At 37.4% G+C, this 288,358-nt stretch overlaps 16 protein-coding genes, 2 long non-coding RNA genes and 2 other non-coding genes across 26 annotated transcripts; 6 read left to right on the plus strand and 14 right to left on the minus strand.

The window, feature by feature from the left end:
• Positions 1-7,647: 7,647 nt before the first annotated feature.
• On the minus strand, positions 7,648-8,964 carry LOC143376766 (uncharacterized). Its single transcript, XM_076827409.1, has 2 exons — positions 8,103-8,964; positions 7,648-7,750 (listed from the first exon to the last, which is right to left on the minus strand). The coding sequence occupies exon 1, from the start codon at positions 8,831-8,833 to the stop codon at positions 8,105-8,107; it is 729 nt and encodes a 242-aa protein (XP_076683524.1). The 5' UTR covers positions 8,834-8,964; the 3' UTR covers positions 7,648-7,750; positions 8,103-8,104.
• A 183-nt stretch (positions 8,965-9,147) lies between these two features.
• Positions 9,148-17,943, plus strand: LOC143376767 (uncharacterized). Of its 2 annotated transcripts, XM_076827410.1 has the most exons (3): positions 9,148-9,560; positions 17,404-17,747; positions 17,837-17,943. In XM_076827410.1, exons 2-3 carry the CDS (start codon positions 17,484-17,486, stop codon positions 17,927-17,929), a joined length of 357 nt encoding a protein of 118 aa, XP_076683525.1. In that variant the 5' UTR covers positions 9,148-9,560; positions 17,404-17,483; the 3' UTR covers positions 17,930-17,943. The 2 variants fall into 2 exon arrangements, with proteins under 2 accessions (XP_076683525.1, XP_076683527.1); XM_076827412.1 differs by lacking the exon at positions 9,148-9,560 and having other exon boundaries at positions 17,069-17,747.
• Positions 12,575-14,113, minus strand: LOC143376909 (E3 SUMO-protein ligase ZBED1-like). The gene is made up of 2 exons (XM_076827691.1): positions 13,720-14,113; positions 12,575-13,616 (listed from the first exon to the last, which is right to left on the minus strand). Exons 1-2 carry the CDS (start codon positions 14,094-14,096, stop codon positions 13,604-13,606), a joined length of 390 nt encoding a protein of 129 aa, XP_076683806.1. The 5' UTR covers positions 14,097-14,113; the 3' UTR covers positions 12,575-13,603.
• LOC143376908 (zinc finger BED domain-containing protein 4-like) lies at positions 14,394-15,766 on the minus strand. The gene is made up of 3 exons (XM_076827690.1): positions 15,326-15,766; positions 14,898-15,206; positions 14,394-14,820 (listed from the first exon to the last, which is right to left on the minus strand). Exons 1-3 carry the CDS (start codon positions 15,575-15,577, stop codon positions 14,533-14,535), a joined length of 849 nt encoding a protein of 282 aa, XP_076683805.1. The 5' UTR covers positions 15,578-15,766; the 3' UTR covers positions 14,394-14,532.
• Positions 17,944-37,162: 19,219 nt separating the features above from the next.
• On the minus strand, positions 37,163-43,893 carry Eaf6 (chromatin modification-related protein EAF6/MEAF6). The gene is made up of 4 exons (XM_076828292.1): positions 43,692-43,893; positions 41,846-42,049; positions 41,083-41,119; positions 37,163-38,209 (listed from the first exon to the last, which is right to left on the minus strand). The coding sequence occupies exons 1-4, from the start codon at positions 43,761-43,763 to the stop codon at positions 37,875-37,877; spliced, it is 648 nt and encodes a 215-aa protein (XP_076684407.1). The 5' UTR covers positions 43,764-43,893; the 3' UTR covers positions 37,163-37,874.
• A 6,630-nt stretch (positions 43,894-50,523) lies between these two features.
• LOC143377185 (bifunctional 3'-phosphoadenosine 5'-phosphosulfate synthase) lies at positions 50,524-69,845 on the plus strand. 2 transcript variants are annotated; one of them, XM_076828220.1, is made up of 10 exons: positions 50,524-51,012; positions 56,386-56,556; positions 60,207-60,732; positions 61,020-61,120; positions 62,118-62,305; positions 62,671-62,917; positions 63,771-63,977; positions 66,491-66,596; positions 67,556-67,732; positions 69,704-69,845. In XM_076828220.1, the coding sequence occupies exons 1-10, from the start codon at positions 50,965-50,967 to the stop codon at positions 69,805-69,807; spliced, it is 1,875 nt and encodes a 624-aa protein (XP_076684335.1). In that variant the 5' UTR covers positions 50,524-50,964; the 3' UTR covers positions 69,808-69,845. The 2 variants fall into 2 exon arrangements, with proteins under 2 accessions (XP_076684335.1, XP_076684334.1); XM_076828219.1 differs by lacking the exon at positions 50,524-51,012 and adding an exon at positions 55,545-56,140.
• Positions 69,846-70,855: 1,010 nt separating this feature from the next.
• Positions 70,856-141,229, minus strand: LOC143377164 (protein qui-1). Of its 2 annotated transcripts, none has more exons than XM_076828173.1 (20): positions 141,135-141,229; positions 103,605-104,497; positions 101,983-102,160; positions 97,954-98,033; positions 96,990-97,112; positions 93,631-93,773; positions 92,325-92,482; positions 88,702-89,094; positions 87,787-88,197; positions 87,155-87,501; positions 86,468-86,998; positions 84,691-84,931; positions 83,194-83,377; positions 81,492-81,966; positions 79,041-79,347; positions 77,433-77,658; positions 77,006-77,201; positions 73,939-74,467; positions 72,070-72,333; positions 70,856-71,113 (listed from the first exon to the last, which is right to left on the minus strand). In XM_076828173.1, the coding sequence occupies exons 3-20, from the start codon at positions 102,089-102,091 to the stop codon at positions 71,100-71,102; spliced, it is 4,731 nt and encodes a 1,576-aa protein (XP_076684288.1). In that variant the 5' UTR covers positions 102,092-102,160; positions 103,605-104,497; positions 141,135-141,229; the 3' UTR covers positions 70,856-71,099. The 2 variants fall into 2 exon arrangements, with proteins under 2 accessions (XP_076684288.1, XP_076684289.1); XM_076828174.1 differs by lacking the exon at positions 141,135-141,229 and adding an exon at positions 132,263-132,361.
• LOC143377422 (5S ribosomal RNA) lies at positions 94,095-94,215 on the plus strand. Its single transcript, XR_013087329.1, has one exon. It is a non-coding gene; the product is annotated as a 5S ribosomal RNA (ribosomal RNA).
• Positions 141,230-145,753: 4,524 nt separating the features above from the next.
• Positions 145,754-145,874, minus strand: LOC143377426 (5S ribosomal RNA). The gene has a single exon (XR_013087333.1). It is a non-coding gene; the product is annotated as a 5S ribosomal RNA (ribosomal RNA).
• Positions 145,875-150,755: 4,881 nt separating this feature from the next.
• Positions 150,756-156,956, minus strand: LOC143376803 (uncharacterized). The gene is made up of 2 exons (XR_013087159.1): positions 151,713-156,956; positions 150,756-151,466 (listed from the first exon to the last, which is right to left on the minus strand). It is a non-coding gene; the product is annotated as an uncharacterized LOC143376803 (long non-coding RNA).
• A 748-nt stretch (positions 156,957-157,704) lies between these two features.
• On the minus strand, positions 157,705-182,024 carry Sec24ab (Protein transport protein Sec24AB). Of its 2 annotated transcripts, XM_076828185.1 has the most exons (17): positions 181,856-182,024; positions 174,671-174,830; positions 172,709-173,313; positions 170,010-170,513; positions 169,635-169,750; positions 169,407-169,509; positions 168,152-168,278; positions 166,595-166,704; positions 166,040-166,271; positions 165,789-165,946; positions 164,309-164,534; positions 163,664-163,993; positions 162,125-162,235; positions 161,689-161,861; positions 160,578-160,913; positions 160,012-160,115; positions 157,705-158,203 (listed from the first exon to the last, which is right to left on the minus strand). In XM_076828185.1, exons 2-17 carry the CDS (start codon positions 174,807-174,809, stop codon positions 158,092-158,094), a joined length of 3,486 nt encoding a protein of 1,161 aa, XP_076684300.1. In that variant the 5' UTR covers positions 174,810-174,830; positions 181,856-182,024; the 3' UTR covers positions 157,705-158,091. The 2 variants fall into 2 exon arrangements, with proteins under 2 accessions (XP_076684300.1, XP_076684301.1); XM_076828186.1 differs by lacking the exons at positions 172,709-173,313; positions 174,671-174,830.
• Positions 182,025-183,480: 1,456 nt separating this feature from the next.
• On the minus strand, positions 183,481-194,994 carry Vimar (visceral mesodermal armadillo-repeats). Of its 2 annotated transcripts, none has more exons than XM_076828222.1 (10): positions 194,849-194,994; positions 194,114-194,242; positions 192,523-192,753; positions 191,451-191,617; positions 191,066-191,297; positions 189,738-189,884; positions 188,356-188,751; positions 188,150-188,282; positions 187,050-187,315; positions 183,481-184,400 (listed from the first exon to the last, which is right to left on the minus strand). In XM_076828222.1, exons 1-10 carry the CDS (start codon positions 194,856-194,858, stop codon positions 184,255-184,257), a joined length of 1,857 nt encoding a protein of 618 aa, XP_076684337.1. In that variant the 5' UTR covers positions 194,859-194,994; the 3' UTR covers positions 183,481-184,254. The 2 variants fall into 2 exon arrangements, with proteins under 2 accessions (XP_076684337.1, XP_076684336.1); XM_076828221.1 differs by having other exon boundaries at positions 192,523-192,756.
• Positions 194,995-195,937: 943 nt separating this feature from the next.
• Positions 195,938-198,811, plus strand: LOC143377239 (transmembrane protein 242). Its single transcript, XM_076828308.1, has 2 exons — positions 195,938-196,153; positions 197,129-198,811. Exons 1-2 carry the CDS (start codon positions 196,111-196,113, stop codon positions 197,500-197,502), a joined length of 417 nt encoding a protein of 138 aa, XP_076684423.1. The 5' UTR covers positions 195,938-196,110; the 3' UTR covers positions 197,503-198,811.
• Positions 198,812-199,732: 921 nt separating this feature from the next.
• Positions 199,733-252,320, minus strand: LOC143377218 (very long chain fatty acid elongase 6). Its single transcript, XM_076828280.1, has 3 exons — positions 252,178-252,320; positions 205,879-206,306; positions 199,733-204,348 (listed from the first exon to the last, which is right to left on the minus strand). The coding sequence occupies exons 2-3, from the start codon at positions 206,202-206,204 to the stop codon at positions 203,799-203,801; spliced, it is 876 nt and encodes a 291-aa protein (XP_076684395.1). The 5' UTR covers positions 206,205-206,306; positions 252,178-252,320; the 3' UTR covers positions 199,733-203,798.
• An 89-nt stretch (positions 252,321-252,409) lies between these two features.
• On the plus strand, positions 252,410-255,562 carry LOC143377232 (60S ribosome subunit biogenesis protein NIP7 homolog). 2 transcript variants are annotated; one of them, XM_076828299.1, is made up of 4 exons: positions 252,410-252,535; positions 253,956-254,181; positions 255,154-255,294; positions 255,373-255,562. In XM_076828299.1, exons 1-4 carry the CDS (start codon positions 252,414-252,416, stop codon positions 255,490-255,492), a joined length of 609 nt encoding a protein of 202 aa, XP_076684414.1. In that variant the 5' UTR covers positions 252,410-252,413; the 3' UTR covers positions 255,493-255,562. The 2 variants fall into 2 exon arrangements, with proteins under 2 accessions (XP_076684414.1, XP_076684415.1); XM_076828300.1 differs by lacking the exon at positions 252,410-252,535 and adding an exon at positions 253,351-253,704.
• A 1,320-nt stretch (positions 255,563-256,882) lies between these two features.
• On the minus strand, positions 256,883-259,414 carry Tyrrs-m (Tyrosine--tRNA ligase, mitochondrial). The gene is made up of 3 exons (XM_076828254.1): positions 259,111-259,414; positions 258,062-258,957; positions 256,883-257,347 (listed from the first exon to the last, which is right to left on the minus strand). Exons 1-3 carry the CDS (start codon positions 259,236-259,238, stop codon positions 256,998-257,000), a joined length of 1,374 nt encoding a protein of 457 aa, XP_076684369.1. The 5' UTR covers positions 259,239-259,414; the 3' UTR covers positions 256,883-256,997.
• A 2,869-nt stretch (positions 259,415-262,283) lies between these two features.
• On the minus strand, positions 262,284-275,419 carry LOC143376793 (uncharacterized). The gene is made up of 8 exons (XM_076827465.1): positions 275,206-275,419; positions 266,101-266,443; positions 265,558-265,739; positions 263,267-263,377; positions 263,096-263,192; positions 262,889-262,936; positions 262,634-262,820; positions 262,284-262,560 (listed from the first exon to the last, which is right to left on the minus strand). Exons 1-8 carry the CDS (start codon positions 275,399-275,401, stop codon positions 262,429-262,431), a joined length of 1,296 nt encoding a protein of 431 aa, XP_076683580.1. The 5' UTR covers positions 275,402-275,419; the 3' UTR covers positions 262,284-262,428.
• Positions 267,992-270,329, plus strand: LOC143376794 (uncharacterized). Its single transcript, XR_013087156.1, has 2 exons — positions 267,992-269,301; positions 269,422-270,329. It is a non-coding gene; the product is annotated as an uncharacterized LOC143376794 (long non-coding RNA).
• Positions 275,420-276,402: 983 nt separating the features above from the next.
• On the minus strand, positions 276,403-280,213 carry LOC143377176 (uncharacterized). The gene is made up of 2 exons (XM_076828207.1): positions 277,673-280,213; positions 276,403-277,603 (listed from the first exon to the last, which is right to left on the minus strand). Exon 1 carries the CDS (start codon positions 279,893-279,895, stop codon positions 277,706-277,708), a length of 2,190 nt encoding a protein of 729 aa, XP_076684322.1. The 5' UTR covers positions 279,896-280,213; the 3' UTR covers positions 276,403-277,603; positions 277,673-277,705.
• A 1,705-nt stretch (positions 280,214-281,918) lies between these two features.
• Positions 281,919-285,466, minus strand: LOC143377187 (general transcription factor II-I repeat domain-containing protein 2-like). The gene is made up of 2 exons (XM_076828223.1): positions 284,841-285,466; positions 281,919-284,493 (listed from the first exon to the last, which is right to left on the minus strand). Exons 1-2 carry the CDS (start codon positions 285,123-285,125, stop codon positions 282,937-282,939), a joined length of 1,842 nt encoding a protein of 613 aa, XP_076684338.1. The 5' UTR covers positions 285,126-285,466; the 3' UTR covers positions 281,919-282,936.
• Positions 285,467-288,358: the final 2,892 nt, after the last annotated feature.

Consider the following 288,358-nt stretch of genomic DNA (forward strand, 5'->3'; position numbering starts at 1 on the left):
TATGCGCTCCGTGTGTTTGCACATTTTGCACCCTACATTATACTCTTTTTCTAATCCATTCTGTTCACATCTAACTATATCAAAATGTTGCATGCCACAGCTACTATTGGGAGATGAGAAGAAGCAAGAGTACCACCAAGCTGAAATGTCACAGTATCCCCTCCAACACAGTTCGTCCCGTGACGAAGAACGCGAACGAAACCAATCGCAACAATCCGCGGATATGGACAGCCGCTAAGAACCGAAAAGTAGGACTTCTTGGAGGGGATAAGTTGGAGCGAGCGGGGGATTCTCCTTGCCCCTGTGACATTTCAGCTTGTGGGTAGTCTTGCTTCTTCTCATCTCGCAATAGTAGTAGTCGAATGTTTTCGAAGATTTTTTGTTTGCTCGAAAACATGCGCAAAATCAACGAAGTCTACTCCTTCTGAAATTGTTTTTTCCGACTGTTGTGGTTCTGCATTCTCCACCACCCAGTAAACAGTATCACTTCCAACATCTTTATTCGTTTCTTCGTTGATGTCTGTTACGGAATGTATCTCATCGCTGTCTGTGTTGAAATCTATTTCTTGTACAATTTCTTCTTCGTTCGACTCGAAATGCACTTCTTCTATAATTTCCTCTTCGTCCGGATTGAAATGTATTTCTTCTACAATATCTTCTGCGTCCGTATCGAAATGTACGAATGGGAAAAGAATGAGTGGGGCAAGAGGGGTAATGACATCTGTTGCTGTGCGCATAGCATAGAATATGTGTACATAAAGTGTCAAAGATAACTGTTCATGTATGTATTTGAAGAATATGAATAATACTGTATTATATACAACAAAATACCGTGCTGCTGCTACTACATCACAACCTGTAACTTCATACAAATCTGTACTATGACACGCAACTTACTTTTCTCGATGCTTTCTATTTTCGGACAAACGCTTTGCAAATAACTTAGGTTGCTTCCTTTTTGTACCACCCTTCAAATAACGTTTGCTTCTTGCATCTGCGGCTCCCTTCTTTGATTCCTTGGCAATGGAATGATCACACACACTTATCAACACTACAGTAACGAACCACGCAGGAATGGAACAATTCACAAATTAGGAATATTCCATATATCAATATCCGCGCATCAAATAAAAACCCGATTGCTTTCTGCGTCTTCACCGTAGTGCACACAACAAAAAACTCATCAGCTAGCAGTTGTCACTGCACTGGTTACAGATGCTGAGAGGCAAAACAAAAGATTGTGGAAAACGGGCGGATATATGCGACCTGTTCCTCTCTTTTTCGTTAGGATTGGTGGTATGCTGATACATTTACGTAGAGTATGTACTTCTGGTAATACTTTTTGGTGCACAGAACTGTGCACAGAAAAGAATTTGTGATTATCCTGTGCATATACTTTTGACGTATCACCGACTGTATTAGTGAAGAATTCATATTTCGTTGTACAATTATCCTTTCCCATTTGCCTGACGGTGAAGGAACACCCCGCAAGTATGCGCGGGTACGCCCCGCGTTTTCAAACCTTTGCTCATTCGAACCTTTATGTGGGCCGATGACGCGCCGCTCGGTCCTTGGTGCAAGTGAAATACAAAATATTGAGGGAGTGAGAAAGGCAGTTTGGGCCCTGTCCACCCTTGAGGGTAGCAAAGGCTCGATTGTCACAAAAAAAAGCGATTGTCGAGCAGTACATATCGTAAGTACCTTCAAATCCAATTTAATTACGTTCAGTAGTTTCACTGTTTCTTCGACTCGTTTTTAGATGTCTGACAAAGAACAACAAAGCAATCTGAAAAGGAGAGAAGGATGCGACTCCGTCTGGGGAACGGAGTCGAACCAGCAGCCGTGCTCCGTCGCGAAGACGGAGTCGAAGCGGCACGCAGACTCCGTCCTCGGGACGACAGATACGTAGATACGTAGGCGATCTCACGCAAACATTTCATACATTCTCGTGGAAATGTGAAATCGTCTAGACATTATTGCAGTAATGAATATAAGATTTATGTTTATTTTTCATATCATAGGCCAGCAAGCTAAACAAAGAGCTCTGAAAAGTTAAGTATGAATGAGAACGTGGCGGCAGAGGAGGAAGAGGAGTCACATTTTTTTTATATTTTAAATAAGCATGTACATATTCTTTTATAAAAAAAATATAATAAATATATAATTATTTACATAATGTCCATTTCTGGTATTTTGCCATATAATTGAGGCAGTGAGAGTAACAACAGACTAACCCACATTTTTTTCGAAATTGACTTAGTAGCAATAACGTATTCCAATAGGCTCTACTAATCATATAAAATAGAAGAAAAAAAATTAATGTGGGTTAGTCCATTGGTGTTCCATTGGGGGCCCATTCGCACCCACCTTCAGTGCCGACGTCCCACAACAGTTCCGGCCCCTCCACTGTGGGATCTATGTCCCTGATATTCAGGGACGTTCTGTCCTGGAGGGGAGGACGCAGTCCACAGCCCCCCCCCCAGTAATTTTATTAGCGCGGCCGCTAGGGCGCTGGCGCGGAATTCTCTCTAGTTGAGTTTTAAAATAATAATCAGCGCTTGGACCTCGAGCGTGTAAGCATGTTTGCACGGGAAACTATATTTGAATACATTCATCGCGTAAGCCACCTGTGCCGATAAGCGACAGGAAGGGCAAAATAATTATTGAGAGAAAGGAACGAACAAGCAGCCAGAGAAATTGAACACGTGGCTCGTTCCTCACTTATTCTAGGGCTGCTCCCTGGAATTTCAGCTAAGGTAGCTTTACTAAATCCTAGTACATTAGACGATGCGTTCGATGTAGCCTTACAAGCCCAAAAACGAGAACGAATGACTTCCGGATTATCATATAACGAGACATACGCATACGCGCCCTTGGCCCGACCTCCATCCGCGTATGACCATTACAAAACGTTTGAATGGAAAGAACCACGCCAAGAAAGGGATCTCGAAAAACCCCAGCCCTTGTATTCTGCGTATACATCATTGCGTTACCGTGACCAATATTCTCGCGATCCAACACCTCCAGAAATCCCGTGACTCTTGTAAGTAGGGAACGCGATCATTGCAGACACGACGCTCGTAGACCGTTCGTTCCGCAACGAAAACGGGAGAGACCTCGTTATCATAGCGAGCATTTAAACTATCAAGGTGTCCGTCCGTTCGTCCGGAACGTGGCGGGTGTATCCTTCTCGCCGGTAGAAAACGAGTAACTTTTGGGTGCGAAGTATCCTCGTACCTCGGATAGGCATCCTCCCCTCGCATCTGGATCAAGGCCAGGGAATTGGAGGACGGCAAGGGAGAAGTTATACTGGACACAGGCTCCGTGTTAAATTTGTTGGAATTACGAGCCGTCCACCCCGATGCTTTCAACGAAGAGAAGGTTCCTGCATCACGTGCAGAACTCATCGAAGAAGATCCGATTCGTCTCCCACCTTCTTCTGAAGATCAACTCGGCGCTTTTAGAAGAACATGATCTAGGAGACTACTAAATTCATCAACGAGCTCCCATCGAATCTGAATAATTATCCATGAATCCTTAAGGCTTCAACATCTAGACTCAGAGATGCGCACGGTAGTAGAAAAGTTGGTTACGGAGAATACAGATAAATTCTTCGTTCCTGCAGGCTCCATAGCGGAAATCAACACAATGGTGCATACGATTCCAATGACCGATTCAGTACCCGTGTTCACTGTTCATAGGGGTTCGTAATCTGGAGAATACTGGAATCATTGTCCCGTCTAGTTCTCCGCACAATTCGCCACTCTGGGTAATACTAAAGGAAGCCGACTCCAAAGGAAACAATCGTTGGCGAATGGTGGCAGATTTTTGAAAGGTAAACGAGAAAACAGTAGACGATTGTTTTCCGGTCCCTAGAATTTCAGATGTTCTGGATCACTTAGGCGGGTCCAAATATATTCCGGCTTTTGATTTATGGTTTTCATCAAATTCCGATGGCTGCCGAAGACCGCCCGATGGAGAATTTTACTCTCCGCCCACGATTACGAAATTATTTATAAACGTGGTCAATTTATAAGGAACCACCGTCTTTTATCCTGCTGGACGAGTCCACCCTCGCGGGAATCGAGCTTGGGCAAGAAGAGCCGCTCGTTGAGGAAGATAACGCCGACAATATAGAGCGTAGGGCTTATATCACCGTTTTGGATACAGACGAAGTGTACACTAGAATGCTCGAATTCATCGGGACTGAATGCTATGGTCCACATGGAGATAGTCAGGATTCGCTAGTGGAGAAAGATGATTCTCAGCTATGTATGGAGTTTACAAAGGAAGAAATTACCTTCCTGCAGAGGGGATGCGGCGGACGCATCCAACCAAAACGAAGGTGCTAACATCCACGCAGAGATTGAGGAACGACCATCCGGTCCAAAAAACCATGTGTCATGAGAAATATCTCTGCACACGGAAGTATTGGATATTCTACAATCGGCCATGATCCTCCTCGAGACCGAGACGCCGTCAGAACAAGGTCCAACTCCGGCCGAGGAAATAAATAAAGGTATAGTGTCCGAAGTAACCGAAGTACCTGATTCAACGAGAATTTGGAAAATTGGCCGCTGGTCATTCATAGACTCCTCGAGATTTCTAACTTCTATACAAGGGCCACCATCATTCGGCTCAAACCCAGTAGGTCCATCGAAATTCAAGGCTCGCGCAACGCAATGTGAGGTATGGATTGCGAAAAATACGCTCCGCGTCTTTTCAGGATAATTACGCCCACTTCATATCATTGGATATGGTACTGACAAGTCCCATTTGTAAGACCTTGAAAGCCATTGGACTATAGAGTCCTCATATGAGGAAGCTGCAATGTTCTCGAACCAATCATAAATCGTGTAATCATCACACGCAACGAGGAAAGAAACGTCTTCAGCATCGTCGGAGCAACGAAAACGTCGCATAATGTCGCTATCAGCACTCAGAAAAGCCATAGAAAATGAACGCGTGAACACTTTTCGAATAGCGACACAGGGTGACCTTCTACACAGGTTCGAGACTGAATCCTGAAAACCTGCCTTGAGGAAATCTTTCGAACGACACCCATCAAGATTATAATTTGCACCGACGAAATTCAGCAACCACCGGAAGACGAACGGGAGAAGATCCACCCGTCTCTATCACGAGACTCTGATAGGAGTGACGAAAACATTCCGGCGAATACGAAGTCTGTTTGACTGGCCACGGATGCGACGGGACGGGGAGGATTTCATACGCAACTGTCAAAGTTGCAAAGAGCAACAACTCGTGCGCATAAAGACTCGCGAATCTATGCCAATAACTGACACACCGGCGAAACCCTTCGACAAAGTCGCTTTGAATACAGTAGGGCCATTACCACTAACACCCAGCGGAAATCATCACGTCCTAACACTCTAATGTCAACTCGCAAAATTCTGTATGGCCATTCCATTACAAGATATATGTACGCACCGTTACTTTTGCCGACGCTATGTCATGTTATTTCATCGCAAACTTCGGCGCACCACGAGCGATAATTACAGACTGCGGAATAAGTTTCATTAAACCTTTAGCGCTCAGGCACTCAAAAAAAAGTTTCTGGGAAAGATTCGCAAAATTATTTACTACGTATTGGGTCTTTTTATAAGTTCAAAAGTGATGTGATGTCACACTGGGCGCTAAAGGGTTAACAATACAGAGATACAATACACTTAGCTCAGACCGCGCGCGCGGGAACAGATGAATTGACCAAGTAGTCAGTCTCTGTCCTAAAGAAGAAATTGGATTTTGGATGTATCAACGCATATTTCAGGGGTTTTGCGTCGTTTTCCCCTGAGCTTGAGGATAAATGATGAGGTCATTGTCTGAAAAAAGTCACGCAAGGCATCTGTTCTCGCGCGCGTGGTCTGAGTTAAGTGGATAACCCTGTATAATGCAGGGAATAGCTAGAGTATTTAGAATTAAGCATGTATGTCAGGGCATTGTCCACAGACAAACGATGCCCTCGAAAGGAGTCACATCGTTCTTACCGGAAACTTGAAACATTATTTAGAGAGATACGAACACTGGGATTTACTCCTACCTTTTGCTACGTACTCGTATAATACCTCAGTACATGAGGCGACGAATTTAAATGCCGTCGTCCATTACGCCGAAGCGAAGCGCGGCGACCAAAGCGAAATGTTCTTCGCCGCTGTTCTGTCATATGAGCGATGCGTGATCATTGCGCTTCGACCTAGTGGGCGACCTCCTTAACCCTTTTGCTGCGGTGTTCGACTATAGTACACGCATTAAAAAAGTGTATTCTCTTGCACTGTGATACTCAGCAATGTTCTCCGAAAAAAATGAAAAATTGAAAATTAAAAACTTTTTTATTGATGTAAAATTGACACTTTTCTAGAATCGTCCGAAAATTTAAATACGCAGCGAAAGGGTTAAAGATGCAAATCCACGTAGAGACCAAAATATAGTGTCTCACATGAAACTTTAATCTCATGAAACAATTATTTTATTATTTTTTAATTATTTTGTCATTAGTTTCATGAGATAAGTCGCATGATATATTTCCAAAAATCTCATCTAGCGACTATTTCTATTATTTACGTGTCGTTGTTGCTGAGATTTTTGTCTCATGATAGAAAAGTCTCACCTAAAATCTCATCGTGGATTCACACCTTTACGCCGTGCGAAGTAGTTTTCGGACAAATTAAAAGCTCGGTTTGGCCTACACGTTAAGAGCTCGGCGCTATCTTCACCACTTTTGGCTCACTCGTGTCCTGCGAAGGCGAGAGCGAAATGGAATGAAAGCGAGTTAGAGGGATTGAAAGCGAGAGAGGAACGGTACGTGACAAACGACGCGTTCATACTTTGTGTCGCTCCGTCTTTCGGGTGTCTGATACTCCGTTCTTTGCGTGCGCGACGGGAGTGAGCGTTTAGACTCGCCCTCGTTCCATCTCGCTCTCGCCGTCGGCAAAAAAGAAGCGAGAAACGATCGCTCAGAATCGCGCCCCCTCTACATTAAATGCTCATCGCCGGTCCGAGCCGCGAGCTGTTAGCGAATAAATATGTACTGTAACCCGGAATCCGTGTATGCCTATGTCTCGGGAAGAACTGCCTATCAGTTTTTCATTATATGAAAACTCAAAAAGCGAGTAAATTACACTCAAAACGGATTTATGACCGCAAATGCAACGAGGTAAGATTTGCACCAAACGACCTCGTCTATGTACGAAAGGAAATTCGACCGCCATTACTCGGGACCTTATAAAATTTGGGAAATCACCGCACCAGGGTCGTGACACCTCAATGTATTCTGCTGTTAGCACGGACAGTCCCCTCTAGCGAATTGGGGTGGAAACAAATTACTATAACCAGGAAATTTGAAACTTGGGGTAGGCATCCTTCAGTTAAATTCATCGAACTTTAGAAACGACGAATACGATTTCTGTATGACTACTGGACTACACATAATCATATTGTATGCATCCTATATACAATTTTAGAAGTATGCATAGTCATGCAGACATTGTATCTCACAAGGAGAGTATTTTAGGTGTCCGCCTCCGATCATTTTGATTTTTGGATATGTTATAGAGGACTGAAAAATAAGAAATACTTTAATTCTTACTACATATTTATTAACATTTGAACAGTTTTTCAGAATTTTTTGAAGTTAAAATATGGAGTGGAATTGACTTTACACAGGTCAGTTCGAAACAGGTGCGAAAAAAAGTTGGTCGACGGCTGACATGATTCCGGCTGTCCTGCTCGTCTGAAGTCAAAAAATCAAACGGCACATTAATTTGTAGACTTGTGGCTATAGCCGGTACCAGAATGAAGTAAAAATATTGGAAATTTAATATTTGGCACAGTTTTGAAAATAAAGTTACGATTTTTGTCATTTTTTTGCAACCTTTTTAGCTTGAAAAAAAAATTATGGCAGATATGACAATGATTCTGGTACGAGTTGGAACTATGAATGTACTCAACATACCATCAAAATTTGAACGAAATCGGTTCAGTAGTTTTTGAGATAGCGTGTCTGCCAATTTGAAAAATGCAGTTTTGAGAAAAATGCGATTGAAAGTTCAAGTATGCATTGTACAAAGAAAATGTTAACTCACTATTAGTCTGCTATGCCTGGTGCATATAATTGACCTTCCTCTGCCTCGTGGAAGTCCCGCAAAGTCGCTTGCTCCTCCCTGCTATCAATCCTGGCTTGTTTTGCGAAACTACTCAAGCGTCGCTCCGACTGGTGAATGCGGGCATTGTCGCGATGTTGAACATAAGCTTGAGCATTGGAGTCAATTTGCAAGCCCAATGTGTCCATCGTCTTCAAAACTGATTGGAACCCTTCGTTGAAAATGATTACAGCCAAAAAGCAGGCAATTTCAATAATCTTTGGGCCAGAATGAAGGTGTTTCGGTGCAAGAGTCCAAATGAGCGAATTGAGCGACTCATTGTTGTTTTGAGCTTCCGCTCCCAAGCATCTGGTCAATAGATCTTCTCTTGATAAATCTTCGTAGATTGGTTTAATTACATTTTGCACTTGTTCTGACAATGGCGCCTGGTCATGATGATAATCAATTCCCTGAGCTTCTGTTTTGCGCCACTTACACCAACTGTTTTCACCTGCTGGACAATATTCGTGCTGTGGATTAGTATCTGTAGAGCACTTGTGGTAGAATGTTGCCCATATCTCTTTTCTCATCTCTTCAGTGGAATCTGCATGCCTACGAATTGCTAACCCATAATATTTCGTTAACTCGCCTATGACTTTATCAGTTAATTTGCCAGATCCCTTGCCGCCAATCCCTTTATTGGTTTTTTTGGCAGTTCGGAGACGCGACCCCATCCTTTTTTTCTACGTGCCCAACACATTCTTTTTTACTAACTGGACATTCTGCTCCGTATGGCTCAGCTTTCAAAATCCCATTAAAAGTTTTGCAATCACCGTCACCTATGTACACAGTCTGTCCCATTTCCGATGAGACTGCTCAAAAATAAAAAAGAAGACGCTCTACAGTGCATTTCTTCCATCGTATTTATTCGAAATAATCCCCCTCCGAGTCAATACAGCGTTGAAAACGATCATAAAACTTCGATATCACACCAGACGACCCCCTTAATAACGATTTATTAAAACTGGAGCTAAATGCCATAAGTTTGTTGGCTGATATCATTAGACTTTGTAACGTTACAGGTATTGAGGGATTGAACATTCTGTCTAAGCATGGTATATGTAGTCCTCGTCCTTGGGTATCGCGATATTCGTGAGCAGCCGTCCAAAGGTGACCTGAAGCTGGCAGGACGTGGGCTGAGATTTGTAACGGCCACTCAGGGCCTCCGTCTTCGACTGGAAACCACTGGGTGTCCGTGATCGTCGTCGTGGGGAATCGAGGCCCAGCCAGGACGCTGCCCCACGCCCCGACATTCGTCGCCTCCAGCAGTTCTACTGGACCTGCAGCATCAGCAGCCCCAAGGAGCAGTGTGGACTGTATAAGCGACAGCCAAGGGAACATCAGTGTTCCTGGGAACATCATTTCAGAGAATCTTGGGCCACGTGGCGTGGGCCGGTCAAGGTAAAGCCGATCGGCCATCTTGTCGTGCGGCGTGAGTGCGGCGGCGTGGCCAACTGCTTGCGTGGTAACGAGTCGCGTGTTCACGAGGGTGTAACCGGCGTGTCTCCTTGTATAGATAGTAAATAGTATTAGTAAGCTCACGTTAGTGTCTTGCGGCGCGTGTGCATAGGATGACGAGTGACGCGTGGCCGTGTTAGCTGAGTGTGCGTAGTTCGAGGTTAGGATTATAGCGCTCACGATGAGCGAGCAGGCATTAGCCGAATTACAGGCGACTGTAACTCAGCTGCGAGCTGATTTGGGCGCACGTGGCGCGGAGACTACCATTCTGACGGGGCCGCGTACTGATCCTTACCGTCTGCCACAAATTCCTCCGTTTTTTAAGGATGATCCGACGCTATGGTTTTTGCAAGTTGATGCGTCGTGCCGGAACGCGAACATAGTTAAACAGGCTAGCGAGGCCGATCTAGTGGTTGCCTCGCTAAACTTCGAGATAGTGGCGTGTATTAAGGATTTAATTTCTAATCCTGTCGCGGATGAACAGTACGACCGTATTAAGGAACGCATCATTGCCGCGTATTCTAGCTCGGCGGAGAGCGGACTTAGGCAATTGTTAAAAGGTGAGGTGCTAGCCGACGGGAAGCCCTCACAGATACATCATAGCGGTTGCGATGATGCCGTAATTAAAACCGTGTTTCTGGAACACCTGCCTGCGCAGCGCAGGGGGATTCTTGCCGCGGCAAACGTTACTGACCTGCAGAAGTTAGCAGAGCTGGCTGACCAAGTGGTTGAGGCGATCGGATCGAGAACGGAGAGATCGGTATTCGCGGTCGGTGAATTGTGTACTCCGTCAGTGTACAGTCCAGCCTGTGCAGGCTGGCCGGACGCATCACAGTGGTCGTAATAGAGATAGTTAGTAACATAAATTGAAAAAATTATTCCTTTCTAATGATTTATAATTGAATATATTGTACGACCATTTAATGTTTTTCTTTTAATTTTTTCGACTTAATTGTTATAAAAAAATTGAAAAATGTTTATTTAGTAGTTTATTTAATGCTCTTTAAGCGTTTAAATCGGTTGTTGGGGAAATTTTTAGTTTCCGACTATAAGGAGAAACCAATATGGTACTATTAGAAATTGTGACGAAATCTATAGTTTAGTTAAACATTATTATTCATTTGTTATTAATTTATTCAACGGATTTATTTATTTTAGCGTATTAAGAAATTCTTTATTCTTTATTGTATCGATATGGAAGTGATACCGATGGATTCCTTATGTTTTTCCGATGAAAATCAAACAAAATTTTATGTAAATCGGACAAGAAGATCGGTTCGACGTATTTGGAAAAAACGTCGCCATGAAATTGCGGGACTTGCCAAAACACCAAATGCTGCTGGCGGAACGTATAATTACTGATGCGTTATTTGTGTCAGAAATGGGGAAATTAGATATTTCCCACACATTAATTTCCCAGCAAGATTTACACCACCCCATATCCACACTCATACTCACACAGCACTGCCTCACCACTATCAGCAATCAACATATCCTTATGACCAAACTATTCCCAATCCCATGTATTATCCATATCACGAACCACCTTCTCCATATCATTCACCAACTCCCAGCGCCACGACACCTCATATTCCGATTCCGGAAAACTCGCCACTTCCATCAAATTTTAATAATAATAATAATAGTAATAATAATAATTATTATAGGTAATATTTTTATTAGTGTAATTATATAAATTAGGATAAATGTTTGTAAGACGATCCCTCGAGATAAAATGACTCCTGGCTGTTCTACGGCTATTTAGTGGTACTATTTAGTAATATCGATGTTTCAAAGTTCAGTCCGTACGTCGTCAAGTGTCGCACGAATTGCCATGTAAATATCAGCACCGTATGTTTTATAAACAAGAAAAAATAGAAGTACTCTTAAGTAAGGTCTTTTTCAATGTTGCGTAACTTTTATCATGAATGGCTTAAGTGTGACATCTGTTTTTTTTCGCGGATTGAATGACAATTGAAAAATAAATTAATGTATGTTTCGTTATCGAATGTGATAATTTGACGTTATATTCAACCACTGAATGAGAGTTGAATGTTTGGGGTCATATGATCCCTCTGTAGTAGGGTAAAATGATTCCAGAAATTCCATGGAGTGTCCGAAAAAATTTGAGTCTGTGAAGATGATCTCACTTTCTTAATTTATTAGTTCATTTTAAGTATTTCTATTAGAGATCCCGGCGTAGAACGTGTATTGAAGATACACGTGTCGTAAAAATATCCGTGTTCTAATCCGTGTGCTTCTTAATACACGGATACACGGGTATTGAAATACACGTGCACATGTGTATCGAAATTCACGGATCGTAGTATCCGTGCACCCGTGTACTGAAATTCACGGGTACACGTGTATCGAAATATACGGTTTCACGTGTATTAAGATATCCATATTTAATTTTTTAACTAAATATCCGAATGTTCAGATTTTACGAAAATAGTTTGTGATAGGTAGGTACAAACATAATTTAGGGTAATTCCGGGAGACGCATTCGGGCTGGAGAGTTGGTCGAAACAGTTGATTTCTAGAGAATTAATTGTTCTGAACCTTAACACATTTTTACATATACACAGATGTAGAGACTGAATATAGTAACTCGACCAACTCTCCAGCCCGACTGTGGCTCCCGGAATTACCCTACTAGGTTGCAGATGAAAATAAAAAATATCATGATTTTGTTTAATAAAGTTTAATCTATTAATCTTTTGTTTTGGTGTAAGAATACTAACGTGTTAACATTCTCTGGGAGTAAACGGTTTCTTTTTTTTTGTTACAATGCTTCCAGCACTAGAGCTGGAAAGTACCCGGAAAAAGCAAGCCGAGCCTAACTCGGCTTGAACGACCGAGCCGAGCCGAGTACCCGAAAGAACCGAGCGGCTCGGATAGAACCAAGTATTTAGTGTAAATGCATGTTTTTTTAGTAATGGATTAAACAAGTGGGACTTTAACCGATCTATATTTCATCATTGAGAGGATTTAAAAAATATCTTTGTAATTTTGCATATTTTGGGTATTTTTCATGGTTCTTGCATATACGGAATTGGTTTACAAATTAGCTCGAGTAATTGTTAGAAGTTGCTGAACCTCGACTTTAAAATTTAATAGCTTCATACCTATGTTAAAAAGTTTATGCAAGTGTAATAGTTACATTATATTGAAAAGTTTAGTAATTTAATAGCAGGTACAGTGATACTTGTAATAGTTTGTATAATGCACATATCATGCGAATGTACTGATAGATTGTATATCGATGAAACTAGATTATATGAATTTTCTAATCCCCACGGAAGTGCGTCGGTATATTTGCTGTATTAATTCTGCATATATATGTCCAGAAACCCAGAGAAAGAAACGAAGTAAAGTTTTATTCACTGAACTGTTTGGTTTGTATTGAAGGGATTGTTGTGCACTGGAACGCGGCATAGCAGACTTGCATTAACTTCCGCAGTCTAGGTATAAATAAATAAACGTACAATTTTTTTTATTTAATTAATGCAAGAACGCAGTACCAATCCGTTTGAATGAGGATGGGGAATACTTCTGCAAGAGCGTATGAAATGAAATAATTTTATTTAAATAACATTTGCGCAATTTAATGATACGTTGTAGCATATTTCGTACATTGGATTACATACATACTTCATACATGATGCACGCATACTATGTACATACTACATACACACTATATTCATGCTAAACATATACATTACTTATTATATACATGGAACATACAGTATAGGCATACAATGTACTGTTGGCCCTACGCACATACTAGATGCTACTATGTACTATTACATTATTTTACATGAAGGGGACATATAGCATTGGTATTTGTTTGACTTTGAAAAGTCCTGCGAAGGTCGCGTGCCGCCGGCATTAGCGTTACCCGATGTACACCGCGGGGAGGTTGCTCGGTCGGACTTTGTACATCATGGTGGCTCTAAAAAGAGCCGATTTTGCGCCAGTGTAAATCACGTAGACTTGCTGTAACAAAATGAACACAAATGCAGGGACTGTTAGATAGTTAAAACTCGATGGAGATCGAAGATCGCACATTAGTAAATTAATAAGGTTTCTTTGCTCTTACCATTGTTGTTTGGGCCTATTCGCGGACAAAAAGTACAGCTGCTCCACCCTGTGGCACAGGAGGCAGGTCCGCTTCTCCGTGACTATGTTGCCGGCACGCGAAAATAGCCTTTCGCTATAAGCCTGCGATGCCGGCACGCCCAAAATGTTTTGTGCCGCACGGGCCAATTTCGGAAATCGTGTTCTATTATCTCTCCACCACTTCAGTATACACGATTCCGCCTCTATAATTTTGTCGTCCATATAGGTTTTGATTTCCGTTTGGAGCGTATCATCTGGAGTCCCCAGCTCGTGCCTCCCATCTACATGTAATCTTGTAACGTCCCTAACGGTGATTCTGTCATAGAAACAAAATATATAACATACAACATGGAACATAGTATCGCATAATCTTAGCATTGTTTCACACTTGCCTGACGACGTTTCGCTCGACGATGGCGTGTTCCTCACTCACGACATTCGCGTTGCTTCCCCCCAGGAACTTATCCGCAAACGAATACAGGGTCGTGTGAGCGGAATCTTTGGCGTCTGCCGACAATAGCCGGTCTTTGACGCGAGGGTCCAGAATCATAGCAACTATCATGGTTTCGGACGTGTAGATGAAATAAAATCTGTCATTCAACTCCTCTAATAAATATTGTTGGAATTCAGAACAGTGGTTTGATATGCTCTCATCCGTACGGCAGGATAACCACTTCCGTATGTATTTAATTGATGAAATATAACGGCATAGCGTTGGCGAATCTTCCACGGTCATCATCAACGTTGCTTCTTTAAATAACTTTAATAAACCACAATATTTTTCGATTCTGGATCACTCGCTACTTGTTATTATGTCCGGCATTCCTCGCTGACACAACACTGCATTAAGTGCGTGTTGTACCTGGAGTAAGCGACACAGCATGTCGTACTGTGAGTTCCATCGCGTCTCCACGTCGCCGATCAGCGTTAAAGGCTGGAGAGTTGGATTGTGCTGCTTTTGGACCGCATTCAATTTATCATATGCCACCGTAGAGCGATGGAAAAATGTAACAATGGCCTTGCAGTTTTTCAATATTTCAAGGATGTCCGCTGACTTTTTAATCGCTTCTTTTACCACTAACTGAAAAAAAACTCGTTGCATTAAATATGTAATGTTAATGATTTATTATTCATTTTAGCATTCAACTGTTTATTTACCTGCAGAGTATGGGCGTAACATGGGATACGCTCCCACTCATTGCATAGTTTAACTGCTTTTGCAATGTTGGCCGCGTTGTCCGTAATGAAAAAAATTGTGAACTCCTTTCTGAATAGGTCCCAATCGGTCAAGCATTTACGCAAGCGAGCATTCAGATTTTCACTCGTGTGCGCCTCTGTGACGCACTCTATTTGTAATGTGCAATTATTCAATACAAAATCTGCATTTAAGTAATGTACAGTTAGAGAAATGAAACGCTCCTTCGAGCGTGACATGCAGCCGTCCGTAGTAAATGCGAATGTCCGTGTCTAATCAAAAACAGTTAAAAGATGTGTAAGTGTATATATTTAATATAGTTACAAATGTTCTTCAATATGACATAAAAGATGGTGATAAATGGCATGAACGTTAGAGAAGTTATACTTACAGTTTTCGCAACCTCCTTGATCATGTCCTGCAGTTTCTGTCTTTCAGTTTCATACAATTGCAGCACGATATCGTCGGCGAACGTGGCCCGGCCGGGGATCTCGTATCGGGGCTCCAGAACGTTCATTAATTGTTTAAACCCCTCATCAGACACCATAGAGAAGAGTTGGCAATCCAAAATCACCATGCGGGCAATCGCATCGGTGATCTGTTTTGCTCGCGGCGACGATGCTTCCAGCGCACAGTGGTACATAATTGCACTTTTTGTTCAAATCACCGTACAGTTCGTAATTTTTGAGTAATCGTGACGATTTTTTTTTAAATTCTTCGCAATTAAATTCTCTATCGATCCCTCCGGCTGGAATGTTGAATTTCGTTGTTGTTTTTTTTTTTATATTTAGCGAAATATACAGCACTTTTAGAAAATCGATGTCTGTGTCGAATTCAAATCTTACCCCTTTTTCCCAACTACCGACCACCTTGACGATGTACCTTAGCGGTCCCCATCTCAAGATGATCTACTACGAAATTCCCTTCCCTCTACGCCCTACGAGGCACGATCTCCTCCCTCACCTTCAAAGTCTAAACAAGTCCCTCGTCCCAAAAACCCCCTTACATCGAGACTACGACTCACGACCTCCTTACGACCCACCGAGTCAAAGCCACTCTTACCTCGTTCCAACCAAAACACCCAAACCACATTTAACTAGTTTGAGTCCCCCTTCTCGAGCGCCCCTCATAAAAACCCCGGAAATAATATTGCGAAATCCTTTTCGAATGCCCTTTATAAAAACCCCGGAAGTCTTATTGCGACGCATATTTCGTGCATGAGTCACGGTGCATACCGCGCACACCCCTCATACCTATACACCGTATAAATACAAGGGCCCCAGAGGCCGCAGCCCTCTTCTACGGAAATCTCTTCCATGGAAACAGTCCTAAGAACGTAACAATTTACCAAAACGTGCATTAAAATTAGTGCAACCCCGGTCGACGAGAGATTCACTATCGACAACCACTGTAAGCGACTACAATTACTTATTTTACTATCGCATATCACCACCATTTATATTGTAACCAGCTCTCCCCTTTCATATTTTTTCCTTATTGCTTTTCATATTCTTGTCCATTGCTAATACTCGCATATTTCATGTTCATCTATATATTGCTATTGATTACCATTTATATAAATGTTTTGTGCTAATGCTTAACGTCCCACGCATTATTATAATATTACCACATATGCTTTAAACTGAATAAACGTTCTTATTCTATATAACGCTTCGAATTATTGTAGTGATCCTTCGGTTACGGAATTACCGAATCATAACAAGCTACTGCAACAGCTGATCTCGGTTCGCGAACTCCGGGATTTCTTACAGTGTTTACAAGGCTTACTTTCGTATAGGCCTTGTACGACCATACCGTTACCTCTATTACAAAGAAATATAACGCGAGGTTTCTTATATTAATGCAACGGTAAATCCAATTATCAGGACTTTAAATACCCATGCTTGTGTCTAACGGGTGTCACTCTGGTGCTTGATTACTGCTTTACCTTCCCTGGTTGCTTGTGCCGCGAAGCTGGTTTTCGTGCCAAGACTCCCAGTTTGCTAGTGCCGCGAAACTGGTTTTCGTGCCAAGGCTTCCTCCCGATCTATCCCAACTATGTCATTCCCCTAAAAAGACCTTCACCCGGGACGTGACACTGATATGAGTATTTAATTGTACGGCAGTACTGGGTAGAACATGGGTATTTATTTCGCCAAAACTCTATCGGTGTATCAGTTGGACGATTCACTATTAAATTAATCGGAACCATACAAAACATGAAAATACTATTGTTGCCTAAATCATTAGGATTAGTAAAGGATTGTTTGAATTGATTAAATCCCGAGCTGCCGTCACAACCGTATTTTGTAATCAATTTGAAACAGGTCTCTTGTTTTTCAAGAACAGACTTCTTTACTTCATCTACTTCTAAAATTCTTTGAGCAGTATGATCGAGAAGATCTTGTAATTTAATAGAGGCACCAAGTTCTGATACTTCAACCTCAGGATAACATCTTGCTTTTGCAGCAAACGAGAGAAACTACTTGGGGGTACAGGAAGTTGCTTGGAAAAAATCCTGTCAGTCAGCTAGCAATCTCGTCCCAGAAATGTTCTCCGCTCAAGAATGTTACGCGATGTTCTGGGTATACGCCCGGAACAACGGGGAAACGAATACTACTGTGCGTGTGTTGGCACGGGAATACCCGCGCATCGAAACCCCAAGCGAGGGTACGATTAGGCGTTTGGCGTCAAGATTACACTCGACGGGGTCGATGATGCCGCGAGGCAGTGACATGGGTAGAAGAGAACATGTTGGACGCCATAAACGAAGACCCAACCGTCAGCGTGCGCGACTTGAGCCGCCGCCTAGAGTAAGTCACAGTACAAAATAACTGCATCAATTATTAAGTAAGGAAAACGAATGTTATCTAATAATGGATGTTTCTGCATTTTCTTCCAGTACCAGCAGAATGACGGTACACCGAACTATGAGGGAAAACATGTTGCATCCGTACAGCTATCACCTCAAGGGAACTCATTTTGGGACACTTGAAAACATCAAAACAGCTGTGACCAACCAGCTGAAGGCTATTCCACTATCCGAGTTCCAGCAATGCTATGATGATTGGAAGGACCGTCTCCAGCTCTGTGTGGCTTCCCAAATGGACCTATTTTGAAGGAGACAATATTGCATTGTAATTATATTTGAATAAAAACTTGAAAAAAAAAATCAGTCTCATTACTTTATTTACTCACCTCGTATTGGGTGGTGCATGGCTCTTTTATAGTCCATGAGTAGAGGGGTGACCTAGTTTAGGACAGGTGCGTAGTGCGTGGTTCTTATGAATACGTGCGTGGTTCTTCCTAGTCGCTATATAGTAGCAGGCCTGTCCGGGGATTTGCTCGCACGAGCAGCCGCGAGTTGCTCTTCGCTCTCGGAGGCACCGAGCCAGGCCCAAGCAGTGATGCCAGAACGGTGGATTTTGTCCCACGGCCGCTACCACCACTCCACGACCAAGCGTACCCCCTCCTAGCGCCTGTACCGCACCACACAAGCATACCCATCCCTCCATCCGTGTGCCGTACGCGCTCCCTGGCCACCGCTCTCCGGCGAGAATGCGTTTTCCCGACATCGAAGCGCTTGGCGCGCAAGCGAAAAATCAAGACTTCAAATCCCGGTGCGGATATTACTTTTTTTTTTTAATTATTCACTAATTTCTCTTTCTATATTCTCAGCAGACTAACGGCTTAAAAACTATTAATTTACTAAGCATTTTCGAAGCTTGATTTGCTGCTAAAGTGCGATCCTGCAAGCCTCTCCCCTACAAAAACGGATGGGTTCGCGACTCCGAAACATAAGAGAGGAAAAGAAACTCGGCGGTAAGAACCGACTAACGGAAGCTATCATAAAAAACTAACAGTTTATTATGGCTTGGCGATAAGAGGAGCATGGAAGATCGCACAGGGCCCCACCAGCTCGTGACAGAGCTAAAGTAAGTATCGCATGTATCGCGTTTATTAATACGTTACGTTTCCATCCGTTCTGTTTGCAGAAGAATGAATACTCTGTTGGAGAGTGTTCTCGAATGCGTTCAGCCCACCCATAACGGTCCACCACGAAAACCAGCCGTCATTGCTCTATTGTCACCGGACGAGGTGGACTGTTTCAAGAACATCGATGACGAAAGATATTCGAAGGTTTTAAGTGAAAATGAAATTATGCTTTTATTTCCTTTTATATAACACATACTTACATCAATCTTTACTTACTTTGTTTGGGTTCAATATATAAAATACGTGGGTGGGTTCAACCTGATGGATGCGGTCGACTTTTGTATGAAGGAAGCGCTCATCGACGACGTGACAATGTCCTTCATGTGGTTCGGCCGAACAGGACAAAGACCATTATACAACACCCGCATCGCGATGGCGATTTTTGGTACGAAGCAACAAGCACTTCTCATCTTTTTACGCAGAATTATTGTTATTATTAACAATAATTACTGTATGTTCCATTGATGCTAACGTACTTTGCATACATTTCTTTTCCAGACGGTGTGTCTCGGAATCCTAAGTTCGACAAGCCAACTCGATTGGACTTCCAATTTCGGATGTATGTTGCGGAATTATAGTGAATCCCTTGCTTTTTCACGCGGTTTCTACATTACCGACGGTGGATACTTGCCACGCTCCGTTTTGTTGAGTTTTTGTCAGTGATTCCTTTGCACTGAACTGTCGAAAGAGCTGTAGGAAGCGTGGTCCACGCACGAAGCCAGCATCGTCATCCCAGGAACCTTGAATGCCTCACAGTTTCTGGAGTGAAGAGCAACACGGAGAAGAAACTGATGACCTCTGAAGGTCCGTTTTCACGTGACAGTAAAAGTCATGATATTTAGAGCCATGACCGTAAAAGTCACGATTTACTGTCACGTGAAAACGACCCTTTATAGGTACTCCACAACCCCTTCGAGAGTCGAAATCCATAAAATTAGGAGAGGCACCGCGGGGGGTTGACCTCGCCACGGGGTACCAGGCCGCATCACCTTAGCTTATTGAATTTGTCTTGGAACGCACTATCAACTCAGGTCTTCCAAAAAAGTAGTTCCATTTGAAAAAACCGAACTTGACCATCGTATCTTTTAAAATAATAATCGAAAAAAATTCGTCTCGGCTAATAAAGTAACCCCATCGAACCATTTAATTACATATTTTTTTTAATTTTTTATCTCCAATACTTTAAGAGAAATCCAGCTGTTTAGTCTACGAGCGGGCACTCTGTAGAATACCCATTTGTTGAAACTAATATTTCGAAGGTCCAATAATCGAAACTGTTCGTGTCTCGAATCAATTCCCCTTCTTATCCTCTTTGATCGTGACCGCGTGGGCGATTTTGGCCATTTACTTATTGGGCGTTTCATTTATAAAAATGTCGGCAAACGTTACCGTTGGCATTAAAGTAAAATCTGTAATCGATAAGGAGCAGCACAGGCCTGTGCATTGGACGATTAAGGGAAATTGCATCGTTTGCGTGAACCTCGAGCCGATTAAGCGTGTAGATGGTGAATACTGTTTCGGTATGCATTCATGACTATCGCGGTGAGGTCCTGGCCGAGCCATCTCGGGGCTGACGCCTAGACTAATTAGCTATTGTTTCTCCCTCTTAATTAGCATTGTTTCGCGACACAGACGTGGACCGCGTGGATTGGCACTCCACGATCACTCTCTCGACTGTGAACCTCGTACCGATAAGCATCTGTATCTGCGACGCGTTTTCGGAAAAGAGCTACCAGTGCTCTGGTGATTCAAAATTGTCCATTATAATCGTTATTTCCTCGTCACGTACTTGCGTGGTTGTGCTTTAGTAAAATTAGTGTGTGACTTTAGTAATTAGGCAAATTCTACTGGTAACTATTTTCAATGCTTCGCAACATGCAAGTTAAATTTCGTGCGCGTTAAGGCAAGTGCGTAGGTGCTCTACGGGCGTGCGAGAATATAAAATTGGTCCTACTATGTCCCGATAATTTTCTTTTTCCTCTAAATTATACATTTTTCCATTGCAATCTTTTATGCTGCCGAAAGTGATCCTTTTCTGTTTGAGACTGCTTTTAATGTTGTATTTATTCACGTGCGGATTAAGATTATCCACCGGGGAGAGGGCGCTGCATTGAACGTGGGGATACGGGTGAGCCTTAGCGGAGTGACCGGTTCCCCCGCAGGGAATCAACCCTAGGGGGGAATTATCTTCAGGTGGGGAAGGGGGGGTCCGTGCTGTGGAAGCTCTCGCGGTAGAGGGGCTACGAGCGCTGCTTCCCGTTGTGCATGACCAGCGTGCGTGCGGGCCCTGGTTCGTTTAAGGGATGGTGGGGGCTCTCCCACCCAAGCCCAGGGATTTTAGCGTAGGGATGTGGCCCAAAGGAGCGGCCCATAGCGGAGGAGTGCCGCTCGTCCGGGGATCGCGGTGACTTCGGAGCAGCCTATACTCCCCCATTAGCCGCGGGTCACCGCGGAGGTTATATGGGGAGACCCCGCCTTCCCCCGAGGTTAGGGTAAGTCGAACCATAACTCGCGGCTCTCCCCGGGCCCGAAGGGGTCTTGGCAAGGAACTTCCTCCACGTTAAAATAAATCGCACACATTGGTGAGGTCCACCAATGACGAAATATTGCCCCTTTCTTGTAACGTGAAATCAATGATCGTTTGGGGACTAACTGAGCTGACCTCACCCAAAGAAAAAAAATGACATCTCTAATAGAAAGCAGCTACTAAGGGCAGGAAAGTGAGGCAGCTACCCCAACCGTGGTTCGGTGGTGACCGAACCTTGGCACGTTCGGTCTGGGACCGCAGTAGGGTAGCGGAGACAAGAGAAAGACAGAATGGATTCAGTGCTCCAAGCGCTTTAGCGGTACCAGCTTTTACACATCTCTTCAGGAATGCGGAGTACTGCTAGGGGCAGGTGGTGAACGCTCTATTTTGGACTGTGCCTCGCTATCAGATCTCGCAATATATCAGATTTAATCTAACCTGGACGGGGGGGGGGGGTGCGTCCCCGAGGCCCTCTTGCCACGGGGACCCTTTCCTTTCTATGCTTTAACCTCGTGATTAAAAAGTTAAGTCGGGGGGGGCAGGGGGGAGTGCCAGGGAATCGAATCAAAGGGGAGAGAGGGAGGGAGTAAGAGGGAGGGACAGCTAGCCTTAAGGGTCCTCCAGACGCTGATGCATATTGCATGAAACGTTGATACATGCACCATGATACAGGTTTCATTATACATGTTGCTACGTCTTTAGATCGGATTCCGTATTTCAGCATCAGAAGCGGAACTGGCATCTTGCTTATCAGCTAGACGCGTGAGCAAGATGCAAGAGTCATGATGCATGCATCAGTGTTTCACTACAACATGTATCAGCGTCTGGATGTCCCTTTAGAGCAGCAATGCCGAGTGGTATCGTTTAGACAGATTCCAACGTACCATCATCTTTGGCAGCAAATTTTAAAAAAAGCTTGACAATATCTAGGCAACCGTTTTTCGCAGCCATGTGAAGCGGTGCCCCAAAATTTCGACCAAAAATGTTGAGCAGTATAAGCTTAAACCGTTGTCTATGATCCAATGACGTGAAGGTGGTTTCTCTTTAGTATAAGCATGTTTCAATTTATCGAACTGTTTTATGAGTTTCTGACCCTCATCCATAATTACTATTGCATTGTTCTGTTCGGTAATTGGGTGAATCTTATAGGGACCCATACAATGCGGATCATGAAGACGAGGTTCCTTTTCTACATAAACAAGGTCGCTCACCGAGAATGTAACTTGATTACTTTTTCGGTGATACATTTCTTTCGCAAGTGATTTGCTTGTATCTAAATTTTGTCATGTGGTTTCCTGAATTTCATCTAAGCGCTCCACCAAGTTTTGCACGTAAGACGGGTATGTAAACAGTTCCTCGCGAGACATAGGCGTAAAGGGATCTCGAGCTAGTTGTCTGAGAACTACTTCGTACGAAGTGAAATTCGCCGCCTCGTGCATAGAGGTATTGTACGGATACGTACCAAACGGTAAGAGTAAATCCCAGTCCTCGTATCTCTCCAAGCCCTTGGTAAGGACGATGTGTTTTATCCTAAACACTTGGGCCATTATCTGCATTATGTTATTAATGAAACTTGCCCCGCGGAAAATAGCAATAAAATAACGTGAGAGAGCATCGGCCACGATAACGGCCCGTATATCTGGTAACGGAATGGCCATACAGAATTTTGATAATTGACAAAGAAACGTCAATACGTGACGATTTCTGCTTGGGGTAAGCGGTAGTGGCTCTACTCTGTCTAGTGCCACTTTATCAAAGGACCTTGCTGGTGTATTGGTTATTAACATTCCTCCATGAGTTCTGCGTACGCGTTTTTGCTCTTGACAAGTACGATGAGTGCGCACGAAATCTTCTATATCTCGCCGCATGCGTGGCCTGGCCAACAGGCTTCGTAAGCTTCTGTATGTCTATGTCCCCTATCAAACTTCCGTGATCGTGCCGGATGATATCTTCCTAATCGTCTTCTGGTGGTTGTTGAATTTCGCCGGTAATATATCCGAAATATTTCTTGATTGCTTCGGCGTCGAATCGGTGTAGAGTTTCGCCAAGTGCCGCTACTCGGATCTTGCAGACGATTCGGGCTGGCCTTCCCCCATTTCATGATAAAAATACGGCTGTTCCAACCATACTGAAAATTCTTCCTTCCTCATTACGCGTGATAATTACTCGCTTTATGCTTAATTCCTTTGATAGTAATTTCGTTTCTTCAAAAAGTCCAATAGCTTTCAAAGTTTTACAAACTGGACTTATCAGCACCATATCGGATGATATGAAAAGGGCGTAATTGTCTTCGTGATCTTTACTTCACAATGCATTGCATGGGTTCTACTTTTTGATGGATCCAGTGGGTTTGTTCCAAATGCTGGTGTGTCTCGTATGGTTGTTAAAAATGTTGGTGTATGAATGAACCGTGGTTCAGTCCCCGAAATTCCGTTAAATCAGGCATTTCAGTTACGTTCGACTTTGTGCTTGTATTTATTTCTTCGCACGGAGTTGGGTCTTCTTGCTCCGACAGATTTGCGGGCTCGGGGAGGATCAGGTTGACTGCTGAACATCCAGCGCTTCCGTGTGCAGGGGATTCCCCACAATACCCGGTTCTTTGGATCTGATGGTCGTTCATCAATCTTCTTCTGGATGTTAGCGTCCTCCTTTTCATCCGATGCGGTTCCTCTTTCGCCTGGAGAATTTCTCTTCGTGAGGATTTTAAGGAAGGTAATTTCTTCAGATGAAATTTCAGGAGTTTGTGTCTCCCTAAGATTCCATGATTTGCATTCACTCGTTACCAGAGTTAGGGGCAGTGCGAGGCCGACGGATCGCGGCATTACGATTCGCGCTGACGTGTTGTTATATACGCTGAATACGAGGATTGTGGGACTAGTTCGAGATCCCTTTATTGGCGCTGTTCTCGCCATTCTGACCATCTTTGATACGCGCATGCGCGTATGTCTCGTTAAGTGGCAACCCGGAAATCAATTGAGGCATTGAAAGAAAACACGGACTAACCCACATTTTTGCGAAATTGAGTTAGTAGCAAGAATGTATTCCAAATAGCTGTACTAATCATATAATAAAGGAAAAATTATTTTTTGTTTTGGCTCCCAGTGTCTCAATTGGTCCCGTCTTACGGCTTGTAAGGCTAGATCGAACGCGTCGTATAACGTGGCAGGATTTCATAAAACTGTCTTAGTTGAAATTCTCGGGAGTAGTTCTAAGATAAGCGAGGAACGAGCCAATTGTTCAATTTCGTTTATGGCCAGTACGATGCTTATGCTGAATATCTCTGTCGCTCTTAAGTCACCTGTCTTAAGCTCCTTGATTCCCAGGGAAACATGCTTGTACGTTAGAGCTCCATATCCGCGACATAGGGCGTACCGAACTTTTAGAAGAGTGAGTTGATTGTTCAAGCTCCGATATTACTTTTTTCCACATAGTATCGCATGGGGTTTACTAATTTATGAATAAATCCGGTCAAGAATCTGCCATAGTGATCTGTAGGTACGTCATACATAGCATTTTGTAGAGTTTCATTACACTTCAAATATGGAAAACATCGCACTTTCCTCAGTGCAAAAATTAATAAAGAAAAGGTAAGCAAGGGAAATATTAACGTTAAAGGCCTTAAAAAATGTGTACCTCCAATTTTGATGGGAAACATTTCTCTCGTAGGTGGTCCACTCTAGCCAGCAGATCTTAATGACAAACATTTAAAAGGAAAATAAATCTCTGTTTCCTCAAATGAGATATAAGGAACTAATGAATTTAGTCGCGAAAATTTTATCACAGAAGCTATCGAATTTACAGATGGGAGACATAGGGAAACATGTACACGCAATTTGGGAGCGGAAAGAGCTACCGACATTTAGGAAAGTGTTAACAGCGATTAGAGGAGAATTTCCTACACTTTTGGGTAATTTATGGCTTAGCTGGTTCCGCCTCGTAGCAGACGTGAACTCAGGGTATCGGAAAACGGAAACAGGAATAGTATACCTTTTCTTCTTTATAACAACTCGAAGACTTTCTGTTTCTTCTCTCTTCGGACCCTTTCGAACCGAAACACGTGGTGTCTGCTGTCTATCTCGAAGCAATGGGTACATTGGCAGTAAAAGGACGGAGCGCGGGCTTATGTTAAAGTGTAGGATGGTTCGTTCGGTGCACTTCTGCAAAGCACGTGTTTCGAAAATGTGCTGGCTTCTTTTTACCTAAAGCCTCTTGTCCTGGTGAGAGTTAACCCATAATGTAACGAGAGGGGTAGAGGAAGTTGTTTGGAAAAAATCCTGTCAGTCAGCTAGCAATCTCGTTCCAGAAATGTTCTCCGCTCAAGAATGTTACGCGATGTTCTGGGTGTACGCCCGGAACAACGGGGAAACGAATACTACTGTGCGTGTGTTGGCACGGGAATACCCGCGCATCGAAACCCCAAGCGAGGGTACGATTAGGCGTTTGGCGTCAAGATTACACTCGACGGGGTCGATGATGCCGCGAGGCAGTGACATGGGTAGAAGAGAACATGTTGGACGCCATAAACGAAGACCCAACCGTCAGCGTGCGCGACTTGAGCCGCCGCCTAGAGTAAGTCACAGTACAAAATAACTGCATCAATTATTAAGTAAGGAAAACGAATGTTATCTAATAATGGATGTTTCTGCATTTTCTTCCAGTACCAGCAGAATGACGGTACACCGAACTATGAGGGAAAACATGTTGCATCCGTACAGCTATGTACGGGTGCAACATTTGCACCCTGGGGATGGCGACCAGTGGGTTGAGGATTCAGTGTGGTTGTTGGGAGAAATGCAACGGAATCCGTCGTTCTGCAAATACATATTGCGGACGCACTCTTCAATAGGGAAGGGTGCTTCAATTCCCACAATCGGCATTTTTGGAGCGACGAGAATCCACTAGCGCTTCGAACACGCACAGCACAAGTCCGTTGGTCGATTAATGTATCGGCCGGCATTTGTGGTGATTACATCGTTGGGCCGTACATGCTGCCAGACATAATGGGCCCAGCGTATAAAGTGTTTTTAGAGCATGTTCTGCCGGATCTCATGAACCATATTCCAAATGAGATCCTACGGAACATGTTCTATCAGCAAGACGGGGCTGGACCTAACTACGCCACAAATGAAACCTTCCAGGACCGGTGGATCGGCCACGGAGGTCCTGTTGCGTGGCCCCCACGGTCACCGGATATGACCACGCTGGATTTTTTCTTCTGGGGCTACCTGAAGGTAATTTCATTATTGCTGTTACTTTTTCTTATAGGTATTCTTTTTTTACTTACGTTTTGTATTTGTTATACAACAATCATTTCAGGATGAGGTGTACCGTCAGCCAGTGGATACACTGGAAGACATAGTTGTACGAATTCACGCTGCAGTAGCAAACATTACGCCACAAACATTACACCACAAACATTGCAGGCCGTCCAAAGACAGGTGATTGTACGCGCTGAGGCGTGCATAGACGCTGAGGGTGGCCACATAGAGCAAGTGCTCAATTAACAGTAACCGGCCCTTTTCGGGGCCACCAATTTTTATAACATAGGAACAACACGTTCCATGAAAAATAAATTAAGTGATCAGTGTTAGTAGCCGTGCAGTAAAGTGAATATTCGCTACATTAACCCGGACGCACTTGACGTTGCGACCCTTACCTTTGGGTGGTGTCGTATACCTGCGATCAGCTGAGCACTGGGCGCTACCCTACGCCGATTAGAGAACCTCCGTACGTAAAAACAGTAGGAGCAGGTACGAGTACACAACAAAGTACATAAAACGATGTACTTTAGCGAGTGCATTTAGCGCATATGAAGAGCTGTCGAATAACCAAATGCAATCCAAGGTCAACTGGGAAGAACTAAAGGCTTATTTAATTTCTGCTGAGCTAGTCCAATCAACGTTTGATACAAAATTCAAAGCAAGACTCTTAAAGAAAATGTTAACAGATTACAAGAGTCACCTGTTGTTTGTTTTTGCAACACCTGTTGTACAGGAATTTGAAAGACTGAAAAGTCTTTTCCAACAAACCAAAGCTGATCCTCATGAATTGTACCAACAAATATTCTTACACCAGAAGAGTCTTCAGAAGAGACTGTATAATGTTAATGGGCAGAGGAAAAATATTCATCGAGTTGACTTTGGAATTAAATTTATAACGGAATGTAATAAGTACCTACACCATAACGTGATACGTAACGATAAAGAAAGATGTATGTCTGTGCTAGAAGAAGCTCTTAGTCAAATTACTAGTCGACTTCCATCAGCGAGAGATACATTCTAAATCAAGTTTCAAGAGCTCTGGTTTCCGAGTTACCATTTATACATCTTGTAGAAAATAACATTAGTCATATAGAAGAACAGTACAGAAAAATGATTTTTGTTGATTGGAAAGAAGGAGCTATATTTAAAAAAGATGGAGTCCCTACAGATACTGAGCAGTTTTGGATTTAGATATTTCGGCATCAGAGGTGTTTCCGCCAAGAATGACGGGATCAAATACTCTTTCAAGTGGACGACACTAGTTTATTCTCGTCATTCAGCGAATCCACTGATGGTCGTGCAACACAGATTACAATAACATCGTACAACACAATTGACACCGATGGAGACAAAGAGACGGTACACAGAGTCGTAGGCACGTGGGCACGATGCGATAACGGTTCGCTGGTAGACAACTCCACTTACACAACACGTAGCGCAAAATGGGCGGGAGCAAGACTTTTCGATAAACAAAACGACGGTGCTGTTCTCCGAACTAACGGTCACCGAGCCAGCGCCCTGCACAGATGATTAGTGGTTAAGAACGTTACAAATAGTGAATTCAGCACCCCGCACTGGTACGCTCTGACAAGGGGACCTTCAGGACTTGCAAACTCAGAAATTATTTATACTTAGTGTACGTGAAGGTCTTCACTCGGACTTTAATTTCCCAAAGCAGTAAAGTGCGCTCCCCCCCCCCCCAAATTCGAGAAAATCGACTTGGAAAAATGTAGAGTTCCCTTATATACATTTGATAGAAAGCAATAACCAAGGAGCAGCGTGGGCCGCCAATGCGTAGCGCTCCCGACTAGTAAACGTGAGTTCGCCTGTTCGCGTCTCACTGTTGGTATTATGTTTTTTTTACTCATTTGAATACCTACACCTTTCACATACAAAGTTTATCAAATTCATGCTAATTAACAGATATGTAAACATCTGTTACATGTATGGGTGTACGGTGTATAGAGGTGCTCCACCTCCTAGGAGATGGACATCACTTTCCATTAAAAATACACATCTTATTTTAAATTATTTCTTGCTTGAAAAATTGCATGTCAGAATTGGGCGTTCAAACGGTGTGCTAGATGCTGTGACGCGTAAAGCGCCAGAGATTTTTATATTATATTTTTTTTGCGTTTTCGTTCTCATAGTTTGTAACATGTATATATTAGATGTAGCGGGTACATTAGATGCAAGTATTGTATATATGTGTGGATATGTATTTTGGATACTTTAGGTAGCCTGTAAGAAAGAGCTTCGCGAAACATAAAAGGAGGCAAAAGGGGCAAAACGTCGAATAGTAACGAGTCGAAAGTCGTGTAGAGTAATAAACTCACGACCTGTATGTGCCTTCCGTGCCGCGATGTACGGGACCCTTGTGTGTATGCTAGCCGCCGTTAGCCACTATCTCGTTTGCAAGTTCCATTTTCAACTCTACGTGTTTTATCTTTAAATGAAAAATCTAATCTATTGTAAATATTCCTATTTAAAGAGTACTATGTGCAATAAAAAGTTCGATTTTTCAAGCAAGAGATAATTTAAAGTAAGATGTGTGTGGAATGGAAAGTGATGTACATCTCCTAGGAGGTGGAGCACCTCTATACACCGTACACCCATACGTGTAACAGATATTTACACATCTATTAATTAGCATGCATTTGATAAACTTTGCATGTGAAAGGTGTAGGTATTCAAATGAATACAAAAAAAAATAGTTGGGAGCACTGCTGCTCCTTGGTCATTGCTTTCTATCCAATGTATATACGGGAACTCGACATTTTTTAAAGTCGATTTTTTCGAACTTGGGGGGAAGCGCACCTTACTGCTTTGGGAAATTAAAGTCCGAGTGAAGACCTTCACGTACACTAAGTATAAACAATTTCTGAGTTTGCAAGTCCTGAAGGTCCCCTTGCGAGTGCGAACTTTTTCGGTGTCAAGATTACTAGCGTATTCGGCAGGCACGCACTGACTGATTCTGTGCTGTTCTGGTGCTGCCTTTTTATTTGAATGCCATTTTTTTTTAACTTTTCACTTTATTAAGCCATTTTTTCTGGTTAAAAATGTTAATTTTTCATATTTTTTTAATTGAAATAAAAGTATATATTTTTGTCCCAAATACGGTGCCCTTTTTTAATAGCGTCCCTAAACTCCAGAACGTTCCGTTTCTTTCTGAGAAAGGAAAATAAGGTTAGCTTTAGCAGGTACAGAGGGCGCAATGAGGGGGCACACAAGCGTTACAACCCTGTCCCTTTTAGAGGCTTCTCATTAAAAAAATACGAAAATGTTTCAAAATTGCTCACTTTACTATTTTTTCATAAAATTAGAAGCTTTTATGATATAATTAACGATAATTATAAATTTATTCACTTCTGTAAAGTACATACATATTAATTAATTAAAATATCCTTTGGATAACTTAAAAGTAAATTTTTTGTGTTGTCAGTGCTACTACTAGTTTCCAATGATTCCATAATGAATAAATTTCGGTGCATTTTGAAAGTAATTTGGAGGTTATTCGGTGCCATCAAACTGCACTCTCTGCACTGCCAAAAACCTCAGTGCCATAAAGTTTGCACTCGTGCAGTTCATTCCGTTAATCCGAATGCGAAGTTTGCACTGGTTTACACTACACCAGGGCAGTTCCTGGTCGCCGAATACGATACTGGATTGGGTCGTATGTAATCCAATGTAACCGATGCTAGGGAATCTGCACTGGCATCGTTCTGGCGCTGCACTGGCATGGTGCTGAAGCTGCACTAGTGCAGTGCCAGTGCGTGTCTGCCGAATTCGCCAAAAGACACCGCAGCTGGCATCAGGTGTTGTGATGAGTCAAGCGGGCACCAGTTCGAATCGCGCGGCGCGTTGCTTACGGCCGCAACAAGAGGTTCAATGAGCTTACTACATTTGTTCTTACTTGCTAAAAGAAACTTGTGTACTGCCCATCTCCAGAACATGTAGAAAAAAATTTACCCATTGCATTTTGTGCGTACTACAGTAACGTCTGTGCAATTATAGATGCTTTCCAAATAGAAATCGAAAAGCCTTCTAATTCAGTGCAACAAGCTCTGACTTGGTCAGAATATAAAAAGTGCAATACTTTAAAGTATTTGATCGCTTGCACTCCTGATAGATTTATTCTGTTTGTATCTTCTAGGTATGGAGGCAGAATAAGTGATACAGTATTATTCGAAGAAAGTAATATAATGAATATTTTACCAAGAAAATGCGGTGTTATGGTAGACAAAAGTAAATACTAAAAGGATAGCAAGTCCAGGAATTCACATTGAAAGGGTGATAAGAAGAGTTCGAGAATATAAAATTTTGGAGCCTCATTCTTGTCTCGATTTGAATATTATGCCTTATATAGACGATATTATAACAATAGTGGCAGGTTTAATAAATTTACAAAGACCAATTATAAAAATATGAAGTTTAGGTTTAGGTATATTTCTGTAAAATTTGAAAAAGAACATACAAAAATATTGCGACACTTTATTTTCTAAACGATTGTAATAATATAGGAAAGATGATATTTTACTTCCAAAAATTAAGAACTCTTTCAATCATAGTATTTGTAAAATCTACATCATAATCAAGCCATAAATATTTGAATTGCTTGTTAGTTTCAAATTCTCATCACATAATTTGTCACGTTTTAAAAGAAACACCCGGGGTGAAATCTATAAAATTGGAGCTCTGGCTTTTTATGCTCTGTATTTGCACAACCAACCACGCAACATATTCGACGTGCACGGTTAGTCTTCTTTACAAATAACGCATTGCGTTCTGCAGAATTCATGTTTCAATGTTGCGTTTGTTGCGTGGCCGTCCAGTGAATTTCGTACGGAGTTTGTCCTTTAACTAATTTCAAACATTTAAAACTTCCGCTAATTTCACCCTTATTCCTTTCCCTGAATACTATATTCAACCATGTCATACATTCGATTAATCATCCCACTTTTCAAAAAAGTGACCGCGAGGCGGCGCCCTCCGCGGTACTTACTAGTGATCCTCTAGGCAGTGATCCGAACAACGTGTATCGTCGCTGATTGGTTGCCGCGATTTGGAGCAAAAGCGGAAGTAGACGGAGAAAGAATCTGTAAAAAAAAGAAGGAGACAGAAATACTGATAGAAAGAGATAGATATGGTTTAGGTTATGTTATTTCCGGTTTTGCTCCAAAATGGCAGCGGTTATACCGATCACTCCCTAGCTAGGGGTCATTGGTACTTACCTCATAGACAGAGCGTGTGCTGAAGGAGGTTGCAAGGTTCGTGGTAAGGGGATGGTGATACAGGCAAATCGGGTAACTCCGTTCCTCCTCGGTGTTAGTCAGAAATACAATGACGTTATATATCTATGAGGGATACTTAGTCGAAAAGGTTAGGTATACTTATACACACATTCAAAATTTCGTATATCATGTAGGTTATATATATTTAACAAAATTAGTAAATAGAGTGAAGCTTTTTTTAAATAAAATCGTATTTATAGATATTTGCAATAATAGTTATATGTATAAAGATTTTGTAGCTTAAAAAGAATATAATGAAAATTGCTAATATAAATTCGTGCATACATAAACATAATTAATATGCATAAATAATTATATAATAAAATAGGTAATTATTTAGAAGTTTTCCATCCCCACCGATTTCAATGATTTTTGGATATGTTGTCCGGGGCACGATTCTGAACAACTTTTTCCTATACATGTTACCGCCGCTCGACCTTCGTTTCCGAGATATTCGCGATAAACTGCTGTTAGTACACAATGTATTCTGCTGTATACCTACCTACAGTACGCGTCCGTGGCAGCGTATGCGCCATGGGACAAAACAAATGACGAAGCTGACCTTCGTTTCCGAGATATTTGAGAAAAACTTCTCAAAAGAAGTCAAAACTTATTCCGACGCAACGCATTCCACTTTCCAACTTGTCTCGGGTATTAGTATTGGTTGGGGCTAGATTAGTGCGGGGGGGGGGGGGCGCCCGCCTGCGGGCGCGTAAAACACGATAGCGAACTGATATGAGTCGGGGTGTTGACGGGCATCCGCAAGTTTCTGGTTCAAATCTCCAAACTCACATCAGTTCGCCATCATGCTTTACGCGCCCGCGGGCGGGCGCGCGCTTCCCGCGCTGATCTAGCCCCAACCAATACTAATACCCGGGACAAGTTGGAAACTGGAATGCGTTGCGTCGGAATAAATCAACAGAAGTTTTTCGCAAATATCTCGAAAACGAAGGTCGTGCGGCGGTAACATGTATAGGAAAAAGTTGTTCAGAATCTTGATCTTGATAACATATCCGAAAATCATTGAAATCGGTGAGGATGGAAAACTTCTAAATAATTACATTATTTTATAACTCGCAAACTGTAAGAGATAGAAAAAATGTTTCAAATGAAAAGTTATTTGTTTTGACTAGATCTATTAAATGGTAACAGTTTGATCAATTGTTGAAACAATTAGAGAAAAGTTATAAAGACAAATATTAATAATGTTCTCTAATATTTGTGTTTTCACGTGACATCTGAATTGGTAGTTTAAATACTTATGAAACAGCATAATCCATTTTTTTTTCGTACAAATTCATCCTTCGTTGTATTAATGACCTGAGAGTATACAGTAATTTGTATATACAAGTGTGCCTCGCGACCTTCATTTCAGGGCTGTTTTGGCCTGCGACAATTTTGTACACATCTTAGATGTTGGAGAATGTGCTCATGTGGCAAGGAAGACAAGGTTTATAAATCTTTCTCCTTCCAATAAGTGGTCTCACTGCTTTTTTATTGAACATTTCACATTATTAGCGATAACTTCAGATTATCAATTCTAATCAGAGTTGGGTAAAATGTAATCTAATTACAAATTACAAAGTACGATTAAACTGTAATTGTGTAATTGATTACACATTATTTTCTGTAATTGTTAATTTAGGTAGTTGACCATTCGGTTTTGTTAATTATCTAAACGAACGATTACAGAAAATAATGTGTAATTAGATTACATTTTGCCCAACTCTGATTCTAATGTACTATCTTGTCGATTATTTTTAACTGAACTAAATTAACAACAATCGTTACAATACACGTTTGACCAGAACAACTTGATTTCATTGTGTTTTGTACGTTTATCATCAAAGCTAGTAATATACAAATAAGGAAATAGCCCAGTGCTTAAACAAAGCCCAATAATTAAAAATTGAGAAATTTTGTTAATAATAACAGTTTTACTAATTTGCAACGTTTAAATTGATTGAAATATTAGCATTATATAGATACAATTATAAGCTTACATAACTGAATAGTTATATCATGCAAAAATATTATTGTACAGTAAAGCTTCAACAGTTTCAATCTCGCTTCTTGCCTAATGGGCTCAAGCAAGCGAGAGCATATTTTTATTAAGATTGTAATTACTTATTAGTTTATAATTTTTGAAATAGTACAGTTGTTTTGGATTTATTAAACATTGAAAAATTGAAAATTAATTGGATCTCTTATTAATTTTTTGTTTTTAATATTGAAATTGATGTGTTTATCCACTAATACACGAAAACGTGACACGGACCAGTTATTAATCGCGTGTTTAATGGTGTTTATATAAACACTGGTAGAGATGCCAGTACTCAGTGAAGTTTTGAGATTATTATCATTTATTGTATTGAAGTATTTTTTGTATCCTATATATTTACGTTAATAATAACTATACAAAAATATAATACTGTTTAAGAATTATCAGGATAATTAATCTTAAACTCGTCGTAATATTGACATAACTTACAATTTTATACACGATTAAAGAAACCCAAATTAATTAATTCTGGTAAATAATAAAAAATTATAACACAAATTTACTATAAACAAAATGTTTTTATTATCCCGAAATATTACCATATTGATTTCTTTTCATTAACTGATAGAAATAGTTAAATTAAATATATATTCAATAATTGAGACACTGATAATTAATGATTAGGACACACTATGAATTTCATTTAATTACTGGGGCATATGAACAGTCTCATGTTTTAAACAATTTAAAACTTTTCCTTTAACAAATGTAGATTCTTGTTACTTTATCTGAAAGTAGACATTGCACACTTTCGAATAATTATATTTAGTGTTAATTGTATACTGTTTAAATATAAAAAGAAATTGCAATTGTCTCAACTGCTTCCTTAACTGTTCCACTGGGCCGTTTACCTTACTTTCCCCCAAAGAAATATTACCATTCCGTGAATTTTAAAGTAATATCAATTGTAAAGTACTATAATTACCTTTTGTTGCTGTATACTTATTACTACGAAATAGATATTTTCTTCAATGCACGCACATTTCGCAAATATTTCTACTAACGTGTCGATTCGAAGTACATAATCTGAATCGGATGAACGTGTTCTAAAATATCTTACAACATCAAGAGACTTATCCACCAGAAGAATAAATGTAACTATACATTACCAATTTAAAGTTACTTGAAATCATACATAATCAAAAATATCGTATACGTTAAATAAATCCTATCACTAATTAAATTTTGTTCAAACGTATTAGAATTGCTTGAACAAATACAACATTATACGTATTTAAATATAAATAATAGTACTGTACGATTTAAGTTTACCCCTCACTGCATGCACGGAAAGTAGAAATTGCGTTGTGTGCTCGGTGCACTAAGATATCGTATAAATAATGAAAGAATTGTACATACTTGTTCTCCGAAATTGTAGACATTGTTACATATTAATGCACATTTACCGATAAGACATTATTTTGTTGCAATTACACACTAATTGTACAGGAACCACATCCACAGCAATCGAAGGAATGATCGACTCGGCACGACGGTCGACGACGGTTAAGATCCCCACCACTTTCTGTGACTCCCTTTGTCCGGCGTGGTTCGGCGAAGTTTGAGGATGGCAGGATTTGCGCGCATTTCAGTGGTGCTCATTGGATTCCCTAATATAGAGGTGGTCATTCGATCTATTTATGTGATCAACCTTTGAACGGCGAATAGTTTAGCGCATATCGGACACTGAATCTATATAGATCCATAATTCTATAGATATTCACCGCAAAATAAGACTTGTTATGATCTAAAATTCTTATCGTTTTTAAGAAGCAAGTATTTACACTGCCAAAACCAGCGGCCATGGCCGTGATGGAAACACCGGTTCCCGTAAGATCACCGAAGTTAAACATCACGGGGCGGCGTACTAGGGAAAGATGGGTGACCATCACCTGTCTCCCGGTGCGTCGCTGCTGCTGGGACCCGAAGGAGAGAGGAGGGAAAAAGGAAAAATGACTATCGTTCGTTGGGCAATATAAGCGAAATGCTTGACACGCCATCCTGTGTGTTAGAAACACACAGGAAAACAAAAAAAATACAAATACAAATACACTGCCAAATGTTACAAAACATGTCAACCCCACTCCTGCCTCCCGCGACTACGGTAAACGGCACTTCCATCTATGACACGGTGTTCAGAATCTTCATTCAGAGTGTCTCTTGCCACACAATATAGATATTACTAAAGCATGTAACATCTTCCTCTGCCAACTGTGTCTGTGCTGAAAACCCAGCTCAGCTTCCAAACTCACCCCGCAGATCTAAACACATCATATAACTTAACATGAAAACAGAGAATGAAATAAGGATATCTAATACTTCAATTATCTCCGAATTCTTTATTAACATTTCACTTAAATATAGTTGTTACAAAAAATATTTTTTTTATTTTTTATATTTCTTTTTTAATTTCAATTTCACAGTGCGAATGCTTACAGATCGGGAAAATATAAACGTATATATCATTGAAATTCAAAAGAGTATTATTTAAAAAAATGTTTTTAAGAAAGAGAAACAGACATGCTTTTATCTATTTTATAGAATTCGCGTGATTAATTATTCAGATCTTAAAATTAATATACGACGATTACAAAGAAATACTCAGCTTTCGTTTAATTTGCTTTTCTTGTGTAATCAAATCTTAGTTTTATCATTTCTATGCCTACAATTTCGATGCTATACATACATACATGTTAGGAGAAAGTGTAAACTGTAAATAGACCAGCTGTACATATGTACAAATAATACAAATCTTTTAAAAAAAAACATGAACTGTAGAAACGGTTAAAACTGGAACTTAGAATATCATTAATATCTCCTGTAGTAATACTTATAGAGAATTATCACAAAATGTACCTAATACTAATTCTTGGACGCAGCTTTTGTAACATAAAAAATTACAAAGAACAGACACTAAAAGTTAGAATTTCAATTCTATTCTAAACTTAAACCTAAAAGATATTGCTTAACTGACTGAAGGATACTAAAAATCTTGAACCTCATTGTACTTGATTTACTTTCATCCCTAATTAAAATTTAGTCTCACACAGTACTACACTCATAACCTTACACTTTGCTTTTCCCATCTCTCACAAGGGAAGATCCCGAAGCCGGAAATTCAAAAAATTCTGAAACTTTGTGAATATGTAGGGGATTTCCTCCTGATTACAACTCAATTTTTGTTTGCTGCCCAAATTCACTCGAAGGGGGTGAAATTAACCCCCGAAAATTCGGCTATTTTCCGATTTTGTGTTATAACTCGCAAAATGAAAGAGATAGAAAAAAAGTTTCACGACAAAAGTTACTTCTTTTAATTAGATCTATCATTTGGTAAAAAAATTATTTTACAGTTCACGAGTTATAACAGAAAATCGGGAAACAACCGAATTTTCAGGGGTCAATTCACCCCCTTAGAGTGAATTTGGGCAGCAAACAAAAACTGCGTTGTAATCAGGAGGAAATCCCCTACATATTCACGAAGTTTCAGAACTTTTTGAATTTCCGGGTTTGGGATGTTCCTTTGTCAGATATTAGAATAAAAAAAATTAGAGAAAGTTCTTCAGAACCAGCGCTACCCGATTAACCGAGTTTTGTTTATGTCCTAACTAATACTAGGGTCCTTATCATTAATAAATAGCTTTCAACATTCGCTCTTCTATAAAAATTCAATGTCCGTACATTTCTTATAAACAGAGTGAGATTTCGTACAGTGATAAGGTGGAGTGAGCAGAAAGAAATAATGATCCGAGGAGAGAAATGTTTGTTTGATCGTGTTTAAAACATGAAGGGCTAGTAGGGGTATTCTACCTGTTCCTAGACCTTTTATTGCTATTCTTTTTCACGTTGTTCCCAGGCTTATTTTTCGAAGGCTCTTTCCCAGTGTTCTCCTTCAAGGAGGCATGTTCGAGGCTGCCGTTGCTCGCGTGCCCGTTCGCAAACTGTCCAGACATTTCTGTGGAGGTGGTCAGAGATCCATTCTGGTTATACTGGCCAGTGACGGAGTGGCTTTTCCCCGTTGCCTCCTTATTACCGTTGCTGGTGGTGCTAATGCCTGTCGTCCCGTGTGAATTAACTAGGCTGCAATTGTCTTCGCTACCGCTGTTGCCGATTTGTGATTCCGATTCGCTGTACCGGTCAACTGGAATCAGGTTTATTATGGGAAAACCGCGATCCTCGGTCGGCTCGAGGCTCGATCGACCGACTCAAGTACTACATACATAATCGAATTTACTCGGTACATAGTTTGGTCTACTGGCCGACTAGTCATTAGATAATTAATTAGTGGTAAAATCAGTCTGTCAATTAACTAGGTAATATTACTACTTGATTGATTCAATCAACACTTTGAGTGGCGTAGGGTTTTGAAAAGCGCCCCCAAGTCGGTCAAGCACTTCTGAGCGATCGCTTCTACCGGGAAAGTTCTGCTTAACTCACCGCGAGCAAACATTCGGAGACGCTTGGACGATACTTTCGATGCATTCCAGAACATATCGACGTGAAAACACGCCAAAGTAAATCTCTCGGCGTGAAGACATGCCGATGCCACTCAAAGTATCAACTAACACATATATATCACGATGGTGAAATTTTCAGAAACATAAATTACAGTCTTTAATAAGCGGGGAAAATTTAAGTTTAGAAGTGCTGACTTTATGAGTTACAAATTACACTGTCCAATAAAATCAGACTTTTTTTCTGTTCTCTAACATTTAATAGCTGTTTCTTATAGATTTTTGTGCGCTGAAAACGAATCCGCAAACCGTTTGTCGCCATCACCCTCAGTTTTTGAGAAATTCGATTTTGAAAAAAAAATGCGAATTTTCAACTTTGAACATCTTTTGTGTTCAAACAGTAACAGTTATTCGGTTGCATGGTCTGTCAAATTATTCTATGAACCCTCGCGAACGCAACGATATAAGTTATTATTGATTTATAAGCTTTTAAATATGTTTAAACAACGACCAAAGGGAAAAGGACACCCGAAATGCACCAATTTTGCAGATATCTTGCTATATATTTCCAAAACTAAGGGTCTAGGAGAAAATCTGACCATTCCACGCGATGCAGCAGACATTTTTCCTTCGGAAAGCGTCAACAGAAGTGGTAAGTCACGTTTTGTTTTCAATACAGAAGCGAAATAGTTTGGCAAAAAGTGCGGCGCGGACAGTGGTAGTCATGCGCGTTAAGCGATTGTGTGACGCTGGGCGGCAGTGTATCGCGCGCCGCCGTTGACCACCACTGTCGACGCCGCACGTTTTGCCAAACTATTTCGCTTCTGTATTGAAAACAAAATGTGTTTTACCACTTCTGTTGATGCTTTCCGAAGGAAAAATGTCTGCCGCATCGCGTGGAGTAGTCAGATTTTCTCCTAGACCCTTAGTTTTGGAAATAAATTTAAAAATATCTGCAAAATGGGGTGCATTTCAGGTGTTCTTTTCCCTTTGATCGTTGTTTAAACATATTTAAATGTTCATACCGCACTAATAACTTATATCGCTGTATTCGAGAGGGTTTATAAAATAATTTGACGCAACAAGCAACCGAATAACTATTACTGTTTCGACACAAAGGATGTTCAAAGTTGAAAATTTGTAGTTTTGTTTCAAATTCGAATTTCTCAAAAACTGATGGTGATGGCGACAAACGGTTTGTGGATTCGTTTTCAGCGCACAAAAATCTATTGGAAACGGCTATTGAATCTTACAGACCAAAATGGCTGTTGGACAGTGTTATTGAATAAGAATTCTAAGTGACCAAAACGATTTTAATAACATGGTTCTCTTTACAAAAATTTACTCTAACTGAAATTTCAATTCATATTTTGATTTATTCCAGGTTACTTGCAAAATTCTGCAAAATTACCGAGTTGTATTCAGAAGAATGGGAATTTACACTTTACCAGTGCTTATCTTTTTAAATGCAATGTACTTGTCTGAAATAAATTAAGATTCGAACATTTGGAATTATTCAAAAGCAAATTAATTAAATGTCCAAGTTAATCTATCAGGTACAATAAAAACTGAAAGTATTCAACTAAAATTTGAAATTGTTTAATCAAGCAAACCCCATATTTTTATATTCCATACTTTCCTGTAACTTTAAAAGACTACCTAAAAGCAAATCAGTGCAAGACAATACGTAATACCAAAATAATATTCATACATCTACAACACACATAATTAAAGAAATCTTTTAAATGTAAGTAACTATTACTTTAATAGATTTTACTGTATATAATTAATTTTTCCATGTAATTAAGTTGTATATTACGATTGTAATTTGAAAATGATCTGTAAAGAGTATAACAGAAATTATTCTGCTCAATGAAAATAAAAAAGACAAATTTACTTGAAACTCAGATACAGAAAATAAAGTAATAATAATCAGCTACTTTCTACACTTTCAACACGTATAGAAAAAGTAGATTACACATTATGTTTACTACTAACATACACACACAACAAACGAATATAACGATAGAACCATGAAATTCAGGAATAAGTTTTCATAAAACTTTTAAACAGATGAGAGAAACAGATGTTAAATTTATTCATAATTTAGATACAGAAAAAAGATAAACATAGGCGGATACAGAAAAAAACAATTCATAAAATTCTACGTTGAGTTACCTTTAAAGGTTTAAAACCAATTACCATAAAAATAAAGTGAAGAAATAAATAAAAATTTATTTGTAACTTAAACACAGAAAAAGAGACAAAAGTTATTTAGTTCAATTCGAAGTTATATTGCACATACTTCGAACATCCCGCGTTAATTCAGCTAAATGTGCGTCGTTACAATGCACATGTATTACCGTTTTCTGGAAGACAGTGTGATCGATATGTTGGAAGGAAAAGGAATATTTCCAATAGTAACTTAAAAACTAGAAATATTTTTTCAAGGGCAGGGCAAAAAGAAGGGTTGGAAGGGCTAAGAGGATGAGAAATAAGTCGTACTCTTTCTGTGAATAAAAAAATCAACTATTTCAGGAATATCCATTGAGGTCCTTACTTTTTTCCTGGGTATTTTCGACGAGTCCGCTAACAGCCTGTGAAATTTCAATTTTTGTAATTTGTAGTATTTTTATCTCCTTGAACGTAAAAGTATGCTATATATTTTGTAATATTAATTTTACAATCATTATAATTACAATTATGTTATTCAGAAGGGAAACGTAAAATAAATGAACACACAGGGAACAGTACTTCCGTTTTGGTTATGTTGGTTTCGTAAAAATCTGTAATTTCAGACCAAAAACCTTTTGTCAAATTATTTTTTATCTGCATTTTATATTAGCATGTACACACTTCCCCCTCATTCTTTGTTATATTCCTCTTTTTCATATCTGAATTGAATTTTAAAATAGTTTCTGATTTGTTACAAAAATGTCTTCTGCATTAAAAACTGTTTCCAACTGTTGCGAAGTAATAAATTGAACGTCTACGGATTGTTTACTGTACCAAAACATTGTTCTTGTTACTAAGCCACAAAATATTATTTACACATTTATGGCTGTTTCTGTATATTTTATGTAGGTACTTTTTAGGTAATTAATATTTCGTTTATTCTTTACTGTTTCATGTAATTAACAGCTGTAGTTAAATACTATGAATTTATCAATCCAATACAAAAATATTATGTTTTGTAGATATTATTTCATGCATGTATAACAAATTTCAATTCAGCTTGGTTTATTATTATTTAAAACTATTCTCTTCAGTTAAGGAACACTGACGGGAAATCAGTCTCTGATGTTTTAATGCTGACTACTCACTGCCATGGAGGTGATGGAAGATTTTGAGAAAAGCCTTTCAGCTTCCTTGAACTTTCTATTACGTTTGTCCGCTTTACTATTAGTATTTTTGTTACTGGCTAAATATCTGTCCCAACCACGTATTATATTCCCATATAATTGTGTGTCTTCCAAGTAGCTGCCTTCGAATGCGTAAATTTGTCGTTCTAAATTAGCAAGAGTGTCCTGTAAGATTTCACAATTTCATTAAAATATTATCTATTTCTGTATTTATGAATCAAACTTTCATAGAAAATTACAAACTTTAATCTTTCAACTGAAGGAAGCTTAATATTTTAACTTGTCTCTTAAAACACGGAAAAACTATTAGATCGACAGTGTTGTCCCGTTATAGGGACGCGTCCTCCGTTCCGTTAATAGAACATATCTATCCCCGCTACTTCTTTTGTAGTCAACGCGGATAGTGCGACAGTGACAAACTATAAATTTCGTTCGATAGCGTTGACATCGTATTTGAAAAAAAAAAAAAAAAAAACTAGCATACCGTTTCGTTAAGGGGACGATTTGCTCCCGAGCGACGTCCTTATAACGGGACAAGTATGGAAGTTCCAATGTAATTTTTTTAAATTATAGACACAAAAAGCGTGTGACTAATGATGACCTCCTTTCTCATGCTGTTATTAAATATATATAATATGATACAACAGTTTTAAGTACCCAAATGTAGGTGTACTGATTGAGTCCAAACATTTACATACAGAAGAAAAGGTGAAATATTTAACGCCTCATTTTTAAGTATATGCACTGCAAATCACGTATATAGTATGCAAATCCATTACACATTATGTATAATTAAAAACAGTCTCTCAGTGCTTGGATTCAGTTTTACCATAAAAAGTTCATTAATTGAATAGTAAAACTCTCATGAAGATTTAACGAAAAATTTATACATTTAAATCTTCAATAGTATTTGAATTCAATTCAATTAGTTTTTCATGAGCGTAGGACAGCTCTGTCAGAGTAAACAAAGACTATATAATATGAAGCTGAGAAATACTCAGACACGCATATTTATTTCATAATTCTGATACGTGCATGATTAAAAAGTGAACTCATTTGTTTCTTAAAATATATCGTTATTTCAAACGTATTTTCTCAAAGCAGAGCTTTTAAATGGCTTCAATAATCTCGTACAATTATTAAATACATGCATTTGATTTAGTAAAAAAATACTAACAAAATTCGTTATATTTATTTTGAACAAGAAAGTTATAAATACTGTACACATGAACCAAATATCAAGCTACACATTTTTGTATACCACCAAGAAATATTATTAAATTAAAGCAGAATAGAAAATAAAAATATATACAAATATTTAATTCTCAAATACTTAAATTACGAAAAATAACGAAAGATAGTAAAATTGAAAATACTGTAAGTTTGTAAACAATTACCGTGATCAAAACAAAGTATTAAGGTTATGTCGAGACAATTTATAATATCCGTTCGATCCTTTTTAATATTTATAATCAATTTGTACAAACAATTTACCATTCCCGTTATAATAACGTAATAACGTTATAATAATTCTCCGAATTAAAAGAATTATGGAATAAACTGACCACTACAAAAAGAACAATATTAAGAGGTCATAGTACGAGGTTAGGTTAACATAACCTCAAAAAAGATGAAATAGTACATAGCTTGTTGTTACTCCAATAATTTCTAAAAACTTGTTGACTAAAAATAACTTCTACTTTTCACAACAATAGTGATCATCTTCATTGTTTCAAATACATGAATTGCGAGAGTATGTGAATACCTAATAGAGGAGACGCAAGTTGACAGTTGCCACAATACTTACAGCTATTTCAGCCTTCCGTTTCACTAGTTCAGCGAGTTCCGCTCGTAAATCGACGGAGGACTTCGTCGACATTATATATTTAAATATATAAACGCACTAGTAATAAGAACGTTAATTCTTCCGCTTGAAAAATATTCCTCTTTTCTTCAACAAGTGCTAGCCTTACTTTCCAACGAAAACTCGTCTGACCCATCTGAAGTTGTTGCACTCTGACGTTATAACTAAACCACGGCGAAATAAAGGCGGCAAAATTTGAATTACGTAGGTACCTACACCCGTCACGAAAAATTAACTATTATAAAAACATTTTATGTGATAGTAGTGATTGATTTAAATGAATTAAATTTAATGTAGAATACTTAAATTAAATGTCTGCACTTGTAAATGATAATCGCATTACGTATTAATCGATATGTATTCTAAACAGGGTTACCACCTCTCCGGTTTTAGCCCGGAGAATCCAGGTTGTGAAGCAAATCTCCGGACTCCGGTTTTACTGGAAATATCTGCGGGTTGTAGAAAAAAATTCGATATTAAGAAATTGTGGTATTATACAATGGTATCAATTTTATATACAGTAAAAGTTATTAATTAAAAAAACAGATACCTTTAAATTCTGAATTGTTTCAGCTTAAAAGAGTTGCACTTGTGTTTTCCGAATATTCGAGAACAAAACTGTTTGTTTGCTTTTTCCATTTCCGGGTTTATGTTTGAATCTCCCGGTTGTAATGTGTGGCACTTCGGGATTTATATGGTGATAAGGTGGCAACCCTGATTCTAAAGTGGAACTGTAATAAATTAACTATACTTTATCCACATACTTATTTGTAGGAGAGCGAAAATTCATTACAATGTTAATTAGTTATATAGAAATATTAGCTGAGCTATATTTAATTGACTGATCTATAGAATAATATCTTTGGAAAAGTCGGACATGTCATTTATTGTTATTTTAATACACATATACAGTATGGCCAGGTTATCCTTCAAGGACACAAATAAAGTGGCTCGTATTAGAATAAGATTAGGGTGGTGAGAGTAATGGAAAGATTTGAGTAATGGAAAATGCCTGGGTAACACTCGGCCACTCGACACTCGCGTAAAACTCTAAACGCGTTTGTCTTGAAACAGTGCTCTTAAAATCGGTGGGACCTATATCTCGAAAATTTCGATTCGACTGAAACTTTTTTTTTTATTTTGAAGAATATACTTCTGGATAGTGGAGAAACCAGTCAAATTTAAAAAATTGAAGGCTTGTAATTTTTAAAGGCGTTGGAAGGACCACTGGTTTAGGTGTTACAAGTACCATCGTTTTGGATGAATTTTTTGACGCCTCGACTCCCCAGTGCCGTCTGCAATGATTAATTATAAAACAAAAAATGTATATCTATAGTTTAAGACATTCTTAATACAATGCAAAAAGTCCCATTAAATTATATGTAGTAATTTTCCTTTAATTAATTCCTAAAGGTCACCTATTTCTATGGGCTCTAGACCGGAACAGCTCCTTAAGGAAAAAGGCCCAATTGACAAACGTTGTGGGACACCCTGTATGCATAACAGAATTGCAAATAAATTTTCGCGCTTGTGGTATGATAATTATGGGAAACAAAAAAAAATATAGGGTTTGGAAGAAATTATAATTTTTTTTGGTAGATGGGGCCCTGGGGTGGCCTTCTGGGCAGAGGCCCAGGTGGCACTGCTCATCGGCCGCCCGTTGAATCCGCCACTGGCAAAAGGTGATCTCTAAATGTACACAAACATGATTATCAACAAACTACAGGCAGTGTGTACAGTCTGTTGTTGCCATAGAATTATTGCGATAGCGTATCAGTTCGTCGATATACGTTTGACGATGCGTTCAATAATTAGGTCTTGTGCATCCATTTGATCGGAAACGATTGGAAGGGCACTCCAAAGTCTCACAGAACGTTTGTATTACTGCTGAAGGTCTCCATTTTTGAACATTTCAGTTAATTTAAATAAAATTATTGAGGACCTTGCAGCAAGAGGGGTGTAGCTTCATTTGTACTAACTTCGAGTAAATTGAAAAAAAAACTGTTTATAAAATTATTGCTGTGACTTAATATTGAAAAGGGAATACTAACTGAAAAATATATATTTTCACACAATAGCAGTTATTGAGTTAATAAGTTTTTATTTCTATTTTTGGCAAATTTTTCAAATCCAGGGTTGTCCAAAACAAAAAATTGCACAAAACAGAAATGTGTGCAGGTTCCACTTTTTTGTTTATCAGATTTGCATCAAACGTGCACCAAACGATGTAGAATTTTGTTTTACGTATATTACACGTCATAATTAACTAAAAAACTGTCAAATAGGGAGTTCCACCCCTCTTGCTGCAAGGTTCTCAACTTTAGTCCGTGAGAATAGACATATATTTGGAGGCCGTCCTTAAATTACGTAAGGGTAATTTTTGCGATTTCTTACCCCCTCCCTCCCCCAGTATAAGAATTCGTAAGATTTGATATTGCAACCCCCTTCTTACGTAATATTTTTTACATTAAATTTTTTCAGTTATTCAATTTTTTTTAAGGTTTACATATATAATTCATTCAGCTCGGTTTCGGGGAATTTAAACTAAAACTACTATTCTGAAACATTAATGATAGAATTTGTATTTATTGAAAATTAGATTAAAAAAGAATACAAAGACGCTACCTGCCCCCCCCCCACCCCCTTGTAAGAAAACGTAAGAACTCCCCCCCCCCCAAAAGCCTTACGCAATTTAAGGACAACCTCTTGCTACAAATAATAAATAGTTTAAAATTTAAAAGTATATATCTTTTACTTTTTTTTTTAAACCAACCTTTTAAAAATGAATATCAATGACGTATAAATTCCTCATATATTTCCACTTCTTGTGTGTATTTGATATTCCTTGTATTCCTGTTTTTCCCGTTTTTATTATATTTCGTAATACAACTTTATATCTATTATTACTCTTCTATTACCTTGTTACGTTCAGAGACTGTCTGTTGACATTTTGACATTTTCGAGAGCCTGGAATGCACATGACCCGGCGCGGTCTTCGTTTCCAGGAGTGCTGTGGGGCAGCCGAGGTTTTCCAAGAAAACTGTTATTTAATTGAAGACACGCATGTCTTCACCATATTCTCAGCCCAATTTTGAAGTATAAAAAGGAACCCGAACACATACGTACACGGGGGGCTCGCTTCTAGTTTAATACCTTTAGAAGACAGAGGCTTAGCGAGATCGGGTTCCATTCCCTTTCGAGTTATTATACAAGTCAACCGTACCTACAGTCCTACAGTACGTAAAGTTGCTGTTGGACATTATATATTTATTACCCTCTTTGAGAGCCCCACAGTTCTCAGTGCGTTGAAACCGAGAGGTGGACTTAGGTAGCAAATACAGTTTATCCATTGTAAAGACTGAAATAATAGAATATACTTTGCTATTTCTTACTCAGAGTTCTTTATTAGAATCCAATCATTATTTGAAATCCCAGTATGAGCAGTGGCGGGTTTAAGAGGGTGGCCGATGAGCAAATGCCGCCTGGGCCGCTGCTCAGAAGGCCCCCCCCCAGCCCCATTCTTAAAAAAAGAAAATTATAATTTTAACCACACACTATAGTTTTCTCTGTACGACTACACTGGGCCCGTTGTTTGGTAAGTACCTCTTCATTTTCCCCGAAAAATGGGTCCTGCCCAGAGGGTCCGCCTAAGGCCCTATTTTCGAAAAAAGGAATTTATAATTTTAACCAAACACTATAGTTTTCTCTGTACGACTACACTGGGCCCGTTGTTAGGTAAGTCCCTCTTCATTTTCCCAGAAAAATGGGCCCTGCCCAGAGGGTCCGCCTAAGGCCCTATTTTCAAAAGAAGGAAATTATAATTTTAACCAAACACTATAGTTTTCTCTGTACTACCACACTGAACCCGTTTTTATTAAACCACCTCTTCATTTTCCCGAAAAATGGGCCCCTCAGAACGTTTGCCACCTGGCCCTTTTTATTAAATCCGCCACTGAATATGCGGTAAACCCACACAGAGGGTATCATATTATAAAGTTACGAGGTTAAACTAACATTCTTAGTGGCTCCCGGTGATAACCAGGCACGGGTTCGTCCGCTACTAATAAACTCTAAATACAATCAGAAGTCCTCAGCTCCGCAGCCGTCAATCTCATTGCCCTCAGCCTCGGCTCGTAACAACCTTGCAAAAATTTATTTCGAATATTTATAGTGCTGATCACGGGCGTTCAGAGGGGGTTGCAAAAGGGGTAGCTACCCCCCCGGCTTTTTCAGAAAATCGTTTGTTTTTCAAAATTGATCTTTATCAAGTTTATACTAAAAAAGGGAATATTTTTGAATTTCGGCTTTAAAATTTTAATTAAATTGGCATTACAAAATGGGTTAAAAAAGCAAGAGGGGTATATTTTTCTTTGCCATCATCCCAAAGTTGCCCCCTCCCCCCTGGAAAAAAAGTCTCCGGAGGCTCTTGGTGCTGATTAACTACCGAGTCGATTTAACTTTTAAGATAACATATTTTTGATTTACAAACACAAGTAAATATGATTAAAATACAAATGTTTAATGAAGTTTATAACTTGTGTATGACTCAAGTTAGGATATATTTTTGCAAGATTTTATTAAATATTATATATTAAATATTATTAATATTAAATTTCATATTAATTGAAATCGTTGAAAAAAGGAACAAAGTAAATAAATTCGGGTATCTACAATTATATAGTAATTGTATTTCTCCATAGATTATAGTCTCCAGTACTCGTCAAAATTAATAACGTAACACATTTCTTTAGAAGGAACATTAATTCGAGAAAATATTTCAGGTAATTTTCCGTTTTCAAGTACTCAATTTTTTGTATTAGTTTTCCTTGGTTTACTGCGACCTTCATTACCCATAGACTGACTTACGGGTTACAATAACGCTGCACACTTTAATTGGCAGGTATTCTGTTTCGTAACATCAGCGTCGATAATGTCTTTTTTCACTGCAGCAAAGACGTTTCACTTCAAACAATGCATTTGCTGATTTTTCTCAGAGAAGCACATTAGAATAGTAATTCGCACTATTTTTTAATATAATAGAACACTTGTTCTACTGGAATAGCAGAAATAAAATGCAGATAGTATAGCAAAGACACAGTGGGTGCCATATCTTGGTAGGTGTTAAATTATGCAATATTTTAACACACCTACTTAACGACATGGTATCACCTGAATTTTAGTGCACAATTATTATTTTAACGCGAACAGTGTTTTGAAGCTTCTTGATAAAAATGTTTCTAGTCACCCTTAATACTTTCCAAAAGTTTTTCATTATTTTTCTGATGCATTTTTATAGTTCACACTACAGGTATACCAATCAATATTAACGTTTGCAGGAGGAATTACGAGAAGGGGGTTGGAAACAGCGGAGCCTGTGGTAATCATTGTTATCCTTACAGAATTAATGTTTAGAAACACTGTTCTACTTGGGCATGCGCGTTGGAAACCTCATTACTGTTTGGTATCCCTAATTAAGCTTTTTTGTTGTCAAATCAGTATGAATTATAAGTCGTTTTGACGATTATGGATAAAGGTTCACTAGAACGAGGGTCTTCTTTAAATACGTTGCTCTGTACAAATGATCGTTTAAGGGGTTACCGCAGTCAGTAAGGTCAGAAAAAGAACGATTCTTTGGGAATTTATTTCTGAAAGTATATGCATAGTTTCAGGCAAAGGTTTTTTTATTCAGATGAGGGACACTTTAACAGATTATTATATTACGTTTTGGTGTAAAAATATTTATTTATTGAAAAATTACAACTGATTTCCCGGAAGCTGTTTTTAGAAATACGTTTCGCGGTGACCAACATTATTCGGAACTGGCCTATCTGAAATAGAAAAACGAAGAAGATTTAGGTAGTACAATAGTTTATTTAGTCTTTAATCGTTTTATAGAATATTAATCTGGGACAAAATGGTGGATGTTAAAGTGGAATGATCGAGTTTCGTTGAAAAAAAAAACACTCATTTTTAATCCATAAAATAAAAACTATGCATTGGAATAACAATTCGATTAAAGACTAAATTTGAATGTCTAGAAGATACCTACAAAGTTTCAGAAATGATTGGTGAAACGGTTCTTAAGAAATCGTGGTCACCGGAATCCAAAAACCATTTCAGGAAATCAGTTGTAATTTTCCAATAAATAAATACTTTTACACCAAAGCATAATATAATAACCTGTTAAAGTGTTCCCCATCTGAATACAAAAACCTTTGCATACAAATATGCATGTACTTTCTGAAATAAATTCACAAAGAATCGTTCTTTTTCTGACCTTACTGACTGCGGTAACCCCTTAAAGGGACAACATTCGCAGAACGAAGATTTAAATGATGGACATTCTACTCTACTTGCAGTGCTTATAAAAATTAGAACGTGACATGAAATCGTAATGTAAAGCCAATTTATTAAAATATTTGAAAAAAAACAGCTTGCATTCACAGTTCACGCAGGCATATTTAATCAAAATTAATCAAGACATAAAATAAATACAGTAGAGTTGTCAAAAGGAGAGCCTGGTGTCATATAAAAAATGGCACTTTCAAAATTTCTCCACCATTTCGTAACATTTTAAATAGAATACGCATATATTATAACGAAAGCTGTGTTTAAGATGCAAATATTTTCGCTTCTGAATTGCCATTTTTTAAAACTACAGTCTCTCATGGAATAAAACTAAACGCAAGTGTTTTTCAATTGAATGTTACAATTCCAACGAAACTATCAGCTTCGCGGTGTTGAGAGGAAAAATCGCGAGAGAAAATCGATCGTTGCAGTTGCTCTGTTTCCCCTTATAAATGATTTGAAAGGTCGCCGACATTGCTAAACTAAATCACGAAACGAAAAATTTCACTATCCTTCGTCCTCGAGTTTTTAGCCAGTATCCGTTTTTCCTGCATCCAGGGTCGCGTTCGAGCTCTAGAGGGGGAGCGAGAGAGAGAGAAGAGGCAAAGAGAGAAAGTGTGTAATTTTTCCCCCCCTGGGAGCAGTAGGCGCCTTCTTAACCCTTCTCGGTGATATATGAAAGAACACGGGTCACTGGCTACTCAGTACCGCTAGACGGGTCACTATTGTTTATTCGTCGTTGTTTGCAAAAATTCCGGAGCACCTTGCGAATCTTTAGCTTCCACCCTGTGGCTAATTTTAATGCCACAACAAGTAGTTTGCGAGACAGCAACAGGGTAGCAAAGAAGACAGCATTTTGTTGCGGACGATGATCAGTAATGATGGGACGAAATGTACCAATGGAGAAATTGATTATGTGAGTTTCAACCGATTCTAGAAGCTTCCTTATAATCTGCTGGGTACAGATGGGCGTGAGAATGGATGCGTGTAACTTTCTACTGGTGTAAATTCGTAGAAGAAATTCTTGGCAATTAATCGTGGGTGTTCGATTTTCTAATTCTTGTGTCGACTTCGCTGTGGATGCCATTGCTAAGGCAAACTCAAAATTGTGTCAATTCCAAAATTTTAAGGAATTATTTAAGCTCACCTTGTGAGGTGAAATTTTGGAATTGACACAATTTTGAGTTTGCTTACAAGGTAAGCTTAAACAATTCCTGAAAATTTTGGAATTGACACAATTTTGAGTTTGCTTACAAGGTAAGCTTAAACAATTCCATAAAATTTTGGAATTGAAAGAATTTTGAGTTTGCTTACAAGGTAAGCTTAAATAATTCCTTAAAATTTTGGAATTTACACAATTTTGAGTTTGCTTACAAGGTAAGCTTAAATAATTCCTTAAAATTTTGGAATTGAAAGAATTTTGAGTTTGCTCACAAGGTAAGCTTAAACAATTCCTTAAAATTTTGGAATTGAAAGAATTTTGAGTTTGCTCACAAGGTAAGCTTAAACAATTCCTTTAAATTTTGGAATTGACACAATTTTGAGTTTGCTCACAAGGTAAGCTTAAACAATTCCTTAAAATTTTGGAATTGAAAGAATTTTGAGTTTGCTTTAGCAATGCCATCCGCAGTGAAGTCGACATAAGAATTAGAAAATCGAACACCCACAATTATTTCTCAAGAATTTCTTCTGCAGAGTTTGGAGTTTTGAAATTTGATTATCTGAGCATTTCTAAAATACTGTTTTTAACTATTTTTCAAATTTTTAAAATTTATTTTTCAAATTTTTAAAATTTATTTTTCAAATTTTTAAAATTTATTTTTAAAATTTTTAAAATTTATTTTTAAAATTTATTTTTAAAATTTTTAAAATTTATTTTTAAAATTTTTAAAATTTATTTTTCAAATTTTTAAAATTTATTTTTCAAATTTTTAAAATTTATTTTTCAAATTTTTAAAATTTATTTTTCAAATTTTTAAAATTTATTTTCCAAATTCAAAATTTGAATTTGGTTCGATGAAAAAGTTCGGAGGTTCTGTGAAATTAATTCGAAAACTGTTTACAAAATAATGTTAGTTTACAATCTCCTTGTATTGGTTGTTTTCGATAGATGTAGATATGTTAATTGTTACATTGATGAATAAATATGCCTAAATGGTAACTGTTTTATTAACGAAAACAGAAGCACTTACGGGCGATTGCTTGAATAGCTCTATGCAGTTATCGCAGTATTATCTGTTTGCGCAAAAAACGTATGAATTTTTATATTCTTAAGTCCTTGTAATTGTTACCTGATATCGTGGTGATCCACAATCCATGAAATTTTTACATTTTTAACCGTTTATGAACATAGAAGTTGCAAACGTACGTGTATGTATACAAATGCGGATTAAAGTAAAATAATACGTGCCACATTCTTGGAAGGAACAATAATCTCCATTGGAAGACTTTATTTCCACAAAAATGTAATGAAATCAAGATAGAATGACTGGAACGATTTATTTTTTTTTTTGTGCCGATGCTTGGTGTTATTATTCATTTCTGTGTATTTAACATTTCATCGGGTATATTATAAATAACTATCAATTGATTATGGACATATGATTAGGTATGTATTTGCAAGACATCATTTTAACAAGTTTGGTATATGTAAGCATACTCTTCAAAATATTGACTTTGTATCAATAGAATAATAAAGAGTTAAATATTCCTTTATCACTGTTTGTTAATTAGATATTAATATTTATCAATACTGACTTATTAATATACAGATATTTACTGTAGAATATTATAAGTATTCATTGCCTATAAAAATTTTATTTAAAAACGTGTAATAATTTCACGTAGAGTTCATGTGGCTTTTTATAACAATACAATATTAACAACTGAACTTTCCAATTCTTCAAATAAAAAAAAATTTTTTTTATGCATATACATAATATATAATCATTACATTTATATAACAATAATAATCACTTTCATTCTTGAATCTAACAAGGGAACACCGCGAACCCGGACTCATCGATTGAAACGCAACTTTGTGGGTTTTCAGAGTGATTCAAAACAAGAAGAACGGTGCCTTTCATTTGGGCCCTATCGCCCTTTAAGGGGGTGAAAACTAACCTCAAATTCAAATTGGCACTTCCACTTTTTCGCGTGTAACTCTCAAAGTACAACAGACAGAAAAAAATGTTTCAAACAAAAGTTTAATGGTGCAATAAGCGCTACAAACTTTCGTAAACAAAATTTTGAAAAGAGTTTTTTTCGTCAATTATATATATAATAAATATTTATTTTTAACTCTTTTCAAAATTTTGTTAACGGAAGTTTGTAGCGCATATTGCACCATTAAACTTTTGTTTGAAACATTTTTCTCTGTCTGTTCTACTTTGAGAGTTACACGCGAAAAAGTGGAAGCGCCAATTTGACTTTGAGGTTAGTTTTCACCCCCTTAAAGAGCGATAGGGCCCAAATGAAACACACAAAGTTGCGTTCCAATCCGGGTTCGCGGTGTTCCCTTGTAAGTAGTATTATAATATAAACATTTCTATGCCATTCGACAAAACAGTTTTGTATGCATATTCCAGGTACATAATAATTGTATCTCTAAAATCTCGAAATTTGTAGAATTTTATTTCTAAAACATTGCTTTTCTGCGAAAGCTCTAAGTTACTTTAAATTCAGTATCATATTTAAAAAAAATTGCCCGAAATTTGTCAAAATTTCCACTACGAAAAACTGTGGAAAAATCAAGAAACATAAATATTAAAAATCTTCCTGATTGATAGAGAAAATCATAATAATCGAAAATTCAATGAAAATGTTTACTTGAATCGGTCGATTCGTGGTCACACTTTCCAAACACTTTTTTCTCTGAACTTGGCAAAAATACGCTCGCTGCGCTCTTGTGAAACTAGATCACGGATTACCATCCGCCATGCATTCCCCTTTTTTTATCCGCCAAGAAAAATGCGCGCACAACGCGTGTGAATCGGTTATTCGTGCGCCGACTAATTTCAGACATTTACTTTCAGTAATTCTGACTATATTGTTGCTACAACACCACGCGAAGTTAGTGAAACATTAAATATTAACACAACAAATATTGAATGGCGTAAACAGTGAAAATAATAGCCTTGATTATATTTTAGTGCAAAAGAACGTGGAGCTTAGCAAAGTTAATGATAAGTGTTACCTTAATACTTTTAATTATCTAAGCTCCATATTTTTTTTTATTCATAAATGTATCGCAAAATTTTATATAAATAGTTGTCTCTACTGTATTTTCAGTTGTAAGCACACAGTTTTCAATGCTAGGAAAATGTTCCCCATATTGGCGCCTTTAATAAAGTACCTCCATAAATTGGAAACGTGTTGATAGTTTTGAGCAGAAAAATTTCAGAACAATTTCAAGATTGTAATTGATACATAAATCTAATAAAACAGACTAAAATGCTATGTGGTTGGTTACGAAATATATATATAAATATATATATATATATATATATATATATATATATATAAATATATATTTTATATTAAAATATATATATTAAAATATATATATATATATATTTTATATTATATATATATAATTTTAAATGAATTATTATTATATAATTTCAACATATATATACATCGAAAGTCGACAAGAAGAATAAAAAAAATTCAGGTAAAAATTCATATATATATTCATATATATATGAATTTTTACCTGAATTTGTATTCATATATATATGAATTTTTACCTGAATTTGTATTCATATATATATGAATTTTTACCTGAATTTGTATTCATATATATATGAATTTTTACCTGAATTTGTATTCATATATATATGAATTTTTACCTGAATTTGTATTCATATATATATATATGAATTTTTACCTGAATTTGTATTCATATATATATGAATTTTTACCTGAATTTGTATTCATATATATATGAATTTTTACCTGAATTTGTATTCATATATATATGAATTTTTACCTGAATTTGTATTCATATATATATGAATTTTTACCTGAATTTGTATTCATATATATATGAATTTTTACCTGAATTTGTATTCATATATATATGAATTTTTACCTGAATTTGTATTCATATATATATGAATTTTTACCTGAATTTGTATTCATATATATATGAATTTTTACCTGAATTTGTATTCATATATATATGAATTTTTACCTGAATTTTTTTTATTCTTCCTGTCGACTTTCGATGTATATATATGTTGAAATTAAATATACGACTAAGCATCCTTATTTACACTAAGAGAATACATATTTGCATATATTGCACTATTTTGTGTCGGCCAATTATTTTTGCCGTTTTCTTCAGCACCACGGACAAAAATAAATTTCGAAAGTCGACAAGAAGAATAAAAAAATTTCGGGTTCACATATTAAACTTTAGAAATAACGATAAATTACAATTACAATTGCAGCTAAATAATTCGGGTTTAAAGAAATGAAATAAATTAAAATTACGCATAATAACGAATTCGAACCAGATCATCGAACTTCCTAAAAGAAACGCGAGAAAACTTTCCGGTCAAGCCAACACATTTGTGACCATAACTCTTTCCACGTTACGTACTGCAATGTTTCAGTGATCGTTTTACGATTCCCTGTTTTCGGTATCCCGAGAAATTCCTCGATCCCACTACCGTGTTCGGCCACTTTCATTTCACTTTCTCGCTCGATGGAATTCAAATCTTCGGCAGTCGAGTCGGAACTATGCGTCCGAACGCTTTCTTCCGTGGCACCCTTTGCAAGTGACGAAGTAGCTTAGACAGTATTAAATTGCTATAAATTAATTCCAACTGCTGGTTAAACTAAAGCGATTAACATATCAAATATAACATTCCGGCGTTGCACGATCTGCTTACATAAATTATCCAATAAAATATTAACTGTAAATGAGCAATTAAAACACGTAAAATTGCAGAAGTGTGTGTCTTTAAATATCCTTCACAATGGGGATGTACGTAAATCCTTTATTGGAGAATCGAAGAGCGGAGAGAAAAGTGAATCAGGTAAACTGTAACAGATTAAGCTTTCTCCCAATTCATTTGCGTACTTTCGCCAATATGGTAGACTGCTTAATAATTAATTAATAATTATTACACACTGATTGCACATACATATTCGTGTATTAATTTTTTAATGTAAAAAAGATTGCTACTGCCACTACTGTTATTAGTGGTAACAGTAATAATAATAATTTATTATTTTGTTTTAAGTTCCCCATTTTATTTTATTTGTTCAAATATATCCGTAGATTGTGGCGTCAAATGTGACACAGCAGATTCATCATGTGACGAGAGAAAAACGAGGAGAGGCTTACGGGAGATTCAAAGGATTTCGCGGATGTACAATTTGGCTGACGGGACTGTCAGGAGCTGGGAAGACCTCGATTTCGTTCGAGCTTGAAAATCACCTTATATCGCGGGTAAAGTTATTACAACATTCGTGGAATAATAACAGTATATAGAGTTTAAACAGATCGCTTGTTTACAAGTTATGTAAATATTTTATGGCGTCTAAATTATTTTGTAATTAACATATTTACGCATCCTTTTATTGATTAAACTGCTGTGGGATCTTTACTACCAAAACTTCAATCACAAACAGCTGTTACATCCGGGTACTCTGTAATTCAAACTTTCTACGGTTCTAAGTGGTACTTCCACTTAATCTTACATAACTGCATAAAATTAGAAAGTGCTGCGTAGATCGTGAAATTAGCAAGAATAGATGTGATTAACAAAGTAATTATTGGCAATAAAGAAATCTTTATGGAGAATTTTTTAAGGTACTTTTTATGTTAAGGGTGCATTGTACTTTTTTCCCTCGAAAATTAAGCAGTCTTCATGAATTTTTTTCTACCTGGAACTGAAGAGATAGAAAGATGGGATTTGTTGCAAATGAAAGATCACTGTTTGAAAGTATTGAAAGAATTTTTGTTAAAAAAATGCACCCTCCCTCCCTTTGTTATATTCACTTAAATTTGGTCCCTCGCGGAGTGAGTAGAATTGCATTGCCATAAGTTCTGTCTTCTGTGCTTATCTGAAACATAAAAACAAATTAAGGGGTTGTACCTAGTCAGGGGGCCGAAAAGAGACGAATGTTTGTGAATTATTTTTGAAAAAACGGAAGCTAATATTTTTACAGCACTTTTTGCATTTAAAAGAGCAACATTTAAAGAACATTTGGTAATTTTTTTGTAGAAAAATATTCACGTTTATAATAAAAATACGACATCCAAAAACCAGTAGTTTTTAAAAAACTACTGCGCCAATATTTTTCAAATTTTGTGGGCTTATTTTTTATATAAAAATCTACTGAATGACGGAAGGATTTTTTTTTAAAGAAAAATGGCTTTATGGTTATTACTAATGAAAACTATTCAATGGAAAAAAATTCCACCATCATTCAATAGATTTTTATATAAAAAATAAGCCCACAAAATTTCAGAAAGATGGGTGCAGTAGTTCTCGAGATATCTTGCTCACCGTTTTTAAAAAGGCTTCTTGGATGTCCTTGTATTTTTATTATAAACGTAAATATTTTTCTATAAACAAACTACCAAATGTTCTTTAAATGTTGCTCTTTTAAATGCGAAAAGTTCTGTAAAAATATATGCTTCCACTTTTTCAAAAAAAAATTCACAAATATTCGTCTCTTTCGGCCTAACCCAGACCTAACCCCTTAAGACATAAAAATTTATTACATTTTGTTGTCGTTGACAGAACCGATTCTTAAATATAACATTTAAAATAAAAATTGCGGACTGTCTCATTACTTAGTCGCTAACACTTCTCAGCTGTTTATAAAACATGGATTTAGATATCAAAATATCGAAGTGTTCCGAATGACTTCTTTCCATCTGCAGATTGGAGATTCCGATGAATGGTATAAAAGAAATCCCAGTGTTCTGGGGCCACTAATTTTTATAAAAAATTGAGATTCTAGTTGCAATACTGAACTGCACTAAAATTGGAGCGAGTTCACAAGACTTGTGGTAGCTTCAAGCGTCTTCGATTACAAACCACGAGATCCGGGTTCGAGTCTCATAGCTGCCATTTACCTCTCACAATTTTTTTTTCCTTCTTTGATTCGCATCATTTTACGTATCTCGTCGAATTAGATTCTACAATTCCCAATTCAGTATTCCAGTAAAAATATGAATCGTATGTATTTGATAACACTGTCCAACAAAATTGAACCTTTTTCTGTTCTGTAACATTCAATAGCCGTTTCTTATAGGTTTTCGTGCGCTGAAAACGAATTCGCAAACCGTTTGTCGCCATCACCCTCAGTTTTTGAGAAATTTGATTTTCAAAAAAAACTGCAAATTTTCAACTTTGAACATTTTTTCTGTCGAAACGGTAATAGTTATTCGGTTGGTTGTTGCATCAAATTATTCTATGAATCCTCGCGAACAAAACGATGTAAGTTATTATTGAATTATAAGCATTTAAATATGTTTAAACAACGATCAAAGGGAAAAGGACACCCGAAATGCACCAATTTTTGCAGATATGTTGCTATATATTTTACAAACTAAGGGTCTAGGAGAAAATTTGACTACTTCACGCGATGCAGCAGAAAATTTTCTTTCGGAAACCGCTAACAGAAGTGGTAAGTCACGTTTTGTTTTCAATACAGAAGCGAAATAGTTTGGGAAAACGTGCGGCGCGGACAGTGGTAGTCATGCGCGTTAAGCGATTGAGTGACGCTGAGCGGCAGTGTGTCGACGCCGCACGTTTTGCCAAACTATTTCGCTTCTGTATTGAAAACAAAACGTGTCTTACCACTTCTGTTGATGCTTTCCGAAGGGAAAATGTCCGCTGCATCGCATGGAATGGTCAGATTTTTTCCCAGACCCTTAGTTCTGGAAATAAATTGAAAGATATCTTCAAAAATGAGTGCATTTCGGGTGTACTTTTCCTTTTGATGGTTGTTTAAACATATTTAAATTTCATAATGCAATAATAACTTACATCGTTGTATTCGAGAGGATTCATAGAATAATTTGACGCAACGAGCAACCGAATAACTATTACCGTTTCGACACAAAAAATGCTCAAAGTTGAAAATTTGCAGTTTTTTTTCAAAATCAAATTTCTCAAAAACTAAGGGTGATGGCAACAAACGGTTTAGGGATTCGTATTCGGGGCGAAAAACTCTACAAGAATCACCCAGTGGATATTGCGGAACAAAATCGTGTTGGACAGTGTAATTGGCGTGATGTACCTATTATTATTTCTTTATATTTACATGTAATTACTACTTAACAGTGATAAATCTTCCTCTCACCAATTAGCGTTAAAATTGTTCTCTTTGAGTGATGCAGTAAACAGTAAGCCCCAGTTATTTGCGTCCTAATGGGGTCCTACTGATTGCGAAGACAGAGAGAAAGTAAAGTGCTTAACATCTAATTATTTTTCCAGCTTTTATTATCCTTCGATGAAGTAAAATATATTCATGAAGTTTAGCTGTTCCACGAGCATCCAGCAGAGTTGCTTTATTTAAATCGAAACATAAACACACATCAAAACAAAATAAAAACTTGCTACATACCTGGGTACACTTAAAATTAAGTCCTGTTAGTAATCGTATAAGATAGGACATAGGGTATGATTAAAATGCAGAATAAGGATATTAAGGATCAGGAGATGAAAGTATTGGCGATATTGGTAATATTAGGAATATTAGTGGATAAAGAATCTAGCGAAATGTTTGAAGGAAGAAGGGGTTGTTTTATATTCTATGACCGACTAGGTCCTTGATGAAACCATTCGAGAAGGATAAACAAATAAATAGGATTCTCAGAGAAAGAACAAACTAGAGAAAAAAATTTGTTGGTCTGTATACGTACAGCCAGAGATGGACAACATTTTTATTTAAATAAAATTTTCGAATAACGAATAAAAGTTAAAGGAATTATTCGGATAATAAGGATTCTGATATAGATTAACAATATTCGATGGTACTTTCTTCATTTAGGAAGAAAGTGTAGCGTGGAGACTAATTTTGGACTCCTGATTGTCAAGGGGGCATTTCTCCTTTTCCCATATCGATTAACTTCCTTTTCAGGGAATACCAGCGTACAGTATCGACGGTGACAATGTTCGTAGGAGCTTAAATCGGAATCTCGGCTTCACCAAAGAGGATAGGGAGGAGAATGTGAGAAGAGCAGCAGAAGTAGCCAAGCTGTTCGCGGACTGCGGTATAATCACCATTTGCAGTTTCGTCTCTCCATTCGAGGCAGATAGACAATTGGCCAGAAAGATTCACGAAGAATTCAACATAAAATTCTTCGAAATCTTCGTCAACGCTTCCGTCGAAATTTGCGAAGCGAGAGACGTCAAAGGGTTGTACAAGAAAGCTAGGGAGGGTATTATTAAAAGCTTCACGGGGGTGGGTCAGAAATACGAAGTGCCTGAAAAACCTGATCTGGTCGTGAACACTGAAGTTCACAGCCTGGAGAAATCGACGAAGAAGGTGGTCAAGTTCTTGAAAAGGGAGGGGATTATCCCAGATGATCGCGAAGATGTGCAAGAGTTGTTCGTTGAGAGTGATAGGATTGAAGATGCCAAGAGGGAGGCTGAGAATCTTACGAGTATGTTCCTACATCACGTAAATTTTCCGTTACATAAATAGTATTAACTGTCGTAACAATTAATTTCTTGGAGCATTAATTGTCACTGTATATTTAAAAATATTTAGTAAATTAATTGCCTTAACATTAGGTCGTATTAACGTAATTTTGTATACTGAAAGGCAGCTTAATATTAATAATAATTAATAGATAATGATGTGCAATTTATTGAAATTTTTTGTAAATACACAACCTATATTATTACGGATGAAATTCTGAATTATTAAAAATATTTTCTAATCCTGAAGGTATCGAGATTACCGATGTCGATTTGCAATGGGTCCAAGTACTCGCTGAAGGTTGGGCAAGTCCTCTCAGAGGTTTTATGAGGGAAGATGAGTACTTACAGGTGAGAACACTTTACTTTAGTTTTATGGAAGATGTAAACAATGCAACACATTGTAAGCAGACACTAGTGCAGTGGAATAATAAACAGTGGTTAAAACAAATTCGATATTACTCTATCTAATATAATTGAGTTGCAAGTTGCAACTACAGCACTTTTTGTATTGTATCAATTGTGCGGCTTACTTCACACATGAAAGTATTTGAAAACATTAAGTAGATTATATTTGATTTGTAATTTATACTTATATTTCACTGACACACTCCACGTGAATCTGTTAAAATGACTAATGCTACTTAAATATTTCCAAAAGTATTCAGAACAACTTTTTTATATCGAAGTACATGATTTAGAAAACCTATATTTTAACAGTATTAACGTGATTATGTAAATATCTTTGAGTATATGATGACTACCCTCAATTTTAATGAAATGTACAAACTGCATAAGTCGTGTGATTCAAGTAATTTCAACGAATACGCAGGGTGTCCCAAAATTGCGGGATAATCCGCAACATTCAATATCCTCAAGTAAAACGACGTCGAAAAGTCTTTTACCGTTTTGGAATACGAGGCTTCGTTCTCGAGATATTAACAGTTGAATATTAGTGCGTGTGTGTCTTTATCTACGCGTCCCTGCTGCGCGTGCGCGCGAGCGGTCACTGCTCTGCGCTCAGCTGTCTCGGCTTTAAACTGCGCGGCCCGGAACTTGGACCGCTAATATTCAACAGTTAATATCTCGAGAACGAAGACTCGGATCCCAAAACGGTAAAGGACTTTTCGATGTCTCTTTGCATTACGATACTGCATGTTCCGAGAAGTCCCTAAATTTTGAGAAACCCAATATATAGTTCTCTCATACTTACTGCTGTAGTGTGCTATTTATGTAACCACAGTATATTCTGTGTACCAAAGTGTTTTACCCGTTGATTTATTAATAATAATAATAATAAAGAGAGTAATTATGAAAATGAAAGTGATAGTAAATATTTTCCCGCCAGTGCCAGCATTTCAAGACCCTTCAGCAGAATGAAAGTGTTAATAATCAATCCATACCAATTGTTCTTCCGGTTAACACCGTTCAAAAAGAAAAATGCAACGACGTACCAGCATTAACCCTCACGTACCAAGGTCGACCCATTGCAATTTTACGCAGGCCAGAATTCTTTGCGCATCGAAAGGAAGAAAGGTTTCAAAATACTATAACTATTCTATTTTTTTAATGTAAAACTTTTAAATAAATTTTCGAATTGCATGAAGTTTATTATTATACTCATGACTCGTTATATGGCTACTAACATAATTACAAACTTTTATGAAAAATTTAAAAGATGTTCTTTCAACATTTCTGTTCGGAATATGATAAATAATCAAGTATTTATAAAAATATTTGTAGTGAGTATTTATGTTTTCAATATTTAGACGATATATTACGTATTTTTTTTATTTTTGCTATTATGCAGGTGGATTTATTTAAATATTTTCTGTAGCAAAAGTACAAATGGAATTCAGTGTCTGCAAATGTTCATTTCTAATGAAAATGAATTATAACAGATGTTGTAGGGAATTCGGAACGAATGACCCAGGCCATCCTTACATTAGGATGATTCAAAAGTCAGGTGATTGGTTGGTCGGAGGAGAGTTGGAGGTTCTCGAAAGAATTCGATGGAACGACGGTCTCGACAAATACAGGCTTACCCCCAACGAAATACGAGAGAAGTGTAAAGAGATGGGTGCTGATGCTGTTTTCGCTTTTCAATTAAGGAATCCTGTGCATAATGGTCATGCGCTTCTGATGCAGGTTTGCTTGTTTTTGTAATGATTTAAATGTAGTAAACTATGAGTGAAAGAGGGACAATCGGAACAGAATTTTTGTTTATTGTCATTATTGATCATTAACGAAATTGATTTTGTATAATAACAATAGAACTCGATTAATATAGGTATGATACAATTGGTCAGTAGTTGCTTGTTAACAACTACGTACTTCCGTGCAGTAATACGTACATATGTACGTATAGGGTGAACCACCTAAAAATATGAACTTGAATATTTCCGTTTTGTTCGAACTTAAGAAAACTGGCGGGAATAAAAATTGTTCAGTGGAAAAGCATTATTCTTTGGGGTTATTATTTCTAAGTTTTCAAGGTGATCAGTGTTTGGGTTAAATAGAATCTTAATAATCCTAATAAATAATAGAAGGGTATATATTACCTTCATGTTTAAATCGAGAAGAAACTAAATCTAAATACACTTCCAGCAATGTGTAAATAGTGAGATTTGTTATGGGGGTTGAGAGGGGGGAGGGAATGCGACACAATGAAATCTGTGGGAGGTCTATTGTCGAATAGTTCCAAAAGTTGAAAATTTTGAATATGCTAGCCTTGAGAAAAAATAAACTTCCTATTGTCACATTTTTTAGCGTGCACCTTTTATTCTTGTCAGTTTTTTGTAACTGAAGTCACCACTACAATGTCTAATTGTAAATAGATATTTCAATCAAGACGAAATTTTTATTAATAGAATTTGGATACAGTTCGAATTTCATTAAAATTTGGATGAAAACAAATAAATAAAATTTTTAATCTTACTGAAAGTGTTAATCGTGTTGAATAAATTTCAGCAAAATTTTTATTCAATATAATTAATAACAGGACACGAGGAAATACCTTCTGGAAGAACGTGGCTTTAAAAAGCCGGTTCTTTTATTACACCCTCTAGGAGGATGGACGAAAGAAGATGACGTCCCATTATCAGTACGGATAAATCAGCACCAAAGTGTTCTCGAGGAAGGTGTGTTACACCCAGACACCATTCTGGCCATTTTCCCAAGTCCAATGATGTACGCTGGCCCCACTGAGGTATCTTTATCAATTACTCTTCATAATCATAAATACAGGACATAAAGTATGGTCTACTAGAATCAAGCCATTTTGATATTTTCTATTACCTTGATGTTGGAATAAGAAGCTTCAATAAGAGGTAAACGAGATTAACATTATTCATCTTTTGTTGGTGTGTCTTTATTGTAGCTTCTATCCAACATAATTATTGAGGTGTAATTAGGTTTCTAGTAGACTCCCTGATAACTATCTGTCTCTAATCCGACATCAGATTGGGAGCAGGGTCTGGCACGAGAGCGCAGAATCTGACGTCAGAACTGCAGCAGTCTGTGTCCGCATTTGGCTGCGTTCTGATGTGCAGAGCCTGAGGTGCAGTGCCTGATGTCAGATGGACAGCGGATCGACAGCAGATTTCGCCGTCTGCTAGGCACAGTAACAGCGCCATCTGTAGGCAATTGCTTGGTAATTCTGGATCTCAGATGGCGCTGTTGCTGTGCCTAGCAGACGGCGAAATCTGCTGTCCATCTGATATCAGGCACTGCACCTCAGGCTCTGCACATCAGAACGCAGCCAAATGCGGGCACAGACTGCTGCAGTTCTGACGTCAGATTCTGCTGGCAGATCTGGCTATCAGGGCTATAGGTATACCAAACATTAGTAAGGGCTTCACTGCGCATGCCCAAATAGAAAAGAGCTCCACAGAGCCAGTATTATGAGGATATCGATGGCTAAGTAGATTTGCGGTTTAGCGATCTACTATCGAGACACTACTATTGTCTAGATCGCAATGGGAGACCTTCCACAGACTCCTTGACTTCCCATTCTTTTCTATGTATATAGTAGCTCCCCCTACAATAGATCTACTACGGATCCCTTTGTTTCCGAATCTCCACATCTCAGCTCTTCCTACAAAAAACCTACTACGGACCAGTCTACATTTCCCACCTTCTCCTCTCAGCACCTCCTGCAAAAGATTTCCTGCCCACCCCCTCGTCTTAATACCTCCTAAAAAATTCACTACAGTACTTTCTCGTTGTATGATCGCCAGATTTTGTTCGTTGTATGATCATCACTATCCCCCCTCACTGGCGGTATCCTCCTTGCAACCAGGCACGCGTAAAGGTGTGATTAGGGCGCGTGGCTCGGCGAGTTTCACGCGGACCGTACTCGCCGAGCTACGCGCCGTAGGAACGCACCTTAACACGTTCAGAACTGCGCAGCCAAATTCACGAAATGCTCGCTACTGCCGGCATTTATTATGACCGGGTGGCTCGATTTCACCGAAGCGTTTATTATCATTCATACCTAAGTTTTTAGTTTCTAATCTTTTCACCAGTTAAGCCGGGTCCACATTTGTTACCGCACCGCGTTCCGTTACCGCGACCTATTACCTAGCTGACTGGTCACGGTAACAAATGTAGACGATGTTCTATTAAGCCGGGTCCACATTTGTTACCGCACCGCGTTCCGTTACCGCGACCTATTACCTAGCTGACCGGTCACGCTAACAAATGTAGACGATGTTCTATTAAGCCGGGTCTACATTTGTTACCGCACCGCGTTCCGTTACCGCGACCTATTACCTAGCTGACCAGTCACGGTAACAAATGTAGACGATGTTCTATTAAGCCGGGTTCACATTTGTTACCGCACCGCGTTCCGTTATCGCGACCTATTACCTAGCTGACCGGTCACGGTAACAAATGTAGACGATGTTCTATTAAGCCGGGTCCACATTTGTTACCGCACCGCGTTCCGTTACCGCGACCTATTACCTAGCTGACCGGTTACGGTAACAAATGTAGACGATGTTCTGTTACTGCATACTGTGACTGTTACTTGGTCCGGCGGTTCCGACGAATGTCGGTAAAATGACCAGCTCCAACCGAGCAACGCGTTACCTTTTGAATTTAATGCTTCAACAGCCTTCCTGAAATTTGTATCCTCTTTTGCCGCTTTTGGCCCCATTAAATTCACAAAAACTCTTAAAAACTCAAATCCATGTTTCCACTTTTACAGTCTACAAAAACAACTGGAACGCGACGAAGTAACATTGGAGTGTTATAGGTGCGGGTAACAGTAAACAGATTCAAACAGATTTAGGAACGAGTCCTGCACCGAACCTCTTTACCACTAAATAAAGTAACGTGGTAATGGAGCGCGGCGCGGTAGCAAATGTAGACCCGGCTTAACAAATGTAGACGATGTTCTGTTATTGCATAAGTGCATGCTGTGACTCGTTACTTGGTCACGGTAATAGATCAAGGTGCGGTATAAATGTGGACCCGGCTTTAAACACACGTGTTTCTTTCATAGAAAATAATAAAATAGTGTGGTAGCCCATCGGTGGGTCACGTCACACCGTAGTGAATGTGTTAAGACATTCTTACAACGAGAATTTACTGTATTTCTCGGTATATACATATTACGCCTAATTTCGATCCTAAACATTTATGTACATAGAAAAACATCGTATGCTTCAAATAAGAAAGGTACGATTTTATATCGTGATATTTTATATTTCTTCGTAGGTTCAATGGCACGCTAAAGCAAGAATGATGGCAGGGGCAGGTTTCTACATTGTTGGCCGTGATCCTGCAGGTTTACCGCATCCCAGCAAATCCGTAACTCCCGATGGTAATATTAATGACAAGAATTTGTACTGTTTTTTACCGTTTAATCTTGAGCAGAAAAAATAACCGAAGTACTTTTATACCCAGATTTCGAATGTGTTTTATTAAATCGATATGTCTCCTTATTTTCGATAAAAATAAGTCTGCTACTACTATTTATAAGTAAAGGCTACTAATTGGAAGAGAAAAAATATCGAATTATAAGGTAACTTAATAATTGCAAAATCTACAAAGTGACATTTATAATATTTCTGGGGTATAAATGAATACAGATTTTTAATTCTGTATTTGATGGCTCAATTTTAGCGTTGTTTTTTATATAGAAATATTATACTTGCTAATTTTAAAATATTTAGCAAAAAAGTATCATGTCACATGAATATTTGGCAGCAAATAAATATTTGGCCAACTTTCTGCAAACTGCTCATTCCTGCATCATCATTCTTCAGCTCTCTTCAAACAGGAATATATTACATAAACATGTTTTCAACGACAGAAAGTTAAGGAGAATATTAATCTCTACTACCTGTTTAACTTTCACTTTCTTCTTGATCTTTTTGTATTTGTCTGCTGGTCACGATGTTGAGCATTTATATCAAATTGCCTCTTAACATACACGTATTCTTTGAGATATTATATATTTTAATTATATGAGGTAATCAAGTCATGTCTTTTTTCGAAAATTGTTTTACTGTAAGTTTCATTTTAAGATTAAGCTCCTCTTTTATATTTAACGCAAACCACGGAAGAAAATTTCATACTATTTTTAATTCTAATTAAAATAATAAAAACACATACTACACATATTCAGAAAATAAGTTATTTTTAATTGAAGCAGTATTTATAACACTTCCATTTCCCAATTGCAGATAATATATTTTCTTGTACAATCTACATTTATGCTATCCTTCTGCAAATAATTTTTATTCGTAGTAAAATAAATATTTTTGTTTATAACATCAGGGAATCTGTATGATGTTACACATGGTGCTAGGGTCCTGTCGATGGCACCAGGTCTTCAGAATCTTGAAATCATCCCATTTAGAGTAGCAGCCTATGACAACAGAGCGAGTAAGATGGCGTTCTTTGAACCAGAACGATCTCAGGACTTCATTTTCATATCAGGAACTAAAATGAGAGGTCTGTAATTCTTGATAAAGTATATTTTGTATATTAGCACCTTGAGTATCGGAAACATAGTATTTTTACATACTATATCTTTCTAGAACAGTATATAGTAGACTAGACAAAAATATAGTACAATACTATATATTCCAGTACGGTTGGAAACCCAAATATTAATTGCCACCCTGGTGCGCGATTATTGCTTAAACCAGCGAAGTCCAGGTGGGCGGTCCGAGGACGCTAGCACCCATAGCGTCTTCTACGTGCTGCGTGGAAGGGGGTGCTCGTAGCCAATGATACGGCGGGCATGCCACGGGTAGGGAAAACTCAAGTAGTGTGCCCTTAGGCCGTAAAAGTGAAGTTCCACGGCGCGTGCTCGGCTGGCCCAGGTTCGGCGAGACGACTTGGTGAGCGCCAGTCGGCGAGCCACGCACCGTGGAATTTCACCATAAGGGTACGAGCCTACACGCACATTACTATACTCGTTTCATCCTAAGAAAAATCCCGTTCGCGCAGGGATGATTCTGAGTTTTTCTCCGTCTTACCACCTGTTACCTCTCTGTCAGCCGTTCCGCAACCTGCAGTGTTGACATTGACATCGGTCATGTCACGCCCTCGGAGGGGCAGGGAAGTCGGCAGGTAAAGTGCTGCGAGCAATAGCCTGCGTCGGGCCCGTAGGCGGTAGTGGGGGCTGCGCAGAACGGCCACAAAACGGTCGGGGCATAGGATTTTTCTTAGGATGAAACGAGTATAGTGTAGTAGGCAACTGGCATTTAGGCAACGGCCTGTGGTGTGCAATGAGGCCCATAGGTGGCGTCCATTTATGAGGAGTTCGGAAGACAGGGACCGTGGAGAGTCGGCGTAGCCGTGGTGGCAAACGCGACTGATCAGCACGCGGACGGCTCGGGTTCGATTCCCGGCGGCGTGGCTCTCTTTTTCCGACTCCTACACTAGAGTTTTCCCTATCCGTTGCATGCCCGCCGCTTCGTTGGCTACGAGCACCCCCTTCCACGCAGCACGTAGCAGACTCTCTAGCGTCCTCGGACCGCCCACCTGGACTTGGCTGGTTTAAGCCCTCTCCCTGGTTGCTGAGTGCCACGAAGCTCGCCTTCGCGCCTAAATCTCCCAGCTTTCCCTGTGCCACAAAGCTCGCCTTTGCGCCTAACCTCCCCGCGTTCCTAAAGATCTCTGATAAACCCTATACCTTGTCACCGACCTCGACACCGCCACCCAGGACGTGACACAACTACATTTATTTTCGGTAATACAGAAGAAAATGATTCCTGAGGCCATTCGTAATTAATATTTCAGCTTTTGGTTAGTTATGAATCTGATTTCATAAGAATAACTTTTCGATAGGTCATTCGAAGGTCGACATGTTATACCTATTTAGATGAAACTTAGTTTCTTGTCATCCATGATAATATTATAATAATTAACGAAGGCCATTTATAAAAATTCTATTGCGTCTGCAAACTTGAATAGTCTGACCTTGAGAAGAAAATACACCGCATTGTACCTTTTGCTACCTTAAAAAAAATATCTGTAGCAGCGCTGTCCAAGGTCGCTCCCGCGGGAGCTTGGGGTTCTCCCACTCTCGTCCGCGTTGTCAGGGATACCGCGCAACGCTAACCGCGAAGACGCTAGCCGGATTTGCCCGACATGGCAACCTGCTTAGCGTCACGCGGTCTCCTTGACAACAGAAGGCACGCTGTGCGAGAGAAAGATTGGAAGGGGAAGCAGGCGCGTGAGGGGCCCCTACGCTGGACAGCGCTGATCTGTAGGCACTGCTTCGTATCGTAAAAGTCAACGCAAACTTTACATGTAGGTTCTAACGACAAATGACTCACCTTGTATAACAACGTATTGAATCGATGGAAAATATTTATAAAATTAATGAAAACTCTCATAAAATAATGACATAACATTAATTATTTTTAGATAGAATGTTTATAAAGTTGATAATAACTTATCTGATTGTTTCAGAATTGGCAAAATCTGGTGAAAATCCGCCGGAAGGTTTCATGGCGCCAAAAGCTTGGCAAATCGTTGCAAATTATTACAAACAGAAGTTAAATAATGGAGTATAAATTATCATACCTATAAGTTTCATATAAACGACTAGTTTTTTAGCCTGTCTTCGCCAGGCATTACTATCCTATATAATAAGGCGCCTAAGATAACCACAATTTTTGTTGGAAACACCCCTAGAAACAATTTTCGCTGCGAAATACGAAATTTTACAACTTTTGCGTCCCAGAAGGGTACCTGTCTAATTGGTGTCCTGAGGGGAATTTGGAGGGGTCGAAGTCACATACATGCGCAGACTCACTGCCCGGCGACATTTGAGACCCCCCTCCCCCCTAGAAATGAAATAATTCTCAATATTATTACAACAACTAATGTGTGACAAAGCCCCCGAATCCAAGAAATTTGTAGAGCATATTTATTTTTACAACACCGCTTTTTCGTTTGCCTACATGAGATCCCACATAAAGGGCACGTGTCGACTCTGCGTTGAGCGCGCGTTTATATCTCCTCACTTCTTGGAATTCTTCGGTCGAGAGTGAGAGAACTCGTGAGCGAGCGAAAGAGGACGAAAGATTCGACACGAAGTAACCGTCGGCTACGAAAGAGAGAAAGCACGATACTTTGTCTCACTTCGTCTTTCAGCTCGTGCTCGAGCTCGACCCGCGTGCGGGCCTACATACAATGCAGTAGCGGCTACTACATTGTACATAACACCTGTTTCAGGCCACAGGGACTACCCATTATCGAATTTTCCAGGTTTTTGATTTTTTGCGGCATCTTTGGGTGCCGAGGAAACTTCGTGCCGAATCTGAACCTTGTAGGTCATCGGGAAGTACGAAAAAAAGCCTCTGGAAAGATTTTGCTAACAAACGAATAGCCACCTTAAGCGTCTTATTATACAGGATAATGTTTATAAATGTAAAATAGCTCCTATTGGATTGTAATTTAAACAACATTAACATTTTCAACGAATACACTTATCTTTTTATAAACATATTTTTATATAAGACAAAAATCTCATTAAAGAAAACCATGTAAATACGTTGAAGTAATTTATTAATGCTCCTTAAAAAAGATCTTTGAAAAGGTGAGGATGAAAGATGAAAATAAATAAGTCGATTTATTTTTCTCTAATATCGATATACATATGTATATGTGTACTCATATAATATAGATTTACGTTTATTGCATCAGACACGAGAAATTCGTAATTTAGGGCTTCTTGTAAGGACGTAATTTTTTTAAACATTTTTTTCTCATTTTTGTTTCCTCGAAAGACGATTGGAAGAGTGAAAGGTACGACTAGGATTTTGCAGGTTTTAGTCCGTTTAACTTCTAATTACTCGTTACTTTAATCCGGTACACCTGAAAAAGAAAATTCATTTATTCAACTAAAAAAATCCTTTCCTTGTTGTTATCATAAACGATATTATTATCATACTACTAAGTTAAAAATCTGCTAACATTTGGGAACTTATTTGTAACATATTTTTCAAAATGGGTAAAAATCGAGTTAGTGAGTTGAATCAAGCATTGACAGCAGAAACTTCAGAGTAATCTTATATATTTATACAGGGAGTCCAGAAACTAGGGATATCCCGGAACATGCAATATCCTGCTCCAAAAAGACATCGAAAAATCCTTTACCGTTTTGGGATCCGAAGCTTCGTTCTCGAGATATTAACAGTTGAATATTAGCGGTCTGAGTTCCGGGCCGCGCAGTTTAGCGCCGAGTCAGCTGAGCGCGGAGCAGATACCGCTCGCACGCACACGCAAGAGGCACGCGTAGATACAGATGCACACGCATAGTAGAGCCGATCGCACTGGTTCAAGCCGTGGAAATGAACGCGCGCCCCGGAACTTGAACCGATAATATTCAACTGTTAATATCTCGAGAACAAAGCCTCGGATCTCAAAACGGTAAAGGACTTTTCGATATCTTTTTACATCAGGATGCTGCGTGTTCCGGGATGGACACCCTCTATAGGTATACTAATCAATAGTAAGGTTTGTAAACAGACTTGAGAGGACACTTATACTTGCTTGGAGTACCAGATTCTCTTGGGGCATGCGCGTCATTATTGCTTGGTATATTACGCATATGAAGTAGGAAAATCTAAAAATTTATTATCTACCTTCGCTTATAAATCTGTAATCATTAATGAATTCACTGGAAACTAGTGGTCTAGAAGCTAGAGTTCATTTATTGAAAAAATAAGTTTCAACCTTCAATTATTTCTTTCTTAACAAATTTTTGTTCTTAATACATGCTGTTCGTTTTCGATCATCGTACACTTCGTTTATGTTTGTCAGAAACTCACCTTCTTCCTCAGAATCGGATATTCGTGTAGCCTGCAAAGAACTTTGTTTCGATAATGTTCTCCCATGAGCTCGTGGTCTAGCGGGTGGTGACTGTTTATTCCAAATGGCTTCAAGTTGATCGAAATGTTGTGACTGGGCAAGAGCAGCCTGTTCTGGACCAAGTCCCGATGGACCGCTTGTTAATCCAACTTTGCTGATCTCGTCCATTGAAGCACTAACACTAAATCGTCGTTGTAGATTTTCTATTGATGAAGTCGAAATTCCTAAACAAAAATTTGCGCTCATTTATCGAAAAAATTAGTTCAATTCGTTTTAACTGAACTGTAGTTGCCTAAAATAAAAGGCGTCCAACTTTTGAAGTTATACAGTAACCTATACATTCGCTAAGAGCTCGCGGCTCGGGACAGGCGGTGAGCATTTAACATAGAGGGGGCACGATACTGAAGGAGCGATTCTTGCTTCTTTCTTGGAGAAGGCGAGAGCGAGATGGAATGAAAGCGAGTCCAACGCGCATGCTTGTCGCGCACGCAAAAGACGGAGTATCAGGCGTACGAAAAACGGAGCGCGACAAAGTCAACGCGTCATCTGTCTCGTACTGTTCCTCGCTTACTTTCTGTCCCTCTGGCTCGTCCTCGTTCCATCTTGTTTTCGCCTTCGCAGGACAGGAGTGAGCCAGAAGTGGTGGAGATAGCGAAAATCATTCAACGTGTAGGTCAAATTGATCTCTCAGCGAAGAAGTACTGTATTCTCATATTAAATGTGAAACTGTATTTAATTTAAAGTTCAAACATAATTATTGCGTAAACGTGTGTTTACAGTACAGTATTATATTTATTTTCGCTATTTTGTAAGTAATGCAAAACTTGTAATATAATGTCTCATAGGTGTACTGAGCAATAGTGAGGTTTGCAGAAGAAGTTTAAAGTAGGAGGTAGAGCTGTAGATTCCCGGGAGATCGGGTGTCCGGGTACTCGGTTAAAATAGAAACAAAAGAGGTAAGCATCCCTTGAGGCGCTTCACGCCTCCATCGAATAGTAATACCTCGATACTAGATCTCGACACTACACTTAATTCATCCTAAGAGTAACCTCGTTCTGCGCAGAGATGACTCTGAGGAGGCGTTGTAACATGCGGCTCCTCCCGCCATGACCAATCGCGTGCATCAGATCCGCAGGCAGTAGTGGGAGCGCGTAGATCGGTCGCATGTCGGCAGGGGCGTAAGGTTACTCTTAGGATGAACGGAGTGTAGTCACCCTAGTCCCCACAGAATTCACGTTTTGCACCTCTCTTCTGCGTGACAATGCACAATTGAAAACGTCACTAATACTCGCAATCCGTGTAGAATACCTAGAAGAGATATATGTAGCATGGCCTTAAAAGCTGCGAGGGTCCCAAAGTTGACAGCTTTGAGGTTTCGGAACAAGGGATTTGGCATTTTTTTGGGGTGGTAAGATTTATAGACTTTTAGTATTGAAATCTCAAAACTTTGGGACCTCCGCAGCTTTTTACAACTACGCTATATCCATTTTAGGTATTGTACATATACCTTCATGCATAGAAAGTTATATCGAGCATTAGTGAGGTCCCCAATGCGCATGCTAAAACAGATGATGGAGAAGAGTGTAGCACCCGCGGTACCCTCTACTCTAAAACACGAATTCTGTGGAGAAAATGATGGCTGAATTACAGATTTGATAGAGGTCTAGTATCGAGGTATTATTATTGGATAGCTGACAATTAAGATCTCTCACGTACTTCCTTTTTGCTTAGCCCCTCCTTTTAACACCTCCTACAGACATCATCACTTCTAGGTATGCCTACATAAATTATTACAAACATACAATACAGAAGAATTTCACACAACCTACCTGCCGTTAAGTGGCCATATTTCCTGCGCCATGTGTCGCTATCCAACGATATCTCCTTCTTCAGCAACCTCTTGTTCGGTCTTTTCGGACCAGGTGGCCTCATGTCTCTTACATCGCACCAAGGGGCAACATAATCTGGAAGCTTGACATACTGCGCTGGTGTATTGTGCAAACAGAGGATGGGCATGCATTTGTGTTCGAGCAGATGTAACGCGAGCCTTGAAAGGTCCGTGGCCACTTCAAGGCCCAACACTGGCACGTGCAACATGATGCTGTTGAGAGGGCAGCCTTTCTTCGTATCCCAGACAATTAAACTTTTATCTTCACTCCCAGAAGCTGCAAGACTCCCATCCCCTGATAGTTTGACACACGTAATGTAACCCAAGTGGCCTTTTAAAGTGTGAAGATCATCCCCAGTGTTAATATCCCAGACGATTAGATTCGCATCCCTGGAGCCGGACACTACAATGGACTTATCAAGGACGGAAACTGCGACGCAGGTTACGTGATCCGTGTGACTCACTAGGACCTGCATCACATTGTTGTAGAGATTCATTTAATATTCAGGCATTAGTCCCTTGAACTGTATTATTGTATAGGGCGCTCTGCAACAGGCAGTAGAAAATGAAATGGCTGATTCTGCTCGACAAAATAAGACAAAAATCAAGAGTAACGAAATCGCAGTGGAGTCTTCGTTTTTCAGGTATTAATGCATAAAAATTAGGGTCAGGAGCACCTGAAGAACGGCAATTTGGTGCTCAACAGGTTGGTTTGCGCAGATCACTGTCGCGAACTTTATGTTATCTATGTTATTTTATTTGTAACCAGTGTCAAATGGTTAATTCCTTTTGTAGATACATAATTTCATTATATGTAGTTTTAATTTTGGGGCCGGTTTTGAATGCGTGGAAACGATGAATGTTTAATTAATTTTGATTTTGTTGTTTGTTTAATTATATAGTTTATTGTTAAAAAAAAGTATCAGTATAAAATTTTATTTCCAATATAGATCTTTAAAAGAAGTTTAAAAGAATTATTTATTGCATGGAACTACTAACGCCTTAGCCTTACCTCGTAGACCAGTGCTGCCCAGCGTAGGGGCCCCTCACGCGGCTGCTTCCCCTTCCAGTCTTTCTCTCGCGCAGCGTTCCTTCCGTTGTCAAGGAGACCGCGCGACGCTGCGAAGGCTACAATTACGGGCTAGCCGGGCTAGCGTCGCGCGGTATCCCTGACAATGCGGACGAAAGTGGGAGAAACCCGAGAGCACGCGTGCTCGACCTTGGACAACGTTATCGTAGACCAGGGGTGACGAACTTCGCCACTCCGAAAGCCGCACGAGTCGGGCCCCCGGTCAGCCGATTCCCCCACTTATTTTTCTCCAGGAGCTGCACGAGACCTGGCAGGGAGAGAGTGCGGCATATGGAGGAGAAAATCATCAGAATGAAGTAGGTGTGGAGGGGTCGTTCTCCTACGGCTCTACGGAGCAGGCGAAGAGGAGAAGGAGCCACTGCGGCTCGCGAGCCGCTTGTTCGACACCCCTGTCGTAGACCATCTACGGTAGACGTAATAATAAATGCGTCATCATTTTCTGACGCCGACTGTAGGAGGCCGTACTGCGATCCTTCAGGTATGCTGACCCAAATTAAAGAGTCCTTATAGAAAACACTGTAAGTGCCAGAAATCAAATTCTAGACTAGTATTACTTAAAGGAGACCACACAGGTTATGCAATCGGTTCTGGAATGAGACTGGGTGGACATTGTAGTGCACACCTAGTGTTACAAAACCGTAAAGGGTTTTTGTACAATGGGCCTTCGTTTTCGAGAAATTTGAGTTCAAAGTTTTGCGCGACAGTAGTATTTCAGTTGTGCAAACATTCTTAGGAAGCAACGGTCGTAGCTGCGATATTAAGATGTTTGGCTACGGTGCTGGAGGTCTTCGGTTCGGTACCTGGTGCGCGCTTGTTTTTTTTTCTTTTTCTTTTTCTTACCGTAGTAATGTAATGGCTGCACCTAAAATTATTTTGCGCTGTAACGATGTTAATAATATATATTATTACAATAATACTGCACACAAAGTACAAACATAATACAAGTGCAGATGTAATATAAATATAATAAAACCGCAAATTACAAATAATATCAGTGCAACAATATTACTGTATACGACTATCCCTACGGTCAGATATGACCGGAGCTCTAACTGCCGTTAAAGTCTATTCGATAGTCTGCAGCCCGCGACGTCTTCAGCATATTTTTTAAATATATAAAAGCACTCACACTTATAGACGTAGTAAATTTAATACATCATCGATAATGAAAATAATATTAATATTGTTGCACTGATATTATTTGTAATTTGCGGTTTTATTATATTTATATTATATCTGCACTTGTATTATGTTTGTACTTTGTGTGCAGTATTATTGTAATAATATATATTATTAACATCGTTACAGCGCAAAATAATTTTAGGTGCTGCCATTACATTACTACGGTAAGAAAAAGAAAAAAAAAACAAGCGTGCACCAGGAATCGAACCGAAGACCTCCAGCACTGTAGCCAAACATCTTAATATCGCAGCTACGACCGTTGCTTGCTAAGAATGTTTGCACAACTGAAATACTACTGTCGCGCAAAACTTTGAACTCAAATTTCTCGAAAACGAAGGCCCATTGTACAAAAACCCTTTACGGTTTTGTAACACTAGGTGTGCACTACAATGTCCACCCAGTCTCATTCCAGAACCGATTGCATAACCTGTGCGGTCTCCTTTTAGCACGTATACCATTTTCCGATACAATATTTTTTTTTTAATTTCGGCATGTACAGTGTTTTCTACAAGGACTTTTCAATTCACAACGCCTCCACGGAAATTTCTTTTTAGTCACGATTTTCGTCTTATTTTATCACATAGAATCACCCAGTTCAGTTTCTGTACTATCTGTTACCGAACACCCTGTGTAGGTAAGCACTTTGTAATTAAATTTAATTTTCCTTTAAATATCTTTTTAATCAACATTCGCTGATGTAACCAATTACGTTGAAGGCTTAATTTAAGAAACAGACCTGCGATAATTTGCCTCCAGCAAGCTGCCAAACTTTTAAACTCATGTCTATTGAGCCGGTGATTAAAGATTGAGAGTCTGGGGTGACCACTAAGCAAGTGATGTCTTGAGAATGCGACACTTGATACTTTTCTTCAGGTCCCGCTCCTAAACTTACTATTCGCACTTGATTGTCTCCTGTTCCACATACTGCGTACCTGTGAATTTATTAACGCAAACTGAAAAACGAGCACTCAATCGTTGTAATAAAATAGTTCTCATGTAAAACTGTTTACTGTTGCTTTCCCTTTTAAAATTGCAATTTTAAAAAAATCCACCAATTTTCTACTCTTAGGCACCTCTAGTCCCAAGCAAATATTATTTATAATACGAGATAGAAAATTTAGGATAAGTATGGGCATAGGATTCGATTAATCTGGTGTACGTGCCTCATATCAGAAGAAACTGTGAAACAACGACCAGGTCCAGACACTGATTGGATCAGGGTACCTGTGCCAGCGGCCCATACTCGAATTACACCCGCTCTATCAGAACTGACGATCCTTCGACCATCAAACATTGCTGTTACCGTTGTAACAGGCGCTTGATGTTTAAATGTCGCTACTACCAAACCCAACGTTAAGCCCCACACGCGAACTGTTTTGTCTTCTGAGCCTGCATTCAGGAATTTCACGTATAGAAGTTGTACATACATACATACAAATGTGGGGAAATTGAATTCTTTTTTGATATTTTAGCACCTCATTGACACGTGGGTTATACACTACGCGGTGTACATACATTTGCGTAGACACTAGTATCTCCGGGTCATATTTCATAATAATAATTCTCGATTTTCTAACAGCCACCTGCATGTTGCAATGATGCAAAAATAATTGCAGTTTTTGTTACTTTAACCTTTGATGCTTATTTTAGAATAAACTTTACTTTAACTGTATTTATTTAATATGCCATTTTAAAGTGTCAAATTTGCTCTATCGATTTGTGGTAATGGTTTTATTTTCTTTTGTTTCCTTTCGACCGTCAATTTTAAGCTGGATAAAAACAAGTTCGAGTGATTTTATTGTGAGTTCAAAATGGATCTTAAAATTGGTTCCAGAAATTTCGTAACGGAGATTTATAGATGAGAAAGCTCGTGGGCACCCTTCTGCGTTCCAGGAGAACTAATTGACGGTCATTATTGAATCGGATCTACGCAAAACTACTCGAGAGGTTGCAAAAGAACTAAACATTGACCATTCAACAATTGTTCGACATTTGCACCAAATTCGAAATTCAAAACAGTTAAAAACAGCAATCATTTTTGCATTAACTTAATAAACTAATAATGAAAATCAAAAATGCAGACAAACTAAATCAACATACTGAAAATTAAATATGAAAGGATGTCTTAGAAAATATAATAGAAGATATTTAATAAAACATCGTACATTACTTAATTTGTTTAAAAAATATACCTAATTATATGAAGAAATATACAGGGTGTTTCCAAAATCATGATACAACCGGAAAGGAGATCGTTGGCTTGTTGGTAAAACTGTTCAAGTCTATATTTCTTAATTTTCGGTAACCTTTCAGTTTTTTTTATATCGATTTAATCTAGTGCATGTACACGTAACGAATTTTGAAAAAAACGATTGTTTCGAGAGCAAAGTCCCGATGAAAAAAAGTTATTCCATAATTTTGAACTATTTTTAGACTTGGAATTATTTCATGCTCAGTTATATGTGGCATATTTAATTATTTACTGCTCAATTTTGCTCAAAATCGAATTTCTTAAAAACAAATAGCAATTGTAAAAAAATAAAATTGTATACAAGAGTGCAATTACCAAAAAATAAAATGAATATTGACATGGAATTGCAAAAGAAAAATACAAACAGGAAGAAAAGTATGTACAAAAGTACAATGTTATTTGAAACTGTGTCAACGACTTTAATTAATTAATTATTGTGGAAAATATTATACAAAGATACTACTGGTTTTTTATACAATTAAATAGTGTATTTTATTATGTAAACGATGAGCATACATACCAGAAGCAACGAATAAACCGGAAGCCGAGAATGCGATACATGTAACGCTAGCAATATGTCCTGCGAAAGTTGACAGCAACTCGTGCGTGTTCAGTTGCCAAAGGTTTACTAAAGCATCGACTCCACCAGTGACCGCCATTGCTCCATCCCTGGATATATCTAAACACGAGATAGCAGACGTATGAGGTTGTAAAGATTCTTGCTTGCCAGATTTCGGAGGTTTCAAATGGCCCTCTTCACCCCGGAAGCTCCAATATGTAACTCGATCACCGGCAGCTGTTATTAAATAGTCATCCTTTTCCGTCACCTATTCAAAGATATCACAAGTATTTTAACGATACTGCCGATAAAACTTACACCCTAAAAACATTTACTCTGAAATGAGTGGAGGTAACGATTAATTAAATTAAAAACAGAAGGAGGGTTGTTAACATACTCTCTATGAACGAATGTAAATAGAGGAGGCAACTGATTAATTAGAATTTTAAGGCAATAACGAATTTAACGTTGAGAATAATTATGACGTGGAAAAGAAATACTGAATAATAGTGCATATTAGTGAGGTCCCCAATGTGCATGCCCAAAGTGAGGAGGAAAAAGTGAGTGGAGCCGTTACCCCTTCCACGCAACAGCGCGATTTATTCCTATTGGGTGTTTGGCAACTAAAAACCTTCCAGGCTCCTTTGTTCCCAATCACCTACTTATAATTCTTCCTACGAACCTTGTTATAGACATGCCTGGCTCGTCCCTATAGACAAAATTAGGCAGCTGCCTAGGGCGTAAAGTTGATAAGGGGCGCAAAATGGGCTCTTCATTGTTGACATTTTTTAAAATAACGTTTTAAATGAAATATCACAAGTTATACTATAAATGCTTTAAGCTACGAATAAAAATTCAGAGTAATGTCATTAGAAAGTTTAAGTAAATGTATTATCAATAAAGGGCGCAATTTAGCAAGTTCGCCTAAGGCGCAAAAGTGGCTTGAGCCGAGCCTGGTTATAGGTATATTGAGCAATAATCATGGATGGGAAAAAGGAGTCTATGAGAGGTCTTCGACTGGTAATTATATGATAACAACGTCTCGATACTAGATCTCTTGCCAAAGCTGGACTCTATAGGTCCACTGAGCAATAGTGACGTCTCCAAAGCGAATGTCCACAGAGAGCAAAAATATCTTTCCCGGTACCACAGATGCACGGTGTAGAGTGGAAAAGAATCGCGCAGTTGGCATCTGATTCGCAAACACTTCTGCAGGGTGTCCCAAAATTCAGGGACTTCCAGGAACATTCAATATCCTGATGTAAAAAGACATCGAAAAGTCCTTTACGGTTTTCGGATCCGACGTTTCGTTCTCGAGATATTAACAGTTGAATATTAGCGGTCGAACTTCTGGGTTGCGCAGTTTAAAGCTGAGTCAGCTGAGCGCGCGGTAGCGTACGCTCGCACGGACATGTTAGAGGCAACTGTAGAAACAAACCTACACACGCAGTAGATGCGACCGCTCTAACTCATCTTAGCGGTTTGAACCAACCAGGGCTGCCAGAAAAATCCTACTGGTATTGGAGGGGGAACCAACTTGTGCGTCGATTGGTTTGCCGTCACGGCATCATCACGCATGCGTGGCGTGTTCCCCCTCCACTACGAGTAGGAATTTCCTGGCAGCCCTGGAACCAGCGCGGTTAGCTCTACTGTGTGTGTGGGTCTGTATCTACGCGTGGCTCCAGCGGGCGCGTGCTAGGGGTCACTGCCCCGCGCTCAGCTGTTTCGACTTTAAACTGCGCGGCCCAGAACGTGCACCGCTAGTATTCAACTGTTAATATCTCGAGAACGAAGCCTCGGATCCCAAAACGGTAAAGGACTTTTCGATGTCTTTTTGCATTAGGATACTGCATGTTCCGAGAAGTCCCCCAATTTGGGACACTGTATAATATTTCATGAATATGATGTAGCTGAGACGGTCTACGGCGTGGCTGTGCATAACACTACATTTATGAAACATTGTAGAAGTGTTGGCGGAACAGATGCCAATCGTGTGAAGTTTGCCCATCGTTCGCAGCTGAAACAATATTTTTGAGACGTGTATTAAAGCAGAAGATGGAAAAGTAGGTTTTGTGAGAATAGCGATGAGTAAATAGATTTGAAGTGTGAGGACGCTACTATTTTGTCGCTGGGTACCAAGGATTTCCCACTAATCCCTTCGCTCGCCATCCCTTCCCCTTAACTCCTTTTGCCCCACTTTCACCACAGCGTACGCGCTGCGAAGTGGAGGGTGTCGATAGCTCCACCCACTAATCCTCCACCAATTGCTGCCTGGGCATGCGCATTGGAGGTCTCATTGTTAGTTGGTACACCTACAATACTCAATTAGTATTTACTCTATTATTTTCGAAATCCTTGAAGTGGAAAACAAAAGCGAAATGATATTTCAAAAGCGCCCAGGCTTGTTCCTACCTTGACTGCAGTAACGTCCGTCGAGGGATTTGCTGGTAACGTTCTCGTCAACCTTCCACTGTGCATGTCGAAAATAGAAATTCTTCCCTTGTTCCCGCCTGCGATCGCTCTTCTACAATCCCTCGCCAGACAAATACTTTTAATTTCACCCTGATGACCTCGCAACGGGTGAATCTCTGTTCCTGTCGCCAACGATCTCAAGTACAGTTTCTGGTCCTCGCAAGCCGCCAACAGGAAAACAGAATCCGCTGATACGTCGAGCATCGTCACTGCCGATGGCAAGACAATGCTCTTCAACAATGTGAACCTTTCCAGGCACCATAAGCAGACAGTACAGTCTGAGGACCCAGAAACAAGAATCTCGCCAGCAGAATCCACGCGAATAGAATTGACTGGCCCTCTATGGTGGTCGACTTTGATCAAGACGTCGCCGGTTAACAAACTTGTGACGATTATTCTGGAATCTTCACCTCCACTAAAGAAAAGCAGAAAGAAAAAATTATATAATTATTCCATTTTACAGTTAAATTTGTATGTGAGAAAGTTCTGTACAAGTATGCAATGTGCTATTAAACTAAATTAAAGTGCAAATATCACGGATATATTTTTAGAATTAATTATATGGATTCAAATAACGGATGAAGTTAATATACGTACGTGGTGTTTCAGACTTTATGAAAGAAAAAAAATGTTTAAAAATGCAGAATTGTAAACTAATAATTCCTAAAATATTCCACTGCTTTTATCGTTAAACAAGTCATCATAAACAGATATCTTTGGAAATATATCAGTTATTTATCAGTCTCAAAAAAATAATTGTTTCAAGGAAAGAAATCCAATTAAAGATGAATCATCGCTATGGCTATGGCAATGCCGATGGCTCCACCTACTTTTCCATCTTCTGTTAGAACATGCGCGTCAGAGATCTAATACAGCTCGATATCATTGTACTCTTCTATGTGGTTTTTAAAACCATATAAGATCTGCTCGAATAACTCTATTTTGAAGAAAGTACAGTAAGCACTCGTTATAAGCCCGTGTCTACCATGCGTTGTTCGCCCGGCGAATATCCCCACCATTTCTTGGAATCCTTCGGACGAGAGTGAGAGAACTCGAGAACGAGCGAGAGGCTCTTTCGTTTCCTCTCGCTCGCTCTTATGTTCTCTCACTCGCGCCATTGGCCGAGCGGAATAGGGTCTATTTATAACGCGCCGTACGCCCGGCGCTAGTCCCGTTCGTCGTGCTTATAACGAGTGCGTACTGTACACGCAATATATTTAGCTTTGTAATATTAGACAAGATATTTTGTAGTTACGCAAAATTTGTTAATCTACAGTGAATCAATTTTGAATATTTTTTCTGATTTATAATATTGAGAGATTACAATAATTAAAGTGTATGAAGATATTCGTACTGAGAAGCAAAAGGAAACTACGTTTGAAACATAATAAAAATAAATTTTATAATGCTTTGCCAAATAAACAAATAGTTACGCAGTTTAGTCAACAAACGAAAGAATATTGCGTGCAATGCATATGTCGCTTTAAAATGTTTAAATTAAAGATACTATTTGTCATTTTCTACCTTATAATGTTGCGCGATTTGAAATAACAAATTATTTTTTCATACGTGTTTACTGACTTATGGTATATTGTGATAACTATGTAATTACAGATAGTTGATATAAGGTAAAATTATAAACCTGACAATCACAGAATTCTTGAGGGCGGTCGTCAGACTCAAAACAGGAGCGATATGTTCTTGAATTCTCAATTTCAAGGTCAATTCTTTCATGTCCCATACTATAATTGAAGTGTCTTCAGACCCTGTCAGCAAATACTGCGAGTGTTGCGTTACAGCTAAACACGAGATTGGGTTCGAATGACCTAAAATAATTTTATAATCAGCATTAGAATGTGTACAAAAAGAACAGATCCGGCATTCCTCATCAATTGTTTTAAAATATACAAGGTCATTAAAGTATAGTCAGTCACGCAGTTGAATAAAAAATAAAACTTTCGTGATAAAACTTTTAATATCCTTCGTTCTCTTCATATGACAAAATATCCCTAAGAAAGCCATAAGCAATTATTTTATCGTCCTTCATAGCCCCATAAAATTATAACAGAGTATTCAAGGGTATTCAGGGTATTAATTCTGTGTAAAGTATTAAATTAAGGGGTACAGTGTACAAAATAGAGTATAAGATAATTCAAAAGCAGTTGTCGAAAAGTATGGAGGGATATTCACATTTTAATACCAAAGAAAGAAAATTAATAAAGAATTCGAATACAGTATCCCCTCTTTATAGGCACGGTGATCAAGTCCACCAGTACGCTTCTACAGAGGATAGGGAGCCTATTTAGTACCTAATTACTAAATAAAAGAATTGAATTAAAAATCGAAAGAATTTTTCGAATTATAGTTTACACGTAAATACAAAAACAGTTGATGAGGAATATTTTCTTCAATAGTTAATAAATACAATTCGGGGCCTGGATTACAATATTTTTTTATTTTGTTTACGAAAATCGTAATACTTAAACATATTTGAGTAAAATTATAAGGCTACAAACAACTAAGCGGTGAGAAAAAGGTCGGTTATAGTATTTGTTTCGTAATAAAATACAGGGATGCCAGGAATTTCCCCGTCACCCACGATCGTAGTGGAAAATTCCTGGGGTATGTATAATATAAATATACCAATCAATGACGCTAGGAGGTAGAAGAGAAGAAACAAAAGAGGTAATAATTTATTGAGGGGTCTCGCGCTGTTAATCATCGAACAGTAATGCCTCGATACTAGTTCGCCTGCCAGACCTTGAATCTAATCATCGCTACCCCAGAATTCGCGCTGTGGAATGGAGGGGGCTAAATACTGCACCTACTTTTTTACTATTGCTCGGTACAGTAAATCCCCGTTATGAGCCCGTTTTTACCTCCCGTTGACAGCCCGGCGACTATCCCCACCATTTCTTGGAAGCCTGCGGACGAGAGTGAGAGAACCGGGCAACGAGCGAGAGGAAACGAAAGAGTCAGACACGAAGTTGCCGTCGGGTACGGAAGAGAGAATTTTGTCCGTAACCCACCGTGAGCCCATCGCCAGCCCCGTTCGTCGGGCTCACAACGGGGATTTACTGTACACCTATACCCCTTAAAGGCAATTGACATTAATTTGCACAATGCTATAGAAAGCTACCTTTGAACGTGTGAACCAATTGCCCAGACATCACGTGCCACAGTTGAGCATCTCCTTGGAAAGGAACAATGATAACGTGCTGTCCAGAGGGAGCAGCCTCAACAAGCTTCACTGTTTGTGGACAGGATAAAGTGCGAATTTGAAGAGGTAAGGGTGGTTGAAGCCATCCATTCAGGGGTACCAACAATGGAGCTGTGTAACCGTCACACCACGCCATCGCTGCCGTTACCATTTTGCTAACCTTGAACCAGAAATTCTTCATTTGTAAACATTTAAACTTACCTTGATGATACTTTTAGTTATATATTAACTAGATATATGGAAAACTATATCTATTTATTATTAAATGGCAATTTTATTGAATAATGATAAGATTGCAATGGACAGTACTATCTTTACTACAATGCTGTTGAAATCAATAACAAAATCCTTTATTTGAAATCATGTTAATGTAATTACACGTCTTTCGAAATATACAGGGTGTCCCAAAATTGGGGGACTTCCCGGAACATACAATATCCTCATGCAAAAAGACATCGAAAAGTCCTTTACCGTTTTAAGATCCAAGGCTTCGTTCTCGAGATATTAACAGTTGAATATTAGCAGCTCAAGTTCCGGACGCGCAGTTTAAAGCCGAAACAGCTGAGCGCGGAGCAGTTACCGCTCGCACGCACACGCAGGAGGCACGCGCAGATACAGGCGCTGGTGCAGACCATGTAAATGGGTTAACGCAGTCGGGTCTACTATGTGTTTGGGTCGGGAGTAGTCACTGCCTTGTGCTCAGCTGACTCGGTTTAAACTGCGCGGTTCGGAACTTGGACCGCTATTATTCAACTGTCAATATCTCGAGAACGAAGCGTCGGATCCCAAAACAGTAAAAGACTTTTCGATGTCTTTTTGGATCAGGATATTGTATGTTCCATGATGTCCCTCAATTTGGGGACACTCTGTATAAGTATAAAGTAGAATAGGAAAAATAAGTAAATACACTATTTTTCTTTCCCGTATTCAATGAATTAACAGAAGAATTGACTGGTACACAAAAATATTTAACATCATTTCCTAACAGCAATTAATATCAGGAATAGAACGAAGTATATATTTGTTTAAGTCGTACTATAACTTGCCCAAACTTGTCTAATATAAAATGCAGGAACGCGAACAAGTTGTAACAGGAATGAAAATTATCATATTTGTAGGAGTTAAAAAGACGGGGCGAGAAACAAAGTAGTCCATAGGCAGGCGCGGATTTGGGTATAGGCTAAGTAGGCTGCAGCCTAGGGCGTACAATTTTAGGGAGTGGCAAATTTTGGAGAGCGACAAATTTTGGGGAGCGGCAAATTTTGGAGAGCGATATATTTTGGGGCGCGACAAATTTTGAATGAAAAAAAAGAAGAAAATGTTTAAACACGGAGGCTTGAGACAGCTTTAAAAACAATTCACTTTCTTTCATGTAGCGAATTAGCAGCTACTCATATGTGAGGGGCCACATTGAATTAATTTCAAAATTGTCTCGACTCCTAAATTAATATATTTTAAGATATTTCGCGGAAAGGGCGGCAGACGTTTGTTAACCTAGGGGCGCCAAATCTTCAAATTTGTCCCTGTTGATGGGATTATTCAGTCACCAACCACTAGTAATGCCCCCATATTAGATCGCCTACATCAAACCTGGAATCTAGTGCGCAGCATCCCCAGAGAGTGGCGCTGTGGAGCGTTCTTTTGTTTGCGCATGCGCATTTGAAGTACCATCACTGTTAGAGGTACCGATACTCACCACGTCACCACCATCCTCAGCTATAGGTCGCAGCCAGCATATAAGTTGTGCTCCGAGCTGAAGGGGATCCCTGGTTAAAATGTCGCTGGACTTTCTCACGGTGTAGTAAACTAACTCCAAATCCCTCTCGAGTAAATACCTCCTCGAGTGTTCCAGGACACATCTCAAATAACTGACAGAGATCATTTGCACAGCCGCTAGAAGGAAATCGAACGCACAGACGGCCAGTTTCTTCAACTTCTCTACATCGCCAGCTTGTAGAAGATGGAGCCATGCTTCCTCAACGTGCCTCAAATTGTACGCTGTATCTTGCGATCGTGGCCTGCTCTGAAAAGGCGTCTCCATTTTGGGAGCCTCTTCCTCTGGCGATGATTTGTCATCTTTCTCCTCGAAGTCTTCCGAAAAGAAAAGATTCGCGAGCTCGCCGTGATAACTTTTTAGAGTTTCTTGGTTGGGAAAATACCTTTTGCGAGCCAGATCACGGATTGGGTATCGCCAAGAGAAAAGTAATTTTCCACTTAACACGCGAACCTTAAATTTAAGACACTGATTACTAATATCACTAGTATTAAATTAGAATAAATTTTTCAATTAAATAAACAAGCCGGTTTAAATTGTGGCGGTAACACTCTGTGTTCCAATACTTCGTACAATACTGTGCAAGAAGATTTGCCTGTAAAAACTTGCCTTCAAAAATTCGTCGAATGTTCTTTTAACTAAGCACCACGTAGAAAAATTGAACAACCCTTCTTCGATGAATAAGGGCCCATCACCTCCAGTTGGCATAATCACTTCAAGAACCTCCGTCTCTGATAAACCGTACTCCGTGGAAGCCAAAATCGGGCCAATTCTGTTGGCAGCACATTCGCCTATGAGGTTCTCTAATATATCGAAAACATTCTCTGTCTCGTGTAAACTTGAATTTGAGTCCTGGAGCTCGATTAATATGTCATTGCTGCGCAATCTTTCTCTTTGTACAGGCGTGAGACGCAACATTTCAGGTGGAAGAGCAGTTGTTACCACCAAATGCACCCCTAAAATGAACATAATGATTATTTTACACCCCCACTTGTTTTCAATTTTTCAAATAATTTTAATACAATGTCGAATAGAAGAAATGGTAAACAATTTTATGGTATAATACAGACAGTCATAATTAAAAAATTTTCAATGCCTCACAATCGAATAAAAATGTAGGTGTACCAAGCAATAGTGACACTTCTAGGCGGAGTTAAGTGGAAGGGGTTGGAAACGGAGTAGATGGGAGGTCCATGGTAGCCAACCGCCCAACAGTAATGCCTCGATAATAGATCTATTACCTGGTGGCAAATTTAATGGCAGCCACGACAGAGCAGCGATGATATCACATTCCAATGGATGTAGCCGATGAAGATCATCAAGGAGGATCACTAACTGTTCCTTTAATGGTTCTTCCTCGATCCGCCTCATAAGCTGACCGAACCAGTTGTTTAAATAGAGGGGGTCAAAGGAAGCATCTTTGGGAAGATTTCCGTCCAACGCACCCGAAAGGAAGCCAATGTGCTGACAGAGTACTCGAAGCAACTCCAAACTGTACGCAGATCGGGGGGTCGATGCGCAGAGGCGAACGATTTTGAAGGTTGTGCAATCCAACCAGGAAGAAGCGTCCACATAAATCCTCGAGAGCAACGACGATTTTCCAGAGTATTTGCCCCCTTTTATCAATATTGGCCCATGCTTCTGCGACTTACCTGCACAATATTTTAAATAACTCTCTTACCAATATTAAGTAGTACTACTTTACTTGTTCTAGTATTACTATATATCGTTTTACTTGTTTAGTATTCTTACAGCTTTAGTGTTGTTAAGACATAAGGTGGATTTATTAAATCACGAATGCTGGAGATGAATTTTTAATGGATACTTTAAGGGGTGATGCATCCCAAAATAAGACGAAAATCAAGAATGATGGGATTGCGTTTGAGGCTCCGTTTCTGAGTTATTAATTTTTGAAAATGCGCGTGAAATGAGTCAGGCGCGAGGGACTTGCAAGAAACACTACTTGAAATATGTTCTTCAGCACAAATATCTAAGAAACACGTGTTTGTGCCCATTCTCAATTTTTATGGGGTGAGATAGACCCCCAAAGTTCAATAAATAAAATAAATATTATTAGCACTGTTTCGTTTAAGAGGGACCTACTACCATCTATGAGAGTCTTGAGGTGGCTATTTTGGGCAGACTAAGTCATTTACCAGAAACTAGGAGCTCCTTGATTTGTTGAACATTTTCGTTCTCATGGCAGGGTTTGATATCTTTGAGGAGCGCAAGGTGCATCAAGCTTTCAGCATAAATTTCCTGCACCATTTTCTTCTTGCTCTTTATCTCAGGATCTGCCTCGATGGAATTATTCACAAGACTCTGGACTCGATTCACAACCAGGCGGCAAAGGTGCGCCAAATATCCCTTGTGCGATCTGTTTTCAGGATTAATTCCACCTTTCTTCTGTTCTACTTCTACGTTAATTATATTGTCAGTAGGTAGATTGTTCGTTACGAGAGCCTTCATTGACGCGAATGCCTTCGAACTCTTCTTGCCCTTCCATGTGCGTGTCACAGCTATAATGCCTTCCCCCTCTTCGTCTAACTCTGTAAACATTTTTTTAGAGGAAACATAAAAATCCACAAAAATAGAAGGAGGCAGAATCATGTAGTTTAAAGTTACTTCAATCGCCGAGGAAATACAATTCGAGGTGATCAAATATTCAATAATCATTTTAACTAAAAGCTAGAATTTTAAATCATTTTTGAAAGTTATGGACGAAAATTCCGAAAAAGATACATATTGCATATACAGGTCTTTCCATTAGTAGTGTTCTTTTTTTGAGATTCGAAAAATATAGCAATAAAACTGAACACTATATACACCTACTTAACATAAATAACTGCAAACAGACATTCTTTGTTCACATTATACAGGTGTTTAATAAATGCCAGTTAGGCATTGTTTATTTGGAGGACTTCAAATGAATGTGACAGAAGACCATGCCAAGTATGTTAAGGCCCGGTGCACAAGAGCGGTTTGCGGCAGTTTGACGCTGCGTTCATTCGCGGTGAAGCAATACGCGCATTCGTCAAAACGAACGCAAACATACCGCCTAGTAGCCGCAAAACTTTGCGTCCCGTGTGAACTGCTTCATATAAATTTATGTTCTGCTGAAACGCGCGCGGCAAACTACCGCAAACCGCTCGTCTGCACCGGGCCTAAATTATACGAGTTTATAATAAAGGAAACAGTGTGACTGTAGAGACGAAGAAAATATGTTCACTGTATGGTTCAAGGGCGGATCCAGAGGGGGGCGATCGCCTCCCCCCCCCCCTCCCAAGAGTAATAAAAGAAAAATATTACGACACTTTGTACTATTCTGTATAAATAATTAATGTGAATGTAATTATTTAGGTTATAGTATCAGATAGAGAAATTAAAATATAAATTACAAGGAAATTTTAAATCTTATAAAGGAAGATTAAAAACTGTACTTTTACATATTTCACCCCCTCCAAGAAAGGCTCCTGAATCCGCCACTGGTATGGTTAGAGTTATCATTAGTATAAGGCAGGATGAGAGATAATTTTGAAAATTCTAGCTTGGGCACTAGGGCCCCGAAAATGAGTTGTATTCGAGGAAAGTACAGAATAGTTTTAAGGACTGGTCTAGACAAGTGAAATGTGGGTACAGCTCTCTAGAGCAGTAGTGACAGTTTACAGAAAAATTCCATAAGAGGGTTGTAGGTAGGACGAAATATAGTAAGATTTGTGGGTGGAGTTTAGACCAGTGCTCTGCAACGGGCGGGTTTGATCTGCCCGTCACCCGACTGTATCTCGATGCGCCGCAACCGCCCGGGCTCGAACTTTCACTAACCCGGGATTCCCGCGGCTAACCCGCTCATACCCGCCCTACGTTACCGACCGCTTATCCGATGAGCCCGTACCCGCGGCGGATGAGTCAGGTCGTCGTTGATTCCTATCTATGATGCCAGATCGGGGACGGGTTCTCTCGAGAATTTCCCCCACCTCGCGCACACTACGCCGGAGCTGCGTGTCCGTGAGTTGGACTCCGAAGCGCCGAGCTCACGGACACGCTGCTCCGGCGTAGTATGCGCGAGGTGGGGGAAATTCTCGAGGGAACCCGTCCCCGATCTGGCATCACAGATTCCTATCCGCCCGAGGCGCCCGAACCGTCACCAGTCATGGGTAAGAGCGAGTAACAGTGTGCGCAAGAGCGAGTCCGATACGTGTGGTGAAGTAATTACTGGTGACTGCTTCGGGCGTTTCGGCCGTCTCCGGCGTTCGGGCGTCTCGGGCGTCTCGGGCACCTCGGGCAGATAGAAATCAACGCTGACCCCGACTAGGGATTGCAAATTTACCGATTTTTTCAATTACCGGTAATTCGGTACAATTTTCAATCAAAACCGGTTTACCGGTAATGTACCGGTAATTTTTTAAGGTATTGAAAATATAAGAGTAAAAATTACCAAAAAAAATTTAATGAAAAACAATTTTCTCAAAATCCTGACGCGCTACGGCATTTTCACGGCCAAATTCGTTTTCAACAAGCGAAAATTCATCGGTGACGATATATTTCATTAAGGTTAAAAAACCTTGTCGGACAGTGTAATTGAAGTCTTTTTCACTGATAACGTAGTAGACAATACTATACATAATTTATCGAATTACCGGTAAAAATTTATTTCTCGCGATTTACCGGTATTGCAATCCCTAGACCCGACTTATCCGCCGCGGGTACGGGCGGATTGGGTGAATCGAAAGACAATTTAACAGGCGGGTTGACCCGCGATATACCCGCCCGTTGCAGACCTCTGGTTCAGACATAGAAGAGGACAAGGACATTCGTGAAAAGTCCTTGTTTATCAGTCATCCAATAGCAATGCTTCCATACTTGTTCATCCGCCAAACCTCGAATCTAGTCGCTATCCCCACTGAATTCACGTCATAGAGTGGAGGGGGCCACGGCTCCACCCACTTTTTCATCGCCCATACAGGCATGCGCATTAAAGACTCCACTATTGATCGTTATAGCTACAGGGAAGAATGATATCTGTGAAACTCCTCAGAGTAAGTGAACCTTGCGTGAATATAGGGGAACAGAAGTTCGCGAATGAAGATGGCGAGATTGGCAGCCAATAGAGATTGCTATGACTCCGCCCACTTCCCCACTTTTCTGTTTGGACATGCGCATTAAAACCGTGACCACTGCTCTGGAGACATACAGCTGAATAATTACTTGTTGTTGTTTACTCAAACCTTGAATACACCCCCTCAAAAATCACATTAAGGAATAGGGTAATATGTTGAAGCAAAAATGCAGATTTAAGAATTGAATACAATAGAGGAGGAAGTACCAATTTGTAAAATTTAAATACATGCTTATCAGCCTATTCAATAACAATTGTTATTTAAGTGGAATGTTACGAGGAAGTAGGACTATAAAGATATATGATACATTGAATTTTAAGGAAGACAAATTATTAAAAACGTAAATTCTTAAAAAATTACATACATCAATATATTATCGTTAAACTCCGTATGTACTTATGTTTATAATAAATAATGAAGATAGATAGTTAATAATCCAAACACAATAACAACCCCTTGCATGCTGCAATTGCTAAAGCTAACATTTTTTATTTATTAATAGAATGCTCTACACAAAGTCACAACTACGGATGTTTGAAATTGTATGTAAGAAAAATATGAAATTTCAAAACAATTTAAAAATATTAATGTACCCTTCCGTTATTTTACTGAAGGCTAATACTCTAACACTTTACTAAAAATCATTGAGTACAATAACTTACTTAAACCATACTCAATTTGTCTTTCTGCAGTGCTCTTCAATATATTCCTAATTTCTTCGTTATCACATTTTTCTGGAACAATAGATTCCGCAGCCTTTTTTAAGGTTTTCCTCATTGTCGGCTCGTCGTTTTGCCAATCGTGGCTCGCAGTCCCCAATCTGTTAACCGTTTGGAACATAACACTCCATTTTTATTTAAACAAAATTAAATTACTAAACATTGATCAGACTCCTATTTACTGGGTACAATAAGTATTTTCAATTGAATTATTTACAAATAATCCACTTAACGATTGTTTATAAAATTGACTAAAACTAAACTAAATTTTATTGTCTTTATAAAATAGCTACCAAGTTAATGTACGTCATTTAATACAAACACTTAATACGATACAGCAAAATGTAATCAGCGTGATAAAATTAGATAAAAGTTTAAAACCCGTAGAAAATATGGACTTTTCAAGAACTGAAATATATCAAAATTACTTTGAACATTAATGAAACAAACTCGTGAGTAAACACCAGATAAGATTACACTAGAAATTAAGGGTAGCTTTATTTATTATGAACAAATCAATAATCGAAAAAATTAATGTTCGAAATTATAAAATTTCAAGCACTTTGAAATTGCAAAATATACATCCTATGACCTCAATAATCTTTTCTTGCAGGGCGGTAGAATACTTTAGCATTTACATAAAAATAGACAGGATGGTGCAGAAAGATTGGACGAAAATAAGACAAGACAGTATTATTAATAAATAGAGCGAGATACCTTGCTGGTACTAAAAGGCAGCTACAAACAAATAAGAAAAGAGAATATAAATAAGCGGGAAAAGTTGGGGGATGATAATTGCGGAAGTCTTATAAATATGATGGAGAGAAAAGTTCAAGGAGAAATGGAAACCTCAGGTCTAAATTAAGAACAGTGAATAATAAAAAACCGAGAGGAGTATAAGATCCACACTAAAAACGGAAAAACACAGTAAAAGCAAAAGTTAAGTTACTTTTTACAGTGGTGCAAAATCATAAAAAATGGAACCAAGAAAGAATGGAGAAAGCATCAAAGTGAAAGAAAGGACAGGGGTGCGTTACAAAGAATAATAAAAATACGCAAAGTAGAAGAGTAAGGAGACAAATGAACGAAAGGAGAAAAATAGGTACGTCACAGTGGTGAGAGAGGCGGTAAAAAGTTAGAAGTTCTGAGTTTGCAGTAATAAATAATATGAGCATCCCACTCCCTTTTATTGCTCTCCACGCACTCGTTACTTCTGCCCCACTTCTATACAATAACTATAATAAATTACCTGCCAGCTTTCAGGACATAGCAATCACTGTCGAGCTCATAATAGTCCTCCATCATGGAACACTGGCTAGACAAGATTTCGTAACTCTCCACGCTAAATTTCGTTGGTAGCCATCCTGGGGTGTACTCATCTCCAATCAGCAGCTTAAACAATAAAATATCGGTGATTAGTTGTTCAAATAAGTCTGTATAAACGCGTGTGTTTCGATAGAGGGATATAAGGGTCACTGACGAATTATCCATTTTGTTAGCCTTAATAAATATTGAAGATTATTGAATTCGCAGTGGCAGCAACTTTTTCTTAATGTGCTTACAAATTATAATTTTCTGTTTTGTACAGTAAGAGACTCTACCGACGAAAAAAGGCACTGTTCATTTTAAAACTAAGATAAAAATCCTGATAAATAATTGTAGTATGCACATGTACTTTGTACCGTTTTACTCAATATAAGAGATCTTATTCTTTCCAACGACCATACTACGTCTGCAGAACACCAGTTCTCGTCCGATCACTGAAGTTAAGCGACGTTGGGCGCGGTTGGTACTTGGATGGGTGACCGCTTGGGAATACCGCGTGTTGTTGGCATATTTTTTTTCTCTGCTTCGTTTTTATTTGTCCCTTCTGTTTTTATTTATGAACGGACCGTACTTCGTGCATATACCTACAATTACTATATAGTTGATAAAAAAAGTCCGAGTCAATATGTATGGCAGACAACCACTTTTAGTTTCTAGTGACCTGCATCAAATCCTTTGTTTGTCCGAATCGAATATTTCTTTCCTTGTTGGGTCGTGTACGTTAAGGATTGTATTTAGTACTTAATAGCTTCAAACCTTAGACCAAACATGCTCAGTCAGGACCTGAAAGACCTCCTTAGGTTCTGGGACCCGGGTCGGAACCGAGCGCTGTGGTTAGCAACGTAATAGTTCCATGCTCGGTTGTTACCCGAGTCCCAGAGCCTAAGGAGGTGTTCAGCTCTCGACTGGGCATACCTGTAGGTATATTGAGCAATAGTGGAACTTGTGAGCGAAGTTAAGAGAAGGGTAAGAAACAAAGAGACACTGGAAGGTTACTAGTTGCCAGCCACTCAATATAGTAGTGCACAGGTAGTAGTTAACCTGCCTTTTCAGTCTAACTCAACTCTATCCTCATAGAATTTGCGCTGTGGTGTGAAAGTGCCATTTTGTAGCTGCACGAGTACTTTGCTCCACCTTAATCGTGAATTCATGATCAAACATATTCCATACAAGTTACATAAGTAGCAAAGTAGAGGAAGATATCCCCAGAGAACATAATTTAGATTTCAAAATTCGATTACGCCTAATAAGTTAATGGAATTAGATCACTTAAAATTCCATAACTTCATCAACTGAATTATGTACATTTCAACATAATATTTTGGAGATATGTTTTCAAGGTCTCGTGACTTCAGGCAAATGTAAATATAACCAGAAATTTATTCTTTCAAATTGTCCATTTGGAGGTAGAAGTATACCAAGCAATGTAGCCAGGTGTGTGGGAGGAGTTAAGAGAAAGAGATTCTAAAACAATGGAATATATCCGTGGGAGATCTTTAGCGCAATCAACCATCTAATAATAGTGGGCTCGATTGCTACAGTTGCGCGGGTTCCTGGACGAGAAGGAGGATGATTTTTTCCGCGTCGCCCTCCTCCGGCGTAACCGTAAACCCCCTAAAAGACCGGGTTACGCACAATGGGGAGTTGTAGTAATACTCTATACAGGGCTGGGGGTGTGTGGATTAGGGCGTTTTAGCCTCTCAACGACCGACCCCTGAAACGAAAACCTGACCGTGCGGCCCGGGGCTTTCGGAACGAGGCCCCACTGTTTTCCTGGACGGTATAGGAAAATACCGGGGTTTAGGGGGTCCGTACGTGATACGGAGGTGGGCGACGAGTGGAAAACTGGGGGGGGGGTCCGCACGAAATACTGAGGTGGTCGTTGAAAGGTTAAGAGGATCGAGAAGAATTCCCTCCCCCGGGTTTTCCAAGCAGAGGTCCGGTTTTTTCGTCTTGTGACCCGTTTCATAGTCAGAACCAACCCCCACCAAGTCTACTTTTTCATCCCTCATCCCATCCAGTAGGACTGGGCCAGGCGCGACGGACCCTGTGCTGCCCCTAGAGAGACGCGACGCATGGGGATCGAGAGGAACACACACAGGTTGGTGGCTGGGAAATGGGTTGTGGAGGGTTTTACTGGCAAACAATTCGTAGTGGAAGGGAAAAACATGCCACGCATACGAATAGTTTCCACTACGAATAGTTTGCCAGTACCCCATTTCCCGACAACGCTGAGGGGATTAAACTTGGAACTTCTATATATACAAACGAGACTGGGACCTGCCACTTGCGAGAAAGAGTTTGGAAGATTACGCCTCTGGTGGCGCTGGCAAGTACTAACATTCGCGATCCCATGGTCGGGCTAGGACGTGACAACTGCTTGCCAGACCTCGAATCTAGTCATCGCTATTCCACTATTCGCACCCATTCTTCCATCTTTCGTTTGAGCATACGCATTCGAGACCTCACTAGTGCTCCGTACACATATACTTCAACGATAGGTGAAGTTTAACATATTGCAAGCGGGTCTCTGTGATCACAGTTACAACTGTTCCGCGCCCGCATGCAAAGTGTTAATAGCCCCTTACGACTACACTTTCCCCCTTATGTATTATTCGTAATATTATTCTTTTTCATGTAAAATAACTGCAGAATAAAGACGCCAATAATAATATCCTGGCGGACCAGCTGCCAAATATATCTTCGCTATTGTATTTCAACAAATAATCAGAAACATATTTGGCGTCGTAAAGTACTCATAAAGATACAAAAGTACCTTACTGCTAGCTGAAATAAAAATTATTTTATATGTGGCCCACCTTGTCTGTTATTTCAATGCACAGTTTCGGTTTAAATTGAACCTACTAATCGTAATGAATAAACAAAATCAGTTTGGACTTTATTACACCTGTGTGACTTTGAAATGCAAAATAGATTTTGTTGCATCTTCATTAATAATTAATAAGTGCTTCCTTGATATCTCGTTGCATCTAGATTGGAACGAATTGCAAATCAGTAGCTGCATCGATTTGAGTCAGGAAGCCTGGTGGGACATTAAAATGGATGGCGGTGGACTTGAATTAATTGTTGCAAGAGGAACTGTATGTGTATACCTTACACCAATCGTTTCTAATGTAAATGACCACGAGATTAAAGAGCATACTTATGTTATGATTGAATAAATTCATCAGTTTTCTCCTTCTACACAGTTTCGAGAAGTTTTTCAGTGCTAATTAAAATTGAAATTCTTTCTTAACTCTACGTTAATTATTTTGTACTTACCAGTAAAAAACAGCCCCTCGAATGTTGATAAGCGGCACGTATTTCGTCAAGGAAATGTTCAGCTAAAAATGGATTTCTATCAGGATTCACATTCGTTGCATATTGCATATCCACCAACAGGACCTGCATTATGTTTTATTCATTAATCATCTGTACGTGTATGGAACATGAGAAGGGACACAATTACGCGATTCTGAATTATCCAAAGCAATGCAAAGAATAAGTGAAAACTTCTATAATTTAGACAAATCACTTGGGAGTTATTATAATTTTGTACGGGAATGTTAGTGTTTGAGTAGAAGGAACAAAATGATCACTGGATATATTATAAAATCCGCACAAATATATTTTTTTTCATATACTTTCTAACTGAAAACTGGAGACATTCTTTTGTACGATATAGCGGAGCCTTATGACTTCACCCATTCGAAATATTCTGGAGAAATCAAAGCCAGCAAAATGGTGACTTAAAACACCCTTAATTTCATTGTGAACTGTATTATTTTATCAAAAGCCCTGCCATCAGAAGCAATATGTGATCAATTTTAAGCGAGATGACCCGTTTCGATAATTCGAAAAATGTGAAACGAATATTTTTCTTCGAAACCCGTATAATACCAGAAGAAACATAAGTGGCTAAAATAGTTTCCCAATTTTTATATACATAACTATAACACTTGTCCAAAGGGGAGTAACGAAAAGAAAAAACCAAGTTGTATATTTCTCCATTATGTTGAATATAATGCACAAGATCAACTCATGTCTAACGTGTTAAAGAAACTTTTAAAGAAATTTTGTTAAAGAAAAATTAAATGATTCAAAGAATTCTAATAATAACAATAATAACAACAACAATAATAATAATAATAATAATAATAATAATAATAAGGTATAACTTTATAGTCATTATTTTGATTTACATCATGCTATTAATGTTATTGCTGTTAATTGTTCCTATTTTTACCTCGATTCCCATGTCATCGTAAATCGATTGTAATTCTGGCCCCACGAGTTCCAATAACTGTTTCCTTTCTTCTATAAATTCTGCAAGTATGGAACGAAATTATGACAAGGAATATATGGGATGGATACAGAAAAAAGCGATAGATGTATAAATCAATAAACAAGATATCACACAAGGTTATTCAACATGGACGAGGCGCTACAGTAGGAACAAAATTAACTGGCCGCTCAAGACCACTTGGGACGAGCTACCCCCACCATACCATTCGATTACCCCCACCATTTGTTTTCTTGCTTCTACAGAGATCAGCAGTAACATGCTTCCTCAGTAGGTGGTTGATTTTTAATCAAATTAGTTCCTACTATAATTTGAAACCGAGTGGAAACTTCAATTTTAAGCAAAGAAATACTCTAATGGATTTGAAACATGTTTACTAAAGAATACTTAAAAAATTGTTACTTCAAGCGTGAAACGAACTGCTACTATGCTGTATTGTATGAGGTAGATTGCAGTAAAAAGAATCACGAGGAATTTCCAGTTACTATAGGAATGATTTATTATTGTAAATCTTTCTCAGTGTGTTTTTTATTAATACTTTGTTGTCAAAGCATTTACGACTATCAGAGTTTCTTTATCGCCATCTTGGAGATCAATTTCTCTTCGGTGCACTTCCCTCTTCAATATCCCGCGAACATATAGATTTAACGACGTCGTTAAATCGCAAGTGTCTTTGCAATAATTCTTCTTAAATAACTTTTGTTTACGACACTGGTATTTAAACATTTTTAAGCGAAACTCAACTTTCTGCACCCGCTTTTAAATTATGTTAGAAAAGGATTCAGGACTTAGCGTGTATTTAACATTTATAAAACTGAGCTCAAATTTTTAAGTTTACTAAAAGGAACCTTAGCTGATTTAAGTTGGAAAGTGAATCTTATAAAAGATAGAAACAATTTTCGGTTTTGGTAACGCCTGTGACTCGCCTGCTTCTTTAACGCGAGTATAGAAAAATAAATAAACGTAATTAATAATTGTATTTGGTTCATTGCAGAATTAATCATTCCTGTGATATAATCGTATGTAGGTGTACCGAGCAATAGTGAGCTTTGTAGGAGGAAGAAAAGGAAGGTGGTGGGAAACAAAGGAGTCTGTGCGATTGGTAGCCAACCATCCAATAATAACGCCTCAAAACTAATCATCGCTATTCCCACAGAATTCACGATGTGAACCGATCTTCTGTTTGGGTATATGCATGGGGAACCTCACTAGTGCTTATTCTTAGTATTGCTCAGCTTTGTGGAACGCAAAATGCTTATCAATTAAAGATCAAGATTTTCTTGGGAACTTCGAGTCACAAAGGTGTGAGACACGTGTGATAATGAAAAAGAGATAGAGGTATATCGACCAGTTGTGAGATCTTTACTGTGCATGCTCAAACAGAAAACGGTTCCACAACCAAACCTTACTAGTACCCAGAACATCTATATTTTGAACATTTTTTATGTCACCAAACTAGGCATTTGGTCCGATAGCAAAAGGCAAAGGGTTGATTTTTCGACAGAAATAAGTATTTATTCACCGCACCTTAAATTTCGACCAAGAATGATTTTTTTTACAGGCATTGTTAAACCTTATGTACATCAGAATATACCTACTCAAACCACAAAGTGTAACTTTCAGGAAATATATGGTGTGTCCCGAAATTGGGACAACACGGAACATCCAATATCCTGATGCAAAATGACATCGAAAAGGCCTTTACCGTTTTGGGATCCGAGGTTTCGTTCTCGAGATATTGATAGTTGAATACTAGCGGTGCACGTTCCGGGCCGCGCAGTTTAAAGTCGAAACAGCTGAGCGCGGAGTAGTGACCGCTCGCGCACAGTAGATTCGACCGCGCTGGTTCAAACCGTGAAAATGGGTTAGCGTGGTCGAATCTACTGTGTGCATGGGTCTGTATCTACGCGCGCCTCCTGCGTGTGCGCGCGAGCGGTCACTGCTCCGCGCGCAGCTGTTTCGGGTTTAAACTGCGCGGCCCGGAACTTGGTCCGCTAAAATTCAACTGTTAATATCTCGAGAGCGAAGCGTCGGATCCCAAAACGGTAAAGGACTTTTCGAAGTCTTTTGGCATCACGATATTGTACGTTTCGAGAAACCCGCAATTTTGGGACGGAATTCTTTATTTATTTGTATGTATTTTCGATACCGAAAGGCATTCAGAGATCAATTTTGAGCGGAATTAAAACATCAAGAATATAATAACCCTGATTTTACTATTTAATTTATTAACTTTTCACATTGTAATATATTTAAAAAATATCTTAAATATCGTAAATATTTCGCCCTACTAGTTTCTGCTATTTCACTCTGATATGTATTTTATATTTTGGACCGCGTATAGTCTGACGTACATAATTATTTGTTTAATGTTATTTTCCACACAAATAAATACAGTCATTGTTACATGGATACTATTTTCGTTCACTTTGTGTTGATTAAACATTCTGTACTCATTTCAATCAATACTATGCATCCTCTAAATTCTGAGCCTTTTTTTTAATACATTGTTTTCAAGCAGATAGTGAGAATATAATAAACAAATATTTAAACAGATATGCATAAGTGCAACCATACACGAATAAATGAACGAAAAATAGTGAATGAATCTATGGAAATATTGCAGGTTTAATCAACGAACGAACACAGACACATGGAAAAGTAAACGAAGGTGTGGACAAGTAAAATAATATACAGGTGGAAGAACGAGCAAATGTATTAACAGGAGAAATAGACAATTGTGCACGTCGAGAAAGTAATGAATGCATTGGCAAACAATCGATAAATAAATTTATTGAACATTGAACAGATTATTTCATTAATCTCACTGATACACTTATCGTTTCGCCTTATTGTCGCATGCGTATAAGATACAAATACACTTAGTACGTTATTGCACACGCATACACAGTCAGCTGAACAAAAATTCGTGAAAACATACACAAAATGAGAAACATAGTCGCCACTTAATACACAAGCAGTGAGACATATAGATGATTGAAGAAACCAATAAAATAATCGACGTACACGTGGCTAGACAAGCGTACAAAAAGACGGACACACAAACAAACGCTAGATTTCATCCACTTATGTACAGCAAATACATACACAGTGGCTCGCAGGCTTGTTCGCACAAATTAAGAAGAGTGTAACTAATTGTGAAAATCTCTATCCTGATTTTGCTTCTTGATTAGCATCGCATGATCCATAATTTTAATACAAAAAATAAGACTGCATAAACAATGTGTTCGTGAACAAGTGTGTGAGCAACTGTACACAGGTATACCGAGCAATAGTGAGCTTTGTAGGAGGAGTTAGAAGGAGGCGGTGGCACAGAAAGTCTCGTGGGAGGTGCTTAGATGCCGGCCACCCAATAGCAGTGCATCTACTTATCGCTAGCCTCACAGAGGGCGCGCTGAGGAGTGGAGGGGGTCAACGGATCCGCCCATTTGTCATGCGCATTGGAGACTTCAATATAGCTCGGTACACCTACAATGTGCATGAACATATACGTGTACACAAAGTAATACATAAAGCGTTCGGATTTCATTAAAAAATAATAGTACATACATTACAAGTAAAGTATGTTTCTCAAACAACGCATTCGGACATCTAAAGTACACTGTTCTTCATGAAGTAACGTTTTTCCATTAAGCTACTATAATTTATCTTTCTTTCTCAATTTAGGGAAGTGCCATGTAAAGGCTAGAAAAAACGTTTTTAATAATGCGGTTTGAATTATACTATTTTAATGAATTATACATATACTTGTTAAAATTATTTTTCCTTTTTGTATTTCAAGTGCTGGTATTCATAAGGATTAACAGAAATTATAAAAATTTTTTGGGTTCTTTTTCAATTGAAACAACAAGTCAGTGTCTGCTGTTCGTTACTCGTGAAATGTGTCATTTGAGAAGCATCTAACATACATAATGAAAGACATTAATATGAAAATAGATTAGAAGAGAAGACCATTCCGTTCTCCAGCGATGAAGATTTTAATGAGCCTCGGGGCCGGCAAGTTTTTAGGGGGTGGTCCACCCTTAATCACCCCTGCGATGAGATCCACTTCCAGATTCATTTTGGAGACTCTTTGTTTTGCAATTCAATGCAGCATTTTCTCTTTCACGAAACTATTGTGCAGTTTGCTCTGATTAAAAATAATATAATTATCACACATTTTAAATGAAAGGACTTAAATTTCAAAACAAATTCAATACTATTTCTAGCCAATTTTCTAATGTATAATTTTCATTTAAATTTCTTTCTCTTTTAGGAACTAGTATTTAGTTTAAATTTTTGTTCTGAGATATCAACTTTTCCATATACATATATACATATGTATATTTATGTTTTATATTTGATTAATTTTATTCTGATAACATTACCACTGTGCCTTTTATTTACTAATATTTTTATGACCGAATGTAATTTATCTTGCAATTGTTTTCTTCTACAAAACAAAACAGGTTAGTCCAATCCTGCGATTTATATAAACAATTTTTCTTCAATAGTAAAGCAGTAAATTAATTTTTATTAAGAACATGCTTATATGCAACACGTTACTAATCTTTTTCACAAATTGTTCTAATATCTTTTTAATATTATTAGGATGTTGTAATAAAAATATTTTTCTATGAGATTGCTGATGAAAGTGATACACATTTTGGAAAATACATTCTACCCAAATAAATGTTTCGATTATATTAACTATTGATTCTTGCATACTTTCTTCGTGTATCTCATTTATATATTTCTAAATTATTACTACTGTACAAAAGTCTTTTCCTTTTTTATTTATAAATAATTAAAAAACAGTATATGAGAATGTAACGAAATTACTTCGTGAAATTTATCAGATTAAAATATGCGATCTGTGAATTTATAGTACATAATATTCAAAATTAATACTTACTACTAATAAGTTAACAAACTTAATACTTATAATGCAACAAACGAATATTTGAAAAATAATAATGATCAAACGAAAATAATGCAATCATAATGTTAAGAATTATTCATTTCCATGAAATTACACATACGTACAATACTTTTGTTATTAAACATATTTAGTATTAATTCCTCATCACTTCGTAAAAGATTAATTCAAACAGAATAATATTGAAATCCATAATTCCACTGTACGTACACATAATTAAATTTCCAATCTATTTAATATCAGAAATATTGTCAACACTTTATTCAAAAGAATAAAATGCAAATCGAAATTGGTTGTAAATAAAAAGTAGCCTCCATTTTTAAAAAAAAATCCACGACAGCAGCATTGCATAAACGCTTTAGGGTTGAATAAAAGAAAAATACATTTTATTAGAGAGCAGCAAATTTTATTAAAATAACTGCAATTTTAAAAAGTCACAAAAGTTATTACAAATGAATAGTAATCTAGTAATATTTAGACAAATAGCAGATTATAGAATTATAGTAAAAAAAAAATTGTTGCACAATCAAAAAATTCATAAGTTGAAAGAACCAAAAAAAAAACTTTATAATATATACCTGCATGAAATTTATTGGCAGCTATAACACAAAACTTCGCGATATATAAATATCTTTACACAAAATGAAATAATCACCTCCAACTTTAGTATTCCTTCCCAATTTTTCCTTTGTTCCAAACTGTTTTGATGATATCTTCTTCCCCTCTGGCCTCAATTTATAGCAATAAAAACACAGTTACTTCCTCCTGATAATTTCGTTAAATGTGGACCCCATGGACACCAAATATTTTATACGTCTCGATATATCTATGTATAACATCTACGTATAACATATACTTTCATAAATATGTCTAATTTTATTTATTGTATTATCGTTTCGTAAGTTGATTGTATCTTTACTTCCTTCTTTGTTCGTTCGTTTTCTGAATAGGAATTAACGTTCTTTTATCAAATTATGTCGAAATATAATCGTCAAAACCAAAATATTCGTATCCGTTTCTATATCTTAAACAGCAAATATCTTCTTAACATTAACAATGATTGATAATAATCTTCCTCATTAACTCTTCATATATATATATATATATGTGTGTGTGTGTGTATAGATGAATATACATCTCAGTCATCAATAGAAATACTTATAATCGATTTAATCTATAGTTAAGCAATTTTGTTCGTCACGTAATTAGGTAACTTTGTTTGAAGATTGTCCTCGCTTTTTCTCTTTGTCTTTTTTATTTTCTTTATTGTACTTTCCGTGGATGTGGCTTTCTTTCATAACCTTTTTCACTGATTATCTCAATTTCATTTCGACTTGTACCCAGACCTCATCCTTCCCTTCCATATTTCATCTATTATTTTCTTTTCCTGTTTTGCCAATTCTCGTTTGTACTGAATTTATATTGCTGATTGATGGTCCTGGTCAAATGACGAGCGCGACATTCATCTTCTCTACCCGTCCAACTTTCTTCGAATTTTTTCTTACAGACTATGTTGAGCCCATTTTTTTTTTTAATATTTTAGTGAATCTGCAACAGAAAGATTAGGCATCTTGTTTGAGCAGACACGAAAATTTGAAAATTTCATTTGTATGTGCAAAAGGAGTAAATAATGTGTTAGGTAATGGTGTTAAGGGGGTATACCCGTTTGAACCCTCGGAAAATGTATACATTTTGTGGATTTTTTTACAAGTCAACGGTTTGATGCAGATTTCCCGTTCTTTAACTATGTTTACATATTATTATGAACTACTTATAAAAAAAGTTTCAGTTAAGAAACTATTGTTTTTCGGAAGTTACGGATACATGTCCGAAAGTCTCTCGATTTTAGACGGCTAAACGGTGGCCCTAAAAACTCGCGCTACGTTCAACCAATTTACTTCAAATTTTGCATGCAGAATCATAATAAGATTCCACATCGTCCAACGAAGGCGATTTTGAAAATTTTGAAAAATAAAGAAATGGTGAGAGATCAAAGGTAAAGTTAAATTTTTCTAAGAGAAAAATCCACCTTTTTCCTTTATAAATAATAAACGGGGAATCGAAATAAAAAAAGCCTTCGTTGGACGATGCGGAATCTTATTATGATTCTGCATGCAAAATTTGAAGTAAATTGGTTGAACGTAGCGCGAGTTTTTAGGGCCACCGTTTAGCCGTCTAAAATCGAGAGACTTTCGGACATGTATCCGTAACTTCCGAAAAACAATAGTTTTTTAACTGAAACTTTTTTTATAAGTAGTTCATAATACTATGTAAACATAGTTAAAAAACGGGAAATCTGCATCAAACCGTTGACTTGTAAAAAAATCCACAAAATGTATACATTTTCCGAGGGTTCAAACGGGTATACCCCCTTAACGTATGCCATCGTTATTAAATATACCAGCGCTGTCCAAGATCGCTCCCGCGGGAGCTTGGGGTTCTCCCAAGAAGGCGCGCTGCGCGAAAGAAAGATTGGAAGGGGAAGCGGGCGCGTGAGGGGCCCCTACGCTGGACAGCGCTGAAATGCACATATAATTAAAAATACACTGGAAGCGTTTCTAATATGTGTACCTGGTTTTTCTACTTGAAAAAAAAATAAGTAAAAAATGTAGAACATCTTTTTTGATTTTGGCTGTTCCTTTTACAAAAAATAATATTGAGTGTCCATTAAATATGCGTTTGACTGAAGAGGAGTGGTAGAATTTGATAGTAAATATACAAATGTGAATAAAATGAATCGGAAGGAAGCACGACTTTTATTGAATATGCAATAATTACACTAATATTAGTTTGTTTAAACTGGCATATCACTGCCTGGGGATCCCTACACTCGTTACATGCTCTCTCTACAACCTCGCTATACGCTCTCTATACTCTATAGAGTAGCTTAAAACCAGAATCTTTAAAAATTCACTTGGACACATATTCAAACACACCTTCAAGGTTGTCTCTTACACTTTGGCGGCCACACTTTTTGCAGCAAAGTTATGCTCACTGTCGATCTTTTCCAAATTTTCCAATTAAGTATTTACACGTTTTGGAAAACCGTGAAAACAGCATACTGCAAGTAGGGTATACAGTAACTCACAGGTTTGTTCCCACAAATTAAGAAGAATAACTAATAATTATGAAAGTCACTATCTAATGCCTAGATCAGGGGTGCACACTAAGTCTGCCCTAGGGTAGTCGGTGAGCCCTCGAGCTCGACCGTGGTATGCTCACCCCCACTCCTCGGTATAATGTTTCGTGGTGGGGAGCTCTATGACTGCAAAGGCCGTATGCCTGTTACAACTACAAGCATACTCGCGATAGATATACAAGATCAAACGAAAACGTACAGAATTTTATATTATATTGAGAAAGTTAATTTTAACAAATTCGCACATGTAAATTTGAGTATTTGCATTTGAAGATATCTAATAACATATATGTGATATATGCATATACAGTGGGCCACAAAAGTATTCGGATACTTATAAAGTTGGTCCAATATTAGATCCATATGTGAATATACATATATTTCTATGTATAATTTCTTAATATTTATTAATCGTGGATTCATTTCTCTTCAATTTGAAACCTTGAGTACAGAGATTGGAATTATAATACTCAATACATTTCTTTTAAAAATTCCCCAAAGTGTGCCTTACTTTCGGAGCGTCAAACTCTGGAAACCCCTGGCGGCAGCCTGTGAAGCTCCGCTCCCACTACTCCAACCGCTCCCCACTCCGTTGGCGGACTCGCTTGTTCTTGAACGAGCTCGAATGTGCGCTCGCGCCCGGAATTGGGGGTCCTGTACACCCCTGGCCTAGATTGTCATCGCTTCATTTATAAATTTAATGCAACAAATAATACTACACGAACAATATAGTCGAACGAATGTGGCAGAATTTTGTGAACAAGTGTGTGAGTGACTGCGTATATTAAAGCTACGGAATTTTCAGTATATTTATAGCATTTTCTGTGATAGGTAATTTTCTAAATATACAGTAAGACCGAAGATATTAATTTACTTTTTGGTGCCACTTTACCAAATTATTGCTACTATTTGGCGCGTCACAACTTGATACAATGCAATCTGGAAATACGATGGAAAGACTAACAAGGGAAGTTAACCCTGGAACTCACAGTCCCAGATCTAAAAAATGACAGTTAACGTTTAAACAAATGCGAAACAATATAGAACTATCATTCACGTATAAAACTATTCGTTACTTTATTGAATATAGATAAAAAATTATTGAACATGCTTGTTTACTTCCATCTGATCCTACATGATTTCACTCGTCCCTTAATGCTTTTTTGCTAAATTACTAAATCGACTGTTTACACCCAGTATCGCAGAATTTATCAGCCAACTTAAATTCTTTTAATTTCACGCCTACTATCGTTATCCGAATTGGAAAGTGACGGCCAAAAGTCTCGCTCGCGTCATCTCTCACCCTTTACCCATCAGAAATTATTTACAAGGGAAGTTCAGCAACTCGAAAATTCAATAAAACCTGAAACCTTGCAGAAATGTAGCTCAGGTGGTTCTAATAACGTAACTATTTTTTGATTCAGCAATAAAATGCTCCTAAGGGTGGAAACACCCCTTCAAAAAATCGTGCGTTTCCATATTAACGCGAGTACCTGCGAAACCGTAGAAAATATCGAACAAAAAGTTCAACTCAAAGTTGTATGGCTTTCGAAATCCTACAATTTGGCGATAAAGAATTGTCGAAAAAAGGGGTGGTGGGGGTAAAGTTTGAAAAAAAAATGATCTTCGCAAATTCTTTATCGCCGCTTTATAGGGCATAAAAAACAATAGAACTTTGAATTTAACTTCTTTTTTATATCTTCTACAGTTTCGTAGATATTCAAGATAATGTGAAAACTTAGTATTTCTTCGAAGGGGTGTTTTTATCCTTAGGGTCGTTTTACTGCCGAATCAAAAAGTAGTTACGTTCTTAGCATCACTTGGGCTACATTCCTGCACAGTTTCAGATTTTTTGAATTTTCAAGTTGAGGAACTTCCCTTTAAGGGGTTGTTCCGGAGCCCATAAAAATAGGTGATCTTCAGGAATTAATTAAAGTAAAACTACTACGTATAATTTAATGCGACCTTTTGCGTTGTATTAAGAATGTCTTAAGCTATAGAAATAAATTTTTTGTTTTATAAATAATCATTGCAGACGGCACTGGGGAAAAAATTCATCCAAAACAGTGGTACCTGTAACACCTAAACCCTTGGTCTTTTCAATGGCTTTAAAAATTATAAATTTTCAAAAATTCTAAAATGTTACCGGTTTCTCCACTACACAGAAGTATATTCTTCAAAATAAAAAAGTTTCAGTCGAATTGGATAATAACTTTTCGAGATATTGTTTCACCAATTTTAGGAACACTGTTTCGAGAAAAACACGTTTAAAGTTTTACCACCGCGACTCAAATGCCTATAACTTCAGGAATTTCCCGAATTTCACACAATCCTTTTGCTCGCGTATTCTTAAGGGGTCATGCCCTTAAGAATACGTGACCGTAAGGATTTTTTTATCCGATGCTTAGTTTTCTTTTAATTGATTTTGAAACTTTTACTTTAAAAATCAGCCATTTTTTCCCAAATCAATATTTCGAAAAATCCTTCGTTCAAATATTAGACAATACAATATAATAAGTAAATTCTTTTGAATTTTTTATTTCAGATGATCGACCTTCGAGCAGCAGTGGTCACCACAGAAACCATTTTTTTAGAGAACCTTCGAAGTGATGGACCATAACTTAGTTATTGCTAAATATTTTTAAATAAAAAAATTACGACGCACAGTACTAGATGCAATCCTTAAAAGTCAAAAAGATTTTTTGAGAAATGTGTTATAGCTTTTGAGTAAAAAATTTCCAAAGACCACCCTTACATTCGACCTCCTGACTGAGCATGACCCCTTAAAGGGTTGAACATTCGAAAAATAAAATTAAGAAAAATCGATTTTTACACCGGAACCTCCCCTTAAGTATGCCACGAGACAATATTTCGATCTAATATGATTCTCCAATCAACACGAAATTTCACTCGAGCACAATTCCCTCCCTGATCGTAGCGCGTATATATATATATATGTACGTAGTTGCGAGCTCGTAACTTCGTCGAACACGACAAAGGTTTCGTCCCAACGGGCTGGCCAGAACAATGGCTTAATTCCAGGACGAAATCGATAGCGCGAGAAATTCGTTGACAGGTTAAAGAGCATTTTCTGCATAGGATTGCGTCAAGGCTGAGCATAGTGCACTTAACGTCAATAAAGGGCCGCCCTGCCACCGTTTTATTACGCGACTCGGTGGCGGACTCGCGTGAAATATTCAGCCGGATGAATATTTAAATGCACTCTCATAAATTGCCGAAGCATTTCGTGGAATTTTCGTAATATTTGATATCTGGGTCGCGGGACAAATCTGACTTGGGATTAATTAACGCGGTAACCGGGCAGGGCGGTTTCACCCGGCATTTCCAAATTCCGCCGCATTGATACAGAGAAACGCGTTACAGATTTAATAATAAAATTATAAATGTGTACGAAAGCAGCAAATATAGCAGGACCACGTGTATAAATTTTACTGTCGACTAAATTTGCCATTTGTTTTCAGTATATTAATTTATAATTAATTTCTTTCATTTCAGCTTTTTTTCAGTTTTTCACTAGTCTGTTGCAATTAAAAGAGTTTTGTTTCGGCGCACTGGCTCGGTCCTTCGAATATTTAAACAAAAACTGATTGCAATTTTGAAATATTTTTTTAACAGTTTCCAACGTTTCGGTGAATAATCCTGACCATTTTCAGGGAAAGTTAAAATTTATTTTTTCAAAAAGTGGAAATAAATGTTGAAATGTATATTACTTTTTAACTGTTAAATGATTTTTTAACAATAAGTGAGTTTGACTTCTGGTGTTATTGCAGACCTACTGAACTTAATTTTGTCAGATTTTAATTGGATGAATTTACAGCATCGCTAGGAGAGAAATTATGATGCAATGGGCGTCGAAATTAAAGCATCGCGAAATTTTTGAAGAAATTTTTGAACTGTTCTAGTTTTGCGAAGAAAAATCGTACCGCGCTCCACCTGAGGCGATTCTGAAGGGTGAAGTCTCTACTTTCACCTCCCCGAGTTGATTTTCTTCGAAGATGCTTTTGCACCAGGAAGCGAGGCGGGGAAGTCTTGATATTTTGATCGATGGGTTTTCTCGGGAAGTAATCCCGCGCGAAAAAACTTTATTCTGCACTTTTGGCTTACTTTGCCGCAAGGATTTACCACCCGGATTGTACCACCACTTCAGCCGCACCCTGTATGCGGCAGAGCACGTCAAGAACTTGGAGACTGAGGAAATGTAGTCTGTCAGACACTCTGATCTTAATTCCGTTTCGAACTGTCGAGCGGTGTCAGCACGAAAAATTTACGTCAATGCTGGGCGGTTCGATATTACAGACGAATTAAGGTTCGCTATAGAAAGAAAATAGAAATCTTTAAATTAAAAAGTCGAATCGTTCAGAATTTCTGTAAATCCGCAATTTTTTATCTCACGCAAAATAAAAGTAAAATTATTATTTTCAAAGTTATTTTCGTGTGTTTATTTCTTATTGCTTTTAAGCATTATTCTTTTGTTAATAAAAATTATTTCGTGTTCTATAATTTGGTGGCATTCGCGAAACTGAAATTTTGAATGAACGAAGTTTTTAAACTGAAAGTTGATGAGCAGTTCCTCCTTGAAGGAAGATTTTTTTTATAACTTTTAAGGAAATGCATTTGCAAGCTTTTAGAAAGAATTGTGAAATTGTCTTGTGGTATTCGCTGCAGTCATAAGTAACTTATGGGTTTGTGCCAGAGTTTATATAATATGTGCACATATGTGTCAGATAAATAGGACAGGGCAATAATCATTTGTCACGTGCTTTCAACATCCACAATTCCAGGAGACCTTGTCCGTTCCGAATCAGATAAAACTTTCCCACAGACCAATAACATCCTTCATTTATGTATTTTGAGTAGTGCCAGAGGGGTGTATAAATAATTTCAGTTACCTTAGAAAAGTCTCCTACACGGGGTGTGGCAAAATTTTTGGTTTAAGCGAGTGAAAAAATACGTCAAAAGTTAAGAGTCAATTTTTTATCTCGTCTAGTCAATTTTATAAAATATATATAAGTGAAAAAAAATATTTATAAGTGAAAATTAAAAAATATATATATATATTTAAAACATTGACTCTTAAAAAATATATATATATATATTAAACAAATTATTCAACATTTAATAATTGAGGAATCTTTGAAAATGCTAGCGCTACTATTGAATATCCAGCTCTGCTCTTCTAATCATTGATTTATGGATTTTTGTTATTGCATGGCGAGATGTTACTTGTTCAAATGCTACTGTAATTTTTTTTCTTCCACTGGAAAAGAGGTAGTCTGTTTTTAAGCAGGGACTTTACATGATCCCGTATAACGCAACTACCGGACGAATGAAATACCAGCCTAAGTAGAGTGTACTTGTTCGTATCCAGACGAGTCAAGCTGGAGCAAGTGCAGATGCACTCGACCAAACTCCAGGAATGTTTCTCGAAAATTCTCTACCCGTTAACGATGGTGAGTCTAATATTTCCTCTTCAAATTGAGGTATTGAAGTGAAAATTAAAAAATCTGTTTAAACATAATACGCGCATTGACAATAAAAATAAAAAAGGAAGAGTGAAAATCCTGTTTCCAAATCTACGAGATTTTAACATCGATCATCTATGCAGTTTGCAATTTCGGACTATTGCGATGGTCGAAAATTACTTCTGGACTAGTTGAGAATCACTGCATTGTGATGTTTAACACTTCGAGTGGTGCATAGTTTTGAAAAATTCCCCTTTATGTCGGTCAGGACTTTCCAAGCGATCGTTCCTGCCGAGAAAGTTTTGTCCACCTCGCCAGCCCTTCGAACACATGCTAACACTAATAAAAATATAAACTTCTATATTGTCTATTAAATCTTCGTGGGAGTAGCATCACTGGATAAATGAGCTTTTTCCAATGAAAATGAGTCCAAACACGACCTTATTCGGACTATTTTTAATTAAACGTATTTCGGATCGTTTCAAAATTCCGTCGACAAAATATACATCGTGATTAAAAATAGCCCGAATGAGGTCGAGTTTATATTCGTTTTCATCGGCAGAATCTCGCCAATTATTTAGTACTAATTTCACAAGGATTTAATAAAAAACATAGAAATTACAATTTTCATTCGTAGGTGGCTCATTGGAGAGTCTGAACCAGGGGGCTGCCACTCTCATTTGCGATTTTAGAACAGTGTTTCAACTGCCACCTAGGCAGTTCCAATTTTTTCGAACTAAAATTCAATATGGCGGTGATCACGTGTTCATGATGAATCTGTACTGTGTACGGTGTACGCCGTTGATATGCATTGCATGGCATTTGTGAATTGTTGATCGATGCGAACTAGTACCGTACGAAACCCAAACAATCCTATCGAAAAATAAGTTTTATAAAATCAGTTTGACAGTATCAGGTATGTATACAGTTGAATATACATTTTTAATGCAGTATATGTAGAATATATTTTTAAATTATAATGTTTATACAGCTATGGCACGACATGTACTATATTAAAAATATACATTCAACTATATACATACCTGTTACTGTCAAACTGATTTTATAAAACTTATTTTTCGATAGGGTTGATGTGTCTGTTCCAGCCTTTAGTACAGATGAATCATGAACACGTGATGACGGCCATATTGAATTTTAGTTCGAAAAAATTCGAACTAGGTGGCAGTTGAAACACTGTTCCAATATTGCAAATGAGAGTGGTAGATCCTCAGTCTGAACTGAGAAAGCAAAATCTGAGCTTGGTTTGTTTTCAAAATAAACATTCCGGGACTTCCCAAAAATACTTTCCATGTTTTTCAGAAATTATCAACGAGAAAACACGGCGATGTCATTAATAGAAGTGTTAATATAGAAATTGCAACCGTAACTCGAACTAAATAGATTCGGTTCTTAAGGGAGTTTTCTCCTTGGAAAGCCAGAGAATCATGGGTACTTTCTCGGAATTTATAGACACTAAACTACTGTGTAAATTGTTCTCCAATTGTACATGTTCATTGGCTTTTGAACAATACAGGGTGACAAAAAATAAATGTATTAAAATTTGAATTGCCCTAAAAGAAAAATGTGACAATGTATGTCAGAGATGATTGTTTTATTGGATTGCCCATATTGTGTTCTTCATTATGAAACATAACCTCACGCTTCTACCTCGTGGCATTTGTTTTTTACTAAGACCATTTCCCGGGTTTTATCACGTCTGCAGTAGGGTTTGTCGGTTTTTACAAATCGGGTTTAAAAACCGTTTTTTTTTATAAATTAACTTTAATTTATTGTTTTGTAATTTATTGTTTAACGGGTTGTACGTGGTTGCAATAACATTAAAATACAGTAAAATAATGGTCTTAATAATAAAAGCTGAATTTCAAGCAGTAAATACCAGTGTATTTCGACAAAAAAGTTTGACAAAAGGCCTAAAATTATTACAAAGTTTTCATGTAAGTGAAGTTCGAGAGGAATTTGATGAAAATAAGAATCATCATATAATTTCCCACGTTTTAAGAGAAACACCCGGGGCGATTAATACAAAAAATAATATATTTTACGATTAGTATTTTTCACAAATAACGCAATGCGTTCTGCAGAATTCATGTTTAACTAATTTCAAACATTTAAAACTTCCGCTAATTTCACCCTAATTTATTTCCCTACTATATTCAACCACAGTCGATTAATCATCCCACTTTTCAAAAGTGACCGCGAGGTAGCGCTGTCCGCGGTACTTACCTAGCCTATAAGCTGTTAGAACACGTGTGACTTTAACCTCAAATTATAGTTCGGTGCGTGTTACCTGTTCTGAGCAGGTTAACCTGTTTCGTAAACTAATTAGGAATGTCATTTAAGTTTTCGTTCGTGGTTTCGACGGATCACGTTAAGCTTATGTCGGTAAACCCGTCTTTTAACTGTCCGCCGACGAAGGTGGGTCAATTTTGACCCGTTCCGTCTTCGTTAGCAGACGACTCGTAGGATGTGGCGAATATTTACCATACCTATAACAGATGGCGCAAAAGTCGTCATCCGATGTTAATAGCTCCGAACCTTTTTAATTTCAGGTATATGTCAGTGATGTTTCGACATTTCAATAGAAGAGACTCGCGAAATTTATTGCCCATAAAGATGAATAAGTATACTCTTCAGGAACGCGGGAAAATTGTGTCGATGTTCTTACGTAATAATTCGTCGGTGGGCTTGACGCAACATAAATTTAGACGAATGTTTAAAGACGCGAATAACCCATGGACTTTACAACAATTAAAGGACAATATTCAACAATCAACAATCTTCACAATAAAAAAATATAAAAGGAGCCTAAATTTGCATTAATTCAATTGGCGGTCGTTTGTCGGATATTATCTTCGGAACTTCGTATCATAAAATTTGTAAGTCTCAATAAATTGTACCACAAAAAAAAAACACCACGTTGTTTCATTTAAAATCAAGGTTATGGACTGAGAAAATCGGATGATGACTTTTGCGTCAACTTTTCGTTATCGCAAATACGTTATGCAGAAATTGCAATAGGACAGTTGTATTTATACTGTATATTTTTTATAAATAAGGTAATTATGGGAGACTTGCCGCACTTTACCCAAAATCGTCACCTTGTCAAAATTTTGTAATGTAAACTTTTTCCAAGGATACATATTATTAGTTGAACATCTTGTGCTACTACTTGCATTTAATAAAATCAGAATATTAATATTTATCACCCTTAAAAAAGTAAAACCGAAAACATCCTTTTTGGTGATGCCGCGTTTCGAAACACTTTTAATTTAAAAAACCAGCAAAAGCAAAGTAAAATGTAACATATTTTTATTTTGTACAGTTATGAAATTCAATAAAAGTGTAAGAATAAATAGGCACAGATATTATTTCTGTTTTTCTAAATCTATCTGCCTCCTTTTCTTTTTTCCATATTCATGACACATAAAATGAAAATAAAATTTGAAAAAAAGAGTAGGTACAAAGTCCGCATATATTTTTGGATACGGATAACATAAAAGCATCATTTAGTCGACTTATAGCTTTTGATACAGTACGGTATCAAACCCACATAAAAGTGCGGCATCTCTCCCATAATTACCCTAAACGTCACAATTACCTAAATAAATTGTACATTTTTCCTTCATAAATATGTGTACTTTAGCGTATTATAATAAAAATTGGAAAAAGTTCATTCTCCGATATCTAGATAACCAAATTTTATTGTGGGTCAGAAATGACCCGATTCCGAGTTACGCAATGGTTACAGTAATTTGCATGGTTTAAACTTACTTTTTATAAAGATGGCTATAATAGTAAACACAATTATAATCGTGCTAATTGTAAGACATTATTATCTTTTATATGTTTTCTGTTACTTTCTGTTTTTATCCGACTGCGACACGCAAAGGAGGGTATAGTGTTTATCAGGCTATGTACGTATGTCGATGTTACGCTCTAGAGTCTGTACGGATACACCGATTTGGACAAATGAGGTGTCTTTAGAATTGTCTTGACGTTCCGAATGTTATAGGATATAAAAAAAAAATAAAAAAACATTAAAAAAAAATTAAATAAAAATTTAAAAAATTAAAAAACCCGACTGCTTAAAAAAACAATAAAAAAATTAAATTAATAAAAAAAACATTAAAAAAATTAAATTAATAAAAAAAACATTAAAAAAATTAAATTAATAAAAAAAACATTAAAAAAATTAAATTAATAAAAAAAACATTAAAAAAATTGAATTAATAAAAAAAACATTAAAAAAATTAAATTAATAAAAAAAACATTAAAAAAATTAAATTAATAAAAAAAAACATTAAAAAAATTAAATTAATAAAAAAATTAAATTAAAAATTAATTTTTGTAATGTTTTTCTAAGCAGTCGGGTTTTTTAATTTTTTTAATTTTTCTTCTTGATTTAGTACTAACGCTTGTTTCCCTACTCCGTGTCTTTCTCACCTCCTTCTCCCACAAAATGGGTCTTTCCCGTTCGTTGTAAATAAATGAATAAAAAAATAAAAAAAAAAACTCTCGTCCCCACCCTAGCCTCCCTTTATAAGATTTTCTTTACTCAATTTCCTGAACCCTTTCTTTTTCGACACCACGTATATTTGCTCTGATCTTCGGTAGACGAAAAGATCGATAGCCGACATTACTATAGAGGCGCGAGGGGGTGTCCCATTTTAGACAACAGATTGACCATATGCCAATATCACAAACACTCGACGTATCTATGCCTCAACTTTTACGAGCCATTTCATTGAACGGCATTGAAGTAAATGGATCTTCCCTCCCGCTATTCTAGCCACGTGCTTGGAAGTTTCAGTGTCCCGCAATTATCGGCGACAAGGGAAGTCGATGCCAGAGTGACGAGCGTTTACTGCATCGGGTGAAACAGAACCCCGCGTATAGTGCACTTAACGTCGGTAACAAGAACCACTTGGTGAATCCGTGGCGCATTCGTTTAGCCAGATCCCCTGGGAAACTTCACCGGCGCTGGAAATCCATTAAAATTGAAGGGGATGAAGTTGGAAGTTCTTGAATCGCGAATCGAACGGTACCGGAGGATCGTGGCTGCTTTGAAACCAGAGAATTGGACCGAGGCGATGGAAACCAGGAGAAAGTTGCAATACGGAAGAACATCTGAAATTTTATCGCTACGCTACAAGTAGTTATACTTCCAGCTTCGAAATGGAAAGTGTAATACGAATGCGGGCAGTATTCGTTCCTTCGAGGCAGCGAGTGTTTTCGGTTTGCCTTCATTGCCTTATCGCGTAGGGTTGAATGAGAGACACTGCGAATTAGCGAGAGAGATTGAGAAGGAAACTATCTCAGCTTGAAAATTTTGGTTTTAAGCAAACTTCATGTGAATGTAGAGCAAATTGGGGTAGGTATTCAAGGAGCAAATATTTTCTGCGGAAATTCTGTCTGAAGGGATGAAATCAGCAGGGGCGGATTTGTATATAGGCTAATTTAAGTTGGCTGTAAATTTTGCGTGGATGAAATTTAAAAATGTTTTTTACTAGGGTTTATATAAAAATCGACTTTTGATAAAACCGGTTATCGAATTCCAGTATTACCCAAAAACCGGTTAGACCGGTTTTCGAAGTTGCACGAAATATATATAATTAAAATAGTAAATAAATATTTGTACTTATTTTAAAAATGTTCAGTTTACTTAATATTTATGGAATTACAAAAATATAGCAAAATAAAATATACTGTATCTATACAAGACTAAATAAATAAATAAAAATTAAATTAACTAAAATCCGTACAATTTTTTAGTTCATTTAATATTTGTGGATCTACAAAAATATAACAGAATAAAATAAACTGCATGAAAATTAAATAAAAAAAAACTAAAATCCGCACAAAATATATTTTTTTACAGTGGTATCAAATTATAAATCTTTATTTTATTTAGTATTTTTTCGGAAAATATGAACTCATGAATACAACTGTTACAACTCACCAGGGAAGTTCGGCAACTCGAAAATTCAAAAAAAAAAAATGAAACTTTGGAGAAATGTAGCTCAGGCGATTCTAATAACGCACCTATTTTTTGATTCAGCAATAAAACGGCCCTGAGGGTAAAAACACCCCCCCGAAGAAATCGTGACTCCTCAGATTATCGCGAATATCTACGAAACTGTAAAAGATATAAAAAAAGAAGTTAAATTCAAAGTTCTATTATTTTGTATGCCCTATAAAACAGCGATGCGGAATTTACGAAAAACATTAATTTTTTTTTCAAAATTTAACCCCACTACCCTTTTTCAGATATTCTTGATCGCCATATTGTAGGTCATCGAAAGCCATACAACTTTGAATTGAAATTTTTTTCGATATCTTTTACGGTTTCGCCGATATTTACGATATTTTGAAAACTCACCATTCTGTCGAGGGGGTGGTTTCACTTTAAGACGGTTTTATTACCGAATAAAAAAAATAGTGACATTATTAGCATCACTCGAGCTATATTTCCCCAAAGTTTCAGATTTTTTTGAATTTTCAAGTTGCCGAACTGCCCTTGTCAATTTAGTAAGTAGGTACCTGCCATCTATTTTGTAAGACCTGAACACTTGTGTTTCGACACTGTAAACCCGGATACACTGTGCAGCTTAACGAAAGGGGTACGAATCGATGCGATTTAAACGAGAGCCCTAAACCGATAGAAATCACCGGGCGATCAGAGGAAAATGCAACGATGGAGAGTGTCAGAGACGGTGCTTCAATCAGTTTCGTCGACGGGCAAATTACTTACGCAGAAAAAGTTAATCGAATCTTAATGAGGTTCTAGCTTTTTCGATACTGGAACGCAGCGTCTGCGGACCACAGAGTATTCCGCGTATATTCAGTTACGGCAGTTATTCCCAGCTGGGGAACGAAAATATTCGCTGGCGCAATATTTTCCTGATAAAGATTGCAAGAGGCAATGTTTATAAAGATTTATTACTTTTCGCTGGAGCTGGTTAAATTTGTATATCGTTGGCTGACCAAGGCTATCATTCCGTCCTTAAATCCTTGAGGATTTATGGCAGCAATTACTTTCTAGGTTTTTTGCAACAATAGATTAATAAAAATCCATGGGGGAGACTTAGTGAAAACTAGTTTTCAATTATTACCTGATTTATTGTTATAGAACTGAAAATTTGCGTTTACTAAAAATTATGAAATATGGACTTGGGCAGCTTTACCAGCAAGCCAACGTGGCTGTTCGTGACTGTAGTATATTAAACGTCCGATAATTGAGGGTTGAGAAGATTTATTATGTCATAAATATGTAAGAATAGTCTATTTGAAATATGTTTCGACGTCAGGGATTGTATTACGTAAAATTAATTTTGTTTTATTAACTGTCTCACAAGGGAACATCCCGAACCCGGAAATTCGAAAATTTCTAAAAAGTATTTCCTCTTTAATATGCATCTGTTGCTTTTTCGTTTTGATTATATTTCGGAGTGCCATGTCGTTTTGAAGATATGCTTGAAAATGGCACAAATTCAATTTTTTCTTTAACTCGCTGTATCTCGACAAGGGATGATCGCAGCATCGTGATCTTAAGCTCATTTTAAAGCGGAGGGTCAGTCGATTCAATTGAGTGCCAGGCGAACCTGTGCCCACTATGTTTAAAGTTGCTCCCATTTTACGGGTCCCTACACTGCGTTCCATATAAGAGTGTACCAACACCCCTACCCATGTGCGACCGATCTGCGCAGCTCCCACGGATCTGACACACGCGATTGGTCGTAGCACTTTCCCTGCCGGTTTACTACCAATCAACAGTATTCCTGCGTGAAACGAGTATGCTCTAATGTGGAACGCAGTGTAGAGGTCCCATTTTGAAAATAAACTTTTCGAATTGATGTAAATCGTTTACTTAAATGTTACGTCCGAAACCGACATGGTGATTGGTGATTGATTCTTTTTGGAGTACTGTGCGAGGCAGGTGGATTGGCATTAAAGATCGAGGAGGAAAAGATGTGCGTTGTTTCGTCTTGGGACCGTCAGCCAGGCTCATCAGTAGGGCTATAGCTGACGGCCCCTGCCCTAGACACACTTTTTTTTCAACAGTGTTTATTTATGGCAAAAAAATTATAAACTTTGTAAATTAAATAGTTGTATTAACCTTCGTAGCAAGACTTATTTTTATATATGTTCAGTCTGTTCTTAAGAATGTGAGTCGTAACGATTTTCCAAATTATCGCTGGTACTTTTCTTTCTCGCACTTACATAGCAGTGGGCTACTAAATACTTTGCGTGTAGCTCGATGCTCCCCAAACAGCCGAAACGGGAGCTTTCTTCTGTTTCGCTTATTCTAAACCTTAAGGTTAATACCAATAATACTATTTTACATATGTAGACTATATACACTAAAGGATGGGGTGGGGGGCTAGGGGAAATTGTGAGGGTTTTGTAAGGGATTTTGAATTTTGCAGGAGAAAAGGAGGGGAGGGGGCAAAGGTGAGGACAGGATGGGGGCAAGGAGGGAAGTGGATTCGGAATATTACAATATTGCCGAATTTACATGGATGCAACCCTATTAGCAGTTTCGCTATTTTTGTGTTTCAGTATCACGATATTTTTTTTTACTGACAATTTGTACTTTATCACTTTGATTATTACACTACATTAAATTATATTTTCTACCCTAGACACACGGGGACTGAGAGGAAATAACTTGGAACTTGTATATATACGAACGAGAGTGGACAATAGGACTTGCGAGAAGAGTAGACCTCTAGCGGCGCCAACGGAGACTAACTGGTACACGGGGACTGAGAGAAAATAACTTGGAACTTGTATATATACGAACGAGAGTGGACGGTAGGACTAGCGAGAAGAGTAGAAGACCTCTAGCGGCGCCGGCGGAGACTAACTGGCACACGGGGACTGAGAGAAAATAACTTGGAACTTGTATATATACGAACGAGAGTGGACGGTAGGACTAGCGAGAAGACTAGACCTCTAGCGGCGCCGGCGGAGACTAACTGGTACACGGGGACTGAGAGGAAATAACTTGGAACTTGTATATATACGAACGAGAGTGGACGGTAGGACTAGTGAGAAGAGTAGACCTCTAGCGGCGCCGGCGGACACTAACCGGCGTGACCCATGTGTGGGGCCGGGACGTCGCATAAACCATACCTTTCTATTAATCTAACGTGTTTAAACAGAAGAGGTTAAACAAATTTAGCATTTATTAACTATATACCTAACTGAACACTGATAAAAACAATATTCTCCACTGCATTCCTTGTACCCTACAAATGCAATTAGGATACGATCTCGAGAAGATTCTCTTACTCGGCAGATCTGCACTGCTGGAAATCTAAAAGGTTTTACGAGCCACGTTCTGTTCATAAAAAGGTCTGCAACCATTTAACTTCTTTTGAAGAAACTTAAAGAACGAATTCTTCTTCATCGAGAAATTCCAAGGATAATGCATTTGCAGTTACCTGGATGTTCTAACAGGACACCGTTTCCACGAGGAAAGTTCCGACGCTAAGACAGTTTTATCGACGCAGCAACTTCGACTAAAAAGAAGATTTTTCTTGGAAGAAACTCACGGTAACAATTAAACTACCCCCATTAAGACCCAGATTCTCACCGAGATTCTCACGGACACTGCAGCAATATCAATCCTAATAGAAAAAGGTTCTGTCGCAGCATCGTTTCTTTGTCTTACACAGTTCTGTTGATTACTGTTTACAAGAAAAGAAACAGGTCACCTTTATATCGCTTATTAGATTGATAATATAAAAAACGTGGTAGGAGATATTATACAGAGCGGTTAAGAACAAGTGGTGCAATCGGACATAGACTGATTCATTTTCGAAAAATTAATATAAATTCAAAAATAAAATTTGCTTGTCGAAGCTTTCATTTTCGAGGAAATAGACTTTGAAAGTTCGTGTAGTATGCACACAGCTAATTAAAATTTAACAGAATGTGTCAGCAGAGGTAGTAGAATTGCGAATAAAATGTTTGCTCATCCAAAAATCTAACGAAAATGTAGAATACAATTTTTTATATGTGCTTTCGTTCTCAAGAAAATCAGTTTTTTTTAATTAAAAACCAGTTCTCGAAGTTTACGAATTTATTAAAAAAAAACAGTTTTTGAACCCGGTTTTTAAAAACCGATAAACCGTAGCACGCACATGTGTTCGATCAGCGCACGCAATCCTTGCGTTGAACGCCCATAGGCGTTCAATTGCTATGCTTAAGGAATCCCACTAAGGGATTTCCGCACGCTGCGTTTGCACCTCGGCACTAAAAGAGTTAAACTCAGAAACTTTTACTGTCATACACGTTTCTATGAGTTTAAACGTAACGGAGAGCAGAGACAGAGGAAAAATGGTAAAATACTAAAAAGTGGTATTCGAATATTAATTGGGACAGCAACAGGGGTATCTGTTTTTTTCGTCCGACACAATTTATTGGTGAAACATCTGCGACTAATGGAGAAGTTTTTACGAATGTACACCGCGCTGCCTCCAGGTGAACCCCTGAACTTTTGACCCGACTACCCACCCTGGGCGAGATCCATACATAGATGCACACACATGTGACGTAACCGCAGCTGAATCGACTGGTTTCGAGGAAAACCACGCTGTTCCAATTATTTCGTTCAAATAAATAAATAAACGAGCATTCCTTTCGTGATCTGCTTGTGGAATCGAGAACTTATGTAATCAATGATCCTCTGAAAGCCTCGCTCATACGAAGACTTCACCACCAAACTCATTCCTCTTTTCAATGGAGATGTACAAAAATCTAAAACGACTTTACTTCTCGAGATACAGAATCGTTACTCCGCGATAAATCCACTTTCGGCAACGAAACACTTTTATTTGGGCAACAACAATTTTCAGAAACAGTGAGGTTATGGTGAGCAAAAATTATTTTGAAGGCTTGGAAATTCAGTGAAATTGGATAGGGGGAGCAGCTAAAGTTTAACAAGGAAAATATAATGGAGGGCTGATCTGAAATATGCACGTGAATTTCCGTCGCCATATTAGCTCCGTAACTGAGGTTATGTAACCAATTAAGACTCTATAACTAGTATCGGATTTGTAACGGTCCGATAGATGGGATTCTTAATGCATAACCGAAACGTAATAATACAGTAGGTACAAAATTATACCGGGCAAAGTGGAACACAAATTTCTCAAGTGAAGGATATGGGGAAAAACTGGGGATTTCCATTTTTCGTGGTTTGCGATTTATAGGATATTTTGGTGGCAACTGGGACTACAAAACTGTCGCAAAGGGCTATAAAGTTCAAATACCCTCGTAAGATAACGTTAAAGATTTGGTATACTGGTTAAAACAGAAAGCAGTAGAAAAAAATACAAAATGTCCCTAGTCTTTGCCTGAGCACAAACTTCTGTCGTCAAGGTGAACCGAGAAATTATTTAGGAAGAAAATAATATAAGAAAATTAAATTCATTGAACCTTGTTTCTTTACTGGTGGAAGAGTATTGCAACTTAATTTTCTTGATAAAGCAGTTCTGTGACATTCTGTGAAGAAAGCCAATAATATTATTTGTATGTTGGCAACAGTTTTCAGTTGGCAACCATTTCGAGCGTTCGCCTTTGTTTTAACTTGCTTGAAGTTGGATAGCCAGTTAGTCCGAGTTAGTCGTAGATGCGCAATATTCTAAGAGACACGGTTTGCGTTTTATATGAAGTTCCTATTATTCGGTTTGCCATCGCAACTTAATAAATATCTAAAAGACTGCTCTCTGAGTATTCGCGAACATCACATTCCCTGTTTTTCCCCTTACCCTTCAATTATATTTTTTATAAACCTGCACGTGGTACGTTTTCGAACGACCAGAGTTGAGCTACTAATTATAAAATGTTTAATTATAAAATAATATTTTTTGTCTGCAATATTAATTTAAATTTAAAAAAAAAAGTTATATGTTAGGAGCAGGTGTGAAGAGTCATTTGGTAATCGATAACTTCACGAGATCAAAGCAACGTTTACAGCTGGTCCAAAAATATTCAGACATCGAACATGAGAAAGGGAACGTCAACATGCAGAATGCACATTGCACATGCTGTCACCCTGTCCTATACGATACGTGAAAGAGCATTTTATTTTATCCGAAACTCCTTTTAGATCCTTTTGCCTACCCCATTTCCCTTTGTTTGGCATCGTCGAGGCCGCTTCAAAGCGAACAAGCAAAGCCTATATGTATAAACCACTCTTGGACATTTTAATATTCCTTTTCCATGTTTCTGGTCCTCGCTTCTTGCAGGGTATTGAAGGTAAGAGGCAGCGGACAAGGAACAGTTGCAACGTTTTCCCCTTTTCGATAACTTCGATACAACACGTAGTTTTACTCTCGAGCAGATATTTCTTATACAGGGTGTTCCCCTCGAAACGGGTCAGTGCATTACCATCTTCGACTGTGACGAAACGTTTTATGCAAAAATTTCAATGAAAATTAATGGCCGAAGTAAGGCATGACTAGAGTTCCTTGGGCAGTATAGGAACACGCCGATCCTAAAGCGCCATCTTTATAGAATGTAAATCTTGAAGGAAAAAATAAAACCTAACCTAACCTTGAATGAAAATTTTTTAAGGATTGTATATGGTGGCAAGAAAAAATTGTTTTCTGTATCTTGTTCTCGTAGAGCTCTTAAGGTTATTAACGTTGTTTCTATAATAATAATAATAAAGTGAAAAATACACCTACCTAGGGAAGATCCCGAACTTAAAAATTCAAAAAATTCTGAAACTTTGTGAATGTGTAGGGGATTTCCTCCTGATTACAACGCAATTTTTGTTTGCTGCACAAATTCACTCTAAGGGGGTGAAATTTACCCCTGAAAATTCGGTTATTTTCCGATTTTCTGTTATAACTCGTGAATTGTAAAATATTTTTTTTACCAAATGATAGATCTAATTAAAAGAAGTAATTTTTGTCTTGAAACTTTTTTTCTATCTCTTACATTTCGCGAGTTATAATACAAATTCGGAAAATAGCCGAATTTTCGGGGGTTAATTTCACCCCCTTAGTGTGAATTGCGTTATAATCAGGAGGAGTTTGGGTTAGGCTGAGTTTCCCTACATATTCACAAAGTTTCAGAATTTTTTGAATTTCCGGGTTCGGGATGTTCCCTTGTAGATAACCTAAATGCGCGCTGCTACTACACCCGACCCCAGTACAAGTAGTTCTTTTTTCAGTAATTAATATTATTTTTTATTTTCATTTTATACTTTAACATTATTTTTTATTTTTAGTAGACTATAAAAGCAGATATTTTTTTCTCCTGCATATTAAACCTGATATTAAAATGAACTTAGAACTTAAGTATTTGAAGTTCAATCTTACAAGAAACCAACGGGACTGATATTGTACATTATGTAAACATAATAATATTATGGACTGGCCATAATGTTTTCTCGTATCTATCAAAGAAACCTAAAATCAAATATTACACAAGAAACCAAAAATTTGGACATATTTACCTACTTTTTGATATACTCCCGACTCACTTTCAAATTTCATTTCCGTTTATGAACCACAAGTGAAATACCATACCGAAAAAATAAAAAAAATGTTGACCTAACCCTATTTAGGCTACATGTATATTTTAATGTAGCTTCAACATTTTCCAATATTTTTGCAGCCTACTGTCGGAAGTATCATGCAAGGCACTGTTACGATTCCAAAAGTATTGTTTATGTCTGTACGAAGTTAAACAGTTTATCTTACCACACGATAAATAATTCAACGTTCAAACACTTCCCCAGTACGGAAAGCAACGGTGTCAGTATGTACAGTAACGTGGCGTTCCGATACCGAAGTGCGTAATTATAAACTGTATATAGACTATAGTTGTTCCTATTCCCTATTCATCACCCTATGTTTATCATTGGAAACTTCAGATTCCTTCCGACTGAAAAGAGTCGCTCCTGTGCCCGTAGTCTATAACGTCCAATAGCAATTGACATATCACCCCCCCCCCCCCCCAAGGTTTGGGGACAAAGCCACTGAGGCTGAAGTAATGACTCCAATGTTGGCACGCATGTCTAGTGTTCTACCTCGCGCACAGTCAGCGTCTTAAACCATATATACCCATAGACACGGCCTGCTCTATATGAAGCCACGAGTCATAGTGAAGCAAATATAACGGCCAAAAGTGACGTCACTTGTGGGCAAAAGATAATTCAAAATGGCGGATAGTACCTCATACAATATATACAAGTGAGGTTATGTCTTTTTCTGTGAATAATTTTTGAATAATTATTAATAAAGGTGCAAACATGTTGTATAAAGAATTGCAAAGACAATGATTAAATCGCATTTTCGGAAGTATTTATACATCGCTGTAACTTCCATCATTGCTTTGCCCACATGTGACGTCACGTAGATGATTTAATCTTTGCGTCAAGGCAGTTGTCTGAAGCCGTGTCTATAAGTATATATGGTCTATGGTCAGCGTCTATCATATGCAGGGTCGGGCGGAAATCCCGTGCGGCGTAACGTTTTCAGCGGTGGGGGAACTCCGCGCGTGCGCGCGATGGTGCCGCGACGTCGAACCAATCAACGCCAAGGCGGGAAACGAAGCGGCGCCACCGTCGAGCCAAATCAACTAGCCAAGGTAGTCGGTTGTCAACGCTGGTTGGCTGCGGCCTCACTTGACTTGGCTAGTTGGCTTGGCTTGGCGCTGGCGTCGTTTCGTTTCCCATCGTTTCCCGAGGCGTTGATTGGTTCGACGTCGCGGCCCCATCGTTTGCGCATGCGTGGCATTCCCCCACCGCTAAAAACGTTACGTCGTGCGGGGTTTCCGCCCGACCCTGATCATATACAAGGTATTTACCTCGCATTTACCTCTGGCGTGCAAGGTGTTTCATAACATGTGGGATCTACGTCAGCGGCAGAGGAAGGGCACAAAAGCAATGAAAGAATTTCAAATAAACATGTGCCTTATTGAATCATTTTTTGGAGGAATAAATAACAGTATCTGTGTAAATAAAGTGCAATCGTGTTTGCCAATTTGTTACCGTTTTATAGGGAAATGACTGGTAAGTTACTAGTGGTAACCTGGGTCGCTCCAATAGTACAGCCTGACTTAAAATTTAAGATATTACGATATTATAGAATTCTTGGCACGAGGGGAAGTTGGGGGGGAGGGGTACCAGCCATGAAATGTGCGATATCTCGCTAATTGTTTCTTGTACAGCAAACCACGCATAACAGAAATTGTTGCAAATTAAATTTGAAAACTTTTTTGTTCTATAAAAATTTTCGATAAAATCGATAGGGACCGAAATATCGACCCGACCCTTCCTGCCTTTAACATCCTATAAAAAGAATTCGAAACTATCGCCTTTGTTAGGAACTCGCGTGGTATAATAAAAACACATCTGGAAGGAGGAAAACATTCAGGAGATAATAAATTGCAAATATATGTGGTGAACAAATTTTACTCGACTGTGCGAGAATTTGACGAATTTTCAAAATCGAGGTTTATTAGCAGCGAACTCTTTTTTTTATTTTATTTTTTACAGTTCCTTATATTTTTTCCTTTTCATTTCATTATCGCAGTAGATTTTCTTGAGAAGATCATTCTAACGTTTGCTTTATTTTTTAACAAAGAATCACCCCCTTTCTTATACAAAATAATCATTAATAATATTACGTATTCTACTAACGAATAAATAAACTAAATCTCTTCGTTTCGTTATCAACATATCATGTTTGCAAATTATAAAAAAAGCTTTATGCATACACTCCTTTAACCGTGCGATGTATTTATTTATTTGTAGAAAATTTAATGGAAAACTTCCTCCACTTCAGAATTTTTATTTTATCGTTATAGGTAAAACCGTAAATAATGGCTTATTTTTTCATTCATTTTATTTTGTTCCATGTTTAGAGCATTTTCTCTGCGTTCACTCTTATATTTATCCGGTCATCTGTTTAATATCGTTCTCAGCAATTTATTTTTGCATCTATTTTTACCTGCACCCCGACATTTACTTTCATCGCTAAAGTTTTCTTCTTCTCTCTTTTTTTCTGATGGCAAGCCACTTACATATTGGCTTTACGCATTCAGTCTCTTCCACTTATCCAGGGAAAAGCTAAAGAATATCTGCATAGAGAGGGTAGCTAAGGAAAAATAACGAAGGGTGCTTCACTACCACAAGCGCAGTGTGGTAACTGGAACATTCAGAAATATCTGATACTCTGCTGAAATGTAGTTCAGGTGATTCTAATGATCTACCTCTTTCATGATCCAGCAATGAAACAAGTCTAGGGGTGAAAACACCCTATTAAAAAATTGTGAGTTCTCATATTATCGTGAATGTCTGATGAATCTTAAAAAATATCGACAGAAAGTTAAATACAAAATTGTATGGATCTCAATCACGTACAAAATGGTGGAAAAAAAATTTGCAAAAAAAAATATTTTTCCAAAATTCTGCATCAAAATAAATTTTGTCCACAATTTTTTTACCATCATGTTGTAGATTATTGAGAACCATAAAAGTTTGCATTCAACTTTTTTTCGATATCTTTTCCAATATGGGCAATAACATGAAAACTTACCATTTCTTTTAAATGTTTCCACCCCTAAAGCCAGATTATTACTCGAATAAAAAATCGATCTATCACTGGATCCATCTAAATTACATTTCTGCAAAGTATCACATTATTTTTTATTTCGTGTTACCGATTTACCTTATAAGCGAATTAGGGACATGGATTTTTTATGTTGAAACGAATGATCCTCCCATGTAACAGTATTACGATCTATCAAAAGAGCTCGGATCCAAATCCAATGCAAATTTTGCAATTTAAGGGGTCCACCGAGTTTTATGGACGAATAAATCCTCTTTTGAAGTTACTATCCGCTCTCAAACGTCGAACGTTTGCTCGTCGACAACATACAGGGTGATCCATAAATGCATGTCAATACTGCAGGGGGTGAATCTACACACTAATATAAGCAAAAATGTCATATCGATGGCACAGTGCACAAATATTGTAAGTCCACTTTCTGTGAACTTTGAGTTTTTATATGCAACAAATAATTCTTAACTGTTTTTTTATGCTGTAAAAAAAAAAAACACATTTATATCTACTTCATAAATTTGTCAAAAATAATATTTTTGTTCATTGTATGCCCCTGAATCTTATGTACCATTTCATGTTTAAACTTTTTTTTTCGCGAATACGGTAAAAGGTGACATGCAATATTTGTGCACATATGAACTTATGCCTTATATACCTTAGTTTTCGAGTTATGGATGATCAGGCCCTCCGGTTAAAATTTTTCAGAAAATCGATTTTTTATTTATATATTTGTAGTATAACATCCCGAGAATACCCTGTGAAATTTTCACACCAAAATTCGTAATAGTATATATTCTTGAGTAAAACGGTACAAAATATGTGTGCATACTACAATTATTTAAATTATTTATCAGGATTTTTATCTCAATTTTAAAAAGTAAATATAGCTGCAAATTTTCGTATTCTACTTATTCTTCACCTTGTACCCTACGCTGTGTAAAATACAGTGCGATTTTTCTGCTAATTTTCTTCCATTCAGATTTTAAAACCACCCTTAACTCTTTCTGGCTTGAAATGGACTTTATTCTAATTTTCCGGGTCAATACCTCCCATAGATGATCAATGGGACTGGGGAGGTGCTGCTATGATGTGGGGGATATTAGGGGAAAATGAACTATTAAATTGTTTTGTATAAAAGGTTCTCGCGTTCTATTAAGTACAGTCATTAAGTATGAAAAACCTAACCCCGGGTCTCCACCAAGGCGAAGACGAACCAAAACATTGTTCGCGAACGTTTTCCTCTGTTTTCGCCTCGAGGATGTTCGCGACGGTAGGAACGCAGCGAACGAACATTTCTGACGGTACCTGGCGATCCGCATCCCTCTCCATAGTGAGACTGCTCGTAAACAGGCGACCCTCTACGACCATCCGCCGGCAGATACTCCACAGTAATAGTATGCGTGACAAGCTCGAATAAAACTTTTTATATTCTTTGTTTTAACATAGTGAGAATGTTTCTAACGTATGGATGAGATATTTCTAAGAAAAATGAAACCAAACACGACGCAATTCGGACAATTTTGAGTTCCACTGATAATATTGTGACGTCCGCAAACCAAGATGGTGATTGGTGAGAGGTGATTGATTCCGGAACGTAAAGAGGGATATTATTATTTATTCTTGCCCAGCCGCCTCCGGCGTAACCCGTAATCTCTCGAGCCAGTCTTCATCATGCTTTTTGGAGTAATGTGCGGGGCAGGTGAACTGGCATTAAAGAGCGAGGAGGAGAAAACCTTTTAAATGTGCCGGGGCGGTGTGTTTCGGCTTGGGACCTTCACAACTAACCCAGTTCTACTCATCTCAGTAGGGCTACAGCTGACGGTCTCTGCCCTAGACACACGGGGACTAAGAGGAAATAAACTTGGAACTTGTATATATACGAACGAGAGTGGACGATAGGACTTGCGAGAATAGTAGACCTCTAGCGGCGTCTGCGGAGACTAACCGGCGTGACCCATGTAGTGGGGCCGGGTCGTCACAATATATAATGGTTTTATAGTATCAACATTTTTTTATACTAGTCAATAACAGATTTTCTTGAAAAAGGAGATAAAATTTTTGTTAGGTGGTGATTTGTGTTTAAACTTCACTTTTTCTCTGATGCGTTCTTTATTAGTTTAGCGTAAACAAATTAAATATCAATGAATCTGTAGTTGTATTCACTCGTAAATAATTTTGCTTTATTCTTTGCTAATTTCCCACGAATAATTATGTGAGTGGTCTCTGCCAAGGACGAAAACCATTTCTCCCGGCACCTCGGGAGAGGTGGTCGGACGTCTTAATTTCAATTTTCAATCAGATTTACAGTAAATATTGTCTTAAAGCAAATATCGACCAGATTTTCCTGAATCAGCATAAAATCTTGAACATATAGGTTCGTTCTGATAAAATAAGTAATGTCTACATTAGTTTTAATAGCCATTTTATATTAGGTCGACCGCGTCTCCCGGATTTACCCTATCAGCGGAACTCAAATTAGTCCGAATTGCGTCGTGTTTGGTATCATTTTCATTAGAAATATCTCATCCATACGTTGGAGATATTCTCATTCTGTTAAAACAAAAAATATCAAAATTTTATTCGTGCTTGTCACGCATACGATTTCTGCCGAGTACTTACCGGCGGATGGTTGTAGAGGGTCGCCTGTTTACGGGCAGTCCCACAATGGAAAGGGACAGCAAGGCCCAAGTTTCATGGGTTTGAAAAGGGAGAAGAACGAGAAAACTAGGGATTGCAAACCGGTAAATCGGTAAATCGGTTTGAAGTTTTTTTTCACCGATAACATAGTAGATGTCGACGGAATTATGCGCTATATATATGCGCTACATTGCTGTACATCCAATTTTTACCGGTGATTTGATAAATTACGTATTTCTCGATATTTACCGGTAACTCGATTTACCGGTAAATTACGTATTTCTCGATATTTACCGGTAACTCGATTTACCGGTAAATTAGGTATTTCTCGATATTTACCGGTAACTCGATTTACCGGTAAATTACGTATTTCTCGATATTTACCGGTAGATCTTGAGAAATACTTATTTCTCGATATTTACCGGTAACTCGATTTACCGGTAAATTAGGTATTTCTCGATATTTACCGGTAACTCGATTTACCGGTAAATTACGTATTTCTCGATATTTATCGGTAGATCTTGAGAAATACTTATTTCTCGATATTTACCGGTAGATCTTGAGAAATACTTATTTCTCGATATTTACCGGTAGATCTTGAGAAATACTTATTTCTCGATATTTACCGGTAGATCTTGAGAAATACTTATTTCTCGATATTTACCGGTAGATCTTGAGAAATACTTATTTCTCGATATTTACCGGTAGATCTTGAGAAATACTTATTTCTCGATATTTACCGGTAGATCTTGAGAAATACTTATTTCTCGATATTTACCGCTAGATCGCGAAAAATAGTCGCGCATAATTCCGTCGATATCTACTACGTTATCAGTGAAAAAAAGCTTCAAACCGATTTACCGATTTACCGGTTTGCAATCCCTAGAGAAAACAGCCGATGTTCGTCACAAAAATGTTCGAGCCTGGTGGATCACCGGATTTTCTTCGCGAACACCCTCTCTCCACGTCTACCGTGACCATCCGGAAGATTTGTCGCCTATTAGTAGGGTCATTTGTTAGCGAACACTGTTATTTGGCGTGCACATCGAGGCGAACAGAGTATTACCTAACACGTTCGCGAGAATATGTTTTTGTTCGTGTTCGCCTAGGTGGAGACCCGACGAGGTAAGACTGCCAACATTGCTCCACGTAATTCAGTGTCGGATTCACCAGACGCAATAGATCCACCACAAAAGTTTAGTTATATGTTTGCCAGCCAACATGTTCTAGCTAGTAACAGGCTTGAATAGAGGAAAGTTTCTGACTTTTCCTATTTAATAGGAAATCTCATGATATTAGGCCGCATAGGACACTTTAGACTACACACAGTGTTCTATTCAAGTGGTTCCAGCGAATCCGTGTTATTCAAGCCTAGTGAACTCTGACTAAGAAGATAAACAGTAATACTGTTTAGAGAGATATTCGGTTCATAATATCCACTGACCTGAATCTTTTGTAACACCTTCTGAATCTTCAGCGTGTGTACAACTGCGCATATACCAGCTGAGTCACGCAATTTGATCGGGGTAGGTTCGTTTTATTCCTAAGAATAGAAGAAGTGGTACAGAATGAAGGAAGTATTACGTGTTGGTAATGCCTGAAACTTCCTGTGACATCACTTTACTCGCAGGTGCCATAATACATGTACAAAGTACAAGTTCACTTCCCTTTGAAGTCATGTTCGGATAAGTACAGACTGCATTAGATGACATCCTATGCATCAAACAATCAGCCTTAAGCGTCCACATATCTACACCCCATGCCATATTATCGAGAACACAACAGAGTTCTGTTTATTCTGATTATCATTGTTATTATTCCTATTATTTTATTTTATTATTGTGTTATTATAACTATTGTTATTATTATTAACATTTTGGCTTCTGTAACTGACCGTATGTCACTTATTACTATCAAGACACACAATACCAACACTCTTCTATGAAAACTTATGCTGATTTGCGTGGAAACGAAATTATTTTCTGTTTATATAAATTTGTCGTATTATTCGATATACGTACCGTCAAGGACCCAGTTTCTGATCAGAACCCAATTCCTGATCAGTTTAGGAAAATAAACCAAATAATAAGCTTATTATGATACAAATTTATTCTAACAAATTACTAAATAATTATCAAGTATTTTGATGTTTATACGCAAAATTTGATAGCTCATAGTAAAACGTGTCAAGGTGATCAGAAACTGCTCCCCTTGCATTTTTCACTTTCAAAGTTAAATTATAAGGTAATTATTATTGTGTGCGCACTTTTTTTAATACCAAATTAAAGATAAAACACAGATTTACTAAAATAACCAAAAATCGTTTAAACTTGGTTAAATTCTCCCTTTACAAGTTTAAAAACCCCCGGTAGTTACTCGTAAGTGAGTAAGTAGTAACTCTTAAGTGATCAGGAACCGGGTCCTTGACGGTATGCAAACACATTAGGGCGGAGCGGAAAATTTAGATTTGAATTTTCAGTTGGCCTGGGTCCGGGATAGTTGTCTTTTGATTAACCAAACACAACTGTAAAAAAAATTGGAATAATATTCATGTCTGCAGGTTCCTTTTCCCCCTAAAATTTTCATATAATCATATAATCATTTTAGGGGAAAAAGGAATCTGCAGACATGATTATTTTTTATTTTTTTTTTTACAGTTGTGTTTGGTTAATCAAAAGACAACTATCCCGTACCCAGGCCAACTGAAAATTCAAATTTAAAATTTCACCTATATAGTATGATTATATAATCATTTTTAGGAGAAAAAGGAGCCTGCAGACATGAATATTTTTCCAAAATTTGTTTACAGTTGTGTTTGGTTAATCAAAAGACAACTATCCCGTACCCAGGAAAACTGAAAATTCAAATTTAAATTTTCACCTATATAGTATGATTATATAATCATTTTTAGGAGAAAAAGGAGTCTGCAGACATGAATATTTTTCCAAAATTTTTTTACAGTTGTGTTTGGTTAATCAAAAGACAACTATCCCGTACCCAGGAAAACTGAAAATTCAAGTTTAAATTTTCGCCTATATAGTATGATTATATAATCATTTTTAGGAGAAAAAGGAGCCTGCAGACATGATTATTTTTAAAAAAAATTTTACAGTTGTGTTTGGTTAATCAAAAGACAACTATCCCGTACCCAGGAAAACTGAAAATTCAAGTTTAAATTTTCGCCTATATAGTATGATTATATAATCATTTTTAGGAGAAAAAGGACCTTGCAGACATGAATATTTTTCCAAAATTATTTTACAGTTGTGTTTGGTTAATCAAAAGACAACTATCCCGCACCCAGGCCAACTGAAAATTCAAGTTTAAATTTTCGCCTATATAGTATGATTATATAATCATTTTTAGGAGAAAAAGGAGCTTGCAGACATGAATATTTTTCCAAAATTTTTTTACAGTTGTGTTTGGTTAATCAAAAGACAACTATCCCGTACTCAGGCCAACTGAAAATTCAAATTTAAATTTTCGCCTATATAGTATGATTATATAATCAGTTTTAGGAGAAAAAGGAGCCTGCAGACATGATTATTTTAAAAAAAAAATTTACAGTTGTGTTTGGTTAATCAAAAGACAACTATCCTGTACCCAGGCCAACTGAAAATTCAAATTTAAATTTTCGCCTATATAGTATCGCTCCACCCTAATACAAATGCCAGGGTAAAAAGTTGGGAATATGAATACTTCGTAAGGTATCTGAAATTCGTTAGTTACGAACATTCTTTATTAAAACGCTTGCCCAAATGTTCCACTATCAGGCAGTGGACATTTCCCGAATCGAGGCAGTATATTTATAACTGTACTAGCAAACTACCCCCGCGCTTCGCTTCGGGCCTAAGAGATATTAAGGACTCCATGAAAATACATTTCACCCCTTTTCACCATCCCCTTAGGGGTTGATTAGGGCAAAATGCTGAAATTGGTCTTTAGGCATTTGTGTTGGTAACCTTTGTAAGTACAAACCAAGTTGATACGAGTCCGAGAAAACATATTTCACCCCTTTTTACCCCTTTCGGGTTAGAATTTCAAAAAATCCCTTCTTATCAATGATTATATAAATATAGACAAAAGCGTTTTTTGTTTATTTTATTGTAGAACCGTTTGTGCTTATTAGTTCGTGCATTACTTGGTCACCTAGACTGATCTAGAGTGTTGAACAACGTGTTTCAAACCACTTTTTACCATTTGTATTTTTACAACAATTTAGAATAAAAACGCTGAACATATTTACTTTTTTTACTGTCTGGAAAATGTGACAGTACTGCAATACGAGAGCAACTCATAAAAAAAGATACCTAGGTCCCTCTAGATGACTTTCGTATGTACCAATATATCGCTTACAATTATCACCCATTTTATGCACTCTAATTTTAATCAAACTTTGCACCCAAATAGAGTATTCAAAACCACTCGATATTCATCTTTTTATAGCCGCTTATATTCATACTTATAGGGTGAAAGCAACCCTCGCATTTGGAATAGAAACCGGGGCAGCGCGAACTTTTGCGGGGCCAGGTTCCAAAATTGTGCGAGGCCAAAAAAAACGTATTTATATATTATACTTCTAAATTTTATAATAATAAAAACCTATGCATAGGGCCCCGCAAAATTTACGATGAGCTAGCTTTTCATGGACCGCGGGGCCAGGTATCAAGGAAGGCGCTGAACCCGCCTCGCGCCGCCCCTGAATTGAAAAATCTATTTCGTGAAATTTCTCGTAAAAAATTGAAAATATAAAAATATTCCTTTCAGTCTTTTCAAATAAACAGTATATCTAAGCAAACTTTCGTGAAATTACCGGTCTACGAATTGAATGGTACTAGTTGCCAGAAAAGTGCTGCAACAGAGAAGGCAATTATGTCGAAAAATAGACTAGATACACATGGCTTTACGTCAGCCAAGTAAACAGTTCAGTTTCACTTGATTATATTAAGAAAAGAAAGAGGAGACTTTAGTTTCTGGTTCTCCTCGTATTCTACTGGGGTAACTCTGCTTCCACTGTGATTAGCCGTAGTCAGCTGATAGGATGGTTACCTTAATTGAAACGTTCATAGATCCCCAAGTGTCTACAAACAATAGCGATATTTGTAAACACTTCATCGTCTGTCAACGGAACGTTTGAGCATCTTGTTTCATCGAGAATGTAAACGGTTGAATTTGAAATGCTTACAAGGAAATTTGGTAACCCGAAAATTCCGATTCTTTTTTAGCTTAGCAGGTTTGTAGGGAGCCTCAATGGAAGTGTTAGGCATTTTTTATTTTCCGCTACTTTCTGGTTCTTCGTTCAGTCAGTGAATTTCTATCGAAAGGGACTATCATCGTAGGTGTTTAAAAAAGGATTTTTTCTCATTTAAAAATATTAAGGAGACCTTGGTATTTAAAAAAAATGACATAAAAGACAATAATTTTTATGGCATCGTGTGAGCTCCATTGAACGACCCACAAAGAACTACGCAATTTTTTAACCGGTATGCATTATCCACACGTATTTACTAACATTTCAGTTTGTTGTAAAAAAATCTGGTATATATTATAATAATTAAGGGAGATATTTTTCTCAAAACGGTGTTTTTCATGACAGTGCGAGCGATTTCTCAACTTCTAGCGGGCTAATCTGGTCCATCTTTTTCGTACACCTTCAGAAAACATGTAATTCTAGCCGGTGGCAGGATTAAGGCAAAGTAGTTTTTTTTCCAAAAGTTTAAGGCAGCTTACAGACGAAAAAAAAATAAGAAAAAGATGAATTTAAGGGGAGGTTCCGGTCTAAAAATCGATTTTTTTTATTTCATTTTTCGAATGTTCAACCTTTTAGGAATATATGTTTAAAAGGAGGTTTTGAAATTCGTAAAATTCCCAAAGTTATAGGCATTTGAATAACACTTGGCGCTGACGTAAAACTTTAAACTCGTTTTTCTCGAAACAGTGTTCTCAAAACGGTGGGACCTGTATCTCCAAAAGTTATTATCCGAATCGATTGAAACCTTTTTTATTTTGAAGAATATACTTCTGGTTAGGGAGGAAACCAGAAAAATTACAACAAATTGAAAAATTTATAATTTTCAAAGGCGTTGAAAGGATGAAAACTATAAGGAAAAGGTGATTTCAAACTTCAAGTGCTGTTATTTTCTAAAAAAATGTTATTTTTGTATTTTTTTCTGGTTTCCTTCCTAGCCAGAAGTATATTCTTCGAAATAAAAAAAGTTTCAGTCGAATCGAATAATAACTTTTATGGATACAGGTCCCACCGATTTGGATGAATTTTTTGACGCCTTGACTTTAACGACTCCCCAGTGCTGTCTACAATGATGAATTATAAAACAAAAAATATATGTCTTTAATATAAGATATCCTTAATACAATGCAAAAAGTTCCATTAAATTATATGTAGTAGTTTTCCTTTAATTAATTCCTAAATATCAGCTATTTAAAATTTAAATCCGCCTCTGTAAATAACAGCTATTTTTGTATGTATCAGATAAAGCATATAACAAAAGAAATAGTTTCTTATTAGTTTTATTTCATGCAACCTGCCACAATCCCCATTTGGGACTTTTTCAAAAATATCGAATATTTTCAAAACGAAACATAAGTTGAATATAATTATACTGTTATACAACTTTTTGTGCATATATATATATATATATATATATAAAACTTATCCGGCCAAAAATTAAAAAAAAAATTTAGCAGTTAATGGGTTAATAATTGCTACTACTTTATTAATTAATAAATTTCAAAATTCTCTGTTACAGAAGAATATTTTTTAAAGAAAAATGTTGTTATAGTGCAACTCAAAATGCACAAGGTAACCTTGATCGCTAAATGGAAAAAGTGTCCAGGAATTTCTTGTTCAAACTTACACAATGTACAGGGCGTAAGAAAATCATACGTCATGGATCACACAGGTGATTCAACACCTCTGGATCGATGGAAAACTGTTAAAAAGATGTGCCTCAAAATTGACCTTGACCTCGAAATTCGAAATCCAATTTTTTTTATTTTAATCTGATCTACTCACTGGGAGGACAAAAAGTGTCGAAGGGGTCATTTTTGTTGTTCATTGTTTGAAACATTCTTTGGAATATAGCTACTATGACACCTCATCTCGGTTTAGTGAGTCAAAGAGATCGCAATAAAAACAATTTGAAATGCTAAATTTTAAGGTCGAGGTGAATTTTGCGGTACATTTTTTTAACAGACCTCCACCAATTCAGAGACGTAGAGTCACCTGTGCGAACCATGAGGTCTAATTTTTGTACACCCTGTACACCTAAAGCAGAAGATATATGTAACCTGACACTGAAATGGTAAATATTGCCGTTACTTTTGGTGATGCGCAAACAGTTCGAAAAGGGGGATACTTGATACGAGGGGTCTGATCATACCACATATGTAAATCTCGGCTTCTTCGCAGTCACAGGTCTTCGAGACTTCTGGACTGTGTTAATTTGTTTGAGCAAAAATTATTAGGGTGATCGAAAAATATTGTTAGGGTTTCCTGTCGAAAACTACACTATTCTGTAAAAAAAAAAAATTTCAGCTCCTGTTAAAAATTTCGTGTCTCTTACAGATTTTGGGGCGCTAAAACCGATTTTGGCAAACGATTTTCTTTAGCGCTATAGCTTTTGAAAAAAAATTGATTGATTTTTCACAAATGGACCACATTTATTTTTTGGCGCGCTTAAAAATCTTATTTGAACTGATTAAATTTATTTTCTGGCGCGCTTAAAAATCTTATTTGAACTGATTAAATTTATTTTTTGGCGCGCTTAAAAATCTTATTTGAACTGATTTTATTTATTTTTTGGCGCGCTTAAAAATCTTATTTGAACTGATTAAATTTATTTTTTGGCGCGCTTAAAAATCTTATTTGAACTGATTAAAATTATTTTTTGGTGCGCTTAAAAATCTAATTTGAACTGTCTTTTGAGGAGAAAATGGAAGCTAAAAATGCCCAAACTTAAATCTTGCCCAAACATTTTCCCCCTTAATCAGTTGACGTGGTGCAGAAATTCTTCAGCACCTCAAAATCTATAAACTAAATACGTGTATATTTTTGCGCGGGAAAATTCTGACGCAGTACAGTGTCATCGATCATTTTTCAATACTTAGTTGCTTGCGAAGTACACTTTTTCCACTTTTTAATTTTCTACGTTATTTTAACAAAAAATTGACTTTTCATTAAAACCCGCGCGGAATATTCCGATAAAATTAATTCAAATATTTAACATAGTTAAAATCACCGCGAACAGAAATTCATTAAACAATATTTGCGGGGCTTTATTGAAATTTTTTTTAATAAAACACACTGGAGCTTGCATAAAAAAAGACGAGGGATTGTTAGGGGCCGTATAACTCGTAAAACATAAAAATACTTCGTGAAATGCAGCTGAAACTGGAAACGCCACGAGTCTAGCAGCGAAGTAAATAAAAAGCGCAACGAAAGGGGAGCTATGGAAATGCATTTGAAACTGGAGAAGAGAGGAACGAGGAGAGAAAAATGCTTCCATTAAGTAAATACAATATTGCACCACTGAGGACTATTTAATCCCTTGGACACGCGGATATAAACGCCGACTATTTCTGCCATTCGCAATCCATTGTGGCTTACCACGAAAAAGGAAAAAGAAATTGGCCAAGTAAGATATTACAAAAGTACGACGATACGCGTCGCATAAAGAAATATTTTTCTGCGACGTTTTCCTTATCAAAAAAATGGAAAATAATTAGTAAAAAAATTTCAAAATTACTAGGTCACTTGTGCTTGTGATGGGGTTACCGTACGCGATGCTTAAAGGGGGCTTAAAATACTTTTTCTTCGTCACTTTTTGTGTAGAATTCTTCAGTACAAAATAATTTTTTTTCACATCAATGTCAGGTGATTTTGTGTTTTTTTTTTAAATGGTATACTACTTTTTTATTTTTGTATTGTAAATGGACAAAGGGTGGCATATTTGGTGGATTTTTAAAAGGGAAAGAATGAGCAAAAATATAATAAATTTATGAATCTTTCTCTGTTTCATAATCGAAACGCGAATATTTAGTTAGTTGCGTTTAAAAAGCAAGGGTGGAAATTTCGAAACTTGAATTATTTCAAGGTAACTTTAAGCGAGTTACCTTGTTGGTGATTTATTGCTTTTTTATGCTTACATGGTACTAAAAGGAATACAGTGAAGTGACCTTGAGGCGATCTCGAAAAGGTTGAGGAGAAGTTTTCCCTTGCGCTGGGAGATTATGTATAAAAAAAGATGGGGAAAGAAAAGTTCCGTGCATTCCCTCGTATCTTCTACCGTTTAACAACGATATTATGCACCTCTTCTCAGGAGATGCGCTTAAATTTCAAACGCCGCAATTTTTCCAAAACCCACACCCCCAGAGTTTCCTACTTACCAAACTGCATCTTATTAAATAAATTAATCTTGCGATGTGACTGAAATTACAGCAATTATTTCTTGAAGAAAACAACAAAAATAGGAACCAGCAATTTGTTCCCAAAAATTAATATCTAAAAAGTCCCAAAAGTTGTTTTCAAATATTTCCGAATTTTATTTTCGAACACAATATAAGTGGTATTACGTGAAATTAATTAAATTACTTTTTTAATGTACGCTAACAAAAAGTGTAGGGCGAAAATAACAAAGAATCTACGAACACCCTGGGGTATTACGAATTAATCCATTATTCAAAATCCCTCGCGTTTGTTATGCATCCATCATCGATTCGCCGCGCCTGAAATCATTTATCTACCCCCTCCGGGCCGTTAGTTAATTGCGTATAATCGCAGAACAAGCAAAGCGATTTATGCAAAACCGCTATCGCAGTCAAACAGCAAAGGTACGAGATAAAGTGGCGGCGGAGAGGGGGGGGGGAGGGGAAATACATATGAAAAACAGAAAACGCAAACTGCCCTCGGAAAGAACCGAGGCGCCACCTGGCTATTGACAAGCGACAGTAATTAGTTTCTTGTTTTAATTCGTCGCGTCGTGGGACAATCACGGCGTCGGTAATGTTTCCAATTATCTTCTTCCTATCGATCGGTAAGGACGAGTCAAAATGGCGGTGGGAGGGGGTGTTTATCGAGCGGAGGGGGTCTCAAAAAAAAACGGCAATCCTGAGTTTCTCGAAACGTGTAATTGCGGCGCAACGCAGCATCCTTATCCTAATTTCTGCTGGAACTGATTCCTGGGGCGGGGAATTTGAAATTGCGGAAAGCACGGGTTAGCCCCGCTGAGTAAGAAGTACACGCGAGCCGACTGTGCGGAATGTGTTCGACGTGCGAAACAGAATAAAAAGGCGCTCACCGGTCTATAGCCTCAACTGGAACGAGAAGCACCAACCCTCGTCACGGGCGCCGCACCACTACTGACATCGTAGCTTGAGCATGCCTCGACCAAAGCCATAGGTCGACGCGCGTGCGCACTGGCGCCGCTCACCTGGGAACAGGTTCGTAAAGCGCCATCTGCTGGAGGCTCGACGGAACGAAACTTACACCTTACACCGCAGGGCGTTATGAGTGTCCTTGTTCCAATGGAAGCGGCGCAAAATAAGTTACAGGGGACCTTTCGTTGGCTGAATTAAGCAGTGAACACTGTGTTCGGATAGTGAATTATTTTGGATAATCAGGGGAAAACATTTCTGCAGACGTGATTGTTTTTTATTATGCTGTAGTAGACTTATGAATTAGAAATCAGAAATTTAATTACTTCGTTCTCACGCTTCTTTTTCATTCTTTGGGGCTATCGAGTTATATATTTTTCTTGAAGCATTTTTGTGATAGTGAAGTTTTTTTAGATTTAAGATTACCCTGAGCGACGTCTTAAGGACGTCCATCTTAGATATTCAAGACGTCTTACCTAAGGATGTGTCGGACCTATCTTCAAAATGATACCAAGTTCATGGAAATTTGTGAGATTGTTCTTTTTAATCTTCCTGATGTGCTCAAGAAATTTTAAACGATTTCGCTAAACGGTTGCTGAGTTATAACGATTTTAATTTTTAGTGGAAAGGGACGATCGTGCTAGATAAAACAGCTGAAAAAATGTTGGAGAAATGGTGCTAATGTTTTCAATTTTTTTGTACATGTAGTATATGGATAGATGAAAATGTCTGTCGAGTTTCGAGTGGTTTCACTACACCGTTTTAAAGAAATGAATTATAACTCGAGGAAATTGTGAATTCAGGGCATTTTCACTGCCAACAGTTTAGCAAATAATGCTTGAAAAAGCATTTGTAAAGTGAAAAATTCCTTTCTGGGAGTACAAATAAGACCCCAACTGTCGTTCGAGTTCATTACATCTACATTTACTATGCATAAGACGTGATATTCAAGTATTTCAAATTTCATTTACTTTTCTCTGATACCCAGATAGCACACGTTGTCTATAAGCCGTCTTTAAGACGACTTTCAGACTTTCAAGACGTCTTAAAGACGGCTTATAGACGACGTGTGCTATCTGGGTATTGTACGTCCAATACATCATTAAAGACGTCTCAAAGACGTCCAGATTCACAAATGAGTAAGGCGTCTCAAAGACGCCCAGATTCACAAATGAGTAAGACGTCTCAAAGACGTCCAGATTCACAAATGAGTAAGACGTCTCAAAGACGTCCAGATTCACAAATGAGTAAGACGTCTCAAAGACGTCCAGATTCTCAAATAAGTAAGTCTTTAAGACGTCTAATAGAGTCTGAAAGACGTCCAAAAGATGTCTTAAGACAGTAGTCTCAAAGACGTCCAAAAGATGTCTTAAGACAGTAGTCTCAAAGACGTCCAAAAGATGTCTTAAGACAGTAGTCTCAGAGACGTCCAAGAGATGTCTTAAGACAGTAGTCTCAAAGACGTCCAAGAGATGTTTTAAGACAGTAGTCTCAAAGACGTCCAAAAGATGTCTTAAGACAGTAGTCTCAAAGACGTCCAAAAAATGTCTTAAGACAGTAGTCTCAGAGACGTCCAAGAGATGTCTTAAGACAGTAGTCTCAAAGACGTCCAAGAGATGTTTTAAGACAGTAGTCTCAAAGACGTCCAAAAGATGTCTTAAGACAGCAGTCTCAAAGACGTCCAAGAGATGTTTTAAGACAGTAGTCTCAAAGACGTCCAAAAGATGTCTTAAGACAGTAGTCTCAGAGACGTCCAAAAGATGTCTTAAGACAGTAGTCTCAAAGACGTCCAAAAGATGTCTTAAGACAGTAGTCTCAAAGACGTCCAAAAGATGTCTTAAGACAGTAGTCTCAGAGACGTCCAAGAGATGTCTTAAGACAGTAGTCTCAAAGACGTCCAAGAGATGTTTTAAGACAGTAGTCTCAAAGACGTCCAAAAGATGTCTTAAGACAGCAGTCTCAAAGACGTCCAAGAGATGTTTTAAGACAGTAGTCTCAAAGACGTCCAAAAGATGTCTTAAGATAGTAGTCTCAGAGACGTCCAAAAGATGTCTTAAGACAGTAGTCTCAAAGACGTCCAAAAGATGTCTTAAGACAGTAGTCTCAAAGACGTCCAAAAGATGTCTTAAGACAGTAGTCTCAGAGACGTCCAAGAGATGTCTTAAGACAGTAGTCTCAAAGACGTCCAAGAGATGTTTTAAGACAGTAGTCTCAAAGACGTCCAAAAGATGTCTTAAGACAGCAGTCTCAAAGACGTTCAAAAGATGTCTTAAGACAGTAGTCTCAAAGACGTCCAAAAGATGTCTTAAGACAGTAGTCTCAAAGACGTCCAAAAGATGTCTTAAGACAGTAGTCTCAAGGACGTTTTAAGACAGATGTTCGAGCATAGACGTCCTAGGCGACGTCGTAAGACAGACATCCTACGCCAGACGTCGTAGGACAGACATCCTACGGCAGACGTCGTAGGACAGCCATCCTACGGCAGACGTTGTAGGACAGACATCCTGCGGTAGACATCCTAAGGTACGCGACTTAGGACAGACGTTGTCAAGACATAATTTTTTAGACGTCCAGATTAGGTCGTAAGACGATCAGACCAAAAGCAGACGTAAAATGGATGTCTTAAAGACGTCGCGTCAAGGGCGTCCGGAGACTTTTTCCAGGTGGGGGCAATTTTGGGCTGAAGGTAAAGAAAAATATACATTCCCCTCTTGCTTTTTTAAAACCACTTTGTAGTGCCAAATTAATTAAAATTTTAAAACCGAAAATTAAAAATATTCCCTTTTTTAGTATAAACTTAATAAAGGTGAGTTTTAAAAAATAAGTAATTTTTTCTTAAAAGCCGGGGGGGGCAACTGCCCATGTTGCGCCCCCCCCCCCCCCCGGTACCCATGCATCACGTCGTCTGCTATCTAGATACTATACAGAACGAGAAATATGGGACGTCATGGTAAATTCGAGTTTGTATGACCATGTAATGAAGAAAGTTCATATGTATGCACATATGCATGTTAAATAAACATTCGCTTTTTTAATCCGCAGTGTCTATGCGACAGTAACTAGAATTCTAACTAGATCGAAATCTAGTTCCTTATTTCAGATTTCAGTTTCCTTCAATATGGCAGCAAGGTATGTCATTAATATCTACCGTAGGCTTTGAATGACCCCATAAATAAAGAAATGCAGAGTATTTAAGCCCAACGAACGAGTTAGCAAGGTGATAGGTAATATCTTATCACTACTGTTCGTACGTGTTACTTTTATCAAAAAGCTAAACGAAAATGTATATAAATAGTCGTTAAAATCATACATGCAATATGAATTATTTCACACACAATATTATTGCATACACCTACATTAATATTTCAACACCACAGTAGATCTAAATTTGTTGCTATATATTAGGTCCTCCTATATATTAGGACGTCCTATAAGTTCGTGCCAAGTATTTTACTGATACTTAGATCAATATTTGAAACATACATTTTAGTGTTATGAGCATGCCTTTAAGTGTTCTACAACTTCTCCCACCTTTGAGTGAAGTCATTATACCGTCATTAATAAAACTTCTTCGGTTTTTCATTAAAATATTTTTCGATGCTATTTTTCACGGAGTCGAAACTATTACATTTTTTTGCCCACTAAAAAAATACTGTAATGAACGAAACAGGCCATAGTCTGATGCGGCAATGCCCGGAGAGTAAGGTGGGTGTGATAAAATTTTCCAACTGAATTCACGTTGCCATTTTTTGCACCTTTTCTGTGACATGGGTATTATCGTGGTGAAAAATCACTTTATTCCGGTTCAAGAGTCCTGGACGTTTCTCCGCTATTACTTTTTTTAATTATTCTAACCGAGCACAGTGCACGTCTGAATCGGTGGTTTTATTGCTCGGGAGTAACTCGAAATACAAAATTCCTTCGTGATCCCCTCAAACACAAAGAGGAACTTTTAGACGGTGTTGACCTGGTTTTGCTCGTGATTTTTCACTATGCTTACTATTCACTGATCTTTTGCCCTCAAATGCCTTGTCTAAATTAAACGCGGACATCCGAGCTTATTATTAGTCACATTAGTCACTTATCGCTCTGTGTTTATAAAACACGTGTATAAACACATCGCGGCACGAACTTACGGGACACGAACTATATAATATGTAGTTGTAACACAAAAGTACTGAAACGCCGAATTTCATACATTGTGAAAAAGGGGACTACTTAGGTACTTATTCCAACCAACATAAATATAAAAAAAATTTGCAATTTGTAAACATGCTTGGTGATTATTTTATTGCTATTACTTCTAATGCATACAAACAACCTAGCCTTGTCCTTTTGCAGGTCTTTACTAAATATAACCTTTAACGTACACGTCCCAACAAGGAAATAAATATTCGATTCGGGAAAGCAAAGAATTTGACAAAGAAATTGAATCGGATTTTTTTATCAATTATATAGTAATTGTAGGTATGCGCACGAAGTACGGTCCGTTCATAAATAAAAGCAGAAGGAACAAATAAAAAAGAAGCAGAGAAAAAAAATATGCCAACAACACGCGGTATTCCCAAGCGGTCACCCATCCAAGTACTAACCGCGCCCAACGTCGCTTAACTTCAGTGATCGGACGAGAACTGGTGTTCTGCAGACGTAGTATGGTCGTTGGCGAGAATAAGATCTCTTATATTGAATAAAACGTTACAAAATACATGTGCAAACCACAATTATTTAAATTATTTATTAGAATTTTTGTCTGAATTTTAAAATGTAAACAGCAAATTTTGGGAGTCTACTTATTTTTCACTTTGTATCCTACGTTATATAAAATACAATGTGATTTCTCGGCTAATTTTCTCTCATTTAGATTTTAAAACCAGTTAACTCTTTCTCGCCTGAAATGGACGTTATTCTATCTTTTCTGCCCAATACTTCCCATAGATGATCAATGGGATTGAGATTTTTCAGAAGAATTTTCATGTTTTGGTTGTTCTGGTCCCATAATTTTAGGACACCCTGTATATGTATAATTTATGAATGATATGAATAAACTTTCCCACTTTGGGTCTTGTGATTCGTCATTTTATTCAGCACGGTATGTATTTATTTGAGTTCTGTTTTTTGTTTTAAGTAATTTGTAACTGTTTCTGAAACTACACTGGAAACATTGATTCCTCATTTAAACACAATGTGTCTAAAAATTCCTAACTCACGTATTATTTTGTTTGGAAATTCCTTAAATATTTTGTTACTTTCTAAATTTTTGTGCAGACAATTGTCTCTTCAACAAATCGCCTCAAAGACGTTAAGACATAATTTTTGTACGCTGATGCACTACCAGTAATTAATAAGACCATTTTATTCCTTTCGCAAAGCTTGTTTCCTCGACATTTTTCGCATTGTAAGGCACAATCTTCTCCGTCTTTCTTCATTCCAGGCTAGAAATGTTTTAGCTTCATGTGCTCCGATGTACTTTTAATACCTTAGTGACCTTGCACCAGCACTGCGTGGCATTCGTATAACGTGCATCTTTTATCGTCCTTCCTACATGTTATGTTGTCCATCTCATTGTCTTCGTCTTTGCCAAGTCGAGGTTAATCCGTGATCGTCTTCGCTGCAATCATCTATTGTTTCGTTTACATACGTCGTATGGTTCTGTAGGTCGCCCCCGTTTCCATTTAAATACGTACAGCGTGATTCAAAAAATAGGTCGAGGAATTCAGGGACACAGGGTGATCCATAGATCCTCCGTGTCATTTAAGAAGAAACCTGCCGACCGACGAGTTTAGACCGGGTTCTGCGCAGGTTGCCGCTCATTGGTGCCGGGAGAAGCCACTATTGGCTGTACCCCCACCAACGCTTTTTTGGAGCCAATGAGCTCATTCTACATGCGCGAAACGGGTTCCTTCTTAAATGACATAGACAGAGCAGGAGCTGGGACTATCGGCGAGGGGAACGGTAGGCTTGGAGGGGAAAAGGCAGAGGTCAGATACAGGCACGTCGGGTTAGCTTCGGAAGCATTCGGCATGCATAACCACTGCGTTACCCGATTTGCCTGTATCGCTCCCCTTACCGCGAATCTTACACCCCCCTCAGCTTACGCTCTGTCTATATATATGTCTATGGGGTGATCTGTCCAGTGAATGAACACTGCTCACATCATTCGAAAAATTAACACCGACCACGCTCTTTTCACGTTAAAATGTACACAGTACTTCTTTATTCAACTAACTGCTTTTTAAGTTCTTCATTAAGTTTAAGGTTAAGGTCTTGTTGTTGCTGTTAGAAACATTTAGGTACCACGTCATAAAAGGGGCTGCGCGGGTGAGCCTAACCAGATGTGGCCCAGCGTGACGAGTGCAGCGACGATGGGCCTTAGCGCGACGCCATAGCTGTCATAAAATTAACATCGGGGTCCTTAGGACTTTTCCCAAAAGGACAACCGAGGACTTTCCACAGGACGGAAAGGCAGTCTTCTCTAGACCTCGAGTCGAGAAGGACCCCATCTTTACTCTTGTTTCTTCATTGAAAATATATATATTCAGAACATAACCTATTCAGCAAATTCTTCCTGCTACACCTTAGACTTTCTTACATTGCTGTTGATTTTGTTAGGTGTCCATTCACTGGACCGGTCGCACTATACATATAGTACTGGTGATAAAAAGAAATGACCAGTCAACGTGGGTCCATAAATCCATCTTGGTGGAGATGAGGCAAGATAAACGCGACTTTTAATTTAAAGTCACGTGTAAGAAAAACTGGAAGTCAATGAAAATCGAGAACCGGAATTGGTTGTACTATTATACATATAGTAGCTTTACTAATCGGCTTCGCCCGAAATTTAGATTCTGATTTTATAAAAAAAAAATTTTTTTGTGAAAATAGTCATATTCACCTGGATTAGTTAGGCATAATGAGCTGGGACACATTTCGTGACCCTAGAGTTTACCGTTCGAAAGTTTTTAGGCGACAACAAGCACACAAACAATTTCTGCTTTATATACTACATGTTAAGATTTTGCGCAGAGTGAAACGAGGCCTCCAAAACGTCCGGTCGTTTGGAAAACTCTGCAGGGACCGGCCAAGCTTCCCTCTTACGAAAGTTGAAGCAGAGTTTGTAGCGCCTCCTACCAATGAGGTGCGTACTAAACTGTGAATGTGTGAATTGGTGTGAATCGGGACGTATGTGTATGTGTATACGTGTAATGCACCGTTTACTTTAAACCTGTCCACGGATCGTCGCGCCAGCGACACGTATGCAGCAGATAGAAGGATATACAAAGAAATTGAATATATTTTCTTTTCCTAAGAAAAGAAGAAATATTCAATTTCAATGTTTATCCTTCTATCTGCTGCATACGCGTCACTGACGCGACAATCCATGGTCAGACGGCCTTAGAAAGGGTAAACCAGGGAAAGTGAGGACACTTCCTCGTGTCTGCGCCAAACATTTCTAAATGACGACGGTCGTCATGGTAACATTTTACCAACGTCGAAAGGTTGTGTGTCGTGCTCACTGATACACGTAGGTATGTGTGTGTGAGATGTACCTAGCGCCTCCTACCAATGCGGTGCTAACTAAACGGGAAAACTTCAGCCAAACAAAGACAGCTTGGTCCCCCTGGCAGGGACTGTCCGTCTGCCAAAGTCACGGCAAAGAGGAGATACAATAAGAGGCGTCACTCCGGGCGGAACCTTTGAAGTCCTTACTTGACCTTGGCATTTAAATTGGTTGTCTATTCGAGCGGGGTATTCAAATCGACTAAATGTACCTTACCGCAATTTGCTGATTATTGCCGAATTTTACTGTGGTTTACCCATCATTGCCGAATGGGCATTTAAATTGGGTGTCTAGTGATTTCCCTAGTTTATGTTTGTCCTTGTCGAGTGACGCCTCTTATTATATCTCCTCTTTGGTCACGGGCCCATTTGGTTTTTCCACATCCCTCGGCCCTTGAAACAATTTATGACCGACGAAGGCGTGGTTGTGTAGAGGTCGCCTTAGCCGTTGCACCGTAAACAGACCCATGATGCATCGACCAGCTTTCTCTGATGAATTATCTTACACACGCATTTAAATTCAGTGTTTTGCAAAAGACATTTCATGTTTGAGTTCCATGTTAACCGATTTTAGATTCTCGTAACATATAATTAGGGACGTTTTGGAACATCCCCGGCTTGTGTTAAATTATTACAAATAATTTCAGTCATTAATCCCTCGAAGTTATATAGCAAAGTCTCAACCTACCTATTAATTTTCATTTTCCATTTTTTTTTAGATTTTATATATACGGATCCTCTTTGGGGAAGGGGGTGATTCCCCCAAAAATGTGACATTTTTTTATATACAGCATTATTTTGAGAAAATCAATTCTGAAACCACGTCAGATACATACGCGTATATCTAATAAAATTGAAACAAAATGACGTCACAAAAATGGTGCAGCAGCAGCAAAAATGAATTATTATAAAAAAAATAAATAAAAATTGTAGAATAACTTTTTCTTCGAACGAGGTCTTATTATTAAGAAAATCGATTTTGCGAACTGAACAAACTCGTGACGGATTTTTGAAATTGATCCTCTCGAAAATAAAGTCTCGTATGAAAAAGAATGATTCTACAATTTTGACTTATTCTTTTAGAGAGATTCATTTTAGCAGTTGCAACATTTTTACTGCGGCACTTTTCCAGTTTTCATTAGGTATACACGTACCTGCGATTTTTTAAAACCAATTTTTTTCAAAAACAAAGCTTCATGCGAAAAAATTGAATTCCACAAAGATTCATTTTTAAACGATTTTACTAAGCTTCGATTCTCTGTATGTTTGGGGTATGTTTGGTTCAAATCTGACAACTACATTTTCACCCACTTCCACCAATCCAATTGTCTTGAAACTTGGCAGGCGTGCGAGGTTTGGATGACAATACAATATTTTTAAAAAAAGTAAAAAATAAAAAATATAAAAAAATGTATAAAAATCCATAAACACTAAAAACTAGAAAATAAAAAATATATAAAAACCAAATTTTTAAAAACGATTTTATTAAACAATTTACATTAATTTCGATCTTCTGTTTGTATGTTTGTTTGTTTCAAATCTTGTAATTTAATTTTAACCCACTTCCAACTGTCCAATAGACTTGAAACTTTCCATGACTATACAAAAATATGAAAAAATATTAAAAAATAAAGAAATATTTTAAAAATGTATAAAAAATCTACAAACACTAAAAACCACAAAATAAAAAAAATTATAAAAAAAATTTAAATTAAACGATTTTAAAGTGCACTAAAAACTAAAAAACTAATTATTTTTCTTGTACTATAATTACGATGATGATATGTCACTTTAAAGAAGTACAAGAAAATAAATATTTTTAATTTTTAGTGCATTTTAAAATCGTATAACTTAATTTTTTTATATTTTTTTTACACGTGGAATCACCTTCGTCTGATTTACACCACCAGCTCAGTGAAATCCTGCATAACAGTTCTGTTTACATCGAGAGTTCAGTTAATGAAGAAGGGGCAATTGAAAAACAGTGCTACGGTATTAAGTATTTTATTTTCGCACCGTTTATAGTATTATTCGAAATCCTGAACGATTTACATCATTCTTTTACCCCTGCGTCCCTCTTGTTGACATACGATTCCGTCGAATCTACGAAAACACGTTCGAACAGTTCGAGTACTCCTTCGTTTGGCAGTATTAGAGTGTTACAAGAAACGGAATTTTATAAATCGCTGATTTCTCTGCACAGGCTTATCTCGAATTAACGAAGCGAAATATATTTGCTCATGTACATATGCATACATATATAATATATCCAACAATTTGTGTAATCATACGAACATACATATACGTATATCTGTTGTCTTTCAAGAGACTACTTGTGGTCGCACATGATTCATTAAGTCGTGTCCACATGCTCTATTTTGTCTATTCGTGTGAATAACTAATATAGAGCCTGAAGCTATGTAATTAGTATAGTGCATCGCAAATGACAATTTTATTAATAATGCCATCCGCGACCAAAGGATATTCCTATCTTTTCTTCAACTGCTCGGCTTGGTTAGCCATCGTGGCATGCCCCACACACAGGGTGTCTAAAAAATACTACGCCTATGAAGAAAATAAAATACTGTCTTGATGTTTCCTAAATTATTTTACACTACGTCATAGACAAAGAATTGTGCACATAAATTGTGATGCATATGAGATTCTTGAAGATCCTAATTTACAAAATTTTAATTCAACTAAAACAGGATTGACTAACTGGTGGCTCGCGAGCCACCGAGAGCACCTCTGCCTTGCTGCCACGCTGAACGGCCCCCCTCCATACCGACCAGACTCTGACGATTGCAGTCAAAAAGAGAAGCAAAGAAGGAGGACTCGACTGCGATCGTCAGAGTCTGGTCGGTATGGTGGGGGGCCGTTCAGCGCGGTAGCAAGGCGGAGGTGCCCCCGGTGGCTCGCGAGCCACCAATTAGTCAACCCTGAACTAAAACATTGACGTCTTATAGATGCGGACGCGAAACTCAGGATCGCTAAATTCATCCCAGAATTCGGATGCGACACCTCGGAGTATGTAAGATCACGTGAAAAAAATTTCATGCTCGGGCATTTTTACTGTATGCGAGGGCGTTTCTTTGGGAGAAGTTGCGAAGAAGAATTAGAAGAAAGAAGTAATTTAACATATTTGAGCAGTTTGCAATACAGTTCTCTGTAAAATAGTTTCGATTAGAACTCATTTTTCTATCAGAACATACAGCATATAAAAAAGTTAATGATTATGGCTTAAGGATGACTCTACGTTTTATAAGAACAATTTTATTTTCGCAAAATCATTTTAATCTTAAATTTCAAGGTCAAATTTCTTTATTTCACGTATTATAGTTGACAAGATAATAAAATATTCCAGTGTAACTATATACTGCGAACGGACAGTTTGCTTATAAACAAAAGTGGTTAAAAGTTTTGGTTAATAACTAATACCATAAATAGAAACCTTCACAGTTTGTTCGAGGAAAAGTAGGGGAATCCCTCCGCCCCCACAAGCAACTCTGAACGATCTAATTGGCCAAAACTTCAACAATCTTTTGAGAAGAAAAGTTTCATTCAGGGCCGGCTTTGGGGGGGGGGGCGACCGCCCGGGACGCTAAATCTGTAGGGGCGCCGCTGTATGCGTTTATTCATTTATATCCGTTCTGCTAATTGATTTTCGTGCCCTTGGAGGGGCGCCATGATAATCTTGCCCGGGGTGCCGAGTATGCTAAAACCGCCCCTAGATTCATTTACCACGTGTGATTTCCGTTGAATCTTACTTTTTAACGAACCTGTATCCACTTAGAGATACGTAGACTCGCCTGTAAAAGCCATGACCATTACTTTCTACACACCCTGTACAAAATTAATCCTACGATGTAGGTATGAATTACGAAGGTATAATAAACACTGAACATTACGAAGTATTGGAGGCACATTTGTGTTTTCGTTCAATTATAGCAAGTAGCTTGTATGAATAATATATGAAATGTTATTACTAGCTACATGCCATAGATATTTTCTTACGTTTTTGTACATTCATTATTGTTTATTTCGTTCAATAATAACTGAAATCTTGAACTTGAGAATTTTCTTTAGTTTTCTGAGTTCAAAGAATTAATAGGCAACTATGATTAGTTTATTGACCGCTACGAGCTTTTAGTATGCTTTGGTTAAACATACTTTTACAATTATAATAATTTAAAACGAGAAGAACATGGTATAAAAGTTAATAGTAAACATAGGAGAAAAAAATATTGAGCAAAGGGCATTATACAAATATCTATCTCTATGCAGAGAACTAATACTTCTCTCAACATCCAGTGTAGAGAAAGAAAGTCTAATGTGTACACTCTTAATTTTAAATAAGATATAAAACCCATTAGAGTTCAAATGAATTAACCAAAGAAACTATATGTTCTACTTGCGTATTGACGATATACAAATTTAGTAGGATGCAAATAAACACATAAGATATCATCTTATTTTTACAAGGCAAATCTCTACCAGTTTTACCATTTTCATGAAATATGCTGTACTTCCAGATGCACGCTGTTCTTATTATGTGATTTGTACTTGCACACTTTAAATATGAATGAAATCAGGATTCTATACTCCTGTGTACAGAGTTGGGCATTAGTCGAATAAATTTCTATTCGAGTACATTTTTATTCGAATGAACTTGAATAAAAATTTTTGAATAAAGTGAAGTTATTCGAGAATAACGAATAAATTTTTAGTCGACCAAATTTGTAGGGGCCCAAGGCCCTCGGCCCCCGGCCGGGCCGCGGGGGGTATCATGAGGGAAGGGGAACACTTTTCGAGTATGCCTACTCGAGCCGAAGCGGCTTATTCGTGACGTTTAGTCGCCACGGCGGTCCTTCGAATAACGAATAACGACTAAAAATTTAGTCGACTAAAAATTTATTCGTTATCCTCGAATAATTTCACTGTATTCGAAATTTTTATTCGAAGGTTAGTCGAAGAACAATTTAGTCAAATAATGCCCAACTCTGCCTGTGTACAGTAAATCCCCGTTATGAGCCCGACGAACGGGGCTGGCGGCGAGCTTATAGTGAGTTGCGGACATGATTCCGCGCGGCGCAGTGGCTGCGTCGACTCTTTCGTTTCCTCTCGCTCGTTGTCGGGTTCTCTCACTTTCGTCCGCAGGCTTCCAAGGTGGGGATAGTCGCCGGGCTGTCAACGGGAGGTAAAAACGAGCTCATAACGGGGATCTACTGTAGCTATACACCTGTAACTTTTCAAGGGGAGCAGAAATAATAATTGCGATAAATGAAAGTGCAAATAGTAGCTAGCAATTAGGAACACTTCGCGTATTCACAATTAAAGAATTATGTATTTACGTGCACCGCGAAATTGCTCTGCAAGATGTTATATGCATCTGTTTCTAAGTACATGCTCTGCGTGCTCTATATATTCATGTAAAATTTTCGTGTTTGTACATTTCTACAAATCGTATTCATAAAAAGAATGTTTCCTTCGTAAATATTACTCTCCCTTGCTTTGTTAATTCGAGATCCGCCTATACACGTAGATATATACACGTACATCATACACACTTGTATACATACGTACGTACTTATATACACAGCAAGTCCCACTAAATATGACGAGCAAGTGCAATTTTTCTGCGAGTATTCTCATAAAAAAAACTACTCGCTACGTTTTAAATCGCTTGACTTTATCGCTAACGAAATTATCACATAATTATTTCACCTTCCACAAGGGAATTTGGATTTTGGTGTTCATAATGCGACCTTAAAAATAAAGAAAATCGAAGCTACAATGTAACCGATATGATTAATTGACTGTTGTATCCTTTTACATTTAAATATCACATAACTCCCGCGGAAAAGATTAAGAGGCCCAATAAATAAATATGTAACTATTTTATCAGTACGTAGTTTTTTTTCACAGGACTATTATCAAACAATTACACTTCCACGCCATATTTCCTGGGACATTCTGTACATAACATATGTACAGAATGCTTCATAAAAGGTGGTATATTCAAAAAATATAAAACTCTTGCATGAAAAATAAGATGGCATTTGACATTTTTCTTTAATCATTATTCAACAGATTTTTCACGACGATAATTAATATGTCTAGGCTATCGCGATCATTCTATACAACCCTTTATAATTTCAAATATATAAGTTCCCACGTATTAATTACTTAGCTTCAGCCATTCCCGCCATACTATGGCTAACACTTTGTTGATTATTAAGACGTAAAAATGAAGAGTATATAAAATGTGTTGTTCTTCCTCCTTAAATTATTAAGAGAAGTATCGTTATTGTAATGTAAGTATATCACGAATACATAATTGGTTATTTTTAAATCGAAGCATTGTTATTCCAAAAGGTTAACAGACTTGGGTTAAGAAAAGATCAAGACTCATCTTATTTTTGGCTATAGGAATATCTTCTTTCTTGGATACACCATGTCTTATGAAATACTCTGTATGTGTGTGTATGTATATATTGCTTTACATTCTGGAGTTGATACGTCTAATTCGTAATTCATTATAAAACTTCTGTTCGAGATGCAGGAAAACATTGAGTTATTTACAAAATTATTCGAAACTAAAAAAAAAGAAGGAATTTTGTAACGTACTGTACTAGTCCCGTCGAAAAATATATTACACATAAAATATACAAGTTTTGGTACGATAATAAATTCAAAATGGAACGTCGCCAAATAGTTTCGTAAAATACTTCGATCTCGAAGCAGAACTCCTCTTTAATCAGGGGCGGATCCAGAGTGGGGCGATCGCCCCTCCCCAAAGGGTAATGAAATATAAAAATATTATGTCACATTTTGCAAAAATTTGTTAGGTATGTACTTAATGTGTTGACAATATATATTTGCCGAGCTATTCGCGGCTTGCATGCCTAGCGGGCCTGCTCGCTAGTGCATGGAAGTTTTTAGAACGTTTCCAGAATACATATCGCCTGAAAATGTCTAGAGACAATGCTACTATTACAAATCGGCCGAAGAAGGATCGACCTCTGTCCCCTCTCGAAACAAATGTACGTCGATCAACTCCACAGTCCTGTTCTCTTTATAAAGGTAGGCTCTCACTGCGCCTCGCCTCGGCGCAACTCCTTTTCGCACTCACATCTAAGGGCGAATTCCACTTGCGCCCAAATCGCCCGCGCCCATGACCGTAGAAATTTTCCCTTTTTGTAATAAAATTAATATCATAAATTATATGTTAAATCGTAATTTATATTTTAAAACCTGTATTTTCCGATAACAGCTTTTTCACAGATTTCTTTTCCATATTTCAGATTTGCATAAATTTTTAAACGAAAACTACGGGCGATTTGGGCGTAAGTGGAATTCGCCCTTAATAGGCTTGCGTCGGCTCGGTTTTTCCCTAGGGGCCGTCCTTAAATTGCGTAAGGGTAATTTTGGCGAATTCCTACCCCTTCCCACCCCCAGTATAAGAATACGTAAGATTTGATATTCGAACCCCCTGCTTACGTAATATTTTTTACATTTATTTTTTTCAGTTATTAAAATTCGCTTAAAGGTTTATATATGGTGGCGGACGAAAGAAAGTTTGAGTTTTTTTGAGAAGCTAGGATTAGTTTGCTAAGTGACGCATTTCGGCGTTTTGAACAAAAATTGTAATTAGTCGGAGTAGCGAACAAAAATAGTAAAGGTGGTTTTTCCAACTTTTTCTTCCGAACCTGTAATGGAAATTTAAAAATCGTGAAATTCCGAAATCAGCGATTTTCGACCTTATTCTGCGATCTTCAAGCGGTTGTAGCTCAGAGCAACGTTAGCCGATTTTGATGAAATTTTCAGGATTTTAATTCTTATTACTGGAAAAAGTTGAAAACGACCTTTACTATTTTTTTTACCATTCCGACAAATTGCATTTTTTTTCAAAACGACGAAACGCGCCACTTAGCAAACTAATCCTTCCAGCTTCTCAAAAAAACTCAAGTCGTTTGGACCATTTCTAAAAAAGTTATGCAATTTTAAAAGGTGTAAACTATCTTTCGTCCGCCACTGTCATTCATTTATCTCAGTTTCGAGACAATTAAACTAAAACTACTTTTCTGGAATATTAATGATAGAATTTGTATTTATTGAAAATTAGGTAAATAAATATTACGTAAGACGCTACCTGACTCGCCCTCCACCCCCTTGTAAGAAAACGTAAGAAATTCGTGACCCCCTCCCCCCCCCAAAAAACCTTACGTAATTTAAGGATGACCCCCTACCTGAAGTTATCTGAGCTTGCCTCGGTTCATGTGTTTGGTCAGTTACTCAGAGAAACTCTTCCTGTGCAGTCGTCAATTCAGTAGGCTCACACCCAGCCTCGCCTCGCCTCGCCTCTAGTCCTCAAAATATTCTCGAGGAAGAATCCGCGGCTCGGAGTCGCACCGAGGCGAGGCGCAGTGTGCGTCAAATTGTCAAACTACATAAGAAAAACATAGGCAGAATAAAATGAGCCGAGGCGCAGTGAGAGCCTACCTTAAAACGTATTATTTAATCACAGGTACTGCAATTATTCCGATTTCTTATAATATATAAACAGTTAATGTGAATTTAATTATTTAGGCTATAGTATCAGATAAAGATATTAAAATATAAATCACACGCAAATTTTAAATCTTGTAAAAGAAGGTCCGAAAATGTACTTTTGCACATTTCGCCCCGTCCAAGAAAGGCTCCTGGATCCGCCTCTGTCTTTAATGAATAAAAATCGAGTTGAAAATAATAAGTGGTATACTAATAATCGAGAGAAAAATTTAGCAAGATCGTAGTAAATTTAAGTGACTGAAAATTTTGTAGAACGACAAAATTCATTCCACAGAAGGAGGTACTTGAATTTCTTCAACCCAAAAGTTAAGAAAGGTACAGCAACTACGAGTAACAATAATTATTATAATAGTAATAAAATAATAATAATAATTACAATTGAATTATATTTAAATGCTTTAACATTTCTTAAAACAATAATAACATTCATTCCTACATACGTATACGTACATATATGCATACATGTATGTATATATACATTATATACATACACATATGTGTACATATCCATATAGACATACATATACATACATATAAAATAGTATATATATATATGTATGTATATATATATATAGTTTTTATATTCCTAAGTGTTCCGTTCTAATCAATTGATTAAACAATCATTTTCTGAGGTTCAGATTTTTGAACACAGTTCACAATTGCTAAACACTTTCACTGTAATTAACAATGGGTCTTTTCGTGTTATTGTTTCCTGTCCTGCTTCCATTTAATCTCAAATGCTATTTATCAGGATTATTTCACTTGAGTCTTGAGGTGTTGCAAAAATTCGTAGTAACTCAAGGCAGACTCAAATCGATCTTCAACTAATCGTTCCATAAACAGCGTCCTGAAATGGCTGTCATCCCTGGAAATGAGAAAGAACGTTGCAAGCAAGTATATTAACTCATACAGATACACGTGCGAGCTGTTAATAAATACATTATAATAAAACTTATCATTTAGAAGAAATATTAACTTTTAACATCACTATTCGCCTTTTAAAACAATTGAAGCATTTCTGACGTTCTATCGTGAATTTTAAAATTAAAATAAGCAAAAGTAACGAGAGTACTATAAAACATCTTTACAATTAACATTACCCTTTGATCTTTGCTCTTCGATGTACGTATTAAACACAATAAATATAGAAAATCAATTGTGCTACAGAAAAATAGTTACAGAAAGAGGAAATGCCTTATTTTAGGGAATCTTTTCCTAAAGTTTGGAAATAAAATTTTATTATTGGAAAATTAAAATCAATATGTGTGTTGATGTTATAATTCCCAAATTACAAGGGCAAAGTGATAATATTGAAGTTAATACAATTATTATAACAACGTGCGTTACGAAAAGTAGCATTTTTCTTATTAAAAACAGCACGTTTCAGTTTGCCGCAAAGACTAACATATTTGACTGCTTCGCCACGAAGAGTAGCACATTTGAGAATTATCCGGTTTGGCCACGAAGAATAGCACGTTTTGGATTATATTGCAGACTGCAGAAACTATCAGGGAAAAATTTTGATTAAATCTTATTCGATCATATCTGGACTTATATGGGCCCACAAAAATCAAATCCTGTTGGTTGCTGCGGTATAAATATTTTTTTGTAGTCAACCATTCAAATTTGCTTCTTTTCATTGCTACAAATTCATGCTTCGATCCCATTTATTTAGGGAATTAGATTATTATTTTCTATAGTAAATTTAGGAAGGATATACATATAACACTTTCAAGTTTCGAAAGTACTTGTTGTATTAAAAATGTATGACATGGAACAAACCACTTACATAATTCTACGCATGTATCCACTAAACTGGAAATCAACTAGTAAACCCTAATTCTATTAGCCTTTGTTAATCGTTTGTCTACGAGATTGAGTTTTACTACTAAACTGATCATTATTCAAATACGATACTGATGGTATAGCCAATCTGCAATATGTTTGTGAATTTCCACTACAATTTGAGAAGTTTATGAACTCGTAAATAGTTCTGAAAATTTGCATACACATTGTTTTGCAAACTCAATTTTGGTAACAAGTTTCACAAAGTACCACACAATAGCTAAAATTAAGATTCTAACTAACTGGTAGGTACGTAAAACAAATTTCAATTTATGGTTTTTACTTCAGGCCTGTGAATAACCCTTTAGTGCCGGCGCCTAGAACCCGTTGAAGGAAAAATATCCCGTTTTCTTTTTAGTACTTAGAGATGTACCGACTAGTGGCCGAAGTCGGCAAAAAAGGCTGATTGATCGTGGCTCCCTTTTTGTGAATACTTATCCATTTTTCTTTCTTTTTTTCTAACAAGTTTTATAATTTTGCTACTAGAGATGTACCGAATAATGGCCGACTAGTCGGTTAAGCCAACTATCCGACCGATTTTGTAATCGGCGAGTAGTCGGCTAGTCGGCCAAAACCCTAGTCAGTACATCTCTAATAAAAACTATGCAAACCTATCAATAAATTCGTAAAATATTCTATTATTCAGCTGCTTATATATACAAGAAGCTAATTCATTAAAAATAAGTTACAAACTGTAGAAATAAGAGCATACCGCATAAACAATCATATCGATAAATTTTTCTTGTTACTTTAACATTTCTTCCTGATGATATATATTGTACGTATTGTACACTAAAATTAAATACGAAGAATGAAGAAATAACTTACCGCATAATTTGTACAGAAGCAGGGAAAGGTTTCTCCTCTTGCAAACTAAATACAAAATTGCGTAATTTTTCACTTTCCGCTGACTCAATCTCTGGCAAGTCGTACTAGAAATTAAAAATATTTATCCTGTAGTTTCCGTAACATCATACATGTCATTTTGAAATTCTTCAAACCGTTCAAACTAAAGCTTAAATATTTTTTGTGTTGAATTCTATATTATAAAACCGTTTCATCGCGAATGATATTTCCCACATAAAACAATGAGCTTTAACCGAATAAATTCTTTATCCTTGGCTCAATGAAGTATTCAACACCAAAAACAGTATAAATGTACCAGATAACTTAGAAATCTTAAAAAATATTATTTCGCCGCTATTTAGTTCATTCTCCTAAGCTCTGCCGAATACAAATGGTTCTATAATTTGTGGTACAACCAAAAACATAGTTCATCATCCAGAAGTAAATCAGAAATACACACTAGAATTTTTTAGTTGCACTACGAACTATGGGATACAAGTTTGAAAATTCAAGATGGCATGATATTGAACTAAGTAAATTGAACTTACAAATTCTTCCGGTATCGAGGGGAAAGCAGTGACCCCGAGGACGTTAATACAAAACGTGGGATGAATATTTTTGCCAATCAAAATAAATATTCGATCGCCAGCGTCCATCAGGAAGGCACCCCTTGAATGAATTTTCTCCGCAGAAAGATGCAGCCTGGGGGGTTGTGGGCAAAGTTTTCCATCGATATCTTTTGAATTCCGGTCTTCAAGCGCGTGCACAGGATATAGGTCTGGGTAAATCATTTGGATCAGTTGAAACAGTGGCAGAGTTTTCAACTGGCACATCGCAAACACTCTGTCGTCAAGTCTTGTACTCGTTCCCGACCTGAAGGCAAGCTGAAAGAAGCATTTCACTTTTCAATTGCTAACACATTTCTTACGCGTAATAGTAACAAGGTCGCGTAAATAATCAATGTTTAAAGAGCAGATAAAATAAAATAAGGAACACCGTCGCAGCCTTCAAGAACACTAGGCGCCAAAACGGCTTCTCTTCGGAAATTTGGCAACGTTGCATGTCACTAGGCATAACTCAGCGGTTCTAGTGACATCCAACGTTGCCAAATTTCCGAAGGGAAGCCGATGCTGCCCCCTAGTGTACCACCGGTGGTACATTCTTTTAGCGCTTACTAAACGAGCCGCCGCCCTTCGGGGTAGATCTAACTTGCCCAGTGATTCCTAGCGGATGAGGGCAGGGTTTTTCCAAGTACCATTTCAGCAGAACACCTACGCCGAATTTCCCTTGGCAGCGGCCCGCGTCGAAGGTTAAAATTTTTGCACACACCCCACCTTGCCGGACAAATGCTCGTATAGGCGAAAGCCTAAGGCAGAGCGCGCCCCATCCGGGCCAAGATGGCTACACTAGTTGCCCCATGGGGCGGGATGAGCCACCGGTGGTACATACACAATTGTCTCATCGGGCGGGCTGAGCCACCGGTGGTACATGAACTATTGTCGCGTCATAGCATTTAAATAACTGATTACTGTAAACAACACCGCCCCACGGCGGGGACACTAAATTCAGGCCCCGTCGCGAACGTGTTAAACTAAATGTTCGCAACGGCTAATGTAATATTATAAGTATGCCGTCAATTAGAATTTGGATAATACTTACGCATTTGAATAAAGAAATAATGTAAAGAGGCAGTAATTTTAAGCTCCCCGGGACGAGAAGTCCACCAGCAGCCGCTGTCTGAGTTAATTTGTAGGCTGACAACACATCTATGGCCACATTTATCAAAGCGTCTCTTGCGTCGGATAAAGAGGACTGTTGAGACCTGTCTACAGCTGTGAAAATGTAAATAATACAAACAATTAATGAAAACGAGTAGGAAACACTATTTAATAATTCACTATTTAATTTCAATATTAAGTTACCGGGGCGAGCCATTTTAATATATAAATTGGTTCATTTTAAAAAAATACGCTAAGAAACTAAATATATTATCACAACAAGATTGAACTAAATTACAGCATTTGTGTCTCTCACTGTGCTTTTACAAATATTCTACTATTTACCAATGAATACTTTTTTCCGTACAAAATCTTACCCATTTTAGAAAGTAGACCCACTATGCACTGTTGATCAGCTGAATGAAGAACATCTGACAAAGTAGATACTACTGGTAGGCACAATGTGTGTACCCTAATTCTTCTTTCACCTGAAACGTATTTCTTAATATTAATATCATCCGCTACCTCTATTTCAAACGTTGTTTAAGCAAATTAAGGATATATAATATAGGAAAATAATTGAAGTCACAACGGCAGTAACTTCCTTTGTTTATATTTCGTTTAAAGGTAGGCTCTCACTACGCCTCGCCTCGGCTCATTTTATTCTTCTGCAGTAGGCATACCGGCATTTAGGCAACGGCCTAGTTTGCGACTGTAGTTTATTTAGCACCTAGGTGGCGTCCATTTATGAGGAGTTCAGAGGCCAGGGACCGCGGAGAGCCGGCGTAGCCGTGGGTGGCAAACGCGACTGATCAGCACGCGGACGGCTCGGATTTGATTCCCGGCGCCGTGGCTCTCTCTTTCCGGCTCCTATACTTCCTATGCTTTACTTATGTAGTTTAACAATTTGACTGACACTGTACCTCGCCGCGTCTCGGCGCGACTCCGAGCCGCGGATTCTTCCTCGAAAATATTTTGAGGAAGAGAAGCGAGGCATAGTGTGAGTAAATGCAATGCCACCGCTTTCGTGACCGCTAGGAGAGGAAGGAAGAGGTTCTCTGAGGAACTGACCAAACACATGAACTGAGGCAAGCTCAGATAGCTTCAGGTACGGAAAACCCGAGGTAACGCGAACTTAGATGGGAGTGGGAAAAGAAGTTGCGCCGAGGCGAGGCACAGTGAGAGCCTACCTTTAGGGCACGTTTATGTTGGAGCTGCGATAGAAACTCTGAAGCTGTGTACCGACGTTGTGAGGCTTCCTCGCGAGGCACGCCTCGCGGAGTGGATTCCCCATTCCGTTTCACTTTACACAAAGTGATCATGGTCGAGGTAGACTCCAGACTCTCCACTCCGCGAGGCGTGCCTCGCGAGGAAGCCTCGCAAAATCCACTCAAAAATATTTTCTTTTTGTGTGCTTATAACGGAGCTGTGATAATAGTACAGCTTCAGTCGTTTGTGGTTTCGCAAAGATGAACCATTTAAACATGAGTGATTCTGAAGAAGAATTATTATTCTCTTCAAGTTCCGTAAAATGGTACATTGGAAAAAGTCTACGCATTGAACGTAAACATTGTGTTGTATTTAGTTTAACGGCTACTTCGTCTCAGAACTTATCTAAAACAAATCAGTAATGATGAGAATCTGTTATGAAATCGGCGGCAATAGCGTAAGAAAAAGTAATATTTGATTCTCGACGCTTGCGACTCTCGTAGCTCTGCTTCGATGTAAACTCTTCCATTAGAAAATCATAAAACATATTTCTACGGTTCGCTCTCATCCCCGGCTCAGATCGTTTATCACAGCTCCACCATAAACGCACCCTTACTCTGCTCGATCTCAAATTTTCATGAATTAGTCCATAATACTATCGTCTCGTTTTATTTAGAAATATTATTTTCACTGAAACATACGCCTACCTTTACTCGACGTGTAAAGCAGAGCTGCCTGGAAACAAACATTCTGGACATCCGAGAGATTCTCTTCTATGGAAATTTGCATTCCAAAGCCAGCGTCGGGATTGACGTTAGGTAAACTGAGGAGGTCAGTCGATCTCACAAAGAAGTTTCCGTGGAAAGTATGAATGCTCAGGCCACGTGTGCATCGTATTCTCATCACTGCCTCGAAACCAATCTTTCGGGTCAGATAACGTCTTAGCATTTTATCAAGTGTCTCTGCATTTTGTAATTTTGAAGCTCGGAATAGAGGAAGATGGTATATACATCCTCCAGAAAACTTGCACATACCAGCTGCAAAATAGAGGTTTATCTGTTTCCTTCTCTGTATTTAATATAATTTTCAGTGTACGCGTTTTATCCCTAGTGTTCTTTACTGCTACGATCCAAGTATTTGCTACTTTGTTAATAAATCGGCAAGTTTCACGCGAAAGTCAAACTCAAATATTTATAGAAAACTTGGGAAGTTTGTCGATGATGCGAAAAATCAAAATGACCGATATATTCGACACATTGAGAAATATTTTTGCAACGTAATGTTTGGAAATTTTTTCTACGTGCTGTACAAAGTGATAAGAGATAAAGAGAGAAATTTAAATTAATACGTACATAGCGTGGCTAAATCACAATATTGACTATTTAAGAGGAATAAATCAACCGCAATTTGCTGTCCGCTGCAATCTAATGCCAATCTCTTGTAAAAGTCTGTAACTGGATTTAAGTGTGGCACGTCTTTGCTCGCCCTGGTGTTCGGGTCTTCTCTTGCTTGCAAAAGGCCAGGGCCCATATTTGGCAGACAAGTCTGGAAGACGGTCACGCGTCCACCGGTTGGTAACTGAAATCAAATTAGAAGAAAGGTATGCAATTATAGCCAACAACCTAATAGTCGGTCACTCATTTATTTTAAATCCTACTTTTGTTGTAAGAATAATCTCAACAAATATTGTTTCATTCAATTCTAAACACACTGTTCCAAATACTTATGCCCATTTTTAACCGTTTTCAAAATGAAAGAGGTTCTCAGTTCGAGGTGTTTGTATGTATGTGTGTTATACGTATTATGTTTGTCCGCGAATTTCTCCGTAACTACTGAACCGATTTTGGCGAAACTTATTGCGTTTAGTTTAGCTTTGATAAACTTAGGTCACGGAGAAAGAATTATCAAAATCGGTCAAGTAGTTTTCAAGTTATACCAAAAATTAGAAATCTGTTCATTATAATACATTGTATGCACAGGCTGGCAAAGGACGGAGTATCCGGCGTTCGAAAAACAGAGCGAGACAAAATATTAACGCATCGTCTTTCTCGTACCGTTTCTCGGTCGCTTTCAGTCCCTCTGATTCGCTCTCGTTCCACCTCCCTCTCGCCATCGGCAAGAAAGGAGCGAAAACGATCGCTCGGAATCGTGTCCCCTCTACGTTGTAATTTTATATAATATTTATTATATTATAATATATATTGTATATCATGTTATATTTATATTATAATATATATATATATATATATATATATATTATTTAAACAAATGTAGGTATATAACTTAAATAACTAAAAAGTACAAAATAAAAAAGTTTAAAAAAAAATTAAAACCGACTTCAAAAAATAAAAATGCGCTAAAAAGTAAAAAATAATTTTTTCCTTTTAAATAATCTACGATTTTCAATTTTTTTAAGTCGGCGCCATATTTACACAGTGCAAGTTATGAGGCGCCGACATAAAAATATTGAGAGTCGTAGATTAAATAAGGAACAAAATTATTTTGTACTTTTTAGCGCATTTTAATTTTTTGAAGTCGGTTTTAATTTTTTTTTAAATTTTTTTTATTAATCTAAGTAATACCCCAGATTATCTCCGTCTCTTTAAATATCCTAATCACATTAAAGCAGTAGGAGTGTGCGGATTGTCCCGAGGCTCGGGTTCCCCGCCCTCGGGACGGGTCGGAAAATTTCGGGCGGGATCGGGCGGGGTCCCGAGACTCTCCGGATCTCGAGCAATACGAAAGTATCGGGATCCCGCCCGAAAGTTTCCGGCCCGTTCCGGGCCCGAAATGTCGGGTACCCGGCACACCCCTGTAAAACAGTATGCTTACCATAAGTTTATAAGCAGCTTGCAATGCTGCGCCCAAAGCGCTATTCGTGTCATGAGTCCCTTGAAATTTCGTGGGCAATTGGGCCAATAGGTCTCGCACTAATTCCTCGCGCTCCTTCAAATTGACTATTAGATTTTCCGGACATGGAAGAAAGACGTCTGGACAAAAAGTTGTTACAGTTAAATCGGAATTTCTTAAACCGAATAAGCAGGAGATAATTATAAAAAGTTGTTAATAAATGAGCGTATTACCATCTATATCGAGCATAATCATTTCCTGAGGCTGTGACACATTGTCAGGTATGCAGAAGAAATGTATAGCAGAATCTACTGCCAAGAATCCAATTTGTGTTCTACTGTCGCCTGGCAGCCTTGACAATTCCTCTGAAATTACGTTGCACACTATGCTCAGGTAACCGCTTTCAACTGCCAGCCTCGATACGTCCAAAACAAACAGATACACAGCTGGCTGTGGTGGACGTAGCTTAAACACATTTGTTATTCTAATTATTTAGAAACGTATGTTTACTATATAAATTGAATAAATAAGAATCAAGTGTAATATGTAACAATATCCGTAGCTAACAAAGAAATATTAAATATGTTTAAACTTTGCTTATATTTTGAAGAAGACATTATTTTTAAGACTTCACGTTTTCATCAACTATATTTATTAAGAATCTACAATAATATGTTTAATTGTGTGTTAGTATAGTAATAGTAGTCAATAAATATTTAAATAATTTCAATATTGATATTACGGTTCATGTTAATTGATATAAATAGTTTTAAATGGGTATTTCTTACCATGTATTCACTAGGCGCGATAAATTCAATTGTACTAGTCCTAACTTCCGGTCGCCTTGATGGATCTCCATAAGATTTTGTCACGGGATCGAATTGAAATTCTTCTGGCACTGTAAACGTAAATCTCGTGTAAAATTGGGGAACAGATCTACTCGAAAAAGGTTTACAAGGAAAGATGCCGAACCCGGAAATTCAACAAATTCTGTGACTGTGAATATGTAGGGGATTTCCGACTATATATAACGCAATTTTTGTTTGCTGCCCAAATTCACTGTAAGCAGGTGGAATTGACCCCTTAAATTCCGGCTATTTTCCGATTTTTTGTTATAACTCGCAAACTGTAAGAATTTTAAGTTACCAAATGATAGTTCTAATGAAGGGGGGAGTCTAGTGCAATTAGCTGAAAATCGAGGCATTTTTCGGGAATTTTTTTTAAAGAAAGAATTTAATCGATCTTTCTGAAACTTTCAGGATATTGTATTATGATATTAAGGTAGATAAAAAAAAAATTGTATTAAAAAAGAGCGGCAAATAACAGAGTTATACGGGCTTATGTCCAGTCCGTTGGCGACGCAAGTGTTCCACTGCGGGCAACGTAGCGTCTACTGTATTCATCTGACACCAAAAATCTAACAATTTTCGTTTAGCTTATGAGTGCACGCACAAATCGTATAAATTCATAACTTAAAAGTTGCAAAATTGAACAAATAGCGGCCTCTTGAAAAAAGTTCACTTTTTCCAACGAAATTTTTCTTAAATGTGTAAAAAAAGTTATTTATTTAAACAATATCATTATACCAATAGCTAAGCTCTGTGAAGAAACTGTTCACAAATATCCGTGCACAAGGCCAAGTCGATCGGTTGAATATTTTTGGAGTTACATTGTCCGCCAATTGTAAAACTGTCGTTTCGGGAAAAACGCATTTAAAGTTTTCTGGTAACCTGGTGCTCCGTAGCAAACCCGGCTGTATCCGTTTTAATTTTTCGATTTTCATTTTGCGGCTTTGGGAGCATATTATCGTGATGTTTAACTATTGATTTATGCAAAAAAAAATCGGTTTCTTCGCCTCGCTACACCAGGCTCTCCCTTAAAAGAAGTAACTTTTGTCTTGAAACTTTTTCCCATCTCTTACAGATTGCGAGTTGCAAAATAAAATCGGGAAAATAGCCGAATTTTCAGGGGTTAATTTCAACCCCTTAGAGTGAATTTGGGCAGCAAACAAAAATTGCGTTGTAATCAGGAGGAAATCCCCTACATATTCACAGAGTTTCAGATTAGTTGAATTTTCGGATTCGGGATCTTCCCTTGTTAGTATCGCAAGTAAGCAGTAAGTTCGTGTTTTAAAAGTAGGTAATCGGAACGGGAAAATGGTGCATGACATAATTTAAATTTTAAACATTACTCAAACGGCAATACATGTAAGATAACCAAGCCTTACTTTCGATGCGTATGTGACTCATACTAATATTTCCCGATAAAGTAACAGGTTAAATGAAAGTTTAAAGCATGGCAAAATGTATATGTTCGACGAAGAAATCTAGTGCACTGATACTTACATTCGTTTACTCTGTAACACAGATTGCATTTCCACCTTTTCGAATCATTGAAATATACAAAGGGATTGATGTATGTTCTACAAGCACGGCATCGCACTATTGTGCTGCACTGTATCACTGGCAAATGCTAAAAGTAAAACAATTTGTCTGGTTACTTGAAACAGTTAAGTAGATATAAATTTGTGAACAATATCCTTTCTTAGCATATGTGGTCATTGGATACAGCCATCAACTAATGCGTCGTAAAATTAATAAATACTTCGCAAAGTATTAAAGACGAGACACTAAATTGAGTTTTCTAGATTCATACAACGAATCATGAAATAATATTTAGCAAAAATAGAGCGGCGTGGAAGGATATGGTCTGCATATTTGCGGATTATTTTAAAGTATTTGCATTTAGAATATTTTATTTATATAACGAATCGCGGTAATTGAAATTTGTTACTACTTGAACTAGCCTGCTTTTCTGAATTAAGGGGTAATGTCACTGTAGAGCTCAGAAAGGCAGCTTCATTTTGAGAATTTGTTCGAAGGCCTTTATTGTACATACCTTGAAGTATGATCACAATTTTTTAAAATTTTTTTAATATCAAATTTCAACGCCACAGCCAAACAAAAGAAGCTTCTTCTGAAAAACAGTGTTCCGCGGGCGGAAAGATTTCTCCTTCAATTTTTTACCTAGAACAAAAAAACCGAAAAAATTTTAGTTCTATATAAGATTATCTCGGGAAGTACACGAGGAAATGAAAAAAATCTGATTTTTGTAATAATGGTGCGTGATTGAACAGAACAGGGAACTGCCACAACCTCGAAATTGTTGAAACGTTTTGTTCAATCGCGCACCATTTTTACAAAAAGCAGTATTTTTTAGTTTCCTCGTGTGCTTCCCGAGATAGTCTTATATAGAACTTAATCATTTTTGGTTCTTTGTTCTAGGTCAAGAATTGGAGGAGAAATCTTTCCGGCCGCGGAACACTGTTTTTCAGAGAAGCTTCTTTTGTTGAGCTGTGGCGCCGCCATTCTGTATTAAAAATGTTTTTAAAAAATTGTGATCACACTTCAAGGTATGTACAATAAAGGCCTCCGGACAAATTTTGAATTCCATTCACTATACTCGCTTAAAAAATTCTCAAAATCAGGCTGCTTTTCCGGGCTCCAGAGTGGCATTACCCCTTAATCAGCAATGCTAAAGTGAAGATATATTTTTGTTCACTGTGTTAAGCGTTTAAATGAAACTAAATGATTTACGTACGTTTAAGTCTTTGAAAGGATGTATTAAAACTCCTAGAGGCAACCTGGATTTCTGCAGTAAAGAATTCGATTCTGGAATCTTCGTAAGTGTGCAGCGAAAGATACTGGAAGAATTCACGAAATAATTGCAAATGCCGAAGAAAATTTCATAACATGTTATTTTGCATAAATTTCGAGTGCTTAGCTTCTAAGTAATGCTTATTTCTATAATACAGGTAGAAATACTTACTCGGGACTACAATTAACATTTTCTAGAAATTCTTGGTGAAGTTTGATCTTTGGTGGTTCTACTTTCTCCGAAGGTAAAATGTTTCTACACTGCAAGAGCTCAACGGTCTCCATTCCCTAAAAGTGAAGCACCATTATGTCAATCAACTAATGACAAAAAGACAAAATTATTTAATATAAAAAAATTCCGTCATAAATAAATCAAATTTTCTAATAAAGAAGAACGTGACATTCACTACTAACTAAATAAATAAAGTAAATACTTAAAGCATTAAACTACGTCATAGTTTGTTGTTTCATTATCATAAACTAGTAATCATTATGAACTTTTCAAACAAGTAGAGAGCAGTTTCAAAATACTTTTCGAAGTACATACCCATAATTTGTTGTATCCACCTTGTGTAACAGACATCATATTCATTTGGTTGTCCAACTGATTCATTTGATCCGGATACGACTCTGGATACCGCTTGTTCATCGAATCTGGTGTCATACCCAATGAATTTGGTGGTATACTCATTGGATTTGGTGGCATACCCATTGGATTCGGAGGCATACTCATTGAATTTGGAAGCAGGTTCATTGAACTCGGAGGCATGGCCATTGAATTTGGTGGCATGCTCATTGAATTCGGTGGCATAATCATTGAATTTGGTGGCATGCTTATCGAATTTGGTGGCGCGCTCATTTGATTTGGCGGCATGGTCATTGGATTTGGTGGAATATTCGATAGATTTGGTGGCATGTTCATTGGATTTGGTGGCATGTTCGTTGGATTTGGTGGTGTATGCATCGAACTTGGCGGCATATGCGTCGCACTTGGCGGCATGTTCGTTGGATTTGGTGGCATGTTCGCAGAGCTTGGTGGCTGACTCGGATACTAAAAGGAAAAGCATTTATTCTAACAAAAACTGTAACAGGCATGAATGTACATAAAATATTTTTAAATGTACGAAAAATACTGTAAGGACAGATCAAAGATCATATTCATAAAGAAGTTTGTGCCACCTAATTACCACAAAATATCACCTTATTTTACATCGATATTATTATCTTTAAATAAAAATGGGTCAAGTTAAAGTACTACGATTTTAATGGTACAGTAAACCCTCGTATAACGCGGTTGGAATTAATATGATTTGTACTATGTAATTCTGAGTTTCTTATAACGCGGTACGAATTAATCTCGTTGCAGGAGGGTTGACTGTAATATAAAATCGTACAAACAAGATCCTCTTTTTGTACCCTTGGTCGTCACAGTTTTTGTGGAAAGACCAAACAGGAAAGCAGCGTGCATATAATAATATGACGCGTTATTTACCTCCAGGTATTAAAATCACCTTATTAAATCAGAGATATTATTATTGTCATTATACAATGCAAGCAGACATGTATAATGCGACAATATTTTTTTTTATAAAGTTTCCAAGCGGGCCATGAAGCATACCGTCGGTAAATATTGTAAAAACAAGTCTGAATACATTATGCAACGTGAGACTATCAATGCACTTATTATGAAACTGTTCGGACGCAAAAGGTTATCACATCTAGCACCTTCCATAAATAAAGCTTTATTGATATACGTGGTACTTTCTTGTCTGTTCTTCCTGCAGATAATACTAAAAATAATGAAACAACACAAAGATAGCTAAAATCAACATAATCTACATTAAAAACGTGCTACGGATATGTATGTTTCTATTTAAAAGAACAAGACCACCTAGAAATTTAAAAAGCACCTTCACCTAGGGAGTTTCTATTTAATCCATCTAGCATAGCCATTGGAGCCATACAAGTGTACAATTTTCTGAAAAATTGTAACTCCGAAATTTTATTCAAAGTAATTTTTAAAACCATACATCCACACCTAAAAGTGTAATACAGTCGCATCGGAAAGTAAGTTGACACCCTTTAAAATCGCATAACTTTTTTAAAATTCATCCAAACGACTTGAGTTTTTTTTAGTGGCTAGCGGAATTAGTTTTCTAGGTGACGTGTTTCGTCGTTTTGAAAAAAATTGCAACTGGTCGGAATAGCGATGAAAATAGTGAAGGTCGTTTTTTTTTCAATTTTTTTTCTGAGCCTGTAATGAAAATTCAAAAAACCCGTTTGTAGATTAAAGTAAGTTGTATACGTGCTGAAAATTTCATCTAAATCGGTTAACGTTGCTCTGAGCTATAAACGCTTAAAGATCGCAGAATAAGGGCGAAAATCGCAAAATTCACGAAGTCAGCGATTTTTCGCCCTTATTCTGCAATCTTTAAACTTGTGTAGCTCAGAGCAACGTAAACCGATTTAGATGAAATTTTCAGCACGTATACAACTTACTTCAATCTACAAACGGGTTTTTTGAATTTTCATTACTGGCTCAGAAGAAAAATTGAAAAAAAACAACCTTCACTATTTTCATCGCTATGCCGACCAGTTGCATTTTTTTTCAAAACGACGAAACACGTCACCTAGAAAACTAATTCCGCTAGCCACTAAAAAAACTCAAGTCGTTTGGACCAATTTTAAAAAAGTTATGCGCTTTTAAAGAGTGTCAACTTACTTTCCGATGCGACTGTACTCCTTGTTTGCAAAACGCAGTACCATTCCTTTATTATTATATAATTTTGATTAACCAAAAAAGAATACGAAATATACTAACAGTGATTTGACTAGAGCGGAAACTTTTGTTGAACAACACAATAAATGGCGGATTTAACGAACGGCCGATGAGCAGTTGCCGTCTGGGCCTTTACCCAGAAGGCCCCCCAAGGCCCCATCCCAATTATGATTATATCCAACCACCATATATTTTTTTTCCATACTACTAGATTTAGCCCGTTTTTAGTAAACTACCTCTTCATTTTCTCGAAAAAAATGGGCCCCCCAGAAAGTTTGCCACCTGGGCCTTTTTCCTTAAATCCGTCACTGAACGCAATGTCCACATTTAGAAATTCTATTGAATGCGCATAGTCATTATGCTTCTGAACTAAGTTTAAATTCTACATTAGCACAGCAATAATTAAATTAAATTTAATCGTTATTATTAATGCAAAAAAAAACGACTGAAGTTAGAAAGGATCGAACCGTTCTCTGTCCAGGAAATCCTATAACTGGGGTTGGAGGCTTCGCTTGCATCTGCCCGCTCACACCACCCCCATACGACATTGTATTTGGTACAGCGGCAGCGTGTTGCATACCGTGCGCATTTTTGGCATATATTCTTTGTCCTCCAAAGTTTTGTTGGTAAAGAGTTTGTCCCCTGGGCTGTTGCATAGGATTCGGAAACACATTCTGCTCTTGCGGAAATGTTTGCGCACCTTGCGCGGTATCCTTGCCATCAGTTTTCTGCAGCGCGGGCTCTAACGACGCATTCTGCGGCAAATTTTGATCAAGTCCAGGTTTCGCTAGATCCATTTGTGAATTTATTACTTCGTCTCTGGGAGGAGCTTGAGCCTTTGTCGCTGGTACTTGGAACTGATTCTGAACATTATACATTGGCGGGTACTGTTGATTTTGGGGTAACCTTACTGGCGGTGGCATCGTAGGGCCCATCGAGCTCTGCTGACCATTCACTGGAGGCGGTGGTGGGTGTAAAGGGGACCCGTATTGATTATAAAGGTATGGGGTTGGAGATGGATCTCTTGACGTTTCCCTAGATGGATCTCGCGATGACTGTGACGATGGTGTACCTGTAAGCAAGCCATATCAGGAATGAATAGCATTATTACACTATATGTTTATGAATAGCAATTTAAAATGAATGGTACAAGTTTGAAGCTGTAAAAAGTATATAGCCAAATTTATAGAGTAGAACAGGCCTGCCCTTTAGGGTGCAAATACCTCCTGAAGTTATGGGACCCGAGCAACAGCCGAGCGCGGAACTGTTACATTGTTAACCTTGCAGTTTTCCCAAAACCCACGCAACGGTTAACAAGGTAACAGTTCAGCCCTCGGCTGTCGCATGAGTCCCAGAACTTGAGGAGGTATTTGCACCCTAAAGGGCAGGCCTGGAGTTGAAGACAGTCCGGCACTTCTTCGCCTATAGTACCTGCAGAGATATAGCGAGGTTGTAAAAGTGGTAGCACGTGTCTGTTTACATCTTTTGAGAGTCGGATCGAGCGAATTGACAGATCTTTGAGTAGAGAAGGCGCTCGGGCCTCACTCAGGGCCAGACTCAGGGCACTTGGCCTGAGACTGAATTCCTACTGACATTCCTGCGATAGTATACCACATCAGTGGCGTTTTATAGTTTTCAGGGGCCCATATAGGGCCCCTAAGTTACTCTAAATTAAAAAAAATCAAAAATACCGCGCTAACACGCGAAGTGAATAGTATTAAAACAAATAAATAAATAAGATTAAACTTGGGGTGCACTACACGAGAAAAGGGCCCAATTTTAAAATCTAAATTTTGGTGTATCTATTTGTTATTTTCTTTCCGTCACAGTTGGAGGGCCCATTTTCAATTCTTTTCTAGCTTTTACAAACCTATTCTTTTTTAATTTTCCCATTTTTCGGGGGCCTTCTGAGCTCCCGGGCCCTGAGGCGGCTGCCTCTTTCGCCTCTATGTTAACTGTACCACATACAGCCCTGGGTGCTGGGACCTTAAAGACCGCCGTTGTTTGAGTGTTTCATTTATGACCTCGCTATATCTCTGCGGGTACTATATCAACGCCATTTAAAATTTGGTGCATATATTTGTCCACATATATTACTGTATTTATAGTGGCATAATACATTGAAGGTGATAACTTTGCTGTGGCTCTTTCATTGTCGCAGACGACAATAATTCGCTGTGACTACTCCAGTCAGTTGAACATTGCGAATAATTAGCGACGCGTGGCTATGTATTCAAAATACAATTTACATTCATAATAAAGTGATTTACAGAATCTATGCTCGTGACTAAATTTTGATCACCTCATCGAAATATAATTCCTAATACTATTTTGTCTTCTAAGTTACTAAGCATTTGTGATATCCATATTAAAATTAATGTACCACAGGCTAATTAATAACGCATTCTTTTATTTTAATATATATTTACCAGTAAAATTATAATTTGTTGGTTGCATGCCATTATGGCGTGCCGCGCTTGCCTGCCCATTTACCATCTGAGGGGGCCCGCTTTTCAAGCTACCCCCATTACCATACGATTGGTATTGATATTCAGTTGGCTGAGACATATCAATGATTTCCAAACGTTGCTAAAAAAAAAAAGAGCAAATATGAAATCAGATATTACTGTCGCTCAAGGGATGATTAAAGGTAGGCTCTCACTACGCCTCGCCTCGCCTAGGCGCAACTTCTTTTCGCACTCACATCTAGGCTCGCGTTACCTTGGTTTTTCCATACCTTGGTTCATGTGTTTGGTCAGTTCCTCAGAGAACCTCTTCCTTCCACTTTTAGCAGTCACCGAAAGCGGTGGCATTGCATCCACTCACACTACGCCTCGCCTCTGTTCCTCAAAATATTCTCGAGGCAGAATCCGCAAGGCGCAGTGTGAGTGAAATTGTCAAAATACATAAGAAAAGCATAGGAAAAATAAAATGAGCCGAGGGGAGACGTAGTGAGAGCCTACCTTAAATGCAGTAGTAAGCATCTTACAGAAATCATACAGGGGGAAAGAATTTAATTATCTATTCGATACCGTTCATTTTAAAACAATTTAACAGAAGAAATCCTTTCATCCCTACCAGCTTTGATACTTTGCCTGCTTCTACATTGTTTATACTAAAAGCATGATTTTGTTTAATAGACACGATTCATAATATAACTAATTTCCGTTAGAATACACATTAGTACAATATTCTTTCCACCACTTCCGTCAATTTCACGCAAATAACTGCCTTAAAAACCTGCTTGCTAGACGTCGCGAGGAAATGTGTTCGATGCCACGTGACTTAATCAGACTTTAAATCATTTGCATACAAGCGTCATATCACGCACATGAACAAAAAAATACAGCAGACTCAATATTTGACTTTCTTCCACAATCACGTGACTTGGTCAGTACTCCCCAATTTCTACGAATTACGAGCTAACAGTAAAAGAGTTTTTTTTAATACTTCTTGTTAGTGATGGGCGTGATACCGCTTAAGCGGTACCGATACCTAGCGGTGAAGTATCATGGTGTCACAAGCACGTATGAGTACCGTAGGTATCAGAAGGAATCGATACCTAAATGATACCTACTCAAAAGGTTCGATCCTTTGTAGGTATCAACATCTTGGCTGAACTTGGTATCGATACTATTCGAACTAGAGCTGGGACTATTCGAATAATTTAATATTCGAATATTTTACAAGTATTCGAATGCTACGAATAAACTTCGAATATTTGAGTATTCGAATATTATTATTCGAATACTATTCGAGTAATGATGTATTCGAATACTATTCGAGTAATGATGTATTCGAATACTATTCGAGTAATGATGTATTCGAATAGTATGGTGTGAAGTGGGTTAAAAATTAGCTTACAAGATTTCACCCCGACAAATGAACCTAAAGAACTTGATTCATAATTCACACCATACTATTCGAATACATCAGTATTCGAATACTTAAATATTCTAATACATCAGTCAATACTTAAAAATTCAAATACTGATGTATTCGAATATTTAAGTATTCGAATATTTATGCATTCGAATACTTAAATATTCGAATACATCAGTATTTGAATACTTAAATAATCGAATACATCAGTATTTGAATACTTAAATATTCGAATACATCAGTATTTGAATACTTAAATAATCGAATACATCAGTATTTGAATACTTAAATATTCGAATACATCAGTATTTGAATACTTAAATATTCGAATACATCAGTATTTGAATACTTAAATATTCGAATACATCAGTATTTGAATACTTAAATATTCGAATGCATCAGTATTTGAATACTTAAATATTCGAATACATCAGTATTTGAATACTTAAATATTCGAATACATCAGTATTTGAATACTTAAATATTCGAATGCATCAGTATTTGAATACTTAAATATTCGAATACATCAGTATTTGAATACTTAAATATTCGAATAGTATTTGAATAGCATTCGAATACATCAGTACTCGAATAGCATTCGAATACATCAGTATTCTATACTTAAATATTTGAATACTTAAATATTTTAATAGTATTCGAATATTAATAGTTGAGCAACTGAAGTATTTGAATATTCGAATACCGAAAAATTCGACAAATAGTCCCAGCCCTAATTCGAACCCGAGTCAATCATGCATAGGTAATTTAGAGCCATGACTTTTTGATCCGTCGGGTAACCGGCTACCCGGAATAACTTCAAGCCATTGAATGTGGTATTGTTCAATCATTTTCGGCTAATATCAGACTATACCACAGACAATCACAGACAATACTATATTCAATTGTTTGAAGTTATCCCGGGTAATGTCCGGGTACCCGGGTACCCGACGAGTCAAAAAGTAAGAGCTCTAATAGCTATCGAAACAGTAATGAGTACTTGGAAAGAATCGTTTCCCAAATGATACCTACAAAAGTCTCGGTCGTTAAAAGTTAGGTGGAGATTATGGAAATCAATTTTTTAAGTAATTTCCTTCATTATGGTCCGAATTACGCCTTTCTTGGTGTTATTTTCATCGGAGAAACATAAGGTACCGATTGGCGTGGTTTTCATAGAGATCTGATGAGAAATGCGGAACTGAAAGATTTCTCACTTCTTAAGGGGGAGATTGCGCCTTGTTGGGCCGAAAAAATAGATAATTCTTTGTGAATTTTTTGTACAAAAACGGTTCAACAAATTAATTTGCGGTTTGGCAGGCTGTTCTATTGTATCCTGAACTAGTGTTCTGAATTTTGTGTGTCAGTGAAAAAAATACTGGGCAGGTACAGAGAGAGCGTTGAAAAATAATCGGGTGGCCCCGGCGTTGACGCAAAGTATTGTAAGGATTATCCAATACACAAAAAGGATAATAGATTCTTAAACTATATGAATGTGGCGAAAGGAAAGAGGAAAGAAATAAAAGAGAAGAATGGGGCTGGCAAAGGAACAGTCTGGAAGAAGTAAAGGAGTTCAAATACTTAGGGTATAATTTCCAGAAAAATGGGGGCAGAGAAATAAGGGAAGTCATCAAGAAAGCAAGAATAGCAATGGCGCAGATATGGGGAATAGGACAAAGAATGTTCGAGAGCAATTTTGAGAGAAGAATGAGAATATTCAGAAGCACAGTGAAAAGTATCTTGCTGTACGCATCAGAAATTTGGGGATGGAGGGAAGCAGAAAAAGTAGGGAAAATACAGGAGTAATACATAAGGTGGACTTTAGGTTTTGGACTCCAATACACCAGCATATTTAATTTTGGAGGGAACAAAAACGGACAAAGTAAGGATAGAAGCGGGGAAAAGAGCAATAATATATGAGGAGAAAACAAAACGTCTGAATAAGAATAAAATAGTACAAGAAAAGGTCGAAATGGGAGGAAATGAGAGACGCATAATATAGGCAAAAAATGATGAATATCCAAGTAGTGGAAACAAAAAGAAGGAGAGGAAGAGAGTTTGATGAGGAACTAGCACAAAGAGACAAGGCGGAGCAGGTTCAATGGCAATACGACAGAATACCAGGAGGCAGATATAACACACATTGTACAGAAATTAGGGATAACCAGAGAGCAAATTACCTAGACTGAAATTACAGAGACAGAGATCAAAGCATGATCGCAAGGTTCAGATGTGGGAACGAAGAACGGGGAAGCAAGTACTGGAAGGAAGAAAAAGAGGCAGTATGCAGACTATGTAATGGGGCTAGAGAGACGCTGGGTCAGATGCTACCAGACTGCAAAGGCCGTATTTCCTAGCCACGATTGGCCGCAGCGGCCGGCAGCAGTCCTACTAGCGCAACGAAGACACAGATGCATACTTGTTCATTGCACTAGTGCAGGGCTGCACAGGGAGCCTTTTTCAGCGCCTAGCGGCGAGCAACCAACCGTAAGCCGTTACTAAGGGTAGTATCATTGAGGAGAACTGCAGTAGTGTAGGTGCGGGCTCGTAGGCGCGTAGCGTAAGTATATAGAGACGGGTTCCTTGTGGGGCCCTAGTGCAGAGCAGGCCCCGCAATATAATTCGGTGGGGTCATGAAATTTCCAAAATATTTGCTACTGCCGGCATTTCCTATGACTTGACGGCTCGATTTTACTGATATTAAAACATTTATTGCTAATAATACTTATCTTTTCAGCGACACATAAATAGAGAATTAATACTATACAAATAAATAACTCGGACACAAAGAAAAGAAAATTTTAAGTAAAGATATATATCATTTATAAAAGCTAGAACATGATATATGAATAAATATATACATATGTACAGTACGCATCTGCTGCTCATCATTGCACTTGTAAGTTTTCTTTGTGCCCGAGTTATTTATTTGTATACAGTGGCGGATTTAACAGGGCGGCCGATGAGCAGTTGCCACCTGGGCCCCTGCACAGAAGGCCCCCAGGGCCCTATCCTTAAAAAAATTATGATTTTATCCAAACTATGCTTTTTTCTGTATATCACACTGAGCCCGGTTTTAGTAAACTACCGCTTTATTTTCCCAAAAAATGGGCCCCTGCTCAGAAGACCCCCCTAGGGCCCTGTCTTCAAAAATAGATTATGATTTTATCCAAGCACTATATTTTCTTTCTATACTTTTCTGTACACTTGCCCCCTTTTAGTAAAAAATGGGCCCCTCAGAACGTTCGCCATCTGGGCCTTTTTTCTTAAATCCGCCACTATTTGTATAGTATTAACTTTCTAATTATTTTATGTGTCGCTGAAAGGATAAGTATTATTAGCAATAAATGTTTTATTATTAGTAAAATCGAACCGTCTAGTTATACGAAATGCCGGCAGTAGCAAATATTTTGGAAATTACATGACCCCACCGAATTATATTGCGGGGCCTGCTCTGCACTGGGGCCCCACAAGGAACCCAGCTATATATACTTACGCTACGCGGCTACGAGCCCGCACCTACACTACTGCAGTTTTCCTCACTGATTCTACCCTTAGTAACGGCGCACGGCCGGTTACTCGCCGCTAGGCGCTGAAAAAGGCTCCCTGTGCAGCCCTGCACCAGTGGGACCGCCGCCGGCCGCCGCGACCGATCGCGGCTAGGAAACTCAGCCTTAAGGAGCTGAAAAGAGAAAATTCAACGATCAGAGGGATACTAAAAGGAAAAGAAGAAGAAGCGGAGTGGACGCGTGTAGTTCTGAAAAAAAGGAGAAGAAAAGAAGAACAAAAAGAAGGAATAAATCAAAATGAAAGCGCAATCTATAGTTAAGGGGCCAGTCCACTGTGACGGTTTGAAAAATTAAGCTCTTTTTAAAGATTTTTTTTCCGTAAATACAACATATAAGGCAATAAATCTTTTTGGTATTTATTAATCTACTCTTATATTATACAAACAAATTCAAAAGAATTTTTTTTCAACTGGTGCAGGTGATTGCAAAAAAACTATTTGACCAATCAGTCCGAAATTTTTACACGTTATTCAGCACCTCAGTGGCTATGGCTGGGACTAGGATTATATTTATTGGTAAAAGATTAACAAAATGGCGAACGTTTGAAGTTTAAGTGTTGAAATAAGGTGAATTTTTCAAGCATTTTGCCTTGTAAAAAGTATTAAATGGTTAATCAAAAAAGGTTTCTGTAGTCCCGGCCATAGCCACTGACAGTGTTGCCAGATCAGGCTTGATCTTTTGCCGGAGATTTCAATTTTGTTGAGGATTATTGAGAATTGCTGTTTGGTGGGTGAGGGAGAGTGAGAGAGGAAAAGGGCCAATAAGAAAACAGGCATCTATAATTCATTATAATCATGACTTCTTATAAAGGAGTAATAATAATAAAAGTATTATATGAATATTTATTAGAAATTGTTACAGATTTTAATAGTTTTTTATTTTTTATGGCATGTTACACCAGGGCAGTGCCAGTCGAATTTGCATTTGCGAATATTAATTCTCTATTCCGCCGGAGATTTTTATTATGCCTGCCTGAGGCCAGAGACAACGGTTCAAAACCTGAGACTCCGGCTGAATGCCGAAGATCCGGCAACCCTGGCCACTGATGTGCTGAATAATGTGTAAAAATTTCAGACTGATTGGTCAAATAGTTTCTTTGCAATCACCTGCACCAGTTGAAAAAATGTCGTTTTGAGATAATTGTGTTTAAAGTTTTAAAACAAATTTAAAAAAATTTTTTTTAATTTTTTTGTATAATATAAGAGTAGATTAATAAGCACCAAACAGATTTATTGCATTATATGTTGTATCTACGGAAAAAAATCTTGAAATAGAGCTTAATTTTTCAAACCGTCACAGTGGACTGGCCCCTTAACAGTCCCAGAAACACTTACACACATATAACCTCATTTTGAGGCCGAACGGTAAGAAATAAACCTATTTACTGCTACAGTAAGAAAAAGAAGAAACTAAATCCAATTGCAACTTAAATTCATCAGTATCGGTTATAACTTTCCAGTAAACAATGCTAACGAAACAAATAAAATATTAAGGAAACCAGATTCGGTAATTTCGGTTTCGTGATATTTCAAGGTCAAACTTGTATCCAGATAAGAATGCACGCAGAAAACAACATGTAGAATTTGGCTGTCATGAAGATAACAAAGAGGCTGCCAATACGCAAAACTTAAATAATCAGCGAGCAATGATGTGAAATTTAATGGTGGAATAATTAAAGAATACTTATATCTTACGAACTTAAATCCGAAATTTCAAAACATATTAGACTTGCATGAAACAAGGATATGGAAAAAGTGCTCGTATTAATTTCGGAATAAATAACGAGAGTCAGACGAAACTGACAAGAATACTACCGCAACATAAGGATAAATTCGGCAGAAGGGGCTGACAAGGCAAGACTTGCATCAGATATTCAATGCGGAATAATAAACCAGTAAATAAAGCAAAAGGAAAATGCCAATAAAATGATGCAGCCGCGTAACAAGTAAATACATAATCGCCCGTCGGGCTGGGATTCGAGGGAAAATGGAAATGACGAGTTTCGCGACTAGGGGTGCGTTTGGAAGGGAGACGGCAGAATAGTTGAAGGGAATTTTGAAAGATTAAGATGAAGAGGGAGATGGAAAGGTTAAAATGTCATGTCGATGTTGAAGTACCACGGAGTCCGGGGTTTTCGGCGGCTCCGAGTTCGGGGACACACTTGCTTACCTTTTGGACGAGGTTATCGCAGCAAAAATAAACAAAAGTTTAGACCTCGCTGCACCAGGAGACGTGCATTGCACTTTTTACGGTGTAATTCGCCGTTAATTGTCGAAGAGACGTACCTCGTCGACGCGACACACAACATTACGTGGCAGCCCAGTTGATCGAGGCGCCATTTTCGCTTCGTGGCCTCGTCGCGAACCACGCGCTTTAAATCATTGAACCAGATAAACGAGCACTGTTTAGGTATTCATACTTTCCAAAATCGCAGCAGCTTCTTTGCTCTTGAGAAACTCACGGGGAAACAGTTACAACCCGAAAATTCTGATTTCCATGAGACCGCGTGTGAATATATAAGAATATTGGAGTATGCAGGAAGCAATTCTTTTTCTATGAATTTTCTAATTCACTCTGAAGGGGTGAAATCAGCCCTTAAAATTTCCTCACTTTTTTTTTTAACATAATTTATTTTTCTCTCGGCAGTGTAACAGAGATTAATAAAACTGAAGAATTCTTATATTTAAAGCAGGAACCCGGAACGGAACAGAAACGAAAACGATAAACGAAAAGAACGAAATATTTTTCCGGAACAGAAACAGAAATGAAACGAAATTCTTAACCCTGTTGCAGGAGTGAAAATGATATAACCGGAATAAAAATTCCGTCTAAAAACGTTCTGTACACTTTAGGTTAAAAAATTTAAATTGAGCGCGCCATTTATTTTCATCATGTTACGTGTCGGTAAAAAAGTCGCCGGTAAAAAAAGGGGTCTGAACCCTGATAGGGCTGGCTGTGGTGCTGGGAGAGGCGTTGGGAGTCTTGCCCTCGTGGGCAGGGCTTGCAACCGAAAGCATCAAAACTCTAAATATTTTTCATAAGACATAATAATATATAATATTTTATAATACATAACTATAACGTATAATATTTTATAATATAAGTACCAAAGGCAATAAAATTGTTAAAATAAGTTTATACGAGTTTTTTTTATAAATGAAATAACCGGTTCGGAACAAAATTTGTTTTTCGTTCTGATGGAACCGAAATATTTTTCAGCAGGAACGATATTAACCGAAACGAAATTATTATAATCGGAGCTGAACCGAAACGAAACGAAAAAACATTTCGTTCCAGGTCCCTGATTTAGTTATATTAAAGAAAAAAACAAATCCGAACCGATTTGAAAATTTCGTGAGGTACATTTGTTGGTGATTCAATTATCTATAATATGATATAATGTTCGACCATATCGGTCATTCGCAACACGATATATTCGCAATTAAGTGGGACCACCTTTTTGACAGACGGGTAAAAAGTTCACCTGTCGATATCACGAAAACGTATACATAGAATTTTTTTTAAACCTTCCTTTCGGTATCAGCGGGCCATTTTACATGAGAAAAAATAGTGGGGTCTGCTGCGCAATTTTTTTTTATTTTGTAAATTAGTGTAATCGAACTGTTTTAAGATTGTGAAATATAACGATAGCAATTTGTTTGCATTTTGTGTAATACCACTGCGTAACTTTCGAACAGTAATGAAAATTGAAAGGGTTAATTCATTGATAATTCTATGCATCTGTAAAATAATTATGTACGTCGAAAATAACAAAACAAATAGAAATCGTTCAATTATCAGAAGTTACTATCTATAGGTTTATTTTAATATTAATCTCACAGTTGGTCTTGTAAACGATACAGTTTGGTCATTTTCCTAAAACTATATACATTTTTCAATTCACAGATGTAGTAACATTTTTTTTTCATAGCTAGTCAACTGATTGGTCACATTTAAGTCGCAGTTAAATAGTTTAGAAAACATTTCGCTTAATCGGTAATGTACAAATCAATTGTATTCACTTCAATTAATTAAACAATCAAGTGCTTAACTAAATATTTAGAATGACTACATAAGGCATTTTATTAAAAAAATACCGAAATGCTGGTTTCAAGCATTTCGGATTAAATTATGAGACATTGTATAAAATATGAGTTTAAAAATCTTAGACTTCTCTACAAGGTTTGTTGTTATTTATAATCGTGTACATCGGACATACAAAAATATTGCTTTCCATGCAAAATGATTGTACATTTATATCTCAGTAAAGATGCCAGTAACACGAAAATAGGAAGAATTCGTAACGAATAACGGGATATGTTAAAATAATGACGAATTATAAAATCTTAGAGGAGAGGTGGCTTTATCATCATTCAATATAAAAACTATATTGAGATTTAACAGAGATGGCTATAAATTGTACATTCATAATGCAACCATGTCACAGTGGTCGATAGTACATTATTAATACATACAAAATTGTTCACATTCGAATATAAAGAATGATTCTTAATCAGAAATGAATTTTATATTCTAGATGCCCATACCTTATAGAACATTATACACATTTAATTTTCAGGTTTGTCCGTTACCGAATTAATTCGGTCACAAATTTTTTCTAATTTCTCCCGAAGAGTTGAATCTTCTTTGACTTTGATCATATTTTCAGATAATGTCTTAATGTTAGTTTTCCCCAGATGTTCTCTCAATACATCTGAAATTTAAATATAAATTTGTAACATCGTTCGCGTGAAACAGTGGAAAATTAGTAAATTATTAATTAGCGTATCAACGTGTCTCAGTATATTACTAATAGTGCATCATTAATTCGTTAATTACTTGTTATATTCTCTAGCTTGAAGAAACGTATAGAAAGACTGAAAAAGGAGTGGTGAATAAAATTGTAATAGAAAAGATTTTAGTAGTATACAACGGATAGATCTTGAGCTACACTGATTTGAATCTAAATTTTAATTGAGATGCCGCCGGCATTATCGTTACCCAATGTATACCACGAGGAGGGAGTAACGTTTTACTTAGCTTTCGCAATGCGTACGACTAATAATTACTCGGAAACAGAATGAGGAGTGTTTACAGACGAATGTTTGCACACAAGTGTTTACGGATAACGCTACTGCCGGCGGCATGTCAACTTTGGAAGTTCGTATCTCGGTATTAAACGTTTCGATATCAGTTATAAGAATTGAAATAAAAAATACAGGTTCCCATTTAAAAATTTAAAAGTGACCCTCGCAGGGCTTTCCAATGTCATCGCAAGGTCACACAAATACCAGCATATGTCCCTCTCGATTCCTACGACATTTTTCCGCATCATTTGCGAACACCCTTTGCGTATTTGCCAACATACAGCATTTATTAGATATTCATAATCTATAAAATTCTAGTGTGCTCCTTGCTTTTGCGATAAGTATCACCCAACTTTATGTATTAATCATAACGAAAGTATTAATGAAACAGAGCATTAATAATACAATAATTAGAAACAAATCAACTCTAAAGCGTCAGTGCAACCAATGGGATATTTATACAATGAAATAAAATATAAAATATATATCGGAGAAGGTAACCACCTCCTAATCAGCTTCGGTACGATTTCAATTGAAATTACCAGTTACGCATTTCAAGATGTGGTCGGGGAAAAACTTTAACATTCAATACCTCATAAAGTATTACGCATATATCAGTAGCTTCAGTATGTGAAGCTCTATCACTGTGCAAAAGCTCATTGGAAAGTCACAGTTACACCTCGGGACAGTGACGGATTTAACAGGGCGGCCGATGAGCAGTTGCCGCCTGGGCCCCCCAAGGCCCCATCTTGAATAAAATTATAATTGTATCCAAACTATATTATTTTTGTACTACTACACTAAGACCGTTTTTAGTAAATTAACTCTACATTTTCCTGAAAAATGGGCCCCTTCAGAAGGCCCCCTAGGGCCCCATCCTTAAAAAAATCGATTTTATCCGAACTATATTCTTTTCAGTACTACTACCCTTAGCCCGCTTTATTAAACTACCTCTTCATTTTCCCGAAAAAAATGGGCCCCTCAGAACGTTTCCCACCTGGGCCTTTTTTCTTAAATCCGCCACTGCCTCGGGACCTTTCCTTGTCAGCTTTGACTCCCCTAGGTGTTGCGAGGATAGAATCTAGGAACGTTGCGCTCCGACAAGTCTCTACCGAGCGAACATCTAACATGCCGACCTGGCTCGGCGGCTGTATAAACTAATCTTTAATTAAGCGCTCGCCCCCCCCCTCCCCCCCTCTTGGACTCATTCGGTCGAGAGTGAGAGAACCCGAGAGCGAACAAGAGCGGACGAAAGAGTCGTCGCGATATTAGGGGCCGTCCTTAAATTACGTAAGGGTAATTTCTACGAATACTTACCCCCTCCCTCCCCCAGTATAAGAATTCGTAAGATTTGATATTCCAACCCCCTCCTTACGTAATATTTTTTACACTTAATTTTTTTTAGTTATTAAAATTCATTTAAAGGTTTATATAATTCATTTAACTTGGTTTCGGGAAATTTAAACTAAAACTACTTTTCTGGAACATTAATGATAGAATTTGTATTTATTTAAAATTAGGTTAAACAATATTACGTAAGACGCTACCTGAATCCCCCCTTGTAAGAAAACGTAAGAAATTCGCGATCCCCCCCCCCCCCCAAAAAAAAAGCCTTACGTAATTTAAGGACGACCCCTTACCGTCTGCTAAGAAGGTGCGTTTTTTGATGCTGACGCTTGACGCTCGTTTTGAGCGTCAAAACCAATCACGTGACCGACGCTCAGCCAATGAACAAGCAAGTCAGAGCAAGTCAGAGCAAGTCAGAGCAAGTCAGAGCAAGTCAGAGCAAGTCAGAGCAAGTCAGAAATGCACGAGCGTTAACGAGAGTAAACCGAGTTTAGCTTTTCCACTTGATGCTGAAAGTCAGGTGGACCGGTCACGTGACTGGTTTTGACGCTCAAAACGAGCGTCGAGCGTCAGCATGAAATCGCATCTTGAAATCGTACCTTGAAAGAGACAAAATATAATGCGATGCGAGCCGCTATTGAATGCGCTATATATTGGTTCGCACAGACAGAGCGGGACAGAGTATCTTACTTTCTCTCTTTCGTAGCAGACGATAGTGTGCGACGCGTCGGCTCTTTCGCCCCCTCACGCTCGCCCCCGAAATCTTCGAAATCGTCGACGCTATTCGTTAATCGCTCGCCGCCAACCCCGAGCCGCGAGCCTATAGCGAGAGATTATTGTATACGTTTTACAATATCATTGCTATACAACATAAAATAAGTATGTCAATTTTCAAACATGAACTGCAAAAGAAATATAATTTAAAGTACCTGACTCGGTAATAGTATCCAATAGAGATAAAACATTGTGCAGAATTGGTGCTTCTGGACTGTTTGCGGCATCGAAAAATCTACACAGTTTTTCTCCAATGTCAGCCTCAACCAGAGGCTTTCCACATTCATATAAACAGGTCGTGGTTAATATTATTAAGCTAATTAAGGCTTCGTTCTGCATTCGGACGTGTTGCGAAATTAACATTTTCACTAAGTGTGCCACTGCTCCGTGTTGTATCATCAAAAGTGCGATTTCCTTATTCCTAGTTAGAAGAAACAAAATGAAAATTATAAGCGTATATTATAAGAGGATCATATTTGTATAAAAAACTATACGGACAAATGCTATGCAAAAGAAGAGTGATATGTCGTTTCACTTGAAAATTGTGTTTATAATATTCTGGTCAATTTAAACCATTTGCTCTTTTAACAATTCTTTCTTAGGGACGTAAGACGTATTTCCAAATAGGAATGTTTACAAAATATTAAAAATTAATTAATATACAAGACGTCAAAGTGAGTGCTTGCGTAATACACGCCTCCATCTCGTGAACGCGATTCCGATTGACCGACTCATCTAAGAGCAAAATCGCTGTATATGAGTATTCTTCAACTCAAACTCTACAATGTGGAACTCGGTCGAAGAATTTAAATAAAAATTCACGGAGTTATACAACAAATACCAAATTTGAAGGATTTTACTGAAGTAAATCTATGATAAATGCTGTCTTAAATGTTGTTAAAGTTAAGCGATCTTAATGAGCGAGGACCACATTGTGGAGAAAAGTGTTTTGTAGGTTCAGTTAAAATTCCAACAAAAAATATCGATCCGTTCTCAAGTTACGATGTTCACCGTCTTGAGAAACACGGTTTTGAGAAAACCGGCTTTGAAGCCCGCCGCGGCGCGTTTACTCTCAATTTTTCGAATTTCTCAATGAAATGTTTTTAAAAATACTTCTAAGACTTGTGGCTACCATAAACAATCGAAGAAAAATTTCTGGGGAAGCGAAACTAAATAGTGAAACTAGGCAGAAGTTGTGCGACAAGTTAATAGAGAATATAAATTTAAATACAATAAATTAGAAAAATACAGCGACCTGTTATTAGTAATCAGCCAAGCGATCAAGCGATTCGCTTCCCCTTGAACACCAGAGTGATCCTCAACATTACACCACTCTACAGTTTTCTTTATTAAATCCGTTTTCCTCCCTAGCTGTATCGCAGCTTCGGCTGTAAAAATTATATTCAAAGAAATATTTGGAAGAAATTAATTGTTTTAAATACTTGTGAAGTGCAATCTTACATTGACCATCGATAACGATCCTTAAAGTGCCCAGCAATTTAAAGATCACGGAATACGATGGAATATCCAACATCGAATACAAAACGTCTATTAGCCCATCCTTCAATATTACAGACTTATTATCGGAAGGAATAACAAGGTTCCTCAAAGCGCTCAGTAAAGCATGTTGAAACCTTATGTCAGCAGTGTTTGTACTATTGTTTCGGAGCAGTCTAAGAAGATTACAGTGAACACCTTGCGCGACCATTAGCTTGCAGTGGGCATCGCTGCGCGCGAAATTACCCATTGCCAGTACCGCTGTGATTTGCAAATCTTTGTCTTCGCTTTCCAGCCATTCAACTAGTTTCTTATACACAACACCGTTACTGTTATTATACAGGCTGTTCATACTCTTGTCTGAAAGCAATGCGTCATTTACATCCGTTTTATTTTAATATATACGAAGCCATATTTAAAATACGATAATTCACATTGAACATCGTGTAACGACCATTTGAGTAATTATATTAGTTTTAAGGAGACATTCTACTCTCTCGGTCGAAAAATTGGCCACTTTTCAGTGATGGTTTTTATAATAAAATACACACTTAAAGTTTTCGAATTTTGGGGGGTATATTGTACTACTCTTGAAGTACAAGAAAAAATCTTTGTTGTTTTTGTTTATTTCACTTGTTTATGTACTTAAATATTTTGCAGTGAAGTTGGCGTTTTCAGAATCGTTGGCGGTTGAAATTTCGGACGACTGGATCATCGGAAACAAAAAAACCAAACATATTTTTAATTTGCAGGAGTATGGCTATCTCGCTAACCACAAGTATCTTAAGATTTTTTAATATTTTTCCACCTTTTATTTTCTATTAAACAGAAAAGAAATGCCCTTTTCGGTAGTTTCAACTTTGATCGACTCCCATTTTAATAATTTTGGTTCGAAATTGTTCTTTCGTGGAAAGCGAGATGCGAATTAGAAATATGTTTGGTTTTTTTATTTCCGATGATCCAGTCGTCCGAAATTTCAACCGCCAGCAATTCTGAAGCCGTCAACTTCACTGCGAAATATTTATAAAAACAAATAAAATAAATAAAAACAACAAAGATTTTTTCTTGTATTTCAAGAATGGTAGAATATACCCCCAGAAATTCGAAAACATTTTTCGGCCGAGAGAGTAGAATGTCTCCTTAATCTAGAAATGTTACAGTGGAATCTTTTCGCAAGGTATTTACCAAAGCCTTTATAAATAATTATTGGCCATTATTGCGCGTTTTAAATTATCATTTTACTTATCACAAATCTACATAGAATGGTCGTTACAAGTCGGGAAACAAGTTCTTGTACGTTTCAATAGTAATTTCTGTTATTAATAAGTGTTGTCTTATTAACATACCTCCAGTTATTATACAAACGATCAGGTTACAAGCAATTTTTAATCCAGACCTGGTCTCTTCATCTGTACAATATGGACTGTGCTTCTCCAGAAGCTTTAACAGCAACTCGCATACACCTCCTTTCGCGAGCAACAATTTTACATTTTCTAAAATTGAAGTAGACATTAATATATTCGTCAAGAGAAACAGAATGAAATAATTAAATCCACTGTACAACTATCTCTTGTTAATTCATTTACTTTTCTATGAATTTTATGAAACTTCGATAAAATATGTGATTTTGTTCCTAGTAGTGTAGCCACATTTTATATTAAAAATATATAAAATTATCGTAAATTATGTTCCGAGTATCTATACTATTATATAAAGAGAGAACCGATTTTTATGTTCGGGCAAAACTCAGGACCTATTGAACACGATTGTCCTCAAATTTTAACACGTTATTCCTGGATGCTCTAGGATGGACATACTTTGTGGTAGCACGTCTTAAAAACGCGTTATTAAGGGGGTAGGTTACCCTCGATAGCACTAAAAAAGGCCTTTTTTCAAACGCAAATTGTAAAGTGATAAATAAGAGTAGAGAGAACGTTTTTTTTAGTTTTAATTGTTATTCTATGAGCTTTAACACCAAAAAAGAAAAGTCTAAATATCTCTATGTACATAAAAGTACAGTAAAATCTCGAAAACCGCTCCAACGATTTGGGTGAAAATTTAATGAGATGCAGAAAACCATTTCCTACGATGTGTCGGGAGCAGATTTTCGAGAAAAAAAATAATACATTTTTATGTTGAAAAATACGATATTATCGATTTCTTGTATGAAAAATATAATAATTTCTCCATCTCATTAAATTTTCATCCAAATCGTTGGAGCGGTTTTCGAGATTTTATGTTCACCATGAAACGGTGCACCGCGTTCACGCTCTTACGGTTTTACTCACAACTTTTATGTACATAGAGATAGCCGTTTAGCCGTCTAAAATCGGGAGACTTTCGGATATGTATGCATAACTTCCGAAAAACAATAGTTTTTTAACTGAAACTTTTTTTTTAAGTAGTTCATAACACTATGTAAAGATAGTAAAAAAACGGGAAATCTTCATCAAGCCGTTGACTTGTAAAAAAATCCAAAAAATGTACACATTTTCCGCGGGTTCAAACGGGTATACCCCCTTAATTCTAAGAAACGTGAATCAGTCACGCTAATATCTCGGGCGAGGCCGAGACGGGGGACGCTAGTAAATTCATAAAGTTCATTACATTATAACAGAAACAAAGTTCGGAAATTTAAAACATTCAAAATTGTATCTTGTAATCGTTTAGTTACCATCTTCTGCTTGACCATAAAGAAGTTCTAAACACATTTCAGAAAGCTCCAATGATGTGTCGCTGGCCAGGATGTCTACAAAGATTTTTGTGAGTCTTTCATCTAGGAACACTATGTTAGCATCGTCCAATATTCCCAGTATCAGAAGAGCGTGCATTGCAGCCTCTCCACCTGTAGTTCCATCGATCTCCAAAATACTACAGATAATGGGTACAGTGTCTTGTTTCAATGCCTGAGAAAGTTTTCCTACAATTAATCGTCACTAATGCACTAGCATGTAATTTTAGGAAATTACATTATTTACAATTAATATATTAATCTGTACATTGCGAATATGTTGGCAAGATACGCAAAGATTACATAATCAAATCAGAAAACATTGTACCTCTGTATGAAGAGACGATCGGTCAATAAGGAAATTCAGTAGAAATCCTGCTGCAACGTTACGAAGAAACGGTGCACCTTCTACATTTTCCAGTGCAACGCTTTTCTTCAATAGTGCCAGGATCGACTTCAATCCATTCTGATCTTCAACGAATTTCTTACCATTTTCTGTAATAATGTTTTAAAATTTATTAATGCAACGCAAGCTTGTATCATTGTCGCATTGAAATAAACATTTGCTAGTCTAAACATGCAGTTCTTTCATTGAATTTTGCATCTATATCGTTATTAGAATTTATCGTTCTTTAGAATGCTTTACCAAATTTATTGCTATATGAAACTTTTTAAGTCATATTAAAATCTTGTGACTCGAAATTGTGTGGCCGACGAAATAAAGTTTACATCCTTTAAAATCGCATAACTTTTTTAGAATTGGTCCAAACGACTTGAGTTTTTTTTGTGAGAAGCTAGAAGGATTAGTTTGCTAAGTTCCGTCGTTTTGAAAAAAATTACAATTGGTCGGAACGGCAAAAAAAAATAGTAAAGGTCGTTTTTTAAACTTTTTTTTCTGAGGCTGTAATAAAAATTCAACAATCGCGTTTGTAGAGTTGAATAAGTTGTATACATGCCTAAAATTTCATTAAAATCGGTTAACGTTGCTCTGAGCTACAAACGCTTAAAGATCGCAGAATAAGGTCGAAAATCGCGAAATTTAAGCGTTTATAGCTCAGAGCAACGTTAACCGGTTTTGATGAAATTTTGAACATGTATACAACTTTCTTAAATCTACAAACGGGGTTTATAAAACAACCTTTGTTGCTTTGACAGTTCGCGTCTCGCTGAACTGTCCGCACGGCGGACATGCCACGCTCCACGCGAAATCTTGCAAATTTGGAACGTACACTCCAAACCTGCGGATCTGGCGCGCGCGTTTAGAGTGTTGCGCTTTGAACATCACGCTCCAGGAGCGCGTCCAAGCCTGAAGGTTTGGAGCGGCCGTGTAAAGCCGGCTATTCACTTTAATGTTAGCTACATGAACAAAATGTGGGGCATTAGGAGTTAAAGCTCCCTACCATTCTCGTAACAAATATTTCCTAAAGCCCTGGAAGTCTGCGTCAATACGTCAATGTGATCATCCTTTAAGAGATCCATTAGGGCAGTTACCAAGTCTGTACTGGTGCATTTCTCTCTTCCCCTTTCGCTTTTGGCAATCTCAGCAATTGCCTTGGCGGTCTTTGCAATGATCTCTTTAGATTCGTGGCGCAACAGAGTTAGGAAGACGTCATCTATCGTGAACTCCAGAGCTTCTAAAAGAAAAACCGATTAAATATTAAAATTGAAAAACAGAATAATCCGCCAGATAAAATACATTCTATGTTATGTATAATATTTAGTGGCATTATAATCTTTGCCCAAATGTAACATATTTAGTCCTGTAATTTTTGATAATTCCTCCTAATCACTAATTCCTATTTTACGCTCTGCGTATTTACAATACTGTTAATAGTATACACATTATTTTTCCTTAAATAAGAATTTTAAAATATTAACTCATCTTTCTCCTTTCATAAAAAATAGACTTGTTATACATTCCTCACATTAGTTAACGGATCAACTCTAGGAATCCGAAAAATAGGGGCAAGTTCACACGGTCATAACTCCGGCAAAAATAGTCGTATCGATATTTTGAAAATATGGTTTGAAAGCGTGGAATCCCTACTTTCAGCTGCTTCGTTCAGATTTTAGCTGTATTACTTTTCGGGAAAGTTATAACGATATAAAGAGCACTTGGTCAATTTTTAAAAAATTTCTTCAACTTGCAAAAGTTCCACGGGGAGTATGAAATTTTTTACACTAATTCCATTTACACCAGTCGAAAGCGGCTACTTTCCTCTGTAAAGAGAGACTAATAAATTTCTTGTGCGATTTTTTTTGGCTGAATTATTCAACTTCGAAGCAAAACCCCGTTTTTTTTACTTTAATTGCTTCTAGCAAGCAAAGGAATCATCGTAGAACGTGCATAAAAAAAGCAATAGAAAGATCAGTCTTTCTTTTTTAAGACGCATTTGTGACTTTTTCGATTCGGTTAAAATTTCGGTCTATGAGGTCCTTTCGAAAATATGCTTGAAAATTGCACAAATTCCATTTTTTCTTCAACTCGCTGTATCTCCGCGGGGGATTACCGGAACATCAATGTCTTAGGCTCATTTTGAAGCGGAGAGTCTCCAGATTCTTTTGAGTTATGACCATGTGAACTTGCCCCTATTTTTCGGGTTTTTAGAGGTGATCCTTTAATTAATGTGAGGAGTGTATACACCTTTTAATTACAGATGTTCTTTTTGATTATTATTAGCATTAATAATCAAAGTGTAAGATAAATAAAGCAGAAAGTTCGGCATCATGCATATATTACAAAAAAGAAAAACAATATAATCAAGACCATATTCTTTTAATATCTTGGATTGTATCATATTTTTCTATATTTTTTAAATTGAACATTAACTGTTTAACAAAGCACTGGAACTACTGTGCTTCTCATGTTTAATAAAATAGCCATATTGGGTGAATCTGAACGAGAAATAATAATATTAATATACCACTGCGTGCCTCGAGTTTTAATTACAGTATCTTAAATTTAAACGGATAAAACAAAATTGTGAAAACCTCCAATGGACGTTTTGCTAACATTAACAATGGAATCTAAAACTTGGATGATGTCTTCGATCTCCTTCTCCGATTTTACAACAAATCGTAGCTCTTCGACTAGCTTATCGATGTTGTGCTTTAATTCGCCTGAAACAGAATGTTACTTCAATGTTAATAAACGCAAGTTTTATTACACATATGGCAAATGAAATAGATATTTTATACAAAACATTGCGAATGAAAATCTGCGAATACTTTGATGTTTAATGTTACATAGTTTAATTATGATTAACAAGAAGTTACTTGTTCAATTAATTTGAGGGCTTATTTCTAGAATTCGTACCCTAATGAATTTCGCTCACAAGGAATGCTTGTTTTTGCAAATTACGCGTATTTTGTATACACACATTTCTCGTATTATTAAAAGGTTGGCGTAAATATGTAACTCGAAAACACTAATTTTCAAAAATGTTTAACATGAAATTTGAATGCTCGAATGTCTAATATTTACTTTTATATCTCTCTTCAACTTTCTTCTTTAAAAAACATAATTTTCCTGTATTAAGACACTATGTGTAGAAAACGTATTTCTTAAAGCAACTTTTCGAAATAAGTATATGTAAAGGGAAATGAATTATCAGTCATTAAATTTAGTGACATCAAATATTCTTATGTCAAAGTGACATTTTAATTAAACGAACAATGTGCATTCCTGTCTATAACGTTATTTTAAATCATTCTTTTCTACCGTACCTTCCGTCATTTTTCTTATGTTAACTTCAATTATTAAACAAACTGAGTATCCCTTCGAAATTAATTACAATATTTATTTAACAGAAATGAGCATCTTTAAAGAATCTCCCATACACTACAACTTGGTAGATGAGCATGGGGCAGGCTAAATTGTTTCTCTAGTACGGAAGCGCCTACGCTCCACCTTCATGCACAATCGTGCAATATAGGGGTGTTCGATTCCGATTCGATTCTTCAGAAAATCGATTCTCTTGGTTACAAGATCGATCTTTTGAATCGTTTCTTTGGTATCCGATTTTCCCCAGAATCGATTCGTTGATGTTGTTGCGAGTTGCGATTCTCGCTCTAGCGGCGTTTAGCGCAAGCTCTTAGAGCGCGAAGTTCGAACTTTAAAGAGTTAAGGACGAAGTTTATTACATTAGAAATTTGTCTTCGCCTCCTTCCTTATCGCTCGAAAACAATGTATTAATTTAAAAAGAGGAACGAACGTACGAAGAAGCCTGTTTCTTCGCCTCGCAATTCATCACCGACGTTGTAAAAGCACGGACGTGTTACAATAAAGCCCAACCTTTGATCAATCTTTAAATATCTATGTTCGTTTCTTAATGGTTCAGGTTAATATTCAATAATCAAATTCAGTTCAGTTCAACAATCTTTATTTGGTTCAAAGTTATTCGTTACTAGTTGTCTTGTTCCATCAACTTCGCACGATTCGCGAGCAGAACCCTTTTGGGTTCCACGGACATCGGACCACTTTGAAATTCCCTCAAACAGTCAGAATTCCCAGCCGGCCCCACAACAGAGGTAGTACTGTTTCTGGCGCAACTTCACACCGTTCCGTTCCGGGAGCGACGAGTTGAGGTTATGTGCCATTTTGGAGCAAAACCGGAAATAACATAACCTAAACGTTTATCTATCTCTTTCTATCAGTATTTCTCTCTCTTTCTGTCAGTATATCTGTCTCTTTCTTTTTTTACAGTTTCTTTCTGTCTACTTCCGCTTTTGCTCCAAATCGCGGCAACCAATCAGCGACGACACACGTTGTTCCGATCACTTCCTAGAGAATCACTATGGCAGATAGCCTTTAAGTGGTGGATTATTAATCGGCAGTAACCGGGACTTCATGCGGAGGTGAAGGAATCGGCCGTTTGTAAACTGAGGTTTTTTGGAGTTCCTTCGTAAATTCCAATATCTGTTATTATTATTGTAAAATCACGATATATGATACGATACATAATATATTACAATATAAAGCAGTAATCATGTCTAATAAAGACAATGAGAAAGATAAAACAATGTTTTGGGGTAGGTGTATGTTACAAAAGCAGCAATTTATTGCATTCAGTTTTGTGGATAGACGAAGTCTTTAATTAATTATTTTTGGATGAATTAAACTCGTGCGGAACGTAAACCCATGTATAAAATATTATTACTTCCTCTCGTGCCACGTTATTCATTCTTAATTATATCATACTTATTGAATCTATCTACACGCAGAAACAAATTTAAGAAAACTGTATCCTTTTACTCTAATAAAGAAATTTCTAATAAACTTATCTAAATACATATGCCGGCTGTATTTTATTTAAAAGACACCTGATCAGAGGTTAAGGATTTTTCATAAAGAAACTTGAAGAATTATTCCATAGCTAGAAATTAGTTGAAATATGCGGGAGTATTTTATTACGAACCACTTGATTTTGTTCCAGTTCCTTTATTATTCGCCTCGCATCTTTTTCATTTTCGGTTCGTTACGAGCTAATGCTAAAGCTTCTAGGTTAACATTCTTATTATTTTCATACACAGATATTTATATTAAATACATTTTCATTTCGTGCTTCCAATACCCTTGTTGCAATTTATAACAACAATTTTATGCAATACTTATCAAAAGTTTAGTCACAAAATTACGATACAATAATGCAAAGAATTTTAAAGTTATGTGAAATACGATATACAGACATAACTCTGATTTTAAAATTTGGTTAAAAATGGAACAGAATGACATATCATCATCATTGTTTGGTGAACTAAAAATATATTTGAGGATACATTTTTTATCCTAAGCACGATATCTGGTATTTGAAATAATTAGAAGGAAATAGAAGAGATATTCCCTATATTATATTTAAAAGCATGAGAAATCTATTGTTGCAATTTTATGTTCACTAATATTTTTTGGTGTATCAAATAGTAAAAATATTTGAAGTGGACAGAGAAGCTGCTCCTCTCTGCATATTCCTTAAAGAAAGATACAAGTGTTATAACTTTGTGTTACAGCTGGAGCTTTTGCAATTGGAACAGCAGGAATGGCTGGCCTACTTGGTTTCTCAAATGCCCTAGCGTCGTGTAAGCAAGAAGATACAAAGAACTTTGATGCAGGTCTTCAGGGAGGGAAAGGTTTACCAGAGTCAGGAGTAGCGCTAGCTAGGAGAGCTTTTTTCTGGGGTTCCGTATGGGCAATTAGCGTCTGCGGATTGTCTGTTTATGGGGTATGGAAGATTATTGGATCTCCAACTGCCGAAGAATTTAGAACGACTGTTAAAGCCTTTGTAGGAACTAAAGACAGGCCCCCTACGAGTAGAGTTGACTTCGAGAACCTTACTGATCTTATGAAATATGTCTCTGAAGAGTGGGGGAAGGAAAGCAAGTAATGTCGCTTATTTATGAATTGGAAGGGAGAAAAGAAGGGGTCAGAACCATAACCACCCACAATTATTTCGTACACAGAATAGAACATCTGAAATATTACAGGTTGTTTTACTTGCAACGAGTATCCACAAAAGTGCATAATTCGTTTTCATACATTACAGTTCCTTGTAATCATACATTATACAGGATACCATTGTTAATAACATTAATCAGTATTTATATGCGAATAAACACTAGTTTACATTTGGGCGTTTGAATATTATTTGGTTACACCGGTTCTCGTTAGATCACCGAGGTTGAGCGTCACGGGGCGGTGTACTGGGGAAAGATGGGTGACCGAGAGACCAATCACCACCCTTTTTCTTCTCCCGGTGCGCTGCTGCTGCTGGGACCCGAAGGATAGAGGAAGGGAAAAAATTGGAAACGACTTTTTAATGTTCGTTGGACAATATAAGCAAAATGCTTGAAACGCCATCCTGTGTAAATATAGCACAGGAAAAACAAAATACAAAAAAATATCACATTTCGTTATGAAATCTTGTAATTATGCGAGAATGCCTCGAATACTTTCAATTTAAGTATTTAAACTTGTATGACAACGTAAATATAACATTTTATATTTTTCATTAAATCTTCGTGGAAATACTAATAATGAGTCGGCAAAGTTTTCCCGATGAAAACGAGCCCAAACACGATTTCATTCAGACTATTTTCATTTATACAATATGCATTTGCTCCCGCCATTTGTGAAAATTAAACATTTTATATTTTTCATTAAATCTTCGTGAAAATACTAATAATGAGTCGGCAAAGTTTTCCCGATGAAAACGAGCCCAAACACGATTTCATTCGGACTATTTTCATTTATACAATATGCATTTGCTTCCGCGAAGATTTTATGAAAAATATCAAAATGTGAAATCTTACTTTTCATTAGTGAGTAACGCGTCTGATGTCAGATTTAGAGCTCTCAGTTGCCAGGAGCTACACGTGCAACACAAGTCACTCATCCCGGTCGGATGTTAGCAAATAGGGATAACTTGGGGCTATATAGCGAGGGTGAAAATGAAAGCTATAGAAAGGGAATACTGGTATCGAATGTGTATTTCGGAATTGTACGAACGGAACAAGATTTGTCAGTCGAACATTGGTCCAAAGATTTTGTCGCATCCATCGGTATAGCTATAAGTCTATGAATTGTGAATATTAAATTGCTACTAATATTCTGCAAATAGAATTGTATATATCAATGTACATAGAAGTGTAAATTGAACAATATTTTCTGTATAACAATAAACTTGTATTTACAACCATTCTAAAGTCTTAATGGGTATTCCAAGCTCTTAGTTATGAATATTGCTGATGCTGCAGAAGATAAATCCTGCTAAGGGGTTATTACCTACTTAGCCAGACCGAAGAGAGGCGAATGTTTGTGAATTTTTTTTGGAAAAGCGGAGGCGTAAATTTTTTCAGAACTTTTTGCACTTAAAAGAGCAACATTTAAAGATTTCGTAATTTTTTTTGTAGAAAAATATTTACGTTTATAATAAAATTACAACCCACATCCAAGAAGCCTTTTTTACAAAGTTGTTTTGGAGTGAGCAATGCCATTCGAAAGCAGGTTATCTAAACTCAAAAAACAAAAAAGATTTCGTTAGAATATTAATATATCCTCTGATTCGTGTAAGAAATTTCCGAAATATTAATTTTAAACAAAATCAATTTTTTTCGCGCAAAAATGTACGTGTAACCTGTGACCCTTCTTTGACAAAGAAGACAAAGATCAGATTTCACAACATTCAACGTTTAGGAGGTCCAATAGTTCCGCGTTCTTCAACCATTTTACAAGCTTTTTTTACACTTGCGGACCGGCGAAAATAGGAGAAATAAAAATTTCGCAGACCGGCCGACGGCTAAAACAGATATAAAACCCAATGTAGATTTAATTTAATTTTTTTTATTTAAAAAGGTTGAAGAACACTGCGATAGTTCATTTATGTTCCATACAATTTTACTTCCTATAAAGTACAATTATTGTATGAATACACAGGAAAATTTTACGCGAACAGGTATACAGTGAAATTTGAGGATCAAAAAATTAAAAAAAAACCCATTCAATTCCCAAAAGCAGAGAAATGAACAGAATCGTGTGTATAAGTAAGAGGAAGTTGGTTGGAGCGTTATGAAATGAATCAAATGGTATTTACCAACCGAAAGAAACTTTTTCATATCTCCCGTCATAAATTATTATTATTATTATACAATATTCATATATAATAAAGAAAATAATATATAGTAACAAAAGAAATTATACTAACAAATTATACAATAAAATTGTTTGTCTCTCATTCGCTGTATTCCTCTCACACACACGCAACAGACACCATTCTTCATGTCTTAATTTTTACGCGTTACACTTGCTTTAGTTTTTCCACCCCTATTCGTATTTCTAATTACGAAAGAAACCAAACGAAAGCAAATATTTTTCTTCCATTTGTCCTGCCGTGTTCGCGTTAGTTTGGCAATGCTAATCGTAAACAGAATGGTTTGCTTTGTATTTCGTTTGTTACTTCTATGCTTTCCAAATACTTAATACACTGTACATTTTGTACAATGGCAAACAGTGGTTCTCAAACGTGCCTCGCATTACTCATACGCGAAAACGAAAAATCCTTAATTAACTGAACACCATTTAATCCCCCTTCTCACTTATCCTATCGTTATCCAAACAACTATTTCTTGTTAAAAAAAAAAAAGAAAGAAATTTCTGCAACCACGAACTGCTGTGATTGCCGCCACAGCAATAGCTTATTAGTTACCGCTTTGCTGATACAACAAACGTATCGTTTAATCGCTACATCACCTGTATAAATAAAGATTCGAGGCCTCGAATCCGCTCTCTAAATTTCTCCCACGAAAACACACCGTGTCTTCGTCAGAAACGCATGCAGTTTGAAGTTTTAAATCGCGGCAAATCAGTTGCACCTTTATTGGTGGAAAAAAAATCAGCACTCAGTCACCTGATCACTCAACTAGCGTAATTGGTCGCGACATTACTCGCGCGAAAATGCAGCAGTTAACCAGTTTATCAAGATTTAGGAAAATCCTCTCAAATTTAGACTCCCGCGATTCATAAAAAGAAGAGCAAGTATTTGCAATAATTCTTAGTGTTGCACCATTAAATCCAAAAAAAAGGAAAATTATAAACTGTTTTGAAAAGGAAAGAATCTGGTCCCCGTCGAATGCACTCTCAACGCCAACGTTTCTTACAGAACCTGGCCATTACAAAATATAATAATGTACAGTGTTTTAGCATAATACGATAACGCAATTTCGTTTAACAATATTCATTGCCATAATGCCCACAATGAACATGAAGCACCGTTGCGCTTAATGGCGAAAATCGATGAATACGCGAATGCCTGTTAACGTTTCTATAATTCAACTGTTCTCTGAATGATCACCGAGTACATTGACGGAATTAAATGTAAATGAAAGAGTTCCACTTTATTGCAAATACTTTTCACTTGCTATTTTACACATTCCGTTTTATTACGTATCTCTGTATGCTCCCCGCTTTCGCAATAAATTTACAATACGTAGTACTAAAGGGGTATTCCCATTTGCCAGCGGAAAAAAAGGTGTTTCTAACAATTTTCGCGCCTAAATAAATTATGTACTTTAGAGCGAATTGCCAAACAGTTGCACTGTAAATTTCGTTACTGTTTTCGTATTTTCCCTAAGAAAAAAAAAACAAGGGTAAAAACACTACGCCCCACTTGTTCCTTAAGCCGCGTACTCACCTGTGCATTCGCCCCGAATGTGCACTCGACGCACACCGATTTTTTGCTCGTTCATGGTGTTCATTTGCAATTTCATGGTATTGATCGGACCCGAAGGCACGCTTAACACCGAACGAACAAAAAATCGGTGCGCGCCGAACGCACAAGTGAATACGCGGCTTTACTTGCGAATTTCGAAACATCCGTTTGGGAATACGTTCTTTGCGCTTCGAAAGAATGCAACGAAACATAAGAAACCGATTTTTACGACTTGGCAAATGAGAATGGCGCCTTAATTCGCTGGAAAGGATTTCCCATGGAACCGTAATCGTTCTCGGATAATTCTGATGTAGGAACAGACCACACCAAATGAATGTACAGCTCGTATCTTCTTACCTACCAAACGAAACACGCACATTCGACTGTCGGCATTGTTATGATTAATATTACTTAATTAAATAAATAGACAAGTTCAACTACTTAAATTATCTGAATTCGGCGTATCGGCACGTTCGCGATACTTCCTGCGGAATTAAATATCATGCCTTCCGTTGGACTGACTTTTCCTTTCATCGCCACCAAGAGCTTTTGATCGCGTAAACAAACAGCATACGCCAGGGCTGAAATAATTACTACTGCAACCGTTTAGAAACAATATTTATATTACAAAGTAGTTAGTATTTGTGCGAATCAGAAGGAAGCCGGTAATTCGTCGGGGGGGAAAGAACCGCGTCCAATCGAAAGTCATGTTGGTCGTTGAAAGGAAGGTACATAAATTAATTTCGGGAATGGAAGTGCGCGTCGATCAGCGGCGTGAACAAGTGTTTTAAATATTCGATCACGTTTTAATACACTCCTGTTACAACTAACGCATACTCTCATCCTGACCATGCGACTAGAATCGGCCAGCACACTTTTCAAAAGGATAACCAGCCCTACACAGATGTCGATATAACGAATTCATACCACGCAGAAACGGAGTCTTCACATTTCAAACGTTCTTTTCCCTATTTTTTTTTTTTTTTTTAAATTAAATTATTCACTTTGTTTTAAGTAGAGACCTACTTTATGAAGCGTCGGCTTTCGCGAAACACACACCTTTCAGATTTACAACACGAAGCTCACCTTTCGCTTACATACCCAACAGAAACTTCCTCTCATTTATTTAGCTGTTCAATAATATCTAAGAAACTCGAAAGTACATTAAGCTTGCGTCGTCACGAGAGCTTCAATGACTTAAATAATTGTATAAATAAATAACAACTTGTACAGGATTCTATTTCGAATAGATTATGTAACGCAAAAGTTCGCAAATGCGACGAACGTCTATATAGGGCTGGCTGCACTTTGAAACGTTATAAAGTATCAGTAAGCAGCCCATTTTATTACACTAGTGGCGCAAAATAGTCGTAATAGAAAATAGTAAACAAGCCCCTTCGTGAACTTTTTTTTTCATTTTAAAACGAACGATCAAATAGTTCCACTCTCCGCTTCGCGTCTACCTCCTTTTTTACTATTTTCTACGACGAATATTTCTTAGCTCGTCTCGGAGGTAGGCCCAATGAAATTTTAGTGGACACAGTGTCGGCTCTCCACTTTCATTCTTTTTCTGTTTTTTTTTTCTGGCTTTTTCGAAAACAATTTTGTATCCTTATTCCGGTAGAACGAGGCTGCGAAATGGTTTCCCTTCCTTTATCCTTCTTATTTCTATCAATATCAATGCTTGATACATCGTGAAAAGTGTCTAGTATAAATTTCATACTAGTATACAGAAACAGCGCAAGAGGCGTCTCCCCTTGCGTCGCGATACAAATCTCTGAACATCATTTATGTTACACTCACGCAAAATTACCATACTTCGATATATCTATACACCCCCGTTGATATAACATTAAAATATGTCCAACATATTCCTGAATTTAATAGAAAATATATCATATTTGAGACTAAAAGCTCTACGCGCAACACGCCCTCCGGCATTAAATAATTCGATATTAAATAATAATGTCTGCACGAGTGCACCGCATAGCAATTATTATCCCTCCAACCTCGTCCTACCAAGACGACTTTGCTGTGCGCAAACGTCGCAAAGAAATGCCACCAGAAGGTGTTTACCAAGAAGAAACTTCTTCAGGAGTTGTTCCTAGAAACGAAATACCTCTAAGAAGCTCCTTATCGCTGACAACGCATTTAACATTCGGCGCGTTAAACGGGTCGTCGTTAGATTTATTACTATGTTCGGTGCGCAACATTTAATATTATCATAAAATTCAGTGTGCCATTATCGTCGAATAACGCATATCCACTTTTCACCCTGCCGCAACATTTTACGACCTCGACTTAACAAAGACTGCTTTAAAAAAAGAAGAAGAAAATAACACTTCCAAGGAGCACTTTTTGAAAGATCTCGCTCTGAAATATGTCTTTCGCAAAGACATTTCTGGAAAGCATTTTCAAGAAAAGAATGTCTTCGGAAAGCGGCGCTAGAAAATGTTTAAAAAAATCCGCCCTGCGTTTTAATTCGCCTTGAGCTTCTCGTAGTCCACTGTCCCGTTGGTGTAGCTCTTCTTCTCCACTTTCTTGCTGCGTCTGCCGACCAGGTAGGCTTTTTGAAAGAATCTGGCGAACAGGACGAAGTAGCTGAAGTACATGGCCAGGCTGAATTTGACGTTGACTGGCGTGATGTGACAGTTGATCTGGCCGCTCTCCAGGTACTGGTAGGCGGTGATGTTTATGATGCAGCCGATGACCATTTGTGCTAGCTGCAGCGTGGTGATCACCATGGATATCCACTTGGGTGGCTTGTAGCGCATCGCTTTCAGGGCGTAGTACGTGTACATTATGGAGTGGACGAAGTAGTTCATGACAACGAACCACCTGGCAGACGCAGTGTACTCTGTGTAGGAGAACCAGGAGTAGAGGAGGACTGTTATGTGGTGATACCAGTGTAGAAAGATGAGGGGTTGCTTCCGCAGCACAATGAAGAGTGTGTCCCCGAGTTCTGGCAGCTTCGACAGCACGAACATCCATGTCCAAAAACCGGACACGCAATCTTGCTCGATGAAGCTGAAAGAAGAGAATGTTGGTTAGTGTTGGATGTTAGTAATTGCTTAGTGGAATTTCGAGAATACTTGTGTTGCGTATAGGGTAGGTTTACTTCTTTGTAAAGTGGGATGATTAGTGGGATGTATGACATGGTTGAGTATTGGGGTGGACGTTGGTTAAGCTTAGAAGGGGAGGATGCTGTGTGGTAGACGCTGATTTTGATGAGCCTTGGCACGATGGATCTAGGTGGAAAATAAGTAAATAGGTGTCTGAGTGTAATAATAGAGATATTTACATGGAAATTATTAAAAATTTCATAGTGGCCGTGGGGTTTTAGTGGGTAAAAATCCCACACTACCCTGGCGCCCCCGGGGATTCTCCTCTGAAGGAGGGATGCCTTTTGAAGGTTTCCCCAAGTTAAAAAATTATTTATAAGAAAAGTAATTCATAAAAAATATTTATATGGTTTTTTTTAACGTGGAGACATCTTCAAAAGGCACCCCAACGCCTCCAGAAGGGAACCTCCGTTTCTGCCAATGGGCCTTAATAATAGAGATATTTACAAGGAAATTATTAAAAATTTCATAGTGGCCGTGGGGTTTTAGTGGGTAAAAATCCCACACTACCCTGGCACCCCCGGGGATTCCCCTCTGAAGGAGGGATGCCTTTTGAAGGTTTCCCCAAGTTAAAAAATTATTTATAAGAAAAGTAATTCATAAAAAATATTTATATGGTTTTTTTTAACGTGGAGACATCTTCAAAAGGCACCCCAACGCCTCCAGAAGGGAACCTCCGTTTCTGCCAATGGGCCTTAATAATAGAGATATTTACATGGAAATTATTAAAAATTTCACAGAGGCCGTGGGGTTTTAGTGGGTAAAAATCCCACACTACCCTAGCGCCCCCAGGGGATTCCCTTCTGAAGGAGGGATGCCTTTTGAAGGTTTCCCCAAGTTAAAAAAGTATTTTTAAAAAAGTAAATCATAAAAAAAAATTATAAAGTTTTTTTTAACGTGGAGACATCTTCAAAAGGCACCCCAACGCCTCCAGAAGGGAATCTCCGTTTCTGCCAATGGGCCTTAATAATAGAGATATTTACATGGAAATTATTAGAAATTTCACAGTGGCCGTGGGGTTGTAGTGGGTAAAAATCCCACACTACCCTGGCGCCCCCGGGGATTCTCCTCTGAAGGGTGCCTTTTGAAGGTTTCCCCAAGTTAAAAAATTATTTATAAGAAAAATAATTCATAAAAAAAATTTATAAAGTGTTTTTTAGTGTTACTGTGCTAATGGACTATAATTGATAAAGGTTTAGAAATTTATTTAATTTTCTTTCTATTTTGGGACCGACTTAAACAAAAAAAATATTTTATATATATATAAAAATATTTTAAAAAAAATATATATAACCTTTAAAAAAAAAATTAAAAACCTATATATATAATAAAAATAAAATCCTTTTTACAAAAATAAAAAACCGACTTGGAAGCTGCGCTAAAAAGAATAAAATATTTTTTTTTATAGATCATACAAATAAAGAAGAGTAGTTACCTAGGTATACAAATACTATGGTGAAACCCATAATTCCTTAGCACATGGATCAATTCTGGTGCTGTTCTAGTGAATCCAATAATGGAGAATGTTGCAAGCAGCGTGTTCCACAGTGAGAGTATGCCTCTTAGTTCAAACCGTGGCCTATTTGACATGTAATGCTGCCCGCCAAATATTAGTATCATATAAATGCCACAGTAGTAGAAACCATTCGTCCAGTTCTTTATCATCCATATTTTGGTGTCCAAGTGACTGAAGGTTTCTTCGAAGTTGAACACATATGAGTAGTTCGGTACAGTGACCTCCATATAATCCACTTTATTCATCTTGGAATATTTCTTTTCTGTCCCTTCCTTGCAAGATTCTGTCTTTCCCGCGAAAAGTTACACAGCTTACTTCCCTGCAGCTCTACTTCCAGTGCACTGAAACTGAAAACAGAGGAACTGTTAGACTTCTCACACTTCAGGCTCTAGATTAATTAAGAGTTCCAGGAATGCAAATTTTCAATATTGCATTACAGCATTTTTGTACATAGGAATAGTAATTTTGTATGTAGAATAATTTATGCTAGGAAAAAATTAGAAATTTATTTCAAATTTATTAATAGTAATAAATATTTTTTATATACTCTTTATGCTTGTAAATTTCATCTCTACTATAGATGAAATCTTGCTAATAAATTTTTTTTTTTCATATGTTCTGATCACATTAGTTTCAACTGCTTCATTTACAAAAATACTAAATAAGAATTTATGTTATTCTGTAGGACATGCTACCAAGTTCGAAAAGACAGTTTAGAGTAACAGGAGAGAATTTCAGAATATTTCATAAAGCTCGTGAACTGAATTTTTGTTACAGGTGTTAATGCTTTTGGGTAAATGAAAACCTCGGAGAGATTGAAATGACTTTGAAAATGGTTCTGCATATCTTGAAGGCAGAAATGCGCAAAATTTGTATTTAAATAAAATTTCAAATAATGAATAAAAAAAGTTTAAAAAAATATTCGTCACGTGTCGAATAAAGCTAACTCGGGTTAACGACCGAATGGCGAATAATGTTTTTAACTTTTATTCGTTACTCGAAATTTTATTTAAGGGGTCAGTCCACTGTGACGGTTTGAAAAATTAAGCTATTTTTAAAGTTTTTTTTCTCCGTAGATACAATGTATAATGCAATAATTTTTTTTGGTATTTATTAAGCTACTCTTATATTGTACAAAAAAAAATTTAAAAGAATTTCTTCAATTTGTTTTAAAACTTAAAACGCAATTATCTCAAAACAACATTTTTTCAACTGGTGCAGGTGATTGCAAAAAAACTGTTAGACCAAACAGTCTCAAATTTTTACACGTTATTCAGGACATCAGTGGCTATGACCGGGACCATGGAAACATATTTGGATTAAATATTTCATACTTTTTACAAGGCAAAATGATGGAAAAATTCCCCGCATTTCGACACTTAAACTTCAAACCTCCGCCATTTTGTTAATTTTTTATCAGTAAAAATAATCCTGGTTCCGGCGATAACCACACTCATAATGATTACAACACACTTTGAATTTTTTCTTTCAAATGCGTCGTTCTCCCGGAATCACCTGCACCAGCACTGCATCGCTTTCTCAAGGCGCTCAACATTAGTGCGATATATATTTAAAAAAAAAACTGTTAAAGATATAAAATAATTTTTTTTGTACTGTCAATAAATGTATTAATAAGTGGACAAAATATTATTTACGTTGGACATTCCGTTTGCCAAAAAATAAATCCTAAAAAGTGACAATTTTTCACGACTGCACAGTGGACTGACCCAGTAGCGGATTCAGAGGGTGGCCGCGGGGGGCGCGGGCCCCTCCCTCAAGGGAAAAATACTTATTTTAATTTGCAAAGTACTTATTTTAATTTGCAAAGTACTTATTTTAATTTGCAAAGTACTTATTTTAATTTGCAAAATACTTATTTTAATTTGCAAAATACTTATTTTAATTTGCAAAATACTTATTTTAATTTGCAAAATACTTATTTTAATTTGCAAAATACTTAGTTTAATTTGCAAAGTACTTATTTTAATTTGCAAAATACTTATTTTAATTTGCAAAATACTTATTTTAATTTGCAAAATACTTATTTTAATTTACAAAGTACTTATTTTAATTTGCAAAATACTTATTTTAATTTGCAAAATACTTATGTTAATTTGCAAAATACTTAGTTTAATTTGCAAAATACTTAGTTTAATTTGCAAAGTACTTATTTTAATTTGCAAAGTACTTATTTTAATTTGCAAAGTACTTATTTTAATTTGCAAAATATTTATTTTAATTTGCAAAGTACTTATTTTAATTTGCAAAATACTTATTTTAATTTGCAAAATACCTATTTTAATTTGCAAAATACTTATTTTAATTTGCAAAATACTTATTTTAATTTGCAAAATACCTATTTTAATTTGCAAAATACTTATTTTAACTTAGCAATATGAGAGAAAATATGATAAATTTATACCAAAAAAAATTTTTTTTTTCATTTAGCAGGGAAAATATTATCAGGAAAGGTCCCCGGTTTATTTCTCAGACTTACGCCTCCCCTCCTCAAGAAAATCTTGGATTCGCCCCTGCGCCCCCCCCCCCTCCCGAAAATCCCAAATCCGCCCCTGGACTGAACCCTTAAATAAAAACTTTGCCCGTCCCTGCTTGAAGGTACTTAATAAGGTGGCCGCGCCAAATGGAACGCCCAGTATGCTGCAATTGAAGATATAAATTGAATAATACTTTTATTTCACTTATGCAACTTTTTTAGCATAACTTTTGCTTTCGCGTGAGCCGGTATATCATTATTTACTTTCCTGCATTATTTACCATGTGTCACGACAGATCGATACGCGCTGACATTGCAATATGCAATCTGCATTCGTTTTGTATTAAGAGCCACAATCTCTGTTACATTCTCATGTACGAAAGATAATTTATTTGTAAGTATTTCGCACCCTGGATATCGCAGTTCTATCGTAAACAAGCCAATCAGATAGACATCGAACAAAAAAAATTATTTAAGCTACCACTATCGCACTAAATAAATTATACATAATTGCTCGCGTCACTCATTCATTATTTAGCATGTGCAATCAACTATAAACGAGAAGGATCATTAACATATCCGTAGAATTAATATCGAACTGTGACATTTAACCGTATCAAGAAATAATACGAAATAAATGACATTCAAACGATAGGTATAATGTTACAGATATGTTTAATCAGTTGGATATATTTTAAAGTATAAATATTTAAAATCGCAGAATAATTACGAGCTACAACTTGTACATATTTAAAATGGATTAATAAATTTATATAAAACTATAATATACTAATTATTCAAATACTAATTAGTCAAATACTAATTATTATTAAAAATTATCGTTCCACCCTAGTTCCTGCTAAATTAAATATTTCACGTAGTAGCACATGTTCTACAGTATTTCAGATTCATATTTGATTCCACACATATTTTCAATTTATGTATTTTTCAAAATTATAATTATTACCTATTATTTAACAAAATAAATGTTGCCTTAATTGTAAGTCAAACGATGAGTAAGGAAAAAGTGAGAGGCATTCTAATATTTCTGATTGTCAGATTATGCGAACGGATATTACACACCGATGAATTGTAAAACAGTGCTCAGGGCCGGCCCACTCTATAAAGGGGCCCGTATGCAAGAAATATTTTAGGGCCCGAAAAACACTTCTAAAAAATAAAAAAGCATACCATAATTTCACAAAAAAAATAATAATAGCAATAAAAAATAAAACAACTAAATAAACATTAACATATTTAAATGTTTTTTTATTGCCATAGCGTTAATAATATTAAATTATTATATTACTATACTAGAAATTTATTATATTCTAATTTCATTTTTGACAGTCCTCGCAAACCATAATTATTGTGGTTACCACACCACAATTATTCTGATGTGTCCGTGGTATTGCCAGTTCTGTGCTTAAAGCGTGAAACTCAAGTCAGATTACAAAATTAGATTATGTTTAATCAAATAAATATTTTCCGTTATCATTTTTTTATTTTTTTCAGTCAAATTAGTTTCTCGTTCCGGCACAACTATTACATCTACCACTATTTTAGCCAGTCGACATTTAGATTTGTTATGGAATAATTTTCTAAATATTCTATGTAGGCGATTTAAAGGTGGGCCATCTATCTTAATCACAACTGGGCCATCTCTCCCTGCACAAAGGAGAGATGGCCCACTCTTTAGCTTTAAAAGGAAGGGTTAATATGGCCAAAAAATTTCGCTGCATTGTCCCTCGATACCTCTACTATTTTATTATCCAAAATTCCAAATCATTAAACGAAAATTAACTTAGAAGTATATTTTAAACAATCCTATACACTACAGTTTTCTAAAGGAGCTTATATGTAGCCTCGAGTTACTATTTTCAACATATATATATATATATATATATATATATATATATGTTGAAAATAGTAACTCGAGGCTTCCTGGATATATATATATATATATATATATATATATATATATATCCAGGAAAACACAGGAAAAAAACAAAAAAAATTGTTCACTCAACTGTATGAGTTGTGCTGCACTAGAACGTGCTCTTACTTATAGAGCCTGGAATATAGCAACTGCGCCATCTCTCTAGCCGAACCACGCCACCCAGATTTACCCTAAGGCGTCTTGTAAATAAGACTCCGTTGAAAATGCATGATTAGGTACTCGTGATTGGACCTGATTTTGTAATCGCTATTTTATATTGCTTTAATGCAACTTTTAATTGCCGCAGTTTTTTCCCAACCTTGAAGTGTTAAACTACGTTTAATAGTATTCTAAATAGAGGAGTGCTGCTTATAAGCACATACACACGTGCTGATTTAAATGGTAACGCTGAATATTCATAAAATTATTTGCTCTTGTGTAACTCTCGTGACATGGGAAAGAAAAACGATTTAATGTTTTTCGATAAAAGCTAATGCAGTTACAACATTATACGTTCAGAACTTTTTTATTATGTTAGAAATTTATATATATATATATATATATATATATATATGAGCCGTTTATTTTGAAAGTGGCGTAAGTCCATTCATAGCCATCAAACACATATTATTTCTTAAATAATGGTAATTATGCTAATTGGGATGATGAATTTAACACCCTTGGAAAGCCAAAAACATTACACTGCTATGTTATCTGTTACCCATATTTTTAAATTTAATCCAACGCAAACCTCTCAATATCTCGATTCGAACATAAATGGACTTACGCCACTTTCAAAATAAACGGCTCATATACAGGGTGTCCCACTAAGGAGTGGACAGCGCGATATCTCTTAAAGTATTGTCGATAAAAATATAAAAAAAATAGGGAATTGCATGGTTCGAGGGGGCCCATTTATTAGCGCGAACGAAATTTGTTTCCGATTATTATTTTAAAAGATACGATGGTCAAGTTCGGTTTTTCAAATGGAACTATTTTTTTTGAACACCTGAGTTGATAGTGCGTTCCAAGACAAATTCAATAAGCTTTAATGTATACACTTTATTTCCACTGGTTTTTAAGATATTGCGCTTGCAAATTTACTGATTTTCACTGCAAGAAACCCCTCTGGAATGGCAAAAACCGGGGGCGGTCTTACTGGCGCCACGGGTGGCACTGCCTGTTGAAATGGATACTTACCTGCCAAAGGTCTACGCCAGAAATGGCAGGCCCAAAGGCTGGACAATTCTTTTCCGTGAGAAATGCTACTTAGGTAGGTATCGTTACTTTTATTTCGCACTTGCTTCTACGCTCGGATGGCCGGTTCTTTTGGGAGGGATACAAGTTCGATTGGTTAGGTTACGAGGTATGAAAGTTGCTAGACTAAATTTCAACCATAGGGAGCAGATTGTATCAGAAGCAATCCAACTTGCATCCCTCCCAAAAGAACCGGCCATCCGAGCGTAGAAGCAAGTGCGAAATAAAAGTAACGATGCGCTTCTCGATACCGCAGATGTACCTACCTAAGTAGCATTTCCGACGGAAAAGTATTGTCCAGCCTTTGGGCCTGCCATTTCTGGCGTAGACCTTTGGCAGGTAAGTATCCATTTCAACAGGCAGTGCCACCCGTGGCGCCAGTAAGACCGCCCCCGGTTTTTGCCATTTCAGAGGGGTTTCTTGCAGTGAAAATCAGTAAATTTGCAAGCGCAATATCTTAAAAACCAGTGGAAATAAAGTGTATACATTAAAGCTTATTGAATTTGTCTTGGAACGCACTATCAACTCAGGTCTTCAAAAAAAAATAGTTCCATTTGAAAAACCGAACTTGACCATCGTATCTTTTAAAATAATAATCGAAAACAAAATTCGTTCGCGCTAATAAATGGGCCCCCTCGAACCATGCAATTCCCTATTTTTTTTATATTTTTAACGACAATACTTTAAGAGATATCGCGCTGTCCATTCCTTAGTGGGACACCCTGTACAGTAACGAAAATTTTTCAAATTTCAAAAAGTTCAAAATAGTAATAATTTGAGCAGTGGGACGAGGGGGGAAATGATCGTTACTTGATTATTTAGAGAAGAGTGTGCTGAAAATATTGCAATTGGTCTGAAAGTGGAACTTTTTGGCGTTTGGAAGATATTCCTAATAAAATTTGAAAAACGTCGCTATTTTCGTTACTGCATATAAAAATATTTTTTAATGGACTGTTTATATTAGTTGCTAATAAAAGAAGATATTAATCGCAAAAGCGCGGTCTTTAATTTAAACAAACCAATTTGTTGCTACTTTGCTTTATTATTCGAATTTTCCTTGTAACTTGGAAACGAAAAGCTTCCCAAACATTTTGCTTAAACCCCTGTAAAGGGTATTAAACAAGCTGCCAAACGAACAGAATTATTTTTTTATCACAAACAAGTTAAAAAAAAAAATTAATGTAAAAAAATATTAAATTATGCATCATTAGAATGGAATAATTTTTTCCAATTTTTTGGCGCGAAGTTCATTGCGATATCTTAAGAAAAAGACCCAAAAGGCGGGAAAATTTAAATCCGGACCACTGTGCGGTATGGCAGTGATGGCGAGTAATTTTGACAGAAAGGAAGGGTGCCATTTTTTTTGTTACGATTACGTCAGACTTGAAACATCAATGCGAAGCAAACGGATCTCACAAGACTTGAACTTCGACCCCTTATATAACCAACATCCTGCTTGCAAATCGAACGTGCCACTGCGTCGTGTTTTCACGAAAGAATCGGAATAAAGGGAAAATTTGCATGCCGAAGACCATTAGATCCTTGGATGAATATGTGGGCAACGATGCAATTGAAGTGATTGAAAAACATATTGTACGTTTTATGCCAAGAATCAAATGCATATGCATACGTGATATAAATTAAATTATATAGAGGTTCATATTATTCTAGATATTAATTAAAATTATAATCTAAAATGAAGGTAAATTAATTCATGCAGATTTTTATGTTGGAGATAAATAAAACTATAACACGGTACATTTACAGATGAATTAAACTGCAGAATATAGATTTATCCAAGAACTAGATAATTTAAAATATTAACGAAATTCGTTTGAATTTGCGATTTTAAATAATTTAATTCCGAGTAATCGCGGTCACCGCAAACCCCACTTTCGAACAAGACAGCTAGGAGAATGTAAATAACTTTGTTATTAATCAATATTTTTTAACGCCAAAATTCAGAGACATAGCTAAATGTACTGGCTTTCAAACAAAAAAGAGTTTTTTGAATAAAGTTTTATAGTTTCTGAGAAAAAAATTCCCCAAAATCACAGCTTTTTCGGCCTCCTGACTGAGCGTAACACTTTAAGTAAATCAATAAATAATTCAATATTGAATGATTTAAAAGTGGAACATATAGTGACTCTTGGATCGTTACGGTTCTTATAGCAGACAAAACGTATTTAACTTTGACCATCGAGCTATAGTTACCTATTACAAATTTACTTTTGTAGTCAAGTAACTTTATTATGTGTTAGTTTTTAGTTCATTTTGAATTATATTCATTTTCGCATTCGTAATTATTATGCTAGCACTAATAATTGTAGTATATTATTTATTAGATAGAATAGTTCAATATTTACAGTCTACAGAAGTTATTGAATAGATAAGCAGTATTATCACATTTTTTAATTTAAGGATAATAGAAAACCACAAAAACACTTATTGACATCACGAAAGACAATTGTTATTGCCATATATACAATTTATTATGTATAGAATAAGAATCCACAAGCAGTATATTTTAGATGTACCTTTCTTCCAGATTAAAAATTATAAAGACTGAAAGATATTTAAAATAAACAGGTCTAAGGATATCACAATATTAATTAAAGCCTGATTAGCAGTTGGGCATGAATTAAATATTTAATAAATAAATAGAGTATAACTGATAAATGTTTTAAAATTCATGAACATATACATTATCTTTGACATGCACATCTAAAAAAAAATATTAAAAAAAAATTATGTTAAACGATTTTATTTAAAATGCACTAAAAATAAAAAACAATCCATTTCTTGTACCCAATTTTGATGGTGTTTCTCACTTTAAATAAAATCGTGGAGCAGGATGTCTCACAACAAAGTCATTTCGACGCTTGGTTCTGTATGAATTAATTGTTTTTTAATTTTTAGTGCATTTTAAATAAAATCGTTTAACATAATTTTTTTTTATTATCTACATTTTAGTGTCTAAGTTTTGATTTGTGGTTGCAGGCTGATTTCAAGTCGTTTGGATTTGTGTTTATGGGTTATATTTATTGATGACTGGGTTAGGTTTTTTAATTTTTTTAATTTTTTCACCCCCTCGTGCTTATTTTTTATTTATTTATTTTTTTTTAAATATTGTATTGTCATTCAAACTACGCACGCCTGCAAAGTTTCAAGACAACTGGATATTTGGAAATTTATTAAATTTGAGTCCCCAGATTTGAACGAAACATGCAAACAGAGAATCGAAGCAGAATAAAATGACGATTTTTCGACGACACAGTGGATTGTAATTATAATTTGTAATTTACGAGTAATTTGCATGGCAATAAATCTCTGTATTTGCTGCATTCATATTTGCACTTTGATGACGCACAATCAGTTTGCGTTATCTAGCCACTGATTATCAGATCTTGCAAAATTGAAATAAAGATTTAATTTTCCTACAATTAAAATTTTCAATCAACACGACTTTAATCAAATTAAAAGAATAATCAAGTGGGGTAGGCATGCATTGTACAGCGTGGCGTGTGTACGTAATTATTTTTGTTATCGTTAATTAAAATTAGGCTAGAGGTGTCCGATTTGACCCGGTTCACGATTTCCTTAATTTACACTTCACCTCGTTCACCCTTCCACACTTATGACCCACATCGCTTAACCACTTCACTCTGCCACCTTTCTCTTCCTAACTCTGCTTACGGTCCTTCCACCACAATCGTTTGGATCCCAAAATTTCGTCCATTCCCAGAAGACAGTGGCAACGAATGCCCAATTTTTTATCAGACAACAAACAATTTTTTTTCTTACAAAATATGTATCTGCAGGTGCTATGGAATCTGATAGTCGTGATTATTTAGCTGACACGTGGTGAGAAAGTTTTAATAAACATGTGTAAACATTGGAATACCATAGTGGACATGTATGTGTTTATTTATTACGTTAATTTTTAATTACAATCTTAAACATTTATAGGTGAATTAATTACAGTGCTTGTTAGTTTTTAATATTAGCAAAATAATGTCACATTATAATATTGCATATTCTTTCAATCATAATTTATTTTTAATTTAATTCCAAGGCTGACTAATATTCTCTGGTTAAAGTCATGTGATTATTTAAACTTCTCGACAAATTCATCTAACTTTCATTGCACTTTTGATAAGACAAAATTATCTAAACTAGATATCATTAAAAACGAATAACATTTCATTCCTAATTACAAATTTATATTCATTATTCAACATAAAAAATAATTTATAATTAGCTGCTTTAATTTCGAGATCTATAACAATTTATACAAAATATTTAATGAACCCTGATACAAAAGGTAAAAAATTATTCTTCTTCTTTACACTTAAAATTAAACTTTCACAATACAAACTTTATATATTCAAAAATTAATTCAAACTAATTACTTAAACAAACTTAAATCAAATAACTTTTATTAAAATAATTTAATCAACAAACACAAAAACATAAATATTAAATTAAAATTTTAAAAGATAATTTTAAGTGCAATCTTTTAACGTCTTCTTCCCTATTTGCTGCAAGAATAAGAATAATTTTTACAGAAAATCCACAGGTGAGTTAGTAATACAAAAATATCATAGGATCGTTGCTAAATAAATTGAGAAAAATAGTCGACAACCCATTCGATGGCAGCAAATGGTTGGTTTGACTATTTTTTTTTTTTTTTCGAAAAACTAAAATTATTATGCAACATTAATATTCGAACCATAGAATCACGAGAAATGTTTAATGTTTAACAGAAAATAACGCAGAGGAAAATTATAAACACTTATAATAACTGGGTGCAATGAATCTTCTTACAAAAACGAGTTGAAATTATAAAATAACATATTTTCCTCAGGAGCTTCGTTTTAAAAAAAAAAATGGCTTTACAGATTCGTTGAGCACCAACAAGTGCATTTGACGTGCACCAGTAAAATATAGTACACCTGTGGATGCAATAAATCTTTTTTCAAAAAATAATTTGCAATTGTAGAGTAACTTTTTTTTTTGAGTGGAACTTTTTCTCGAGAATTTTGGTTTCGAAAATGGTGCGATATTTAATTAAATTCGTGCATGCTGGACGTATATTTCAAAGTAATTTTTTCCCAAAACGGAGCCCTCAGATTAAATATGCTATTCTACGTCTCCCACTCACTTCTGCTCGAGCATTCAGTTTATCCACGGTTGCACCACGTTTGCTGTTGCACTCTGTCAATTCTTAGTCAAGTGCAAGTGCACTTAACCCTCTGCACTCCAAGTATGCTGCTCAGGCGCATAAAAGTTTAAATTAAGGTTACAGAGGGATATCGCTGAACACCGTAAACACGGTAGTATACGTGATTCGTAGAATTCAATGAATCATTTAATGTGCAATCACCGCGTTATATTCTCAGCCGCTCCAAACTACCATACTTAACGATTTCCGTGCCACGTAACAACCCGCCGGTGGCCCGCGATATTTATCGCAAGTCACACTTTCATTTAAAGGAAAGGAGCGCTCCTTAATTCGTAGGCGAAATCAAAATAGCAGCCCCCAAAAAATTGGAATTATGGAGAATACAGGGTGCCTCGTATCTGGTGGTGCAAGGATGGTAATCCTGCGGGGAAAAAATAAATAAGAAATGTAGAATAAAATTTTGTCTGAAAAACTAGCTTTGTTTTCAAGACCAAATTTTGTTTCATATTTTTGGCTAACAAGAAAAATTCAGAAAAATATGCAAATTTGTGTGAAAATAGAGCAGTTCGTGCGCAAAATAAGGCTATTTTTTGTTGGTGACATAGTGCGGTTTTAGGGGGTGAAATCACCCCTAAAAGAAATGCGGAATTTTGTTTTTCGTGAATTATCTGGAGATCGGTGAGAGATATTGAGAAGATGTTTAAACAAGAGTCGCATCTTTTTTTATATCTACAAGACTGGGTTAAAGTAATTATCGAATTAAGGATTGGTGGTGGGGGTAACTTAAGAAGTATGGATTTTCCGATAATTATTTTAACCCAGTCTTGTAGATATAAAAAAAAGATGCAACTATTGTTTAAACTTATTTTCGATAGCTCTCACCGTTCTCGAGATATTTCACGAAAAAGAAAATTCTGTATTTCTTTTTAGGGGTGATTTCACCCCTTAAATCCGCACTGTGGCATCAACAAAAAATAAGTTTGTCTTACGCACGAACTGCTCTGCTTGCACAGAAAGTTGCATTATTTTCTGAATTTCCTGGTTGCCTAACTTCCTTTGCAAGTGAAATAAATAAAAGAAAAGGAAGTAAAAAATATAAAACAAATTTCTTTGCTTATTTTTTCATACATAATCGCCGCCCCTCCGTTTGTACCACCGGATACGAAACACCCTGTATAACAAACCTATTATTTTTCTGTAATTGAATATTTTAATAATACTTTTCTCATCATTTTTTGGAATCCACCGAAAAAAATAAATCTCCACCGCGGAACCGAATGTATTAATAAATGGAGCATCGCACAAAAAATCTCTGGTAGATTGACGAGTTAATATCTTATTATTATAACACTTCTTTGCATTATTCCCTTAAATACACTGTCCAACAAAATTGATTTTTTTTTCTGTTCTGTAACACTCAATAGCCGTTTTTTTTAATAGATTTTTGTGCGCTGAAAACGAATCCGCAAAACGTTTATCGTCATCACCCTCAATTTTCGAAAAAAAAAAGATTTTTTAAAAAAAATATAAATTTTCAACTTTGAATATCTTTTGCGTTCAAACAGTAATAGTTATTCGGTTGCTTGTTGGGTCAAATTATTCTATGGACACCCGGAATGCACCAATTTTTGCATATATTTTTCTATATATTTTAAAAAGTAAGGGTCTGGGAGAAAATCTGACTACTCCACGCGACGCGGAAGATATTTTTCCTTCGGATAGCGTCAACAGAAGTGGTAAATCACGTTTTGTTTTCAATACAGAAGCGAAATAGTTTGGCAAAACGTGCGGCGCGGACAGTGGTGGTCACGCGCGTTACGCGTTTCCGTAACGCTGAGCGGCAGTGGCTCGCGCGCCGCCGTTGACCACCACTGTCCGCGCCGCACGTTTTGCCAAACTATTTCGCTTCTGTATTGAAAACAAAACGTGACTTACCACTTCTGTTGACGCTTTCCAAAGGAAAAATGTCTGCCGCATCGCGTGGAGTAGTCAGATTTTCTCCTAGACCCTTAGTTTTGCAAATAAATTTAAAAATATCTGCAAAAATGGGTAAATTTCGGGTGTTCTTTCCCCTTTGATCGTTGTTTAAACATATTTAAATGTTCATAATGCACCAATAAATTATATCGTTGTATTCGGGAGGGTTCATAGAATAATTTGACGCGAAAAGCAACCGAATAACTATTACCGTTTCGACACAAAAAATGTGCAAAGTTGAATATTTGCATTTTTTTTTTTTTCAAAATCGAATTTCTCAAAAACGGAGGGTGATGGCGACAAACGGTTTGCGAATTCGTTTTCAGCGCACAAAAATCTATAAGAAACGGCTATTGACAGCGATATTCTAAACTCCAAATATTAATGTAATAAATATGTCACTTAAATATGTCACTTTTTGATGAGAACTAAACCGTCTTTTTATTACCCAATATCAACGTGCCAGAAGCTCGTAGACTTTCTTAACAAATCCCCCGCCACGGTGGAAATTCAGATGCCTGAGAGGACTGTAAAAAGTGATGAGAAAAGTAGATTGCGAAGTCCAATTACAGAAGCATGGCACTTGTGTAATATTCTCCATACTTTCACCTTTTTTCGTTCTATTCTGATTTCAACAGCGAATTCAGAACTGTGCACCTTTTCCTTCGAACGAAAGTTTCACTTCCGATAAATATCGCGGGGCACCGATGGCCCACGTGGCACGAAACGCGTTAACGTTGCACGTATTTCGCCAATGAATTATCGCCGGAGGACGACGAGAAATGAAACACGCGAATTAGGTCAATTACATCCACTATAAAATTCCAGCATCCACCCTTAATTATCGTAACTTCCCCCACCGCGTGTCTGCTAAATAATTATTAAATTTCCGCGTTCCTCAGGGCCACAGATCCAGGTGTTATTGTAAATATTAGTTTGCAATGTGGAAAAAAAAAATGGACATTTCTTACCACTGTTATCATTTTTACGAGTCCATTGTGCGGCACCCCGTTATCATACTCTTCGCCTCGTGTCGCAGATTATGCGATGCCTTTCATTCTCGTAACAGATCAGTGTCACACACGCGTCACAGCGATAATGTTTTGCATTCGACGTCGATGGGACAAACGAGGCCTATCGAAATCAGATAGTCCGGGGGGTGGGGGGGGGGGGGGCATTCGGAGCGTCTGCTTGCCCCCTTTATTACACTTCCTTTTGTGCCTAATTGAAAAGCACACGCTCCATTGAATGCAACACCGTGCTACCTAAAAGGTAACGTAGTTTGCGGCGAGTGATTCTCAAAATGCAGTCATACTTGACGCGTTATCGCACAAGATGCGTCACGCGATTTGCGGTAGATAAAAGGTTGCGTGGTGTGCCGACATCTATCCGTCCAGAACTTCGTTTGTCTCTGCGAAAGGGATTTTTAAATTCTCTTTACGGGCTCACGAGGGAAGATCCCGAACCCGGAAATTCAAAAACTTCTGAAACTTTGCGAATACGTAGGGAATTTCCTCTTGATTACAATGCAGTTTTTGTTTGTTGCCCAAATTCAGTCTAAGGGGGTGTAATTGACCCCTGAAAATCCGATTATTTTCCGATTTTGTGTTATAATTCGTGAACTGTAAAATATTTTTTTTTGCCAAATGGTAGATCTAATTGAAAGAAGTAACTTTTGTCTGGAAACTTTTTTTCTATCTCTGATAGTTCGCGAGTTATAACACAAAATCGGGAAATAGCCGAATTTTCGGGGGTTAATTTCACCCCCTTCGAGTGAATTTGGGCAGCAAACAAAAATTGCGTTCTAATCAGGAGGAAATTCTCTATATATTCACAAAGTTTCAGAATTTTCTGAAGTTTTGGGTTCGGGACCTTCCGTTGCCAGATAAAAAGTTGAAAACGCGACTTTGACTATTTTCTTCGCTATTCCGACCAATTGCAATTTTTTTTTTTTTCAAAACGCCGAAAAAGCTGTTGTGCTTTAAAAGTGTCACATACTTTTGTCCGGCACTGTATAAGATATTTTACTTATTTAAGTAATGTTAAATTTAGAATTTAGTTATTATAAAAAATGGTGGCCGGCACGAAACTGTCTCAAAACACTCGAAGGCGAGATGGATGATCAATTGCAGGCGTTATGTCAGTTGAGTAGTAAAAATATATAATGGAGCAGTGTTTCCCAACCTGTGGGTCGCGAAGTGTTTTCTGCGGGTCGCTACGGTTATTTTTAGTTGGCGATTTTTAGGCACTTATGTATTTTATCTATTAAGAATTATATTCTGAAAAATCTATGTTTAATGTGTTTTCTTTAACTAATTAAATTAATTGAATATTACAAAAGGGGATTGCGACTAAAAAAAGTTGGGAACCACTGTAATGGAGAATATAGAATAGAAAATGATAAAATAGGAACAGAGGTGGGCAAAAATTTTATTTAAATAAACATTTCGAATAACGAAAAAAAAATGTTAAAAAAATTATTGTCGAATAAAAATATTAACTTTATTCGTCAAATAATTTAAAGTTAAAGTAACTTGTATTTGATCCATTATTTAAATAATTTTTTATTTAGTTAATGCCCCACTCTGAATAGGAAGCGTGGAATAAAATATTAAAAATAGAGTAGTGCATTGAGGATTAAAAACTGTAACTCACAAGCGGTTCCAATGCTTTTTGGATTCCACCAAAAGTATCGAGGCAAAACGATTTGCGTAGAAAAAACAAGTAGCGAGATTTTTAAAAGGTGCAATTGCACTCCTGTGTTGCACACAACCTTCTGAGAATCCTGCATAGTATGTCTGTCGACCAATCGCGTGATTTCCAGGATGTCTGTTTCCTTCCTCTTTCTACACATGTATAAGCTAAAATTAATAAGTGATTGCGTCACCTTCGCATCGTTTCTACCCATAAGATACAGGCAATATTGGTACACCTAGTGTCTTCGATGTTTTATTACCCCAGATAGAAGCAATAGGCGACGGCTGATTGCAAAACGCCTAATAATTTGCTTCACTGATAGCGAAAGAGGAATTACATTATTAGTGATGATCAAACGTGGCGTGCACGTGGAAACCAAAATAGAAGTGAAGTCCATAAAATAGAAGGGAAGTCCATGAAATATAAGGGAAGTCCAGGAAGTTCGATTTTTTTTTTAAACAATTTCTTTGTCATATGCCATCGACTGGCGAAAATATTTCCTTTGAACTAAATCGCAAAAGCGCTCAATAATAGTTATCACGAATATTACCATGTACAGGGTGTTAAAAATGTGGTGGTCGCTGCTTAAAAAAAAAAACGCTGCTAAAATTAATTACACCTTTGAAAATGAATGTTGAGTTTTTTCTTTAGCTGAACATATTCCGTTCGCTGAAGGGAGAAAATGTGCAAAAGGGACTATATGTCGCAAACGTACGGTTTCTTTAACAAAAAATTGATAAAGTTTTTTGGCAGGGGTTGAAAACAGTTATGATATCGGTTTCGATTCTCGAAACAGTTATGAGAACCGAAATAATCTTGAAACAGTTACGAGTGAAATATTATATCGGTTCCGCAACGATTATATATCGGTTATACAGGGAACTCTCGCTATAAGCTCGGCTCGCCTCAACCATTTGTAAGCGCCTCTTAAATGTATACATATACTCCCTGTCATTTAAGAAGGAACCTGCCGGCCGACGAGTTTAGACCGGTTCTGCGCAGGTTGACGCTCATTGGTGCCGGGAGAAGCCACTATTGGCTGTACCCCCACCAACGCTTTTTCGGAGCCAATCAGCTCATTCTACATGCGCGAAACGGGTTCCTTCTTAACTGAATTCTGGTGTAAATACTAGTAATAATAACTGTATCGTTGTATGTAATAAATTTTTTCAATTCTTTTTACGTCGTATTGAAAATGCTAGTTTCAATTTTAATTTTTCCTACTATTTTTAAGTCATTGTGAAATTTCCTATAAAAACTTGACACGTTTGGTACTTTCACCCTAAAGCGCCCCAACATGCTTCCTAGCGGCGTTACTGTCTCCTCGGAGAAACGGTAGTGGGAATCGTCCCACCTTAGCTGAAGACGTAGCGTTGGAGGGAGAACCGAAACATGCGCTTCAGGAGTGGTTTTCCCCTACTTGGGAAGGCCTGATTTAGAATATCGGTTCTTCATAACTGTTTCAGTCAGAAATATAACAGTTTGAAACAGTTATTATTATTATTATTATTATTATTATTACTATTATTATTACTACTATTATTATTACTGCTATTATTATTACTACTATTGTTATTATTACTACTACTACTATTATTATTACTACTACTACTATTATTATTATTAATATTATTATTATTATTATTACTATTATTATTACTATTATTATTATTATTATTACTATTATTATTACTATTATTATTACTATTACTATTACTATTACTATTACTATTATTACTATTATTATTATTATTATTATTATTATTATTATTATTATTATTATTATTATTATTATTATGTTTGCATGTTCCTTCTATCGTTCCGTGTCAGTTTTGCGATAATTTCGAGTATACAAGGTGTGACGTGAAATTTTAGGTTTCAATGGCATGTTGCTAATTCGGAATACCGAAGGTGAAGGTAATTTGGAATATTCCAAAGCTTAGCGATGCTTTTGTTTCACGCGTAATGACTCCCGCCGCGTCAGTTTGGACTGCGAGGCAGTCCAGTACCTACGCCGTACTGGCATATATGACGTCACTTGGCTTGGATTGGCTTAGCGTTGGTATGACGTCACGGCGTCAGTTCCCCTTCTCCTATCCGACCGATGAGAAGATACAGTGGCGGACGAAAGAAAGTTTACAACCTTTAAAATCGCATAACTTTTTTAAAATTGGTCCAAACGACATGAGTTTTTTTTATAAGCTAGAAGGATTAGTTTTCTAAGTGACGTGTTTCGTCGTTTTGAAGAAAAAATGCAATTGGTCGGAATAGCAACGAAAATAGTAAAGGTTTATTTTTTAAACTTTTTTTTTGAGCCTGTAATGAATATTCAAAAAAACCGTTTGTAGATGGAAGTAAGTTGTATACATTCTGAAAATTTCATCTAAATCGGTTAACGTTGCTCTGAGCTATAAATGCTTAAAGATCGCAGAATAAGGGCGAAAATTGTGAAATTCATGAAATCAGCGATTTTTCGCCTTTATTCTGCGATCTTTAAAGGTTTGTAGCTCAGAGCAACGTTGACCGATTTTCATGAAATTTTAGGTACGTATACAACTTACTGCAATCTACAAACGGGTTTTTTGAATTTTCATTACAGGCTTAAAAAAAAAATTTTAAAAACAACCTTTACTATTTTTGTTGCTGTTCCGACCAATTGTAATTTTTTTTTTTTTTTTTTTCAAAACGACGAAACACGTCACTTAGAAAACTAATCCTTCTATCTTCTAAAAAAAAACTCATGTCGTTTGGACCAATTCTAAAAAAGTTATGCGATTTTAAAAGTTGTAAACTTTCTTTCGTCCCCCACTGTATGTATGACGTCATATACGCCAGGCTGCCGCCATTTATCTAGTACACCTGGCAACCCTGGCTGTGCACTTATATTTACCTAAGATTGTTCCTATATCGTGATTTTTTAGCCTAATTATTTCGCAAGAAAAATAATTCTATTATCTACATGTTTTTTTTTTTTAAGTTTATAAAGTGAAGGTAAATTGGAATATCGCACCTTAAAAACGCACCTTAACGAAATCGATACTTATGTTATTTTTCATTCAGACCAAAGTTTCTCTTACTTTTTGTTTTTTATTATTACTGAGAGTTTGGAATATAAAAGTTTATTAGTTTCCCTATGCTATTATGCAGTTTTATTTGTTCCCATCTTCTGCCTTAATTTTTTATTCGTCTTAAACAAACTGGTCAATTCCTCTATATAAAGCAGAAAGTTTATATGCTTGTGTGTTTGTCTGTCGCAAAAAAAAAACTTTCGAACGGTAAACTGGTGTCACGGAATGCGCCTCAGCTCATTATGCCTGGCTAATCCAGATGAATGTGACTATTCTCACAAGAAAAAATTGTAAAATCAGAATCTAAATTCCGGGCGAAGCCGGTTAAAGCTAGATTTACATAAATCGAAGAAGACAGAGTCCTTTATTATGTCCTTTATTCTTTATTCTGCGAGAGAATCGAGTTCTAATTTAAATAAGTAATCATTTTTGTAATACGAACCCTACTAAATTCTGATACAAAAATAAAAAATTTAAAGAAACTAAAACCGACTTGAAAAAAAAAAAATAAAAATGCACCAAGTAAAAAAAAATTTCCTTATTTAATCTACGACTCTGAATATTTTTATGTCGGCGCCTCATCATTTGCACTGTGTAAATCCGGCAGCGACTTAAAAATATTGAGAGTCGTATATAAAATAAGGAATAAAATTATTTTTTACTTTGTGGTGCATATTTATTTTTCTGAAGTCGGTTTTAATTGCTATACATTTTTTATTTTTTACTTTTTAGTTATTTAAGTTACTACATTTATTTAAAAAAAATATGGGTAGGCCTACAGAAAGAGCTGCTCTCGTAATAATAATAATAATAATAATACAGTCAGCTAATAAATCAGATTTCTTATTTTTAGTATAACTTCAAAACTACTGAACCGATTTTGATAATTCTTTCTCCATTACCTAAGTTGATTAAAGCTAAACCAAATGCAATAAGTTTCGCCAAAATCGGTTCAGTAGTTACGGAGAAATTCGCGGACAAACATAATACGTATAACACACATACATACAAACACTTCGAACTGAGAACCTCTTTCTTTTTGAAGTCGGTAATAAAAGACTATATTTTAATAGCGTCAAAAGAATACCAACTCGCATTAAAAAATAAATTAATTATACAGGGTGCCCTATAACTGGTTGTGCAGCCCGAAAGGTGCTGATTGATACCTGAAGCAACAAGTGAAAAATGTAGAATAACATTTTTTAATCTGGGACTCCTTTTTTTGCACAAAAATTGTCTCTCATGTGGAGAAGCCTGCGGAGCAATTTTCTTCAGCCCTTACGCTACTGTTTTGTAAAAATTTCTGCTTTCTTTGTGATCTTCTAGTGCCATATAGTGCGCCACATATAATTGTACTAACGATACATTATTATTATTACTGTCACGCGTGCTGTGGCTTGAAGCAATAGAATATTATTTTCAAAACGTCATATATTCAGTTAAGTAATCTGTACACTGGCTTCAGTGAATATTTAGATTGCTCGCGCTTGATTATGGTGAATAATTTATGAACGAATGTCGCGGACAGAGGAACAGATACTTCGGCAAGGGGGATATCGTAAATTATCTGAAAACGCCAGGAATGTGAAAGTTCTACGAATAGAATGACACTTATTTGGCTGTAAGAAAACTGGAGAAGCTTACCGAATTGTGCAAGTAGTAAGGAGAAATGTTTGAAAATTACAAAACTGAAAATTGCTTGATGGGATTAATACGAACACCCATCTATTACGTAAACGCTTCTAAAGCGAGGGAGAAAATTATGAAATTTGTACGTACCACTCGTGCCACTTGGGGACTCAATAAATGGCCTTAACCCTTAAATGGTATACTGTTTTTGGCAAACGTGACTGGTATACTGGGGTCGTGGCAGACCCCAAATAAAAAAGAGCACAGAAATTTGTAAAGTCGAAATTATTAATAAAATTAATTAGAAATTCAGTTTACTAACTTAGACAACCGAAAATTGTACATCGAACTTTGGGTGCTTGTGGGTGCTTGAGCGACCACAGGATAGCAGTTAAGGGTTAAAATTCTTCGCGTGAAGTGACTTTTGAAAATTTGAGAAACGACGAAAAGTCATTCTACATATAATGTCTGGCAAAATAAATTTATGTTAAATATAATAGATAATAATATTGGCAAAACTCTGGTGGCTGCTGTATCACACGAAACTACAGAATTCAGAATATATTAACAGCCCCAAGTGTTTCATTTGTTTTATATAAATATGTTATATTCGTATTATGTATGTTTCAGTAATTTGAATATTCGATAGCTGAAGACTGCAGCAAGAAGGGAGCAGCTTCAAGCTTTTAGGAAGTTAATAAAAGCAGTGTTAAGAAAATATTTGTAGGCATATGTTCAAAGTATTTTACCCGATTAAAGTTTACATATTGACGCAGCATTTAGCGCTATTACTAAGCAGAAATATGTTTTCTCTGTGGCAGGGTGAATTTTCAGCACCTGGAGCTGCTAAATAATTACGCAGAAGCATATCAGAAAGCCTGGATCTGCGAAATTGTAGATAAATTCTAGTGTGCTTAATGTCAGTAAATTATGGAGCTTGTATTTTTATAGTGAAGTATACAACCCATAGGTTTATTGCGAAATGATAGTACGCCTCAAGTAATTTAAGGGGCTCCATACACTTAGGAGACGAAAGAGTATTTTTTTTTTCGGTGGAGAAATATTTTTATCAAATAAACATTATATACATTAGAAAGGCCGTACTTTTGTCCTTAAAATGTGAAATTTTCATTTAAGAAATCGGAGAAGGAGCTGCGTGGTAGCTGTTTTTCATCCGAATCAAAAATGGAAGAATTATTCTTAAAGTAGACGGAAAAGCCCAGTCTAAAATAAGTGGTTTGTTCGTCTATTTTCAGAATAATTTTTCACATCTTGTAGACAAAAGTATTACCTTTCTAATATGTATAATGAATCATTGATAAAATATTTCTCCACCGAAAAAAAAATTCTTCAAATCCGTCCTACTTTTTCGCCTCCCAGGTGTATGTAGCTGCTTAAGAGAAACTAGGATTTGCATAGCTTCATATTTTTTTTTATTCAATAGTTTTCAAAATAAGCTCTGCAATTATGAGTCACACTGTATCGAAATTCCCACTGCCATTCCATTCAGCACGAAATAAATCGTAATTTGTAGTAGTAATCCTCAGTGGTCACCAATATTAACGATGCGACAATATCATCAGCACTCGTGGAAAGCGAACAACTGATTCTTTACACGAGGATTGCTAACCAAGTTAATAAACGTTTAAAGGTCTATTTGCACGCGTCAGTGACGTGTCCGTTTAGTTCCCCGACTTTTTTGTCCACGTCAGTGTCAAAATACACCGTTGCTGCATTTTCGAAACATGGTCTGATTCAATAACGTGTTTCGCCCCTTAGCGCAAGTTCTGCACCCGTGCCGTGAATTGGAAATTCATTGATAACGATAATTTTCGTCATTTCGACTGGAGCATCATTGATGCTTCTCTTGGATTTTTTTAAAAAAATTCCATATTTTTAGGTATTTTTAAATTCCTTATAGGTTCACACTTTTTTGCAATTCGTAATCAAAAACTTATAGAAATAGCACGCCGATACTCAGTTCTCCCTAATTTTCCTCCTCTTCGTCCAGAATTAGGGTTTATACAAAATTTACTTTTGAAAAAAAAACGGTTTTCGAATTCCACTATTCACAAAAAACCGGTTTTCGAATTTTCACAAAAAGTATATAATTAAAATAGTAAATAAATGTTTGTACTTATTTTAAAAATGTTCAGTTTCCTTAATATTTATGGAATTACTGAAATATAACAAAATAAAATATACTGTATCTATTCAAAAGCAAATAAATAAATAAAAATTAAATTAACTAAATTCCGTACAATTTTTTAGCTCATTTGATATTTATGGATCTACGAAAATGTAACGCAATAAAATAGACTGCATACAAAACCAAATGAAAAAAAAAAACTAAAATACACACAAAATATAAATTTTGTGCAGTGGTACCAAATTATAAATCTTTATTCCATTTAGTATTTTTCTTCGGAAAATATGAACTCATGAATACAGTTTTACAGTAATGAGTAAACTGTTACATACTACAATATGCCTGTGACCGAGGCGAGTTTCAAGTTAAAATGTTAACGTATCTAATTAAATAATTAATTCATTTCTGCATATTAATTCTAATATATAAAACCAGGTTTTTTAAATTTAAAAATCACTTTTGTGGATTTTTGAAAATCTGGTGAGTCAGTTATATTTAGCATTCAAAGACACAAAATTCGTCCATTGACACTATTCCCCTATCTCTAATAGTTCTCGAGATATTCCACAAAAATGATTTTTCAACCCTAACTTTGAACGCAGTTTTCACCCCCCCAAATATGAAAACGGGGAAAAATAAAAAAAAACACGTATTTCTTATTTTTCGGTCCTCTATAACATATCCAAAAATCAAAATGATCGGAGGCGGACACCTAAAATACTCTCCTTGTCAGTGTACGTGAAGGTCTTCATTCGGACTTTAATTTTCCAAAGCAGTAAGGTGGTGCTTCCCCTCCAAATTCGAGAAAAGCGACTTTGAAAATGTCGAGTTCACTTGTAAACATTTGATAGAAAACAGTGACCAACGAATAGGAAGCCCATACGCGGGTAATCACCACAAAACGACACTCTTTGAGAGCAAATAGGCCCCAAAAGAGTCCCAAACCTAGAAGTGTAATGTACGTTTTTGTAAGCATTTTATAACATTGTGAAAAAAATATATGGCGATCAATAAAATGTCCTCAAAAAAAAAAAAAAAAGAAAAGAAAAGAAAAAAGAAAAAAAAAAAGAAAAAAAAAGAAAGAAAGAAAGAAACGCGCTCCCGACTAGTAAACAGGAGGTCGCCAGTTCACGTCTCACTCACATTGTTGGTGCCTACTTTTTTTTTTTTTTTTTTTTTTTTTTTTTTTTTTTTTTTTTTTTTTTTTTTTTTTTTAATTTGAATACCTTTCACATGCAAAGTTTATCAAATTCATGCCAATTAACAAATATGTAAACATCTGTTATATGTATGGATGTACGGTGTATACCGGTGCTCCACCTCCCAGGAGATGGGCTGGATGGACATCGCTTTAAATTAAAAACACACATCTTATTTTAAATTATCTCTTGCTTGAAAGATCGTACTTTTTATTGCACACAGTAATTTTTAAATAGGAACATTTACAATAAATTAGATTTTTCATTTGAAGACAAAACACAGAGTAGAAAAGGGAATTTGCAAACGAGATAGTGGCGAACGGCGGCTAGCATACGCACAAGGGTCGCGTACATCGCGGCACGTAAGGCACATAGGTGCGTCAATCGGGGGTGTTCCAGTGACCCGCCCTTGATCTCGAACGTACGGTTCACATTTGCAGGTTGTGAGTTTATTACTCCACGCGGCGTATCTGGATGCGCTTTACAATTAGCCGACTGTCGACTCGTTACTATTCGATGTTTGCCCTTTTTGCTTCATTTTATAATGTTTCGCGAAGGTGTAGGTATTCGAATGAATTAAAAAAAAAAAAAAAAAGTACCAACAGTGAGACTTGAACTGGCGACCTTCTGTTTACTAGATGGGGGCAGTACGCACTGGCCCCACACTATTCGCTGGTCATTGTTTTCTATCAAGTGTAAATAAGGAAACTCGACATTTTTCAAAGTCGATTTTCTCGAATTTGGAGGGGAAGCGCACCTTACTGCGTTGGGAAATTAATATTAGACGAAAGTATATGAAACTTGAAATACCTGAATATCTTCGTGTTACGCATAGTAAATCTAGAGGTAAGGAACTCGAACGACAGTTGGAGTCTTATTTTTACTCCTAGGAAGGTATTTTTCACTTTACAAATGCTTTCTCGATTGCATTATTCGCTAAACTGTTGGCAGTGAAAATGCCCTGAATTCGCAATTTTCTCAAGTCACAATTTATTTCTTTAAAACGGTGCAGTGAAAACAATTGAAACTTGGCAGATATTTTCATCTACCCCTACACTACATGTACAAAAAAAATGAAAACAGTGGTACTATTTCTTCGACATTTTTCCAGCTGTTTTATCTGTAAAGGTCGTCTCTTTCCATAAGGGTACGTGTAAAACCAGTGAAAATTAAAATCGTTATAACTCAGCAATCATTTAGAGAATTCATTAAAAAAAATTGGAGCACATCAGGAAGATTAGAAAGAACAATCTCACAAATTCTCATCCACTTGGTACCGTTTTGAAGATGGGTCCAATACACCCTTAAAGTCAAAGTAAACAATTTCTGAGTTTGCCAGTCCTGAAGGTCCCCTCGTTAGGTGTTTCAGTTTAGTCATGCATGTAATTCCTCGCAATAGTAAAACGAATTCATGGTTCGTAGGAGTTTCTAGTTAAACCTGCATATGTACGTGGTTTCGTGGAAAATCTAAGGAAAATGTTTGCCTACCGATTAGCAAGTACATGGTTTCTGAGACTACACGTAAGAAGTACATTGCGTCAGTCTGTCAATTGTTTTGCTTAAGAAATGAAAACGTGACGTATGTTCGACGGAGTTTGAACCATACGTATTTTATATTAATGCACAATTTTATTGAGAGTAAATCAAACACCTAATTAATACGGATGTACTTCGTCGGCTGCTTGCGCGTGAGACATGTAAAATAGCTCATTCGTTTGGAAAATTAATTGATTTATATCGAAGCATTGTTTGTTGCTCCGAATGAAGATAGTGAGCAGGTGTTTTGTAAAATAGTGAAGAAATGGTACTACATATTAGTTGAATAAAATACCACAAATCTAATTCAATATTTTAGTTAATTTTTTTATCAAATCTTCGTCACGGTTACGTCATAGTGAAATATTTACTCGAAATGATGCATATACTTTCGTCTATTTTCTAAATCGATGTACATATATCTAAACGGTTGCAAGTAATTTATTTTACAATACACAACTTCAGGTAGATTATTTTTCAGAAGTGTCAAAGTAATTAATTCTTTTTAATCGTAAATTTTCGGCAAAATATTTTTAAATATCGCGCTCCAGGCATAGTAAAGGTCGACTTTCATTCAAACTTTGTTTTAAAATATTATATAAACTATATAAACATTATATTACAATATAAACTAGAGTTGTATTACCACAGCATCTTAGTACTTTGACAGCTGCGCCTGTTAGAGTTGATCTTGTCCAAATTTCAAAAATAATATATCGTACATCTATACTGTTATATAAAATTGAATTTGCATACTTTGAAATGCGGTTTCTCAGTAAATTTGAACTGTACCCACAAGTGTGTTACATCACTTTGTTCGTCTTGGGAGAGGAAGGTTCTAGCGTTTTTATTTTTTTTAAATAATCAAATAATGAATTTTAAATGACAGTAGATCGCGACGCGACCGCCAGGTGGCGACCGGGCGGAGCGCTTCTCGCTTGCGAAATAGCACCGCGGCGGGAATAAGTGGCCGAGGGCTCTTGAGTTTACCAATTTAAGATTAAAGATTATAGTCTTAATTTATAAAGCAGAAAGTGTCCCAGGTCATTATGCCTAGCTAATCAAGATGAGTGTGACTACTTTCGCAAAAAAATTAAATGCAACAATTTTTTTTATATAATCAGAATCTAAATTTAGGACGAAACCGAGTAATAAAGTTAGTAAGATATCAATCTTTAAGGAGGTTCGATACCGGAGAAAAAATAATGAGAAATCTTTTGCGATTTTGACTTTTTCTGATCGTCACGCAATAGAGGTAGGCTTCTAGTTCCTAAACATTTTTGTCTTTTTGAATTCGGATTAACCATATGGCCTGGGCACTGTCAACGCGACAAGCACGATGTCACCGCAGCGCAATTTTTGACGAAGAGTATACAGGAAACGAATTTATGAAATTGATTGAAAAAAATTTTTTCTCACCCTTCGATATGTACATATTAACTATACTAAGCAATACATTGATTTACTCGCGTTGTTTGGTTGAAAAAAATTCCCGAAAACACCCTTACTTTTCAGATCATTACAGTGGTCTCCTTCTTAAATGGCATAGTTTCGTCGATGATAAATATGAAATAAAATTAATTTCTTACACGGAAATCGCGGGAAAAAGTAAACTCGTGCGTGACAGTGGTCGTCAAAGTGTTACATACACTTATCCACTTCATAAATTTGTAAAAAAAAAAATGTTTAAACCTGTTTATCTGGAAAACACTGGTGAAAAGCAAAACTTCGAAGTCGCTATTTTCACAAAGTTTTGAGTGGTACTAGCCCCAAACAGCACACTCTGTGTCCCTGAACCTCGTGCAGATAAAATAATTAACGACTAAATGCAAATCTGTATGTGTACATAGTCCAAAGTAATATGAAACTTTCCTCGGTCCATGCATTAATCTGTCATCTTATCAAAATATTTGAAGCAGTGAGAGCAGCAACTGACTAACCCACATTCTTTTCGAAATTAGCTTAGCAGCAATAACGTATCCCAATAGGCTCTACCGACCATACAAAATAGGGGGAAAGAATTTTTCTTTTAACGTGGGTTGGTCCGTTGTCGCTCTCACCGCCTCGTTTCATCTGGTGTCAGTTTGTATTCACTGAATGACAGATAAGTCCGTGGCATGTTACTACAACAGCCAATGATAGAGTTCGCGATAAATCGAAGCGAAGTGATATAACATTCTTCGCCTGATAATGTATTTTTACAAAGACTATTTCAGTTCGAAGATGAAGTAATAAACTTCAAACGGTATTGAACTGATAATTTCTTAGTTTTTTTTTTGTTAACATTTCTCTCCCTGAATGCGCTTTAACATTTACAAGTCGCAAGAAGATTTGATTTTTTAAGGGGCATTATGTAATTAAGGGTTATTTGCGGGTTTGACGACTAAAAATAATACAATTTTTAGAATTTTTTTCTAAATAACTGTACAAGTATGTATTACATAACAATCTTAATATATAAAGCAGAAAGCTTCTATACGTTTGCGGGTTTGTCTGTCGCCTAAAAACTTTCGAATGATGAACCCTGGAATCACAAAATGTGCCTCAACTCACTGTGCCTGACTAATCCAGACGAATGTGACAATTTTCACAAAAAAAAATTATTTTTTTTATAAAATCAGAATCTAAATTAGTAGTAAAGCTAGTATAATATAAAAATGATTTTTTGAAACCTCAAACCGCAAATATCCCTTAAATCTTTGAGCCCGTTTATGGAAGGTGTGATCGAGTTCGTAGAAAAATAGAGAAAAGGGTGATTCCTTATGCAAAAATGAATAAAAAGGGCAAAGTCATATCCCCCCCCCCCGCGACTTCGTTTTGGAGAAAGGGTGGTTTAAAAAATTCGGCAATTTATCCAAGTAGGTACGCGCAGAACTGGCTCGTCTCAGATTTATCGAAAGACGCATTAAATGTCGTCACGGTGGGAAATGACACGTTTGTGAGCGACATACCGTGTCCCGCTCATTCGCCTGATCTCTCTATTTGCGATTAATAGTCGGTGATTATTTTTGACATGCCATTTCCCACCGTGGCGACACACCGTGGCCTGCCCGTTCCCCCGAGCTCTCTGTTTGTGATTATTTTCGTTGGGGTTAGCTGGAAGGGAAAGTGTACGTTGACAAGCTCAGCACAATGCAGGACCTGAAGGAAGTACTGCGTCGAGAAATTATGGCGATACCGCAAAATATGATACAGCGCGCTGTGCTGAACTTCACAGTCCAGGTGCCCGTGAGACAAATGGGCATCTCGTTTGACTGCCGTTATTTTCAGAACCTAACTGATCAATTACATTTTTTCCTTTACACTATTAACACCGTTTACACTGTTTCAGTTTTTGTTACAATTTTTTTAAGAATTTTAATAAAGTTTTGAAGATATTTCATCAATTTTGTTTGATTCTTGAAACACTGTGCTTTAACAGAAAACTGGCAAAGTTAAAAAAAATATATTCTGGAACCGTGGTCTTTGAAAATTTTTTATTCAAAAGCTATAACACATTTCTCAAAAAATCTTTTTTCCTTTTAAGGATTGCATCTAGTACTGTGCGTCGTAATTTTTTTATTTAAAAATATTTAGCAATAACTGAGTTATTGTCCATCACTCGAAGGTTCTTTAAAAATAAAGGCTTCTGCGGTGACCACTGCTGCTCGAAAGTCGATCATCTAAAATAAAAAATTCAAAAGAATTTACTTATTATATTATATTATCTAGTATTTGAACGAAGGATTTTTTTAACCGACGCTTAGTTTTCTTTTAATTGACGAAAATCAGGCAAGATTTATGATAAAAGTTGAAACTTTTACTTTAAACATCAGCCATTTTTCCCAAATCAATATTTCGAAAAATCCTTCGTTCAAATACTAGCCAATACAATATAATAAGTAAATTCTTTTGAATTTTTTATTTTAGATGATCGACTTTCGAGCAGCAGTGGTCACCGCAGAAGCCTTTATTTTTAGAGAACCTTCGAGTGATGGACAATAACTTAGTTATTGCTAAATATTTTTAAATAAAAAAAATACGATGCACGGTACTAGATGCAATCCTTAAAAGGAAAAAAGATGTTTTGAGAAATGTGTTATAGCTTTTGAGTAAAAAATTTCCAAAGACCACCCTTTTGTCGGCCTCCTCACTGAGCATGACCCCTTAAATGGCAACAGCGCCTCTTTTTAATGAAAATTAAAATACATATCTTTTCTCATTTCCCTGTATTAGAGGTGGTTGGATTCGTTTGACCTCAGCTATCACGCAGCGATGATAAAAACGTGTAGTCCTATTTGAAAACTTAGATGACCTTGAAATTTCGAAAAATATGACCTTGAGAAAAATATCTTGCCTATCCTGATATTCGCCGCGTAGAACCAAGTAATGTTTTCCTCTGGCATTTTTTCCTATCATCAAGAATAAGCGAAATATTTGAGGTGTTCAAATTAGGTCTAGGCCTAGAATGTTGTCAGATTTCAAAAACTCCTTTGTTTATTCACGAGCCTGTACTTGTCCAAATTGTCCTGGTGAAATTGAGGCAAACTTCAATAAACGATTCGATACCAAAAAAAAAAAGAGAAAACATCTCCAGCTCTTATGGAGAGAATTTGGTGCAACTCTTGAAAGTAAAGTGGTGCCTCAGTAATTTGAGTCTCGGTAAGCCAATGTTCAATCAAGGAAAGTTTCTCCTTCGAAGGCCCGAAAAATAAGTATTTCTCATGAGTTGATAGAGAATAAACGTGTGGGTGGTTTGCTCACAAATCGTACGTACATGTTCATTGGCCTTTGGAGAATATGCAAAAATTTTGTTAGCGTGCAAAATCATTATAAAAGCATTGAAGTCGTATTTCTCGAAACTACAGTTTTCGAGTTTGCGGAATTAACGTCTCGAAAACTAATAGGCACTTAGGTATCGATTTGAAATTTTCCAATTTTGCAGGGACCATATCTTTACTGCAGGCCTTCCCAAGTAGGGGAAATGCACTCCTAAAACAGATGTTTCGGTTCTCCCTCCACCGGTGCGCCTTCAGCTAAGGTGGGACGACTCCTACAACCCTCTCTCCGAGGAGACAGTAACGTCGCTGGGAAGCATGTTGGGCGCTTTAGGGCCAAAGTACCAAATGTGTCAAATTTTTATAGGAAATTTCATAATGACTTAAAACTAGTAGGAAAAATTAAAATTTAAACTAGTTAAATTTTAAACTAAAAATTAAAATTTAAACTAGTTAAATTTTAAACTAAACATTAAAATTTAAACTAGTTAAATTTTAAACTAAACATTAAAATTTAAACTAGTTAAATTTTAAACTAAAAATTAAAATTTAAACTAGTTAAATTTTAAACTAAACATTAAAATTTAAACTAGTTAAATTTTAAACTAAAAATTAAAATTTAAACTAGTTAAATTTTAAACTAAAAATTAAAATTTAAACTAGTTTAAAATTTAACTAGTTACTATGTAATACATTTTTTGTAATTCTTTTTACGTCATTTTGAAATGCCAGTTTAAATTTTAATTTTTCCTACTATTTTTAAGTCATTATGAAATTTCCTATAAATATTTGACACGTTTGGTACTTTCGCCCTAAAGCGCCCAACATGCTTCCCAGCGACGTTACTGTCTCCTCTGAGAGAGGGTTGTAGGAGTCGTCCCACCTTAGCTGAAGACGCACCGGTGGAGGGAGAACCGAAACATCTGTTTTACGAGTGCATTTCCCCTACTTGGGAAGGCCTGCTTTACTGCATGACTCTTTCGAAATATTTGAGCCGCTTATTTTGAAAGTGGCGTAAGTCCAATTATGTTCGAATCGAGATATTGAAGGGTTTGCGTTGGATTCAATTTAAAAATATGGGTAACAGATTGCATAGTAGTATAATGTTTTTGGGTGTCCAAGATCGCCGATTCACGCGCCGTGTGATTCCACCTTTACGTTACTAGTAACCCGCTCCGGGCGGGTTACAATCCCTGGTCCCGAGGTCCCTTCCTCGTTGGCAGGCAAACCTTTGGTCTGCACTACTCTAAACACTCTCTGCCCTTCGATCTTAGCTGTCGCGAGCCACGAGACTCTGTCTAAACTGGCGAAAATCGCTAGAAATATACGTTCCACAGGTAGGAACGCGGCAATAGGGAGCCTCAAGTGGCGTTCGGTTCGCCGTTCGGTTCAGACCTGGACGCGGCCTTCTGAACAATATTATGCTTTTCTCATAATCGCTACTAAGGCCCCACGTGGCTGTGTATTATTTTACGCAAAAAAGGAGAGAAAACACTAAATAGTCGACATTACGAAAAGATGACTTCGGTCATCCGAAAATTTTCTTAACCGTTCTTGTCTCTGCATTAATTCAAAGAACGGAAGTTGCACTGCGTTCTCATGATCATATCAGTGTGTTCCCTGACACTGTATCTTGCCATCGTGATAGCTTGATAAAGACTGATTCGTGTAGGCAAGTAGGATCGTCTGACTGATAGAACTCGAGACATTTCAAAGTCAACGCTTGCAAACTCAGATACAAGTAGAAGCAGTGTTTTATACAGCAATCGGGTGCGTGACAGTTTGAGTCTGTTGGTTTTGTTTAACTAATGAAAGTTTATTTATGCAAAAATTATCTTTCATATTACTGCCCCGGAATGCATGAGAGGGCAGGGCTGTAATGTTTATATCAGGATGTTTATAGCGATAGCATAAACATCTCTCCTCAAGAATTCTTTCTGCCGAATCGTTTCGTTCTATAAAGACGTTGCTTTCAAGTGTCCTGAATAAAATCGAGATTCAAAACTATTAATGTGTCTTGAGTTGCATGGCCTAATTCCCAATAGAGCCGAGCTGCGCTCGAGTGCTCAACGGCGTTTCGAATCTGAATTTCTGGAAAACGAAGCTTCACAGAAAAAATATATTGTTCTGCATTTTTCCACTACTATTGTACCAGGAATCTGCCGTTAGTCTATTATTTATATGGTACGATGTAGAGCTGTAATTATTCGAATAATTTCGCATATGAATAATTCGAATGTGAATAATTTGAATACGAATAATTTGAATAATTTCGAATACAAATAATTTCTTCGATTATTCGAATACTCCTGATTATTCGAATATTCGAATCTCAGGTACGAATACTTCTTAGATTATTCGAATACTTAGATTATTCGAATACTCGAATCCCAAATTCGAATACTTAGATTATTCAAATATTCGAATACTTAGATTATTCGAATATTCGAATACTTAGATTATTCGAATATCCGAATCTAAAGTTCGAATACTTCTTAGATTATTCAAATATTCGAATCTCAAATTCGAATACTTAGATTATTCGAATACTCGAATCCCAAATTCGAATACTTAGATTATTCGAATATTCGAATCTCAGGTTCGAATACTTCTTAGATTATTCGAATATTCGAATCTCAAATTCGAATACTTAGATTATTCGAATACTCGAATCCCAAATTCGAATACTTAGATTATTCGAATATTCGAATCTCAGGTTCGAATACTTCTTAGATTATTCGAATATTCGAATCTCAAATTCGAATACTTAGATTATTCGAATATTCGAATCCCAAATTCGAATACTTAAATTATTCGAATATTCGAATCTCAAATTCGAATACTTAGATTATTCGAATATTCGTTACAGCGCTAGTAATGCTAGTATAAGGTAGTAAGTAGTTATCATTAATTTCATTGAACTAACCACATAGTGGACATTTTTAGTCTTTTTGATCGAAATTGTCCAAAGTTTCTAGTATATTTCTCTTTTATAATTATTCTGCAGATTTGTACATGAAAGTGTCAGACAATGAAGATGACACATCAGTATCATAAATCTCTGTCACTGTTCTTGACAATATGAGAGAAGGCTATTATCTGTCTGGGTCGTTACAAAGTTTGTAATAGGATGAGAAGATTCAACAGACAGAAGGGAATTGCGGATTGTAGTCTCTACATAGTTTCAATTAATACGCGCAGATATTTTGCGGAAGTGGAATAGACGAAATGAATGAATACATAGTTGATTATGCACATTTCTTATTGTTACGATTACAGGATCGTGACACTAGTGAACTCTGAACAACGTCATGCATACATCTGAAATTGTATATCTAATTAAGTGAAAACAGTGAAATAGTATCCGTGAGTATAGCGATCTCAGGTCCTCTACTGATAGCAAGCAAGGAGCCCCGAAATTATCTAAAGGGGCTTTAAAATTTGGCTTCCTGGGGTCCCCTAGAAGGCCAGTTACTAAGCCTACGAGTACGAGCCTGCACGCACATTACTACAGTGTTGCCAACCCGTTTTCTGCGCGGTATGGTACCCGCAAAGATATAAGGAGGTCGTAAATTAAACACTGGAACAGTGGCGGTCTTTGAGAACCCAGGGCTGTGCGCGGTATTATACTATTGTAGGAATATCAGTAGGAATTGAGTCTCAGGCCACATGCCCTGAGCCTTGAGGCTGGCCCTGACTGGCCCCAGCCCCTTATCTGCCCATAGATCTGTTAATTCGCTGGTTCCGACTCTCAAAACATGTAAACAGACACGCGCTACCACTTTTGCGACCTCCCTATATCTTTGCGGGTACTATATCCTCGGCTCCTGTGTGCCTCTGGGAGCCACAAGCAGCGCTTCGGCTCCTATAAGCTGGCCCGGCCCTGGTCTAGATAGAAGACTATGGCGTGGCTTTGCCCTAAACCATGTTCACGAAATGTTGTAGAAATTTGCGCGAGACAAATGCCAACCATGAGAAGCGGAATACACTCTGCCATGCATTTGTTTCAGAGCGGTCAGAATCGAGTGAGACAGGTGTACACCGAGTTCCCTTGATTCTCAGACACCAACCGCACATCGCGTAGTGTAAAGGGGCCTCCAGACGCTGATACATGTTACAGTGAAACACTGATACATGCATACAGGTTTCATGAAACTTGCACCTTACTCACGCGCCTAGCTGGTGAGCAAGATGCCAGTTCCGCTTCTGATGCAGATACACGGAAACCGATCTACAGACGTAGTAGCATGTATCATGAAACTTGGGAGTCGATGATGTATCAACGTTTCACTGCAATATGTATCAGCGTCTGGAGGCCCCTTAGGAGCCGGCCCTTCCTTCAGGCGCTGCACAAGAGAGATGTAGGAAGCGTATAGTATCGCCATAAGTGGCTGCTTTAACAACTCCCCACGGAAAGAAATCTAATGGCCTAAGATCGGACAAACGTGCATGCCAACGACACTGAATCCTGGTTAGGCGTCCGCGAATCTGGTCTGCTGGACGCATAACCGGGGAAGGTACACGTAGGCAGACTGAGGCAGCCAAAGACCGAGATACGCATGCGCAAAGGGACAAGTGGGGAAGGAGCGGGGGTATAGCAGACCCACTGTTCTGTACACTAGGCGTCAAAACTGGCTTGCGAAGGACGGAAAAAGGGAAAAGCGGATGGTAGTGGGCAACCTAACTCAAGTCACGTGATGTAAGTGAGGTAGGTGATAGGTGTAGAATGGTAGTGGGGGTAATGTGACGTCATAGTATTTCCCTCAAAGGGAATTTCTCCTGGCAACGCCGTTCACATGCATGCTTATTCACTAGCAGCAAAATTGGCAAGAGCAGGATTAATTTTGTGCGACGTAAAGGTGCAGATAGTGTCGGTTTTAGAAAGGTCCAACTGACGCGCCGCGCCTCAGAGTCGCCTCTATAGCAGCATATAAACCAGGCAAGGTGGAGTGAGCATCATTCCTCCCTAGGAAACCACCGTGCAGGCCACAGGGTGGGCGGAAAGCATTGTGGGTTCCGAAAGACCACGTCTTGACTCGATGGGATCACCGTAAGGAATTTTGCTATTGGGTAGGCCATAACGGTCACGAATTATAAAGTTCGCAACCGGGGAAACCTACCCGTAGGGTTGCCAGCAGCAAGCAACGCACTAGGAGAAAAACGGTCACCCATCTTTCCCCAATACGCGCACCACGATGCTTGACTTCGGTGATCGAACGAGAACCGGTGTTCCCATCGCGGCCACTGCCGCTGGCACGTAAAGGTGCAAGTATTGTGCGCGCTTCTGGTCCCGATCGCGATAGCGATCGGACACGCCGTACAACCAAGTCGGTTTTCCGACTCATACCGGCTTCGCGAGAAAAGGTGTTATTCTCTATCTTTCTGGGAATACTGCCAAGGGAAACGGCGTGCGTAGATGGAAGGCACGCGACTTGGAAAAACCCTGCCCTCGCCTTGCGGGTCATCGGACAAGTTGGATCTACCCCTAGGGGGAAGCGGCTCGTTTAGTCCAGCGGGGACCACGAGGAGGTAGAGCCGCCAGCGGATGCTCGATCCCAGCAGGATGGCTTACAGCCGTTTACCTGCACCACCACAGCTCGCATTACTGCTCACTGCCTGCAGAGGTGATCGCAGGTACGTAAAGGTGCAGTTAGACGGCGCGTGGCTCGGCGGGCTTGGGGCGAGACTCGCAGAGTCCCGCGTCGTGGGGTTGATCATGGCTCGCCCCAAGCCCGCCGAGCCACACGCCGTGGGATTGCTCAACTCCGGATCGCTTGGCTCGGCTCGGGCTTCCCGTTCGTTGTCGGTAAATGCGACACGAGTCAAAGAATAGCGAATGCGGCAGGAATCAGCGTACATGTGAATCCAGAAACGAAGTACCAATGACCACATCCAGGTGGCGCGTATGGTTTATTCCCAAAGATGACGCGGTTCAGATCGTCACAGAGCCTTCCTACGTTCAGGAGCCGCATACCATATCCAGTGTACTCGTCGATCAGTGAGTCGAGCAGGCCTCTAAGCTCGTCTGTCCCCACTTCACTCTTCAAGACTTCTATCCCCACTGGCCTACCTACGTACAAGTACACGCGAGTCTGTAGCTGGATCCAAGAGGAGGAAACAGTAAGAGGCGACACTCCGAGCGGCACCTTTGAATTCGCTCGGTGCCTTATCCCTTTAAACTGGCTATATAGGCAGCTGAACATCTCCATCTTATTGTCGCCTCTTGTTTCACCAGGGGCAGGTGGTTCTTCTAACCCCTGTACGGGCGGTTGCGTTCCCGGTGTACCCGCTTCGCATGGAGACTGGCATGTGATTTTATGCAAGGCCGTCCCCGGCCACCAAAGCGTCCCTGGTGGTCCCGGGTGAGTGCATGCACCCCAAACAGAGCAGAAGATAGCCAGGGACTTAGTCTGCTTGCGAATGTATTATATTCTTCGTGACCTGGCATCCTTCTCAGAGAGAAAACTTCCTACAGTGGACGCCGTGGAGTCAAGCGTGGTCCTTCTCTGCTTTTTCCGGCCCGGCCCTGGCGGGGTCGCTAGTTATGTACAGCTAACACCACCTTGCAAGCCAAATGCTCTTATAGGCGGAAGCCTGAGGAAGAGCGCGCCCCTTTTGGGCCAAGCCGGCTATACTAGATGTCGCCTCTTGTTAATCTCTACTCTTTCCGACTACCAAACGGACATTTAAACTGACTGTATCATTTCGTCTCTTTCCAAATTGCTGTCTTCGCCTTAGTGTGCCGCCCTTTGGTACAGCTACTCTTTGGTCGGATAACAGTTTACGTTCACCTGTTTCTCGTATGCTCGGCACACGCATGCTAATGTGAAAGGTGGCTTATTCCTTTCGGGCAGTGAGAAGAAGAGGGAGCTGTGATGGTGGTTTAAACGTAACATAGCATTTGGTCTCTGTCGAATAAGCTCATATCAAGATTCCCTTGTTTCTTACTCCTGAACGATCTATAGCTGATCTGTTTAACTATAGCGATTTTTATATAGCGTCCAGCGACAAAGCTAGCGAATGGGAGCAGCGCACGGATTTCGCTTGACAGGCCGGTGACAAATGAAAGCTACAATGCTGCGCGCCGGATAAACGATTCATTGAAGAAAATTTAACTTTTTATATTATCCGTTGTATCTTCTCGAATGTATTACCCATGACTTCCTGAGAGTTTCCCTTTTAAAATGAGTCATGACGAAACTTTCGCCATGACGAAAAATATAAAAATTTTAATCTTCCAGTGCGAGACGATCGTTTATATTCGTCATCGGTTATGGGATGTTCGTTTCCTGCCGTTTTCCGGCGTAGCGAGCTAACTGGCACCGCGTGAACAAACTTTGTGGGGGGGATGACTCGGGGATTCTAATCCGGGGAGACAAGCGGACATACGTCCGGGGAGTACTGTAGTAGGCTAATGAAATACATGTATTCCAACCGTTATACAGGGTGGGAAGAAAATCGTGGTACAACTGGCCAAGGGACGATTCTTTAAAATGCAAAAATAAGTCAGAAGCGTAGACTCATGAGGAGTAGTTTATCACTTCAGAAACAACTATTTCCATTCATAATATGTTTATAAACAATACTTCTTAAAATGATTACAGAGTTTGAAGACAAGAAACATTGCGGACCATTAGCCAGAGTTTGGGCATTTGTAATTTGACGACTCCGAGGTTGTTTGCAACAATTTCTAACGTAATAAAATAAATAAACTTTATTAAAAAAAAACAGACAAACGTATAAGTTTATTTTATTACGTTAGAAATTGTTGGAAATGTTGTCGCTGTTGCCGCAAAGAAAGTTGTGCTCGTGGAATTAAAAAGCAGACGGGGAAACTGATTAACCTTTCCACTCGCGCGGTCAGATTGATTAATATGTATCTTTCTAAGTGCGCGCTTACTTACCATTATCCTCAAACTTAATTTCCGCATAAAGAATCGCCCCTTGACTTAGGCGAGTTAATAGCGCGGAACGAAGAATAAATACGACGAATCTCATAACCGATTACTCCATCAATCTCCATGCGTCCTGCTGGCTTTATGCAAATCTTTATCGGCGACACGTTGTCACCAATGACCCATATTATTGTACAGGGCGTTTCATAGCGGACGCTCCAACTGAAAGAGCCCCGATTTTATGTGAAAAGAGTAAGTAAAATTTGCATACTTGTCAAGAAGATTAATTTTCAAAACGCATTTGGTAGACGCGGCAGAATTTATCAGGAAGAGGTCAGAAGTGTAAAATAAACAGTTTCGAGTGGTGCTTCGTTTTCAAGAAAATCGATTTTGAAAATCCGTCGAAAAATCCGCTGAAAATTCTGCCTTCAAATTCAGTGCTATAATTGATGAAATATTTATTACAGTTTAATAAGGCAGTGTATTAGTTAAGTTAAGACAAGTTAATTATCATTCTGCAAAGTAGCACTTCTGTCGATCAACACAGTTGCACGTACGCGCTTTCGCAGAGATTCCTGACCCGTCCATTCCGCCTGACCATTGCTGAAGCTTGAACAACATGTAAAGGAAACCAGCGGAAAAAAAAGTGAAGAGAGCAAGACGTTTTCGTGCTTTAAGGGGAGGTTCTGGTCTAGAGCCCCAAAAAATAGGTGATATTTAGGAATTAATTAAAGGAAAACTACTATATATAATTTAATGGGACTTGTTGCATTGTATTAAGGATGTCTTATGTTATAGAAATATATTTTTTGTTTTATAATTAATCAGTGCAAACAGCCCTGGGGAGTCGTTAAAGTTAAGGCGTCAAAAAATTGATCCAAATCGGTGGGACCTGTATCTCTAAAAGTTATTATCCGATTCGACTGAAACCTTTTTTATTTTGAAGATTATTCTTTTTTCTAGGGGGGGGGGGACTAAAAAAAATTACAAAAATTACATTTTTTTTAGAAAATAACGACACTTCACGTTTGAAATCACTTTTCCCTGTATTTTTCGTCCTTTCAACGCCTTTAAAAATTATAAATTTTCAACTTTTTGTAATTTTTTTTAGCCCCCCCCCCCCCCTAGCCAAAAGAATAATCTTCAAAATAAATCAAGTTTCAGTCGAATCGGATAATAACTTTTGAAGATACAGGTCCCACCGTTTTGAGAACACTGTTTCGAGAAAAACGCATTTGAAGTTTTACGTGAGCGCCGAGTAGCCGGTTGTGACCCATGTATTTGCCGCGACTCAAATGCCTACAACTTGGGGAATTTTACGAATTTCAACAAATCCTTTTAAACCCGTATTCCTAAAAGATTGAACATTCGAAAAATGATATAAAAAAAATCGACATTTAGACCAGAACCTCCCCTTAAAGTTTTACGTGAGCGCCGAGTAGCCGGTTGTGACCCATGTATTTGCCGCGACTCAAATGCCTATAACTTCGGGAATTTTACGAATTTCAACAAATCCTTTCAAACCCGTTTTCCTAAAAGGTTGAACATTCGAAAAATGAAATAAAAGAAAAATCGACATTTAGATCAGAACCTCCCCTTAAGGGAAACACCTGGTTTTTAGGACGCTGAAAAAAAGGTGATTGTCGCGATTTTTTTTAACATTTGAAAATTAAGTCGATCTTTCCAAAACTTTAGGGATACTTTAATATATATTTAAATAATATAAAAAAAAATTAATTAAAAAATTTACAGCGCCGAAATTGATTAATCATTGACGCACATCGCCAATGGAATTACGAAATGGCGGGAAAAATGGAGCCTTCAATTTTTGCCCCCCAAAAAGAGAAATCGAAGATTTTCTTAATTTTCACGAACTTACATTGTCGATGAACGAAAAAAAGAAGGAAAAAGTCTAAAATTGGCAAAATTCTGGGACTTTAAAAGAAAAGTTACGGTTTTGTGTAAAAAAAATTAATGTTTTTATGCAAAAATATGGTTTAATTTAATTATTTCATAAATGCTTTTAAGTCATCAATGATGGTTGGTTATCTATTTAATTAGAAATCCCCCGAAAAAGTCGATTGGCAAATATTTTTTTTTGCTATCTTTCTCATTAACTTGAAAAATGTATTGAGAAAATGTGTTTTAAAGTTTATGGTTTCCGGCCGGACGCGTGTATACTGCGCGACGCATAACTGCTGATACTTCGGAAACACTTCGAATTTCACTCGGAAAATTTAAAAATATATTCTCTAAGAGTATTAGGTACTATAGATTAAAGTTAAAAAAAATTATTAAAAATTTCGACCCTCTAAACCAGGATCTCCCCTTCACAGTAAACGTACCGGCACTTTATAAAAAGGTAACTATTAATATATTTAGTTGCAGGAGCTACATTTTAATAAATTTAGTTATTTATATATATATATATATATATATATATATATATATAACTTGTATTTTAATTGATTACGTTAACATTTTTAGTTGGAGGAGCTAAATTTTAGTAAATTTAGTTGCAGGATATATATATATATATAATAATTATTAATCAATAATTAATAATTATTAATTATTAATTCTTATCGTAATTTAAAAAATATATAAAGCAAAACGTGTAGAAGTCCAGTAAATGACTGCATACTTTTAATGAGAATTGTACTTATTAATATTTGCTTAATACGCGCAACTAAAAATATGGGATTTATAAACATATAATAATGTTTAAATTTACAATTGACATTTCACTGGTATGCTGTCAATTACTGGTTGGTTTACCCTACATAATAAATAAAGTTGTGTATGAATTTACCCCCCCCCCCCTCCCAAAATGGAAGCTTCTCAATAGCTAAAGCTTGGCAAGTCTAATACTGATTATGCTAATATTCTACTGAGGCTTACGTAGATAAGAAATATTACAAACGTGTAAAAAATTACCGACCTGCGTACATATTTCAATATATAATACAAATTCTAAATTTGTAATAATCTTAAACATCTACTTCGATTAACACTAACACAAAACCTCTACTTTTATAAAATCCTGATGCCCGTAGTAGATATTTAATCCGGACACTCAATTGTACGAGCAATCCCAAATAAATCAGGAGACGTAATTGGATTAATTATATCGATTTTAATGATAATTATTTCAAAGCCCACAAACCTTACAGTTATTCTTCCCAATATCCCCCCTTAAACGTCTTCCCGATACAATTCTCGGACGTCGATCGGCCCGTTGAATTAATACAAAACAAAGACGCACCGAAGTAGAACATGGGAAATTATATTATGTAAATGTTGCAATCATAATACTCAAGACTGACGCAATAATTGACCTTTAAGTAACACATATTGCTTATTCAATGTGATTGTTAAAATCATACCACGAGCAATGGATTACGTAAATTTAGAACAACAAAAAAAAAAATAACTGATTGTGCACGTGTCAGAGCGGTAGCATCACGCCACACGCCAAAAAGGCATATGGCGGCCGGTTGGCTGCGAGAAATCGATGCGTGCGCAGATCAGCTCATTGTTTGAGCGATGTAACGGATAAGATATACATAGCTCGGTAAAAAGCCAGTCGTTGCTCCTACGAATGACAACTGAGAGCCGGCGAAAACCCTCGGTAACGTTCAGCAGTTGGTAACAAAAAAACAGTCCATTCGAATAATATGCGTCTGCTACGTAAATACGAGTCTGCCAAAACTCTAGTCTCCGACCGAAAATCAGTGAGGCATTGAATCTGACCTTAGAACGATATCGTTCGTTCTTTCCCAGAATTATTTACGTCCTGAAAAAAAACTTGACGCGCGCGCTTTTACATGGGCGCACGTAACGGTAAACCGGACTTTGTACCTTAAAACGTTCCCTACCTAAAGCCTCTGCCACTTCAGAAAAAAAGAATTATTTCATTATGTCAAGTGGCTGCGATTTCAATCGGCTCGCAACGCCACGATTACAATATATTACTCGTAATTAACGTGATAATTCTGCAAGAATCCTCGACGACCAAATTCTATCTTTAGAAGGGAATTTTGAGAATTAAAAAATCGCGTGATTTTTTACGAAGCAGAAAATAAACCTTGGGTAAAGTTGTAGCCACTCTGCGTATGTCGAATTAATTACTGGCCACGGACGTCAAAACACGAGAAGTTGCGTAGAGGTATTCAAATTCGTTTTTTCTCGGGGGACAGATATTTACAAACACGAGACATCCGAATTTTAATTACTGATCGAGTCGAGGGAACCGGGAGACTTTGAGCTTCGAGTGACGTGTTTCACGGCCGTCCTTAAAATTCTGAAATCTTCACGAAGAAAGGCTAGGTGGAAGACGCTTGAGCGACGCGACTCAATGGGCCATGTTTTTTTTTGCGGGTCGGTGTTCGTATGATTTTTAGTAGCCGTTTACCTTGAATATACAAGTCCTGAATTCGAATTCCAACACGCAGCGAACTCTATAATAGCGTGGATGTACGTAGACGCACCTGCGTGTGCATGGACACCAAAGAGATACCACACGACACAACTTTCTCTATGATTAAGTACTGCTTTTATCGCGCACGGAGAACGAGGAAATGAAGAGGAATAATCCAACGAGGAAAACGACAGGCAGGTACGAGAAAAACGATACTTACAATTAGCCAGAAATTCCGCCAATACAATATCTTGCTTGATTGCATACTTTCCTTAACCTGTCGAAACGCGGGCTCGATAAACAAAGTCATCGAAAAGACATACCAGAAAATAGGTACCACTTTTAATTATATATTTAATTGACATGTTTAATTATGTTACATTATTTGTGGGACATTTTGTACCCCGGATTTTATTTTGTAATTGTGTTAAATATATTAAGAAAAAGAAATTCTAAATATTTCTTAATATTTATTTATTATTCCTCATACAATCATTTAGTGCGTTTTATTGAGGAATACTAGTATTAAGCAAAAGAATGATAAAAGTTTATATGGGATACCGAAGGCATTACGTTATTTTGCATTTCACTGGGTCAACTGTAAATCTATTTACTTTAAATAATTCGGCCGATTGGGCTCGTGCAATCTGATTAGATTGCGTTTTTTAGCTAACCTACCCCTTCACTTCAAAATTTTTAATTTTTACACTCACTCGTTTTTTTTGTTTTTTTTTAAGGAGGTTCGGTTTAACACTATAGTTAATGAAGGTAGTGTATGAAAAACGACCTATGTTCCACCAGTTTTCGTGTACCAAAGTATCTAACCGTGCAATTTTTTTTTTTATATTAACTACGAAGAAAAATTGATCTGCAATTGACATTTTTGAAGTGTCAATTCCCTTACCAGAATGTCGATTTTTTCTGAACTTCTGGAGATATTTATAATTTTGTATTTCATGTATTTCAAATGTGTATAGTCTCAGATTAATAAATACTTTTCGAAAGCACAACCGAAATCATACTGTGGAGCTTAAAATAGGGGTAGTAAATATTTTAAGTTTTTATTAAGTATTTGAACGCAGATATCATCCACTCAGAGTTAGGAGCGATGGGACCGCAGTGAATGGAAGGGGAAACACCTACAGGAGTGGTGGTTATGCGTGCACGAACTGCGCCTGCGTCAGTCACGCACACGTTACCACCGCTCCTATAGGCGTTTCCCCCTCCATCACTGCGGGCCCATCGCTCCTAACTCTGCGTCCACTAACAGTCCTGTAAAAATAGCCTGTCACTTTTTGTTAATTTAGCTGTTATTGATACATAAACACAAATTCGTAGGGACCTGATAACATTACTCGCTGCTTTTGCATATATTCTGTTTTACATTACTCTTTAATAATTCAAATTTGTATGGATAGTCATACTGACAACATTAAATAAAGAAAACTAATAAAATAGCAATAAAAATCGTTAATAAATTATTATTACCACAATCGTTACAGAAAACACATATTTGGCAATTGTTTACTGATACTTATATAATACTTAAAAAATTTTATATTTATAAATTTAGACTTTCAGAGATATAACTTATACTTTATTACACATAAACGCGCATGATTGCTTAATATTTATGAAACCCACACGTGCAAATATTACTACTTTAATAACTTTATTATTTTATTGCGAAATTTCAATATTCCAATGTGATATGTTATTGCGTTATTTCGTTACTGTGTTATTTTATCACTCTGTTATGTTTTATAATGTTTGGAGCTAACCAGTTTATTGTTTATGGAATATTTCGTAATTATTAGTACATAATTATCGTATAATTTTTCTCCATCGAATGCTTGCTATTTTATTTGTAATATGTCTTAATTTTGTTAATATTACTGTCCATGTAACATTTGAGTATTAAAAAGTAATATTAAAAACAAAAGTACATATTCAAAAATATTTAAAAAAAAAAGAACAGGTTACGAGGTTTCTTCCGTGATTCTTACGTACAACGCAGCACTGTGGACGATAATTAATCGCAGTTTTTCGTAAAAAGTATAACTACACTAATCGTTATAAAATGTTTTATAATATATATCCACGCCAATGCCTTACAAGTTACAAAAAACAGGCGTAATACACTTAATGTTAATTTGTAGAAAATATTTTTTCCGCTATAGAATTAAGCACCGAATGTATGCCAAGACCGTTTAAACACGTTGACTCGACAGTAGATAGTTAGACATGCAGTTATGCGGTAACGCGGAATCGAAAACTGCGGGTTACAAAGTCGCCTACGAAACAAAACGATGTCTACGATAACACGGACTCGCCGAAGTATGCGGTCTCGAGAAGGAAAATATTATAAATATTAAGACCCGCGACTCGCTTAAAAACCTGTGACAAGAAGAGTAAGGACGATCTTAAAGAACTTGAGAAACTAGAAATCATCAAAAAATGAGGAAACATTCATCGGTTCATTATCGTTAGAGATAATACGAAATGACCTCGAGGCACGTGTAGAAGTACGAAATATTATAGTCAGCAACCCATCGCTTGTTACACAAAAGTTATCGGGTGCATTATCAAGCTGCTTAATAAACAGCGTGGCGTGTGAACTTTGGTAGTTTTGGCCACGGTTAATCGTAACCACGTGCGTTTCTCAAGCATGTATACCTAACTCGTGTTTACGCGAATAAGGAGGGGGGCACCGCCACGCAATGTCGATAAAAACTGTTACACGCACGCGGTAGCTATCCTACGCGATAAACCCCGAGTATTTATCGAAACGTACATAGAAATATTCCTGAAATCGCGATGCAACTATTTTAGACACCGGATAATTTTTTTTACATAAAACCCCATTACCGGTAAACCATTCCGCGCGTTTAATTCTAAATGAAACTATTGTGCCACAATAATGCTTGCGAGTTTCGCGGTAACGCAAACTCATGGAAATTCAGTTACTACTAAATAAAATACTGTTACTGGTTAGTCACGTTAGCGACGTTTCTTCGAAATTAATTTCAATTACTGGATTCCAGTGTCATTTGTATATTGTCGATCGTTTGTTTACTTTATAACGGAATTGGGGTGGGAATATAATTGGACTTGCGCGTATAATTTTCGCGTCTTTAAGCGCGGCAATTTATTGTAAAATATGGCGTCACAGGAGCATTCGCTATTTTCTATCTTTACTTCTTTCGCTTTGTTTTGAAGAGTCTTCACGGACAGTGAACCCGGTTTGTTAGTGTATTCATGGAATTGTGAATTAGGAAGAGCAATTAATAAATGACCGTGGCCATAATAACGGCAACGTGAACGTATCCTTAACAAATGTCACTTGCCCGATTAATTTGGAAAGAAAGAATACATCTAGCACACACAACTAAACAAAACAGAACCATAAGACACTACAACAAAAAAAAAGAATACCATAACGTTTCGTCAAAAACATAAGGTTCACGACAAATATGTAAAAGAGAGCAACAATATACGAGATATAATTAAAACTGTAAATATATAAGTATACCGTAAATAATTCACTGTAGGGATGAACCGATGCATTTTAAAGCTAATAAAATTTAATCCACTTTAAGGCATGACAGAGAACACATACGAAAAAGAGTAAGCGTCTAATTGAAGGGAAGGTACGAGATAAAAAAAACATCAGATAAAATGATATCAAGTGCATAAAGTACTATGTCATTATTGTAAGGAATGTTAACAAGGTACGAACGGAAGGTTCGCACAGAAGCATGACACACGGTGATTGAAAAGAGAATTAAAATTTAAGCATGCAGACAGTTCTTGTGTTACGCGGTTAGTACATACGAATCGGCGGGTTCAAACTTTCACGGGCGGTTTCGATTCGCGGAGAGTAAAATGAGGAACGAACGGTTCCCCTGTCATCCCGTGTCGGAAAAGTGACAGAAATTTTACACTAATGTGAAATGTTCGACAACAGGGGGCTGCGATAGTTGCAGAAAGGATGAAAATCATGACGATATACATACCTGAAGGAGGGCCGAGGATGTGGTGATTGAGAACAAGTCGATGGAGGAAGAAGGCACAAGGTGGATCACACAGGATCGTTGTTTTACTTCGTTTGTGCACACGGAAAGACAGAGACTCGCACTAATAAGCGGGCAGTCGCGGCTGCCTGCTTTAAGTGGGCATATTCGTTGAACACGGTGGAACAAGGCTGACTCTCAGTGGGAATGGTTTTCACGCACGCCGCCGGCCCAGCAAGATGCAAATGGTAGAACACCGCAAGGCGCCATCTTTAGTCGGCCTAATACGCACGCGCCCACCATGGCGCCATCGTACGGCTCATCTTGCAACTAAACCTAGTGGAAATACTACCAGCCCATGGTGATTATGACGTGATTTTACTAGGGCAGATATCCCTATTGGGAAATACTGTGAGAGCGCCATCTACTTCAGTAGGCTCTGTAATCGGGTCAATCGCGTTACAGACTGGTGTCACGCAAGTATTGAAATAGTGCAATAATGTTTTTGTCATTAAATAGTCTGTTAAATTTTACAAAATCGATCATCAAATAGTTGAAATTCCCAATACTGCCCTATTACATGTGACAGCTAAACCGATTGTACGGTTTTAATTTTTGCCACCAGGTCGCGTAGCGGCAATAAGAAAATCCCAATTAGTGTGCTTTTATATTTAAATAAGCCCCTAGATAGCACACAGACGTCTAGAGACGTCCAAAAGACGTCCTGAAGCCGTCCAGGCCTAAAACGGACATACAATTGACGTCTTTAAGACGTCTGTGCTATGTGGGTAGTGATCTCATTTCAATGATAATAAAAACGATGAATCATAAATGGGCGCGATCCACTTACGCCCAAATCGCCCGCAACACCTCGGAATATTTATGAACATAAATAAAAGTAAACAATACTTTATAACTGGTCACGCATTATCGAAATCGATCGTAGACGATTAAAAATCGGTCGCTATGCGGAATGAAAAGTACGGGCTTTGCCAATCCCATTCCACTATACTTTTCGCCCGCGACGCTCATAACTCTAACAGCTCATAAGCAAGTGGAACGGAAAATTTTCGGTCGTCGTGGGCGCGGTCGATTTGGGCGTAAGTGGAACGCATCCCAGATGAATTTGAAACTTCGCGCCTCTGGAGTTTACGCTACACGCCGCCAGGTTTGCCATGTTCACGAAACATTGTAGAAAATTATTACAAGTTCCAAGTTTCCCATCATAGATAAATAATAGTACCTTAACCTCTTTCAATAAATTCTGTAATTAAAGACTTTAAAGCTTAACGTATTAGTGATTAAAATTTACTGAAAAGTTCGCGAATAAGAGGAATAAATTATTGCATTATAACATTTTAAATAAATTTAGTGTTAATATATTCTGATCACATATTATATCTAGATTCCATGTGTGTTTCCATCACTCTGTATACAAAAGCTTGTTTATAATTTGAACACACAATACGGCAGAATGAAACGTTTAACTGAAGAAAAAACCAAGCTTGTCCTAGAAAAATTAGCCAAGTAGTAAGTGTCTCGTAGTTTTTACTTCGTATAAGGACGGAAATGTAAACTTTTTTATGTTAACTAGTAGCCATTAGAATAAAGGTTATAATTATGATAATAATATTAATAAAAATTGTAGATGACCTGTCATAAAGAACAAATTTATTCCACAATTTCTGCGTATTCTTTTGTACATTTTTCGATTATTCTCGTCTTTCTTGCAAAATACATATAGTAATTATTATGCATCGTGTATAAAACATATTTTTCAGCATCGGTAACAATGTAAAAGTATTAATCGATCGTCCAGATGGTATTTATTGCTTTCGTGAAATGAAAGGCAGAGTATATTACGTTTCTGAAAAGATCTTGCCTCTGGCAAGTATGGTAAATCCAGATCGGCTAGTGAGTTTTGGAACGTGCATTGGAAAATTTACAAAATCAGGAAAATTCAGACTACACATTACTGCGTTATATCATCTGGCCCCATATGCACAGGTAAGTACTTTATTTTCTCTTAACTTATTTAATTTATTTACACTCTTTATTTTATTATTTTTGAAAGAGTAATAAAACACTTTTTTAAAACCCCATCAGTATAATGTTTTTTAAATACTTCATGAAATACAGTAGTATCTTATCATGCTTAATACCCTTAAAATTTTAGTGGTAAAAAATTTACTTTTGTTTCATCGATTAAAAGGTTAATTTGAAAATTCGGATAACCCAGAAAGGAATAATCCGAAAGGGACCGGTGGCCGATCGAGATGAGGTTAGGGGAGAGGGTTGGGGAGGGGGTGTGGACCCTAAATCGAAAATTATAGCTTCGGGTATTTATTAGTTTCCGAAATATTAATACAAAATTGTTCAATTTTTTTTGGAAAATATTTTTGGACGTTGGTGCAGGCCCCCCTGCCCGGGAACCCTCCCGTCCTGCCATTTTTTATTTTTAAAATTTTGTAACCGTCATTTTTATCATCGCCAAACACATCGGTTCGCCACCATGCTTTACGCGCCCGCGGTCGGGCGCGCGCCCCCTGCGCTAACCTAGCCCCAACCAATATTAATACCCGGAACAAGTTGGAAAGTGGAATTCGTTGGGTCGGCATAAGTCAACAGAAATATTGTTAAGAGGGGGGCCGTAGTAAACTGATTAAAAAAATCGGTAAGGTCTACCCTTTTATGCACAATTACCCCTTTATCTTTTGAACGCATTAATTGTCGAAGCTAAAATTTTATGTTTGCGGTGTTTCCACTCCGGTCACCGGTCCCTTTCGGAAGTACAGCCGAAAATTCTGTACTGATCAAAATTTAAAAATTTACTAGTTTGTGTAAATTGAAGAAAAAACAATCGAGATAATGTAAAATAAGTAAAATCGTACTATCTTACATAAACATTATGCACATTTGTTAAATTTATAATTACAATGTTCTCGAAACTTTCGCAAATATTTAGATTTTCTTTTTCAGCATAAAATCTGGCTCAAACCCTCCGCTGAACAACAATTCTTATATGGACACCACGTTTCCAAAGCTGGCTTAAGTCGAATTACTGAAAACATATCTCAATATCAAGGAGTGGTTGTTTTCTCCACGAATGACATACCATTGGTGAGTGAAATGTCAGGTGTACACATCAATGCCTTTGTAGTGCTTTTGCACTAAATGAAATAATTGCAATTATTTCAGGGTTTTGGTGTCACAGCAAAAAGTACAATGGACTGCAAATATGCAGATCCAACGGCAATAATATGTTTCCACCAAGCTGACATAGGAGAATATATTCGTTCAGAAGATTCTTTAATGTAATAATCATGTAAATTGTATTTTTATAATGTTCAGTTATTAATACGTTAAATAAAAAATGGTATGTTATAAATTTTCATTTTAAAATTTACTACCTTTCGAGGGGGACATCTTGTAATGGTCACAAATCTTAAATAGGTGGATGTGCCTTCGAGATTTCAAGGTGACCATTGTTTTTTTAAATGCAACGGTGTGTTTTTATTCAGATGGACGTCATAATATCAGAGGTAGTGGGTTCTTCCCGATAAACTTGATTTTTTATGACACCCAAGTAGAAAAATTCTACAGAAAAATCTTATTAAGGCCGACGCGCATTTTGGCGAAGCGAATCGACCTAATTAATAATAAATAATTATACGTCGCTGCGCTTTGGTCTAGTGTGCGCTAGTGATCCGCTAGGGAGTGATCGGATTAACGTGTATCGTTGCTGATTGGTTGCCGCGATTTTGGAGCAAAAGCGGAAGTAGACAGAGAAAGAAACTATAAAAAAAAGAAAGAGGCAGAAATACTGGTAGAAGGAGACAGATATACTGATAGAAAGAGACAGAAATACTGATACAGACAAAAATTTTGATAGAGACAGATATGTTTATTTCCGGTTTTGCTCCAAGATGGCTGCGGTTATACTGATCACTCCCTAGAGGATCACTAGTGTGCGCGGATCCGTAAAGGTGCGACTCCACCAGCGTTCGCGAACTGTTCGCTGGTGAGGACCCACCTTAAGAATCAATTGTTTATAAACTTTCTTCTTCGCATCGCCGCGCTTCGCCAAAATGCACGACAGTCTTTATTTCTCCAATACATGAAGAGAATTATGTTAGAGAACGTCCCTCATATTAGGCAAGGACATTCCAGTGACGAGGGAAGATGCCGAACCCGGAAATTCAAAAAATTCTGAAACTTTATGAATATATAGGGGATTTCCTCTTGATTACAGCGCAATTTTTTTGCTACCCAAATTCACTCTAAGGGGGTGAAATTAATCCCTTACATTCCGGCTATTTTCCGATTTTGTGTTATAACTCGCGAACTGTAAGTCCTAATTCAAAAAAGTAACTTTTGTCTTAAAACTTCTTTTCTATTTCATGCAGATTGCGAGTTACAGAATAAAATCGAAAAATAGCCGAATTTTCAGGAGTTAATTTCATCCCCTTAGAGTGAATTTAAGCAGCAAAAAAATGCGTTGTAATCAGGAGGAAATCCCCTACATATTCACAAATTTCAGAATTTTTTAAATTTTCGGGTTTGCGATCTTCCCTCGTGAGAGTCCTCTCTGACGATGTAGCACAGTGTTTATCTGTCCGTGGCCCTGAAGGGCCGATTAATTTTGCATGAGGTGTAGTAAAAGGGGTAGTTTCATACTTACAATTGTCAATATACGCGAAAGAATTCATCAGTTGAAAATTATTATTTTAATATATACAAACTAAAATTACTTATTGTACACGAGTTTCGGCTTCCGTAAGTTTGAATAATTTAGAAACAATTCTTTAAATCGTAAGCATACTTCACAGCCACCGTACAATATGGTAAGTCTTTTTCCCAACCCTGAGTAGCGTCACATTGTTGCTCAATATATGTATTCCCGGCACAATGACCTCCTCTGTATTAGTAGCTTTCTGGTAATTAATATAAAAACCACCAGCCGCGATAATTCTTCTCGCATCACGTTCTGTGGGGAAACACTTTGCCTTCATAGCTAAATCATGAACACTGATACCAGGTTCAGGCACAAGTTCCGCTATAGTAGCACCTTCCAATAGCTGTAATAGATCATTCGCATTCACCTTTGCCAAAGATTCAATAGATTTGTCGTAAAGGATCGCAGAAGCTCGTTTTGCTGCAACTAATCCCTCTTCTACAAAACAGTAACGCGTGATTAATAAATATGAAGCGACACGATTAAAAAATTATCGTTCAGCATATTTCGACGTGCGTTACGAAAAGTAGCACGTCTCAAATTTCTTACGAAAAGCAGCACTATTCGTTGTCATGAAAACAATCGCGTTTCGGTTTTCGCTGCTAAAACTAGCACGTTTGAGCGGTTTGCCACGAAAAGTAGCATGTTCCGTTTCTAGCGACGAATAGCAGCACATTTGGATGGTTGGCTACGAAACATCGAGGGCGTCAACTTACATACTTTCTGGCGCGATTTTTATTTAGTACTAGATCGGTAATTTATTAAACATTAAAATACAGTACCTAAATTATGCATATTAAAATTTTCATACGTATTGTCTTTTGGCGATTAGAGGGAATTATTATTTATTAAACAATATTTTAAACAGTTGAATTCTTTTAAACTGACCACGCGCTGAAACCTGATAGTTTCCGCAGTCTGCAATATAATCTGAAACGTGCTATTCTTCGTGACCAAACCGGATAATATGTTAGTTTTCGCCGCAAATGTGCTATTCTTCGTGGCGAAGCAGTCAAATATGTTAGTCTTCGCGGCGGAAGACCAAACGTGCTAATATTCGTCAGAAACGATGGAGTGTGCTTCTTTTCGTGGCCAACTGAAACGTGCTACTTTTCGTAACGCACGTCGATTTCTAACAAAGTATTAACTCACCGCCATGAACCAATAGTGTAACTTTCTCTGCCAGAATTTTCTGCGCCCTCTGAAGATCTGGATTTTTAATATGATCTTCAACGATTGCTTTGATGTGATGTAAAGGTATAAACGTAAAAAACTGAAGAAACTTTTCCACGTCGGAATCGTGTGTCCTAATGAAGTACTGATACAGCTGGAAGCTAGAGGACTTTGAAGGCGAGAGCCAGACCGCGTTGCCAGTAGACTTTCCAAATTTTTTCCCACCCTCGGCTGTGACTAATGGTAGTGTTAATCCATAAACTTGTTTCTTAATGTACCTAGTTACTAGATCGTAACCAGCTACTATATTTCCCATTTGATCTTGACCCCCAATTTGAAAGTTGCAATTGTACGCTCGCTGTAAATGCAGCCAGTCGTACCCTTGGAAAAGTGGGTAACTGAATTCTGTGAAGCTCATCCCAGTATCGGAATGCAACCTAGACTGTACAGAGGCACGGCCAAGCATCGCGCCCATTTTAAAATACTTCCCAATCTCGCTGATAAAGGAGAGTATATTTATGTCATTGTACCAGTCTAAATTGTTGCATATCTTTACAGGAATCAATTTCTGTACACCCTTACTGAAATATCTCTCGTGATTCGTAAAGATAGTGTTTATATCGTTTCTTATGGATTTTAGATTCTCTCTCAGCACTATTTGTTCTATTTCGGTACGTTCCGATGTTCGATAGCTTGGGTCACCAATGATGCCTGTCGCGCCTCCCAGCAGGATAATTACTTCATGGCCGCAACGTTGCCAATGTAAGAGATTAATGAGAATTAATAAATTTCCTATGTGCAAACTTTCTGCAGTTGGATCGAACCCTGCGTAGACGCATTGCGGAGGATTTCTCCATAACTTCTGTATGTCTTTCCTAAAAATATGCTTCGATAAGTCACAGTTGGTCCGAGAGTTAAAGATTATTTTCTAATCAATGTAACGTAATAATTGGTAACGAAAGATTTGTTTTCCTCTTCTGATGAAGGAAAAGGAATATTTAAATGAACTACTTGTTTCGAGTACTTACACACAGATATTAGGAAAAATATCTTCGTACAATTGTCTATTTTCGGCGTCCAAGACATACTTTGCAGTGTGTACATGCCGGTTACTCAAGAATTTCATCAACGAACGTAACCTGACTAAATTGTTCATTTTCAAAAAAGTGTTATTCTAACACTATTCATTCATAGTTTTTTTAGGCAACAACTATTAAGTCAGTGGTGTGCCGCTTTTATTTCACTAATCAAGAGCATACCATGGGTTACATAACCTCAAAAGGGGAAAAATCAAGTTTCGTCTTCACGTTCAGAGATGGTGCATATGTTTCTATATATTGTGGGGTTTCGTGTTTGTGTTGTGGTATGCCTGTTTGCGCGCGACTTTATAATTTATCGAATGAATGAAGCTGGAACATAGTAGACTACACGTTTATTCTGAGCTTCGTTACATTTCGTTTTATCATCTATAAGTTGTTACAAATAAATAGATAAACAGTTAAACTACAAAAAACACGATCTTTCTTTACAGTTGAACGGAATTCCTACTACTACGAAGGCGCAACTCCGAGCAGAGCGGTTCTGCGCTCCACGGGCATCAACCCAGTCCCTAGGATCACCGCCGGACCGCAGCGTGTTGCACCACGCAACACTATACATGTTTGTATGTGTACATACATACATACACCGGGTGCACTGACCTCGACATCAGTCGCACTGACCGTGTAAATTCGCCTGTAGACGCTCCCCTGACTTGATTGGCTCTTTTACTGTGTGAGTGCGGCTGATGCCGAGATTTCATTGCACACAGTGTACACACAGGGTCATCCTTTAAAACTGCAATCTACGCGTGCGCGGGCAGACAAAAATGGCAACACCGCCTCACGGACGCATTCCACTACAACCATTCACCGGCCCGGCGTTTGGAAGGCTGCCAGCATCCGCTGGACGGCAGTGATCACCAGGGGGACCAAGCCGTCTTTGTTTGGCTGAAGTTTTCCCGTTTAGTTAGCACCGCATTGGTAGGAGGCGCTAGGTACATCACACACACATACCTACGTGTATCAGTGAGCACGACACACAACCTTTCGACGTTGGTGAAATGTTACCATGACGACCGTCGTCATTTAGAAATGTTTGGCGCAGACACGAGGAAGTGTCCTCACTTTCCCTGGTTTACCCTTTCTAAGGCCGTCTGACCATGGATTGTCGCGTCAGTGACGCGTATGCAGCAGATAGAAGGATAAACATTGAAATTGAATATTTCTTCTTTTCTTAGGAAAAGAAAATATATTCAATTTCTTTGTATATCCTTCTATCTGCTGCATACGTGTCGCTGGCGCGACGATCCGTGGACAGGTTTTAAAGTAAACGGTACATTACACGTATACACATACACATACGTCCCGATTCACACCAATTCACACATTCACAGTTTAGTACGCACCTCATTGGTAGGAGGCGCTACAAACTCTGCTTCAACTTTCGTAAGAGGGAAGCTTGGCCCCCCTGTTATGAACCGTTATGAACTGGTAGTGATGAGTGATGGCCAAAGAGGATAACAGCACATTCGGCAACCTGCACTAATGCGCAACTGATTGCGAACTCTTTCGCTTCCAATTGGGTAAAATTCACATTCAGTGCGCACCAGTGCGACCGTCCGGATTCGCTATAAGATTATCTTATCCTCTGTGGTGATGACGATCCCGGGAAAAATCGGATCAATTTTTTATGAAGGATCCGTGATAACTGATAAGATCGATTAATCGTGGGAAAAAGATCAATTTTAAAAAGCATACTTACCTACAGGGTTGCCAGATCAGGCTTGATCTTTTGCCGGAGATTTCAATTTCGTTGAGAATCATTGAGGATTGCAGTCGGGGGGGGGGGGGGGTGAGAGAGAAAAAGGGCCAATAAGAACACAGGCATTTAAAATTCATTATAATAATGACTTCTTATAAAGGAGTAATAATAATAAAAGTATTATATGAATATTTATTAGAATTTGTTACAGATTTTAATAGTTTTTTATTTTTTATGGCATGTTACACCAGTGCAGTGCCAGTGCGTGCCTGCCGAATTCGCATTAGCGAATATTAATTCTCTATTCTGCCGGAGATTTTTATTGTGGCTGCCTGAGGCCGGAGACAACGGTTCAAAACCTGAGACTCCGGCTGAATGCCGAAGATCTGGCAACCCTGCCAGTCAGCCACGTCCGTTTTGCAGATTTTGCTCAACACCTGAGTTCAAATGTTTGTGACAGAAAGACTACAGATTTGATACAGGTTTTGTTATATTCGATGATGAAAGCAGACTGACAACAGAAAGCCAACGGATTGTTCTGCCTTAACCTGCGAGCAGATTGGTGGCAGGGTCTGCTGATGCAATTTAATGGCAGAAATCGATCAGATTCTGTGCAACGCGATTTTGGGGGCAGATAGGCAGCAGGATTTGCTCGGTATCTGCCACCAATCTGCTGGCATACTGCGGTCAGTTTGTTTACTGGGTAATTAGTCACGTTTAAACAGGGGTAAGTATTTACTATTAACCCATTAATTGATTTTATGGATAGTCGTAAAATTACGACAGTGTACTACATACTCTTCAGTGGTGTAGTGTAGCTTACGTCGTTAGAGCATATACAGATGAATTGACCAAGTAAATAGTCATTCTCTGGCCTAGAGAAGAAATTGGATTTAGGATGTACTAACGCTTCGCTAAGGGTTTTTGCGTCGTTTTCCTCTGAGCCTGAGGACAGATGTCAAGGCGATTGTGTGTAAACCGCCACGCAACCCATAACGTTGGACCCAAGTATGCAATAGGGATCCTCTAGTAAGGGATCCAGTTGCTACGTTGGTACAGCTGAACCGACTATATAGTTCTCTGAAAATAGCTTGAACCCACCACCTTGAATTTTTGGTGTCAGATTCGTTATCAGAGATCTGAAAAATCCTTGATCACCAAGTTTCAGAAAGATCAGACGAAATCTTGACTTTTGGCCACAAAAAGCGAGTTTTCAGCCCTCTGAGCACCAGGATGAAGTGCAGAATGCAGCTTCAAACTTAAGAACGATAAAGAAATTTAAACTGTTCCTTTATATTTACTGGCAGCAATAGTGCTTACTTAGGAAATCCTTCATATTTTTCTCTATTACATTTTTTGTTCATTCATTTTCAGAATTTAACGCATGAAACCAAATAAATATGAGAAAAGGGGAAAATCCAAGATTTTTAATATAGGTAATAGTAATTACAGAGATGATTTAAAAACAATTTGTAAGTTTGATACTAAAGTCATACATGTATGTATTACATACATTTTACCGTTTTTTCAAAAAGTTTTACTTTTTAATGGGGTCTACCAATTTTGCCGCCCCCAAAATTTGCCGCTCTGGGCAATTGCCCTATTCGCGCCCCCCTAGATCTGGGCCAGCAAATTGGGATCCACGGTCCAACCATTAATGATCTCGGTTGAAAATTCTGAGCAAAGAAATTAATGAGTTTTATGAGTTATGGCTAAATTATCGAATTTTTATGTAAATAAAGTACCTACTCCATAATAAATAGGAACAGGAATTGGTCCAATATAACGCTCTGGAGGAACCCTTTGTTCTCTAGGCCTATCTCTTTCTCTGGATCTATCTATTGTCTTCCTGTCTCCAGAATGATCTTTGGGCCGCTCTCGATGTTCTCGGTAAGATCTCTCACCATCTTTCCGCTCTCTACTATAATCTTTCTCCCTATGTAAATAATGTAATAGTCTGGTGAAATACAATTGGAAGAAATATAATGTAATAATAGGTTTTACCTATCACTTCTGTAGCTTCCTTTATTTTCATGCTTACAATCAGCATACCTAAAAGAGGGTAAACAAATTAGCAAAAAATTTAATTTCCTAAATAATTTTAGATTATACAGTAACACATTTAGAATATTAAGTTGTTTGTACATGGTTTACACTTATGTTTAATTTATGTTTATATTGGAATACTTTGTGTATAATCTAGGCACGAACCTGGGGTGACGGGACCACGTGCGGCTAGGACTGGGATTTCGGGTTCTTCTAGGACTCAAGGACGCCAAATCCCTTTTCAACGTGTTCCAGTTGTTTTCTACACATTAAAATATCCATATTTGCGAAACAGTAGTTGTAATAAATCTTAGCAATTTGAAATAATAAACATACCTGAATTTTCCAAATTCACAGTTACGACAGTACGATGTTCGTCAACTTCTTCCGTTACACCTATTGCTCCCTTTATTTCTTCTCTATCAAATATCGGCTTGGATCCCTCTCCTACAGTTAAGTTTAGTAAATTTAAGAATAGAAAAGGAATCGTATGTAAAAATCGGGAAAGCATTTATAGCAATACTAGCAGCTGTGACCGATCTTGAAGATATTAACGTCGCTACTCAGATAAACAGACTCGCTCTGAACAATTGTGAGCCAAGTCATTTCGTATTGCCAATTTCAAATTGGCTAAATAAATTGTTAATTTGTACGTGTTTATATACTAAAAGTATGTATAAATTTATTTTTCTTCCTCAAAAATAAAGAGTATTTTACATAATTAAAAATGGCTTACAACTTTCTTGAGAGCCAGATATATTAAGAGAAATTTATTCTTTATAATTTTAATTATTTTGATGACATTATTTTAATAAAACTCTAACTCTAAATATTCTGTAGCAATTGATAATTTTTAATTTATAATGTAATATTTTCTTTTCTTTCTCACATAGCGTATACAAATCGCATTAAATAATTTTTCAAAAGAATGTAGCTAAATTCTTGGAGTGTTACTCATTGTCTATTACGAATTCATTACAAAAATATAAACATATCGATACGCCTTTCAATATAATTCAAATAAAGTAGTTTAATCTTCCGGGATGGTTCATATTTCCCAGGACGATTAAGTAATCTTCCACTTCGTTGAATCGCAATTTCAAGCTTTCGTGATATTCACTCTATATACAATGCTTTGGAACTCACACGTTTCAAACCAACTAAATTTAGTCTTTGAGTATTCATACTTTAAAAAGAAAGTACCTATTTTCCAATTGCAGTTATTTATTTAATGCAATAAAATAAAAGATGAATAAGAATAAGAAATACACTATGCAATTTTTTTTAAAAATTCTAAGATTTAATTTCTGATTTCGTTTCTTCCAGTGTTGGAGCCTAATATTTAATGTTTCACCATGCCTCTTCAGTTGTTGAATTCAAAGATTTAAAACATCTTCCAAGACGCGAAAATCTTCCAATTGGTTTGCTCTTTGTACATAAAGCAGCGCTGTCCAATGTAGGGGCCCCTCACGCGCCTGCTTCCCCTTCCAATTTTTCTTTCCCGCAGCGTGCCTTCTGTTGGCAAGGAGACCGCGCGACGCTACGAAGAGTCAGAATTAGGAGCGATGGGGCCTAAGTGATGGAGGGGGAAACACCTACAGGAACGGTGGCAATGTGTGCGCGAACTAACGCCAGCGTCAAGCCAGTCAAGTGGCCCCAACGCGAAGCCAGCCACGGCTAACCAGCGTCGACAATCTATTTCCCGGCGCTTAGGCCCCATCACTCCTAACTCTGCGAAGGGTCCCATGACGGGCTAGCCAGGCTAGCAGCTGGTCTGTCATGGTCGCCTCTTTAGCGTCGCGCGGTATCCTTGACAGCGCGGACGAGAGTGGGAGAACCCCGAGCTTACGCGTAAGCGACCTTGGACAGCGTTGCCATAAAGCATTTAAAAAATTCACTTATTTGGACATGCACACATTCCCAAAACCAGGACACAAGGAGAAAGCACAAAATGTGTTTGAACTACGTTTTTGGAGGAAAAATTAATTTGTACCAAAATATATTATATTCATTATAGCAGTTAATGTAGCTAAAACATAATTCTTTGTGCAAGCTCGTAAGAAACAAACATAGTGTCCACAAAGCAACAAGCAAGAGATACATTTAGCATAGCAATCTTAAAACAATCAAAGTAAAAAAAATTGTGCTTACGTATTGCACATTATGCGATCAATACAGTGATCCAACGTTGTATTCCAACTTTGCTATATCCTGGACGAATCAAAAACACGTTATTAATTTGATGAATAATGTTGAGAACATTCTTGAATATTACAAGAGACGCAGTATGACTGTAAATCTTCATGACTGTAGAAATCAGTGACAGGGATTCCATTCTTCAAATGTAGCATTTGGTAAAGTGAGAACGTGGAAACATTTATCTAGACTTCGATAATACATTTAAACAGAAACTAAATGGACTCTAAAAAGTGGAGAGTAATATCTCACAGAGAAGAGACATTTTTACATTAGAAAGCATATAATGTTCTGAAACTTCAATTTGTTGATCATGATTTCTAGAAAACTCTGGAATCATCTTCCACGTCGAGCTTATTTTCCTTTGTGGTACTTGTTCGCTGAATGACTGAAAATTCTTAAGAAGTTACGGTAAAAAAACAACACGTTACCCGCTCTTCTTTTAAGCACCACATCTTCCTTGTTGGGTATATCCCGCTTGAGATCATTGGTAGATACTCTTCCAGGAATGTTTCTATGAATGTCTACTTTGATTTTGCGAAGTTCTATTGGATTAATTTTTGTGCCTTCAGGTCCTTTAAATAAGGGTGTTGTACTACTTGATGTTTCACACCTAAAGTGCAAAATAATATTATTTGTATATATGATTTAATAGATTTGTACTTGAGACTTACTACAATTTAACATTTTTATTACTTCTTGAAGCATATTGTTTTATAGTATACAACTGTACTGAAAAATTATATCAACTAAATTCGATATTTTTTTACAAATACAAGTTAACACTTCATCAGTGTAGTTTTCTGGATATAGCCAAAAACATATTTAATTTAAATATATCCGACCGAAGATAAGACAGCAAATTCCACGACCCGATGATGAAATATTAAAATTTTTCTTTGTCTATGAAATCCTCCAGACTAGAACACTGCGTCTACTTCAACAGTTAATAATTATAGACAGTTTATACTTACTTTTTAGAAAGTACAGTATCTTCAGAATGAGGTGTATGATGCGCAGAAGTTCTTCTATATCGACTAGGTGGAGATTCGCTTCTACTCCTACGAAATCTGTTGCATCTTCCTTGAGGAAGTGCTAAGCCCATATTACTAGCGCGTCGCATCTCATACTCCATAGCCATTTTTCTTTTCAGTCTATTGTGTCTGTCCATTTTTTCTTGTTCGACCATCCATTCGCGTCTACGCCGTCGCCTCTCCTCTTCCGTTTTTGCACGTAGAACCGCGTCACTATCTTCATTACGCGAGGGCTTAGGCTTTTCATCACGATACGAATTCCTCGATGTATGTTGTTTCATTCCTACAACGTAGCAGAGATAGATTATATTACGTATCAAAGAATTTCCTACTTGAATAGCCAAACGCAAAATTTGAATAGGTTTGTACTTTATACCGATTGATGTAAAAGAAATTATCTCGTTATCGTGCAGAAAAATGACGAGCAACGAACAGAATAACCAGTAAATGAAAGCATAAGAATTAAACTTACGAGTATTATTTACAAACTTTAAGAGGAAACAGCTCGCACACGCGCTCACTTTCCTAAATGCAGCCAAGTGCAGCCAGGGTCCCCGGACAACGTTTTGCGAAGCCGGATGTTTCGCGGAGGGGGAATACCTACAGGAGTGGTGGGGAGACAAACCGACGCCACGGCCAACCAGCGTCGAAAACATATTTCCGGGCGACGCTGGTTGGCCTGGCTTGACTTGACGGTGGCGCCGTTTCGTTTCCCACCTTGGCGTTGGTTGGTTATTCCCTCTCCGCGGAATAGTTTGACCGTCAAGTAATTTCCAATGCGCATGCGTGGCGTTCCCCCACCGCTAAATAGCTTACGCCGTACGTTATTTCTGCCCGATCCTGTTCCCAAATAAATCCTACTCGTAGTGTAGGGGGAACACCTACAGGGGTGGCGTTAATGTTTGCGTGAAAATATCGTGACGTCAGCCAGCCGACGCCAGCGCCAACGCAAAGCCAGCCACTAGTGATCCTCTAGGGAATGAGCGGAACAACGTGTTTCGTCGTTGATTGGTTGTCGCGATTTTGGAGCAAAAGCGGAAGTAGACAAAGAAAGAAACTCTAAAAAAGAAAGAGACAGAACTACTGATAGAAAGAGACAGAAATATTGACGGAAAGAGAGAGAGATAGATATGTTTATTTCCGGTTTAGCTCCAAGATGGCTGCGGTTATACCGATCACTCCCTAGAGGATCACTACCAGCTACGGCCAACCAGCGTCGACAATCTATTTTCCGGCGGCGCTATAAAAAAAACAAAGGAAGGCATTGGTGGAGCAAATCAATGTATGCATTACTAAGTTAGTAGGAAAAACTGTTTCAAAACTGTTCAACGACGATTAGTTACCCACATAGCACAGACGTCTTAAATACGTCAAATGTACGTCCGTTTCAGGTTATCTGGGATTGGTCGCGAACTTTTTCGTCTGTTCTTGCCGAAGACAAGTGATCTACTTATCTTGCTTCATCTATCACACCTACTTCACTCTGATGAATTTCTCCACCGGGTGCCGCACTCTCTCCCTGCCGGGTCTCGTGCAACGCCTGGAGAAAAATAAGTGGGGGAACCGGCTGACCCGGGGCCCGACTCGTGCGGCTCTCGGAGTGGGGAAGTTCGACACTCCTGATCTAACTACTCAACTGGCGTTCGGTTCGGGGTTCCTCCAGTGACTGGACTCAAGGAGATGCCGCTTGGTACCCCGTGGCGAAGATAACACCATCCTCCCCGTGATGCCTCACCGAATGTTTATGGCTTTCGACCCTCGAAGGAGTTGGAATACCCATTGAGAAATGAGATTACTTCCAGCTCCGCATTTCTCATCAGATCTCTGCGAAAACGACGCCAATCGATACCTTATATTTCTCCGATCAAAATAACACCAAGAACCACGTAATTCGGACCAGCGTTTTAACCACTTTAGTTAAACTTTTTCTCTTTAACTAGAATCTATATAAAAAGAGCTTTATTCAGCCATGATGGTAAAATATCCGAAACCAGGTACACGGATATCCGGATATTAAGAACCCTAAAAGAAATAAGAGAGTTCAACTTAGAATAGAGTTCAACATTATCGTGCGTGTTGAAGAACATTGCTTCTCTATCAGTATAGTTTTATTAGAAAACTATTGTAAGAACGTCAGTTATTGTAAGAGCAGTTGTTGTGTACCAGGAGATTAAACACTCGTTCCAAAAAACTTAAAACGATACTTTATTTAAAAGTAAAAACTCTTCCAGTACATGGAGTTTACGGAGAATATAATTTTAGCTTTGTAACTGCTAAGACGCTGTGTACTGTCTGAAGCTATGAATCCAACTGCCCTCAAGGGTCCTACAAGCAGGTAGCCCTTGCGGAAAAACCGAAAAGACACTTCGAGCCCCCCATCGACTCGCCTTGGGTTTGGGCAACGAAGGTCGAAGTCAGCCTCACGCTTTCTAATGGTTATTGAAGAAAGACAGGGTGAAGTGCTAGAGAGCGTGCTCTTTGACAAGAACCAAACGGATCTCCAACACAGTCAACGTGGCAACGCCGCACTATCGATATGTTTAGACATTTAAATAGCGAACGACGATTCAAAATTCATATGAAGGGTAATTATATTGTAAGTCATATTAGTTATCCGAAATTTGTAGCTAAAATTGAGAGCGAATTTTAACATCGCCTGGGCTCGGCTTGATTCGAAGACGGTGCGCGGTCGGCGATAATTCGTCGCGGCGATGAACAGTTGAAATGCGATACCTTGTTGCGTCTGGAGACGCAACGAAAACGATGGGTCCGGGGCGTGTGACACCCCGGGCGAGGAGGAATCGGAAAGGCATTCGGTGGACGATAGTCTGACGAGACGGACGATTTGGTCTCCAGAGCCATATCTAGAGACGCGGTAGCGTCTCGACACCAAGTACATGTTTCGACACCCTGTATATGTCGACAGTCGCTGCCGCGTATCTTTTACGCGTAACCCGGTAATCCAACCTTACCTGAAACTTATTTCATTAATATCTCATCACGCCTGCAATATTTTCTAAATTTAAAGGCATTTTTCTTATGTAAGCCGCATGTAAGTTTTCGAATAAGTCCAAATTCAATAAAATTGGTCCACGTATGACAGAGATATCGTAATATCGTCTCATGGATCACTCGCAAACGGTAAGATTTTTCTTCTGATTCATCGACAAAATTTTCGCCAACATAATACATATATACGCGTTACACGCTTACCTTCAGCCAAAAAAAAACTAACACATGTTTGGTTCGTCGATTCGGCAGGGATCGTTGTCCGTCATTGTACATATATATACCTATACTGTTGAATTATAACCTGCTAAGTGTCAATCAATTATAACCACCCAAGAGTCAAATAAGGAAAGTTGTCAAAATTGTTTGAAATGTCACGAGTTTTTACACCACATAGGATACTGAATGATTGTCTCAATTAACAAGGTAAGTCGCCAAAATTTTTTAATAGACTTTTTATGTAGAGCTTGTAGAAACGAAGGGGACGCACAGACTTGGCAATTGTCCGGAGAAGGTTCGACAGAGAAGCATCTTCTTTCGCACAAGATTCTGGAAATTTGTCAAATAATGTGAATCGACAAAATTTGTGAAAAGACATAGCATTAAGAATTAAGAAAATTATGGCGAACTGCTTGCAATGTAGAGTAAGTCTGGGTTAGGCCACAAATTTTTGGGGCAGCAAAATTGGTAGACCCAATTAAAAAGTAAAACTTTTTGAAAAAACGGTAAAATGTAGGTAATACATACATGTAAGACTTTAGTATCAAACTTGCAAATTGTTTTTAAATGGCCTCTGTAATTACTATTACCTATATTAAAAGTCTTGAATTTTCCTCTTTTCAAAAGTTTTTTTGTTACTCAACAGATATCTACAAAAAATTTTACTCAATGTCAAAAAATATATTTTAAAATATTTATGATTCAATGCAAAAGGCAGCAAAAATCACTTTTGCCCAGAGCGGCGAAAGAGCTGATCGGGCCCTGCCCTTGATACCCTTCAATCTTTTGTGAAAGGTATTCGTAATACTTTCACAGGAGAATCCACAGTAGTTCCCACGCTATTCATTAATTTTATTAGTTTCCCATTAACAAAATTTCAATTCATCAATAAACATACTAAATTAATTGTATTGCAACACCAATAAATTGTGCGTTAAAAATATTGGATCTCTTCGTTCATTTTCCCCAAATCACCATTAGCATTTAAATTTCCTGTAACAAGACTTTCTGACATACGCTCTCACCTCCATTGGACACATTATGTGGCGTCTACACTTACTGTAGCCAGAGGCCACTGTATTTCTATAAGTTCTATGTTAAGTTGTAACTAAAATGTAGTGAAAAAATTGTTATCAGCAAAATAAATGCAGCTGAGTTTATTACCTCTCTTTGTGATCATGAGATTCTTATTAAGAATGCAGTACAACACGAAATAACAACGGTATTAAGATGTTTAACATGTAATTACACAAGTACTACTATCAGTACAAATTGTGTGGTACATCTTGCATTGCCCAAGATATTTAAAAACTCGTTTGAGTTTCAAGATATACTAAGACACAATTTTGACAGGATGGAAAAATCTGAAAGATTCTTGCAATAATTGTGATAGTTCAAATTCAAATATAATGAAGAAAGTCAATATAACTTCTTCCAAACAAACTCTTATTGTAAAATTACTTATGTTCGATCACAACAGTAGTGGAACAACGAAAGTGGAAAATTTCTACATTAAAGCAATACCTACTACTAAAATACAAATGGAAGATCACTGTTATAAACCTGGCCACGCCAAGTGTTTGACTTCCAGGCCGTGGAAATCTAGGCAAATGTCTAGATGTTACAATTTATCTTCACATTGTTAAAATGTCCGCGATGTGAGTAATGGAATGTATGAACACAGCATTTTAGCTGTGTATATGTAGTTGTGTCATCTTAAGCGCAGTTGGAAAGCACCTTTATGTACTTGCAGCTCATTTTGATTTCACATCTTTTTTTATATTGTAATTATTAATATCTTCCATTTTCTTTGTGATTTATTTGATAATATTCTTTTCCGTCCTCGACTTTTTCATGTACTTGCCATAATTTTTTTACTTTTTTGAAGTTTTTTGCGGGGATTAAGTCTCTCTGTACCTTTTACTACGTTCTGTTATAAATAAACAAATATATATCGCTACAAAATATTAAATAACATAATAATTGTGATTTAAATTTATTTAGTGTTTTTAAACAATTTTCTCAAGTTTGTCGTATTATCTTTTACAAGTATCAATTGTGGAAATAAAATATGACTGTTTTATTTAATTCTTCAACGACATCATATATGTTAAATGAAATTTTATTACCATATTTTTAACAAAGATAATTACTATTGTAGCATGCAGAAAAGGAAGCTTCGAGAAACGCCGACCATCGAGAAGTTTCCCGAATACGCTTGTAGATGACGCGTCTGTCGATTTATGCGGCCGCGGATAGCAACGATCGGGTATAAATTAGAGGCCCGCAAAGACATTTCCTTCTTCGCTGCACCAAACGAATGCGGCGCTAGATAGTGAAGTCACAAATTGCACTGGCAATAATGAAGAAGAAGTCATTCAAAAAATGGTTAGATTGGGCAAGGGGCTCCAAAATAGCTTGGAATGCACAGATACAATTAAGCAAAGAATACATGACGATGAAAAACACCGGTTCTCGTTAGATCACCGAAGTTAAGCATCACGGGGCGGTGTACTGGGGAAAGATGGGAGACCACCTTTCCCCCGGTGCGCTGCTGCTGGGACCCGAAGGAGAGGGGAGGGAAAATGGGACTATAGTTCGTTGGGCAATATAAGCAAAAATAAGCTTGAAACGCCATCCTGCAAAACACAGGAAAATAGTAAAACATACACGACGATAAAACATAAAACCAAGCATGAGCGTAGCCAAGGAGGAGCAGGGGTGGGCATTAGCCCCCCCCCCCCCTGGCACAGGAAAAAAATAATATATTAATCGTCGGTATTTACTGTACACACAATAAAACATGCATAATCCACGAAACTGTAGCATACGCGATATTTCACTCCTGTGTCGAGTTATTCTTTAAATCGACACGTCAAATCGGGGAATGAAAGTCATAGAGTTTAAAACACTTCTTAGGCTGTATTTGGACATCCTTGAAGATAATACAAAAAAAGTTCCGCAACTGCGAAATCGATAACTCCTTGCAGAATTGCCTGAAACCAACAAACCACGAAAATTCTTAAGGTTTATAAGATTATTCATGGAATCACCTACGGCCGTAGCAAAATACTGCAATCTCATGTTTTGGCATGCGTTTGAACCACAAACTTAAAAAAAACGGGTAATTTTACGCACGAAAATGTTTGAAGTGAAAATGAAAATGAAAAACAAAAACGGTTGGTCGAAAAGTTATGATCGTAGGTGAACACATGAACAATCTTATGAACCTTAAGGATTTTCGTGGTTTGTTGATTTCATACAATTCTACGAGAAGTTATCAACCCATAAAAAACTCCAAAAAAGTAAAAAAATTACAGCAAGTACATGAAAAAGTCGAGGACGAAAAAAAGTATTCTTAAATAAATCACAAAAAAATAGAAGAAAATAATACTTTACAATATAAAAAAGATGTGAAATCAGAATGAACGGCAAGTACTGTGCTCCGATGGAAAGAAGTCAGTAGAGAAACTCTAGGGTCCGAATAGTATATCCCTATTGGCCGGCGCGACAACGTCGACGAATACAAAGTAAGCAAACGGGACACAGGCGGCGCGAGCCAATGTGAGCGAAGAACCCCTCTTGCCCCTGTGACATTTAACCAACTTCTTTCCATCGGGCTACAGTACATAAAGGTACTTTCTATTTGTAAAAACACATGGCATCTCAAATTTTGACAACTTATCTTATTTGACACTTGCCAGGTTATAATTTGACGGTAAGGTGTCAAAATGTGGAGTAGATTGCATAGTGAAGATAGCGATTGACGAACGAAACATGTGTTAGTTTATTTTGGCTGACAAAAATTTGGCTTGAAGGAGAAGAATCGGAACAAAAAAAAATCTTACCATTTTCGTATGATACATGACAACATATTACCACACACGAGGTATAGAATAGACCTATCAAGCAATGTATTACTCCCTTACCATTTTAGTATCGCATGCAACGTTACCGGTGAAGTCTCGAAACAGATTGTAACGCTACGCGTGGTAGGAACTAGAATTAAGCACGAGTAAAACTAGGTTATGTTTTGAGAGTCAAAGCCCGCGATTTACAAATGTTTCTGTTAGAGTAACAATTTAAAAATCGTCTTATGAACATATTCCGTTCAACGGAAGAGAACGGAGGATAAGGTGATAGGTCTATTCTATACCTCGTCTGTGATATTACGATATCTCTGTCATTTGTGGACCAATTTTATTGAATTTGGTCTTATTCGAAAGCTTACATGCGGTTTACATTAAAAAAATGCCCTTAAATTTAGGAAATATTGCAGGCGTGATGAGATATTAATGAAATAAGTTTGAGGTAAGGTTGCAATAGCCGGTTTACGAGTAAAAGATACGCGGCAGCGACAGTGGACACATACAGGGTGTCGAAACGTGTACTTGGCGTCGAGACGCTACCGCGTCTCTAGATAAACGCAGCGAGACGCAACGCCTGAATTCCGAAATTTGTAGCCCCGTCCTATCGACCAAACCATGTATTCCTACCTAATCTGAATAAACCTTGTCCGTCCAGAAATTATCCTTATTTCCATTCACGAAGGCTACACTATTATAAAATTTACAAAGTGAAACCACTAAAATTAAAATCATACTTTATTAAATAGTGAACGGGAACCCGGAACGGAACAGAAACGGAAATGATAAACGAAAAGAACGAAATATTTTTCCGGAAAAGAAACAGAAACGAAATTCTTAATCCTATTGCAGTTGTGAAAACGATATAACCGAAATAAAAATTCCGGTTAGTAACGTTATTATTTTGTTTTCGATGCACACTTTATGTTGAAACGATTTCGATTGTAGAAAAAGTTTCTGGCACTCACGTGATTAATTCGTTTCCGCTAGACTACATGCACCTGATTTGTCTGGGCCGAATAATTTTTTTTAACTTTTATTCGTTATTCGAAATGTTTATTCGAATAAAAATTTTGCCTCACATAACGTTTGCCACCTGTGCCATTTTCCTTAAATCCGTCACTGATTACGACTTCAATATTTATCAACATGGCTTCCAACATGCGATGCCCGACCGAAGAACGTATAGAAATACATTATAAAGGGACAGGTCTCGGACGACAAGAGACACGACGCAAAATATTTTGTTTACATGATCGGACGGCCGGTACTGGGTCGCGAGATGTATTTAGTATCATCCAATCATAAAAATTTCAATTTCTATGATTTGCGTTCCATCTTTTTGGAAGTAGTACTAATAATCAGCCAAAATATGGCAACTGGAGCTAGTTTTAACAATATCTTAATTCCTACGTCTTACCCCAATCATTATTCAGGATAATATATGTTCAATTTGGTTACTATTAAAACTAGTGCAATGTGTATCGTGTTTCGGGTTATTTCCGTCGGAAAAACTTCACCAATACGTTGGTACAATTTTCAGCAAGATAGGATAGAAATGACGGGACAACCTTAGGCCCGAGACAGATTGCGAGTTCCCAAACGGTCATTTAGCGGTCGTCAACTTAAACATTGAAAATTCGACGCTTGAGGGTGTTATAAACATAGTCCTTCCGAGAACTGCGTCGTGGCTTGAACAAGACAGGCTTTGGACAACTGCGGTGCCGAGAAGCATTCGTGAATGTATCGCGTTGTCGACGACGACGCATCGTTATACTTTATCGGAGGAATGTAACATTTTAAACGTTATCTCCTGCGTTTTATTATTTTATTAGTCTTACACGAAATGCCCGCACGACAAAACTCGCTCGTCTGCAGCATGCAAGACATGTCATATATATACCGATTTCCGCGAAGGAGATAATTTGAAATTATAATTGTTCATAATTACGTATCTCTTCTTGGTGGTTAGAAGATGTTGGAATTCTTCGTAAACTTGTATCACTGCTTCTAGGTACAACACGTGGCACAATCACTTTGAATTCCTTGTTCCGCGTTGCACCTGTGCACTGCGACGGTTCAGCTCGGAGTGTTCGAGACAGATCGAGACCTACGCTACGCACGCGATTGGTGATAGTCCAGTACATTCCTGGCCAATCACGATTTTCGGCAACATGGCGCAGCCTATCCGAGATTACCATTATACCGCCAAAAATTAAAATTGTTCATCCGTAAGCTCCTCTGTACATTAAATGCGTAAGGGGCTGTCCTTAAATTCCGTAAGGGTAATTTCTACGAATTCTTACCCCCTCCCTCCCCCAGTATAAGAATTCGTAAGATTTGATATTCCAACCCCCTCCTTACGTAATATTTTTCACACTTATTTTTTTTTAGTTATTAAAATTCATTTAAAGGTTTATATAATTCATTTAACTCGGTTTCGTGAAATTGAAATTAAATCTACTTTTCTGGAACATTAATGATAGAATTTGTATGTATGGAAAATTAGGTTGAAAAATATTACGTAAGACGCTACCTGACTCGCCTCCCCCTTCTGTAAGAAAACGTAAGAAATTAGCGACCCCCTCCCCCCTCCCAAAAAAGCCTTACGTAATTTAAGGACTACCCCTAAGTAGGCTCTGCTTCGAGGATCGGGAAAACAACCCTTGAAGGAAATTTATGACTTTTTCGACAAAGCCCGTTCGTTTGGAGTGATCGGTCGTAGCTATGTACAGTTTACGTTGCTACGTCGAGGCGATTCTGTGTAAAAGGCCACGCAAGGCACCTGTTCTCGCGCGCGCGTTCCGAGTTAAGTGGATAAGCCTGTAAATAGTACATTTGCAGGATTATAAAAAATGCAGATCATCGTGCGGAGATATGCCCCCTTGATTTCAGCGTTTGGCTCATTTTCTGAAGTACATAGATTCAACACAATAAAAAAATAAACCAAAAAGAGCTTGTGAGGTCTGCACTAAAAATAAAAAACGAAGTGAAACAAAGTGGGAGATAACACATGCAAAGTTGCTTTACATGTACATACCAAATTGTTTCGGGAAATACCAATACAGTTCAAGACTATTGATTTTTATATTCTTTTTATTGTATTTTCTTATTAAACTGTTGTTTATTTCATAATATTATATTTCATTACACTATAAAGTTTATGAAAGATATATGCTTATCTATAAAGTGTAAAAGAATAATCGCATTTGACGTAATATAAAAGAATTAATGCCCAAAAGTCACTCATTATCCTATCGTTGCCTTCTACATGAGCGTCCTCGGAAGTTCGCGCATATTTGCAATAATAGAGACAGCATTTCCGATAGCATAATAAATACACTTTCATATTATATAAGTAGTCTGTGTACTTCAATATTGTAAGAAAATTAATAATACTATTAAAAGTAAAAAATAATAGTTAAGTACAAAAGATAATTATGTAATACTGTAAAACAAGCTATTATTATACAAAATAAAAGATTCCATTAAGTCAGGACTGTACAGGGTGCTGTTTTCAGCGCCTAGCGGCGAGCTGCAGTAGTGTAGGTGCAAGTCCAAACGACTTGAAATTAGCCACTCGCGTTCTTTACGAAAACGACAAAAAGCCGCTGCGAAGCGCGCGCCTACGAGCACGCATCTGCATTACTGCAGTTCTCTTCACTGATTCTACTCTTAGCAACGGGACAGCTCGACGCACGGCCGGTTGCTCGCCGCTAGGCGCTGAAAACAGTACCCTGTGCAGCCCTGCATTAAGTAAACAAATATGCATTGAATCAGAAAAAGAAATTAGGGCTGGTATTCTCAGTCGCTACTTATTCTTAAGCATGCGGCATCCTCTACTAACCTAGTAGCTAGTAACTGATGCCAACTGCTTAAGCATTCGCTTAAGAATAAGTAGCGACTGAGGATACCGGCCCTAATTTCTTTTTCTTCAAAAAAAAAAACGACTGAGATCCAATTTATGTATGACTATACACACTTTTAAGTTGTACACATACATATGCTACATACAGGATGCATAAAATATGATTACCTGTAGTCATATGAAAATTGTATCTCGGTCTTTTCTGAAGTTTGATGAATTTAACTGAAGAGCACCTGATCTACATTTCAAACCAGTAGTTGCCATCAATTATCTTTAAACCAAACCAGTAGACTGTTGTCTGCGCTTACAAAATAATATACACATTGAGCACGAATACCCTGCTTGGGATTACATAAATAAGCTTGCCCGCTTCTCTCACAGCCTCGACCCGCGACAGCTCGAGCTACTCGGTCCACCCGGGTGCCCGAGTCGCAGAAACGATGAGGCAGGCGAACCCCATAATTGGTTGCATGTTAGCGCTCTATTTAAAGAAAACAAATTATCTTCTTTCGTAAGATCAAAATAAATATATATAAATATTAACACGAACTATTACTGTCCTCGCCTTTCCGAACATTCCTCCTTAACTACGCTTGCAAGCGTCCATTATCGTTCTTAAATCTTCGTTACTTAGATAATCAAATATTTTCTCAGTGCAATCATATGGAATACCAAGGAAATTGGTAAAGAGAGAATGGAAAATTTGATTGCCCTGTGCGATCACCACTTTCCTCCTTTGCCCTTTTCTAAACTTACCATTTATCATAGTAGCATATATTGGAAACTTTTTTTCGTAATCACCTGATCTAAAGGCCTGTACTATACTTTCATTTCCTGCGTATATTGCTAATTGACTTGCTTTTTTTGTCAAGATATCATAAAATGAGATATTAGCATTCCCAACCTTCTCACCCTTCATCCTTGCTATTTCTTCCTCACATTCGTTCTGAAAAGTACATGTTACGTCTTGGCTACTAATTAATGGCAAATCTTTACTTGCATATAAATTTGCAGTTTTCACTTTAACTGCGTGATGATTAAGGATCATAGGAATGTCATTTCGACTATAAGCGTCATCGGAATCACAACTGCGCAACATTTGTTCATAACATGAATTCATAATAGTAATATCACAACTGTGCTCTAGAAGAGCTATAATAATATATCCGTTCCCTTTGTCACAAGCAATGTGAAGCGCCGTTCTCCCACGTTGATCTTTAGAATGGATGTCGGCACCAAATTTTAAGAGAGCCTCAACAATTCTCTGATCACTGCTCTCAGCAGCAATGTGAAGCGCAGTTCTGCCACAGTGATCCTTAGAATCAACGTCGGCACCAAATTTTAAGAGGACCTCGACAATGCTCAGTTTACCACCTTCAGCAGCAATGTGAAGCGCAGTTCTGCCACAGTAATCCTTAGAATCGACGTCGGCACCAAATTTTAAGCGGACATCGACAATGCTCAGTTTACCACCTTCAGCAGCAATGCGAAGCGCAGTTCTGCCACAGTAATCCTTAGAATCGACGTCGGCACCAAATTTTAAGCGGACATCGACAATGCTCAGTTTACCACCTTCAGCAGCAATGTGAAGTGGTATTCCACAATTTTTAATTGTGTAATTAACGTCCGTGTCATATTCCAAAAGCACCTTAAGCGTTTCACTTTCAGCGTTTACATTAGCTCCGCTTCTTAACAGCAACTTGGCAATTTCTACGTTGACATTAATATCAAGCTGGCATTCACTGGTTACATGCTCGTTTAAAGCAGTAAAGTGCAATGCCGTTCTCCCATGTTTATCTCTAGTGTTAACATTAGCACCGTGTCTTAAAAGAAGTTTGACGATTTCTCTGCAGTTCTTCTCAACGGCATAAAATATCGGAGTCTTTCCAGTTTCATCTTGAGCATTTACACCAGCTCCATAACTGACCAGGAGTTTGGCTATTTCCTCCTGTTTGTTTTTAGTTGCAACATGTAAAGGTGTACAACCCTTTCTGGGTCCTGAGTAGTTTACCATGTTAACATCATGACCATATTTTAGGAGTTCTTCGACAATTGTCAAATATCCTTTGCTAACAGCAGTGTGCAGCAATTTATAAGTGTTTGCATCTTCAGGGTTGATGGTAAGACCATATTGAAGCAGGTTTTCAGCAATCTTGCTATAATCTCTTCCATTGCCATGCACTGCAACATTAAGAGCGCTCCTGTTGCTTCTGTTATTCACATCAGGATGATGCTTTAGAAGATACTGAACAATTAATGAACATCCATCTTCAACAGCAAAGTATAATATAGTTTTACCAGCCTGATCTTGAGCATCAACGTTAGCTCCATGTTCTAAAAGTAGCTTAACGAGTTTTTTATTTCTGCGTATAACAGCGATGTACAGTGGTGTACAATTTTCCTTGCCACCATAGGTACACACAGAATTAATATAAGCTCCATGTTTTAAAAGGAGCTCAACAAGTTCTATATACCCTGCCTCGACTGCAATATGCAGGGAAGTTTGACCATATTCTCCTTCAGCATTGACATTAGCACCTCTGCTTAAAAGCAACTTGATAAGTTCGATTTTGTACCATCGAATTGCTTTGTGAAGTACAGTTGTACCATCCTCACATGCAGCATCAATATCAACTTCTCTACGCAAAATAGTCTCAACAGTGTCTATGTCACCGTTTGTAACAGCCAAATGAAGGAGAGTATCGGAAGGATTTTTGTTTTCCATTTGATAAAAGTAGTTCAACATCTTTTGTATGTTTTTTCTTAATAGCATGGAAATTATAGCTCCTGCTTATTTCCGTGAGTAAGATGGACCAAACGAACTAATGAACGCTTTTACTCACGTTGTGATAGACAGGTGTTCCGACTCCTTTTCAGAATGTGTGACTTTTCGGCCTAGATCTTCTGGCCGCCGCTAGATTGGCGCTCAAGCAGAAAAGGCTGACATTTTGCGCATAATGCTACTAAAAGCTCTACTACACAATCACATAAATGCATGCGTACATGGATTTTTTAGCACGACGCCTCTCGCGACGACCAGAGGAACCAAACAGAAATCGGCCACGAAATCGCTGGGGTAAAGGTGCGGAGTTGGAACACCTGTCTATTACCAAAGAGGAGATATAAGAAGAGGCGTCACTCGACAAGGACAGACATGAACTAGGGAAACCACTAGACAACCAATTTAAATGCTCATTCGGCAATGATCGGTAAACCACGGTAAACTTCGGCAATAATCAGCAAATTGCGGTAAGGTACATTTAGTCGATTTGAATATCCCGCTCGAATAGACGACCAATTTAAATGCCAAGATCAAGTAAGGACTTCAAAGGTTTCGCCCGGAGTGACGCCTCTTATTGTATCTCCTCTTTGCTATTACATCGTGCTTTTTACTCTTTCCAGTCTTCCTTCACGAATTTCCTTGCCGAAATTAAACTGTTGCTTATTTCGCAATCTATCGCAATCCAGGGCCGAATTAAAATTAAGATTTTGCGGCTCCCTTGTACAAGGGTGATCACTTCAACGCAATGTACGATTTTAAATGCAGAAAATTTCTATGGTGCCTCCTTTTCTTCCGATGCCATAACAGAGTTGGGCAAAATGTAATCTAATTACAAATTACGATTAAAATGTAATTGTGTAATTGAATACACATTATTTTCTGTAATCGTTAATTTAGATTTTATAGGTAGTTGACAAAAATTGTGGTTAACTACCTAAATTAACGATTACAGAAAATAATGTGTAATCAATTACATAATTACATTTTAATCGTAATTTGTAATTAGTTTACATTTTGCCCAACTCTGTGTCATAACTAGGGAATTCAATCCCGGGATCGTAATCCCCGCTGTTTTTTGGATTCCATTTTTATATTTTTCAGTTGTTCATAGAGTAATTTACGTTTTTAAAAATTCTCAAATTTCTCGGGATAAGTTATAACTTGATATATCAAATCCCGGGAGTTTTAGAATCCAAAAAACAGCCGGGATCCCGGGAATGAATTCCCTAGTCCTAACCTTATTTTGCTTATTGGTTAATCCAGCGCTGTCGCAATCGGCGATCTGTTTGCATTCTTCATTAATAAATTATTTCAGATTCCATGAAGTGAATTGCCAAATCCGTGTCGAGAGACGCACTGTAGAATATCGCAGGAAATTCTAGGCTATGGTTTTCTACAGTAATAAGTTCGACCTCTTGAACAAGTTTTGTTCAACAATGAAGTATATTTTTTAACAAACGACATAAGCAGCGAAATCAAGCTTTGAAAATGCTTTGTAAATTAATAGTTTCCAAGCTTTCATTGTACTGAGACTATAGAATGAGAAATTAGAGAATAAGTAGGCATATGTTATTAAAAAAAAGTAAATTCTTCGCACCTGGATTTGAATTTTGAACTCCAGATTTTCTGTCTGCGAACAAGCCGGTTAGCTTCGGATGCATTCGGCTCGCGTCGGCTCGTCATTAATAAACCACTGTTGCTGTTTTGTGAATACATAGTCAAACATGATATCAACAAGTACGATTTTATTAAAAACAAAGCTTCATACTATTTACTGATGTTATTAAATATATATAAACTACATGATATACGGAATGTACACCCTTTTCGACTATTTATCTATCATAGACATGCGATTGTACATCCGAATACCTAGCATCGAAGAGGAACGGAGTTACCCGATTTACCCATATCGCGAATCTTATCACCCTCCTCCCGCAGCTATATAAATGTATTGTCAACTTTTGTCGGCATTTAAAAAGTTAAAATTATAGGAATAAATAACTTGAATACAAACACTATAAAATTTTATTCAACGATATGTACTTATTAAGAAAAGTTAGAAAATTACACGACTGATAAATATTTACATATATACATGTAGCTAAGTAGTTCATATGATTACACATATAGGCTACTATTTAGTGTACGTCATTGCACCGATATATGTAAACTACAAGACTATAACAAATACGTACACATGGAATTAGTAGAAATATAGGTTAATAATAAAAGTATACAACTTGAGTATCGTAAGCTACCATTACATACCACAATACGGTGGCTTAGCCCTTTCACTGTGTTTTTCGACTGTAGTCGACCGCTGTTACATTCCCGTTCGATGCGGATTTCGACTACAGTCCATGCATTAAAAAAATGTATTCTCCTGTACTGTGATAAACATGTAAAATGCAAAAAAAAAGTTGAAAATTAAAATTTTTTTATTGATGTAAAAAACCCACTTTTCAAGAATCGTCTGAAAATTTAAAAACACAGCGAAAGAGTTAGTTGCGGAAAAGATCTATATGGATTGTTACATTTTTGTGATAATAATAATAATTGGCTGGACAGAACGATTATAGATTTCCACAATCCTATTTGCGCCTTTGAAGCGAAAATTAGATTATAGACGAGACAATTTGAAACGAAAAATGTTTGCCATTTTGCAAAATTGAGATCCGTAATTACGCAAAGATAGTTTATATACATATATAGATGCAGCTAATGTACACCATTGCACGTAATACCATTACAAATGTATATAATAATAGACATATATACATAACTATACACCCAGAATTCCTGAAGACTACACGGAGGTGTACATAAATGGAACCACATCAATATCTCCATAAATTATAAATAATGATTGAGTAGCACATTACGTGGTCCTCTTCGATATAATATTCACGTAAATTCTTTTTTACTAAAGTCAGCATATATGAAGGTATCAAAGTGGTTCACTTGCTTACCTATATATACAATATGTGCAATCTGTATCGAATTACAATACATATATTGTCAGTCTATTGCTATTGTTTGGCTACCGATGTTCTTCGTACTTGTAGCCGTTTCTTTTCAAGCAAACGTGTTATGTTAGGGACCAAACTTTGATGCGTGCTTAAAATTAATGAACATTTTAAATTGTAGTCCGTCATGGCTGTGCGGAATGACGATTTTGCTTTCTTCATAACAGAAAACAGTTTTTCACACAGATATGTTGAACCGACCATAACGATTATCCTCGACGCGCATTCGTGCAATCGTGGATATCTATTCTGAGGGAAATTTTTATAAAAATTACTAACGCTGCTTTTCCTCTGAAATTTATCCTTCATCAGCAAATCATATCTCAAATCTATTAACTCCAACTGAAACTGTGGCGCAGCCTCGTCTACGTTTACCGAAAACGGCGTTGCAACGATATTAAAATCATTCTCAAGCGACTGTAAATCTTGAAACCGGCTGGAAAATTCGTCGTCTAAATTGCGCAATATGCTCTCGTAACGATTCAAGTTCGTATCCTGCGTGATAACCGATTTCAATTTTGGAAAATGGCACACGTTTTTCCTTTCGATCTGTCTCGTCCACAATTGAATTTTCTCTTTAAACGCGCAAACTGAATTGTGGAAGTCTACGATCGATTTCTCTTTTCCTCGCAGTTGCGTGTTCAACGCATCTAAATGATCCGTCATGTCCGAGAGAAATCCCAAATCGCACAGCCATTCGTTATCTTGTAGTTCCGGTACAAGCTGATCTACCATGCCCATGAAAAGGATAATTTCATCCCGGAGATGGAAAAATCGATCTAGAATCTTCCCTCGGCTGAACCACTGTAATTCGCTGCGCAATGGTAGATCGCCGTACTCGGCTTGTACGTCGCTCAAAAACGTTTTAAACTCTCTATGATTCGCGCCGTTCGTGCGAATGTAATTCGTAACGCGAATTACTACCGACATTACATGCTGTAATTCGATACTCTTCGCACACAAGTTCTGTTGGTGCAACATACTATGCACGACGCTAATGTCCCGAGGGACTGCTAGACTCTTCAATTTCTTTCGGAGGCTGTCAACGAAGCCTACATATTTCTCCATCATGGCAGGAGAACCGCTGGTTGTAATAGACACAAGTTTGGCCCAGTCTAAACTAATATTATCGACAGCCTCCTCTACATACGCCGTAATATCATCCCCGGTCGTTGTTTCCTTCAACGAACAAAAGTCTAGCAGCCCCTCTATTATTTCTAAATTTTCATTGACGCCCCGAATAAATATCGCCAAATGAGAGGTTCCCGATATATCTATGGCTTCGTCCATGGCCAGACTAAATCCGGTGAATTCCTGTCCCAAATCAGTTAACTGCCGCGTTATATCGTTGGCCATCTCCTGTATGCGGCGCATTATTGTCATTCGAGACAGGCTTATCGACTCGAATTTGTTGATTTCGTCCAAGCAAAGTTCAGCTGTAATCAGCAACCAATTCTTTATGAATTCCCCGTCTGTAAAGGGGCGCGAAGATTTTGCAATCTCCAATGCGATTTTGTAACTGCATCGAACTGCGGACTCGTTATTGAAACAAGCATTCTCCTGTAATGGAAACAATAACTTGCTGCAGTGGTTCTCATTTTAAAACAAGAATTGATAAATCATAAGATATTCTTATAACAAGATGGAACAGGGGTTATTCCATGTGAAGCTGATCACTTTTTTCCCCACAATTAGATCGACCTGCAAATAGTATTAATTAATGTTTAACAGGAAAACAAAAAATACGAATACAAATAATTTTTTTAAGTTCTCCATGAAAATGGTGACTTAAACCCCCCCTGATTTCACGTGGGCCACATTATATTTCAGTTTGATCGAAATCAGTGATTTTGGGCCAAAGTGATCGATCCGACATGAAATGGTTCGTGGAATGTAAAATAACTTACATCCTCCGATAGATCGTCGTCTTCCGCTTGCGATAGTTTATCTTTTAACACCTGGATTGTTTGAAGGCGTTCTTCTCGCGTCAGGTTTTCATAATCTTGCGCGTGGTTAGCGTCATAATGACGCTTCAAATTGAAGCTTCTTGCACACGTGAAGGTTTTAGAACACGATAGGCATTTGAGCTTACCTTCGTACTTCGTAAACAGGTACGCTTCTTCCCACGAGGGCTTGAAGGGAAGTATGACACTTGAGGCTTTCCGTTTCGAACTTCTCGAAGCTTCAGCCATAGCTCCTTGTGTGTTACTTATGCAATGTACGTGCCACTCACTCGTTTCGCACTTAAAATTCCCGCGCAACGTAACACGCAATAGATGGAAAAAAAATCGCTAAACGGGGAGCTCGTTGGCGATTACTTAACTCTCTGCTTTGACAGAGTTTTAAGGAAAACTTCGTAGGCGACAAATAATAAATGTTGTAGAATAAGCGAGATTCGTTTCCGGTTATTCAACAGGCCTGCACAACTCGTTACTCCAAGAGTCGCTTTGAGCTACTTTCTGGCAGTTCAGAGTTTCGGAGCCGATGTGTAGCTCGTTGGAAGCCAGAAAGCAACGACTCGGGACTCTCGGGAGTGCTCGGGAGCCGTGGTGCTGTGGTGGGGTAATGTGTGAGTGCAGACACCACTGCAGATCCCCCCACTCGTTTTATGGTTAACGACCTAAGCAGCTCCGCGCGTTGCTCCAGCTCGGCTCCCAGCCAAAGAGTAGTGAATAACAAGAGGCGACAATGAGACGGAGATATTCAGCTTCCTATGCAGGTAATTTAAAGAGGAAGGCTTACAGAGCGACTTCAAAACCTTCAAAAGTACCAAACGAAGTGAAAAAACAAAGTAATGAAAAATAAAGGCGAAATAATAGTCAATATATCGATTTGCGGAGATATAACTGGGCCTCGGTGATTGCCCCATTAAAGCTTTAATAGGCGTTTCGGATCTGTGTTTTACGGAATATAAAAATGCTTATAACTGCAAAATTAAGGATTATAAGACATATGCGTATACCAACATTTTTTTATTATTTTGGTGAGTAGAAGCGATTCGGAAAAAATGTTTTACATATTTATGAACACCCTGTATATAAACGGAGCATTAGTTCGGGAGGAGTAAAATTCGCGGAAGGGGGGCGGGTGCGGGTAAATCGGGTAACTCCGTTCCTCTTCGGTACTATTCGGGTATACAATCTCGTTATATCTTATGAGAGATAGTCAAAAAGGATATACATTAAAAATTCCGTATATGTTGTAGGTTATATATATTTAACAAAATTAGTACATAGTAGAAAGCTTTTTTTTTAAAATGAAATCGTACTTGTAGATATCAAGTTCCACTATTCAGAAACCAGCAACAGTGGTTATGTTCTGAATACAGCCATTACTCGTCGAGCCGACACGAGCCGAATGCATCCGAAGTTAACCGACGTGCCACTAGTGAACCGGTGCCTTTCCCCCTCCAATCCCACGGTCCCCCTCGTCAGAAGTGGCAGCTAATGCTCCGTCTATACAGGGTGTTTCACTACAAGCGGTCAATATTCTAGGGGATGATTTTAGAAGCCAAAGTAAGACGAAAATATAGAATACGATTTTTTAATATCGCGTTTTCTTTCGAGAAAGTTGACTTTGAATTTCAGCTAAATGCGCGTGCAGCGAAGTACAGCATTGGCGCCTGAGGGACACGCGGAAGTATGGGGAATGCGTTCAGCTGTCCGTAGGATGTTCCGCTTATACGTGTATGTAATTAGTGTGGACTGCAAATATAAAATTATTAAGAATTAACTTTTTTACAATTTTTATTTATTGCACACACGTAGCTGCCCCCCCCCCCCTACCGCCGTGGGGCCCCGTCCCCCAGAATGTAGCTCCTTACCTATACCGATATCTCGGAAACGATCAACGCAGGTGTACCTGATTCGGAATAAATACCAAAATATTTTTATGAACATCTCGAATACTAAAGCCGAGCGGCGGTAACATGCATAGAAAAGAGGTATTCACAATCATGCCCCCAACAACATATCTAAATTTCATCAAAATCGGTGGATGAAATCCTAAAGTAAATAATTAACCATAGTTCAAATAAAAAATTGAAGACCTTGCAGCAAGCAGTGATCCTCTAGGGAGTGATCGGTATAACCGCATCTATTTTGGAGTTAAACCGGAAATAACATAACCTAAACGTTTATCTATCTCTTTCTATCAGTATTTCTCTCTCTTTCTGTCAGTATTTCTGTCTCTGTCTTTTTTACAGTTTCTTGCTCTCTCTACTTCCGGTTTAGGCCCCAACTGCGTCGACCAATAGAAAACGCGGAACACATTTTCCGATCACTACCTAGAGGATCACTAGCAGCAAGAGGGGTGCAGCTCCATCTTGACCAGTTTCGAGTAAACTAGAAAAAACTGTTTGTAGACATAATATTATTCTTGCGCCTGCTCGTCATCATTATCTGTGGAAATATCCTCATCCGCAGTCAACACACATTTGAAAGCCTTCTATAAAGGCTGTTTATAAGGTGGGACATAGTTGCGCGTTCGTATTGTGCAAAACAGTAATTGGGTGCAAGTTCAAAATTTGCAATAAATCACTCATTTGTTATCGGATTTGCATCAAACTTGCCCCAAACGATGTAGATTTTTTTTTACGAATATCACACGCCATAACTTAAAAACTGTCACGAGTGGAGTTGTACCCCTCTTGCTGCAGGCCTTCAATTATATTCTATACTTTCGTCTTACTTCGACCTGCAGAATCATCCTCTAGAGTATCGACCACCGGTAGTGAAACACCCTGTACATGTCTATGGTCTGAATCATGGACCTGCAGGACGGAGTACAGTTGCGTGCTGTTGAACCGAAAGACGGAAAGGGAATCGACCTCTTTCAGTTACCTTGGTAGAGGCCACTAGTGGTGCCATCTATGTTGTGCCGCGGTAAATTACTGCAAAACTGCAGGCATAAATTACATACACTTTAAACTGAGGGGGTGAAGCCATAGTTTACATATATGAAATGTAAGACATGGAATGAATAAAAACACAATATATATAATTTCCAGAGAATATAACGAGTTTATTGTAAAATATTAAACATAATAAAATAGAAAATTCCACTTTCTTATTTTGGTTGTTTGGACCGGGTGGTATTTAAACACAGAGGCTTGAGACAATTTTAAAAACAATTTACTTTTTTTCTATATAGCAAATTAGCAATAACTCATATGTGAGTTGTCATATTGAATTAATTTTAAAATTGTTGTGTTAATTTTTAAATTAAAATATTTGATGATATTTCACGAAAAATCCGCTTGTCAGCCTAGGGGTGCCAAATCTCTAAATCCGCAGTTGGGTTTATTTATCCCTCATTTGTGATAAGAGAAACAATACGATCGTATCTTTATTGGTTGTATTTACTGCTTATACATTGAAGGAATAATTACAAGCGCAGTTTTTCATATTTGAAGAGTCCTTGTGGA

The sequence above is a fragment of the Andrena cerasifolii genome, chromosome 15 (genome assembly GCF_050908995.1).
Source record: "Andrena cerasifolii isolate SP2316 chromosome 15, iyAndCera1_principal, whole genome shotgun sequence".
NCBI classification, from domain to species: domain Eukaryota; kingdom Metazoa; phylum Arthropoda; class Insecta; order Hymenoptera; family Andrenidae; genus Andrena; species Andrena cerasifolii.

Excerpts from the sequence above, each read along its gene's own strand:
- LOC143377185 (XM_076828219.1), top strand. The coding sequence starts at position 56,081 with ATGGGGATGTACGTAAATCCTTTATTGGAGAATCGAAGAGCGGAGAGA. Across the intron at positions 62,306-62,670 it reads GCGCATCGAAAGGAAGAAAG|ATGTTGTAGGGAATTCGGAA; the intron begins GTTTCAAAATAC and ends GAATTATAACAG. Across the intron at positions 63,978-66,490 it reads TGTACGCTGGCCCCACTGAG|GTTCAATGGCACGCTAAAGC; the intron begins GTATCTTTATCA and ends ATTTCTTCGTAG.
- LOC143376909 (XM_076827691.1), bottom strand. The coding sequence starts at position 14,096 with ATGTTCCATGTTGTATGTTATATATTTTGTTTCTATGACAGAATCACC.
- LOC143377239 (XM_076828308.1), top strand. The coding sequence starts at position 196,111 with ATGTCTAATAAAGACAATGAGAAAGATAAAACAATGTTTTGGG. Across the intron at positions 196,154-197,128 it reads AGATAAAACAATGTTTTGGG|CTGGAGCTTTTGCAATTGGA; the intron begins GTAGGTGTATGT and ends TTTGTGTTACAG.
- LOC143376767 (XM_076827410.1), top strand. The coding sequence starts at position 17,484 with ATGTTCTCCGCTCAAGAATGTTACGCGATGTTCTGGGTATACGCCCGG. Across the intron at positions 17,748-17,836 it reads GACTTGAGCCGCCGCCTAGA|TACCAGCAGAATGACGGTAC; the intron begins GTAAGTCACAGT and ends ATTTTCTTCCAG.
- LOC143377218 (XM_076828280.1), bottom strand. The coding sequence starts at position 206,204 with ATGAATAAAGTGGATTATATGGAGGTCACTGTACCGAACTACTCATAT. Across the intron at positions 204,349-205,878 it reads CATAGTATTTGTATACCTAG|CTTCATCGAGCAAGATTGCG; the intron begins GTAACTACTCTT and ends CTCTTCTTTCAG.
- LOC143377187 (XM_076828223.1), bottom strand. The coding sequence starts at position 285,125 with ATGGCTGAAGCTTCGAGAAGTTCGAAACGGAAAGCCTCAAGTGTCATA. Across the intron at positions 284,494-284,840 it reads ACGACGATCTATCGGAGGAT|GAGAATGCTTGTTTCAATAA; the intron begins GTAAGTTATTTT and ends TTTCCATTACAG.
- LOC143377232 (XM_076828299.1), top strand. The coding sequence starts at position 252,414 with ATGCAAATGGTAGAACACCGCAAGGCGCCATCTTTAGTCGGCCTAATA. Across the intron at positions 252,536-253,955 it reads GGAAATACTACCAGCCCATG|CATCGGTAACAATGTAAAAG; the intron begins GTGATTATGACG and ends CATATTTTTCAG. Across the intron at positions 255,295-255,372 it reads CCACGAATGACATACCATTG|GGTTTTGGTGTCACAGCAAA; the intron begins GTGAGTGAAATG and ends CAATTATTTCAG.
- LOC143376766 (XM_076827409.1), bottom strand. The coding sequence starts at position 8,833 with ATGGGGTCGCGTCTCCGAACTGCCAAAAAAACCAATAAAGGGATTGGC.
- LOC143377164 (XM_076828173.1), bottom strand. The coding sequence starts at position 102,091 with ATGAATCTGGAAGTGGATCTCATCGCAGGGGTGATTAAGGGTGGACCA. Across the intron at positions 79,348-81,491 it reads CGGACGTTACTGCAGTCAAG|GTGACGGAAAAGGATGACTA; the intron begins GTAGGAACAAGC and ends ATCTTTGAATAG. Across the intron at positions 77,659-79,040 it reads CGGTTTATTCGTTGCTTCTG|GCTCAGAAGACAAAACAGTT; the intron begins GTATGTATGCTC and ends TCCTGAATGCAG.
- Sec24ab (XM_076828185.1), bottom strand. The coding sequence starts at position 174,809 with ATGTCTCAGCCAACTGAATATCAATACCAATCGTATGGTAATGGGGGT. Across the intron at positions 163,994-164,308 it reads TTGTGATTTAGCCACGCTAT|CTGGTATGTGCAAGTTTTCT; the intron begins GTACGTATTAAT and ends TCTATTTTGCAG. Across the intron at positions 158,204-160,011 it reads GCTTCTGTACAAATTATGCG|GGATGACAGCCATTTCAGGA; the intron begins GTAAGTTATTTC and ends TCTCATTTCCAG.
- LOC143376793 (XM_076827465.1), bottom strand. The coding sequence starts at position 275,401 with ATGTACTGGACTATCACCAATCGCGTGCGTAGCGTAGGTCTCGATCTG. Across the intron at positions 263,378-265,557 it reads GGTGCTTAAAAGAAGAGCGG|GAGAGGGATCCAAGCCGATA; the intron begins GTAACGTGTTGT and ends ACTTAACTGTAG. Across the intron at positions 262,561-262,633 it reads CTGTTCCTATTTATTATGGA|AATTTTCAACCGAGATCATT; the intron begins GTAGGTACTTTA and ends TTCTTTGCTCAG.
- LOC143377176 (XM_076828207.1), bottom strand. The coding sequence starts at position 279,895 with ATGCTATTAAGAAAAAACATACAAAAGATGTTGAACTACTTTTATCAA.
- Tyrrs-m (XM_076828254.1), bottom strand. The coding sequence starts at position 259,238 with ATGAACAATTTAGTCAGGTTACGTTCGTTGATGAAATTCTTGAGTAAC. Across the intron at positions 258,958-259,110 it reads ATTTTTCCTAATATCTGTGT|GAAAGACATACAGAAGTTAT; the intron begins GTAAGTACTCGA and ends GCATATTTTTAG. Across the intron at positions 257,348-258,061 it reads TACACTATTGGTTCATGGCG|AAGAGGGATTAGTTGCAGCA; the intron begins GTGAGTTAATAC and ends ACTGTTTTGTAG.
- Eaf6 (XM_076828292.1), bottom strand. The coding sequence starts at position 43,763 with ATGTCGACGAAGTCCTCCGTCGATTTACGAGCGGAACTCGCTGAACTA. Across the intron at positions 41,120-41,845 it reads CTTCCATCACCTCCATGGCA|GCTGTTAGCGGACTCGTCGA; the intron begins GTGAGTAGTCAG and ends GAAATTTCACAG. Across the intron at positions 38,210-41,082 it reads CGAAAATACCCAGGAAAAAA|TTGACCGGTACAGCGAATCG; the intron begins GTAAGGACCTCA and ends ACCTGATTCCAG.
- LOC143376908 (XM_076827690.1), bottom strand. The coding sequence starts at position 15,577 with ATGTACCACTGTGCGCTGGAAGCATCGTCGCCGCGAGCAAAACAGATC. Across the intron at positions 15,207-15,325 it reads TCAAGGAGGTTGCGAAAACT|ACACGGACATTCGCATTTAC; the intron begins GTAAGTATAACT and ends GTTTTTGATTAG. Across the intron at positions 14,821-14,897 it reads GTTACGCCCATACTCTGCAG|TTAGTGGTAAAAGAAGCGAT; the intron begins GTAAATAAACAG and ends GTTTTTTTTCAG.
- Vimar (XM_076828221.1), bottom strand. Across the intron at positions 191,298-191,450 it reads GATCGTCTCTTCATACAGAG|GCATTGAAACAAGACACTGT; the intron begins GTACAATGTTTT and ends AAACTTTCTCAG. Across the intron at positions 187,316-188,149 it reads TGGCTGATTACTAATAACAG|GAATAAGGAAATCGCACTTT; the intron begins GTCGCTGTATTT and ends TCTTCTAACTAG.